Genomic DNA, 273952 nt, shown 5'->3' with positions numbered 1-273952 from the left:
CCCCTCCATCCTTCTCATAGTTTCTTTTTCAGCGAATGAATAACATATGGACGTAGTTTGGATTTACATCAATTATAAGGCTTTGGATTTCAGTGTGGTTCTCACAGGAGACTTTTCCATGCAAGGGTCAAATTTCCAGTTGGCTATGGGGCACTATTAAGAAATGGACTCCACTCCCTCAACTAAACCTATCAATTTTGTTTGAGGCACAGCCTCTTCTTGACACGGTCTCTTATTTATGGCAGGCTGGGGGTATAAGGCAACATTTTGCTCATTCTGCAATAGTGTCCAGGCTGTATGGGCTTATTTGCTATATATATTTCTGAGTAAGATTGTGTGAGATCCATCTGTGTGTGTGTGTGCGTGCGTAAAAGAGGAGGTAAATGTCAATAACACATAGTTCTACAAACCCCTTCACAAATGACTGTTTTGGTTGATCTGCAGAAATACTACATATGAGAGACAGAGGAAACCACTGGAATGAAATGTAGGATGGGGCTTTGCCCAACCTCCCTTGCCTTTTGTTTTTCTGCATTAACTCTTCCACCAAGCAAGGCAGATTTCTCCATATTCTGTTTCTCACAGCAAAGACACAAGCCCAATAAGGGCAGACTGATATTCTTCCACTCTTTATTTTCTGAGGTGTTCATAATGAAATGAAGTTCCCTAGCTGAGCCAAATGCTGCTCCTTAGGCCCAGCTACCCAAGTATTTTCCCATTTTAGCTCTTTCCCCCCTGGCACAGTTCTGTCACTCACAAGTTCACCTTCTTCACCAGGAGAAAGGCAAGTTTCCCAGAAAACAGGAGCACTATTTCTGTCAAAGAGCAGTTTGAAACCTTTGCTGCCTTTAATAGCATCTGTTCCCTAAAGCAACAGTAACTATTTGCAGCTCCCAAAGGCTTCTTGGAGCATAAAAAACCTGATTGGTGGGATCATATCAAGGGTCCATCTAGTTCAACATCATGTTTCTGATTTTAACAAGCCAGCCTGATGTCTCTAGAAGCCCAAAAGCAGACCTCAGAATCTGGTAGTTTAAGGTATACTGCCTCTGGACTTGGAGGGTCCATGTAGTTATCATGACTACTATGAACTTTCCTACCACCCTTTATTAACAAACCATCAAAACAAGAGAAAAATACATCTTATGATAGTCAATTCTGCCTAAACAGTACCTTCTACATGTCAGCCAGCTCCAAAACAAACTTTTAAGCTCCCTGTTCAAATTCAAAACTGCCCTTTCTCCTTTTTTTAATACACAGTTGCCCACCCAGAATACCTCTGTCAGCCCCTACCTTGGCAAACAGGCATAGCCTGCATTTCTGGCCAAGCTAAAATGCAGGGCCCCCCACAATGTTATATAATCCTACTTCATTGGAATAATTTGTTCAAAAAGAGAGTGGAATGAACGAAAGAGAGAAATTAATGATGAGGGCTTTTTTGTTTTGTTTTGCAAAATCCAGATCATTCTTCCCATTTGAGTTCATTCAGTGGCTAAAAATAACTCTGTAGCAGCTCTTGGAAATGACTGTCTGCAGATCATCTCTTTCAGAGGAAGGAAGCTTTCCGGTGAGCACTTACACAAATATATCTTTATACATGACACACAATTAACCTTTGCACCATTACAAAAAAAGGGTTAATATAGACTACCTATATATTGCTTCCAATACAAATAATGAGTAATGCCATAGCTTGCATTTTTATTATTAATTCAAATAAATCAATTAATTTTGAAGATCTTTACATCTTTCATCATGTTCATCTTCACAGCAGCCCTGTGAGGCATATGATTTTCTCCAAGTTTCCCAGCTTGAGCTGGGATTTGAAGTCAAAACCATGTTACTATCCACTGGACCACATCGTCCCCAACACACATGGCCTTTCACAATCTTTTGTCAACAAAAATATCTGCACATATAATCCGGAAGCCTCTGCTAACTTTAGCTGCAGCTACTTAAACAGAAGAGCCCCATGGCGCAGAGTGGTAAAGCTGCAGTATTGCAGTCTGAGCTCCCTGCTCACAATCTGAGTTCGATCCCAACAACAACAACAAATTTTATTTGTATCCCGCCCTCCCCGCCGGAGCAGGCTCAGGGCGGCTAACAACATGGTTCAGAGTTAAATTATACAAGTAAATAAAACTACATTAAACATTATCAGCATTTAATTAAAATCTAGTGCTTCCGGTGGAAGCTGGATTCAGGTAGCCGGCTCCAGGTTGACTTAGCCTTCCATTCTTCTGAGGTTGCTAAAATGAGTACCCAGCTTGCTGGGGGGAAAGTGTAGATGACTGGGGAAGGAAATGGCAAATCACCTGGTAAAAAGTCTGCCGTGAAAACGTTGTGAAAGCAACGTCACCCCAGAGTCAGAAACAACTGGTGCTTCCACAGGGGACTACCTTTACCTTTTTACTTAAACAGATTCCCTGTACACCAGTGAAGACTCTTTAGGAATCATTGATCCCTCAATTCTTTTAGCCAGACATGGCCATCAGTGAGAATTACTAAAATCTTGTTTTGATGTTTGTTTTGGGTCCCTAAAGTCCTGGGTGCCTTATGAGCTGCACCCACATAAACTTATTGGCTTGCTGAAATCATCATTAGAGGTCTTATTGTGCCATCTGAGATACAGTGGGTCAGCACTGAGAGAATGTCAATCCCAGGACTGCCCCACATTTCTAAACAAGGTGCCTTCTAGTGCCCTCCACACAAGGGCACCACTTCTTCTCTCTTGTGCATGTGCACAAAAGTACACACACACTCACTTTCCCTCCTGCAGGAAGAAGTGGATCATGCATCTTTCATGCTCCTACAGCCCCCTCTGGTACCTTTAGCGGGAAAAGGAAAGAGAAAGAACCACTCTCTATTGACTACGTGTCCCTCCCACAGAGAATAGGAGATTTCCCCAGAATTCTTGCAATGTTCCAGGACCCTCTGAGACAATCTTCCTTCTCCTTGTGGGAGTGGCCAGGCCAGGCATTGATAGTCACCAGTCGGTGCTCTGCCAGGTTGTTGGCTTCAGGTGCATGCTGACTTTTGATGCTGGCCTTGACTTTTTCAGTTATGAAAACTTTGGAAACTCTCAGTCCTGGGAGATTCAGTTATCTCTTTTTCATTGGTTTCAGAATTCAGGTCAGATGCTGCTAATCTATTGCATCTTTGACCAGAGTTATATTACAGTCTTTCTTTTGGACTTGGTTCTGTTTTAATTCTGCTTTGATCTGATGGCCTGCCTGTTAGATTTAATACATTAATATGAACATAACAAGGGCCCTGCTGGTTCAGACCAGTGGTCCATCTAGTCCAGCATCCTGTCTCACACAGTAGCCAACCTTGACATAGAGGCAGAGACCTTTCCCTGATCTTGCCTCCTAGCACTGGTATTCAGAGGTTTATTGCCTCTGAATATAAAGATTCCTTTTAGTCACCACGGCTATTAGCCATTGATAGATCTCTCCTCCATGAATCTATCTAATCCCCTTTTAAAGCTCTCTATGCCTATGTTCTGGCAGCAAATTCCACATTTTAAGTACTCATTGAGTAAAGAAATATTTCCTTTTGTCCATCCTGAATCTACTGCCCATCTGCTTCATTGGATGCAAGTTCTAGTATTTTGTGAGAGGAAGGAAAATTTCCCCCTGACCACTCTCTCTACCCCCATGCACCATTTTATAAACCTCTATCATGTCCTCCCTTAGTCATCTCTTTCCTAAACTGAAAAGTCACAGATTCTTTAGCCTTTCCTCATAGGGAAGGTGCTCCAACCCCATAATAATCGTTGTTGCCCTTTTCTGTACTTTTCCCAAACCTACAATATCCTTTTTTATTTACAGTGACCAGAACTGCACATAGTATTCCAACTGAGGCTACACCATAGATCTATACAGGGGCATTATAATATTGGCAGTTTCATTTTAAATCCCATTTTTTAAAAAAAAAAATAATCCTGAGAACAGCGTTTGCCTTTTTCATTGCTACAGCATACTGGGTTGACAGTTTTATTGAGGTATCCACTATGACTCCAAGGTCTTGTTCCCTCTCAGTCTGATCAAGTTAATATCCCATAAGCCTATACTTAGTTGGGAGTTTTTATTCCAATGTGCATCACTTTGTAACATTGTTGCCCACTCACCCAGTCTGTAGATCTCCTCCTAGAGCTCTTTACAGTTCAGCTTTGGTTTTCACAATCGTGAATAACTTTCTGTCAGATGCAAACTTGGCCACGATACAGCGCATCCCCAATTTCAGATCATGTCTGAACAAATTAAATAGCACTGGACCCAATACCTATCTTTGTGGGGCTCCACTGCTTACTTCCCTTTACTGAGAGAACTGTCCATTTCTTTCTATTATGGGCTTAATTTCATTTAGCCAATTTTTAATTTATAAAAGGATCTGTCCTCTTATTCTATGACTGCTAAACTTACTCAGAATTCTTTGGTGAGGTATCTTTTGAAAGTCCAAGTATATCAAGGCTACAGAGTAATCCAATAATTCTACCTTTGATTACCATTTTTACAAATTTGCCTGTGAGAGGCTACGTTGTCTGTTATTTCCTGGTTACTCCCTTTAAAAATTTGGTGTAATATATGCCGCTCTCCATTCTTTTGGTACAGCAGCTGATTATAGTGACAAGCGGACCAACACTTTTTCATTTTTGTTCCCTAAGAACTCTCAGGTGTATGCCATCAGGACCAAGACACTTACTGGTTTTTAATTCCCTCAATAGGTCTAGAATTTCATGTCTCATCACCTCAATTTGATTTAGTTCTTTAGTCTCAGACTCCATTCATTAAAATAGTTGCTCTGATCTGAGTACATGCTCCACATTTTCCATGGGGAACACAGTTGCAAAGAGTTCATTTTGTTTCTCTGCCTTCTTCCCATTTCCATTAGCAATTCTTTTATCCATAGGTTATCCAAAGGTACAACTGTTTATCTGGCTTAGAGTTGCCAGGTCTTTTGCTTTGAAAACCTTATGGGGTCACCATAAGTCAGCTGCAACCTGACAGCACTTTCAACCAACACTACCGTATGTTTTGTCATGCCAATAAAATGTTGCTAAACTCAATGCAGTATAGCAGCAGACCTCTTGCTAGCAACCATCACTTCCCACTACTGCTCTGTCAGCCAACAGGAAAAAATTATTTTAAAAAAATCATGATGGTGTGACATCACAACTGGGAAAAACCTAGACGTGATGTCACATCACCCTGGGTTTTGCTGGAAACCCTGTCATTTTACCATATCATCCCCAGAAATTCCTAGAGAAGCATGACATCATGTCCCCTGAAGTGACATTGCACTGATATTGCCCCACTCCATGTCCTTGACCCACCATTTCCCTCTGGGTACCAGCCACTGGCTGGCAACCCTACTCTGGCCAGTTTCCTTCTTTGGATATATTTAAAGAAATGCTTCTGGTTTGGGTTGATGATTTTAGCAATCTGTTCCCCATATTCTCTTCACTTGCCTGATTGTTAACTTTCATTTCTTTTGCCAGAGTCTGTGCTCCCTTCTGTTTACTTTGTTGGGGCATACTTTCCACTTTTTAAAATGCCTGTTCAGTTTTTAAGAACATACGAACGTAAGAGAAGCCATGTTGGATCAGGCCAATGACCCATCCAGTCCAACACTCTGTGTCACACAGTGGCCAACCCCCCCCCCCCAAGTGCCATCAAGAGGTCCACCAGTGGGAGTAGAAGCCCTTCCACTGCCCCCTCCCCACAAGCACAAGACTACAGAACATCACTGCCCCAGACAGAGAGTTCCAACAATAAGCTGTTTTATGGCTTACTTTTATGGCTTACTTATACAACTGATTATTTTACCTTCTGATTTTCTGTTTTACTTGTGCTTTGGTATGATGTTCTGCATATTTGACATTATTATATTCATATAATTAATGATTTTAGTGCTTTATTGTTTTAGGGTTTTTCACAATTGATTGACAGATGCTTCAGGGGTCCTATTAGGATGGAAAAGCATAGTGAAGTACTTATATAAAGATACATGTTTTTTTAAAAATAATAAGCCCTCCACAAAAATGGACATCAGAGAAAATTCTTTTACAGCATCCCTGTTCCCAGAAGGGCAGGATCTAAGTCTTTTGCTTTCATGATCAATCTCAGTCTATTTATATTTCCATGGCAAATGGCTACATAGTGCAGTGCTTCTTGTGGGATGAGGTGTCATTTTTCAGCATCACTGATAGGAAGTTATGTATGGTCATAAATAGGTTGCACTTCACACTGGAACAGAAAATACCTTTTAGATTCAACATCTGACTGGCCATCTGATTCATCCTAAATGCTCTTGTGTTGAACTTTATGTGCTCTAATTTCAACATCAAGTGTTGTTTTAATTTTTCACTATTTACTCTTTTCAGATTATTGGTATGCTATAATAAGGAAGCCTGTACGAATTCAGTTTGTTTCTATCTTGGATCTTTCCTACTAGTATTTGATGTGCTGTATTCACATACAGAGTGGCGCAGAGTGGTAAGCTGCAGTATGCAGTCCAAGCTGTGCTCGTGACCTGAGTTTGATCCCAGCGGAAGCTGGGTTCAGGTAGCCAGCTCAAGGTTGACTCAGCCTTTCACATGACAAGACTTCCTTGCAATAGTTCTCAGTACAGGCAGGGCCAACAGCTGCTGAGGCTGCCAGCAGTTGTGAGGTAAGGCTTGTTGTTGTTGTTCAGTTGCACAGTTGACTCCAAATCTTTGCGACCCCATGGACAAAGTCATACCAGGCCCTCCTGTCTTCCACCATCCTCCGACGTCTGCTCAAATTCGTGTTTGTTACATCAGTTACACTGTCCAGCCATCTCATTTTTTGCTGTCTCCTTCTTCTTTTGCTTCTGTCTTTCCTAGCATCAAGATCTTCTCCAGTGAGTGCTCCCTTTATTTTGGTGGTCAAAGTATTGAGCTTCAGGTTCAGCATCTGACTTTCCAGGGAACAGTCTGGGTTGATTTCCCTTAGGACTTACTGATTTGATCTTCTTGCAGTCCAAGGGACTCTCAAGATTCTTCTCCAGCACCACTGCTCAAAAGCATCTATTCTTCTGCGCTTGGCCTTCCTTATGGTCCAGCTCTCACAGCCATACATTACTACTGGGAATACCATCGCTTTGACTATATGGACTTTTGCTGGCAGGATGATGGCTGGCTCAAGGTCAGCGATTTCACTGTCATGGTTGTCAAGGACATTGAGATCCTTCTTGTATAATTCTTCTGTGTATTATTGTCACCTCTTCCTGATCTCGTCTGCTTCTGTTAGGTCCCTACCTTTTTTGTCCTTTATCATGGCCATCTCTGCACGAAATGTTCCCTTGATCTCTCCAATTTTCTTGAAGAGATCTCTTGTCCTTCCCATTCTATTATTTTTCTCTATTGCTTTGCATTGTTCCTTCAGGAAGGCCTCCTTATCTCTCCTTGCTGTTTTCTGGAAATCTGGATTCAGTTGGGTGAATTTTTCCTTTTCACCTTTGCCTTTAAGCTTTCCTTCTTTCCTCGGCTATTTGTAAAGTCTCATCAGACAGCCACTTTGCTTTCTTGCATTTATTTTTCTTTGGGATGGTGCTGATTGCTGCCTTCTGTACAATGTCATGAACCTTCGTCCATAGTTCTTCCGGCACTCTATCAGCTCTAGTTCCTTAAACCTATTCTTCACCTCTACTGCATATTCGTAAGGGATGTGATCAAGGTCAAACCTGAATGGCCTAATGGCTTCCCCAGTTTTCTTCAGTTTAAGCCTGAATTTTGCAATGAGTAGCTCATGATCTAAGCCGCAGTCAGCTCCAGGTCTTGTTTTTGCTGACTGTAAGGAGCTTCTCCATCTTTGACTGCAGAGTATATAATCAATCTGATTTCTGTGTTGCCCATCTGGTGATGTCCATGTGTAGCGTCGCCTTTTAGGTTGTTGGAAGAGGGTGTTCGCTATGTCCAGCTTGTTCTCTTGACAAAACTCCATTAGCCTTTGCCTGGCTTCATTTTTTTTTCAGTTGTTCCAGTTACCTTTTGACTTCCCACTTTGGCATTCCAGTCCCCTATGATGAGGAGGACATCTTTTTTTGGTGTTAATTCTAGAAGGTGTTGTAGATCTTCATAGGACTGGTCCACTTCAGCCTCTTCTGCATCAATGGTTATGGCATAGACTTGGATTACTGTGATATTGAATGGTTTGCCTTGGATACCGACTGAGATCATTCTGTCATTTTTGAGATTGTATCCCATTACTGCCTTTCTCACTCTCTTGTTAACTATAAAGGCCACACCATTTCTTCTACAGGACTCTTGCCCACAACAACAGATGTAGTGATCCTCTGAGTTAAATTCACCCATTCCCATCCATTTTAGTTCGCTGATTCCCAATATGTCGATGTTCAGTCTTGCCATCTCTTGTCATTCCAATGCAGTATTGTTCTTTGCAGCATCGGACTGTTCTTTCACCATCAGACACATCCACAGCTGAACGTCCTTTCGGCTTTGGCCCCGCTGCTTCACTTTTTCTGCGGTTACTTGGACTTGCCCTCTGCTCTTCCCCAGTAGCATATTGGGTACCTTCTAACCCAAGGGGCTCATCCAGTGCCATATCTTTTAGCCTTTTGTTACTGTCCATGGGGTTTTCTTGGCAAGGGTACTGGAGTGGGTTGCCATTTCCTTCTCCAGTGGATCTCATTTTGTCTGGATTCTCAGCTATGGCCTGTCTATCTAGCCCACAGCCTCACTGAACCGTTTAGTCAATCACATAAATCCAGTGAGCCTTGGGTAGGGCAGGCCTAGGAATGCCAGCCTACAAGTGGGTCCTGAGGAACCCCCCAGAATTAAACTTAATTTCCAGACTACAGAGATCAGTTCCCCTGGAGAAATGAATGCTTTGGAGGGTGGACTCTATGGCATTGTACCCTATTGAGGTCCCCATTCACCCCAGGCTCCATCCCCAGATCTCCAGGAGTATCTGGTATCCCTACCCCCACATCCCCCACCTGTTGCCAGGAGGGATCTTGCAAGCCTAGGCAGGCCCCTGTGATACCTCTTGGGTACAACTTCCTTCCAGTTGACTGACTTTTCTCTATTAGGGCAGGGCTACAGATAGGAACAAGTTGCCATATTAGGCAGAAAAAACAGTTCTAAAGAACTGATCCGCCCCCTCCCTTTGCAAGAGGCCTGACAGTCTAAACTGACAGTCCCAGTGATGATGAGGAGGAGAAGGAGCTGATTTTATACCCTGCCCTCCACTACTTGAAGGAATCTCAGAGCAGTTTACAATCACCTTCCCTTCCGCAACTGACACCTTGTGGGGTAGGTCTGGTTGAGAGAATTCTGAGAGAACTGTGACTAATCCAGGGTCTCCTAGCTGGTTTCATGTGGAGGAGTGGGGAATTAAACCCAGTTCTCCAGATTAGAGTCCACCACTCTTTAACTACTACACCACAGCTGGCTCTAAAGAAAGGTAAGGTTGGATATACTTTTTTAATAGAAATGTCTGCATGTTCTTATATTTCTTTTGTAGGAAACACTTCACATGTGAAAACTTTAGCAATATGGGAAAAAACTATGTTGTCATTCCTAGAAGGAGCCATGAATTAGGCAAGTGTAACCCCCACTTCAGGGCTAGATTAAGGCCAACTGGTGCCCTAAATGCAGCCCAGCAATGGTGCTCCTCAGCCCTTCCATTGCTTAACTAAGGCATTAAGACACAATAAGCGCTCACCATGCCAAAGGAAACTTTTTAAACATTGCAGATTACAGTGGAACATGGAATATAAGGACAATAACAACAACAACAACAATTCAACTAAAGTGGCAGTGAAAGAGTTAGGGGCATGATAGCTGGGGGGCGGGCTCTGCGGTGCCCCCTTGGTGCCTTAAACATAGCAATTATTTTGTTTAATGGCTAATCCAGGGTTGCCCCACTTTCTGTTTCTCCTCAACTGGGCCCTGAGCAGAATGACAGAAGGCCAAGACTGAGCGAGTTCCGTAAAAGAGTTATTAACATAAAGTTTAAAGTTTATTTAAAGACTGAATGTGCTTCAATATAAAGATAGAAATAATGCCTTTTGAAGCAAGAACTAAGGAAACTAGTACTGAGTACAGAGAAGAAGAAGAAGAATACTTGTATAATGCTCAAAGTACTTCACTGATATAATTTCATCATCCATGAAAAAAAAAAGTGTAACATAGATTACTTGGGGAAAATTGAGTCAAGCAATAGCTGGTTGGTTGTGTGCTAAGGTCTTCATACAATTGCTGTTGCTTTCAATTTTTAATGTAAGTGGACATCCCTTCTACATCTTTTTTTGAAGCTTGTAATCCCAAAGGTATGTTATAGCCTGGCCTCAGGATCCCTAACTTAATTTACAACAAATATAAATGCACAAGGGAGAAGTATCAGATCTAGTGTGATAATGGCAGAAATGACTATCAGATGTCATTTGCTAGAATGGCAATGAAGGACTTTTGTTTGGCATACATTTGTGCTGGGCACATGCACTACTATAACTGTTGCAGTGATATGTGCTATGCAAGAGCAAAATAAATTAGCCCCACTGACTCCAAACCTCACCACTGCTGAGCCTGTGTAAATTCTTGCAAACCCTCAAGCTCTTATTTATTCATTTATTTGTTTAAAACATTTCTGTTCCACCTTATCTTCTCAGACTTAAGGCAGGGAGAACATGGCTAAATACATCCAAGTGGGCAGTCGTGTTGGTCTGAGACAGTAGAACAAAGTAGGAATCAAGTTCATCTTTAAGACCAACAAAGTTTTATTCAGAACGTAAGCTTTCATGTGCTCCATGAGTATGAGAAAGCAATAAAACAGTAATATGTCAAAATGTGTTTCTTTGGCCCAGGCTTACACAATAGAGTGATTAACAGACATTCTCACATTTTGACATATTACTGTTTTATTGCTTTCTCATGCTATCCAGATCAAAGGTTTGCTCAAACTGTTAATTTTACTATTCTGTCATTGGCTCTTAAATTTGTACCATTTTGCATTCTAAACCACTGCTTACCAGCTATATGTAGCTCATTGTACCTGATTCCTCATCTGATGAAGTGTGCTTGGAGCACACAAAAGCTTACGTTCTGAATAAAACTTTGTTGATCTTAAAGATACACTTGACTCCTACTTTGTTATATGGCTAAATACAGGCAGATGCATCCTAATCTAATACTCTGTACCAAATTTACATTTATCTTCTTCTAGTTAGCATATGCAGGCTTTAATTAATAGAGATAGTATGTGCTGTTCATTTGGCATACACTATAATTGTCCTTCCAACTTTTTATGAGAGATTTAGTTCTAGAGAGATGGACTGGAGGTTCCAATGCTTTTTTTTGTTTGTTTTTTAAAAACATTCCTGGTAGGTACTCACATATAACATTGTGCCAATTTCAACCAATTTCCCCATTTCTCTGCAGATCCCCACTAGGCTGTTCCTGAGGACCACTCTCTCTTCCTGTGCCAGTGGGGTTGCCAGTCTCCAAGCCTGAAGATCTCCTGCTTTTACAACTGATCTCCAGCTGGCAGAGATCAGCTCCCCTGGAGAAGATGGCTGCTTTGAAGTGTGGACTGTATGACATTGTACCCTGCTGAGGTCCCTCCCCTCTCCAACTTGGGACTTGGGAGAACCCCGACAAGATGCCTATACTGACATCCAGCGTGTACTGTCACAAAGACAGCCATGGGAGGTTCCCTGATAGCTGCTGTGGTGCTGAGGGAATGTGCTGGTTCTCTACCTTGAACTCAGTCACAGGATGTAGTTCAGGGTCACCTAGGTCATATGTGCAGGCTCGATGCTAGTTGTAAGGAAATTAAGACATGCCCGGCCAATATCATAGAAACAGAAGTGTCAAAAATAGATCCCCTGTTGTGAGAAGCTGCTAAACTGCTGAACTTGGACTGGTTCTTAACTGCCTTGCATCCTTCAGTGCAGAAGCTGTTCTGGCAGGGCCTAAACTCCTCTATTTTCCTGTATTATTAATTCTTAATAACTGTGTAGCAAAATGGTCTTGTGAATCCGTAAAATCCTAAGAAGAGTTCCCCCTCCAAGATATGGTAACTTACCGTGTTGCTTCATAGGGGGCCACTTCACAAGATCTTTTCAATGTGTGCATATGCTAAATTCACTCTACTGAGTTTCTAAGTTAAAAAAAAAAATCGTGTGACTCAATCAGCCCTAAATCAAGGCTAATTAATGCTCTGAGTGGCAGCGATAGTGAATCAATTAACATTGCCAACTATTGTCACTATCTTGAGTCTCAAAAAAAATGTGGCTTCTATAAAGATCTGCTTCTAGTCATTTTGAGATCTGGGTTTCATTAAAACTTTTTCAAATACTCTTTTTCCATGTAAATTCAAGATATGTTTTAAGGGCACACCAAAAATGCAAAGCTTGAACAACGGGCAAATATGTATCATGCAGCGTCATTCATCAGTGAACTGCGATTTAGCAGATCAGTATACACAAAGGGCAAACCACAACACTGAGGTTGGTTGTTCCCCGTTTGTTACATGCGCTTCCTAGCTCCTTATTGATAAAACTTAAAAAGCTCTGCACTCCAAAATAAGCTTTGGACCATGGACAAAATGGCAATTTTGGAGGTCAACCTCTATGGCAGCACAATCCGTCTGAGCTCTCTCCTGTCCCCAAACCCTCCATGAATTTCCCAAACCAAAGTGGGCAATCCTGTCTGTGGACTAGGTTGCAACTGGATAGAAGGGACATGACTAGGTGGATAGATGCCGGTGTGTTAAAAGGTTGCCCAGCACACAGCTGAGAAACTGTACCTCTGCTGCCTCTTCTGCACCATCTTGGTCTGCTGTCTTCAACCCTACTCTTCTCAGGTCTTCTTATGGCCTGAAGACCCTCCAGTGCCCCTGCAGTCACACATCACAGGATGGGCCTGAAGCTGTGGCCTGAGCATGGGCAGTTCCAAGGACTGGATCATAACCAGTGGTGGGATTCAAATAAATTAACAACAGGTTTTACGTTGTTGGGTGATGGAGGGGAAGTGGGTGCGGGAAGGAGGAGACTGGAGCCGGAAGTGAACGGAAAGGCGTCTTAGCTTCGGCAGCCCTGCGTGGCGCTGGCAGCGGCAGCAGCAGCAGCAAACAGCAGCCAGACAAGCAGGTGCCCCACGTGCCGCACTAGACACGGGCTGACGGGCGGTCGGGCGTGTGTGCACTGAAGGAGAATGGGGAGGGGGGGAGAGAAAGGCGAGGGCAAAGCCAAACCAGCGGTCTGAGGAAAGCGCACGTGTGAGAGGATGCCGAATGCTTTGGCGAAGCAGCTGCTTCATCAGGCACATGCGTAGTGCACACTTGGTGGCCGCAAGTTGGGGCTCGGGGTGAAGCTCACACAAAAAAGCAATAAAAATTAACAGCAAGCGCCCGGCCAACAAACGGTTCTGCCGAACCGATAGCACATTAGGTATCGGTTCGGTAGAACCGGTGCGAACCGGCTGAATCCCACCACTGATCATAACCTGCTGCCTGGGTGCTGTCACTGGAGTCAGCTGCCTTTCAGCCATGCCCATTGACTAGCAGGTTGCTGCATAACGTTGCCAATCTCCAGGTGGTGGCAAAAGTTTATAACTCGTCTCCAGGCAACAGTGATCAGTTCACCTGGGGAAATTGGCTGCTTTGGAAGGTGGACTAATGCCCTCACTTTAACCCAGAGCTAACATTACAACAGACTCTTATTTTTTGCACTTCACACCTAATGACATAAACATCAGTCTGCTATTCTGACTTATATTGCCTTCTTGTTGTTTCAGCCCAGTCAACACAAACTAACAATCACCAGATCCCAACTTTAATCTACATTAAAAAAATGTAGATTCTTTTAATCTGCTAAAAAAAATTTTCCATGATTTTGCATACTAATTCACTGTCCACTTTCTCTGTATTTAGGACTGCTTGCCATTCCATCCTATTGTGTGATGAAGTGTGCTTCTAGCACACGAAAGTTTACATTCTGAATAAAACTTTGTTGGTCTTAAAAGTGAGACTTGACTCTTGCTTTTTTCTATAGCATTATAATCCATTGAAGTCCCTCCCCTCCCTAAACCCTGCCCTCCTCAGGCTCCACCCCCAAAATCTCCAGATATTTCCCAACCCAGAACTGGAAGCCTATTACCAGGCTGGGTGGCAGCTGAAGGCTTCTTTTGGGCTCCTACCTCCCAGTCAAGGCTGGACATTTGATGCTATCAGTTCAGGGCTGCTACAGACCTCTACAAATGTCCATTTCTTTCTATTCTGGGCTTGGCTCTACAAGGGGAGCTGTGGCATTCCCTGGTCCACAGCCTAGTTATCATATTAAGTGGTCCAAAGTGTGGTGCCTCAAGAAGAAATGTAGATAAAGATTTAAACTATGCCCTCCAAAAACTTTGGACCACCCTGATTCATACACCCTCACACTGTGAGGACCATACCCTGCAAGAGTCCACGTGCTTGTACCTGAACTAAACATTCATTTTTACACCAATGGAGACTTTGGCACAGTTAGAGCAAAACCTAGGCTCTGGACCAGGAAATAAAATGAGTCCCCTGAATGTGGGGGTGTATGATTTGCTTAATGATACACAGGACGTTATACTGAAAAGGAACAGCCAATTTGTTTATGAGAACTGTAGAAATATGAAGCCAACTATTCAAGATTGATGCTGTTTTGAATCTCCTGACTACCCTCTCTCAAACACAATGGTTTCATCCAGTTTAGAGCTAGCACATACAAGGAGTGGGATGGGGTGGGGTTCAACTGCCCCTCTACAGCATATATACTGTTCCTGGAGTCATAGGAGGCCTTGGCTCTTTGCTTTCAAGCTGTTTTTGTAGCTGACAGCAAGTCCTTTGTGGTGATTGATATTTGCTAGTTGTATAATGGACATCATAAGGCTGCAGGGATTTTCTAGGAAAAATGAATCAGTCAAATGCAATAGCCCACATGAGACAGGCTCTGGAATGTGCCCTGATGTCTTTGGGTTTGCACTGGTTTCTTTGAGGTCAAACAAGCTGTAGCCCAAATGCTTGAATGAATTTGTGTGAGGGGGTGTGAGAGAAGGCTATACAGGAATGCAATGCTAGGATAGTTCTATTACTTGTTCCAGTGAGGGGCATAACAACAACCTAAGTTATAAAGAGGTGTGACCTCACCCATTCCTGATCCCAACAAATTCACTTCCCTGGGATCTGGGATTATATTCTAATTTATTGAAAAATCCTACCTAGTCTACTTTCTCTGTGGGGCAGCCCAATTCATTTCAAATATGCAAAGAAAAACGTCTTAAGCAGCAGTCCTTTCCCTGAATCAAATCAAAGCCTCTGGTCTGACAGTGGTAGTCCTTCTATTCAGAGCTGAATTGGACATTTGGGTTCTCTTAGGGTCCCTCCCAATGTATTGGCACGTAATCATGGTAACTGCCCTACTTGCAGTCCTCTACCATTTGTCACATTCCTGTTCCCAAGATCAATTTTGCCAGCAAACCTTACTTACTTCTATGATACCTGCAGGTCTAGCACTCTTCTGTCCCGAGTTACACATGATCAGGCTTCAATAAGCTATAGCCCTGAGATTGCTAGTAGTTCCCTGTGTCCCTTTGTCTTCTCAGTACTCTTTAGCCAAAGATCACATCCTCCACTGGGTTCACAGCTCAGTCAATGTTCCCATTCCTCTTCAAGAACCTCTGTGAGAAGAGTAAAACAGGGATCAAGCAGCACCTTAATGACTAACAAAGTTTATTCCAGTGGCACCTTAAAGATCAACAAAGTTTAATCCTGGGTATAAGCTTTTGTGTGCATGCACACTTCTTCAGAAGAAAGCTTATACCTGGAATAAAACTTTGTTGGTCTTAAAGGTGCCACTGCATTCAAACTTCGTTCTGCTGCTTCAGACCAACTTGACTACCCACCTGAACCTAAAGTTTATCCTGGCACAAGCTTTTGTGAGTCAAACTTCGGTTCTTCAAACACATATGAATTTGGATGATTATATTACAGATAATTTTATGATCAAATTCAAAAAATCTGCAAGAAGAGGGCAAGATGTCCAATATTCACCAGAAGGAGCCAGAGTTCTCTGGGTTATCTCTGCTCTGCCATGTCATTTCCTTCCTTCTCTGTCTCTTTGTTATAATGTCGCTGTACACACAGGGAGATAGGGAGGAGGTGAATATGGAGCATACTTGTACCATATAAGCTTGGTAGGCTCAGTTGGATGTCACCCTCACATAGTAAATAACAACAATCACAAATATTGTGCAACACAATTTGATGACGGCACTGCCAAGGGATGGAGTGAGCACTCGAAATCCAAGCAGCTTGCTGGCAGTGGCCTCACACTCCCTGGCATGGTTACAGTCTCACAGAGGCTTTATCTGGCCAGTCAAACACCACAGGTGTTGATAGGACCTGGGAAACATCACTTTCCAGTGATAAGATGGGTGCTAAGTTACAGGCTTCTAGTTCAGCTGGGAAGATCTGTTCTGCTTGTTCTCTTTATGTTGCTGCTGGCTGCTGGGGAAAAGTGCTTCAGAATCCATGTATACGGAACACTGAAAATGAACATAGTCTGCAGTCCAGTTATAAGGTTTCCCTCTCCATGCCCTCTTTCTGGACAACTGCCAGGAAGCAACTCTTTCAGAGGGAGAGAAGAGCCAGCATCTAACAAGCAGCCACCCTGCCTGGAGAGCCACAGATTCTTGTTTGCAGCTGGAATTGGGATGATATCTCCTCCTTCAACCCAAGTGAGATGAAAAGCCACAGAAGTTGCATGCTAAGCATTCTCCAAAGACTAATCAAATAAATGGGCATTACAGTGCTCTAAATGAAGACTGAGCCCAGGTCTACTCACACTTTGGTAATAATGCAGCACACATTTCTCCAAGAGGATAGTTGTGTGAAAAAAATTAGTGAACTTTGTGAGCTTTAAAATCAGTAAATTTTACAACACAAAGCCTTATTCTCTTTCTGGGTGCTAAGTTAAATACATTTGCACAGACTCTTGGACAATACGTCACTCCACCCTATATACTGTGGTAGAGAGAGGGGAGAGGTGGTTATGCTTTTGCAAACTGAGTTCACAATCCTCTGTCTGGACTATCCACATCCATCCCTCTGGAAATCACACTCTGCTGTAAGTACTATTTTCGTTTTATACAGCACCATCAATGAGCATGCCACTTTAGAGAGGGATCGCTGTTAGGAGTTTACAAGCTAAAGGTAAACAGGGTAAAAAAGAGAAAAGAGAGAGGGGAGAGGTGGGTCTACACCACTTAATGTATCTGTACAGACTCACACAAACAGAATAGAACAAAATCTAAGGTAGCACCTTAGAGACCAACAATGTTTTCCAGGGTCTAAGCTTTCATGAGTCAAAGCTCACATTATCAGATATCTGCAGGGGGAGTTTTGAACAGGAATGCACAGGAACACAGTTCTGGTTGGCTTGGTGTCAGGGGGTGTGACCTAATATGCAAATGAGTTCCTCCTTAGCTTTTTCTACAAAAAAGGGTCCTGGATATCTAACAAAGTGAGCTCTGACTCACAGAAGTTCATATCCTGGAAAAATTTGTCAGTCTTGAAGATGTCACTTGGACTCAGATCTGCTCTACTGCTATAGACTAACACAGCTTCCCACCTGACAGTTAGAATAGTGACTATTGTTATCTCTACAAGCAGGAAAAGGAGTAGGGTTTTAAAGAGAGCTTGCCAAAGGAGTGGACTCTGTGGAGACAAAAGATGTTTGACTTGGAAGTCACTTTGGGAAGGGAATTTCATAACTGGAGAATAATCACCAACAAAACCTCTCATATCTACACGTTCCTACTGGTGAACCTAGCACAAAGGTGGAACAAAGCTGCCATCAGCTAACTATAATGAGGCCTATTTGGAATAGAAATTCCATTAATAGCAATAATTTCAGATGTTTATTTATTTATTCAGGAGATTTCTATGCAGCCTCTTTACAGTCATCTTACAATTAAAATAATAAATAAAAAACAAGCCATTTAAACAAGTTCAGGGACATAAACAGCATATTTCTAAAAGATAAAAAACCCTCATTAAAATCCTGGAATAAAAGAAATATTTTAGCCTTGTGCCTAAACACAGTAACGTAAGTGCCAGGTGAGCTTAAAGGGGGAAGGCATTCAAAAGGCGAGGTGCCACTACAGAAAATGTTCTGTCTTTAGTCATCACTTGCCTCACTTCTAAAGGTAGGAGCTTGAGAGACAGATCATAACTGGTGGGCTGGACAGTATGGGAGGAGACAGTCCTTTAAATGCCCTGACCCCAAACCATTGAGGGTCTTAAATGTAAAAAGTAGCATTTTGAATTGTGCCTAGAAACAGATGGGTAGCCAGTGCAGATCTTTCAGTGCAATGGTAACCAGGCTCTGGCAATAACTCAGCCACTGAATTTCCAGTGAATGTTTTCTGTCGTTTTACAAGAACAGGCCATGGATGATATAAGAGCATAAGAAAAACCCAGCAGGATCAGAGTTAAAGCCCGCCTAAGCCAGCTTCCTGTTTCCAGCCATGGCACACTTGAAGCTGTGGTAGGGTTGCCAATCCCCAGGTGGGGGCAGGGGATGCCCCGGTTTGGAGACCCTCCCCCCGCTTTAGGGTCGTCAGAAAGCAGAGGGAGGGGAGGGAAATGTCTGCTGGGAACTCTATTATTCCCTATGGAGATTTATTCCCATAGAAAATCATGGAGAATTGATCCACGGGTATCTGGGGCTCTGGGGGGGCTGTTTTTTGGAATAGAGGCACCAAATTTTCAGCATAGCATCTAGTGCCTCTCCCCAAAACACCCCCCAAGTTTCAAAAAGATTGGACCAGGGGGTCCAATTCTATGAGCCCCAAAAGAAGGTGCCCCTATCCTTCATTGTTTCCTATGGAAGGAAGGCATTGAAAAGGTGTGCCGTCCCTTTAAATGTGATGGCCAGAACTCCCTTTGGAGTTCAATTATGCTTGTCACAGCCTTGATCTTGGCTCCACCCCTAATGTCTCCTGGCTCCACCCCCAAAGTCCCCAGATATTTCTTGAATTGGACTTGGCAACTCTATGCTGTGGGAAGCCCACAACTGGGATATGAAGGCAACAGCCCTCCCCTGCCCTACTGCTAATCCATCTGAATACAACATTTCCATTCCACCAATAGCCATCATTGGACCTATCCTCCATGAATTTTTCCAGCCTTTCTCACAAACTGTGTAACCTAGTGGCCAGCATCATATTTTGAGGCAGTGATATAACGTGGTCTTCTTTTAGCCTGCATCAAGCGAGAAGTCCAGTAAATGGAGGAATGTTAGCCATGGAACTACTAAGCGTGGGTGAAGTCATATCTCAGATCAATTCTTTATTCTATTTGTTCACTATTTTGGTATTGCTGGCAGATCCTGAGCTCATCACCACTGGGCTTGTGCAGAACAGAACACCAAAGTATGGAAAAACGGTGGCAGCAAACAAGTGTTCCTGTGACTGAGAATACTGCCTGCTAAGAAATACCCATTATTTGTAGTACAGAAACAGATGGAAATCCAGCAGTTACCTGATTTGTATCTTTGATAGATTACTCTCTTGATATAGGTCACAGAAAGACCAAGCAATGTCCTAGGCTGAGTTAAGGGGTAATCTATGCAAGAACAGAGGGAAGGATACCGTTATGAATCTCCTGTAAAGTTGCTTTCATTTATGAATTTCCTTTGTGTGAAGGACAGTCCAGCCAGTGGGGCTGGGGGGTGGGGGAGGACATGCTGTCTGTGCAAATCTGTTGTATGCAGAAGAATGAGGGAAGGGAGATAGTTTAATGAATAATAAAACGTATTTGAGGCATCGGTGACAGCTGGGCAGAGGTTCAACAGCAAAGACTGCCACAAGCTGTCTCTGGGCAGCAGGCTCTCAGTGACCGACAAGGGCGAGCACAGGACCTGACAACAGCTTTTCTGGAAATGCACTTGCTTTCAGCCTGTGTTTCTAGTGACACTGAGTGAAGGGACATGCTCTGCTACCTCCTACCCAGTCTGGTCAGCCTCAGGAAACCTGCTTTCTCCCGCCCTGTCAGTGAGCATCAGCTCTCTGCTACTTCATCATTCCTTAGACAAAGGATTGGTAGGCCAACAAGAAAATCTCGAGGAGACAGTCTCTCACTATCCCCACCTCTCAGATAATCTATTTTAGAAAAAAATGAAATTTCACAAGCATTTGAAATTTGTTAAAAACTGAGACGTAATATTTGTTTTCAGTTTCAAAGGTGATTAACCTTCACTGCTGAAATTCTGCTTAACAAACTCAAATTTTAAACTTTGTTTATTGTAACACTGTGCAGTGCTGGGCAGTGCTGTACCACCCTCTCTCCCTGAGCTCCTAAGGTTGCCATCCATTTTCAGAACTATGACAGGGACAACATCTATTTATTTTATTTTTATTTTACAGGATTTATATCCCGCCCTCCCTGCAAGTGAGGACACAGACATGTCACTACCAAGTGGCTAAGTGGATTTAGCCCCACTTTTTGAATTTCCAGATTTTTTTTTTAAAGCATGTCTCTGTAGCTCCTTCTTTTTTAATATCTATCTGTCTGTCTGTCCGTCCGTCCATCCGTCCATCTATTGGAAAATGCACCAGCAGAATTCCACCCAGTTGTTTCACAAGGGATGGGAGAGGGGAAGGTATGAACCAGTTCCCTTCTACCATCCCATCAAATAACACCTGAGTCACAGAGCATATTTCCATGTACTTCAAGCCATAACATTCTTTCCTTGTTCCTTTCCTTCTTCCTTCTTCACTTCCTTTCCCCCTTTATTTCAGTAGAGACAAATGAGAGCACTGGGTAGGATATGCGGACGGATTCTGTATTATTTTTCTACTTCCTCCCTCTGTTTGCAGGGGGGAATTTGCCTCAGAAGTGGACTGGCCCATGAGAGGTGGGTAGGAGGAGCTGAAGGAGAGCTTAATTACCTTGATATCAGCCACCTTCTTGTGGCTCAGTTTAATGACCTAAGTGGCCGTGACCCGAAGTGGATACTGTATCTTCTCCGGTAAATGAGATGATTTGTTCATGGACTGGGAAAAAGCAGCAGCATATTATAACAACCAAGCAACGATGGTGAAAGTGCAAAGTTCCTCAACAATATGCCATACTAAGGTTGCCAACTCTGAGTTGGGAAATTCTTGGAAATTTAGGGGGTAGAGACTGAGGAAGGCTGGGTTTAGGGAAAGGAGGGATCTAAGCAGAGTATGCATGTACTTCTGGCAATGTGCAGGGTGCCATTCTCTCACTGTGCAGTTACCATGCACACTTGCCTACTTGATACTGGGGATGAATTGCACAGCTGGAATCTGACCATCTCCATTTTGTTACTGTTTAATACCCATCTCCCTCAGTCCCCAAGTTTCTCAGTAGTTTTGAATCCTATCTCCCATAACACCACAGGCCCTCCCATGTATTTTAAGAGAAGAATGTGTGTACACAAATGAAATTGACAAAGGGCTCGAATGGTTATAAGCAAATCACTATTCCCCAGATAGCTGATGGCATGGCAAGTTATAGATTTTTAAATGGTATATAATAGTTTCACAAACCCTAAAAGCACACATATTTTAGGTGTTTCAAGCTTGCTCTCTTTATGGTCTCTGTTCTCATCTTTTTTATATGTTCAGAGTTAAGAAATCACTAGCAACTGAGAGCCAGTTCTCTAGGAAGGCAAACTGAATTTTACAGACAGAATATAGTTGGACGTGTTCTATCACAATGTTTACCTCTGGCCCTGCCATCCTCCTTCTTCCATTATCTGTAAACCCAAACTCGTGTGTAAATCTGAATGCTGGTTTTGAGGGGGGAAACCAGTATGACTTATTTTCATGCCTCCGGTGACTTAGAGGCCTTTCAGTTACCTGCCACATAGCTGGATGAAACATACCGTAGTTAGCGATATTAAAGAAGGCTTTTATTTTATGTTTGTGAAGTTTAGTCTTGTTTAGTTAGATAATCTACACCCAGTAGATGTAAATGGAATATCAGTCAGTGGTCACTCTCTAGGGCCTAAAATGAGTGCTTGGTCATATGGCAGTTAAAACCCTGTTCAATTTAAGTAAAATTAAAATAAAATATCTTTAAGCATACCAGATACTTCATTCATATTCACATTAGACTTTTGTTATGTCAAGTTCACATGATGCCTCCTTTGCAGCATACCCTTACGACCCCTCCTCTATAGCAGTTCTGGCTATGGGCAAACATGCTCAGAAGCACAGGCAAGTACTGAGACATAACAGAAGCCTTGTTAATATGAATATGAAGACTTGTGGGTTAACATGGTCCTGGTGTATCTCTTTAACTATATATCCATTTTCATATTTACATCTGATGGCATAGATCCAACCATTCTCCAAGGAGCCTTTTTCCAATTTAAGTGGCTCTTCCCTTGAAGAAAGAGCCACTTAAGCTGGAGGAATGCTCCTTACGTTGGATGAAGTGTTTAAACTTTGCTATATGGAGTGGTAAGATCCAACTCAGTATTTCTAACTGTACTCTTAAAACATCTTAACCATACACCTGAAACTATAATGTGTGAAGAGGCCAGGCAGGAGTTTGTATAGTTAATAGCTAATATAGTTAAGCAAAGATTCAGGTGGGTAGCTGTGTTGGTCTGAAGCAACAGAACAAAGTTCATTCCAGTGCCATACTTAAGACCAACAAAATTTAGTAATTCTGCGTATAAGTTTTCATGTGCATGCACACTACTTTGGATATATAAACAGTTTTCCTCAGGCCTCCGATATAGGTAGAGAGGGGGGGGAGTTAATTGCCAGGAAGGGCTAGTTAGAGTCAAGATGCATAACTAGTAATTTGACAATAAGTACAGCTGAGATTGGATCAAAACAATTGGTAAAACTTGTGAATGGCAGCAATTTAGCATACAAATGCAAGAGTTAACAGATGTCAGAACTAAGTTTTAATTTTGTGGCACCTCTAAGTCCAACAAAGTTCAATTCTGGGTATACACAAGAACTGAAAGACTTCACATGTGTAGATACGCACTTCTTCAATTACACTGAAACAGATTTCTTCAAGTGTTACATTTTGGGGGAGGGGAAGGAGGTTGCTAGGAAGACAACTACAGTTAAACAGAACTCCTTTTGATTTATGACATTTGGGGCAGTGACACTAACAGGACAATCCTATGCATGTTAACTTGAAAGTACATCCCACTGTGTTCAGTAGGACTTACTCCTAGGTGCTTACTCCTAAGTGTGCATGAAATTGCAGCAAATACTGTTTTAAAACCAAACTGTCTTGTTGAGTTACAGAAACCATACTAAATTATTGCCACCACTTTTACAGCCGAACCCTAAGCAGAGTTGTTTCGGTCTAAGCACATGAAAATCATTGAGTTTAAACTGGAGTAGCTCTGTGTAGGATAGCACTGTTAATGCATTACCACTGTCTTGGGTTAGAATTAGAGTTTGAATGTTGCCTTCAGCACTTCTACAATCTCTATATGCCAGCTGTACCCTTCAGTGCAAATCAGAGCAGCCATTCACAAAGCAACAGCCATTTCTTCCCCATCGCCTAGCCACTCGTTCCTTATTAACCAACCATTAACCCAAGAACTACCTTTTGCTCCTCTGGTTACTGACCACCCAGTGTTGGGCTGCCTTGTTTCATGAAGCAACATTCATGACAAAATCCACTAGCTATAAACCCTTCAATTGCTCTCCATATTGTAACAGGCAATTTAGTGACTAGAACTGATGTAATGCAAGCAAAACCTTTCTCCCTTCCCCCCATCCTTTGCCAGGCTTCTAATTCTAGTGACACAGAAATCCTGTGGTAGACTCTAATGTGAAAGTCCTGGTGTGATAGGGTATCTTCTGGATCAGATGTTGCATCCTGTTATGCTCTAGTCTGCTCCTAATTGCTGCATTCCTAGCAGGCAAAAGATTGTCAGTTAAAAGGCTAATTTCACAAACAGCCACTTCCTGACATAAACCCTCCTTTCTTCAGCCATCTTTCAGATAAAATGCAGGTAAAACCTCAAAATACTTTCTCCTTGGTTAGTTACAGGCCACTTATCCCATTTACTTGTAATTTATGTATTAATTTGCAATTCCGCACAGATAGCTTCTGCTGGGAGCAATGCTTATCATTATGTCCTGTCCTGTTGTTGTCCTAATCTCCATAGTTAATTATACCTCAATACCCAGATGATCACCATGCAAAAAGGCAGGTTGTTACATCGGCTTAGTGTAACCAAACTTTTCAAGGTTTTCAGCTGAATGCCTTTCAGCTTTTCTGTCTTATGATCGTGAAACACACTGAGTTTCTGACAAAAAAAGGCTTCAATTTATGACCTTGGAATTTATGTAAGCTTTAATTGGTGTGTAGATTGATACTGCTACCCCACTTCTGCATTAGGATCTGTGCTGGGGCAGTTTAATGATTAGATGTTATGTGGTGTCTTATGATAAGGATGTGCCCCAAGTGATTATATAGGATTGCTGAAACAACATATACCCTGCTGTCTGAGTCAGATGCTATAGTGGGTTGCAGTCCGCAAACAAGATAAGAGTTGGTAAATGCAGAAATGCCGAGATGTCATGACCCAGATGCGGGTGCCACCTGACGCTGCCACCACTCTGGAATTAGGGTCTCTTGGGAAGGCCCAGAGTCCCCTCCCAAGCCCTTCTAGGGTTGCCAAGTCCAATTCAAGAAATATCTGGGGACTTTGAGGGTGGAGCCAGGAGACATGGGGGCAGAGCCAGGAACAAGGGTGTGACAAGCATAATTGAACTCCAAGGGAGTTCTGGCCATCACATTTAAAGGGACCACACACCTTTTTAAATGTCTTCCTTCCATAGGAAATAATAAAAGATAGGGGCACCTTCTTTTGGGGCTCATAGAATTGGACCCCATAGTCCAATCATTTTGAAACTTGGGGGATACTTTGGGGAGAGTCACTAGATACTATACTGAAAATTTGGTGCATCTACCTCAAAAAACAGCACCCCCAGAGCCCCCGAAACCTCCAGATGAATTCCCCATTGTACCCTATGAGAATCGATCTCCACATAGGGAATAATGAAGTGCTCAGCAGACTCCCCCCCCCCATTTCTGGCGACTCTGAAGGAGGATTGGCCTCTCTACTCACGAGTTGCTGCCAACTTCTTCAAAGTAACACAGACACACCATCCCAAGAGGAAGCCTTTCAATCAGCGACTGAAGCCTCCGGAGGTAGAAATGCACATGGTCCTCTGGGGACGGAGCTCTGCCCCCCCCCCCCGCCGGCCAGACTCCCCGAGGAGACGCTACCTGGCCGGAGAGGATGCAAGGACTACGAGTCCCAGCATGCACCTTGCAAAGGGAGGCCGGACGGGAGCGAATAGCAGGCTGGCGGTGGGCGGGTCTTTGTGACCTGGAGAAAGGGAGAAGCCTGAAGCCTGTGAGGGAGGCAGGCAGGGAAAGAGACAGGGTGCCGTTTTCCCACCCCCCGCTTCCGGATTTTTGGAGAGCGGGGAGGAGGAGGCTAATACGGGGGTCCCCCAGCAGGGCGGGGGGTTGGGGAAGCCTAAACCCTTCAGATCCCTTGCTGTGGCCAAGAAATTAGGTGTGTAGACCAGGCAGAGTAACAAAGAACAACAAAAAGGTTTATTTTAAACAGGAAAATCAATAAAGGGAATGTGAACACATAAGGTGCTTTAAAACTATAGCAACGTGGGTGAAGAAAAATAAACATAAAGTCCCTAACGCAACTAAACTTAACTGTTCCTAGTCTGTTAGGCCCAGGCCTAAGCCTGCTCACTCTCTCCCTCAGAGTGAGGGTCTTCCTCCTATACAGCAGCCATCCTTCCTGCTTGGCCTCTCAGGAGGCAAGGACAGCATTTGTCTCCTGAGAGAGCTTTTAAACAGTTCCCCTCAGAGCCTACTTGGACGCTGATTGACTGAAACCAGCACCAAGCATTCTGAGGATTGTAGGCTGTCTCTTTCTACTGAGACACAGGCCTCACAGGCTCCCTAGGCCCACTAGGCCTCTGTCTCACTGCACAGCACAGCACAGACCGTGACATGAGATAAACAACAAAAGTGACGCTTAAAATATCACATCATGTCTATTTACACACAGTTGGCATGCCACCCCCATAACTGGTGACAGGAAAGCTCCACTAGGACTGAGATACCAGCATTACCACTAGTTTTTTGGCCAGCTTTTTAAAAGTCATGCCTAGGACAAGGCCAGGATGTGGGAAGGAACCACAGCTCCATGAATCTTTATTCAGGCAGCCACCCTGCTCTGTTTGTCTGAAGCTAGACAGCACAAAAGAAGAGAGATAGGTGCAAAGGAGGTACAGCCAGGCTTGCAAAGCACAGATTACTGCTTCCCAGGTTACTGAACAGCCTTTCCTTTGTTCGCTCACTGCTAGCAAGTATACTGAGCAAAAGTGCTCCAAGTGAGTGGGGTGCAGGGTGACAGACTGACAGAAGAGCTGCTCCATCCCAAGGTGACACTGTCTGCTCCATGTTCTGGGCAGCCTTGCCCAGGAGGAGGTTAGGGGGAAGTGGCTGGTGGTGGAGTTGCCTGCCTGTCCCACTTGCTTTCATGGTATCTCCTTGAGCTGACCCTGGGCATTGGTGACACAGAGCTTTGGGAAAGTCATTCAGGTTTTTTGCTTTCCTTATCACAAACCGAAAAGATATACAAAGGGCTTTGCTTCCAGAGACAGACCTACAATAGAACGACAGTTAATGAGAAGGAACCCAGGAGGGTGGAATAATCATGACCACATTGAGAAGGCACCTTTTACTCCATGCCACTGAAGAAAAATCTGAAACCTAGTGTGCTAATTGGAAAAAAAGCACCATGACGAGAAAGTTATCTATCACCAAACCCTACAGTTAAAAAAGAATATATTTTACCGTATCTTTTTTGTCAGGCTAATATGGTATGCATTGGGATTCTAAGGATGTTTACTCAGTGGTGCATCTTGCCATGTCTGATATAAGTTACTCTGTAGTAAATGTCTTTATCATTGCAACTCAAAGTGGTGAAATCCAAGAAAAGCTTTATTGCTTGGTTCTGCTGAATGCAGAACATGATTCTAAGCTCTCTTCAACAATTTGTGAATGGTTATGCTTCCTGCATACAGGCGCCTCAGAACTGGAAGATCCCTTTTTGTGCCATAAGCATGTGTTGTAACATTTTAGTGTCTGTGGACAGATCATGCCTGTGTCATTTTGTTGTTATTGTTGTCAATTTTTCCCCATAGCCATGATGCATATGCTTGCTTTGCTTGGCATTACATGGCAATCAGGCTTTGAAGAAAAGCCTACACTCACCCTGAAGGCACATTCCACATCAAGCGCCAGAAGCAGATGACAGAAACCAATTAATCGACAAACAGGTCCTTTTAGGCTGTTAATTACACAAATGCTTAACTGAGGATTCTTAGAATCTCCTTGTATCAGATAACAGAGATACTCACATAAGCTAATCTTGTCTGGCTAGACAAGGCTAGAAGTTAAAGTAATATTGTATTTGCTTCTGTAGCACAAATATTGTACCAAGGAGCAGGCTAAGATTATGCCTATTTTTTTTCATAATCAGTATTTGTTTATTCTCCTCTCACTTTAATTGAAGGGAATTGCTAAGTTAGCTGGCCTGTGCCTTTGGAGCAGCACATCTGGAAGTCTCTCTGTCTGTTCCAGCACTAAGGACTGGATGACACACAGTCACAATCCAGAGAACTCCAGGTGTGTCATCTACATATCCCATTCAGCACTAGGAGTTAATTAATCATCTAGGGAGGGCTGTTCAGTGCACAGAGCTGCTGTCAGAGTTTTGTATGTAAAGTGCTGTCAAGTTGCAGCTGACTTATGGTGACCACAGCGAGGGGCTTTCAAGGCAAGTGAGCAGCGATGGTGTGCCATTGCCTTCCTCTGAGGAGTCTTCCTTGGTGGTCTCCCTTCCAAGTGCTGATCCTTCTTAGCTTCTGAGATCTGATGAGATCTGCCACCTTCACTCCTGCTGTTGGAATTAATATTCACACAGGAAAGAGCAGCTAGAACCACCTGTGAGGAGGTGGGAGGTGGTCACATCACAAGTGTTTTGACCATGAAATGAAACAGCTTCAGCAGAATTATTAGCTATACCTGTCTTGAGGCCTTGAGGCCTACGAGATCAAAAAAACCTACACCTTGATTTCTCTGGAACCGAGGCAGCAAAGCAAGCCAATCCATGATGTATGCAGTCTTTCGTTTTTGGATGACATGCTGATAAGGAGACCCTTCTGCACCAGCAGGGCATTAACATGACGCATAAACCTTTTTGAGGACACCTACAGGCCACCAAAATCCATCCCCTGAAGCAGGAGCCAACACCAGCCTTTTCACAGTAGATAAAAGCATGTCCCATTAAGATAACATGTCATCCTTTCTTTTGTTCTCCATGGTCTCTGCAAGCAATTTAGAGACAGGGATCTCTCTCTTTTATGTGCAATTGCTGTTACCTGCAACCTGCCCTTGAGCTCTTCCAATAGCACAGGCGCTGCGTCAAAATAAAATAAAACCTCAAGAACACATGGCATTTTGTATGAACACAGAACAATTAAGGCAGCAACAGACCATCAAGGTGTAGGCCAGTTGCTCTTGCTGTGCCACAGGCCACTGATTAGGCACCCCCTGGGCCTCATTTTCAGACTCAGCTCATTCAAGCAAAAGCTGAATGAATTATGTACTAGTATAATATAATGCCCAGGACAACTGAGCCCAAAGTTGGAAGAGGCTTTCAGGAGCTACTGCTAATTAAAATAGTAGCAGCACAGCAGGGACTTTTCATAGGGGAAAGAGTCATACCATTGACACCACAGCCCCACATAGCTGCTGTGTTCTCCTCCAAAGATGGCAAGTTAGTAACTGGTGGGCCCTATTTAGGGATGCCAGGCCACTAAATAGCATCCCTGTGAGCTTTCTCAGCATGGTCAGAAATGATGCCCGGCAATATGTGACCATCCATCCAGCCTAAAACCAGAATGTGACATGGGCACATCGGGTGACACTTTGGTTGTCCCCCAAAACTATGGGGTTTTCAGGAACCACTAGAGCATTGTCTGACATACTTACATCACACACAGCCTGGTTTTCAGGTGAATGTGACACCATGTGTCTCTGGATATCATTTATGCCCCACACATTTTCTCCTGCCACTCGGAGAAGCAAAGGTGGGATGGAGAGTCTAACCACTGGGAGGCCTCCATATATAAGCAGGCCCTAGCCCAGTTTACCCCTGCTGTGGTTTTTGTGGCCCCTTGACATGCCACACATTGCGTGAAGTCCAGTGATATCATAAATAAAGGGGAATTCAGCCCCTAAGTAGCTTGGCAGATGAAAGTCCAGCCCCTTAGGCTCCAGAAGCTGGACTCCCCTAAGAACTGCATAAAGGATTGGATAGAAAATAGGGACCATTTTCTCCTATTGTTTGATGCCTTTGCTTTTATTCATCTCCACCTTGGGCCTAGTCTACATGCTCATGAAGCAAGAAGCCATAGTATAGGTGGATAATGCTGCCCCTAACCTCACATAATCCATTAATTTTGCAAAATCAACACAATCAAGGGAAGTCAGTTGATAAACTTAAGCAATTTTTAAGTCCAGTTGATTGGAAAATTAAGCATATGCTTAATTATCTTTTGTTGATCTAATATAGGGGTGGCCAAACTGTGGCTCCTGAGGTTGCACATTGTGTCGCTCCTGGAGGTCAAGGAGGAACTTAATGCAGGTTTACTCTCAAGTAAGTGTGCTTAGCATCAGGACCTCAGTCAGCCTCTGATTGCCAACTATTTCTACCATATGTGAAGAAGGGAAGGAAGGGTAAATAGGCAGGCTTGCAAGCTCTTCTCCTCCACCACAGAGGTCACCCAGAGTCCTAGAGTGGAGAAAGCACAAGAGCCATGAGAGCCACTGGAAGGATGGACAGAATTAAAGAGGGCGGCGCAAGGTTCCCCCTTAGTTTCATAGCTCTTGTGGGAGATGAATGTACTAACCTTGGTTTCAAGGCAAAGAGAGATGCATAACAATGCAAATGGTGGTCAATTTCTATGGTACGTGTGTGTTTCCTTCTCCCACTGGTGCTAAAAAAATAATTCCCTAACCTTTCCCTATGCTGGTCTTATGGGGACTGTTGTTCCCAGCTGTTTTTTTTAAGTCTCCTTCTAGTATGGTTGTGTTGTAAAGTGCATACACATGTATTTTATCTTTCTGTGTAAAGAAAATATTAAGAGGTAATAATAATAAGAGTTAATAAAGACATTTGTGTAATATTTGTCCATGTCTTGTGGCTCTCAAACATCTGACATTTATTCTGTTTGGCTCTTATGTTAAGTAAGTTTGGCCACCCCTGATCTAATAGGACTTCAGCAGGATCATGGCCACATTTTAGTATATGCTAGGGAAACAGTTCACACAAACACAAAGACCATAAACCAGTCTTTCGCACTCATGATTTTTTAAAAGAAAAAATGCCCAAGCACCAGCAAACTGGAGTTTATAAAAACATAATAAATATATTTTTCTTTTGTAACTGAAAAACAAGGTTGAATAGGCACCTACAAAGTCCACAATCAATTCATTTCATGACAAATGCTTGTACAATTCATACAAAATGTACAGAAGAGAGATGGTTGATGGTGTGTGGGAGGCTACACTCTTCCTGCCAAGCAAAGTCAGTAGAATAGAAAGCTCTGCTTCCTATTCCACTTTGAGTTCCCTTTCTAATTGTATAAGACTCAGAATTTTTTCCTTCTCCTGAAGCTGGCTTTGGTATGTTGCCAACTGCCTGAGCTTGTGGCCAACTGTTTTTTAAAGTCTACTAGACAGTTTTTGGATTCCGAAATAGAGGTGAAGGATTTAACAGGAGAATCACTGCAAGAGGCATGGGGAAAATGGCTCCAGTCATCCTTGCCACGCTCAGCCTCCTTGTCCATCTCTGGTGAGCTGCACCTGGCAGGAGGAAAGTGCAAAACACATAATTTATTTTTATTTTTTGCAAAACCAGGCAACTCTCTCAAAAAGTCTGCATGTTGCATCATGGCACTGTAAGTCACAGTCTTAGAAATGGAACCCTTTCTAACAGTTTCCTCTTCAGTTCTGTTACTAGTGACTTGTACTAACTGGGACATTATTATCACCCACTCTTTCTGACCACAGATGAATGGCAAATTAGGACAGTTTCCAGTGCCATAAGAAGTCCCAAGATTAGAAAGGCACATCTGGCACATCTAACCAACCTGGCCTTGATGAAAAGCTACTTGCACTCTGAGCAAGAAGGAAATGACCAGGGCTCCTTTGCAAACTACATAAGCATTGATTTGGGCTCCTAAAGCTTTTCTCTTGGCTTTGGCCCTGGATACTTAGACATGGGTGGCCCTGCTTTTTGCTAGAGGCCTTGCTTAGCTGCTGACAGAACCTGTGACAGAAGAGGCAATAACTAACCTTGAGTCTTCTCCAGATGGTGTGGCCCCCATCTCTGCATCTGAAATGAAAACAGATCACAGACTCTTAATTAGCACAGGCCCCTCCATTCCAGCAATACTAGTGGATGCTGGCCTCTTGAGAGCAGGCAAGGCCATCCTTCCAGTGGACATGCAGAGAAAGACTAGTCCTGACTAAACGCTGTCAAACCAAATCAGATGAGAAAGGGCAGACTGCTGCATTGAGAGCATTTTTAACCCGCCATCCTCTAGACTATATCCTTCCCTTAGCTACAGTCTGGAAGGAGGCACATTGCAATATTTAAAAAACAGATTCCCCCCATTTTAATTTTACAAATTTTCTGACCCTGTCACGCTGCTTATATAAGCGAAGGGTGAGACCACATACGAGCAGGGAGTTTGGTTCTGAAAAGTTTTTAAAAGTACTGTATTTTAAATGCTATACGTACAAGGAGAAGCAGATCATTATGCTACATAAACTGATATGAAGTCGTAGCTAAAAACTAAGGTATGAATCAGGAAGTCCCTGGTTCCAATCTCATTGAACCTGGTAGATGGCTTTAGGCAAGCCACTCTCTGTCTGCCTCAGTCTTCCATCTGCAGTAGAGGAATATGTAACTTACCTTACATCTGACCTACCATGTAAAGTTTGCCTGATATAAACATGAAGCATTTTGAACATGCAAAAGAACCATTCAGTTGGTCAGGATTAGTCTCAGGCTCTCCTGCCTTATTGCAGAAAGCTGATCTACAGAGCATAAAGCACCTATTGATGCTCTTCAAAGAAAGAGAATCCCACCAGTGGCTTTTGCTCTTGCCATGGCTAGCAAGAGCTACAGTACTGTACAAAGGTCTGGTGCTTTGCTTGTGTACAGACAGACACATATGGTTTGGGGAAGAAGAGCACCACCAACGTTGATTTAGGAAGAACAGTAGATCAACTGAGCTATAGAGGGCAGTTATATTCAGCAGTGTTACACTAGAGAAAACTGACAAGCTACACTCTAGCGCTGCCCCCACCCCTTACCTGCAGCTTTGCTTTCGGATTGCTCCAGCATGTTTAGGAGCTGGCCTTCACCTCTTCCCTCGCCCTGTGAAAAAGTAAGAGAACAACCTCATGAGGAGTTCCACATAACAGGACAACATTTCTTTTCTCCTGGTCAGAACTCAGGGGCATGGAGTGCATGGGAAGGTTCCAAAGAAAAAGTTTCAGGGAAGAAGCAGACTTTCCAAACAGAAGGCTTCCCTTTGTTTAACTGATAAGCAGGTTTTAACATTTTCTAATTTTGAATCCTCATATTCGTGTTGTGAGCTTTATATACTTTGTACTTTCCTGTGCCTCAGGATTTAGAAACACTTTGCCAGAAAAGTAGAAGACTAGATCTCATCAAAACCTAATATGTGTGAGTGCAGGGGGATAAAGAGCAACAATTTCTAGATTTCTTGCTCATAAGGGCAGTACACTGGAGAACATTTTTTTAAAAAATTACTTCTGGGTATTAACAGCAAGGACCAGGATGCAGAAGTTCTAACTCCAGATTTTGCAAGTCTTCTCTGTTGCCTTAATAGCATTAGCCTTCTATCTGGGGGATAATCTCCACCTCCTTTCAGAAGAAAACACTGCTGCGGTATATTTCCACTGTGGGTGCCTAAAATACAGACAGAGACCTTGCAAGGTCTTCCCATGGTCAAGAGGAAAGAAAACTGAGAACAAATAATTTGTCTAGAGGTTTGCTATCTCAGGGAAAGGGGAAGCATCTTATGGGCTTTAACAATCTTCTTGGGTAATATCTTAGCAATGTGTGGGGAACAGTGCTCTTGGGACAGCCTGAAGGCTATGTGGGGAAACAGGACTCTCACTTTTAGTGTGACATTAAGCAAAATCCCTGCCTGAGACCTAGGCATGGCTAATTCCAAACAGATGCAAGGCAATATGAGAAGGATGCTAAAAGGAGTTGTAAACTGTTTTGGACATGCTGACCTCTTGCAACACCCTTTACTTTGCAGATGACACTTTCCGTACATGTCTCTTTCAGGCACATCAAAATGTGAATTGCTATGGAAATAATCCCAGCTCATCAATCCATTTTCTTCACTACGAGAGAAGCTCACTGCCTGACCATGCCAGCAAGTCAGAAGTCAAAACAGGATAGCATCATCTGTTTGTGAGCGGAGATGTGTGTTTGGCTGTGGAAAGGGCTAAAAGGGATTGACTAGGTGAGAGACTGAGAAGAAAAAAACAAAGGAATCTCTCCAGCAATCCAAAAGGGGTTAGAAAAGGTTCAAGACAAACTCAGGATTTTCTTGCCTGATATACATCTAGCTAGCTAGCACACTGTAACCCTCCCTTCCTCCATGGAGGTAGGGACAATTTACAAGGTTCTCCTATGTTATCTTCACAACAGCCAAGAGAAGTAGTTTAGGCTGAGGCCATGGGACTGATCTAAGGTCAATCAGCAAGCTTCATGGCAGTACAAGGATCTGAACCCAGCTCTCTTAGAACCTAGTCCAACCTGGGACAGAAAGTACCTTTAGTATGACAGGTTAATTTCTCTGTGATGGCACACCAGAAGGCAGGAATTATGATCTTTAGACTGGAGTTAGGACACGCTGTATGAAAGCCAAAGCAGCCCATTTCCCTAGTTTGTCATGTGGATTTCGATTATGTACTGGGCATACATCACCATGTGGCAAGTTTCCCTGCCCCCTTCAATCTGCACCAGATGAAGGTGGAGGCAAAGGAACTCCAAGCACAATGACATCTTGTCATGTATGCTGGATTACTCAATCATTCTGAAGGAGAGGAGAGGATTCAGGATGGCTGCCTTTGACAGCAGCTGCATGACTTAACATCTAGTTTTGGCCAATGAAACTGATTTTTTATTTTGTTTTGCAGTACATGTGCTGTTGTTTTTCCTTTGCCATGTTGCCATCACCATTCATCAACTTCTTTTGATTGGAACTGGACACAGAGTGCTGTGTGGTTACCTGGAAGAATGTTGAGGTAAACATGTCAACGGGGGAAGTTCAGATTCTTTGGCAAAAGAAAACCATTTTTAAAGCATCCTCTAGGGATTTGGGGACTTGGTCCCCAGGATAGAGAAGCAAGGATAGAAACAGCTCAAGAGAAGCTGCTTGCAATTCACTTTTGTTAGGGACAGGGTGCTAATGACCAGAGGAAATGGAAGCTCTCTTGTGCCAATCATGAGATATAACAACAGGGCTAACCCGAGATACCAAAGGGGCACTTCCCATGCCTGTTTTAACACAGCAAGTGCTGTCCACATAGAAGAGAGATTTGGGAAGCAGAGTAAATGGCATGAACAGAGGCCTCCTGCAGTGCTGGAAACTGCATCACGCTTGGCTGTGTCCCAGCCAAACTCATCAACAGGCAATCTCGTCATTTGCGTGTGAATCCCTGAGGGACTGGGCCCTGTGATGGATTTAAAGGATTAGACAAAACTGAGACATCATGTTGCATCTTCCTGCTGAGAAATTACATTGCCTGAGCACTTGCACTGTTGCTGTGGATTACAACCTTACCCTCAGAAATAAATCAGTGAGGAGGCTGCATGCAAACCTTTGCTGCAAATAAGAGAATAGGCTATATTCAGAGGGGGCTAGGGTACCAGGATGCTGAAGCGCCATTGAGGCTGCAGAGCATGGCCTGGAAGAATATCAGTGACAAGAACTAAAAGGTTGTCCTACTACAGTGTTTGGAGCTTGGTACCGACAGGAGGTCCAGAAACACCATGTCACAAACAGCAGATGTGAAGTGAGTGCATGCCTGCCATTCATAATGCAGGTGGGGCCTTCCTTGGCTGTACTGTGACCTCTCATAAATTTTGTTTTAGCTTTTGTCGCCTGAAAGCAAGTTAACTGTGGTTTTACCATGAGAGCATTTCCTGCCCATCCAGCAACCAACTTCAAGCTGCAATCCCTATTGCCTTCCCTATCCAGAGAACATGTCCTAAGTTAATTTCCCAACTTCACCCTCTTCCTCCATGTTTCATTCCCAATTCATTTCCATTTTTATGTGTGTTTTTAAACATGTTTTTCCTAGGAATTTGATGTTTTTGCATGGCTGCACATTTTAACTGTACACTCATCCCCTCCCCCAAATTCTGTCTGCTAATATCCCCCTTTCAGAAACATGAGGAGATTCTGAACCTCACTGATATGTGCATTTCAGAAATGCATTTTCCTTCTTCAGCCGCCAGCCAGCCTACAAGCAAGAGTGATTTTGCAAGGCTCGTTGTGAAATGGAAAGGACCACATTCTGCAGGGTTGGCCTGGCCCTGCTCAAGGTTGTGAGCAGGGAGCATCTCCAGGCTTGATAGAAACCTATTTGCATTTGCTGACTGCAGCAGTGAAAGAAATGGTGTCCCCCTCTCCTGTAACAGCTAAATGCAGCCACGAATCTCCGTAAGACAAAACAATGTTGTGGAATGAACAGATGAGCCACAACAGGAATTGTCTCAAGGCAGAGTGCAGTACAGTTGCTAACCACAAAGAATAACTGAGGAACATACAAGTAAAACATTCAAATTTTGGATGAACATGCAGATAAATGAACATCTTGCAAGAACTCAGAAGTCACCTGAAGATTAAAAGATGGGGCAAGAACAGCATCAGTATTAAGGGATTCATTATGAATCAGTTCCTTAGTAAAACATATCTCTTTAAATGCAAAGCAGTCTTCTTTGGGATGAGAGAAGCATATTTCCAGCAGCATTCAACCTGCTGGTGTGGACAGAAGAAGGGATTGGAACATGTGCTTTATAGACTGCAAAGATGCAATTGCACAAAGGCTGGTAAAAACCACATCAACTTTGCCAAAACTATATGTCTCTACACCCTCAGAAATAAGACATTTTTGGCCTGGATAAGCAGACCTGACTGCCAGGGAGTTGCACAGATGTCTATGTTGTCCAACACCTTAGGTTACATCATTGAGGAATGTTACTTTCCAAGTGCAAGAAGCAAAGATTAATTTTTTCTGCTCCCAAGAGAAAGGAAGCTGTTCTGGACCTCCTCCTTTATCAAGCATGTCAATGACTTTTGCAGAAATACACTGAACAGCATAGTCAGGGCTGTGTGTATTTCGTGTGCTCAGAAATCTGATTTAAGGGGACAGAAGGCTTCTGAGACTTTCATCTTTTTAGCAGCTTACTAGCCCTCATGGATGTGTTGGGGCAGGGGGGGATGCAGCAGACAGTATTCGCTCAGAAAGAGGCACTGCACAGGGACTGCTGCAGTCATGGACCAAGACCTTCCAATCTTATCTTAAGGATTCAGGGTGAACTGTATCATCTTATTTTCAAACTTATTTTTGTGTTTAAGAGCTATCAACCCATCACAACCCCCCCTCCCCCCTTGAGAGAACAAGATAAGACAAACGCGGGTCAGCTACCTGGTGCATGAAAGCATGGCCTTATAGCATCAGCAGTGAGCCTCACAGATAAGTCCACCCTCACCTTTGCACGCCGCAGCCTCCTACCACCCTGGGTTCCATTAGCACTTTTGGAGCACCTTTGAAAGCAGCCATCAACATGCCTCTGGTACTCCTTCAGTGGCACCAGAGTCTTGCAGAGATAACACTTCTCATACCTGACAGGCCAGAAGAGAAAGAAACGCATTAGGATTCACTCTGTTTTGAGTGCTTCTGCAAGCCATTTCATGGATAAGGCATGTCAATGAAGCTGGATGCGCACAGCAGGATGACCAATAAAGTTGGCCTGTTGCCAATCAAAAGGACGGAGTGATTAGCAGTTTCCCCCCAACTGCTTCTCTGTGTCCTGCTGCTATAGCTGTGGGATGGTAATGAAATCAGCTCCCTTAACTATCTCAAACAATGTAGATTTCCCTTCAGATATAAAACATCCTGTCAACACAGCTGAAATGAAGTGTTATGCTTTTGCAAAAGGGAGCTAGATTTTGTCCAAAAAAGCAAAATCAGGTGTTGTTAAGTCAGACCCTTTTTTTTTTTAAATCCGAATGAACTTGTCTAACTGGCAATTCAAGCCTTTCAGGACACTGTCTCCATTTTACAGCATGAAGAATTGAGAATGCATGAGGTTGCAGAAATGCCAGCCTCTGTCCTCCTACTGTCACTCCAACCAGTTCATCTGTATGCAAGGGCTCCCCTCTAACTACAGAACTAGTAGCTTTACCCAAAGTTGTAAAGGAACCTAGATCCTGAAAATGATACTGGACAATGGGAACGAGTATAAAAATGGAACTGAATGCAGCTGCTCAGTCAAGGGTCCTGCACTGAAAGAGTCTGGCATCTATAACGGGTCTGAAGAGCCCCTTCATGGTACATTCTGCAGTACTTTTCCATATTTTCTTTCCAGTCGTTGCTGATTACCAAGATAATGTGTCTAAACAGAAGCTGTCCTCTCTATAATTAGCCTAATTCCATTAGTGATGTTGCCATCCAGTGTTTGTAACAGCAAAATTACTTCCATGGCTGGGATTTTTACTGTCAGATCCATTCTTATGATGCTGTGTGGGTGGGTGGTGCAGGAGGAGGAGGGGCAGTAGCAGCAAGAGAGATTAAACAAAATCTTCTCCATCTGAACTAAATCTAATTTCATTAAGGATAGTGCTACAGGTGCCACTCTTGCCAGCCATCTCTATCACACCTTCTGGCTGGCATGCACATACAGATAGAGTATTCAGACTTGCCCTACATCCTCCTGAGGCTTGTCTGCAGCCTAGGGTGAAAGACCATAGCTCAAGCTTGCCTTGATATTCATCTGCCCTGTTAAGGGCTTGTGTGCTGTGCTACTGTCAGCCCTCCCAAGGCAAGAAAGGCTGTCCAGACTTTGCGAACCCTGTTTTCTGCTATCAGGGGGTTTACTTGTCAGCTACTTTAACAGATTGGCTTTTGTCACCCCAACCCCCACCCTGCAACTCAGAGCAATGTGAAACTGTATCTTTCTACCATAACAACCAGGCACAGAGTTGTAAGCTGCAGTACTGCAGTCCAAACTCTGATTACGACCTAAATTCAATCCCAGCAGAAGATGGGTTCAAGTAGCCAGCTCAAGTTTGACTCAGCCTTCCATCCTTCCAAGGTCAGTGAAATGAGTCCCCAGTTTGCTGGGGGTAAAGTGTAGATGACTGGGGAAGGCAATGGCAAACCACCTCATTAACAAAAAGTCTGCTAAGAAAATATCATGCTGTGAATGTCACCTCATGGGTTGGTAACGACTCGGTGCTTGCATAGGGGACTACCTTTACCTTTTACCACAGCATCCAGAATGTGGCAGTGTGAGTCCTGACAGGAATGTCACAGATGACACAAATACAACCTGTGCTGCACCAACCACACTGGCTTCCAGTGGAGTACTGAGTCAAGTTCAAGGTTTTGGTATTGATCTTCAAAGCAGTCAGGGATTGACCTATCTATGGGACTGTCTCCTCTGCTATGTCTCTAGGACAGCGGTGCACTTTTTGGATAGCAATTTGCTGGTAGCCCCTGGCCTCAAAGACATCTTGGCTGTCATCAGTCAGAGCCAGGACCTTTTTTAGTCCTGGCCCCAACCTGGTGGAGCTCTGCCAAACACCATCAGGCCCTGCAGGATCTTATGCAATTCTGCAGGGCCCGTAAAGTGGAGATGTTCTGCCAGGCTTTTGGTTGAGGACAGTGACAGTTTCCATCCTGGCTGGCACTCTCCTTTGCTCTCTGTACTTGCCCTGCCTCTCTTCCCTCCCCCAACTGATGAAGTGATTGGCAGTCTGAAATGGGGAAATAACTGGAATTCACCAGCTGATCCTTTTAGATTTGTGGTACTAATGTTATTTATATGTTTTATCCTATGTTTGATGCTTTTGTCATTGTTGTACGTTGCCCAGAGCACTGCAGTAGCAGGGATTGGGCGATCCACAAGTTTAATAAATGCTAATAATAATGAAACACAGATTAATGCAGCTGTACAAGCAACAAGCAATCCCCTCCAATCCTAGAGAACCAAAGAAAAAACAGAAATCATTGTCATGTGATCTGTAAAAGAAGAAATAGACTAAAGCAGCAAGGAAAGAAACAAGAGAGGGCACAAGGAGACACCAGTTCAGACCAAACATGGCAACCACACTGGCCATATAAGGCATTAACAGTTGAGGATCATCTAATTTTTCTACTGTGACTAAGAAACCGGAACCCAGGTCAGGGCTGGCTTGGTTCCCAATGTCTCCCATTGAGCTCTGTGGGATAAAGCCAGAGGCACTGGTCTCAGTGATGAATGGAAGAGGAAAGACACTGGAGAGAGAGCAAAGCACCAGAATTTCTCTCATGTAGCTAACAGCACATAAAAAGCCTGTGGAGAAACCATGACAGATCAAAGGCTTCCAAAAACAAAATACAGAGCAGAGCAAAACAAACTAAAGGGGACTGACAGGCAAAAATAAGCAGAGAAAGTCAGATGAAAACCAGATGGGCTTTTCTTTCACAGGAGGCCTCTCAGATTATAGGGGGAAGCATGGTGGAGAGAGACAGGCACCAGTGCAGTCAGCTGAAAGCAGTAATGCAGACAAAAACATCTACAAGTGGCCCAAAATGGAGCCTTCCTGCAAAGTGAAAAGAAAAGGTGCTCTGAGATGGCAGCAAACCTACTTACTTGCCAGTGTCTGCAGGTTGTGGCGTCTCATTGCCCCAGGCAGCTCTACTCTTGGCTTCCCTCTGTCGCCGGGTCATCACTTCAAAACAAGAAGAGAGAACAGTTGCTTGCCAGGCACCATCTCTCTTCTTAAGAACCTGAGGAGGTTTTGCCAAGTGTCCCAGCAAAATACACAGTGCGAGTTTGGGGAAGAATTTCAAAACCCTCCCAGCCAGTTTGTTTGGGAAAGGGGAGAGGAGGACTAGTGTATAATGGCACTTCCTTTCTTAAGGTGAAAGCTGCAGCGGAAGAGCTTCCACCCAGAAAGAGTGCTTGCTAACTTTCTGTCCTTCTGACACAAACATAACCCAATGACTCCTTCAGACTTAGCTGATAAAGGCTTACATGAAGACTTCCCCCACCCTGGTCAATAACCTGTCACTTGATTGACATGTTGACATGAAGTCTTTTGGCAGCCTGGGAGTAAAGAGTTAAATACCTGTTTTGGAATTCAAAATAAACATTCCCTTTGCTTCTTATAAAGTTAAAAGCAAGCTCAAAATGTAGGGCCACTTGAATACAAGATTCAAGAGCCCTGTTTCCTCCAGAGCTATGCTGCATCCCTAAAAGGTGGGACATCCTCTGGTTTAAGTCAAGGCTTGGATAGGTGGAGCTCAATGAATAAAGATAAAAACTATTCCAGTAGTTCTTATACACAGTGCAAGGCCTTTTATGGCAGGTTGGAGGTCAAAGGGGGAACTGTGTTCAATCAGTATGCAATCCTGTTTCTGTTCTTGGATTGAATATAAATACTCAACAAATTGGGCACATTTGCATGCATTTACTTAAAGGTACATAATCCAGTTTGATTAAAACCCCTGATTTTGGCAGACTTTGGGATCTTTTGGCAAGGACCTAGATAGTGGAGGGAAGAGATGTGCTGGACAGCAGGAGACTAAGAAGAAAAAAAGTGATGGAAAGAGATTACCGGTATTTCCTTTTCAGGTTGTATGAATTGTTTGGCTTAATATAGAACTATCCTCTGACTACATGCTATGTCCAAGGCTCCATTTCGTTTCCCACATCTTTAGCTGATGCTATCCACACACTCTGAACTTTTTTCTCTGTAGTCATGAGGACTAGATGTACACTTTATCAAAACCAGCCAAATTTTACATTTTGTTTTAGTATATACATGCATAACCGCAAGAACAGACAATGGCTCTCCTTTTTCCTGAACAGAAATGGCAACAACAATGGCATCAAACTCAGTGATATATATTTGTAAGCAAGCCCAGCCAGGCACCCCAGATTTTCTTGCCAGACATCTGTGATAAGAATTTTTAAACATTTCCTTCATATAGTTGAATTCCCCTTGTCGTATCCCTGTTGACAGGCCACCAGCTAAGCTACTTGAGGGACACATCCAATAACCTCAGACATTTCCACCAGGGTGCGAGAGTTTCTAATGCAGAAACAGATGTTGTTTTAAGCACTCTTGGGCAATCTAGCAGAGGGGACAGCGTATTAGAACACTTTTACAGCCTGGTATCAGATCTTCCTGTGCTCTATACTCTCATTAGGAGAAAGGTCTGAATCAGTGTTATAGGCACTATAAAACTGTTATTGTTTGCACAACATCTGCTGTAAAGTGGGTGCCCACAGAGTTCAGGATAGAAAGATTCCTTATCATTGCCAGCACAGCCTGGGCCTTGAAGCATACATTTTGACTCCACAGTTCCTAGGTCCCTGTTCTCTTGGTGGTTACTATAATGGACTGTTCATCCGCTAGTTTTAATGGATGCACTTTCCAACTTACATGCTGCAGTGACCAGAGTGCATTCTGTGTGCTCTCTGAATTGAAGTTTATAGTTGCAGGAGGATTCTGGGATTTCCATTAGATATTGGGGGGGGGGGGGGGGGTGGAGAGGAAAAGCTATGCCTTCACCCCATGCCCAAAGACACTGATCAGTCATTTCCTATAAGTCTGACTTGGATCCAAATCAATGACCTGGGTGCAAGAGGCTCTCCTGCCCTGCTGTTAATCCTGGAGTCACTTGATACTCCCTGACGGCTTTTTAACAAGCCTGTTTGCAGCAAAAGCAGAGCAGTTCTCAGACCCAGTGTGCAGTTGTTAATATTCCTGTAACAGTCTCTCTTTGAGTGCCTTGTGCACAGCTCAGGTATTAATCAGTGCTATTTTCTTCTAGGAGAAGAGAACACATCTGGCACAGCAAGTCTGCTAGAAACCTTTGGGACTGGCACTACAGAAATGCCAGGAAAGATCTCCAGCTGTGCTGCCAAGAGCTGCAAGAAGAACAAGGATGGCATCACCAATAGGCTCACTTGAATCAGACAAGTTGGCCTGCTCCCATTCCAAATGCAGACATCAACAGTGCCGCTGCATGACTGTGCCAGCAAAGCTCAATTCCAGCAGAGAAAGGACACGTAGAACAAGGTTCTTCAGGAGAAGTCAAGGGGGTGGGTGGGGGAAATCTCCTTAGGAGAAGCTACTACAAGATAAATACCCCCTCAGAACAAGAGAGAATGTGCGCTGCAACTACCTACCTAATATGAGTACAGCATCTCCCCTCAACATCCTGCAAAACTACAGTCAGAGATGCTCACATGAACCGTAACCAAATTAAAACTTTAGTGGCTTCAGATTTCCTTCTGTCAGGACAAAGGAAGCTGGCTTCTTTCTGGTTCCTCTGGACATTATCACACCCTATGCTGATGTTTCCCACATTGTCTAGAACTTTCCATCCATGTTAAAACCTTGTGAGAATGTGAGGCAGGATATCACAGGTAGGCTGTGCAAGGCTGCATGTGCAAAGAGGAAAGGGGCTTTGACATAGAACAAACTCAAAGACCTCTTGCCTTTGCTCCTGCACTGAAATTTATACCTGACTGTGCACTGAAAGCCAGTCACTACCCTTTCCTTCCATGCCTTAGGTGGACTTTATTTTAATGCCCCCTCCCCCCAAAAAACACCTAGCAAAATGATCAATGTGAGTGTTTATTTGAGGCTTTATTTTTAAAGTTATTTCTCACTTAATTTTCTTACACTTTGAAATCTACCCAGAAATCAGCAGCATGCACTGTCCTGCTCTGAGTGGGTGCAGAGAGGGCAGCTTCAATGAGAGATTGTCCGGCCAATTAGAATGTACTAACCTGGCTTGCCAGAACAGGTTCCCTTTGAGTCCAATCTAGGCAAGATGAGTATTTTATGTCAGAAACAAAGTGAATGTAACCCACAGTGGGTTCACCACTGCATTCCTGAAGCAGTCTTAGATTACTTCAGGAGAGGGCAATAAGTGCCTCCCCTGAGACCAGTGCTGTCTTTCAGTTCCCCAAGAGTCCCAGCTCTCTCTCTCTCTCTTTATATAATAGCTGGGTACCTCTCACATCCAGGCCTTTACAAATATTGGAGAAAGTATCCTTAAATGATATCAAGTGTCTTGCTATGCTGGTTGTCCTTTTTTCCCAACAGACATCCAATTGCCTCTATGCAGGGCTTCTTTTTCCTGTGTTAAGTGTCTATTCTCATTTAGCAGGCAAACTATTTTTGTGAGAGTTCCTATTAATGGAAAGAATTCCTTTTACATTGGCCCTTCAAAGAAGTGATGAAGCTCTTCCCTGCACTGGTTGTTACCTTTTACTAAAAAAAAATGCTGCATCAGTGCCACTTCTCTTAGTGTTGAAGCTCTTTTTAAAATAGCATCAGCACCAGCATGGCTGCAGCTTAGAAAAACTTCAGACTGTTTCACCTTGCACCTGAGACAAGGCTGCAGCAAGAAGGTAGACACCCTGCCTCAGTCTATTCTGATGCTGGATGTCTTCAGCAATGTGGTCACCATTGGAGGAATGAAATCAAAAGGCCTGTCGAAACCAAGAGGACTTGATCACTGTCAGTCTTTGGCAATGTTCATGGTGAACATTCCTGGAAATGTCTGGAGAACAGAGCAAAGGGGAAAAAACAAGCCATTCTTCCAAGACTGTCACATACTGATAGTTGTGCAAGGCACTAAGGGAGATCTCAAAAGGAGGATATTGGTGGCAGGATATTGGTGCCTCTCTATGCCACCCTGGTCACTTGCCCAAAGAAAGAGCTGCTGGTCTGTCTCTGCTGCACTTCAGCATTGTCATTGCCAATGGTTAGAGGATACAGCTCAGCAGGGGGACTTAAGAGGCCATTAGGGTTTCCTCTAATCCTGTAATGCTGCTAACTGTAACCAGTACCTCGGTTTCCAAAATTCTTTGCTCAGGCAAAAGCTGAACTCTCAGACTGCCTGTCCATGCATGCCCTGCCTGACAGTCTGCTTCCCAGCTGGACTCAAGATCACCAGCCCCATCAAGATGCACACCAGGTAGATGTGCCACAGAAGACACAGATTAGTTTAGTGAAATTTCTGAATGGCTTAAGTATGCAACTCTATGAGTTCTGGTAGCAGACAAGTGTTCAGCCACAGCACAGGATGCACAAACAAGACATGCCACTGCACCCTGTGGAACAGATGGCATTAAGTATCTTCTAAGATGAAATGGCTTTTTTTAGGCTACAAGCTCAAACAAGAGCTAGTGAATTTACAGTAGGCAGTAAGAGAACAGTAGACTGACAAGTCAGAGAGGTTCCTTTATAACAGAAAACACTGAAAGATGTTAGAGTTTATAGTACCAGAGACCTCTAGAGTAAATCCAATTAAGCTGTCCTGAAAGTGGATCATTGACCTCTAAAGCCAGTGGTGAGGAGGAACTACAGCAGCCTTCTCAGAGCAGATCAAGAGGGAGGACACTGAGCGGAGCTTTGATTTCTTTCCACACTGTGCTACTGCGCTGATCACAGGGCAGCCAAATACAAACCACACAGTTCGTTGGCGGGGGGAAGGGAACCCTAGTCAAATGCTGGGAATGCAAAATCCAGAATTTTCAATCTCAGATCAGTCAAACTTGACTCAGCAAGCCTGATGCAAGCTTGCTGCCGCTTTTAAAGGATTTTTATTCCATGAAAGAGCATTAGCTAAGTCTGTAGATGTGAGCTCAGTCAGGTTCACAGGGCTCAAATAAAAAAAAGCAAAACAAAACAAATACTTCCATAAAGAATTCAGACTTATACTTTACATCAGTTGCCAAGATGGACTGGCAGCCATACTGCAGTTGTGAGTCCCTGGTGGTGACTGCTATGTTAAAAGTACATAGCAGCCCCACCCACCTCACAGGGTGTCTGTTGTGGGGGGAGAAGACATGGGAGATTGTAAGCCACTCTAAGTCTCTGATTCAGAGAGAAGAGCAGGGTATAAATCTGCAATTATTATTATTATTATTCTCCTTCCTGCCAACACACATTCAGGAATTAAGGGGGGGGAGCACTGGCAATCCAGTTTGGCATTATATCCAATCCAGAGAACATGGTTTGTCCTTGCCCTGCAAACCAGGCTTGCAAACTGAAAACAAACCATAGTTTGTAGTCCTGGTTTGTACTTGCCCTGCAAACTACAACTGTCTGGTTCAGGCCCAGGAAATAAATACTAGCTCATGGCATACAAAGAAAGGAGAGGTTGTACACCCAAGTCGAAAGCTCCTAGGATTGTTCATATGATGCCAAACTATAGTTAGTCTGAGCCATGCCATTGTTTTAAGAACAGTTCCCCATAGGCAGGCTGAAAGGAAAGACTTTCTATGTGCTGCAGCTGGGATCTCTGCTCACAACACACAATAGGATGATGTTCTAGAGATGTTATCCTACATTGCACAGTACATATAACAATGAGCCCAAGTTGTATAAATATAGAGTTTCATTTGGATTTGTGCTGTGTTTGCCACACTTGTAATGTTTTTTACTATATTTAATAGATCAATTGCAACAAATACACAAGAGGCTTCAAGAGGAAGTGAGCAAGATAAGAGCATGGAACCTGCACGTAACCTTGACATGTTCTGTGGACTCACACACTAATTAGAATTTTGAGAATGTTTCCTTTCATTATATAAAGTTCTGTGCCTCATGGCTGCAAAAAGATCTGTCTCAAGTAAATGGCAAAAGAGTCATATGATGAAAAACAACGAAAACAAAGAAAAAGCATCTCAGGTTCACTGCATTTAATTTTTGTGATTTCTAATGCTAATACACTAAGGGTTTTTTTCCAACGGCTGAGTCAAGTTTTTCACATTTGAGGGCAACTATTTCAGAATAGGAATAATGCCTGCTAATAATTTATAGTAGCTTGGCTTGACAAGGCTAACAAAAAAAGGCTATGCCAATTATGTTAATCACATGCCATTAAATATGCAAATTGGCAATGGCCCTCTGGCTTATAATGTATTTCAAATGTGGTCCTCAGCACTGATCAAATTTTCTACTCCTGCCTTAACAAAGGAAAGGCCAGGCACTGCAATAGCACTTCCTTCACTTGATTTCATATAATGACTAATAGCTGCGTATAAAACCATGGCATTTGTGGAACAACTGAATTGCTATTCTTGTTAATTAAAATACAAAAATGTTATGCCATCAGAGGTAGATCGTTAATAGCGAACAGTCTTTATGTGTACATGTTCAATCTGCCTGAAGCTGTACTTGCAGCTGTAGCCATCAGCCTGTCTTTACATTTTGGCAGCTGAACACTTACAAGAACCATTGCATGTGAGAAGTCTTCTCTTCCAAACGGCTCCTTTGTCAATACTGAAGAAGTAAAAAGAGTTAGGATTTCCTTCATGCCAACTAAAGCTTTCTTTCCTTAGTCACTGAGCACTTCCAAGCAGCTGACTAGAAAAGGACTTTGCAGTGAATAGCACTTTCACACTCGTAGCGGATGGGAAGGCCTTTTCGTATGCAGCATCATTTTGCTACCCCTTTGCAGCAGGAGTGAAGAAAAAAATACAGGATGGTATATGGAGGCAAAAGAGGGCCTAGACTGTGGATGAGATTTCCCACTGCCAACCAGAAGTTTAGTGTGCTCAAACCCAGATGAACTCTGTCGATGTGAAATAGCAGCCTGTCTAGACTTGAGGGTCAGGATCTGTTCATAGGGAATGGGGGGTGGGGGATGTGATGGAGGCTGCTCTGAAGAAAATCATACAACCTGATGGGGAAACTGCAGACCTAGGAGCTCCAGGTTGTTGGGGCAGGCAGAAATGGAGGGCATCGACTTTGAAATATCACAAGTCTTGAAACAAAACTCTGCAGATTTGGCACAGGCTCCCTGTGCTGTAAAAGCCACTGACCTCCAGGCAACTGCAACCCATTCTGTGCTACTGCCATTTATAAAAACTCTAGCCTGGTCTACACATGCAGCAGAATGAGCTGGTAGAGGTGTACCTGCAGTCTGAAGTGAGACAATCCATTTCAGCACCTTAGACAGCATTCCCACCCCATTCATTCCATTGCATCTGCAGACCAGGCCTCTGTCCTCCCTCATTTAGACAAACTGTCATAGAGAGAGGCCTCTCAATCTTCCCTCTGTGCCAAATTACAGGCCTTCAGCCAGTCTTTCTCTAGCCTGCCTGCTTCCAAGGTACTCCCCCGCACCTGGATCTGATCATTCGACATGCACAGATAATACATTCACAATTCCCTGAAAATACAGAATATGCTGTTTTAGGGCAAGACGAGGTTGCACACTGCATTTTCACCTTTCTGATTTTAGGATTCTGTCTGAAGCTGGCCCAGATACTGACTATTCTAACTCGGGCTCCAACAAACATATACAGAGAATAGCTAGATTACTGAATAAGACTACCATGAACAACTGAGAGGTAAGGCAGAAATTTCACAGACCTGGAGCATCATCTTCTGTGTCCTCTCCTGTGCCATTACAATACATGGCATGTCGCTCAATTTCCAAAACTGGGAATCTGCGATCACACAATGGACATGAGATAGCGCCATCAGCTGGAAGGCTGGGTGCAGTCACACTCTTCCCAGTGTCTTCATTTGCATCAGCCTGAGGACCAGGGCAGGGTAAGATATAAGTCAAATTAGTCTTCTTGCAAGGTTAATTCTTCAGCATCAACCCTGTTCCATTGATCTTCTACAGTTTCTGACCCTCCCTGGGCCATCTGTGCTTCACTTCTAGCAGTACTTTCTATTCCCACTGATCAGGTCAGATGTAGGAACTACACACTGATGAGTGAGCACCACAGCACTAATATCTACTGCTTATTTCAAAGGCAGCATGTCCTCCCCAAATTGCCATGAGGCCCCCCTGGAGAACCATGTGTTCTATTTAAGGCAAGGATTACCTGTGCTCTGAGGAAAGTGTAAAACATCTTAATAGAGAAAGTGAAAGTATCAGCAAGCAAAAACACGTGAAACTGACAAAGAACTCAAGCACCCAGTCAAGGCCTGGCAGCCCTACCTGCAGAGAATGCTATCTAGGAGAGTAAAATGAGATCCCTCTCCTCACCACCATGGGATTTGTTTTATTTATCTTGAAGCAATGGGAAGGTTTCATCTAGTGGAATTATTGGAATTCAAGTTATTTACATTTCGGTCATGACAGGATTCAGCGCCAGTGCTAAAAAGCCCACACAAGGTGCCCCTGCCACCCCTCAACTCCTTGGCAAGGAGGGGTAGCCACCATGGGGCTTCTGGGCTCAGTGCATACACATACACACACCGGCTCTCCATGCCTTACGTCTATGCTTGGAAGCACAGACATGAAAGACGGAGCGACAGCAAGTGAGTGGTGAGGAGCATGCGTGCTGAGGCCAGAAACCCAGTGGCAGTTTGTGCCAAGCTTGCTCTTTCTCTTGCCTCAAAGGCAAGGCCAGGCAGGAGGGCCTAACTGGTGCCCTCCCTCCAGAGTCACGCTCCAGGCAGCCACCTCATGCTGCCTAATGGACACAATGGCTCTGATGCGATTAAACAAATGTTAGTATCTAGAAAGCAGAATATGATGTATTGTAGTTTCTATCCAATTAGAAACTGTCTGTTGTAAGCCCAGGAAAAACAAGAAGGAAATGGAGTGGCCTGTACCTTACTATTGCTAGGCTGACACCCTTTTTGTAAGAATGCTTTGCTCTTCTATGCAAGCTTAACGGCTGTCCTTCCTGCCTCTGTGCTTGCTGGGAAGAAGAAAGCAACAAAAATCTCCATTACAGAAGTAGCCACGTAGCTGTTAGTGAACTTAGCAAGGTAGAATGGTTTTTTTTATTTCATCCCAAGCACCTTTCCCTAATGTTTTCCAGTAAACTCTATTTCCTTTAAAGCATATGTCTCATATCTCAATCTGTCTGGACATCACCTCTGACTTTTAAATGAATACCCCAACAAGAACAGTCTGCACTGTAGCCAGTTGTGGAGTGTACATGTATTTGGTGGTCTATGCTGGTGGGGTGTACATGTATTTGGTGGTCCAAACAATAGTTTTGGTATTCTCTTTGGCCAAATTACAGCCACTGATAAGGTGTCACCAGACCAAAGGTTATATTATCATGCTGAGAAAATTAGTGAAATGTTAATGTGAAGCAACTAGCACCCTGATTGCATCTCCAAGCAACTTAGTGGTTTGTGATGCAGGACTCTGGGAAACTTGTGGCTCCCCTTTGCATTTTTTCTCCTTTCCTGTCTCCCACTTTCCTATTTGAATACAGCCAAAATGCTTTTATAAGCCCCTTGACTCAGAAAGGGAAGTTATACCTGCATCCAGCAACCTTCTTATTTTCAATCTTTTCAAACTGGGCATATTTTGGTACTGGAAAAACAGCAACCCAAAAGCAAAACCTGCTTAAAATCCAGATTGACAACTGCTGTGTGAACACAGGAGGCTGCCTTATACTGGATCAGACTATCAGTGTCAGTATTGTCTACTCTGACTGGTAACGGCTTTCCAGGATCTCGGGCAGAGAGATCTTTCTCATCTCCTCCTACTAGATTCTTTTTGGGGGAGTTATTTTTGTATTTGTGTGTTTCTGTACTTGGAAGTCATGTTGACCTCTGGTGATATTCAGAGAGGTGGTTGAATAGAGCCTGTCCCTGTCCTTGGCATTTCAAGGAGGTCTCCCATCCAAGTACTAACCAGAGTTGACCCTGCTTAACTTCCAAGATCTGACAAGATCAGGCTTGCCTGGGCTATCCAGGTAAGGCCTCCTACTAGATTTTTGTTATTGTTGATGTTGGGAATTGTTTTATCTATTTTATTAGATTTTTAGCTCTCCCTCCTCTGCACAGCGAAGCTCAGGAAAGATAAAGACAGGCTGCTTACCTGTAACTGTAGGTCTTCGAGTGGTCATCTGTGCATTCACACTCATGGGATAGAGCGCCCACGCCAATCCCCGAATCGGTACCTAAAAAGCCCGGGATTTTTTCACGCTCAGCATCAGTGGGCATGCACAGGCGTCCCAGTACACATACTCACCGGAGTCAGCGCGAGGATCCCGCCAGTTCCTTCCTGACCACTGGAAGCCCTTAACATAGGGAGACCATCAGCAGTGGGGAAGGAGGGTGGGTAGTGTGAATGCACAGATGACCACTCGAAGATCTACAGTTACTGGTAAGCAACCTGTCTATCTTCTTCATGGTCTCTGTGCTTCACACTCATGGGAGATTAGCAAGCCAGACATACCTGGAGGCAGGAGCAGATGGTCAACCAGAAGAGACAGCTTGCAGCACCACAGCTCCCAGACGAGTCCTCTGCTGAGCATGCACATCCAGAGCATAATGCTTCATGAAAGCACGAGGAGAGGACCAAGTGGCGGCCTTGCATACGTCTGTCAAGGAAACACCCTTCAGGAACGCCACTGACGTCACCATCTCTCTAGTAGAGTGTCCACGAATGGGTCCAGGCAACAGCTTCTTCGCCAGGAAGTAGCACACTTTAATAGTCTCAGTAAGCCACTTCAAAAGCTGCTGAGATGAAATTTTTGAACCCAATCTAGGAGCAGCATAGGAAACAAAAAGATGCTGCTCCTGACGAAAACCCTTAGAACGACTCAAGTAAAAAAGTAACGCACGCTTGACATCCAAAGCGTGCCACCGACGTTCCTCGTCCGAGGAAGGCATGGGGTAAAAGGTAGGTAACCAAACGTCCAACTTAAGGTGAAACTGGGAAACCACCTTAGGGAGAAACGAAACATCAGGAGCCAATGAAACTCCGGACTCATGGAACACTTAAATATGGGTGGTCACAACGCATAGCCATGAGCTCCCCTACATGGCGTGCCAACGTGATTGCCACCAAAAATGCAGTCTTCCAGAATAGAAGCTGTAGGGAACAGGTTGCCATTGGTTCAAAGGGGCACAAGGTCAACCTGTCCAATACTAACGGCAAATCCCACAACTGTGGAGGTGATCTGGACGGAGGATGCAATCTGACCAATCCTTTCAAGAATTGCTTTGAATAAGGATGAGCAAACACCGAATGTCCCTCAACAGGCTCATGGTGAGCTGATATTGCTGATAAACTTTAACAGAAGAAAAGGAAAGTCCAGCATCCACCAAAGACAACAGAAAGTCAAAAAATGCCAGTAGACCCACCCGTTGGAATGAGACTGCAGAATTAGCCAAAAACTGAAGAAACTTCCCCCATTTCCTGTCATAGGAAACATGGGTAGACAACTTCCTACTGTTCAGAAAAACGTGCTTGACTCTGCTCGAAAAATCACAGGGTCGATGAGCCACACCGTCAACTTCAAGTGAGGAATGTTGTGGTGAAACACTTGTCCTTCCTGGGCCGAAAGAAGGTCTGGTTCCGCCGGGAAATGATTGAAAACTCCCCTCGCCAAATGGAGCAAAATTGGAAACCAGTTTTGCCGAGGCCACCACGGCGTGATTAGTATGCACCTCTGTTTCTCTCTTGCTATCTTGTTGACAACTTTTGTCAGCAGCGGAAGAGGTGGAAACAGATACAGGAACCAACCCTTCCACTGGAACATTAGACCGTCTCCCAAAGACACCAGACCCGTTCCTCCCCTGGTGCAGAACAGGGGACACTTCCAATTCAGGGCTGTGGTGAAAACATCCACCTGAGGATACCCCCAAAAATGGAACACAGGTTGAAGGAAGCGCCACTGCATCTCCCATTCGTGTGGAGATGCTGCTCCTCTGCTCAACGAATCCGCCTGGAGATTGAATACTCCTGGAAAGTGTGCAGCTTTCACGTAGATGACGTGTTCCAGATACTCCAGCCACAGTTCTATTGCTAGCGCACAGAGCCGTCAGGAGACTGTCCCGCCCTGTCTGCTGACATAACAAAGGGCTGTAGTGTTGTCCGTCAACAGAGCCGCAGTCTTCCCCGCCACCAAGGAACGGAAGGACTGAAGGGCGAAATGAATTGCCAACAGTTCGAGATAGTTGATACGGCAACGAGTCAGCTGTGGAGGCCACGGACCCCCCCACACACATAGAGAGTCCATGTGAGCATCCCAGCGCCATAAGGACGCATCTGTGATGATCGTAACTGTCATCACAGGCAGATGGAAGGGAGCTCCCTGACAGATGATGTCTCTGGATGTCCACCATTCCATGGCCCGAAGGATTGATGGTGGAATCGTGAACCTCTTTCGAGGTTTCGAGTCCCGTAAAGGCCGAAACTTTCTGAGGAACCAAAGTTGAAGCCCCCTCATGTGTAGTTTCGCAAACAGCAGCACACTGGTAGTCGCTGCCATCAGCCCCAGCATCCGCTGCAGTTGTTATGCTGTGCCCCATTTCCGGCTTTGAAAAAGATGAATGAGAGTGATAATGTCCATCGTTCTCTGCTAAGGCAGAAACGTGCAATGAAGATTTGTGTCAGCAGAGCCTCGATAAACTGAACTGTCCTTGATGGTATCAGATGGGACTTTTTCATGTTGACCTGCAGACCTAAGTTGTGAAGAAGACAAAGAGTGCTTGTAATATGGCCAGATAGACGTTCTTCCGAATCCGCCACAAGGAGCCAGTCGTCTATATACGGAAAAACGACTATGCCTTGAAGCCGAAGATGTGCGGCTACAACACTCATCATCTTGGTAAACACCCGCGGTGTAGTACACAGGCCAAATGGAAGGGCTTTGAACTGAAAATGGTTGGAGCCTATCGCAAACCTGAGGAAATGCCTGAAAGATGGATAAATGCTGACATGGAAGTAGGCATCCTTGAGATCCAACATTGCCATCCAGTCCCCTTGGTTGATGAGGGGAAGGATTGTTTGCAGAGTAGACATCCGGAATTTCTGGTACACGATAAACTTGTTCAGATTTCGAAGGTCCATAATTGGTCTCAGTCCCCCATCCCATTTGGGGACCAGGAAATAACAAGAATAGAAACCCCCCCCCCTGTTCTGGCTGCTATCAGAACCAGTTCTATGGCTTGTTTCTGCAAGAGGTTGCTCACTTCCTCTAGCAGAGGGGAGGAAGGGTGTGTGGTAACAATCACTGACTGAGTCAGAACCTGAATGAAGTCTATCTTGTAACCTTCTGCTATGATGGAGAGGACCGATCTGTCTGTGGAGATGGACTCCCAAGCCGGTAGATGATGATGGAGGTGGATGTGAGAAGAAGGAGGGACGTTGATATGTGCGGCAGAAAAGTCAAAGGCCCTGCTTCTGAGGGTGGGAGCCCTTGGAGTTGTTGGTGGCCGCAGAGGCCGAAGCAAATCTGGACTTATTTCCCCTATAAGGAGACCTATTCTCCGTCTGTGAAGAGCGAAGTCTCCAAGATTGGTCAGGGAAAAATTTCTGATAAGGCCTCTTGGGCCAAGATTTGTGCGATACTGACAGATGAGCCTGCAGGTCCCCAGACCACTCCCTGCGTCTCTCAGGTGGAATCCACACCGATGCCAAAGGTGCACGACGAATGGCAGAGTGATGAGAAACCCTCGAGAAGTGCGAGGCTTCTGACCGCTGGTCCCATTCCGGGAACTCACGGGGAGGGTACCATTTATGTTTATTTATGATTTATATCCCGCCCTTCCCACCAAGGTGGCTCAGGGCAGCTCACAACACATGAAGTCTAACTTTACAATATGGATATGGTGATGGATATGGGTAAGGTCCATATGAGCAAGGCCACGGACGTTAGTACCACATTGGAGGTGGCGGGAAACGTCAAATCACAGCACCTGACTCAAGCTCTCTCTGTCCTGTAGTAGGCTGAAGTGGTGCTAAAGGTTCGCTCGGTGCCAAAGCCTCGACTTCCGATACCGAACCACTGTCACTCCGACGACGCGACCTCGACCTGGATGAATGAGTCCGCTGAGTTAGGTATATTTCCTGCTCCGATCCCGAAAAGTGGGTCGGCTAGGAGCCGCGTCTTCCCAATACCGAAGGACTTCAGGGACTGGGAGACGCCAGAATCTTCCGAGATGGAACAGTTTGTGCCAACACTGACTCCATCGAAGCATCCCTAGCAGGGGAAAAAGTGCAGGAAAGTCTGTCCTTCTTCCGCTTCTCCTTGGACTTAAGCTTCTTCAGGAGGGACGATCGGTTCCCCAAATCGTCCTGACGTTTCTTGGTTGGCGTGAGCACCACTAACCCATCAGAGGGTTGTTTCATGGGTCGACCCCGCACAGTCGGCATACCCGTCTGTACTGGCGACGATGGATCGACCGATGTCGAAGCCATAGACTGGGTAGCGTCCCCCATTGATACCGACGGGCCCATTGCCATTTTTGGCAGATGAAGAGCCGATTCGACTAAGGCCGCCGATAGCCTTGCCGCCCGATTCTTTCAGGTTTGCCTCAAAAACCTCGAGTAATGCGGGCACAAGTCGACATGGTGGCTCTCACCCAGGCACAACAAGCAGAGGGAGTGACCGTCAGGGGGTGCGATCTTGCTACCACACTTCAGGCAACGTTTGAAGAACCCCCAACGCCTTTCCATAGGCACGGAACCCACGAGGGAAGTGGGGAAATAAAGCCCTGAGGGGCAAAATCCAACACAAAGTTCTTCTTTTTTTTAACAACTACTAACTACTAACAAGAACTAGGAAAAACAAAAAACGGGCAAGAAAGAGAAAATCCAGAAGGATTACCAAGCACCAACCGGAGCAGTCCAGGAAAGATCCTTTCAACGCGGTGGTCAAGAAGGAACTGGCAGGATCCTCACGCTGGCTCCGGTGAGCATATGTACTGGGATGCCTGCGCATGCCCACTGGTGCCGAGCGCAAAAAAATCCCAGGCTTTTTAGGTACCAATTCGGGGATCAGCGCGGGCACTCTATCCCATGAGTGTGAAGTACAGAGACCACGAAGAAGATCAACAAATTGAAAACAATATCATAAATTTATTATTAAAACAGATTTCCATCACAATAAAATCAAATCAGATGGCTGTAAAGGCACAAATAACATTATTTGACCAGGTGAGGTTGTGCCACCTGAGTGGAAGCTGGTACAACAACACAATAGATGGTGGGGAGGGAGCTGGGGGAGGACAAGGTGGAGACTTCTCTGCCTCAACCTGGCTAGGACCTTCTGCACCCAAAGCGGATGCTGTACCACTGAGCCATGGTCTCTCCATTTGGTTTTTTAGCAGACTGCATTGCACATATACTGATAACTTCAAAGAATTTTGTTAACTAAGCTTCCTGCTCTGACACATCCAGCTTAGTTAGAATTCAGCTAATTGAACATGCTATTTTTATGTTTATTTTCTTACATGCCTGATGTTACAGTCTATTTTCCCCGAATAAACCTTCAAAGTTGCCTGTCATGCTTCAAGTTATTCAAAACTCTACCTGCCAACAAGCAATATTACTTCTTGGTTGTCTTTATGCCCTGCTTGTGGGCTTCCTGACAGCACCAAGCTGGCCACTGCTGGAATGGATGATCCATTTAGCCTGCTCTTTTTCCATTTTCGCTGCGTTCCAGGTATGGCACCAACTGTCTTATCTGCCTAAGATGATAGAATGCAGATCAGGCAATGGCTGCCACCTGGGCCTCCATAGTTAACGAAGGCTCCTGGAGAACCCCTAAACTCTTGACCCTCAAAGCTGGTGCTAAAGGCGCCCCATCGAAGGTCGGTAAAGGGATCTCTCTTCCCAGGCCACCTCGGCTTAGGTACAGAACCTCCGTCTTTGCTGTATTCAATTTCAGCCGACTTTGTCTGAGCCATTTCACAGCAGCTTGTAATGCCCGATCCAGATTTTCTGGGATGCAGTCAGCCAGGCCCCCCATCAAGAGGTAGAGCTGGGTGTCATCCACATATTGGTGACATTTCAGCCCAAAGCTTTGGACAATCTGGGCGAGGGGGTGCATGTAGATGTTAAATAGTGTTAGGGAGAGAACCACCCCCTGAGGCACTCCACACATTAGTGGGTGTCTCCGAGATGACTTCTCCCCCACTGCCACCCTCTGTCCTCGACCTTGGAGAAAAGAGGTAAGCCATTGGAGGGCAGACCCCTGAATCCCCATGTCGGCTAATGCGGAAGTGTCATTCAAAAACCCATGTAGCTGTGCTGCCACTGCCTCTCAATGACTCAAGTTCGACACCGGTCAACAGTTGGCCAATTTAACCGGGTTTAAAGATGGTTTTTTAAGAAGTGGGCAAACCACTGCTTCCTTGAGGGGCGTACGGAAGGTCCCTTCTGTCAAGGACCTATTAATGATCTATTAATGCTTTGAATTAAGGACCTATTAATGCTTTGAATTCAGAGGTTACTGTTTAGCCTTCAAAAGACCTATTCACCACGAACATGTCCAAGCACAAGTGAAAAGTACCCTATAATAAGTAAGAAAGAGGGGCAGGGGTTTCATGTCCAGGTAGCCTTGGCTTGTTAAGACACATCTATCTAGCTGTATCCCTCTGGGATGGACAGGGTGGAGATACTTTCTTATTTTATCTCCACAACCGCCCTGTGAAGGAGATAGGCAGAGAAACCATCAGGCGCCCAAGGAGAAGATTTAAACCCAAACCTCCCTAGTCTGAGTGCAACACACTCAACCATGCCACAACCATACACACTGACAAATACGCAGCTCAGTTAAAGCAAATGCTTCAGCTATAACTCCACCCCCCCACACACTGGAATCCTGGTTAGGTTATTATTATTTTCTTCAGTGTTAAATGTCACCTCAAGGCTTGGTTTGGAGAAGAATGCTGGTTCAACTAGATCAGCCCTAGTTCTGTAGCAAGGATGTAAGATGAAAGAAAACACATCAGAGTTCTTTCTTGGCTTTTTTTGTGGGATAAAAAAAAGTTAAGCACTGTTATCTGCATGTCATTAAGCTCGCCCAATTTTTTATCTCCAATGGAGCCTTGTCTATTCAGTGTGTTCCTCCCTCTGAAATGCAGAGCCTCTGCCTTAAACTATTCATGGTTGTAAGAGGCAGAAGGCCAGCTACTGCTGTCTCATGCTTAATACTGGAAGCCTTCTGTATAATGTCAGTCTACCAAAAAAAGGGGGGGGGGGTCCTAAACCTTTAAAGCAAAGGAGGTTTGCCAGAACCATTAAAATGTCTGTTTAAATATTGAACTAGCTGGATGGAGCCTGTGGGAAATAATTCAGGATAGGTGGTTTTTATTGGGGTGAACCATGCAAGTGCGCTCTCTCTCTCTCTCACACACACACAAATAGAAATTGTCATCTCTGTCCTTATAACTGCACAGTTCCAAGGAAACCAGAGAAAGCCTGACTGCTTAGGCTTGCTTCATTTTTTATTTTATGAGTGGTCTCCATTATGTAGGCCTGTTGCTTAGCAGCTTCATTACAGAATCTACATTGTCAAGCAAAAGCCCAATTCTATGTGAGGAATTTCATTGACTGATTGAGGATTGCTTTTATGCGTGGGGGTGTGTTGGATTGGTCCTTTAAAAAAAACCACTCAAATGTGCCAAACACCCTGCTGACAGGTGATCAGTACTGAGCTGCAAGAACCGTCAACAATTCCACAGTCAAATCTTACACAAAATCCTTTCCTTAAAGAGAGCAGACTCCAAAGCATAAGACTTGGACTGAGAGTTCCACAGCTGTTCACCTATACTGCAGCTACTACAACAACACCACATCTTCCCAGGCTTTTCGCATCTCGGCATTGCTACATCTCGTTAAGTGCCATTATGCAGTGGTGTGTCATGAAGACATGCCAAGCACAGAACAAAACATGCCAAAGATGAAGAGTTCTGATCAAATCGGTGTTACCCTAATAAGATGTCACGTACTCAGATGTGAAGAACTCTCTGCTCCTTCCCATTTCCACTTTCTGCACAGCCGTGCAAATCACATCTTTTGCAAATACCAGGTGTCCAAATAAACTGCTTACACTCCCACAGTAAATAACTCATTGTAAATGTAAATGCTGCATTGTGTAGCAACCCTTGTCAGCCCCCTCCTTCCCAAATAACTTTTGACAAGCCCTGAGAGAACAGTGAAGAAAAGCCTTCCCCGCATGACTGACTGCCCACCCAGCAAAGGGGAAAGTGGCACCAGCCCATGCTGCTTGCAAGAAGAGATGCCCTGAGGTCTGCTCAAACAGGGCTCATGCCTGAGGGTCAGCAGAGGCTGCATCTGTGTGGACAGCGGTCACTGTAGAGGAAATCAGGCTGGCTGCTGCAAGGCTCACCTCCCATTAACTACTCAGTCGTATGACACAAGGTGCTTTTGATCTTTGTTTGGAGGGCTGAGGTTCAAGCCCATGAGCCTTGCAGGGTGAAAACTAGAAGGTGAGTACTACAAGGGCAAAGGACTACTACCCTCTTCAGAATTTGTCGCTCTGACCACCCACAGCAATCCCACCAGGGAAATGGCTTGAAGAGATAACCCCCTGCTCGAGAGACATTTATCAAATGCAGGAGCCAGCTGCAGAACTCCCAGCCACTCCCTTGTGCTTCTATAAACCAACACAGCATTGACTGTGAGAGCATGGCAGCTGAGTGGCTGCACTGTCCCACTAGCCACAACACCTAACAATTGGTGGCACACTGCCTGACAAAAACTGAACTATGAAAAATGGAGGAGGAGATTGGATTTATACCCTGCTTCTCACTTGGAGTCTCAGAGCAGCTTACAATCCCCTTCCTCTCCCCACAATGGACACCCTGTGAGGTAGGTGGGGCTGAGAGAGCTCTTCTGAGAACTGCTCTTGAGAGAAGAGCTCTGAGAAAACTGTGACTGACCCAAGGTCTCCCATCTGGCTTTGTATGGAGGAGTGGGGAATCAAACCCAGTTCTCCCAGATTAGAATCCACACACTTAACCACTACACCAAGCTGGCTCTCCAATTTGGGGAGAGGGAATGAGACAGTATTAAGACACATCTACCTATGTGAGGCTCCTCTTACTTGCAACAGCCATTCAGCAGGGGCTGAAGACTTGCTTTTTACAAATGAATCCTCTTGTTAAGTGCTCTCAAATTCTCCTGTATTCATGTACCCTGCCAGAACAGCTCTTGGAAATCCCTTTGATATTTCCCTTCTTAAAACTGCAACCTAAATAGATTTTTTCTCCCCAGAAGCAGCAACTGAAGTCAGCTGCCATTGTTTTGACAGCTGCATGGTGACTGCTGAACAGGTATAGCAAGATAGGAAAGACAATTGCATTGGTGAAGAGACAAGCAAGAGAGGCCTCTTGTCAGACATCCAAGTTTGACCAGTTCTCTGGTAAAGCAAGATGCAATTTTTGGGACAAGTTAAGAGCCAGAGGGCCCACATAAGCATAGCACACATTCCACAAGGAAGCAACCCTAGACTACTGCCCACATGCTGCCCGCAGCCTAGCTGCAGAAGGACACAACAGTCTCAGCCCCAGAGAGCAGTGAAGAGTCAACAGCAAAAGTGTAATTGCACACCAAGTCACAGTTTTGCCAACATGCTTGTAAGCTCTTCGTTCATACAGACATTTGTGCCTGGCAATGGGGCAATTGTGCCTGGCAATCAGAAAAAGTGTCTGATGCCCTTTACTTAGCAGGACCCAGAAGCACCCTTTGGCATATCACACAACCCAAGTGTTGCATGCAAGATGGAAAACATGAGAAAGTCAACCGCACTCCCTTTCAGTTAATGAAAGTGCCACGTTTGCAGTCCCTGGCCACAGAAATGGTAGAACTGAAATTACTGGGAGGAGCTGTGTATAAAGGGTGGGAGATTGACAGAAGACCCAGTGTAAACACAGACACAGACCCCCACACAAACGTTTCCTAGCAGGCTGCACAGTTTGCATAGCAGCTCATTTTGGAAGATGGGCAGGAAACGAGACTCTGCATTCCAGACGCTTCACTGGCTGTTATCCCTTTGGGATTTGCTTACCTGCAGAGACACATCTTTGCTGGATGAATGGATTTCTCTGCTCTCAGGCTCAATAGCTTGCGATGGACTCGGCTGGGTCTCTGCAACAGAAGCCTCCCATGTTAACAACCGCTTGCCCCTTCCCTTTTCTCTACAAGCCCTCCCCCTTTCCACCCCCCAGCATATTCCACACTAGCTGATAAAATTTATCCCATTTGCTTTACAGTGTCTTCACAGTTTCTAAACATTTTTTAGACTTGTCACAAATGTTAGCAGACAACGTGCAACAACACAGCTAGAGTAGAAGTTTAAAGCTATAGTGCATCCGTATGTGGATGAAACCACTGTTGCTCTGTAGCTCAATGGGGAGCAGGAATCAATAGGGTGTGCACATAGTATACCGTTAGGTGTTTGCTAGTGAATGGCACAATGCAACAGCAAAGCTTTCCAACTTTGGAAGAAAGACAACAAACCCTCTTAGTTTTTTATACAGTTTTCTTACTCTTTGTATTTCATTTTTAATACCCTTAGACCACCCCCACCCCGCAGTTATTACCAACAATGAAAACCTCATCCAATCTCCTGCAGGAAACCTCTCAATTAAACCTGTTCCTACACCAGATGTGACACTGAAAGAAGCCTGCTTTGGAAAAAAATAATTTCAAAACCAGATTGGGTCTCAAAGAGAACAATTTAACCTTCAACAATTTCCTTGCTTACTGAATATAAGAAAATTCCTTTCCCCTAGCAGAGTTCTGAAAATGTATGCTGAAGGCAGAGAGATTTGTAAGCACGGCTGTACGACTGATTTGCTTTGAACTGAAAAGAGAGAGACATCATTCAAGATACCCTGAAAACAACTAGTGCGCAAGGGCCATGGGCTTCTCACTAAGCAATGCTTAACTGTGGCTGGCATCCCTGGAGTCTGATGCCCAAGCAGCCACAGCTACTGCAGCTTCCACAGAAATACTGCTACAGGGGGCAGAGTGGTGATGAGGGTACCCTCCTTTGCTTGACCAGAGAACGGGAAGGAGGAAACAGTGTGTTCTATTTCTGAATGACAAGGAAAAACATTCTTGTCCCAGTGTGCTGCCCAAAAAACCAGGAACTGTTATAAAACACCTAAGAGTGAGTCAAAACAAAGCTGCTCAGCTGGTAGAGTGCATTCTCATCCTGCACCCAAGGCCAATTCCCTCCTCCCTCCAAAAAAAAATGAAAAGGAAGGTGGCAGAGCTGGTGTTCTGCCAGGATTTCCTTTTAAGTCCCCCAAGGGAGGCAATTTCGATAGGAAAGCTGATAGAAAACAGCATAAAGGTTCAATGCATGCAGCTGTCCAAGTGGCAGGACCCAGACAGTCTGGATGGCTGTCTCCTAGCTGAGTCAAGGCACACAAATTTTGGAATGGGAGGAACCAAGTAGGTCTGTGTGTTTCCCCCAGAAACCGTCCTTGCCTCCTTCAATATGCTCACTCTTGAGAAAAGTGGGATTTCATGATTGAAAAGCCATCAAACAGGAAAGAGGTTTGTTTGCTAGAGGAGGCCACTGCCTTTCTGCCTCAAAATCAAACAAATTGCAGCAACAGGGGCTCATACCAGGACAAATGGTGATTTCTTCTTCAGCACGATTCTCAGTTGCTGTGTCTGGGCTTCTCTTGCTATCCAGGGGAGTCAAAGCAGAAATGCTATTGAGACACAAGCAGATAAAACCAGCGTCATAACAGGTGGGTCTCTGAGAGTTAGCTGCTGTCTCGGGAGCTCTTCTTATCCCAGAAAATCACAGGACCAAATGCAGACGAGGCACAGCCTTGAAAGAGCCACCCTAAATAATGTGAGAGAGGAGGAGCTCTTCTTCTCTAAAAAGATTTTCTAAAAGAAAATAAAGGGTCATTGTGTCAGACTAGAGAAGTAAGAATCTCTGCGCAGAACTGCAAAACCTTCTTTGATGCTTTCTGTTCTCAACTGCAGGAGTACTGCAGGTAACAGAACAACCTAATTCTTAGTAAGGGACTCCTTGGTGGAGGAAGGGGGTGGAAACCTGCATGACACCAAACTCTTCTTTCTCCTGTCCTTTATTGCTAATTTTGTTTTTATTTTAAGAACATAAGAACATAAGAGAAGCCATGTTGGATCAGGCCAACGGCCCATCAAGTCCAACACTCTGTGTCACACAGTGGCAAAAAATGTTATATACACACATACACTGTGGCTAATAGCCACTGATGGACCTGTGCTCCATATTTTTATCTAAACCCCTCTTGAAGGTGGCTATACTTGTGGCCGCCACCACCTCCTGTGGCAGTGAATTCCACATGTTAATCACCCTTTGGGTGAAGAAGTGCTTCCTTTTATCCGTCTTAACCTGTCTGCTCAGCAATTTCATCGAATGCCCACGAGTTCTTGTATTGTGAGAAAGGGAGAAAAGTACTTCTTTCTCTACTTTCTCCATTCCATGCATTATCTTGTAAACCTCTATCATGTCACCCCGCAGTCGACGTTTCTCCAAGCTAAAGAGTCCCAAGCGTTTCAACCTTTCTTCATAGGGAAAGTGCTCCAGCCCTTTAATCATTCTAGTTGCCCTTCTCTGCACCTTCTCTAAAGCTATAATATCCTTTTTGAGGTGCGGCGACCAGAACTGCACACAGTACTCCAAATGAGACCGCACCATCGATTTATACAGGGGCATTATGATACTGGCTGATTTGTTTTCAATTCCCTTCCTAATAATTCCCAGCATGGCATTGGCCTTTTTTATTGCAAACGCACACTGTCTTGACACTTTCAGTGAGTTATCTATCATGACCCCAAGATCTCTCTCTTGATCAGTCTCTGCCAGTTCACACCCCATCAACTTGTATTTGTAGCTGGGATTCTTAGCCCCAATGTGCATTACTTTGCACTTGGCCACATTGAACCGCATCTGCCACGTTGACGCCCACTCACCCAGCCTCAACAGATCCCTTTGGAGTTCCTCACAATCCTCTCTGGTTCTCACCACCCTGAACAATTTAGTGTCATCCGCAAACTTGGCCACTTCACTGCTCACTCCGAACTCTAAATCATTTATGAACAAGTTAAAAAGCATGGGACCCAGTACCGAGCCCTGCGGCACCCCACTGCTTACCGTCCTCCACTGCGAAGACTGCCCATTTATACTCACTCTCTGCTTCCTATTACTCAGCCAGTTTTTGATCCACAAGAGGACCTGTCCTTTTACTCCATTTTATTACTGCACACAGCTCTCTAAAGCAGCAGGGATCTCACACAACTCAAAGCTTCCCTACAGCAAAGTCCTGCCAACACAAACTGATCATCTTTTTCATGCAGCATTTAACTGTGCATGGCTTCCTCTCTTTTTGACCTTCCAGTGCCACCATTCCCCCTGCAAAGCACAGTCTCTCCACGTCACACAAGAAGACACAGGCTGAGCTGCTGTGACATCGGCCCTGTCATCCTCAGAGTCCTGTGCAGCTCCCTGATTGGTTTGATCAAGTATGCAACGACTCACTTGAAAAACACGAATCCCTATACTGACAAAAGAGAAGATTTATTAAACTAAGCCATGAGCCACTGAGAGCAGCCAACAGCCACCACAGATTTATGATAAATAACAAAATCCTGATGGGAAACCACAAGTGACTTCTTTCTCTCTCTCTCTCACTAAATAAACCATCTCAAAGCATTTGTTATGAGTCCAAGCTGAGCACAGCTTACTCTATGTAAGCCATCAAGACTTACTTCAAAAGGCCCCACATTAAACAATTTGCCATGACATTTATAAAATGGGCTAATCAATTTGAAGTCAAACCAGTGGCGTAGCTAGGGCTTTGGGGGCCCGGGGCCCAAGATTTATGTGGGCCCCCCTATGTGTGTGTGTGTGCACGCCTCCAGAAACAGGATATGATGTCACTTCCAGTGATGTCACTTCCGCAAGATGGCCACCACTTGCGAGGGAGCCCTGCTGGAAACAGGAAGTGATGTGACTTCCCTCATTTGCATATCAGAAAAGAAACAAATTTGCATAGTTGTAAATGAGAAGTGTTTCTTTCTCTGTGGGGTGTTTAGCAGCTTGTCAGAGAGCATCAGCGGGAGATGGGTGTCTGGTTGTGCCTACCAAGATGGCTGAAGCAGCATGCCTACCAGCGGGGAAGGCACCAACAATGTCTGTGCAGTTGCCTGGGCCAGTCCCATGCAACACTTGTGCAAAAAGCCAGTGTGGTGTAGCGGTTAGGATGTCAGAGCGAGATCTCAGAGACTCAGGTTCAAATCTGCACTCTAAAAAAAGCACATACAGGTTCCAGTTTCCAACCAGCAAACAGGAACTGAGGTGAACCATCAGGTGTCCCTATGAAAGGAGGAAAGATGGTATGGTATATAGCCTGATCTTGTTGGATCACAGAAGGTAAGCAGGGCTGGTATTTGGATGGGAGACCACCAAGGAAGGCTGCAGAGGAAGGCAATGGCAAACCTCCTCTGCTTTTCACTTGCTTCAAAAGCCTCTTGCTGGGGTCACCATAAGTCCATGGCATAGCCCAATCTTGCCAAGTCTTGGAAGCTCTGTAGCTAGGGGCCAGGAGGGAGGGGGCCATCTAAAGAGGGGCCTTTCAAATCATGCAGGAGGCTGGTGAGTCCACCAATCAGCTGATTTGTGGGCCCTATAAATGGCATGGGAGGGGCAGTGGCTGCTCCTGGGTGCCTCTCCTGCCTCCTGCATGGGGTGAGGACCCCCCCAAAAAACCCTGTCAGGGGGGCAGGCCCCGTGGGTCCCTGGTTGGCTACGGGGCTGCTTGGAAGCTAAGCAGCGTTGGTACTTGGATGGGAGACCACTAGGAAAGGCGCAGCAGAGGAAAGCCATGGCAAATCCACTTCTGCTTCTCATTTGCCTTGATATCCCCCCCTCTGGGGACACCATAAATCAATTGACAGCACATACATATATATGTACTAAGCCTGCATTAAACACAGTTAGGTACACCAAAGATTGCAGGTCCCAAAGCATGGAGGATTCACAGTCTCTTGTATGACACTGAAGAAACAAACGTCAGGGGGACTCCCTCACACTTCCTGCAATTTGTCATTTTTTCTTAAAATGGAGATGAGCAGGGCATGCTGTACTCTGGAAGGACCTCGCTGGGGTGACTGACAGCAAGCTCCCTCCCCTTTTCTGCTTTGCACAGGGCAGTAGTAAATAGAGTTATAATTTGTGTTATAGTGCATTTTTTGACCCAATTTTCACAATGTACTCACTTAAAATTGCTTCTGCTCCTGTGATTTCACCCTTATCCTTAAAACAACTAGGAATAGCTGTTTCCATCTTGCTCTGCCTGTAACATCCCCAGGGGAATCTGGGTGGCTGCTGCTATTGGAATCAGAGTCCTGGATTACTAGGATCCATTCTACCAAGAGTTTATGCAGATCAAGGAGGAGAAGAGGTCTGTTTTTAACTACACATTCTAGTCAATGTGGGGATTAATATTACATTGCAAAGCAAGAACTGCAAAACACTTTTAAAGCTATTTTCATACATGGTAATAATAGCAGTGATGTTGTTTTTGCATTTCCCATATCTGTAATGCAAATATAAAACATACATGGGCTAGAATAGCACCCTTCCTTCCTTTATTAACAGAACTGACACTTCAATACATTAACATGATATCAGTGATGTTTGTTATGGGTGGAAGCACCCTCTGGATTAATATATTCACATGAGATTATTTTCAGAGTAAAATAGTATGAAACATCTATATGACAGTATTTATTCAAATGCAATACTAGTTTCTTCCTCAGGTATACTATAAAAAAGAAAGAAAAGAAAAAATCTTATGTTTGTATATAAGCTACAGCTATGTCTATTAATAATTTTTTTTGTATAACTTTTCAAGGGGGTCCTCTTACATTCAGGGTTATCTTCCTTTTCACACACACACAGAGCAAGATAAAAATTTAAACAAGATTACAATCCGCTGCATATTGAAGAATAAAATATAAACCAGAATGTAATCATTAAATTCATTTAGGAATAGTAGTAATTAAGCATTCCAAGCCTGATTTTCTTCCCCCTAGGGCTCAAAGTGGCTTACAAAACTATTTAAACAAAGAAAGAAAAAGATATATAATACAATTTCAACATCCTGAACTGTTCCTGAATCCACTCCACTGGTCTGACTAAAGAGCCACAGAATACCTTAGGTTCACATCACTGCCCACACCCAGGTTTTAATACCTGTAACCAAAGCTCAGCCCAGATCTCTCTTAGGTGTTCCCAAGATTCCCCTCCCTTGCTAGAAGTGAATCTAGTAATGTTCGGGTTTAAACATCTGTGACACTTACTGGTTTTTACAGAGTCTATGTAGACACATATGTAACTATGTAATGAAGTGAATGATTATTGCCTGCTACATAAGAAGTAAAGAGTAATTAATACTGCTAACTGTCTCCTAGCTTGTTTGCCCGGGAGAAGATCCCACGGTGTGCACGGAGGTTTAGGATTGCGCTTCGTGGGTCTCTCGGCATGGTGTGTGGGGTCCGGCCGGCTGGCGGGATGACTCAGAGAACTGGGCGCTGGGGGGGGGGGTACTTTCCAAAGAGGAAGCCCCCTGCCCGCCTTTCTGGTGCAGGTTAAGAAAGAAGCTGCTTGCCTGCCCAGGGCTCTGGCTTGAGTTATTTGCTCGGGTCCGGCAGAATCATCGCCTTTCTCTGCTCTCTCCTACCAAATGCGAAACCTATGCACAGCTTCCTAGGAGGTAAGCCCCACAACGAGACTTGCATCCGAGAAAGCATGCTTCAGATCAGATGGAGGAAGTCTCTCGCTTCACAATCGGCTAGGACACACAGCCCTAACGGGACTCTGATCTGATTGTGGTGACCGTGAAACCGCCCCCGCCCATTGCTCGTGTCGTGTGTTCGGGTTCTCATGAGGTTATTGAGTGCAGGGAGTGAAAAGAGAGATTCAAGCGTTAGCTCCTCTGGCACGCGCACCTTCCGAGGCGAGGGAGGAGAAAAAGCGACGCGCCGCCGCCTTTGCATGAGACGGAGAGGGGGGGAAAAAAGGGGAGGGGGAAGGGCACGAGGAGCCCTGATGTGCGCGCGCGCTCCCCGTCGCTGTCGGGCGCCGCGCCTCCATTCTTTTTCTCCCCCCCCCTCGCAGCGCAGCAAACACGGCGTCACGGCCATTGTTTGGGGGCCCCCATTGCCAATGCGGGGACCCCCAGACCCGGGGCGGCGCGCTCCCCCCGCCCCCCCCCTCCTTACGCCACTGAGTCAAACCACATTGCCTGCTACATCGACTATCTCCTAGTAACAAAGTATATAATCATTTATTAAAATCTCAATCTAGCATACTTTGCACGACACAGGAAAAGCAACAAAGCCGAGTGTCCCAAAGAAAACAGAGGAGGAAGGCACCTTTGGTGAATACGGCTTCCAAAATTACTCCAATGGGCATAATAATCCAGTGGCATTGGAAGCCCGCTGACCAGGGTGTTTGTGCTTTGTTTAGCACAGGACCCTCCTGGCAAACTGCCTGTTGCCAGATGGCCACACATAAAGTGCTCAAAGCTGAGAATACTGTAGCCACTGTCTTCTTGATGCAGATGTGCTGTCTGATGAAATTCCATGTCACAGCATGTAATGGTCAATCTTAGTCTGAGCAGCCTGATGAGGGTGACCGCCAGCTGTATTGCGGCTCCCAGGGCCACAGTTTGGCAAGCACTCTGCACTTCATCAACCTTGCTTGCAGCTTGATAAATGTACACCCAATAGAACCGGAATGCTAATCCTATTACCCAATGAAAATGAAAGAAGCCCACAGGGTAGAGGGGCATTGCACCAGTGCCGCTTGCTGCTAATATGACTGAGGTCCCTGGATGGAGCTTAGGGGGGCTTTCCAAAGTCACTCTCCGGCTAACAAGTACTTTTAATATTAAAGCCTTAGTGAGGAAATCTGACTACTGGGGGAAAAGGGACACAACCAGTGCCTCTCTCCCCCAGCTCATTTCCAGAACGTCCTGGCAGTTGTAACAGCAAGAAAGGGATCCACAGCTCAAGTTCCCATCCTGATTACAAGGATGAATTGACATCATTTTAATTAGGCTATGTATACACCAGTGCTCACCCCACTGCAGGGTGGGAAGAGCTACAGCATTAGCCAGTCTGCTCCCTCACTCAGCATTCAGCCAAAACACTGCTAGATCAATGAGAAAAGAGGATATCAGGCAGAGAAAAACCCATGGCCCTGTGCCAACAGCATTTTAATTATAAAACCTGGGAAAACTAACCAAAGAATCAAGTAACTTCTCACAGCTGGACTTGGGGCTGAACAGCAAATACAGAGGCCTTCTTGGCAAATTACTCCATGAATCTTCCCCTATCTGCAATATCTCTAGCTGCTTCCTTCATTTCCTGATCTCTACTGCAAGCCATCTCAGCCAGCATGTCTCACTCCTGCTTTGGGAAGCTTTAAGGCAGCAGACCTCCCAGGAGATATTCCAGAAATGGTGCTGTGCCCTGCCAAAGAAGGCAGCAGGGACTCAAACACAAGAAGCAGGCAGCCACAGCCCAAGCTCTTTATTTGTCTGAAGCAGACAGGGTTTGGACCCTCCCTCACCATGCATGCCATGCGCTCATGCTAAAAGTAGCAATCCTGGAGCAGTGCTTGCTGCCTCAAGAAGACAAATATGCTGCCTACAAATATCTGGTGGGTTTTCTTGGCCTCTTCAAAGAAACATACACATATATGTGAGCCACCCTGAGCCTGCCTTCGGTGAGGAGGGCGGGATAGAAATTTAATAAATAATAAATATGTACATTATACATAAAATTCCATCATGTTGTGCGCACACCCACCAAGATGCAAGACCATAACTGAGACTCACCTAGACTGACAATGTTTGGGGATGGGGACACACTTTCTTATCTTTACAGAAAGGGCTATTTCTGACTTTATACATTAAAGACATAGGTTACTGATGATCATGCTTCTCTGCTGGAAAACATCCTAAAAGGTAATGTGAGAATCATAGCAATACAAGCAATATGCTCAGAGAGAAATTCTAACAAAAGGCCCAATGCACCTACATTCTTGGTTACATATAAAGAAAAATGAGGCACTTCTCATATACTGCACCAACACATCCTAGTCAAAAGAAAATGCCCACACTATAGCTTTCAAATATTCTACTCAGTTCACAAGACCAGACCACAGCAGCAAACTTATACCTCCCAGGACCAACTACTCTGACAGATATCTACTTACCTTTGTGTAATCTGCATGGGCTCTCCTTCTTCAAGGACATCTTCTGCAAACAGTACTTGGGAGGCCTAAGCAGAAAGAAAATAAAAATCAAACCATCCAGCCCTTCATCTTCTTACTGATGGTTCACTTCTTCCAAGTTAAGAGCTTTTGACATGATAAAAGGGTCTGAAGGTCATCTGGTCACAGAATCATAACAGCTGTAAGAAGCCGGATGATTATCAAGATCATCCTACGAAACCCTATCACAGGGTGAAAGCTCCAAAACAAATCAAGGTACATCACCCCAATCATAATGTGCTAGAAGCAAACAAGGCACACTGTACGGAGGAAATCAGGTACTGAAGGTGAAAAAGGAATAGTAAGGCAGAGCCCTGAAAGCGTTAAGACTGAAGGGTTAAATTCAAAAGCAAAAATCTTGTGAAAGCCAGAGCTAAGAAAGAAGCTGTCAAAAACTCAATGGCCGTTTTCGCACTAGCGTTTACTCCGGCGTAGCACCCCATTTACCTCCGGATCTTTTCCTGGTTTTCCCACCTGTTGCTCCGGCGCTGCGGTTTGCTCCGGTGCTGCAGGGGTTTCACGCCGGAGTATCTAGATCCACCTCCTTCCGGAGTTTTTGAAAACCTCTGGATCCACACCGGATCCACTCCTCTGAGTTTGCTGTGGGAAATCCATCCACGCCGGATCGACTGCTTTGTGGGCGTCACCCTCTCCCTTTCCGTCCTCCCACCCCATCCACCCCCTTGGCCAATCATCAGCCTTTCGCGGCGCTTCCCCAAAGTGCCAGCACGGCCATTTTTTTTTTAAACTTCAGTTTTGCGTAATAGCGATATTTCGAAATTAACAAATAGAAAAAAAAAAACCCTCCTGGAATAGCCTCAATTGCCACTTCAATTGGTTTCGTTAGAATTTTTTATTATTATTATTGACTTTAGTTGCGTTATTTCGCTGTTGCGTTATCTCGATAATGCGAAAACGACCATTGTTGGGGGGGGGGAATCTAGTGCCGGTGCGGGCCAAAGCGTTCATGTGTGTGTGTTTTAAAAAGGGAATGCCTCCCTCAGCTGTGCCACCAGGATTTCTGGACCTGCACAAAATCGCCATGTATAAAATGGGAAGTTGGAGTCCTGCATTCTTCTCCCTGGCTACATTCTGCTCGGTTAGAAAATAGACGCGAGCTCGCTCTTCACACGTGCCACAGAAGGGGAAGGAGAGAATGGGGCGGGGGGGGGGGAGCTCTGGCAGCAGGAATCAGTCAGGTCCCCGTTGCAAGCGCCAGCCGGGGAGGGGAAAGAGAGCGGAGGAAATCCCAGCTTCGCCACCCGGGAGGGAGCGAGGCTGGGAAAGGAAGAAGCTGCCACACACACACACACACAAACCCCTCGATTTCTCTCTCTTCGTTATTGCGATATTTCGCAACTTCAGAATTTTGGGGGGGGGAATCTAGTGCTAGGATTCTCCACTGTGAATGCTTCTGTTAATACATAAAGGGCTGTGGAGGATTCTACAGCTGCAGCCAATCCATAAGCAGCAGCAGCACACGTGATGCGGTTTGTCCACGAAAAGAAGGGGAGGGAACAGCTGTGCCTGCTCGATGTTACGTTAGTACGTTAGTACGTCCTTACGTAACCAGACTTGCGCTTAAAAAAAAAATGATTGACAGGGCATCGAACTCAAGTCGATGCCAGTGGGAAAACGATTTGAGCCGGGGCTTCAGGGAAGGCGACTCCGCAAAGAGTCACTAGTGCGAAAACGAGAAAAATGATCCGGACATAATTGCGCCGCGGAATAAGGGGAGCAAACGCTAAGTGCGAAAACGACCAATGAGAAGCAGTTAGTTGCAACATTGTCCCCCTAGCTGGAATATAAACACACAAACTGATCTCTCAAGATATTCTGAAAGCTCAGAGTTTAGAACTGAATACCGTAACGGTAAACTAGCTTAGCAGCAGAATTAGCCAGTTGATTGTAATATCAGGGAATGGATTGCCATTAGGTGATAGAAGTAATCAAACAATTAATTAAATAGCGTGCTAACTGTGGAACTGGTATATAAATTAATTTTACTATAAAAGTTGATTGAAAAATTGTTCCTTGAATCTAAGAATCATCCCTCTCTCCCAGTAAAGAGGTCCAAGTGTTCTGCCCTCCTTATAAAAATACAAGATTGAATCTCACCTGTTTGTTCTCTCTCAACATATCTGCTTCTCAATGTAAAAAGGAGAAAAAATAATATAGAGATGGGAAGTGACGTTCTCTAACTCAATAATCTTAAATTCCTTTCAGACCTGGAAACTATGACTTTTAATTATGATTGTGTGTGCCAATTTTTGCCTCCCCATTTTTCTTTTTCTTTCTATTTTCCTGCTCTCTCCACACACACACACCCAGCATCTCATCTTTTCCTTTCTCTCTCCCCTCTTCACCTATGTGATCCATCTTGGGTTGGTGATACAGCACATCCCACAATTAAGGCCCTTACTTTAGCAACCTATTTATCCTCCTTCCCCACATATACCAAAGTTCTTGCAATACCAACAGCATTTTATGAGTTAGGTAAGCTGCTATGGAGGAAAACCATAAAGTCCTTGGTCAGGTCTCCATCTAGACCAACATCTGTACTATTGAAGGATTTTCCACTCCTACCAGTCTAAAGGATTTAAAAGAAACAATACAGTTAAGTATCCACATTATATGTTGTTGAAGGCTTTCACAGCCAGAGTTCATTAACTGTTGTAGATTTTCAGGGATGTATGGCCAAGACCACAGCCATACAGCCTGGAAAATCTACAACAACTAATATCCACATTACACTGTTGAAAAACACCTAAGTAGGGAACTTAAGTAAGTTGAAAAACACCTAAGTAGGGAGATAACAGATTGCAACTCACAATGCAACACTCCATCTAAAACTACCCAACTCACCCAGAAGACTGCTAATTATGTTGTTCATTCAAATCTGTCCATCAAAGTTTGGGGAAAGGATGCTGCTTTTTTTTTTGTTTGCTCTTAAGAATACTATTATTCATTTTTACAATGAACTTGGCACACAGAAAAGGCCACAATGAGACATTATGGCAAGATGTCAGGGTGCAATGTCTTGTTCTCCCTGAAACATCTAGAGATAGCCAACAGATAACATGATGTTATTGTACTGCAAATGGTTCCGCTCCTAACAAGCAGCAGCCAAAGAAGTAAAGTGGAGAAAAGGAAATCTCACAGTGCTCAGGTTTTACAACACACATGGAGTACCACTAAATATTATGGTTATGAATGTTATTTCTAGTTTAATGACAAGACTTTTAAAAACAAAAATATTCATCTAAACAAAAAGAGGTAAATACACCTTCTCAGAAAACAGCAGGAAGGTGTATTGAAGGGACAGCTCAAGCATTTTCACTGTTCTAGCAGCATTTCACAATAAACAGACCAAACAAGGAACCACTAGGGAAGACCTGGAGAAAGCTGTAGTTACTGCCTTGATTAACAGCTTTGTAATTCAGCAGATGCAAGGGGAATAGTCAAGCAGATTTGCCAGCAGTTCAAGCTGCCAGGAAAAGCATGATACAGATTAACGTCCCAGGCTAGAAATGGTTCAGAGGGTAGCCATATCGGTCCACAGTAGAACTGCTAGATTTGAGTCCAGTAGCATCTTAAAGACCAACAAGATTTTCAAGATATGAACTTTTGAGAGTCAGAGCACCCTTCATCTGACTAGAAATGGTTCAGTTGTAATACAGGAGTAACTGGTGTCCCCGGGGGGAGGTACCAGCAGTCTGGTTTGAACAGCTGAAGAGACACGATGACACCTGAAATGCTTCCGTTACTGTCAACACAAAGGGTGCTGTAACAGTGACAAAGAAAGCCAGTGGGTAATTATAGCAAAGGAAAATGTAGTGCTCAAATGAGGCTCAAAACATGGGGAAGTGGCCTTTGAATTACCTGCCATCAGATCCATGTTCTGTTACGTGGTGGGAGGGAAAAAAGGGAAAGGATGTTAAGAAGTACCTGCAGCAAAGCATATTGTCAAACTAGGCCAAAGCCTTGTCTTTGCTTCCATGCTCCCCCTCAGAATGCTTTTGTTTATATTTGAGAGTTGGGGGACTTGAGCTTTTCACATTTTAATTGTGTTTCCACATTGCCCCAACAACCCCAATTGTTTCTCACAGCCCCAGAGCCATTTTAAATGTCAAGTCTATTACTCCCTGTTTTTGCTGGAAGACTGCTTAAAAGGAACATGCTGAAAACTTGCATTCCTTGAGGAAGCAGCAGAAGGAACATGGAGCCTCTAGTTTCAAATGCCCCTTCTTCCAGGAATTCATTAGGTATTTAGTATTAAATAGGTGTTAAGAGTCAGCTGTCAGTTCTGCCCAGCCCTTTTGGGTCTCCCGACGTTTTCATCAGCATTTTGCCTGCTGTAAAACCTTCCAGGTTAAAAGCTTGAATTTTTAACAAAGGCAAGCAGATACAAACAGCTCTGACACAAAATCACTCCAGTCATCGTCATCTATCATAAAGAAGCAAAACGAGGGCACAAGTCCAACACTTTCTCCTTTGCAGGTCACCTTTAAGGTGTGTTTAAATATAGCCTTGCTGGATCCAAGATTGCGAGACCTGACGGCACAGGCTGAACTGCACTCCTGCTTCTAAAAGAAAATGCAGACATGACAGTTTTTCCTCAGAGTGTTCAATATTACAAGACAGAATATAAATATCACAAAACAAGTTAAGTATCTTTCCATCACACGAGTAAACAATCAAATTCACTTGAAAATAGTAACAATAAGGTTGAGCTTCAGTCAGAGAGAAGATAAAGTTATACAATGATCTAGCAGTGAAGTCATTATGAAAAATGAGGGTTGGAAAAGGCTGACACAAACCTAAAATACAGCAGCAATAAATACTTCATCTGACTAGCAATCTGTTTAAACAGCAGCTATGACCAAAAAGCTCATGAAATGAAACAAACACTGACACCTAGTGGCTGTCAGGCAGGGGATAAAACGACACATTAAGAAAACATTTAAGGCAACTAAGAAATGTGGAAGGAAAAGATTATTTTTGGTCCAGCTTCGAATACCAACTAGGAAAATTATCAAGCTCTCCCTGTCACATATCATCCTATGTCCAGCAGCATGAAAACTGCTCTTGCTTTATCTATACCTCATGAGAAACTGGGACCTCTGGCCTCTCTCCTAATCCACCCTGTGTAACAAACACATTTGTTCCAGTCTCTTTGACAGGGACCCACACCTGAGTGAATTACAACAGGATTTACAACAGATCTCTTTCCCTCTGCTATAATTCACCCTCTTTCCCCACCCTGTTTGTAACGTTGGTTATAAATATGTCTGCAAAACGATTACACACTCCATGCTTCTCATGAAGTGGGGTCTAACTCATGACAGCTTATGCTGAAATCATGTTTTATTAGTCTTTAACCTGCCATGAGACTCCTGTTTATGTTTTACAGTACAAAAAAGTTGTAATGGCTAGGCTAAGAAACAATGACAATACCAGAACAATTTGTATGTTTTTAGGGATGGTATACTATAAGAGAGAAAACAGCAAGTTTAGTAGTAGTATATAAAAAGAGACTGCGTGGCATTCTGATATCACATGAATCTCACAGTAATTGTAAAACAGAGACTGGGCAAGGCAAGACAAACTAGTTGCTATATTAGCAAAGCAAATATCAGCAGGAAGAAAACAGCTTTCATCACTGAAACACTCTGTGGATATTTCATATTTTACAGTCAGTCACAGTGTCATTTTCCTAGACAATCAAATGGTTAGCCATCAACAGCTGTTCACCTCAAGTTCATTAGCAATTTTGTGGATCTTTTAAGTGTGAATTAATACATGGCTAGATATTTTTTAAGATGGTTTCAGTTTTTTAAGACGGACACAGCAATAGGGGAAAGCTTGCTGCTTCCCCACCATCTGTTGTCAAGTGACACAAAAGGAACAATGCAGATCACCACCTACTAGATTTTAACTCAGAGTGGCCAAACAACTCTTAGGGGATAACTCTTTGAACAAAATGCATGGTAGACCTAAGAAAACGGTACCTCCCCTTATTTATTTAAAATCAATAAAGGCAGCAGGGGACAAGGATGCTCTATAGGCCAAGTTCACAACATAAAACAAGATGACCATTCATTCAGAATTCAACTGACAGACAAGGCTAGCAGAACAATGTTTACCTGACAGGAGCTGCTAACAGGCTCATCTCCCTGCTCAGAGTTTTCTCCCTTGGCTGCATTCTGCTTTGGATTTTTATCCATTCCTCCATTTGTTGGGGAAAGAAGCCAAGCTTCACTCTCAGGTTCCTTTTCATCATTCATATCTTCTCTTTCCTGTTCATCCACACCTCCATTGCCCTTAAAACGTTCCTCCTCCTCCTCCATACCATGTTCATTTTGGCTCAAAGTACATGAGTTAGGAACAACTGGCTCCCCAAACCTCTTCTTCTGCAGGAGCTGCCTCTGAGCTTGTTTCAGGCTTTTCTGATAAACTTCAAGCTGGCACAAAATGACTTGGGTGTATTTGTTGGGATCAACTCCTTTAGGGCAGAATGGGATGCCCCAGTAATAATGTACTGTGTCTTGGTCCTCTTCTTGTTTGTCTTTCTCATCTGCCATTTGAAGTGTGCAAAGTGGTGAGACATTTTCTGGCATTTTAGTTCCTTTCAGGGACTCCATAGAAAGACCCACCTTCTCCCTAGGCTGGATCTGCTGTTCAAGCTCAGAATCGCGACTGGTATGGTGGTCTAGAGTGCTATGCTTTTCAGGCACTTCTACTAGGGCTTCTGAGCACCCAGGAAGAGGGTCTTTCTCTGAACAATTTTGGGAATGATTTTCTGTTTCCTGGCTTGCAGGTTTTGAAGGACTGCTCCTTCCTGCAAAGAGGCGCCGAGGTGCCAGCGGCCAAGCACCCAGAGGCCTTCGTGGAAAGGTAGGACTTAAGGCAAACAGGTCTTGAAGACTGGGTGGTGTGTCACTGGAATCACTGCCCGCTGGTGAGGAAGACCCTTCATTTGATCTTGCAAAAGGCTGGCTCTTCCCTGGAGGTACAATTATGCTAGAGACCAGTGAGTTTTCAACTATCTCCTGGCTCAACCTCGTCAGGACTACAAGGGGCCTCTTGGCGACATCTGTCTGTCCATTCTCATCAACTCTGTGGCTGGGTGAAGGGGAGCTGCCCTCGGAGCAAAGAGATTCAGAGTGAGGCAGCAGGGCTGTGAGGAGCTTAGAAGTCTCTGGTCCAGCTGGGTGGCTTGGTGCTGGAGACTCAGGTGCCTGGACAAGAGGAGGCAGAGCAGCAGCGGAAGAATCAAAGGCCTGGTAGCTCTAGAGGGAGAATGAAACACAAACATGCACAAGCTATTTGCCTTTAAAAATTGAGCACTCCTATTTATTAAACTAAACTGACTGTTATTCTACGGAGCAAAAGAGACAAATGGATATTTCCACAACAATCTACAAAAGAAAGATAGATAAAGGTGAAATTCACCATTAGCCACCAATAATGGCACAATAAAACCTTGAAATGTGCTTGGAGCTCCCCTCATCAGACACATTTATGTCTTGTGGAAAACTGACTAGAATTCTAGCTGGAGACTTGCCCTATAAGCACTCCTCCAACACCATGGAGGGGGGAAATGGACAAGAATCAGGCATTTCTAGGCAGTCCAAATCTCTCTGCCCTACTTACACTGAGGCTCTCAGCAATAGCCTTTCTCAGGAGCTCTTCCTCTTCTTCTTCCTGTGAGTTCAACTGCCTGGCTTCTTGCTCACTCATTTGCAGAGCCAGGGCAAATTGTTCATCTTCTGTCATCTCTGGAGAGACAGCAATATAGATAGAATAGAATAAAATAGAATAGAATAGAATGATGCAGCAGACTCTCAGTTCTCACACCCTCAAGAAGGTACCTAGGGACTTTCACCTTCACAGGGAAAAAACCTAAATTGGATCAAAGCTGTTACATCTCAGCTTACCTTCCTGTGTACCTTCAAAACTGGAACAGGCAGTGCTAAATGCACAGTAATGCATTTTAGGCACTATCAAATCACTGAACCAAAGACAGGGCATTTAGTTAAGGATAGCCATCCTAATCTCAACTCTGACTCCTGAGGTGAACTCATCACAATGAAATGTTTTATCACATAATCACCCAGCAGCGGCCCCCATTTTGTATTTCCACATGCAGTGTGTGCATCCAACAGCACAGAGAAGAAAATGATGTAGACTTTGAAACTGGAGCTGTATGTGAAAAGACTCCTTTGAGAAGGCACAGCCTTGCTGGCAGAGCAGGATGAAGCTCTTTTCCACACAGTATTACTGTTAACTAAAATAAAGTCACACCCTGACCTGGATAGCCCAGGCAAGTCCAATCTTGTCAGATCTTGGAATCTGAGAAAGTTCAACTCTGGCAAGTACTTGGATGGGAGACCTCCTTGGAATACAAGAAGGTGAGAGGACAGGGGTAGGCTTTATTCAGCCACCTCTTTGAATATCCCTCCAGGCCCCCAGAAGGGATCAGTCAACAAAGGACACTATGACTTCCAGGTGCAGGCATGCACATGCACACAAAGTAAAGTCACAATGTTCTATGGTGCACACTGCTGTGGAAACATATATCTGAAATTTAACCATGCAAAGAACATCAGAAGAACAACCTGGAGACTGCGAAGAATGATCTTCAGATGAGAAAGACCAACAACCAAACACTCCTTTCCACAGGCCCAGTTAGCGACTGCTATTTGGTGCAGCCTTTTCCTACCTAGACACAGTGCTCCTCTAAAGGATTTCCCAAGACACAGTAGAAATCACAAATGACTGTTTAAAACATAATCCATTTGAAAACTAGCTATTCACTGAGATTTCTGATCCACCACTTTTGCTCTGCTAAAAATAGCCAACCTGAAAAACAGAATGATAAGGAAACTCCACAGCTTTCTGGGTATTTGAAGAGTACCCTGAAATGCGCTTCAGTCAACCCATTCTAGGTTGATTCTGAGCAAGCCTCTTTCACACAAATGCCTCTCAAACAAAACTTCAACCAAACAAAAGCACCTGAGTCCACAATGCCATACTCAAGAGTTTAGAAGAGAGGAGACAAAAGAGAGATTTTTGATCACCTCTCACAAGTGATGGATGCCACTGAAATTTCTTAATGCACTAATGAAGGGCATTTTAGCATCAAAAGAACTAGAATTCAGTCTCAGCCTCCTGAGTAGTATCTCAAAACAGTCACATTTCACATGAAAAATGCTTTCAGACCAGACCTTACATATGGAGAAACGACTGCGGGGTGACATGATAGAGGTTTACAAGATAATGCGTGGGATGGAGAAAGTAGAGAAAGAAGTACTTTTCTCCCTTTCTCACAATACAAGAACTCGTGGGCATTCGATGAAATTGCTGAGCAGACAGGTTAAAACGGATAAAAGGAAGTACTTCTTCACCCAAAGGGTGATTAACATGTGGAATTCACTGCCACAGGAGGTGGTGGCAGCCACAAGTATAGCCACCTTCAAGAAGGGTTTAGATAAAAATATGGAGCACAGGTCCATCAGTGGCTATTATTTATTTATTTATTTATTTATTTACTTATATTGGGATTTATACCCCGCCCTTCGCACCGAAGTATTAGTCACATTTCACATTTCACATGAAAAATGCTTTCAGACCAGACCTTACATATGGAGAAACGACTGCGGGGTGACATGATAGAGGTTTACAAGATAATGCGTGGGATGGAGAAAGTAGAGAAAGAAGTACTTTTCTCCCTTTCTCACAATACAAGAACTCGTGGGCATTCGATGAAATTGCTGAGCAGACAGGTTAAAACGGATAAAAGGAAGTACTTCTTCACCCAAAGGGTGATTAACATGTGGAATTCACTGCCACAGGAGGTGGTGGCAGCCACAAGTATAGCCACCTTCAAGAAGGGTTTAGATAAAAATATGGAGCACAGGTCCATCAGTGGCTATTATTTATTTATTTATTTATTTATTTATTTATATTGGGATTTATACCCCGCCCTTCGCACCGAAGTATTAGCCACAGTGTATGTGTGTATATAAAATTTTTTGCCACTGTGTGACACAGAGTGTTGGACTTGATGGGCCGTTGGCCTGATCCAACATGGCTTCTCTTATGTTCTTATGGAACCCTGTTTCTCAGCTAAAAGAAAAAGGCTGCCACTTTGGACTGAGAAAAAAATGACAAAATACATACTTTGTGACATCCGCTGGAGAGATCACAACTGTACTGAAGCAACCCTATGTGACACAATGCAATGTTTCATTTTCCTCTGCTGCATGAGCATTTTCTCACCAGGGCTGAATTTAGCTATTCCTTCTGCACATGGAAGCAGACTGGGATACGCAATTACAGGCACTCCTCTACATGGAAGTAATCTGATTTCCTTTTTCTTCAATGCTTAATGGAAGTGAAGGCCAAGAGAGAGAAACAAGAAGTCAGACAACAGTGCTTTCAAGATCTGAAAGAAACTTCTGCCACACTTTAGCTTCTGTAAGAAGGCAGAAATCTGTATTACTATACAGGTACAGGGCTTGGAGATCCTGAAGACCATTGTGTAATGCACTCAAGCCAATTTTAGTCAACCTATGTGTAATGAAGAACCTGGTACAGCCCACCTACTAGCAGAACATTTGTAAAAAAACTGGAACTGGTCCAATGACTGTGTAAAGTCTGTGGAAAGAGGTGTTTGATTGTTGGTCTTTCTCATCTGAAAATCATTCTTCACAATCTCCAGGTTGTTCTCATGTTCTTTGCATGGTTAAATTTCAGACATGTTTCCACAGCAGTATATGTCACAGAGCATTGTGACTTTATTGTGCGTGTGCATGTCTGCATCTGGAAGTCATGTCGACCTCTGGTGACTGACTCCTACTGGGGGCCTGGAGGATATTCAGAGAGGTGGGAAGCTGAGAAAGCATGGCCTGGCTAAGACCATCAAGTGAGTTTGCAGCAGCAGCAAGATTTCAACCACTGACCTCATGGACTGCAGCTCATTTCTTAGCCACTGTTCTACAGCAACTCTCAGACAGGATCACAGTCCTCGGTGTTGCCTATCCTTTCTCATTTTCTACTTTTGTTAAGGACATGTAATGGCACATCCAAACTATCTTCCACCATAAAATGCAATGCAAATCAGACTCTATTTGTAAAGCAATAGGATACCTCATTTTGTCCCGTCCCCCCCCCCCCCGCCGCCCCAAGCAAAATGGAACACTCCAGACAAGAATTCTGATACTTCAGAAAAAGAGGAAAAGAACTGGCTTTATTCTGTTTCCCAAATACACACGTGTATTGAAAAGAATACATTCTTTTCCCCCTGCCAATGAAATTCACAACCTGCATGACAGTGAAAGTAGCAAGTCGCTTCCCCGAGAGAAGCAGGGCATCTGTTCTGCCGAAACCACGCTGCGTATCCCTGGCTATCATGTATTATTCTGCTTAACATCTGATCATTTCTAAACTGTCTGCAAACGCTCACAATTTGTGTGCGCTTGATGTTGATTACATTGGTCATAATTTATGATGATTAGAAATTCTAAGTATTGTGTTAGCTTCCTACTGGTGTGGGCAAACAGACTATTTAAGAACTCGGAGACACAAAAACAGAAGCTGAGATCTGAAAAATAAGCTCAGTCTGAGCGGTTTGGCAGGTAGTTAGTGTAGCCAGGGTCCAGCAGACAGGGAATCATCTGCAAGCCAATCTGGGCACAAGCTATGCACAAGTACATATGTGCATGCAAACCCTGAATAGTTCCATTATCATGCTGGAAGAGGTTTTGTTTGTTTGTTAAAGCCGGCATAGATCCATTGTTCCAAAACTAGGCTTCCTGTATGCTGAACTACCAGATCTACAGATGAGTTGTTAGAGCAGCCATTTAAATGCTACAAGAAATGTAACATCACATGACTTACAGAAGTAATCTCACCAAGAAAATGATGGCAAGGGAGTGCAAAAGTCTTTGTAAAAGACATTTTAGCCTTAAACAAATTAAACCAGTTCAAAACCTTTTTACATGCTAATATGGCAATTTACAAAGCAATTCATATTTCAGTTTGACATTTGCAAAGTGAATTAGATGCAAAGCTCCAGTTCAAGTCCTAGTGCTTCCTAATAAAAGATTTGCAAAGAAAACAGAAATATTGAATCTATCACCCTCACAATCTGAGTGAAATTTACTGTATAGCATAAAAAAGAAAAAAAGGATCCAATATGTTTCAGAAAACAGACATTTAAAAAAATTAACAAGATTTCAGTAGGTTTGCATATTTAATTTTGCTCTGCCAGACTACTATCATAGATATATTTCAATCATAAACCTCGACGTTAGATACGCACCAAAAATTCCAGAACTGTTTCAGCAACAGATATGGGCCTGATTTTGTCTCAGGGCCCTGAACCCCACCCCTACCAAGCGATCCCACTCTCTGCAGGACGCTTCTTCCTCAGAAGGCCACTCTGTCATAAAATCCAAGCACCACCCCCCACCACCACCACTTTAAACACAGACAATGAATTTTACTCAAAATAAATGAACCTCAATTTGCCTAAAAATAAAATACCAAAAGGCTAATTATAGTTTCTAATAAACAAAAGAGCAGACATTTAAATGGATGTCCCTAATTAATTACTGTTAATTGACTGCTATAGAATACAAGACCTGCATCCAAAGCAGAAAACTGGAGGAGAGTCTCTACTTACAGTGCAAGCCAACATTATCAGAAGTGATCCAAGGCCAAAGAGGACCCAGGGCCCATTTTCACATTGCATAGGGCAAATGGATCCTACGCACATAGTGTGGATCCAAAGCCAGTTTCACCATTGTACACATGGGTACAAATAAAGGATTTCATGTCTTTTTGCTCTCACTTGTGGACATGTGGGGGGGTATCCTTGGCTTGCTGGGAATACTGGGTATGACTCACTTCCCTTGCAAATGATTCTACAAAACAAAACCTTTGCATTCTGCCTAGCATCTCTTGCCCTTGGTGTGCATCTGTTCCAACCACTGTGTGGAGTCTATTCAGAAATGAATTCATTTTTTTCTCATATCAGGTAGCGCCTGCAAACGGAACATTACTCACTATGGCATCATTCAGATGTGATGGCAATACAAACTGTCATTATGTAAAAGATCCTCAGGTTCACACACTGCCTCTCCTCTCCTCTCCTCTTGTGCATGATCTAACTGAAGACTTCATCTTTTGGGACGACCTATTGCTTGCCATTATGGTTCAGATGCAAACATTACTTTGCTTTCTTGCCTACAAACCAAGATTCCAAAATCTGGTCTAATCCTGGTTTGGAATCCTGGTTTGTGGAGAAAAACACAAAACAGTAATCACATTTTGGACACAAATACAAATTAAAGATGTCTGCTTTCTGAGCAAAGCATGGTTTGTTGTAACCTTTGAACCACGCCTAAAAATCTTCTGAACTGGAACAGTTATTCTTTAGAAAGCACTGCAGGGGATTAGAAAGAGGGTAATCTACTGGGGAGAGCACACTGTACAGAATAGTATGCATTAGGAAGTGGAAGATCCTAGAATCATACCAAAGACTAATTTCACTTTATCCATAGAACAAGTGATCTATAAAGCTAACTACAGCAAGAAACCCAAATGCATTCTCACCCTAATTACCAAGTTATAAATCACAATATTCTGTGAATAAAAAACACACTATAAAGGGCACCACCTACAGTTGCGCCAAGATGGGACTTAAAAGATAAGCAGAATCTGACAACTACCACTCTTTCCTCTTTTATCCAGGATTCCTATCTTCTAGTTGCCATTCAGCACAGCCACAAGCAACATGCTTGACTTTAAACATCCCATAGAATTTTTGGGCCTTCAAAAACCTACTCTTTTTATGCAATAAAGTTCTCCCAGTGGTACTTCAGTTATGATAGTTTGACTGGTAGCAATCTAAGCCAAGTACAAGGTTAAGTGGCAAGATTGATATGTGTGCTCCTCAACTCAGATGTTTGCAAAAGTATGCATAAGAGGAAAAGGTACAAAAATTTGTGCACTGTTCATTCTCCACTTTTCCCTTCCACAAAACAAGACCTACGTGCAATTTTTCTCTTTGCTGTAGTCTTCGCTCTATCCAGCTGTTGCTTTGTTCTTTTCTTCTGCAGATCATATTCCTCCTTTGACTCATGCTGCAGAAGAAAAAACAGAGTAAGTATATAAACTGCAAGAGATGCTTCTGTTTACCACCCTTCCCCCTCCCACTCCATTCCTCCTGTATCACCTTTGTCCAAATCTTGAAGACTGGGTGGTGGAGGAGAAGAAGCAGCTAGCACAAAGACAGAATACTTAACAGGTGAGAAATGTGACTTTCAGGCACTAATAAAAGAACACTCTGGATCTATTAAAAGAACCATATGATGATATAACGAGCACCAATAGATGCAGGCAAAACATGTAAACAGCTGAGCAGCAAAGGACAATATCAGCTGAGCAGCAAAGGACAATACCTGCATACCTACTGCATAGGGTTTAGAGACCTGTTTTGCCACTCCACTGCCTTCCAGAAGTCATAAGCACTGGAAATGGGAGGAAAACCCTCTACAAGATCCTCCACAGCAAGCAAGTCTAACTGGACAGGGAGTGTTCTGTAGTCCAGCTGATAAGCTTTCATCCAACAAAAGTTACTTCATCAAAGAGAAGGGGCACCTGGTTAAAATAAATAAAATAAAAAGCACACTGTCTAATACCACTTCCTATTAAACACATCACTCTACTACTATCTCTCATATTTCAGTTGAGTAACTCCACTCACTCCCATAAACAATTCTTATCCTTTGAGGAGAGAGGCTCACATCCTTCAAACAGCTATCACACTACAGCCTCCCTGAACTGTCAAGCAAGTACATTTTTAAGAGTCAACGGTGTGAACATTCATCAGGGGCAGTTAAGGTCTGGAGAGAGGGAAAAAAGAACAATGGAAGTACAATTGCAAGCTACAGAGGAAAAACCAGAGTAACTGAACAAGAATGATACAGCTACTCGGGAATCTTTTTTAATGATCTGACAGCCTAAAATGAAAACTTACCAGAAGGGAAAAGGTGGACAGATTGCTAAGGCCAAGTACACTAATACAGCATAAAATAAAACACAAAGGCAAAGGTGCAAACTGCATTGCAACTAGCTAGGGGAGCTGGGAACAATCCAAAGAGATTTTACAAGAATATTACGGAGGGGAGGAATAGATTGGGGCTACTGCTTACATCAGAAAGAGATTATGACAGATAATACAAAAGGGAAAACATACATTGCTTGATATACATTTTGCAATAGTCTTTTTAAAAAGTTTCTGAAAACTGCAATCAATATTGACTATACCAAAACGGGCACATATGCTGAAAAAGAATACTTGGTTAATCTGAATATGCCATTCATCACTACTGAGGATCCTACATGAGATGCGGTTGCTGAAAACAGGTGGGGGCAATTTTAAACCCAGCATTTAGAAGAAAACAAGGCCAACTATAGCAGCCAATAGGGTTAAATTATGGAAGAAACCACACCAAGCTAGCTTTGTTCTCTTCCCCTGTCTATTAATTGATTTAGTAGGCAGGAGGAATACAACCATCCAAATGTATCTAGGCAAAGATATAAAGCCCATCACAGATACATTACCAGCAGTAATATCATAAGGACATGGAGCTTGTTCTCATTCTATAACTAGGAACAGGGAAGCTCTGTTATTGGACATGGGCTGCTTCATAGGCCTTAGATGTCAACAAGGATATTGATCTACATCCAAATTACATCCTCTTAAGCAAGCATGGATTGTGCAAATTAGATGGAGCGATCACAAAGTCACTAAAAATAACTGCACTTAGTGAATAATAATAAATTGACACAAATGAGAAAATAGGATGCAACTGGAATTGTGCAGCAATTAGTTCTTGAGTCTGCACTGTTTTGTTACATAAGTAACTTCTATGTAGAAGCTGACAATATATGTATCAAATCTGTTGATGACCCCAAAAGTGGTTGGGATGAGGAAAGAAATCACAGACTATATTCTAAACATTTTAAATGATCTGCATAAACTTGGAGAGGGGGTGTGTGGAATGGTATAGTATAGCCCTATCTCATCAAATCTCAGAAATTATGTAGGGTTGGTACTTGGATAGTAGACCACCAAGGAAGGCTCTGCAGAGGAAGGCAATGGCAAACCACCTCTGCTTCTTGCTTGACTTGAAAATCCCTTGCTGGTGTCACCATCAGACTACTGTAACTTGATGAGACTGTTGGACTGATGACAGTAAAAATGAAAAATAGCAAGTAAGTATAAGAACCGGATTAACTAACTAATTAGGCAGTAGCATTGCTGAGGAGGATTTCAATGTTACAAGTGGTAGCAAAGTAGAATTTAGTGTCAACACAAGACAATGCCAAAACTTACTAAGTTAAAGAATAAAGCTGGACAGACATAGATCAGGGATGCTTTATTTATTTATTTCTCAGATTTATATCCTGCCCTCCCCCAACAGGCTCAGGGCGGTTAACAACAGTTTAAAAACATTAGCAATTTACAAACATATTAAAATTATGTATGTATGTGTATATATATATATATATATATATATATATATATACACACACACACACACACACATATACAGGTCAAGCTGTTTCAGAACAGAAGGATTAATAGGCTGCCTTCTAATGTCCCTTAAGTTCTAAGATTCAGCTCTATGACTGCCTTCAGTCATAATGACAACTCTGCCTAGGAGATCCTTGGGCCTGCATGCTTCGCTCCCTTGGTTTATCATTATGTCCAAATCATGGTTGGTTTCTTGCATACAAATGAGGTTTGAACCATGGTGTGGAGCTCTGATTTGGAGATAAAACACACCACAGTATGTGTTTCAGAGGTAACCAAGAGTCTTCCGTTCCCGAGCTGCTCATAAGGGAAGACAGGAGCCCATAGATTTCTAAGGCTCATTCTTATAATGACAAACCACAGTACATTATTACATTTAAATGCAGCCAAAGAATCCTACCAGCAAATAGTGACAGACTAGACCTCTGAAGTCCCTTTCACAAATATTCTATATATTCACATATAATAAATAAGTGCTTGGATGTACTTAATCTCAGAATGCTGTATATCCACAACAATCTATTAGTATTGTGCAAAGTTTCTACCTGCCTTCATGGCTTTGGTACTGAATTCCTTCAGTCAGACTAAACCTTTAAACAAAATGCATACCAATGTGGGGCACAGCTGCTGTGCAGGCAGTCATTCTCCCAGTACACTGCTGCCATATGACTGCTTTAAACCTACCAATGTATTTTATTTGCTTTTGTCCTTCCATTTCATGGCAATGTTTAAATTTTTTAGCCCCCTAGATGCATAAGTTATATTTTCACAGACTAAGTCTAATTCTCTGATTTTCTGTCGATGTTTTCTAATTGCCTCTGGAATGCTCTTCTACAACAATGAATGTTTGCTGTTTCTTACCATTTACCATCACCTGTGGATTTCATTCGCGTACAGATTCTGGGCATTAATATAGATGTTAAACATAAGCAATTCTCACACCAGTCCCATCCTCCCCAGGCTACTGCTCAGGACCAGCTCCATGGCTGTTTCCCGCTACCCTTTCATCTACAATTTTTAGAAAATCCCATCCCAGGAGTGTACCTATCCTTCTAACTGCGAGGCATACTAGTATATGATTTTCCAAATCCCAATGTGCACTTTTCTTTGCTGCTTTTAAAACAACCAAAAACAAGCAAGCATTTAGTGTGGCAGAAGTTATTTCCCAACTGCTTTCTACTCACCTGAAAGACAATATTTCTATTTCTTCTCCCCGCCTCCACCTTGGCTCCCATCTTGAATGCTCCCTGGCTAATGCTGTTATCTATTCCATGCCATATCCAGAGCCAAAGTAGAGTTCTCCTCCTTCCTGGAACATCAGTTCTGCTCCTCATATGGTTTATACATCAAGCGTCACTTCAGGAACAGAATAGTGGTCTTGCCTCATTTGCAGATGTGCATGCCTGGTACTCCAGGATCAGCTGCTTAATCTGGATCTGCTGGCAACACCTGTTTTATACCCTCTTGTGTTATGGACATGGTCCCAGACGCTGCTTTGCTCAATTTGTTCCCCTCTTCCCACAATTCCGATAAATACTTTCGCAACCAGCCATTTCCAGCAATCTGAACTGCAGAAACTAAGCTCTGCTTCATTACTCTTTCTTAATGCTGTTGCTTTTTCCTGGCTTGCTGCTGTCTTATGATATTCCCTCCTGCTCTCCTTTTTATTCCAGCAATGTTTTTCCTTGTCTATCTTTCAGGGGCATGATGACCTTGCTATGCAACAAGATTGGACTCTAAATCAGCATTGTTTTACTAAGGGGATTCATTTCCCCAGTGCCTAAGTATTCTTACAAACTAGTCTTTGTTTAGTTACTAATGAAGTCTTCTTTTCCTAATACTATGGCTTTGACACTGTTCCCAATGATAAGCCAAAAGTGCTGTTGTTTCCTCCCTCTAGGATTTGCCCATAGTCCTTAATGCACTTTATATTTTCTGTGGCCTCACAGCCTCAGAGATTAACTCTGAGATTAAACCTTCTCCTGTCCCAAAAGGTTGCAGAGCCTGGAAAAGAGGGATAGAGTTTCTGAGCACATGAAGAAAAGAGCAGCTTAGATATCCAAAACATTTTGATAAAGAATTTTGTTTGACAAAGAACGTATCATTCTCAGAACTGAAACACTGTATAACAATTGAGCACTGCACATTTTAAGACAAAAGCAAATTTCAAATCCATATTCTACACTAAGGAAACCCAAATTCTATGCTTTTGAAATGCTCTATAAATCAAGCAAATCCATATAAATCAGATTAATTTGAATAGTTTTTGCCTACAGCAATGGATTTGTGGTACTGAAGCACTGAACTTGGTGCCTCCTCTACAACTTCAATGACATTGAGAAATCAGAAGGGAGACATAGGGGCAAGGCTAGGAAGCAGACAGATACAGGGTCTTATTTAAGTACAGAAACTGTAGCTCTTCACTTTGCAGACATATGAGCTGTGTGCACATGATATAGCTGAGACTGCGAACCAGACAATCCTATTTCACACTGCACTGGGTACACCACCAACACCCTTCTCTACCAGCTACTCCTCCAGTTGCTTGTCTCAATATTATGAGCAGATCCAAACACGATGCAGGATTCTGGGTGACACAAAAGCTTCTTAACAGTGGACCACCAGATAAGAACAGTTCTCTCTCAGCTGTTCAGATGGTCTTCAGCCTTTTGCATTTTCTATACCTCAAGCTTTTAGTCTTTTAGTTAAACCTGTTAAAGATCCCGGGCTAAAGGATGCCCGTTTGACCACTACAAGGGCAAGAGCCTTTTCCATGGCTGCGCCTGCCCTCTGGAATGCCCTCCCTGAGGAGACTAGGGCCCTGAGAGATTTATCACAATTCTGCAGGGCCTGGAAGACATATCTGTTCAGGCAGGCTTTTAATAACTAGATGGAGGTGCTTTTAACATCTATGGGGAGGTGTACTATCTACCCCACAATATCATCACAAATTAATTCAAAACAGACAGAATGCCACCTGAACTGTATTTAAACTGTTTAAATATTTTAATGTTTTATTGTTGTAATGTGAATCTGTCATCAAATTGTGACTGTTGTTAGCTGCCCTGAGCCCGTTTGGGGAGTGTGGGATATAAGTGCAATAAATAAATAAATCAAATAGTTGGGTTTGGGGGGTTTTTTTGCCTTTCTCTGTTTTCCCCCTGACTTTCTTTTTCTACTTAGTCTGGGGAACTTATATTTGGAATGCTGTTCTCTGTGATTTGGTTTGATATCTATTTGTGTGATACATATCTACTGTGTTTTGAATTACTAGTTTTCTTATTTTAAATAGTTTTTGCTGCTTTTGCAAATATTTCTCCTAACATTGCTCATTTTTGTTGATAATGTGTGTGTACTTCATTGCTGTTTTAACATGATCTAGGTCTGAATTTAATCACAATAGCCATCTGGTTGAGCAGTGCAACAACAATGCTTAAAACTAACAAGAGCAGCCCTGTTGACCACTGGAGAAGTTACTATCCTTCAGCTACCACAATACACACTGCATAATTTATTTTCCTATCCTTTCATGCAGAAGTTATAAACTTCTAACACCTTCCAAAGGTGGAAGTGCTGTAGGAAATATCTTAGATGAGTCCCAAACACTGAGATTCCAAAGCATCCAAAGCAAAGAGGTCCATCAGTGGCTATTAGCCACAGTGTGTTGGACTGGATGGGCCATTGGCCTGATCTAACATGGCTTCTCTTATGTTCTCTTATCCCATATATTTTAAATTTTTTTCTCTGCACTACGTTTGCTATAGAAACAGAACCAAGATCAGTTGTGCAAAATCCTGCCCTTACAATGTTTAAAGTGGCAAGCCTTGCTTTATGGAAGAGCATTGTAAAATTTGCTGTCATTGTTTCAGAACACTGAATAAGAGAGTGGTGGTCCCTAGTGTTGGAGAGGGAAAGTGCACACTTCATTGCTGCAGTGGGTGGGTGTGGTCTCACTAGTGGTGGCCACTCTCTCTCTCTCTCTTTTTAAGGGTTGCATACATAAAAGCTTCCATGCTTGTAAGATAACAGCAGAAGAGCATTGAGCCTCTAAAGACGTTTTAATAGAATCACAAAGAAAACAAGTATTGGTGACAGGGTGTTGCTTCTCATAGTGCCGTCACAGGCACTTTCCAAGAGGTAACCCTATGCCAACTATTATAAAAACCTGTCCCACAAAGATGTCACAGTAGTTAGCTTCACCAGAGGGGAGGGAATCATATTTTCTCAGTTAGAAAGTTGTTCCTCCAGTACCAGAAAAATATGAATTGGGAGTGAAGTGTCAGTCCCTGCAATGCTAGTAACAAGAGAGTATTTATTGCATAAAAAGTAGAAGTCCTGATAGACCCTCTATATGATTTGTTCTATTGGATAGTTACGTTCAGGGAGCTGCTGTAGTGAATCCAATTAATCCTCATGGCCTAAACACACACACAGTTTTCAGTGACTGAGATTTTTAAAACCATACTGAAACTAGAAAATGAAAAACACTATTTAATTAGGTCTTAGATCTGCTCATGGGAAGCTTTTGTTTCTAGTGGGAGCAAACCCCATAATCCAGAAGTACTCTGAATCTGTGCTTGTGGGGATGGCCTTGATATACCTTCATTGAATGCAGAGAGGGAAAGAAATCAGCAAAGGCAGTGGGGCTGCTCTAATCTGACCCAACCTTTTAATAATGCTCATCCGCCTACGAGAATATCAACTACTCAAGGGACCATTCAACCAACTGCCTTTTTAATAAGATCGCTAGTCCAAAAATAATCTTAATCAATTAAATATCCCCAAACTGCAGCCAACACTGCCACAAGGTCATTCCTAATGCAAAACTTACAAGGAAAACTAATAGTTCTGCTTGATTTGATTTCCATGCTGTACATCTCCACTCACAATGAGAACTCCGGATAAAGTCTCCCTTTCTTTTCTCTGAGTTAAAGAGATATTTTAAAATATCACAGCCAGAAGTAATCTGGTTTTTTCCCTCCATGCACAGATCTACAGTTTAATTTATGCTTACAGACACTTTTCGTGTAAGCTTTGCCCAGAGATCACACAAAGAGATTAGTTCTTAAACCCTCCACACATTTTAATGGAAGAAAAACTGATTTTCTTCCCAGTATTTGAAATTTAGTAGTTTGAAACAGGCAGCAGAAACATGAATGAACTCTTGCAACCCAGCCTTAAACAGTGCCTTGAAAGTAAGCCCCACTGAAATCACTTTAAACAAGGTCTTTGCATCCAAGCCAAATATCTAAAATCCAGATATGTACAATATTAATCCAGTATTGATACATGGGACAGTATCTTGGCCAACAATGAAAAAAAAGAAACACACACATTGATACTATCTGAAAACAAAATTATCAAGAAAATCTTTAGTCATATCAGGGAAATGAAACCTGGAGATGACAGATAGAGAAGGAATAAGAAGGCTCTATGACCAGCCAAGCACAGTGGAGAGTAAGGCATATTTATTACAAACTTTGCAAGGCAAAGCTGGAGACACCTTTAGTTAATTGCACCTTTGCAGCAAGTTCAGCTCCTGTGTCAAGACAAAACCTGAAGACCAGCTAAGATTAAAACTGACATTAAGCTTATCTGAATTTTGCCTTAAGAAAAATATACGTGACCTTGGTTGCCATGTTGCAAAACCGCAAACCCAGTATATAGGAAACGTACAGGGTCTGCATAGGGGCATATGGTTGACTTATTTCACTTTATGTAATTGCACACATTCAAAAGAAATCTAAACAAAGAAAACTGGAATACAGAGACCCTGGCAAGATGGAAGAACAAAACAGAAACAATCCAGGCTATCTTACATGGCATCAGACAACAGTAGCTTTTCCCTTTTACAGATACACCATAAAGAACCATCTGAAGACTATGGAGTGGTTAACACCTGTCAATTTACTGCAGCCAATAATTAAACATTTGTGAGCACCTCAATAAAAGCAGAGTGCTGAGGGGCACCTATATTGATTTGTCTAGAAAAACACACGTGTATATGTATATACAAAGCCATGACCACTTGGTAGTGGTGGAAAGACCCATTGAGTTCCAACTGACGTATGGCAATCCCATAGGGGTTTAAAGGAAAGAGACATTCAGAAGTGGTGTGTCATTGCCTCTGCAGAACAACCCTGGACTTTCTTGGTGGTCTCTCATCCAAGTACTAACCAGGGCCAACCCTTATTAGCTTCTGAGATCTGGCTGAATCAGGCTAACCAGGGCCATCCAGGTAAGGTCGTGGTAATGTAATCCTACTTTTTAAAAGTAGGGCTAGGTTGTCATCATTTTTAAATAGATGGTAACCCAACCCTACTTTTACAAAGTGGTTTTCATGTGTCAGGCAGGCACCATAATTTATACAGCCTACATTGACCACATTAAGACAGCTGATACATTTTTTTCTGCTTATGATGTTCTCATAATCAAATCAGAGAAGAATAGACTGCACATTACTACTTCATGATTGATGAGTCATAAGAGTGAGCACAAAATGGGTTGCTGTTGGGAAAGAAGGAGAAAATACAGACTAGAGACAGGTTTGAGCTCATAAATGAAATATGTCCCTTAGCAGGGGTGGCCAAACTTGCTTAACATAAGAACCATATAGAATAAATGTCAGATGTTTGAGAGCCGCAACACATGAACATCAGATGCTTAAGAGACACAAGATGGGAGGGAGGGAGGAGTGGAGGAGAGATAAAAAGAAAGTAACTTTAACTTTAAATGCATTTTCCAAGCCGCTGGATGGCTTGGCTTGGAGAAGTGATTTAAAGAGACAAACAACTTCTCCAAGCCAGCCAATGGGATCCTGGGGGCTTCAAGTGCTACACAATATGTGTGAAAGAGCCACATGTGGCTCCCGAGCCACATTTTGGCCACCCCTTGTCCAGTGTTTCAGTTAAAAGAAAAGCAGAAGAGACTTTAGGTAAGTGAAAATAATTTCTTCATTCTTTTTCACCCTTTTTGTCCCCTTCATGTTGTCAGCTCAAAATGTTGAAATGAGAACAGAAAGTGCAACTAGGATGATAATTCTTTATTTCCTTCAGTTTTCCTGTCTCTTGACTAGCCTTGTTAGCACTCCCTGTCTGTCACCTTCCATTAGCCGCCCTGAGCCTGCCTTTGGCGGGGGAGGGCGGGATACAAAAATAAATTTATTAGTAGTAGTAGTAGTACACAGTTTCTTCCGAAGAGAGTATTATGCAATATTTTCAGAGCCATCTCTTTGCTTTTCTCAATTCTCTTTCTCTTCTACCCTTTTCCTCAGGTCACTTATAGTTCTCTTCAGGTTTCTCTGACATTCTCTGCACCCTCTCTTCAGCCTTTCTGACTCTTAACTTCCTGTCCCTTATCTTCCTTACCTCCCAGGCCTTTTCATAGTTCTCCACCTGTCCATGTTAAGAGTTTAATCTCAGCCAAACTGACAACTTCCCCTTTCTTCCCATAAACTGCAATCTGCTAAATTCCATGAGCAACTGAACATTTCCTGATACCACACCATCTCAGTCACTCAGTTTCAGGGGCTTCATTTCCACTTGTACAACACAATGTAGGTACTCATTCTGAAAATGAAGTGTTCTTAATATAAACAGAAATTCACCAACAGAGGTCAAAACTTGCCTGCAGCCAACATAATTATATGTACTAGAAGAAAAATCAATGCCCCATTAACAAATAGGAGATAATGGGTAAGAAAATGACTCTGCTGGGAGGGGGGACCCACAGCCTAAATAAACACATGATGCAATTTTGAACTAATACCAGCCAAACTTTAAGACAGGAGGGCAGCAATTCTAAGAGCACTTTCCTGTGAGTAAGCACCACTGAACAGAATAGGACTTACTTCTAAGTAGAACTGTTTAGGATTGCTCAGGAAATCATTGTCTTACTCTATTCCACACTAGTCAGGCTGTAGCAATGAATATATAAAAAGGAAAGAAATCAAGAGAAGAAAAAAGATAAGAGAAGACTGACAGTTGAATGGGGAAATGACAAGGCTTTTCTAATACATTTAAAACTTTTCTGAAGCTGCTCAAGCAGAAAGAGTACAGAAGATAGGACAAGACACAATGGACTTCCATTAAAGGGGGAAAGACTGAGAACATCAGCAAGAATATCTGAAAATGAGAAAACTTCCTAAGAGAAATTTTGGAGTAACCCAGTCTCTGCGGAGGGATTTTACATACAAAGACATATCAAACATTCCTATTTAAGAACAGGCACTACCTAGAAAAAGAATGGGCAACTATATCCACTTTCCATGCCCGCCATCTGGGAAGTGGTAGCACACCATGAGATGGTGGATCAACCAACAATAATGAAGTGACAGGCAGCCTGCTTGTTTCTGTCAGGGCTGTGTTTTCAAAAACTGCATCTCAGGGAACTGATCACAGAAAAGAGCTTTAAATTATCCAACCACAAACCTAGATAACATGTTAATATTCCTTTTGATGCTAAAATTATACAATTCTGGGAAAGCTTTTTTATTTCTTTGTTGTAAAAATGTTTTCCCTTGGATAGAACCAAGGCCCTCAGGCTGCCTGTCCTCTTTAACAGAATGCATTAAGCCAAACATGGTAAGCAAATATACCTCCAGGCTCTCTCTTAATCCCTTCAGCAGGTAAACTCCAAGTGTCTGCAAGGAGACTTAAAAAGGGGGTCAGATGTGCACTGGTTGAATAACCAACCAACTTCAGGACACACATATTGAATTCCAGGTTACAGGACCCATACTGGCTACATAATAAAGTACAGCTGAAAATCTAGATACAGAAATTCCCCTCCCCAAAAGGTCCTTGAACTTTTCAGGAATGCTTCCCCTATTTCCAATTTAGTATTACTTCTCTACATAGAGGGCTAATTGAAATGTGCAGAAATAGCACTTGTTACAGTCCTTTCCTGATTGTGCCAATTTAGATTAGTTTATTTAAATTAGTTTATTAATGTACCATTGGTCACTGTGTTGTTAGCCGCCCTGAGCCTGCTTCGGCGGGGGAGGGCGGGGTACAAATAAAATTTATTATTATTATATTATTATTATTATTATTACCATGTCACTGCATGTGGAAAGCTGGCAGATTAGCAAGAAGTCAGGGTGGAGGACCAGTGTGGACAAGTCCACTCTGTAGCTGATGGATCCCTGACAGTCCTCAGTGGGTTTCTAGCCAGACTGGCACTTCTGCTGAAGCTCTGGTTAATCTGCAGAATAAGTACCTGACTTTGGCATGCAACATAAGCATCCCAACATGATCAGTCTCTCATTCCTCAGAAAGCCCCTTGGTTTACAAAGGAGTTCAGAGCTATGAAATGGCTGGGCAGACAAGCACAAGCAGAGGAAAACTCAAAAACAATCCAAATGATTATCAGAAAGAATACAATGTTGCACCTACTCTGACTGAGTTTGGGGCGGGAGAAGAATCACACACTGGTGGTTTTGTCCTACTTGGCCCATCATTTCCAGAAATCTGTTCTGGACAAGGCATTTTACCCCATGGCTTTTATGCCATGGAGTCCCTTTGTGGTTTGTTCTGTTCTCCATGCTGTTTAACATCTATATGAAAGTTCTTGGGAAAATTGCTCTAGGATCTGGAATGAGATGCCATCAATATGCTGATTATCAGCAAACTCTATTTCTCTAGGAGCTGATTCAGAGGAGCCTGTGGAACTCCCGAAGTGGTACATGGAGACGGTTATGAGATGAGGGCCAATTACCTGAAATTCAGTGCATATGAGACTGAGGTTCTGCTTGTCAAGGATAAACCCGATCAGTGAGATAGAGGGTACAACCCCCTCCCACTAAATTTATTTATTTAAATAAATAAAGTATTCACCATCATAGTATTTATTATTTTAATAGCCTGGTTTATAGTTTTATGTAGATTCTTGGAGTTTTTTATTTTCTGCTGCAGAGCGGGTTTTATTATTTATTTACATAGTGTATAGCTTCTCTTTCTGCCTTCACAAGGGCCATCCAGTTGACTAACAAGTTAAAACATACATGTAAATTCACATTTTTACAATCACTAAATCAGCCCCCTCCTCAGAACACAACATAAGTGGCCTTTGCATTGGAAGGCTCCTCGAACTGTTACAATTCCCTCCAGTCTTTGCCTGATGACAGATGATGGTAATTCAAGGGGACAGGTGAATCTCCCGGGGGGGGGGGGGGAGTTCCAGTGCTTAGGTCCCAGAAGGCTCTCTCCCAGGTTGCCATCCACCTAACCTCACAAGGAAGGGGCACCCAAAGAAGGACCTCCAAAGATGACTGCAGTCATTGGGCAAGTTCATAAGGCGACTTCAGGTATGTTGGTCCCAAACCATATAGGACTCTGAATGTTAAGACCAACACCTTGAATTATGCCCAGAAACAAATTGGAAGGCAGTGTTTTGTTTGTTTTCTTTTGCTGGTTGGTCATTTTATAATCTATTGCTGTTGGTCAGGGTTGTTTTACAATTTCATTGTTAATTACCTATTTTATGGTTTTATTTTGATTTGACATTATTGTAAACTGTCTCAAGCAGCTGTGTCTGGAGAGGTGGTAAAGAAATACACTAAACAGTCTAAAACTCTTTTTTGAGTTGCTAACTGTCTATACATAGGAACTTTCCTGTCTTTTTTTTATGGCAGGGTTTACAAAGATACGGCAGGGGTGAGGGGAGGTCATACTAGTTTGTCCTGCTGCTACTGGTGTATTTCACCAAATGCAAGATGTGTTCTGCCATCAAAACAGCCTCTTGCATTGATGAAAATTTCTTCAGACCAGAAGAGAATGCCACTAAAACAGGCTAATAGTATCTAACCTACTATCCCTACATGCTGCCATCAGCAGTATAATCCACAAATGGCCATACTAAGGGCTTTTTTGGTAGAAAAAGCCCAGCAGGAACTCATTTGCATATTAGGTTACACCCTTTGACATCACCAATGTTTCACATGGGGCTTTTTGTAGAAAAATCCCAGCATGAACTTATTTGTATATTAGACCACACCCCCTGACATCAAGCCAGCCGGAACTGCATTCCTGTGCATTCCTGCTAAAAAAAAAAAAAAAAAAAGCCCTGGCCACACTACATTCCATTTCTGAACATTTCATTCAGCCCTGAAAATGCAGGAAGGTGCCAATTGCACACACACCTTCTAACCTCCATGATAAGAGGTTGGATCCAGCAAACAGTGGGCACATGGATCACAGATCTTTCCCTCCCTCCAGGGGTTCATTCCAACCCCAGAAAATTTTATTCACAAATTTTCAGGATCCATGTGGGCCACTGACCACACAGTTCAGGGGACTGTATGGAGCCAGGAGGGGTGGAAAGAATTCTTGGGGAGAACAGAAAGATCCACATTTGTCAGTGTCTTTCACAGATAAATTACTGGATCTAATACAATGTCCTTTGGGGAGCATGCCTGTTGTGAAGCTTTATTACAATGCAAAAAAATGTACATAATAAAAAAATGACTTTAGTTGACATACCACATCTGCACTAATTACATATGGAAAGCTAGCAGAGACATGAAATAGCTTAGAGTTATGAAGCTAAAACTTACACTAATTTTTATAAAGGCTAATTTCCTCATATTTAACAGCATGTTTCAAGAAGCTGCGTGGATGAAAATTTCTGGATATATTATGCAGACTGTCAGTTTTGGCCACTGTTCCTTTCCAAAAGATATCCTTATTGGGGACAACTCACCTACTCTCCCTTTGGCTGAGCCACATGTCGCTCAAAGAGCAACCCCACCCTCCAGCCCCAGGACACTGGGGAAGCCAGGGTGGCCAGACCGTCCCGGGCGCCCGGGAATGTCCCGGTTCTGGCCCCCTATTCCCGCCTCCCGGGCTGGCTATACCGGGACCATTTAGAGGTCCCGGTTTAGCCAGCCCCGGAGGCGGTGGGCCGCGGGCGCCGGCGGGGAAAGCGGCGAGTGAGGGAGGGAGCGTCCCTGCGCGTGCGCAGGGCCCCTGCGCGTGCGCAGGGCCCCTGCGCAAGCGCAGGGATGCTCCCTCCCTCACTCGCCGCCTTCCCCGCCCGCGCACGGGCCCCGGCGGCGGTGGTGGAGGCCTCTCCGTGGCCTCCGCTGGTCGCTGGAAGCCCTCCAGAGACTCTGGAGGGCCTCCAGCGACCAGCGGAGGCCGCGGAGAGGCCACGGAGCAGCCGGCGCTGGTCCCGGAAGGCCTTCCAGAGACTCTGGAAGGCCTTCCGGGACCAGCGCCGACCAGCGAAGGCCTCTCCGCGGCCTCCGCTGGTCGCTGGGGGCCCTCCAGAGACTCTGGAGGGCCCCCAGCGACCAGCGGAGGCCGCGGAGAGGCCGCGGAGCAGCCGGCGCTGGTCCCGGAAGGCCTTCCAGAGACTCTGGAAGGCCTTCCGGGACCAGCGCCGACAAGCGAAGGCCTCTCCGCGGCCTCCGCTGGTCGCTGGGGGCCCTCCAGAGACTCTGGAGGGCCCCCAGCGACCAGCGGAGGCCGCGGAGAGGCCGCGGAGCAGCCGGCGCTGGTCCCGGAAGGCCTTCCAGAGACTCTGGAAGGCCTTCCGGGACCAGCGCCGACCAGCGAAGGCCTCTCCGCGGCCTCCGCTGCTCGCTGGAGGCTTGCCTGGGCTTGCCTGGCTGCTGCGCCGCTGCCCGCCCCCGTCCCGCTCAGCTGCTCGGCGGCTGGGCCCTCCAGTGCAGGTGGAGGCCGGGGAGGGCATCGGAGAGTCCGGCGCTGGTCGTTGGAGGCCCTCCAGCGACCAGCGCCGGCCTCTCCGCCGCCGCCGCTCGACTCGCCGCCGCCGCTGGACTCTCCGCTGACCGCCACCCTGGAAGCAGGTAAGGGGGCCGAAAGCGGGGGGGGCGGCCTTCCTTTCTTCCCTCCCTCTTCCCTTCTTTCCTTTCTTCCTTCCTTCCTTCCCTCCCTTCCCTTCCTTCTTTCCCTCCCTCCTCCCTTCCTTCCTTTCTTTCTTCCTTCCCTCCCTCCCTCCCTTCCCTCCCTCCCTCCCTTCCTTCCTTCCTTCCTTCCTTCCTTCCTTCCTCCCTTCCCTTCCCTCCTCCCTTCCTTCCCTCCTTATGTTCTTATGTGACACAGAGTGTTGGACTGAATGGGCCACTGGCCTGATCCAACAGGGCTTCTCTTATGTTCTTCTGTGACACAGAGTGTTGGACTGGATGGGCCACTGGCCTGATCCAACAAGGCTTCTCTTATGTTCTTCTGTGACACAGAGTGTTGGACTGGAGGGGCCACTGGCCTGATGCAACAGGGCTTCTCTTATGTTCTTATGTGACCAGAGTGGTGGACTGGATGAGCCATTGGTCTGATGCAACAGGGCTTCTCTTATATTTTTATGTGGCACAGAGTGTTGGACTGGAGGGGCCACTGGCCTGATGCAACAAGGCTTCTCTTATATTCTTATGTGGCACAGAGTGTTGGACTGGAGGGGCCACTGGCCTGATGCAACAGGGCTTCTCTTATGTTCTTATGTGACCAGAGTGGTGGACTGGATGAGCCATTGGTCTGATGCAACAGGGCTTCTCTTATATTTTTATGTGGCACAGAGTGTTGGACTGGAGGGGCCACTGGCCTGATGCAACAGGGCTTCTCTTATATTCTTATGTGGCACAGAGTGTTGGACTGGAGGGGCCACTGGCCTGATGCAACAGGGCTTCTCTTATGTTCTTATGTGACGCAGAGTGTTGGACTGGATGGGCCACTAGCCTGATCCAACAGGGCTTCTCTTATGTTCTTATGTGATGCAGAGTGTTGGACTGGATGGGCCACTGGCCTGATCCAACAGGGCTTCTCTTATGTTCTTATGTGACGCAGAGTGTTGGACTGGATGGGCCACTGGCCTGATCCAACAGGGCTTCTCTTATGTTCTTATGTGACGCAGAGTGTTAGACTGGATGGGCCACTGGCCTGATCCAACAGGGCTTCTGATATGTTCTTATGTGACGCAGAGTGTTGGACTGGATGGGCCACTGGCCTGATCCAACAGGGCTTCTGTTATGTTCTTATGTGACGCAGAGTGTTGGACTGGATGGGCCATTGGCCTGATCCAACATGGCTTCTCTTATGTTCTTATGTGACAATACTGACTTTGGTGGACCCAAGCACTGATTCAGTGTAAGGGAGCTTTGTGTTTGTGACTGGAGTGGACAATACTGACTTTGGTGGACCCAAGCACTGATTCAGTGTAAGGGAGCTTTGTGTTTATGTCTTCTGGTGCAATTTTGTTCTCAGATCCTGTATTTACTTCATCAGTATATGGGATAAGGCACTTTCTCAACTGTGCTGCATAATGCAGCCTATTTATTTTGTCCTGTTTGCTCTGTTGGCTCTATCTGCGCCACCTTCATCACTTTCGGGGTGTGGATCCCCCAGTGGGGTGGTCTCCCGACTCCCTCCGCCAGCTGTTTCTGATAGTCCTGCGCCCCCTCTTTCATTTGATATGTGTCCCGTGCGGGTGCCACCCTCCCGCCGGGAGATGCCGCAAAATGAGCCCCCTTGAGGCTTATGGCGGCAGGGCTCGGGGGAAGCGAGCTAGACTGCTGTTCTTTTGAGGGGTTATAGAGTGTTTCGAGCCCGTCCCTGTGGCATCGGTCCCATCGTTGTAGGGCCCAGGGGGCCGGCGCAGCGGCCCGCTGAAGCAGCCTGTCGGTCACTTCCGGGTTCCTGTCCTGCATCACGACCTGTGTTATTAGTGACAGGGATCCACACCCCGAAAGTGATGAAGGTGGCGCAGATAGAGCCAACAGAGCAAACAGGACAAAATAAATAGGCTGCATTATGCAGCACAGTTGAGAAAGTGCCTTATCCCATATACTGATGAAGTATATACAGGATTTGAGAACAAAATTGTTTCCGGCGGTGATATTTGGGGGATTTTTGGGGACGTCACAGGAAGTGCTGTGAAGTCACTTCCTGTTTCCGGCATTTGGGGGAAATGATGTCATTTGGGGGAAGTGATGTCACAGGAAGTGATGTCACTTCCCGTTTCCGGCAGGTGACGTGGGGAAATGATGTCACAGGAAGTGGTGTCACTTCCTGTTTCCGGCGGTGGCATGACATCACCGGAAGTGGCGTCACCGGAAGTGACGTCACTTCCTGTTTCCGGCTTCACGCGCGCACCCCTGCCTCCCCCCTTCCCCCCCAAGGTGTCCCTGGCTGGCCTTCAGACATTATGGTCACCCTAGGGGAAGCTGCTAGGCAGCGGCTGTTGATAGGCAACCAAGCTTGGTCCTGTCAGTAAAATGCAGGGTGGAGGCCCTTTCCAGGCCTGCTTTGGCCTTTGAAAGAGAATTCATTGGGGCCCGTCCTAGGGTTGCCAGCTCCAGGTTGGGAAATTTCTGGAGATTTTGTGGTGGAGTCTACAGAAGCCAGAGTTTGGGAAGGGGAGAAGCCTCAGTTGAATATAATACCATAGAGTCCACCCCACAAAGCAGTTACTTTCTCCAGAGGAGAGAGATCTGTTGTCTGGAGTTCAGTTGTGATACCAGGAGATCTTCAGGTTCCTCCTGGAGGTTGCCTACACTAGGCCTGGCAGCTTGCTACTGTGTGCCATAAGATGTAACATGCGGTACCAGCAATATAAGCTTTATAAAGATGATTTCAGGTGCCAAATGGCAATAGCAGGTTTGATTGGATTAGATGTGATATGCAGAGGGGTAGCAGGCATGGGGATATCAGCACTGGTAATAAGATCAGAAACCTAGGTCTCAATTCAGTACAGAAGGATTCAATCCAGGAGGATGCAAAGAATAAATGGAAATAAGTCTGAAGAAGTGAGGAGTGACTCACAGAAGTGAGGAGTGACTCAGGAGTGACTCACATACCCTACCACAAATTTGTTAGTCTTTAAGGTGCTACTAGACTCTTGCTCTTTTCTACTGCTAATAGAAACCACAACATTCAAAAACCAATAGGGGGACATTTTAACCTTCCAGGACATTAAATTGCTGACCTAAGAGTAGCAGTTCTCTTACAAAGGAATTTCAAAGGGAGATTAGAAAGAGAGACAGGACTGCTGAATTGTAACTGATAATGAAGTTCAAGGCAATGCATCCTCCTGCACTCACACACACACACTCACTCACTCACTCTCTTGCTCTCTCAGTTTTCATGGCTGTTTCTTACACACCCAGGAAAATGCTGATTTTGGGTCAATCAGCAATTTTTCTCCAGGCCAGTACGGCAAGGGATTCTGGAGGTTTTTGCCATCTTCTGGGCAAGGAGCAAAGGTCATTGGGGATGTATGTGTGTGTGGGAGATATTTGTAAAGTTCCTGCATTGTGCAGGGAGTTGGACTAGATGACCCTGGAGCCCCTTCCAACTCTATGATTCTATTATTTGAAGTGCACAGGCACACAGAAGTTTATACCTGGAATAAAACATTGTTGGTCTTAAACAAGGGACTCCATTTCCCCCCTCTCTCTGGCTTTTTCCCTCCCCCCTTTCTCTCTGAAGAAAAAGTGCGCTTGCACAAAAAAATTATTCCAGGAACAAAATATTGTTGGTCTTAAACAGGGCTCTCTCTCTCTCTGAAGAAGTGTGCTTGCACACAAAAGCTTATATATGAAATAAAACATTGTTGGTCTGCTGCCACAGGACACCATTTTTTCTCTCTCTTTCTCTGGCTCTTTCCCTCCCCCTCCCTCCCCAAAGCAGAAGGAGGGAGAGAAGCCCTCAGCCAATCCAAGGAAGGCTTTCTTTCTTTCCTCTGTGAAGCAGGAAATAGGAGAGACCTGGAAAAAGGAGCTGTGATGCAAGAAACAGAAAATAGGAAGCAACAGCCAGCCAGCTGCTTGGTGGGCCAGATAGGACACCTGCAAAGCATGGATACGTATGTTTGGCATCCCTGAGATACACCATTTCCATATCCATCCCAGAGTGTGTCCTGGGAGTTCCTGAAGAAATTTAAAAATAGCATTCCAAGTTCCTCAAAAGATAAGATACAAATGTAACAAATAAATAAGTTAAGAAATCAAATCCAGTTTACTGTACTGTACAGTACAGATCATACTTTTTTCTTTTTTTCTTTTTTGAGAAAGGCATCAGTACTTCACAGCTATTAGCAGAGAAAGTCTGAAGACAGGGCCAACCACCATTGCACCTGCATAGAGCAAGCTGAGTTTATAAGTAGTTCTTAAACTGACCAATGGGCAGAAATTTTTCACCAGATTAGCTTTAACAGATGCTTTAACAAAGTCTGGAACAAAAAAAAAAGTTTGCAAACTAGCACGGCCAGTTTGACAATAAAGCTTGACTGAGAAATTCCAGGGAGACTCCGTCTGCCAGAGAGCATCAAATGTGAGATGTTGGATACTTTCCAGCTGCAACTGCTACAAAACATCCTGGCACAGGAGAAGTATCAGAGTCTCGTTCTAAAGATATCTGTTGGGAGGATGCCACGGAAAAAGTCCACTGCACCTCTGATTTCCAAATTGGCCATTACAGATCTCTGAATCGTAAGGAACCACAGCCCAAAGAAGCTGCCAGATTATCTGAGAATCTACTCCACTCTCAAACAGTTATTTATCTAGACTACCACATACACATGCATCTTCTGATGAGGACTTGCTGCATCGAGAATGGGACCTGAATTTTGCATTGCATGCCTGGCAAGTCTGAGAAAATGTTTCAGGAGTTAGGCACATTTTTCACAAATCCCAAGAAACAGATTTTTTGCAAGAGAGAAAATGAGAAGGCAGCATTACAGCCCCAGACCTAAAAACAGAGCAAACAGAATAAATCCACTAACTCAACTAGCTGTGAACTGTTTTCACTTACACAGAACCTAATTGGCTCTTTAATGGCTTCCCTGAGCATATCCTGTTATGTAATATGAGCGATTATGCCACCAGAATTTATTGTTTATAGGCCTGAACATATAGCCTAGCCAAAGTACCTAACATTTTTATAGATGCATTTTAAGAGATATTTTGGTTCTCTGCTTTCAGACACATATACATTGAGACAAATAATAGCAATGATAGGTTCCAATCTCCCATGTACAGTAGTTGCTTGAAGCTGCTGCCGTCTTCTTTCCTTGTAGAATTCAATATACAGATTGACAATACAGGGCAAATCTGAAGTTAACTTAGTGTACTTGCCAAGCTGGAGGTTTAGTGCAGAAGGATAATTGCTCCTAGATGCTCTGGTTCTTTAAAGGAGTTTCCCAGCAGGGAAGATCTCCAATAAGTACGCAGACCTAACTTCCAGCATCAACTGCTGCAATGTCTTTTTTCTCCCCTTTGTTTAACGTCTATAAGAGTTTTTAACCTTTTCACATAATTACCATCTCTTTATCGATACAGCCCTTCAAATAAACAAAACACAAGATCTATAATCTGTAGGGAAGCTGAAATGGCTTAGCAATGTATAAATACATCCTAAAAAAGCACCAGGCAAAAATGTAAAAACTGCAAAAGTACCATGGTAAATTAGTTCCTCTGTCAGTCATTATGTGGGACTAAGTCCAGGTCATGGGGACTTGGGGCCTTCTCCAGAATCAGGAATAAGATTGCTAACTCCCAAACTTGTGATAAATAACGCAGCTATCGGCACTGATTTAACGGTTAAGGATCTTCATTATGGAGTCCTGTGGAATGCCCCACAGCTTGACATTCAGGTCCTAACAGTTTAACATAAATCTGTCACACTTGACAAAATAGGACTGTTCTCCAGACAGTGCAGTTGAAGCTTACCGGATTGTTCATTAGGGGTGTGCATTCAGGCAATACCAAGCCGAAATTATCAATATTTTCCAGATATTTTTTCAACCAAATATTGTCTAAAGCTACCTGAAAAGGACAAGCCCCTCAAAATTCTGAAAATACTCAGGATTTTTTAGGGCTGACGGATAGCTGGTGTTTAAAGGGATTGCCTTCCCTTTAAACACCTTCTAGGTGTACTCAGTGCTTCAGAGTTCACTCGTGACACAGCCTGCAAAAGGCATTTAAGAGGAACACCGTCACTTTAAATGTCCTCCCCCCACCCGGCTCTATTACAAATAATGGAGAATAGGTGCACCTTCTTTTGGGACTCACAGGATTGGGCCCCCTAGTCCAGTCTTTTTGAAACTTGGGTGGATGGGTGGGTTTGAGGAGAGACACCATCAACTATGTTGCAAATTTGGTGCCTCTAACCTAAAAAAACAGCCTGCACAGAGCCCCAGATACCCCTGGATCAACTTTCCATTATACTCTCAATGTTCCCCATGGGATATAATGAAGCTAGAACAAAATTGACAATCCCCAATATTTACCAAACAGGTACTGGGATTCAGGAATATTGGGAAATACTGATATTTTTTGATTGAATATACCTGGACACAAAAAATAATGTTTTTTTTTCCCCACACCCCTACTGTTCACCTTCTCAAATTAAGAGAACTACACTTTGCAGGAGGCTCCATGATTAGGATTTCTTCTGTCACTGCCATCACCAGGGCACAATATTTTGAAAAAACAGATATCACAATCAGTTGACTTTGGAACAAACTGAGCAGCATCACCTACTCTTTAGAGGCTTTCAGGGCAAATTCTCACAGCATGGGTGCACTTTCAGGAGTCACATGCCCATTATAAAAGTGCTATGCTTGAAGAACTTCAGGTGGTCATGGCAGCCAGAAGCTCTTTTCACCACCTCCAGCTGATGAGTAAGCTCCAACCCATTATTTCAGATGTGAACCATTCATTCCTTCTTAATCTCAAGGCACCACTACTGTGAGGGACTGGTTGACTTGCTGGGATAGTACAGTCAAAGCAGAACACATTATTCCCTCCCAACTAAAGCAGCTTGCCTTGATGTTCTGAGATCTGGCTTTCAACTTTTTTTCTGGGCAAAGTACAATGTAATTTTGCAATTTGCAAAATCATACACATTTGACCTATAAAGCCTCACAAAAGGTAAGAACTAGTCCTGCCAAATTACCTAAGACACTACTTCCTATTCTTGGTCACCAACACAGGCTCAAAGCCTAACTGAAAGATACACCTTGATTTGGCAGTTGGAACACAAAGCGGAACACAAAGCAGTAGCAGCCCCAGCTATGGAACTCCCTTCCTCTGGAAGCCCAGGCAAACTCTGAAAGGAACACAAGCCTTCTCAAAGTTAAAGCAGTATGCAGCTTAATGTGCTTTATGCTAGGCTGCCCTTTGCCCTTGAGCTGGGGGAATATAACTCAAAACAAATATAATTTTTTGGCAAACCTAAAACAAAAAGGCCAAAAAAAGAAAGCTGGGAAATAAAGGGGTTTCTACCTACTGGGATACATTTAGATAACAGGTTTCAGAGATCATTATTGGGACAGAAATTCAAGCACCCCAAAAAAGTTAGCGCAACAGACGACAAGTGGATGCACAACCTATCATTGCACTATGGCAACTGTTTGCAACTGGATTGTCATGTCCACACAGAAAATTTCCAGCTGCAAACAACTGCTGTAGTGCACCAACTGCTACTTGAAAGCAATCTTAGAGAAGGGATCATGGACAATGGTTTTTTTGGGGGGGAAACCAACTCTGAAGAGATAGGTGGAACTGACTCTCCTATAGAATTACGTTAGCATATAAATAGACTTTCCCAGTAAGAACTGTGTTCTTGACCACTCACCTCTCCATCACTGTCAGATATAACAATAAATGCATCACCAAAGTTGCGTTTCAACTTGGCATTTGACTCGCCCCTTGATTCTTCTTCCTGATCTTGGGCCCGGGAATTGGGCCCATCTGTACTTTTCTTCTTCTTCTTTGGCATCCTTTCCACTGCAACAAACAAAGACTTTATTTTCATTTTTCTCCCATTCTGGGTCAGTTTTTCCCATAATGATTGAGGAACCTTGTTATTTTAAGGCAAAATGCTCTGAACATTCCATTCTTACAAAGAGCCCCATGAACTTAAGAGTTGTTTTAGGGAAAATATTCTTCAATCCAACTAAGAATCACTCCCACCCATAGCAAACTTGATGTTTGCATCTTTAACAACAGACAAGGTAGCGACTTCTGCATATTCCCCCAGGAATGCCAGAAAACTAGTAGTTTGTAAATTTAAGGAGGATATAAAATCTAAACATCCTGACAAGCAGACTCATTGTTGCATGATAAGAGTGAAATTCTGAGGAGTGTGCAGATGAACATTAAAAGAGAGGGAGGGAGAGAGAGAAAGAGAGAGAGAAAGAAAGAGAGAGAGAAAGAGAGAGAGAGAGAAAGAAAGAGAGAAAGAAAGAGAGAAAGAAAGAGAGAAAGAAAGAGAGAGAGAAAGAGAGAGAGAAAGAGAGAGAGAAAGAGAGAGAGAAAGAGAGAGAGAAAGAGAGAGAAAGAGAAAGAGGGAAAGAAAGAGGGAAAGAAAGAGGGAAAGAAAGAGGGAAAGAAAGAAAGAAAGAAAGAAAGAAAGAAAGAAAGAAAGAAAGAAAGAAAGAAAGAAAGAAAGAAAGAAGAAAGAAAGAAAGAAAGAAAGAAAGAAAGACCGACCCTTGAGTGGAATTTTTAGGCAATGTTGAGTGATGCACATACCTTATGTCAGCCCCCCAACATATTCATTCATTCTCTCTCTCTCTCTCTCTCTCTCGTACTTCACCTAGCCTAGAAAAAGCCAGAAAACACATATTCAGGGCAAAGTGAAGCACCCATCTGAAGCCTGTGGCATCCCAGCTGGTCTGAACCCTGTGCTGCATAAGACAGGGGGCTGTGGTTTATGCTGTGCTCAGTACTTCAGAAGAGAAAACAAAACCATCAGAGCCAGTTGTCTGCTTTCTTATCCAATTTGTCATGGAACTGGAAAAGGATTCTCCCCCCCTAATACTGTCACATTTTCAGAGCAACACCTTAGAGGTGCACTGTTGAAACAAGGCAGAAGTCAGCAGAATAGCCACAAAAGAAGGGGAGAGACTAAATGACAATTACAGGGAAAAGTCAAGGACACTTAGGTCTCCCTTTATGGGCCATGCTTCCCACCAAGATACATGCTCACAGTGCCCTCTGCTGGGGCAGATCGGATTCCAGCTTCCAGAAAGAACGTTCTGCAATGCAAGGGAAAACCTGCTGACTATTAGCATCACAAATGCTAAAAGTGATGAGAAACAGGGGAGGGCAGGTGCAAGCACAATTACAGCTAGTGCTTTCGGCAAAGTCTTTCCTTGCCAGACTATACATAGCAAGAGGGCTACACAACAAGCTTTATCAGGGAAAGCACAGCCAGGAAAGCTGATTAGGGCACTCGGCCAATTGAGAGAAGCGGCAAGATGGCAAAGCCGCCCCCCTTCTCCAAAGCTCTACTAGCAATCAACTCAGCATGCAAACTGATCATAGCACCGTCAAGCGTTTTGATAGCTGTTCTCACTCAAAGGCCTCTACAGAGATGACATCACAATAGCAAAGCAAAAGGATATATTGAGGGTAAGACAGAAGTCCCCTTGGATGAATGCAGAGGTGGGATTGCAGTCCAAGAGTTTCCGGCTGTCAGTACAGATAAATCTAGTTTGCATGACAAATCTGTAAGATGGTCAAGGTCTCTAGTTGGCTGGATAGGTCTTTCAACATATTCATGCAACATATTCATTCAATCCTCAAAAATGGACCACATTAGAAGGGATGGGATTCTTAGGAGTCTTAATTATACCTCCAATGTGCCTGATGCATGGTGGTGCACTAGCAGAAATCATTACATGAGTACAGTGGGCTTCAGGTTGCCAGCCTCCAGGTGGGGCCTGGAGATCTCCAGCTGGCACAGAGCAGCTCCCCTGGGGAAAATGGCTGCTTTGAAGGGTGGACTCTATGGCATTGTACCATGCTAAGGCCTCTCCCCTTCCCAAACCCTACCCTCTACTGGCTCCACCCCCCAAAGTTTCCAGGTATTTTCCAACACAGACATAGCAACCATAAGTGGACTAAAAGGAGCTGAGAGAGAGAAAGGAGAGGGAGTCACAAGCAGTTTGTTGGCCTTGTGAGAGATCTTTTGGTTACAGTGGGTGAGAATTCTTTTATTCTTAGTTTTTTATTTGATGTTACAGTCTGCTTTTCTCACTGGGACTCAAGGCAAATTACACAGAGCAAATCAGTACAATACACATGATGGGACATCCAAAAAAACGGTGCAATAGGATTTATTTATTTAATTCATCCATTCATTTGTACCCCACAATTTTCTCCCCAACAGAAATCCAAAGCAGTTTACAACATTCTCCTCTCTTCTAGTTCATCCACACAACAATTTTGGGAGGTAGGCTAGGTTGAGAGAGTGTGACTGGCCCAAGGTTACACAGTGAGCTTCCATGGCATGAGTACACATTCAAACCTGGGATATGAATTAAATCTGGAACCCAGCAGAAATCTGAAACCGTGCACTGGGAAGTCCATAGTTCAAATCTCCCCTTCAACCACAAACTTGCCAAGGGGCCTTAGACAAGACTTGGCCGCATCACAACAATGTAAGGGGAATAACACTTGTCTAGTTTACAGGATTTTTGTAAGGACTGCTGACATTAGGTATATTGAAGCATTTTGAACACTTGAAATGCACTGTGTTATTCTTTCTTCAAATAGCAGCACAAGAGGTTAAGAGAAGGCAGCAACTTATTATTGCAATGGGCTGTATTAAGTTCTTCTCTCCTCCCTACAAGCCTCTTGAGCTGCTTTTTGAAGGAAAACCACCAGAGAGACTTGTTTACTCTTTTTCCACAGAAACACTCATGCCAAACTCCTATATAACCGTGAGAAAGAGGCTAATAATCTTGACAGTAACCCTTGACTGTTTCTTCCGTTATTCTGTGTACAGCAAAATATTCCCTCTGAAGAACTGGAGAGCACGCAGCATAAAGGAGGAGATCTCAACAAAGAAGAAATGGATAAATCAATGCTCAAAGCAAGAGCATTGAATAAAGAATAACAATTGCATACAAGTAGCCTCAGAGGTTATTTACTAAAAAATGTCTGAGGGGTGGGGCAAGGACCTATATACTTGTGAAGTTGATGGCTAAAGTTTCAGAGAAAGTGTTTTTTAAGAAAATATTTGAAGAAGGAAGGGGAAGGAGAGGGATATGGTACAACAGCAGCGTTCTTGGATATTCAAAGGGTGGCAAAAGAATATGGCAAGGTTGTTTTAAGAAGAAAAAAACATAACTTATCTGAAGGTTTCTTCTCTTCAGTGGGGCAAAGTCATCCACACTGCTTAGGTCACACCTTGTCTTGCTCCAGGCAGGGCTATGCAAATTTGTGTAGATTGCAATGGCCCAGAGTGAGGCTGACCTGCCAGTCTTAGTATAGCCAAGCTCCATGACAGATTTTGCATCTGACTAAATTTTATTTTTTGTGGTGGGATGTGGATGATTTCATCCCACTGAAGAGAAGAAACCTTCAGATAAGTTCCAATATTTCATTCTCTTTCAATGGGGGAAAGTCATCCAAACTGGTTTATATACCCAACCTGCAACCTGGGAGGGATCCACATTTTTATTTTTATTCTGTTCCATCACTAAATTGCACCCTTTCGACCAGATGAAGCTTCTGCAGATTTTACCTGATCCAACCTACAGTGTCTCACATAGGCTCCACCCCCAAAGTCTCCTGGCTCCACCCCCAAAGTCCCCAGATATTTCTTGAGTTGGACCCGGCAACCCTAGGCTAAACAGATATCCTTTGGGCTAGTAGTTGTTGGTTAGCTGAGCATAAAACTCTTTGGACACATATGGAGAGAGGTAGTCCCTCAGATAAGTTGGTCCCAGGCTGCGCAGGGCTTAACTTAATTTGTGGTTAAAACAATTTTATTGGTAACATATGGTAACAAAATTATTTCTTAAATCTTAATAACTTCTTTTATCTACCCCATATATTACTTTTTACCCACCCCTCCCCCTGTTACTTGACCGTCGCCGGTCTTATTTACTTATAATGCTAATATTTAAAGGTACCCTTAACTATTAAAACAAAAACTTACATTCTTCTTCTAAAACTTTCAAAAATTGTCCAATGTCCTTTTACTTTCCACTCTTTTTCTACATATCTTCTAAACTTTTTCTAAACTTTTTCCATTCCGTCTTAAAAACTTCTAAATCATAGTCTCTTAATGTTCTTGTTAATTTGTCCATTTCACTCCATGTCATAACTTTTATAATCCAATCCCATTTCTCTGGTATTTTTTCTTGCTTCCACAACTTCGCATATAGTGTCCTAGCTGCTGAAAGCAAGTACCAAATTGCAGTTCTATCTTCTTTTGGAAATTTTTCCATTTGTAATCAGAACAAAAAAGTCTCTGCACTTTTCTTAAATTCATATCCCAAGATCTTAGTAATTTCTTGCTGAATCATCTGCCAATACTTTTTTGCCCTTTCACAAGTCCACCACATATGATAGAAAGAACCTTTTTTACATTTCCAACATCTATTTGGCATCTTGTTATTCATCTTTGCCATTTTTTTAGGAGTCATGTCCCATATGTACATCATTTTAAAACAGTTCTCTTTAATACTATGACACATCGAAAGCTTCATAGAATTTTTCCACAAGTGTTCCCAAGTTTCCATCTGTATTTCTTTATTTACATTAATTGCCCACTTAATCATTTGAGATTTCACTACTTCATCTTCCGTAGACCATTTTAACAGTAATTTATATATTTTTGAAATTAATTTTTCATTATCTCCAAGCAGAACTATTTCCATTTCCATTTGTTCTTTTCTTATCCCTTCAGTTTTAATACCATTATCCACCAAGCTCTTAATTTGCTGTATTTGGAACCAATCATATTTATTCAACTCTACTTTGCCACTTTGTATTTTTAATAATTGATTATATGACAACCACTTTTCTTCACCTATTTCAGCCATTATTTTAATTACTTCCACCAGCACCATCCATAACAGTCTCCTTTCATCCCCATATTTCTTGTACTTCATCCATGTATTTAACAAATTATTTTTTAAATAATGGTGAGAGAAGAAACCATCCATCTTCTTTTTTCCATAATACAAATATGCGTGCCAGCCAAATTTGTTTCCGTGACTTTCCAACACTAAAAGTTTTTTGTTTAACAGCATTATCCATTCTTTTATCCACACCAAACAAACTGCTTCTTGATATAATTTTAAATTCGGTAGTTGAAATCTACCTCTCTCTTTTGCATCTGTCAAAACTTTCATTTTAATCCTTGGTTTCTTCCCAGCCCACACAAATTCTGAAATTTTCCTTCGACATTTATCAAATTGTTTACTTTCTTTCACAATGGGAATAGTTTGAAACAAATTCTTGGCAGAATATTCATTTTAATTGCAGCTATTCTACCCAGCAATGACAAATTAAGTTTGTTCCATTTTAACATATCTTCATCCGTTTTACGCCATAGCTTCTCATAATTATTTTTAAATATATCAATATTCTTCATTGTTATCTCCACACCCAAATATTTCACTTTGGAGGTAACTTCACAACCCATTAGTCTCTATAATTCTTGTTGCTTATTTAATTGCATATTTTTGCATAGAAATTTTGATTTTTCTTTATTAATACAAAGTCCCGCCAACTCTCCATATTCTTTTATTTTAGCTAACAACAAAGGTGTAACTTGTATGGGGTTTTCATTTATAAACATTATGTCATCTGCAAATGCTCTATATTTGTAAGTAAATCCTTTTATTTTTAATCCTTCTATATCTTTGTCTTCTTGAAACTGCATCAGTAATATTTCAAGAGTCATTATAAACAACAATGGGGAAAAGTGGACAACCTTGTCTTGTGCCTTTGCTAATTATCATATCTTCATTAAGGTCTGCATTTATACATAGCCTTGCACGTTGTTCAGTATATATCGCTTTTATCGTTCTAATAAAGCTTTCTCCCAATTCCATCTTCTCCATTACTGCAAACATAAAGTCCCAGTTTAAATTGTCAAACGCTTTCTCTGCATCCACAAAGAATAATGCTACTTCCTTTTCTGGATGTCTTTTGTAATATTCTACAATATTTACAACAGTTCTGATATTGTCTCTTATTTGCCTTTTGGGAAGAAACTCTGCTTGATCCTCCTTTATAAAATTTATCAAATGTTGTTTAAGCCGTTCTGCCAAGATTCTTGTATATATTTTATAGTCATTATTTAATAAAGAAATTGGTCTATAATTTTTAACATTCGTGACATCTCTATCCTTCCTTTGGTATCAACGAAATAACAGCTTCCTTCCATGTGTTTGGTATTTTCCCTTTTATTCTTACCAAGTTCATCAACTTCTGCAATTTCGGTGTTAACTCATCTTTAAAAGTTTTAAAATATTTAGCTGTATATCCATCTGACCCAGGTGCCTTTCCAATTTTCACTGCATTAATTGCAGCCTCAATTTCAATTTTTTCAATTAGATCATTCAAAACTTTTCGCATATTTTCTGTTAAAGGTTCTATTTTTATCTTTTGTAAATACTCATCCATCTTTTCTTTCTTTATTTTAACACCTTTAAACAACTTGGCATAATACTTAAAAAATTCTCTTTTTATTCCCTCTTGGTTAACTACCTCTCTTCTATCTACCACAATTTTATTAATAATTTTATTTTCTCTCTTCTTCAATTGCCAAGCCAAATATTTTCCAGGTTTGTTTGCACCCTCAAAAGATTTCTGCTGCAATCTTTTCAAATTCCATTCCAATTCTTTATTTAACAAAGGTCTCATTTGTGTTTGTAATATTGTAATTTCCCTTATAATTTTATTTTTCCCTGGCCTTTTTCTCAACTCCCCTTCTTTTTTCTTTATTTCATTCTGAATGTCCAACAACTGTTTTTCTTTTTCTCTCTTATCTTTATTATTCAAAGTAATCAATAGTCCTCTCACTACTGCTTTATAGGCATCTCAGACCATCTGAAAATCCATATCATCTTTATCATTCACTTGAAAGAAAGCTTTAGTTTCATTTTCTAAAAATGTCACTATTTCTTTATTCTGTAGTAAATCCTCATTCAATCTCCATCTTCTTATCTTCTTGGACAATTTTGTAATCCACATTATTGGGTTATGATCAGCCCCAATTTTGGATAAAATCTCTATTTTCCTTGTTATAAAACCTAAATCTTTAGTGCCCCACAACATGTCAATTCTGGAAAAAGTTTTATGTCTTGCTGAAAAAAAGGTATAATCCCACACCTCAGGGTTAAATTTCCTCCATATATCCTCCACATTTTCTTGTTTAACCAGTTCAAAAAAAGACTTTGGCAATTTTCCTTCTTTGTTATTATCCCCCCCCCCCCAGATCTATCCAGAGAGTTCTTAATTGTTCCATTAAAATCTCCCATTATCAAAACTTAGTCATTCATCAGTTTCTCAATTTAGAATGAATGAGTTCAAAGGAAGAGAATATTCTTTCTACACCTGCAGAAGAAGCTACTGCTGTTAAAAGTGAAATCATTATTTGAATAGTCTCTAAATCCAAATGCTTAAGTGACTTCCATTAGTTCACTGGTGTGACTTTCTTTAAAACATCTTCAGCAAACATATTTCTTAAATGTTTCCCCCTTAGCTCTGAAGTTTATTAATGTTAGCATTACAGATGGATGATTGCTGGATGTCATAGTTAACTCCTCTTCCTCAGCCTTAAGTTTTGACCCTGGTACTAGATATTGACAATATTTGCCAGAAAATGAGCTGGAGACAGTGCTTGTCCCATTCATTTTTTTAATGCTTGTAATTTAATTCTGTCAATGTGTAGTTCTGTTTTTAAGTGCCCACTCAGTTCCTTCCAAATTTCAACAGCATCAGCAATAAAACAGCTATTTTTCTGTATTTTGTTTAAAGCTTCAGAAATGGATTTCAGGATGCTCAGCATATGTTCAACATTTCTCTTAAGCCCAATGTTGAGGATTTTGGCTGTGACAGTACCATCTATTTTATCTTGATTTTGTTCACAAATTGTCATCAGAATAGGTCAGTTCTTGATATACTGCTCAAAACAGTCCACCACAGAGTTCCATCTAACACCTTGTGGGAGTGTTAGTTTGGTTCCACCCATTCTTTTCAGAGCTGCTGCAGCAAAATGATTGTTACGGAAGTATTTAGCAATATCAACAACATTAGTCTTTATTTCTGGAATACTGAAGTCTTTGGCTAGGAGGTGCAGCAAATGAGCACTGCAACCATATGTTATTAGCTTTGTATTCCCTTCCTGCTCTTCTAAATTTCTTCTCATCTTGGATACATTTGCAGCATTGTCTGTGACCAAACTGCGTACTAGACATTTGAATTTTTGATCACATGTTATTATAGCTTTTGCTGCCACTTCTTCTTAGTATTCTGCTGTGTATGCATTTCCTGACGTATCGTTTGTGCAAGGAAGACTTTCCCTTCTTCTGTTGTTATACAAGCACATACAACTGGATCATTGTGGACATTACTCCACCCATCAAGACTTAGTTTAATAATTTTAACAAGTGGATCATTGTGGACATTACTCCACCCATCAAGACTTAGTTTAACAATTTTACCCTCCAGAGCTCTTGCACATTGCTTCATTTCTCTATCATACACTTTATCCAGCAGTTTCCCTGCAACATCTGCTCTGCTGGGTGGACTGTATCCTGGTCTCAGTGACTGAACTATATTAATGAAGTGTAGGTTCTCAGTTAGATGGAAAGAAGAGTTTATTGCATAAACAAACTGGGCAATTTTTTCGTCAATTAACTCTTTTTCTAATCTGCTGGTTTTTATCAAAAACATCTATGGTGGTTCCAGGAGGGAAGAGTTTTTTCTTTCTTTTAGGTGATATACTACGGGTGTCTGATGATTATGTACATGGTGCAACTGAAACACTATCCTGGATAGATAACTCTGAAACTGTAGAACAGGAGGATGGTGATCTTGAAGGTGGATAGTTTCCAGAATCCTTAGTGTTGAAAAGAAAAAAAAAATCAATGCTGTTATTTTATTATTTATATAATTTCTGCTTATTGTATTCATTGCCATACAGCACTGCCCAAAAAGGAATATTTGCTTTTCTTCATTACTGTATCAAAATGACAGTAACATGCAGTAATAAGAAATATAATTTTGCTCAAACATGAGAATTCAAGGCACTCTTTAAGAAATATGATTAAATAGAAATGTTTACCAACATGAAGATCCTGCCTGTTCAAACATGTTTCTGTTGTCATCTTCATCATACCGCTTCTCATGATGTTGCCTCATTCAGGCCACCAGGCCGTGCATTTCTTTGTTGCAGTTTGCATTGGTAGAGGAACTTCATTAAAATATTCCCAAACTGGGTCTTTTACGGCCTGCTGCCATTATAGGTTATAGGGGGATGTGGCCTAATATGCAAATGAGTTCCTGCTACAAAAAAAGCCCTGCCCACTGTTCAGTCATACACTGCATCCAGATGTGGGGAAACTGCTGGAATCAATCCTCCACCGTACAGTCAAGTGGTTGGCCTTTGTTTTGTTGGTTCCTGTCCTATTTGTTAGGAGGGAACTGCCTCTATTGGAATCTGGACCTATAGTCAAAGGCACCAGAGCTCCTAAAATTCTTTTGCTCCCTTTGTGTGTGTGTGGGTTTGGGGGGTTTTTTTTGTGGATAAATCTGAAATAGACCAAGGGTTCACTTTCCAATGATTTAGCCATAGGTTTGTTCTAACCACTATATTGATGGTCTGTGTTCTGGCACTGAACTGCATGGCCTCTTGAGATGCATCTGCTTCAAATTTTGCAGGCCACTGAAAAGGCGAAGACCTTTTTACCTATGCTTGCAAGAAAGCACCATTGCCTGGAACTGTCCATTCTGCCTTTAGCATATAATCAAAGAATTTGGAAATGGACAAACTGAGAACACTTTGGATGGTCTCTTAAAACCTCTAGTATCTAAACTGGTTAAAGCCAATGATCTAGGTTTTTCTCATGTGTCCAACTGGTAGTTAAGGAAAAGGCACTTTTTTAATCTCTGGAAATGTTCCAGCTGTAAAAGCCTAGAAGAATTTCCCTAGGAAAGGTCTAGAAGAATTTTCTGACCATTCCCCTTCCTCTTTATCAGAACTTGTTACATATATCCTATGGTTGAAAGGAGCGTCTCCATCCCTGAACCCAAGCCTGATATAGGTGGTGAGGGGGAAAGGGAACATCTCTTTTGACTAGCTCTTGGGTTGCCAGGTCCTAGCTGGCAGCCAACAGGGGGATCCTTTGGCCTGTCTGGGAGCTTCTTTCCAGAAGTAACATCATCACATCGCCAATGTCAGGGGGTGAAGCTCTAGTTTTTTGGGCAAAACTCTATGGTTTGTAGCTGATTTTACCATAGAGTTTTGCCCCAAAAACTAGAGTGTTGTCATGTAGCATTAATGACGTGATGGCACTTTCAGATGGCGTCATCACATTGCCTTTCAGGCCAGTTGGGAGGGAGGAAGCACCCCACAAAACCAGGGTTTCCCCCACCCCCAGTGGGGGTCTGGCAACCCTAGCTAACTCTCAAAAGCTTGTCCTTATGGGTGAGATCAGCCACAGTCACCCCTTGACCTGGTACTCCTAGCCACAGAAAGGCCAACATGATTCCTGGTTGAATATACACAGGGTTGGGGGAGGCTAGGGCTGGACCAAAGGCCTGCGTCCTCCAATCTGTGGAGGGTGGGTAGAAAATATGCAGGAAAACATGAGCAGTTGCCCTATTGGAATTTTCCTGAACTGCCAAAACCATTGGGAAAGGCCTCACTTGAGAGAGGGGGAAACTGTTCTGCTGCTCCTCCACCCCTTCTTGGATTGGAGATCCTTATCCTGCTGTCCCTATGTATCTGGGGAGGATTCTCACCTTCAGCAAATCTCTTGCTTCCTTTAGGCCTGGATGCCTCTGTATGGGGCGGGCCACCTGCTGAAATCTCCTCATGGTTGTTTGTATCCAGTAGAGCTCTGCTGGGCTTTTCAGGCGCAGTCAGGGACCAGCTGCAGAACAACCCAAAGCCTTGGGTCTGCTAGCACTAACAGAGGCCCATGCCTGTCTCCAATGCCTGAAGCCTCAGAAAGGAGAGGCCGGTCAAAATGGTCTCCCCCTTCATTCTAAGACCAGCAATGGAGTCCCTCCTCAAAACCTTTCCATCTTCCATACCAACAAGGTAAGAGACTTCAGGAGAGTGTGTCTAGGCTCAGGCCTAGTAGATCTCTGCTGGGCTTTTACAGCACAGTCAGAAGGCAGCTGTGGAACAATCTGAAGCTTTGAATCTGCCAGCATGGATGGTGGCTTGTGCCACTATAAAGGTATCTGCTGTTGGCTAGTCTCTGATGACTGGAACCTCAGGTGGGCTCAGGTGGGAGAGGCTTGTCTTAATGGTCTTGTTTTGCTTTTTAAGACCAGCAATGGGGCCTTTCTTCAAGGCTTTCCATCTTCCATACCAGTAAGACAAGAGTCTCCAAGAAAGTGAAGCTAGACTCAAGCGTCCTGCTGAAGCAGCAGGGCTACTAAAACTGGAGCTTCTGGAGCCTCACTTTGAGCCAATACAGTCTACCCAGGGGTGTCAAACTCAATTGTCATGAGGGCCTGATCTGACTTAAATGAGACCTTGTTGGGCCGGACTATGTTGGGTTGGGCCAAGCCATATTGGGCTGGGCCATGTGTATATGTATTTAAGATTAGGTTGCAGAGAAATAAATTTTATAAAGAACACAGACAAACACAAATATATGTATTTTAAAAACTTAAAACATGTTTAAAATGTTAGCACTCATTGGTCTTAAAGATGCTTTCTTTGTATTTCTCCCATGGGATCCAGGGAACTGGGCAAAGGAAGCTCTGGCTCTTTCCTTCCTTCCCCAGGGGAGGGGGGGGGGGTGAAGCCTCAGCCAATAGAAAGAAGAGAGACTTAATTCAGTAGCTCTGCTGTGCAATTGAAAGATCCTGGCAAAGCAAGCTATTCCTCCCTCCTTCCTTGCCAAGGGAGGAGCCTCAACCAATGGAAAAAATAGAGGTTTTGCTCTGTAGCTCCTGTGCAATTGAGCAAGCCTTGCAAAGCAAGCTGTTATGCAGAAGGAAGCAAGAGAGAGGGAGAATGAAGCAGATGACACCCAGTTGCTTAGGGGCCTGATAGGAGCCCTCCAGCAGCCTGATTCAGCCCCTGAACTACATGATCGACACCCATGGTCTACAAAAATTTGCAAAGTGTGAGCGAGAGCACCCTATTTTTACTTATATACGGACATCGTGATCACCCTTTTGGTTGCCAGGGTGCCTGGAGTTCCAACTCACACACATCTGCTGCGAGACGTGGGTTTTACCTACAGTTTTCTAAGCGACTTATGTGGATACTGAAGGCCTCAGCTTCACAGCAGTACTCTCTATCTCTAAAAGGGTGCTAGCCAGAAGTACAGACGAGCTCCCAGCCGCTCCATGCGTACACAATCTTGGCCATTGCAGTGGAAGAAGTCGCGCCGCTATGAGCTGTCCTGTCAAGCGGTTTCCAGCCCTTCCCCATGAAAAAGCCTTTTTAGGCTAACATCATCAGCGACCATTTTCCTTCACTGCCAGACTCCATGACAGAGAAGCAAGAGGCTCACGTATCCAACAGTGGCTTCCAACATCTCCACAAGGCAATCATGCTTATCTTAGGCGTGTATCCTGCTGGACTGCCCAAGCTTTTGTCAAATGGAACTCTAGACAAAGAATGGTGCCAGCCAGAGAAGTAAGAAGAGGAAGCTTTAATTTCTGATTGTATGAATGTATGCCTACTTTTGTAGGCTGTTCATTATATGACACTATACAATTTACTTAATTTTGTATAAACTATTCAAGAGTGTGTGTCTTGCACAATATTTTTGATATTTTTGTGTTAACCCAGAGCCAGAGCTATTGTGTAGATCGGGTGTCACCTTAGGTATCAATTCAGCCCTCTATTGTCACTTTTAGATAAGTTTGTATAGCTTGTTTAATCCCCTCCACCCATGCCTTTACCCATACCTTGCCCAAACTGCCACTTTGGAGCCTCCCCCTGTCCATTGTTACCTGGAGATCATTCAGGTGACCAGAGTCAGGTCTGCTCATTGGCTTGAGGTGGGCATCCAATCAGGTACCCAGAATAGACTAATCACTGCCCACTACAAGCCAGCCCCTTTTGGGGGGGGGGGGATCTCTTCCCTTCCGAGAGACTATAACAGAAGAGAAGGCTTCATATCTCTCTCTCTCTCTGCCTGAGCAACATGTAACCAGATTGTTCCCCTCTCCCTACTCTAAGTAAGGAGCATCAGGCGTGGCACATGGCAGTGCATGTCTATATCTTCTAGTTGTAAGTGGACCATAAATCCATCAGGATCAGGTAGTATACCCTGTCTATGTTTGACCCTTGTGTTACCCCCTATCAATTTCATATCTGTTTTCTTAGGTCTGTATGTGTGTCGTATGATTTTATGCCCTTGTATGCTTGTCTTTATTTTATATAAACACCCTTGATTATTAGACAACATCTCCCTGGTTATTGAGTGACTTCCAAAGGAGAAACTTCTGTATACACAAATCCAAAAGATATCACTAAAGCCTAATTGCCCACCCTCTAATTCCCCCAAACCTAATTTTAGGGCAATTCGGGTAACAAAAGCCCAGCCTGGAGCGAGAGGAGGCTTGACCTAACCAGTTTTGGATTACTTCCCCCACTGAAGGAGAACAGGAGCCCTCAGTCTGGATGACACCAATCACAGACAGAAACTTCCACACTCATTCTATCTGTTTTCCTTCTGCAGCCATAAGCAATCAAGTCATGAATAGAGAGGAACAGGATAGAGATCTGCATGAGACTCCAGGCAGAGTGGGCTGAGGAAGCAACTGTGCGTGCTCCAAATTATAATGTCTGCTACTTTTCTGTCCTACTTTCTGAAATGGCATGTTGGTAAAGAGACAGTTTCCACCCTCCATATGCTCACTGTTCTTGTCTTGAGAGGAAACAATCAATGTTGCCTTTAAAAGTTTCCATCACTTGGGAAGAGGCAGCAAAATGTTCCGAAAGGGGCACCACTTATGCCCTTTAGAGCAATCGGCAGTTTCTACACAGAAGACAACTGAACACATTTCAGATTCAGTCCATCAGACAGCGTATTTTAGCATGCCTCTGAGATACAGTGAGACAGATCAGGGAAGAGAGCTTGCGAGCCTGCCGGAAAAAAAAGCTGCCTGTCCACCAGCACTCAACCTTCTCCGACTGTGCAATATATCTTCTGCCTGATAGATCACATTAGATAAAGAATTGCTAAGAAGCACTAACTGGAAGTAGGATGACTCACTTATCTTGCACATTTTCTAAGGGGTGCATAGAGGTTTAACCACACCACTCCCAGAACAGTTCCAAAAGCCAACAGCTTGATGTGGCCTGAAGAGCCCCTCCAACAGAATATATTCAGAGGCCAAGACAAGTCAGGGAAGCATTGAAATGGTTACACTGCTTTCATGGCTCCCTCCCAGCCTCCACTGGTAGCTGAGGCCAGTGTTAGGTTTCAGTAAAAATGGAACAGGTCAAAGAATTAATTACTTGCAGCTAATTTTGCAAGTGGCCTCACAGGGCTGATTTTTCACTCATCAGCTGATTCACCTCAGAATTCTATGAACATCTCTCTTTTCTCTCTAAGCTTAAGACAGCCAAGGTGACCCATTAATATGTGAATCCATGTACACTTCATTTCACAACTCATGCTTTTTTGCAGGGATATCCTTGAAAATTCCCCATTTATGATTATTTGCCATTTTCTCTCATCATCATCTATCACTTTGATGAATCAGAAAACAATTACCAGCAGGATAATTCACAATCTTGACATTGCAGCCACTAGACCTGCCAAGCTGTGACAGCTTAAAATGCTCAAAAATGAAGCCAAAAAAATGAATGGCTCTCATCCCCAAATGAGTTTCTGAGAGGTTGAAGCCACAGGCTGTTGATTTCTCCCCACTACCCCAACCTCGGGATGATAAATACATTGCTGACAATCAACACCATAGACCAAATCCTCATAATTGCACATATTAGTATTCAATAATAATACATAGAGCTCCCTTCTGTTTTAACTCGCTTTGCAAACACTTACAAATCCACAGCAATTCCAAAGAACTAGGTTGAATATACCCACTTTTTCAGGAAGCCCTTGAAAGGATATAGATGGCAAACTCATAAGCAATATATAACCAGCACTACTAAATGTTCAGAATATACACTCTCATACTTCATATCATCACTAATTGCTCAGGATTATTGAGACTCAGTTTGCTCCCATAGTCTACTGCATCTTCATCTGAAGTATTTTTTGCACAAGTCTTGCCTACAAAGACCGTAAGTAAGCAAGAGCATATGAAGAGCCATGCTGGATCAGACCAAAGACCCATCAAGTCCAGCATGCTGCTTACATGGTGGCTAACCAGCTGCTTCTAGGAAGCTCACAAACTGGGTGACTTCAGCAGCATCCTCCCCAGCAACTGATACAAAGAGGCACACTATCTCTGGTACTGGAGAGAGTAGATATCCATCATGACTTGATAGTTCATGAATTTGCCAATTTCCTTTTTAACCCCTTCAATTTGCCAGTCATCATCACAACCTGTGGCAGCAAGTTATACAACTTAACTATGTGCTGTGTGAACTGAAGAAGCGCTTCATTTAGTCTGTTCTGAATCTCCCACCCTCCAGTTTCAGTAGATGACCCTGAGTGCTAGTATGATGAGAGGAGAAAAGCCTCTCTCTGTCTGCTCTTGCCATATCATGCATAATGTTATAGACCTCTATCGCATCTCTCCTTACATGCCTTTTTTTCTAGGCTAAACAGCCCTGAGTGCTCATAGAGGGCAGTTGCTTTAGCCCCCGATTATTATTATTTCTGCACCTACAATATTCCTTTTCAGGTACGGTGACCATAGGGTGACCATAATGTCTGAAGGCCAGCCAGGGACACCTTGGGGGGGAAGGGGGGAGGCAGGGGTGCGCGCGTGAAGCCGGAAACAGGAAGTGACGTCACTTCCGGTGACGCCACTTCCGGTGATGTCATGCCACCGCCGGAAACAGGAAGTGACACCACTTCCTGTGACATCATTTCCCCACGTCACCTGCCGGAAACGGGAAGTGACATCACTTCCTGTGACATCACTTCCCCCAAATGACATCATTTCCCCCAAATGCCGGAAACAGGAAGTGACTTCACAGCACTTCCTGTGACGTCCCCAAAAATCCCCCAAATATCACCGCCGGAAACAATTTTGTTCTCAAATCCTGTATATACTTCATCAGTATATGGGATAAGGCACTTTCTCAACTGTGCTGCATAATGCAGCCTATTTATTTTGTCCTGTTTGCTCTGTTGGCTCTATCTGCGCCACCTTCATCACTTTCGGGGTGTGGATCCCTGTCACTAATAACACAGGTCGTGATGCAGGACAGGAACCCGGAAGTGACCGACAGGCTGCTTCAGCGGGCCGCTGCGCCGGCCCCCTGGGCCCTACAACGATGGGACCGATGCCACAGGGACGGGCTCGAAACACTCTATAACCCCTCAAAAGAACAGCAGTCTAGCTCGCTTCCCCCGAGCCCTGCCGCCATAAGCCTCAAGGGGGCTCATTTTGCGGCATCTCCCGGCGGGAGGGTGGCACCCGCACGGGACACATATCAAATGAAAGAGGGGGCGCAGGACTATCAGAAACAGCTGGCGGAGGGAGTCGGGAGACCACCCCACTGGGGGATCCACACCCCGAAAGTGATGAAGGTGGCGCAGATAGAGCCAACAGAGCAAACAGGACAAAATAAATAGGCTGCATTATGCAGCACAGTTGAGAAAGTGCCTTATCCCATATACTGATGAAGTAAATACAGGATCTGAGAACAAAATTGCACCAGAAGACATAAACACAAAGCTCCCTTACACTGAATCAGTGCTTGGGTCCACCAAAGTCAGTATTGTCCACTCCAGTCACAAACACAAAGCTCCCTTACACTGAATCAGTGCTTGGGTCCACCAAAGTCAGTATTGTCACATAAGAACATAAGAGAAGCCATGTTGGATCAGGCCAATGGCCCATCCAGTCCAACACTCTGCGTCACATAAGAACATAACAGAAGCCCTGTTGGATCAGGCCAGTGGCCCATCCAGTCCAACACTCTGCGTCACATAAGAACATATCAGAAGCCCTGTTGGATCAGGCCAGTGGCCCATCCAGTCTAACACTCTGCGTCACATAAGAACATAAGAGAAGCCCTGTTGGATCAGGCCAGTGGCCCATCCAGTCCAACACTCTGCGTCACATAAGAACATAAGAGAAGCCCTGTTGGATCAGGCCAGTGGCCCATCCAGTCCAACACTCTGCATCACATAAGAACATAAGAGAAGCCCTGTTGGATCAGGCTAGTGGCCCATCCAGTCCAACACTCTGCGTCACATAAGAACATAAGAGAAGCCCTGTTGCATCAGGCCAGTGGCCCCTCCAGTCCAACACTCTGTGCCACATAAGAATATAAGAGAAGCCCTGTTGCATCAGGCCAGTGGCCCCTCCAGTCCAACACTCTGTGCCACATAAAAATATAAGAGAAGCCCTGTTGCATCAGACCAATGGCTCATCCAGTCCACCACTCTGGTCACATAAGAACATAAGAGAAGCCCTGTTGCATCAGGCCAGTGGCCCCTCCAGTCCAACACTCTGTGCCACATAAGAATATAAGAGAAGCCTTGTTGCATCAGGCCAGTGGCCCCTCCAGTCCAACACTCTGTGCCACATAAAAATATAAGAGAAGCCCTGTTGCATCAGACCAATGGCTCATCCAGTCCACCACTCTGGTCACATAAGAACATAAGAGAAGCCCTGTTGCATCAGGCCAGTGGCCCCTCCAGTCCAACACTCTGTGTCACAGAAGAACATAAGAGAAGCCTTGTTGGATCAGGCCAGTGGCCCATCCAGTCCAACACTCTGTGTCACAGAAGAACATAAGAGAAGCCCTGTTGGATCAGGCCAGTGGCCCATTCAGTCCAACACTCTGTGTCACATAAGAACATAAGGAGGGAAGGAAGGGAGGAGGGAAGGGAAGGGAGGAAGGAAGGAAGGAAGGAAGGAAGGGAGGGAGGGAGGGAAGGGAGGGAGGGAGGGAAGGAAGAAAGAAAGGAAGGAAGGGAGGAGGGAGGGAAAGAAGGAAGGGAAGGGAGGGAAGGAAGGAAGGAAGAAAGGAAAGAAAGAAGGGAAGAGGGAGGGAAGAAAGGAAGGCCGCCCCCCCCCGCTTTCGGCCCCCTTACCTGCTTCCAGGGTGGCGGTCAGCGGAGAGTCCAGCGGCGGCGGCGAGTCGAGCGGCGGCGGCGGAGAGGCCGGCGCTGGTCGCTGGAGGGCCTCCAACGACCAGCGCCGGACTCTCCGATGCCCTCCCCGGCCTCCACCTGCACTGGAGGGCCCAGCCGCCGAGCAGCTGAGCGGGACGGGGGCGGGCAGCGGCGCAGCAGCCAGGCAAGCCCAGGCAAGCCTCCAGCGAGCAGCGGAGGCCGCGGAGAGGCCTTCGCTGGTCGGCGCTGGTCCCGGAAGGCCTTCCAGAGTCTCTGGAAGGCCTTCCGGGACCAGCGCCGGCTGCTCCGCGGCCTCTCCGCGGCCTCCGCTGGTCGCTGGGGGCCCTCCAGAGTCTCTGGAGGGCCCCCAGCGACCAGCGGAGGCCGCGGAGAGGCCTTCGCTTGTCGGCGCTGGTCCCGGAAGGCCTTCCAGAGTCTCTGGAAGGCCTTCCGGGACCAGCGCCGGCTGCTCCGCGGCCTCCGCTGGTCGCTGGGGGCCCTCCAGAGTCTCTGGAGGGCCCCCAGCGACCAGCGGAGGCCGCGGAGAGGCCTTCGCTGGTCGGCGCTGGTCCCGGAAGGCCTTCCAGAGTCTCTGGAAGGCCTTCCGGGACCAGCGCCGGCTGCTCCGTGGCCTCTCCGCGGCCTCCGCTGGTCGCTGGAGGCCCTCCAGAGTCTCTGGAGGGCTTCCAGCGACCAGCGGAGGCCACGGAGAGGCCTCCACCACCGCCGCCGGGGCCCGTGCGCGGGCGGGGAAGGCGGCGAGTGAGGGAGGGAGCATCCCTGCGCTTGCGCAGGGGCCCTGCGCACGCGCAGGGGCCCTGCGCACGCGCAGGGACGCTCCCTCCCTCACTCGCCGCTTTCCCCGCCGGCGCCCGCGGCCCACCGCCTCCGGGGCTGGCTAAACCGGGACCTCTAAATGGTCCCGGTATAGCCAGCCCGGGAGGCGGGAATAGGGGGCCAGAACCGGGACATTCCCGGGCGCCCGGGACGGTCTGGCCACCCTGGGTGACCAGAACTGTACACAGCATTTCATGTGGACTGTCAAAGACAAGATGAGAACCAAGAATGGTAGATCACAATGCTGACCTTCAATGAAATCCAGTGCCTTAACAGTTACAAATAAAGAATTCAAAAGGGCCCCTACAGCACTTCTGTGATACTTTTAACAGCGATCACATGCAGAGGCTCAAAAAGCAAAAGGCAGCAAAATGGGACCAACAATTTAATAATAATAATAATAATAAATTTATTCTTATATCCTGCCCTCCCCCGCCGAGGCGGGCTCAGGGCGGCTCACAGGACAATTTAGAGGTACATAGTTCCAGATTCATGCCTTATGTGTCAGGCAAGCTTCTTTTTTCTATGAGTTTAAGCACACCTTGAAATCAAAGGGATATTCCCCAAAAATGCATTTAGATTAAGAGGTCTTGCTTGTACAAAAAGATCTCTGGCCTCAGGTTGTTGCCTTTAAAAACTCATGACCCAGTAATCAGGTTAATCTTTAGGAAGAAACATTTACTCTGTTGCTATAGGTTAAGGGTTAATTCATGTTACTTATACCACCCAAAGGCTACTGAAAGGCTTTTCACACAGCAGGGCATAAAGTGTGTACCATATTAATTTGCCCAATCAGATCTGTATGTCTCTATGCCAGAGCCATCTTAAAATTCCTTGCAAAATAATCTCATTTCTAATACAAATGTGCCACATTAATACAACTGTTTTCCCAATGTCAGCTAATATCAGATACATTCAGGTGTAGTTCAGGAGCTAAAAAACCCCTTATTTGAAGCTCATTCTTTAAAATGACATGGTGCAACTTCCCCAGCTATCAAGATACGTTTCCTGTTGTTCTAGAACTGTGTACAATAAAGTCTAATGACTGCCATGCCAAAAAAAATTGAGGCAACAGTTGTTAAGAAACAAAGCTTAGAGAATACACCTATTCTGTAAGAGAGACAGCACCACCTTCACAAAGTCCCATGCAGCAGCCATTCCAAGTTTTCAGAGACATCTCTCTGCTCCTTACAAATACACAGCCTGGCCTAGAGTTACTTCTCTTCATTTGGCATGAAACATCTAAGTACTTATTTTTGCCCCTGGTCAAATGCAGCTGATCCGTGTTTGAAAAATGCAACCATTACAATGTCAATAAAATCAACTAACTCTTTTGCTGAGTGTCTACAGGCTTACATAATCCTAGAAAACATGCTCCAGTTCCTTTTTTCCCTTTGCATGAATATCCTACCTGGGTAAGTGCACCAAGGCAAGTGTGGTGTTCATAGAATCATAGAGTTGGAAGTGACTCCCAGGGTTATCTAGTCCAACCCCATGCACAATGCAGGAAATTCACAAATAACTTCTCCAAAGTTCACAGAATCAGCGTTCCTTCAGGCAGCCATCTATTTGTTTAAAAACCTCCAAAGAAAGAGAAAACTTGTTCAATTAAGGAACCGCTCTGTCAGGATGTTCTTAATGTTTATTCAAAAACTCTTCTGATTTAATTTCCACCTGTTGGTTTGGGGCTGACCTTCTGGGCCATTAGAAAACAACTCTGCACCATCCTCTATCTATATGACAGCCCTTCAAGTACTTGAAGATGGTGATCATATCACCTCTCAGTCATCTTGTCTCCAGGCTAAAAATAAGAACATAAGAGAAGCCATGTTGGATCAGGCCATTGGCCCATCCAGTCCAAAACTCTGTGTCACACAGTGGTCAATATATGTGTTCGTGTACACACACACACACACACACACACACACACACACACACATATATATATATATATATATATATATATATATATATATATATATATATATATATATATATATATATATATACACACACTGTGGCTAATAGCCACTGATGGACCTCTGCTCCATATTTTTATCCAATCCCCTCTTGAAGCTGGCTATGCTTGTAGCCATCACCACCTCCTGTGGCAGTGAATTCCACATGTTAATCACCCTTTGGGTGAAGAAGTACATCCTTTTATCCGTTTTAACCGGACTGCTCAGCAATTTCATTGAATGCCCACGAGTTCTTTATTGTGAGAAAGGGAGAAAAGTACTTCTTTCTCTACTTTCTCCATCCCATGCACAATCATGTAAACCTCTATCATGTCACCCCGCAGTAAAGAGTAAAGAGCCCCAAGCGTTTTAACCTTTCTTCATAGGGAAAGTGTTCCAAACCTTTAATCATTCTAGTTGCCCTTTTCTGCACTTTTTCCAATGCTATAATATCCTTTTTGAGGTGCGGTGACCAGAATTGTACACAGTATTCCAAATGAGACCGTACCATCGATTTATACAGAGGCATTATGATACCGGCTGATTTGTTTTCAATTCCCTTCCTAATAATTCCCAGCATGGCGTTGGCCTTTTTTATTGCAACATTTTCAGTGAGTTATGTACTATGACCCCAAGATCTCTCTCTTGGTCAGTCTCTGCCAGTTCACAACCGATCAACTTGTATTTGTAGCTGAGATTCTTGGCCCCAATGTGCATTACTTTGCACTTGGCCACATTGAACCTCATCCGACATGTTGACGCCCACTCACCCAGGCTCGACAGATCCCTTTGGACATATGGACATATGAAGCTGCCTTATACTGAATCAGACCTTTGGCCATCAAAGTCAGTATTGTCTACTCAGACTAGGGTGGCCAGACCGTCCCGGGAGCCCGGGAATGTCCTGGTTCTGGCCCCCTATTCCCGCCTCCCGGGCTGGCTATACCGGGACCATTTAGAGGGGCCCGGCGGCGGTGGTGGAGGCCTCTCCGTGGCCTCCGCTGGTCGCTGGAAGCCCTCCAGAGACTCTGGAGGGCCTCCAGCGACCAGCGGAGGCCGCGGAGAGGCCGCGGAGCACCCGGCGCTGGTCCCGGAAAACCTTCCAGAGCCTCTGGAAGGCCTTCCGGGACCAGCGCCGACCAGCGAAGGCCTCCCCGCGGCCTCCGCTGGTCCCTGGAGGCCCTCCAGAGTCTCTGGAGGGCCTCCAGGGACCAGCGGAGGCCGCTGGGACGCCGCGGAGCACCCGGCGCTGGTCCCGGAAGGCCTTCCAGAGCCTCTGGAAGGCCTTCCGGGACCAGCGCCGACCAGCGAAGGCCTCCCTGCGGCCTCCACTGGTCCCTGGAGGCCCTCCAGAGTCTCTGGAGGGCCTCCAGGGACCAGCGGAGGCCGTGGGGACGCCGCGGAGCACCCGGCGCTGGTCCCGGAAGGCCTTCCAGACCTCTGGAAGGCCTTCCGGGACCAGCGCCGACCAGCGAAGGCCTCCCCGCGGCCTCCGCTGGTCCCTGGAGGCCCTCCAGAGTCTCTGGAGGGCCTCCAGGGACCAGTGGAGGCCGCGGGGACGCCGCGGAGCACCCGGCGCTGGTCCCGGAAGGCCTTCCAGAGCCTCTGGAAGGTCTTCCGGGACCAGCGCCGACCAGCGAAGGCCTCCCCGCGGCCTCCGCTGGTCCCTGGAGGCCCTCCAGAGTCTCTGGAGGGCCTCCAGGGACCAGCGGAGGCCGCGGGGAGGCCGCGGAGCACCCGGCGCTGGTCCCGGAAGGCCTTCCAGAGCCTCTGGAAGGCCTTCCGGGACCAGCGCCGACCAGCGAAGGCCTCCCCGCGGCCTCCGCTGGTCCCTGGAGGCCCTCCAGAGTCTCTGGAGGGCCTCCAGGGACCAGCGGAGGCCGCGGGGACGCCGCGGAGCACCCGGCGCTGGTCCCGGAAGGCCTTCCAGAGCCTCTGGAAGGCCTTCCGGGACCAGCGCCGACCAGCGAAGGCCTCCCCGCGGCCTCCGCTGGTCCCTGGAGGCCCTCCAGAGTCTCTGGAGGGCCTCCAGGGACCAGTGGAGGCCGCGGGGACGCCGCGGAGCACCCGGCGCTGGTCCCGGAAGGCCTTCCAGAGACTCTGATGTCACAGGAAGTGATGTCACTTCCCATTTCCGGCAGGTGACGCGGGGAAATGATGTCACAGGAAGTGATGTCACTTCCTGTTTCCTGTGGTGGCATGACGTCACCGGAAGTGACGTCACTTCCTGTTTCCGGCAGGTGACGCGGGGAAATGATGTCACAGGAAGTGATGTCACTTCCTGTTTCCTGTGGTGGCATGCCGTCACCGGAAGTGACGTCACTTCCTGTTTCCGGCGGCGCACGCGCGCTCCGCGCGCACGCACCCCTACCTTCCCCCCCCCCAACGTGTCCCTGGCTGGCCTTCAGACATTATGGTCACCCTAACTCAGACTGGCAGCGGTTCACCAGAATCTCAAACTGAGGTTTTTCACACCTATTTTTTGGAGATGCCAGGGATTGAACCTGGGACCTTCTGCTTACCAAGCAGATGCTCTACCACTGAGCCATCGTCCCTCCCCTTTGTAGTGCCTCACAATCCTCTCTGGTTTTCACCACCCTGAACAATTTAGTTTCATCTGCAAACTTGGCCACTTCACTGCTTACTCCCAACTCCAGATCATTAATGAACAAGTTAAAGAGCATGGGACCCAGTACTGAGCCCTGCAGCACCCCACTGCTTACCGTCCTCCACTGTGAACACTGCCCATTTATACTCACTCTCTGCTTCCTATTAATTAGCCAGTTTTTGATCCACAAGAGGACCTGTCCTTTTACTCCATGACTCTCGAGCTTACTAAGGAGTCTTTGATGAGGAACTTTATCGAAAGCTTTCTGGAAGGTAAACAACATCTATTAAGTCCTCTTTGTCCACATGTTTGTTCATCCCCTCAAAGAACTGTAACAGGTTAGTGAGGCAAGATCTTCCCTTACAGAACCCACGCTGAGTATTCCTCAGTAACTTGTGTTCATCAATGTGCCTACTCATTCTGTCCTTGATAATGCTTTCTACCAACTTTCCTGTTATTGAAGTCAGACTGACTGGCCTGTAATTTCCTGGATCTCCTCTGGAACCCTTTTTAAAGGTGGGGGTGATATTTGCTACCTTCCAGTCCTCAGGAACGGAGGCAGATTTCAATGAAAGATTACATATTTTTGTCAGGAGATCCACAAGTTCAACTTTCTTTCAGAACTCTTGGATGTATGCCATCCGGACCTGGCGACTTATTAGTTTTTAATTCGTCAATCAGTTGTAGGACCTCCTCTCTTGTCACCTCAATTTGACTCAGGTCTTTCAACACCCCTTCTAAAATTAGTGGTTCTGGAGTGGGCAAATACGTCTCATCTTCCACAGTGAAGACTGAGGCAAAAAATGCATTCAACTTCTCAGCCATTTCCCTATCCTCCTATGTTTTTTGCAATATGCTTCTCATAGTCCCTTTTTGCCTGCCCGATCACCGCCTTGCATTTGATTTGCCACAGCCTGTGTTCCCTTTTATTAATCTTACTTGGACCAACTCTCCACCGCTTAAAGGAGTCCTTACCTTTTACAGCTTCCATTACTTTGTTTGTTAACCATGCAGACCTTTTCTTATACCTGTTTGTTTCCTAACTTGTGGTATATATTTTATCTGAGCTTCTAGGATTGTAGTTTTAAATAGCCTCCAAGCTTCCCCAAGGGTTTTGACTGTATTTACCTTTCCTTTCAGTTTCCTCTTCACATGCCTCCTCATCTCAGAGAATTTACTCCTTTTAAAGTTAAATGTGGTTGTGCTGGTCTTTTGGGGCAACTCCCTATTTATACAAATGGTGAAATCAATAACGTTATGGTCACTGCTCCCAAGTGGTGCGATCGCTTTTACACCTCTCACCAAGTCTTGGGCATTACTTAGGACCAAATCCAGGATTGCCCCACCCTGGTAGGTTCTGTGACCATCTGCTCCATAGCACAGTCATTGAGAGCATCTAGAAACTCAATCAATCTGCGGTTAGTTAAAATCACCTATTACGACACAGTTTTTTCGTTTAGCCACTATCTTTAATCCTTCCATCATATTATAATCATCCTCTATCTTTTGATTTGGTGGGCGATAACAAACTCCCATAGTTAAATTTCCTTTTGGGCCCTCTATTTCGACCCAAAGCATTTCTAGAAGAAGAAGATGAAGAAGATATTGGATTTATATCCCGCCCTCCACTCCGAAGAGTCGCAGAGCAGCTCCCAATTTCCTTTACCTTCCTCCCCCACAACAGACACCCTGTGAGGTGGGTGGGGCTGGAGAGGGCTCTCACAGCAGCTGCCCTTTCAAGGACAACCTCTGCCAGAGCTATGGCTGACCCAAGGCCATGCTAGCAGGTGCAAGTGGAGGAGTGGGGAATCAAACCCGGTTCTCCCAGATAAGAGTCCGCACATTTAACCCCTACACCAAATTGGCTCTCCGATTGGAGAGGGAATCTAATTCTCTGACCTTCTCAGTCTTACTGGACTGTATACCCTCTCTGGGGTGGCTCTCTGACATATAGAGCCACCCCACCTCCAACCCTTCCCTCCCTATCATTTCAATATAACTTATACCCAGGAATCACCATGTCCCACTGATTCTCCTCATTCCACCAAATTTCTGAAATTTCACAATGTCTATGTTTTCCCCCAACACTAAACATTCCAACTCACCAATTTTACTTCAAACACTTCTAGCATTTGTATACAAACATCTATATTAGGCCCGCAACCTTCCTCCTGCTGCCTCAAGGCTTTGGCAGACACTCCACACTGTTTGTCACCATCTCAGTAGACAACTCTGATCCATTACCCAGTAGAAAAGTAACAGCTAACCCTTCATCTCTTTGAGATGAGTCCTCCCGAACCAGAGACATTTCATCTGTCAGTTTTCCCCCAAGATTTAGTTTAAAAACTGCTCTGTCACTTTTTTTATTTTAAGTGCCAGCAGCTTGGTTCCATCTGGGGACAAGTGGAGACCGTCTCTTTTGTACAGCTCCCGCTTGCTCCAGAAAGCATCCCAGTGCCTAACAAACTTAAACCCCTCCTCCCTACACCATTATCTCATCCACACATTGAGACTTCTGATTTGTGCCTGTCTCTCCAGCCCTGCACGTGGAACAGGTAGCACTTCTGAGAAGGCTACCTTGGAGGTCCTGGCCTTAAGTCTCCTGCCTAGCAACCTAAATTTTTCCTCCAGGACCTCATGACTGCATTTCCCCACATCGTCGGTGCCAACATGCACCATGACCACTGGCTTCTCCCCAGCATTGTCTCAGCCTATCTACAACACGCGTAATGTCCACTACCTTCGCACCAGGCAGGCAAGTCACCATACGGTCAGTACACGGTTTTGCCACCCAGCTGTCTACTTGCCTAAGGATCAAATCACCAACTACCAGGACCCCCCCTCCCCCCTCTCTCCCTGCCCAGGGATGGTTCCTTGGCGCGAAAGGATACCTGCTCACCAACTAAAGAAGAGGTCCCTTCTGAGGGCGCATTCCCCTTATCCTCAGCACGGTGCCCTGTTCCCTCTCGACCCTCATGCTCCCTGGCAGCAAAGGGGCTGTCACGTTCAGAGTGGGGCTCATCTAATACGTCCTTGAGAGTCTTCTCCAAGTGCCAACTGACTGTCTCTGCTTCTCCAGGTCAGTCACCTTGGCCTCAAGGGTACGAATTCGTTCCCTGAGTACTAGGAGCTCCTTGCATCGAGCACACACCCAAGACTTCTGTCCTGTGGGCAGATAGTCATACATGTGATACTCAGTGCAAAACAATGGAAAGCCCCCACCCCTCTGCTGGCATTCTACCTTCATGATAGCTTTTTTAAAATATACAGTCCCCTTTTAAATCCTGTTTGTTTATGTGGCTCTCCTTCTGGAGGATCTACTTACCTTATTGGGAACACAAGGAAAATTGGGATCTGGGTTCCTGGTCCTTACACAGCCCCCAGGCTAAGAGCCACAGGCCAAGAGCCGTTTAGCTTTCGCCCTTCGGCTTGCACCAAAGGCTCGCACCTCTGGCAAGGCGCAGCTTAATAATGCAAAGAGGGTGGGGCCTCAGTCTGCCCCAGGAACACAGCCACTCCTAATCAATCAGCAACAATCACCTTCAGCCCACTCAAACCAAACAAACAGCAGTTCCGCAGCAACCACAAACTCAGAATTTTCAGCAATTACACAGTCACACAAACTCAGAAATTCTCAGCAACTCCCCCAGCTGTTTAGAAAGCCAAACCTCACCCTTATAGCACTTATTATCTGCTCTCTCCGAGCTCTCTGAAATGTGCTCAGCCTCTGGCAAAGCGCAGCTTAATAATGCAAAGAGGGTGGGGCCTCAGTCTGCCCCAGAAACACAGCCACTCCTAATCAATCAGCAACAATCACCTTCAGCCCACTCAAACCAAACAAACAGTAGTTCCCCAGCAACCACAAACTCAGAATTTTCAGCAATCACGCAAACTCAGAAATTCTCAGCAACTCCCCCAGCTGTTTAGAAAGCCAAACCTCACCCTTATAGCACTTCTTATCTGCTCTCTCGCAGAGCTCTCTGAAATGTACCCAGCCTTTCCTTGTAGGATTTCGTCTCCAGACCCCTCACCATCTTCGTTGCCCTTCTTTGGACAAATGCCAGCTTGTATATATCCTTCTTAAATTCTGGTACCCAAAATTGAACACAATACGTCAAGTGAGGTCTAACCAGAGCACAGTAAAGCAATACCATCACTTCATGTGATCTGGACACTATTACTTCTGTAGATATAGCCCAAAATCACATTTGCCTTTTTAGCTACCGTATCACACTGTTGACTCACATTCAGTATATGGTCCACTAAGACCCCTAGATCAGGCATGTCAAACATACGGCCCGCAGACTGAATCAGGCCCTTGGAGGGCTCCTATCAGCCCCCCAAACAACTGGTTGTCATCTGCTTCCTTCTCCCTCTTTCTTGCTTCCTTCTGCGTAACAGCTTGCTTTCCAAGGCTTGCAAAGCCTCTATTTTCTCCATTGGCTGAGGCTCCTCCCTTGTGGAGGAAGGAGGGGAGGGAGAGCTTGCTTTGCCAGGCTGTCTCAATTGCACAGCAGAGCTACTGAGCCAAACCTCTCTTCCTTCTATTGGCTGAGGCTCCTCCCTCTCCTGGTTCCCTGGGGAAGGAAGGAAAGAGCCAGAGCTTCCTTTGCCCAGTTCCCTAGATCTCACGGGAGAGATACAAAGAAAGCACCTTTAAGACCAAAGAGTGCTAATGTTTTAAACATGTGTTATTTTAAGTTTTTTTTTAAAAAAAAAATTGTGTTTTCCTGTGTCCTTTATAAAGTTTATATCTCTGCTATCTTATCTTAAATAGGTACATACACGGCCCGACCCAACACGGCTCGGCCCAACGTCTCATTTATGTCAGATCTGGCCCTCATAAAAAATAAGTTTGACACCCTGCCCTAGATCCTTTTCGCACATACTACTGCCAAGATAAATCTCCCACATCCTATAATATTGCATTTGATTTTTCCTATCTAAATGCAGAACTTTACATTTATCCCTGTTAAAATTAATTTTATTTGTTTTAGCCCAGCTTTCCAGCCTCTCATCCTGTATCCTGACTCTGCCTTCTACTGTATTTGCAACCCTTCCCGATATAATATCATCTGCAAATTTAATAAGCATTCCCTCTATTCCTTCATCCAAATCATTTATAAAGATATTAAAAAAGGTCCTAGGACAGATCCTTTCCAAGAGGATGGGAAACCATTCACAAGCACTCTTTGGATGTGATCTGTCAACCACTTATCAATCCACCTAACAGTAATAGGATCTAAACCACATCTTACTATAATTTGTCAACAAGAATATTATGTGAAACCTTATGAAAAACCTTACTGAAACCAGGATAAACTATGTCTACAGCATTCCCTTGATCCAGCAAGGAAGTAACTTTCTCAAAAAAAGAGATAAGGTTAGTCTAACATGACTTGTTCTTGAGAAACTCATGCTGGCTCTTAGTAATCACAACCATCCCTTCTAAATGCTCATTTGATTATTTGTTCTAAAACTTTTCCAGGTATAGATATCAAGCTGACAGGTTGGTCAGATCCTCCTTTTCCCCCTTCTTGAAGATGGGGACATTTGTCCACCTCCAATATTCTGGCACCACACCTGTTCTCCAAGAATGCTCAAAAATAATGGACAGAGGCTCAGAAATAACATCCATGAATTCTTGTAATACCCTTGGATGCAGTTCATCTGGGCCCAAGGACTCAGTTTCAATCAAAGAAACCAGGTGTTTATGTACTATTCCTATGCTGATCCTAGGCTACAAGTCCCTTCCCTCATCATGTGTTCTGTTTTTGCCATGTTCAGCACCTTTTCTTTCACAAAAGACTGAGGAAAAGTAGAAATTGAGCAGTTCTGCCCTCTCTTCATCACCTGTCACAATTTCAGTTTCCTGTCCTTGCAATGGGCCTACAGTAGGTACAAAGAAAGAAAAAAAAGCAAGGACATGGTAGACCGCCTACCATGTCCTTGCTCTTTTTCTTGCTTTGTACATAAGAACCCTTTTTTGTTGCTTTTAGCATATCTTGCTAGCCTAAGCTCATACTGAGCTTTAAATCTCCTAATTTTCTCTCCACAAGTGCTGGTTATTTGTTTATATTCATCTTTGCTTATAATGCCCACCTTCCATTTCGTAAATTAATCTTTTTTATTTCTCAAGTCCTCAGAAAGCTTTTTATAGCGCCATCTTGGCTTTTTCAGGCTCCTCCCATTTTTCCTTCCCGTAAGAATCATTTGTGATTGTGCCTTCAATATTTCACTTTTAAGAAACTCCCACCCTCTTGAACTTTCATCTCTTTAAGTATTTCAAGCCATGGGATTCTACCCAGCATAACTTTTAAGTTTGTCAAAAGTTGCTTTCCTGAAGTCCAACCTATACATCTGACTACATACTGCTTTTCCCTTCCCCAAGATTGTAAACTCCAAAATTACATGGTCGCTACTACTCACAGTGCCCCCTACTTTCACCTCATGAACTAGTTCTTCCCTGTTGGTGAGAATCAAGTCCAAGGTAGCAGATCCCCTTGTTTCCCTCTCCACTTTCTGGAAAATGAAGTTGTCAGTAAGACAAGTCAGGAATTTATTTGACCTTTCATTTTCCCAACAAATATTAGGTAACTGAAATCTCCCGTGACCACCATGTCCCGTCTCTTTGAGAATTTCATAATCTGTTCTAGGAGTGTATCATCAAAGTCCTCTGCCTGGCCTGGTGGTCTACAGCAACCCTCACCATAATATCACTATTATTGTTTACTCCATTTATTTTTACCCAGGGACTCTCAACTGAACTTCCAGGCTCAGATTCAGATATTTCCTCACAAGTATATACTTCCTTACATATAATGCAGCATCTCCACCCTTCTTTATTTGTCTGTCCCTTTTAAATGTTGCATCTCCCAATCCTAATATTGAGAGTGTCATCCCATCAAGTTTCAGTAATGTCTATTAGGTGTTGTGTGCCTTGCTGCAGAGAACGCTGTCTTCTGCAAGGAATGCTGCTTTGCACCTTTTCTCTGTGCAGCTGATGATCTTTGTCAAATTCACCAGCACTATCAACAGTGGAAAAGTGAAACATACACGACTTGCTGGCTATCTCTTCAACTATATACATATCAAGCCCTGTCCATTTCACATACCCACAGTTAAGTGCCATATGCACCACCCTACTGCACAAAAAACATACATAACTTCTAGAATTTTAAATTTAAAAAAGAAGTGCTAACAAAATGGAGGGAGAGAGGATACCTCTACTGGTATTTACCACAATAATCCTTTATAGGAAAAGACGAGCACTTCCACAAATTTCAGTTGAGAAAGAATTCAACCACTACAGATGTTACATAATAGTGATTATGATGATAAAATGTAGCTTTAAAAAAGTGCATACATAGGCACAGTATACACAGTAGGTACGTTATTTATCACCGGTAATGGCACAAGCACAGGCCTATAGCAGCCTATAACACATATCCACAAAGCTTCCAGGACTGTATATTGAACATGTTAATGGAGAGAATGAAATGTGACTTTGGTGCAACAGAAGATAGAATGTATCACATAAGCAAACGCTTCAAAAGGTTGTGAATGCTCCTTTAAAATTCTAACTGAAAGCACTTGTGTATATGGACAGGAGTATTTTTACACAATATATTATTAATAATAGTTCTCAGGTGGAAGTAGGATCAATTTGTAAAGGTAAAGAGAGAAATGATTTTAAACAAATTTGTGTTCTAAGTTCAGGCACCTGAGCTTTGAAAACGAAGGTGGTTATTCTTCATAATGCAGGACTGGCATAGCAATTAGAGGAGTCATACTATGATCTCAAAGGAACAGGTTTGAACTCCCAGTCTGGCATAAAAGCTCGCTGGGTGACCTTAAGTCAAGTCCTCTCTCTCAGCCTAACTTTATCTCACAGGGTTGTTGTCGCTGTGAGGAAAAAAATCAAGCCAGGGACAACAATTTCATAAAATCAGAAACGTGGGGTATAAATAAATAAATGGAGTGACATTGCATGTGCAAAAGGTTTTCTAGAAACAGGCAGGAGGGATTTCTTTAGTAAGCCTTAACCCCTGCAGAAAGCAAACTGTTTGTGGGAGATCTGACCCTATTTGGAGGTGGTTGCCAACTTTCAAAGTCGCCCCTTGAGTTGTGCCATTAATAGCATTTAGCAGCTGACAATGTTCAGCTTCATAACCCTGAGAAGCCTCATCTGCTGCTGTAGTTGTTTCGCATAGCGCCCCGTAGTTAACGCACAGGTGCGGGGGGGGGGGGGGGACGGTTCGTGGCTCAATGGGAACCAGGACGGGGAACTCCAACAAAACACCAGGCCCGCCCACAAGATTTACGGAGCGGAACCCTCCAAGAGTGGTCCTGAAACGGCAGGGGCGGGGAGGGGATTGCACTTTAGGTGAAGATCGTCTCGGATAAACGGGGGCGGGGGAGTGGGGTGAGCCGCTCCCAGGTCCAGACCCCACAAGAGAAGCAGCACCAGCAGAAGAAGAATAAACTCCATAGGTGGAGCTGAGCAGGGACAGGCTACTCACCGGCCCCAGAGACTCCCCACCGGGCCGGTGCCCCGCCCCCTCCCACGCCGACCCCACCAGGCGGCGAAGTCGACGTCTCCGCAGCCTTTTGCGGGGGCTCGCGCTGATTCGGCAACGGCGGAGCGGAGCTAGTGCCCACAATCAAGTTGGCGCTGATGGCTTCGCTTCCCACGTACAAAATGGAAACAGAACGCGCGCTCGGAGGTCATGTGAGCGAGTTCCCTTCAGTGAGGCTTTTAGCGGCATTTTGGATGAAGGCAAGCAGCTCGGCTTCGTCCTAAATCACAAGGGGGTGGGGAGTGCCTCCCAGTTAACATGATGGTGGCGCAAGTTATATGGCAAGTTGACTGGTCTGTTGCAAACGTAAAAACGTGGTGCTGGTTTTTCCTGCTAGGTGTCATCTCCTTCGCCCTGCGGTGTTCAATAGCACGGGCAAAGTGGTATAGACTACACACATTTTTATCCTGTCTTTCCTCCAGGACGCTCAGATTGGTGTCCATGGTGGCCCACATTTTATCTCCACAACAACAACCATGTGAGATAGGTTACTCAGAGAAGCGTCCCAAGGTCATCCAAGCAAACTTCAGTTGGGGAGTGTGGATTTGAATACTGATCTATTACTGTACAGCCTGTGTACTGTACACGTGGGTCCTGATTGAGAATTCTGTTGCAAAATTGGGGGGGGGGGCACTGTAGTTAACTTAAAATATTTGCTTTTTCTGAGTTCAAGGTCGTTTAATTTCAAGAGGCTATTTAATTGTTTACTGAATTTTCCATCTATGTGATTATATTAACTCACTCTGTGTAATCCGTCTTGAGTCCCAGTGAGAAAGTGGACTATTACGTGAATAGTAATTAACTTGTACAGCCTCCTTTAACTCTCCATGGGTATAAAATGTTCTGTTTCTCATAGTTATCCTGCTTTTCCAATAAGAAGCTCAGGGTGGCTGCTTACGTCCTCCCCGTCTTTCATTTTATCCTCACAATAACCCTGTGAAGGAGAGTCAAGTGGTAGTGTAAGGGTGCATGCACAAGAAAACTTATACCCATAATTAAACGTTGTTGGTCTGAAGCAGCAAACAAAGTTTGAGTACAGGACTCCAGGGGCACCTTTAAAACCAACAAATTTTTATTTAAGGTATGAGCTTTCATGTGCAAGCACGCTTCCTCAACTTTTTTGGTCTTAAAGGTGCCCCTAGACTCAAACTTTGTCCTGTGAAGTAGTTTAGGCTGAGAAAAAAATGACAGATCCAACAGGGTCGCCCAAGGAGCTGCATGCATGGATGGGGACACAGTCCGACACAGGGTTTGCAAAGCTGCTTATGTAGTGTACAAGAGATGGGAATTAAATGAGGAATTATTGGCGTAATAAATTAATAGGTGGATGGGGGGTGGGAACTATAAAGAAGTGAACTCTGTCTCGGGAAAACTCATGCTGGAATAAATTTTATTTATGAAGGTGCCACTCTATTAATAGCGGTATACAGTTATCACACGCATTTAATATCGGCACGAAAGAGAACATGTGTAAAATTTCTAAAGGGAACTATTATTTAAACACTTTCGATGAGATTTAGACGCCTGCTACCCAGAGATGTCTCATGAACAGTTCCGTGCCCATGACCTCGCTTGCCCGTATAAAAAATGGCTATTCGGAAGCCTCGAAGTGGGTCATATGATTCCCTTTCAAACTCTTTCGAAAACCGAATCTCGCGGGAGTGCAAGGTCTAGCAGTCTCCCCCGAGCTTTTCTATTCCCGCGTTTTACAAGAAGATCTCTCGCGATATGTTCCTTTGAAACCAAAGAGTCTCGCGATATCTCGAAGCTGTGGGAGAAAGCGGGTACCTCGGGGGCGGCGACGCTGGGACAAAATGGCGGATGAAGCGGGTAGCAACGGGGATGCTTTAGTTTTGCCGGTGGGAAAGGAGGCAGGTGAGGTTGAGTCTCCTTCATAGTCTCGCGGGGAAACGTGCTTGTCCTCCTGTGGTTAATTACCGCCGGGTCACTTTAGTGGGCGAACCTGGATTGTAAGGGGCCTGTAGGTCTTTCCCCACTTTTCACGTGTGGTTGGGACTCCCCACCTGCCTCTTTCTCTCCACTGATCTGGTTCCGGAGCCTTATGATAGGATCTGGCTCTTCTGTTGTCCACTTCACCAGCATTGCGCCCGATTCCTTAATTCGTCTTCCTTGTCCTAGAGAGACCCTTGTGAGAAAGCTCCTTAAATGCCGCTGGACACGACTTATCCGAGCCGTGAATTAACCTTTCCGGTTTGCTTCACGAGATCGCATAGGAGCCGTAGCTGTTGGCACATCTGAAGGAAAGGCTGTCCTGTGCTGTGCCGTGCCTGGATTCCTTTTCACTTCTGAGTGGGATGGAACAGGGTTTCCATCCTATTTCACGTGGTGTTTCGAAATGCATGTGTGTGTTTTTTAAAAAAAAAAAATTACTGTGTTATTAAAGAGTTTTTCCTCGTTGCTCAGAACAGAGTAGAATAAAAAGCAAATCCTAGCTTCCTTCTCTCGACCCATTCCCAGCGCTGGAAGTCGTTCCTGTGTGGAGGTTGTCTTCTCCCAGGATGAGAGGTGTTTAATGTTCTGAATGCCAAGCAAGAGGAGCAGCTAGGCGCTGCTCTGCCTCTGAGGGTAGATTGGCACTTATTTAGATGTTGACCACAATTCATTTGCACTTCCAGAGAACGTCTTGCCCTCTCCCACGTTCATTATTATTGTTCTGATACTGATCTAAGTGCAGTTTTCAGCACTTGGAGAATGAGAACTCATAACTTAGAATCATAGTGTTGGAAGGGACTTCCAGGATCGTTAACCCACTGCAAAATGAAGGAAATTCACAAATACCCTCGCCCATTCCCCCAATGACCCTTGCTTCATGCCCAGAACTTCTAGGTTGCGTAAAAGCGTTGGACTTTGAGAAGGGGCATGTCCTGGTGGATTTTCCCTGCAATGCTTGTCTACATCTGTGAGTGTGTTTTCTGATCATAATAATTACAACATTATATTGACAAATATTACTTAATTTTCAAGAATTCAGAAGTTGGGACAAGGAGAGAATGGAGAAAGAATAGCATCTAAACCTGGGTTAAATGAACAGATGTTGGGGTGTGGCAAGGTTAAGGAAGGAAAGTAAGAGCTCCCCTTGGAAGTAGAAGAGCTAAGGAAGGAAAGTAAGAGCTCCCCTTGGAAGTAGCAAGTGACTAGGCTGAGGAAAAGGCAAGAGAAGCTAGACCTACTTGCTGCTAGATTTCTTGCTGCATAAGGGAATGTAAAGGGGCAGTGCTAACTTTTGTGTTACAATGCTATTGCTGTAATAAATCAAATAATAATATTACTATTAGAGTTAGTGTGCCGCATCTCTAACATCAGTGCATATGCTGGTGCTTTTAATTCATGCAGGCTAGAATTGAATGGAGATATGGCAGAGGCTATATTTTTATGCTTGCTCATATGCAGCTTCATTGGACTGTTAAATTTTTGCAAGTCCATTTTTAGGGGGGAAAGTATGTAAACAATGCTCTGCAGAATGAAGTAAAATGACATTCTTGCTGAGGAGGCCCCCAATGAAGATTGGTCTTGGGCAGCATTCTTGCTATTTACCATTTTTCTTTACTATAGGAAATACTAAACATGGGCAACTCAATTGACATCTTAAAGAAACATGAGTTTTGATCGTATTCTTAAACTTCTTTTTAAAAAACAACTTTTCTGTATAGTTGCCGCCAATGTTCCCTCTAAGGTGCAGAGTCTTGTGACCTAAGTGAGCTACTGGCATTAAAGTTATGAGCTACTGCATAAATTAGTGTGCTCTGGGGTCATTCTTCCTGAGCCAAGACAAAAATGTGTGAGCTGGAGGCTAAAAATCTGTGTGCTAGCTCATGGTAACTCAGCTTAGAGGGAACACTGGTTGCCACCATATTCAGCCATATGACCCTTTGGAAAGAGATGTAGTGAATACAGTCACATTTAAAGCTTGCTATTTATTATGCAGTTGAGTATGTGGTCAATATGCAGAAAATAACTTGTACTGTTTGTAATAAAATCCATCTTGAAATGTGGCATCTTCAATAAGCTCCTTTTTGTGATGACTTGAAAATGCTTCCAATGCAGTTTCATTTAACTTTTTGAAGACTGCACCTCTTAGCAGAATTTTTAGAAATTATGACAGATCTCAGGTCTTTTCATGGTATCTCTATACTTCTCTGGAGGCAGCAGTAACAGGTGCTGACCCACTGCAAGTACACAATTGTTCACTTTGCACCAACCCGTTTTATCATTTGCTTATCTACCCTGTAACATGAAGAAATTCAGTTGTGAAACAGCCATTTAGAGAACAATATTGAACTACATTGAGGACTGGAGAAGAAAAAACTAGGTGCATCCATTTTATTACATGGAAATAATGTCTGCTTAATTTAATCAGAGAGTGCATCTTAACTACTCTAAGCAATATTAGCATGTCTTCAGTAGTATTTCCAATACATGCATGTACTGGAAATTCCTCAAGTTAAAGAGAAAGATGACAGTATGGAAGAACAGTTTCTAGTGGGACATCTTGATTCATTATAAAGACACCAGCAAACTGCATTGAGAAAGATATGGATCAAAGTGCAAACCTTCCTATTTGCAACAATGCAAACTGCTGTATGAGTTGATGCAGTACAGTACATTGATATAATTAAAGGGCCAGTGGGACAATTGAAAAATTTTTGTGATTTTTATTTAGAGTTCCCTTTTTGCATTATGTAAATCACAGTATATGATTACATGCAGAACAGATTAAAATGATTTTAACAGTTGTAAATATTCATATTGGGTATTTTGGTGTAGCCAGTCTGATGTAGTGATTAGGAGTGGTGGACTCTAATCTGGAGAACTGGGTTTGATTCCTTAGGTCAGTCACAGTTCTCTCAGAATTCTCTTAGCTTCACCTACCTCATAGGTTGTCTGTTGTGGGGAGAGGAAGGGAAGGAGATTGTAAGCCATTCTGAGTTAAGGGTGGGGTATATGGACATATGAAGTTGCCTTATACTGAATCAGACACTTGATCCATCAAAGTCAGTATTGTCTACTCAGACTTGGCAGTGGCTCTCCAGGGTCTCAAGCTAAGGTTTTTCACACCTACTTGCCTGGACCCTTTTTAGTAGGAGATGCCGGGGATTGAACCTGGGATCTTCGGCTTACCAAGCAGATGCTCTACCACTGAGCCACCGTCCCTCCCCAAAATCCAATCTCTTCTTTTTCTTAAAAAGTTGCAGCTATAACTTTTTAAAATAGCCTGTTTTAAAGTGTAAACTGAATGTGAAAGGCTGCTTTTTTGTAGAGAAAGAGCTAGAAGTCAGACAACTTTCTTAGTCATCATATAGCACAACAGCACATGTGTTTATGTCATAGCTTAACACTGAAAGCCAGAGACTATATCATCTACTGATTTCTCTGGATGTCCTCTTTTATTCCTAAAAATATTGAGGCAATTGCAGAGTTCAAGTAATTCTTATCAGAAATATTTATGGATCTGCACTAGTGAAAAGCAGGGGCATTTACCATCCATCTCATGGAAAACAAGAATCTGATCAGCAAACTACCACCAGTGCTTACTATTTGCTAACTTTATTGAGGGATAGAGCCCCGTGGTGCAGAGTGGTAAAGCTGCAGTACTGCAGTTGGAGCCCTCTGCTCATGACCTGAGTTTGATCCCAGCGGCAGCTGGTTCAGGTAGCCAGCTCCAGGTTGATTCTGCCTTCCATCCTTCCGAGGTCAGTAAAATGAGTACCCAGCTTGCTGGGGGGAAAGTGTAGATGACTGGGGAGACAATGGCAAACCACCCTGTAAAAAGTCTGCTGTGAAAATGTTGTGAAAGTAACATCACCCCAGAGTCGAAAACAACTGGTGCTTGCACAGGGGACTACCTTTATCTTTTTAGAGCCATTATATGTTAAAGGAGGGAGCAGATTAAAGAAAAAGGAACACTAGAACCAGAAGAACCTTTTCATGTTAATTGCAGTCAACAGCTGGCTACAAAACTTGCTGTGGCTGAAAATCATGGACAAACAAACTTTGGAAATCCATGTCTGAAGAAAAAATTCTTTCTGCCTTATTCTGTTGAGGCTGTTTGGTGATGGCTAAATTGATTCCCTTTTGAGTTCTTCTGGCATTACGCTCCTTCCACTGAAATTAGTGCTGTTGATTGATAAGTTTATTTATTTTAAAATTTTAACCTTTACTTGTGAGTTACCTGTGGAGTCTTCTGTCACTTTTAAAGAGTAAAAGTTGGACCCTTGGTACCACCATTTTGAAGCATTTGTGGAAGTAGATTTTTTTTTCTGCCTCCTCACTGCAGCCTTCTATAATTGCTGAAGAAGTAATGCCTCTTGGAGGGAGTAAAAGCCGCACTCTATGGGAGGTTGCAGTGAGGAGGGAGAAGCAGGCAGAATTGCCCCCTCTGGTGCTGCTCCTGGAAGTGGCAAGGTAGATTTCTTTTCACCCATTTCCCCCACCTCTTTACAGCTGTTGGTGTGTTTGGCTTTTATACATGAGGACTCCCACCTCCCATGTAAGAATTGTTACTAAGAATTTGATCTCCCTCAATCCCTGTGTCCACCTGCAGGGATGATGTGTGAACTGCCTGCCACAGAATATCTGTCTGTGACCTTTTGGCATACTAGTGGTAATACAGAATACTTGTAAATATATATCTTTGGAAAAATGGGCTTTTTGTTTCCATCATGGTGGACCCAAGTTGTTTGATAGAATGATTGGCTGGACATAAGATACAAAAGCTTGAGAGCTGCTTTCGGAGGCTTTGTCAAGGTTTGATGGAATCACCCTTGTCATTTCAAATATCAAATGTTCTCCACTAGTTTCTGAATGTTGTTTTTTATGTCAGATTTGTGTCTGTTTCATTATATTGCATTGTGACTTGTTTGCCTTAGGTAGGCAGAAGAACATTGTTGGCAAGTGGTGGCTGTGGCAAAATTTTTGGCTGACATCCTTAAATTTAAATCTGACCATGTATGAATGCATCAGTAATCTCGGTTTCGTTTTGATTTTATTTCCAATGTTTAAATTTTATATTCTGTGTATTTTTATTCACAACTGTTATGCCATTAAAGGTTTGTTATGGAATAAATAAATGAGTCTCTGATGGCATGGCAGATGATGTTAGGTTCTGTAATAGTGTTGCCTGAGAGGATATGGGGACATAGTGATACTTGAATTTGTTGCACAGCCTAGTTCCGAATCTTCTTGGTAGCAGGCAGGTGGCCTGTTTGTTCTTAAAAACACCACTCAAGATAGAAGTGTAATTGCCTGTGGTGGACTGTACTTGACTGAGGACACTTTGGAGTGGTGATCCTATAGATTAGTGATGTTCTGTCCCTTTCTGCCTTTGGGGCCCATCCTGTAGAACAGAGGTTCCCAAACCCCGGACCGGGATCGGTCCGCGGCCTGTAAGCAGTGGGGGCCCCACTCCCAGCCCTCCGACACCGCCCCCCTCGCTGCTGCCGCCCCCCCCCCAACCTTCGGAGTAGCGCCGCCGCTCAGTCACACACACACCCGCACGACGAGCCTCGGCTTGCCGCCACCACCAGAGCCCGTCCCCTCCCTTCCTTTCCCCAGCGCCCGAGCCGTGCTCTGCCCCCTCCCTCACCCGCGCGATCAGAGGAAGCCGGGAGGCCCTACCCACTTCGACAGGGACCGGCCTGATTCGACATTCTCGCAAAAGCAAGCTGGAGGAGGAGGAGCTTCGCCCCTCTCTCCTTTCTGGAAGGGGAGGGGGTGAAGCCTCCTTCAGCGTGCTAGAATCAGCCCGGTCCTGCCGAAGCAGCCCTAGCCTCCTCGTGGCTTCCCTGTGATCAGGCGAGGGAAGAGGCTGGCTTTGGGGCTCGGCTCTACCCTCTGCAGCAGCTGCACCCTTTTGGGATGGGGTTGGTTCCTACGCCGCTTTCCTCGGGAGGGGGGGGGGTTGCCTTTACACAGCCCAGAGTGGAGCCCTTCCAGGCATTGAAATTGACCTGGGGTGGGGAAGGGAGGGGGGAGGAGGAGGGGACAAGCTAGGCAGGACACCGTGAGGGGAGACAAACGCCTAGTTTCCTCCTCCTCCCTCCCCCACCACAGGTCAATTTCAATGCCAGGAAGGGCCACGGAAAACAACCCTATTTGCTTTATTACCCCCCCCCCCTTCTTTCAGGCAGTCTTTTCCTGTCTTCCTTCTTTCTTTCTCTCTCTGTCAGAGTCTTTTCCTCTTCCTTCCTTCCTTCCTTCCTTCCTTCCTTCCTTCCTTCCTTCCTTCCTTCCTTCCTTCCTTCCTTCCTTCTCTCTCTTTCTCTCTCTCTGTCAGGCAGTATTTCCCCCGTCTTCCTTCCTTCTCTTTCTTTCTTTCTCTCTCTCTCTCTGTCAGGCAGTCTTTTCCCCGTCTTCTTTCCTTCTCTCTCTCTCTTTCTCTCTCTCGTCTTCCGTCCTTCCTTCTCTTTCTTTTTCTCTCTCTCTGTCAGGCAGTCTTTTCCCCATCTTCCTTCCTCCCTCCCTCCCTCCCTCCCTCCCTCTCTGTCAGGCAGTCTTTTACCTGTCTTCCTTCCTTCTCTTTCTCTCTCTCCCTCCCTCTCTCTCTCTGTCATTTTTCCCCCGTCTTCTTCCCCTGTGACCCTTGTGCTTTTTCTTGATTTTTATTTTTAAAATTGCATTGCAAAATGCCCCTATTCTCTTACCTTTCCTAAACAAATTATTGCAAGAGTTTTAAGCATGTTTGTACATCATTTCTTGTCTCCTGGCTCCACCCCCAAAGTCTTCTGGTTCCACCCCCAAATTTTAGTGGGCCACGAAGGAAAAGTGTCAAAATAACCGGACCATGAGGGGGGGGGGCGAGTTTGGGAAACCCTTCTGTAGAAGGCTTGTCTTGAATACCTGTCTGACATTGTCAGTCTTTTTCTTTGCTTTATTGGTGGGTATTGTAATTTTAAGAATTTCTAGCTGTGTTCTTTGTGATATGCTTTTACCATCTATTACTACTGTTGTTAGTGGTTGTTCTGTGTTGTATGAGGGTGTGTCTTGCACATCTTGACAGTACTTATCACAAGAAAACATAATTCAAATGAGCTTCTTTCTGACTTGCCTAACACAATTTGTCTTGTCAATATAGTGATTTTCTGGAGATTTGTAAAATTAATGCATGGAATGTGCTTTGAAGACAATTACAGATCAGTTGCAGCTGAGATTTTCTGCCCACACAGTTGTATTTTCCAGCTTGTTTAATCAGTGTGCAAATTGCAGCTTTTTGTTTGTGAGATTATTAGTTTACTATGTTTGCTCTGACCTGTATAGTCCATGCTAGCTCGATCTCATCAGATTTCAGAAGCTAAATAGGGGTGGGCCCTGGTCAGTATATTTGGACCACCAAGGAATACCAATATGGATCCAACCCTGTATGAGATGCTAGGTATTGACCATTTGGGACCTAAAGAAATGCATGACATTCTGCATGTGCCTCTCTTTCTAATAGACTTTCATTAGCCAATTGACTATTTGGTTGAAGGTTAATGAAAGCATTGGCATTGTGTTTAAAATGGACATGGATCAATTCTAGGAAGAAATGTGCCTTTCTGTATTCCCTGTTGAACTAATTATGTTATTTATAAAGTTAATCATTAATTGAAATTGTTTGTCTACAAAGGATTCCTGACATGCAAATTAAGATAAGTTATTTCTGCAGCTGCTGCATTTTTTTTTATATTGGGCTGTCCTTTTATATAGAAAAATGGAAGAAGGTTAAGTTATTACATCCTGTAGTTTAACCGCACAAGGAAAGTGTGTTCTCTGGCATACCATGGAAATATTAGATGTTGCATTATTTTACTGACTTGCTAGTGGATGATCTGTTTTTCTGCAATTATGAAAGTTTTTCTTCATAGCAATGTAGACTGAGAATTAATTGATTATAATGGCTTTTTTTTTTGTCTTGACTCACAAATGTATTTTGTTTTCTTCTCCCTGGTTTGGAAATTAGAATTGTCATGGAAAAACTCTGAAATCATGTATTTAGCACAAGGTCTATATAAAACCACTCTTTGAAGCTAACAGTGACAGCTCTGCTGACAAAGACCCTGAGGGCGATAGTTCGTTAATCTGTATACTTTCCTGGTTCTATATCAATATGCTTGTTTTTATTTTTTTTCCCTTTTTTGCACAGTGGATCGTCTGATCAAAGAAAACAGCCACATCTTCACTGACACCCAGTGCAGAGTGTGTAGTGCAGTTCTCATCTCTGAGTCACAGAAGCTTGCTCACTATCAGGTATGCTTCAAACTGTGGGCAGCAGCTGAAACTTAACACTAATTATGGAGACCTCCTGATGTACTTTTCTTGGTTTTCTCATTTTTCCAGAGTAAGAAACATGCAAACAAAGTGCGGCGGTACATGTCTATCCATGGTGAGGAAGAGCTCAGCCAAAGCAAAAAAATAAAATTGGACACAAAGCAGGTAATGCAAGAATCCAAGAATAACAAGCAAAAGACTTCCATGCACTGTAAGTTTTGGTGTGTAAGCTTCTCAGAATGTGCGGTAATTCTTAAGGGAATTTCTAGTATTAGGCATTTTTGTAAAAGTAGTCTAAAAACCACCTGTTCTTTTAAAACCTAGGTTATCAAACATATTTTACTTAAAATTCTTTTATCTGACCCTTTTAATTTCAGCATTCAAGAGCTGCCTTCTAAAAATTAAATATATACCAAGCAAAGCGGCAGCATAAAATGAACTATAAAGTAGGCATTGAAAGGTCAGATAAATGATGGCATTAGGCAGTGGAAGTGTGTGTGAACAGCAAATACAATAACAACACAGCTAAAAAGTCAGCTGGTACAAATAAGTCAGCCAGATTCAGTTAAAGCCAATAAAACAGGCTAAAGCAACTAAAAGCAAAGCACTTCACTCTCTACAAAGGCCCAGGAAAATAAGAACACTTTGATCTGATGTTTATTGAAATGTAGTGTTCTGTTCATTTAGCAGCCTTGTGGCGCAGAGTGGTAAGCTGCAGTACTGCGGTCCGAACTCTCTGCTCACGACCTCAGTTCAATTCCAGTGGAAGCTGGATTCAGGTAGTCGGCTCAAGGTTGATTCAGCCTTCCATCCTTCCGAGGTCGGTAACATGAATACCCAGCTTGCTGTGGGGAAAGTGTAGATGACTGGGGAAGGCAATGAATGGCAAACCACCCTGTGAAAAAGTCTGCCATGAAAACGTCATGATGCAAAGTCACGCCAGAGTCGGACATGACTAGGTGCTTGCACAGGGGACCTGACCTTTCCTTCTGTTCATTTGTTGTAATTAGCCATTGGCTGTTACAAATCTGCAAAAAACTCAAGGAAAAGCAAAGCACGCTAGAAGTTAATGAATATACAAACTATCATATCACTGAAATTTAGTGAGTTTGGTATCTGGCAAACAGCTGTGGGAAAGCAAGGCATCATAACAGAAAATTCTGTCTCTGGGAGCCAGTCAGCCACGTGGTGGGCAAACAGATCAGGTCATCCTAACTAGCAGGGAAAAATTAAATTAAGACAATTTTTTGAAAGGACAGAAAATAATGGCTTCAGAAAAACTGGAAATAAATTTATGCAATCGTTAATGAGCCTTTTCATGCTAAATTAATTTGAAAAACTGAAAGTTCAGTTTTTTAGACTTTTTGAAATAACATTGAGGGCCTACTAGGAAAGTGATCTATATTTTGCTGCGTTTAATGTATACTACTTGAATAATTTTACTTTCCCCCTTGCTGTTTTAAACCAGCCCTCTGTGGTAAATTGATTAAATTAGTTAAGGAGAAATTACACCGTTACATTTGCTGATAAAGGTTATTTATCATGCCCTTTGGCCTATAATGGTTTTCTTTGACTAGTTCTCTCCCATCCTGCACAGAAGGTGTGTGTATAACAAGTGTTCAGACAGGTATGGTGTGTGAAGTTGAATAAAGGAATTGCAATACAGTTACATTTTTTGAACATGGGTCACTTTACCGGTGTATCTTCCTTCCGGCTCTTCAGCATCTGTAAATCTGTATTATTTCTTTGAAACAGCAAGGCAGCAATGGAGAAGACAGGAACAAATGCTGTCCCATCTGTAATATGACCTTTTCCTCAGCTGTGGTGGCTAACTCCCATTACCTAGGCAAGACCCATGCCAAGAATTTGAAGCTGAAGTCTCCTAAAGCAGAAGGTATGATCATTAAGATGCTGAGACTTGTCTACTGTGTTTAAAAACAAACAAAAACCCCTTGGCTAGAATACTCCAGGGCTCTTCTATGTAATTGTGGCCATTAAAGGAGTTCATGATGACTTCAGTTGAGAGATAAGTATGCTGGTCTCTTGTACCTCCTCAGTGACCTTAGTATTAACAAACCTAAGTAAACGAAGTAAAATTTACACCAAAAACTTTTGTTCCTTGTTTGCTGTCTTTAATCTGTTTGTAAGCTATTGTCAGCCGCAGTCTTGTTTATGTGCATGCATGCTGAGAATGTAAAATCTGTACACAATAAAATTCTAAGTACAAAATTCTGTCCTATTAATAATTGTTATTTTGATTCTTCTGGTTTGTCTCCAAAATTCTGCCTTTTTATATTTGGATTAATTTTGCAGCTGTAGTTCCTGCTCAGAAACAGCCCGCTATTGCATCTCCCACAACTATGCCCTCTAATGAAGAGAACCAGAACACTTCTGACCCAGACAAATTCTGCAGTCTCTGCCATGCCACGTTCAATAACCCACTGATGGCAAAACAGCACTATGTAGGCAAGAAACACACAAAGCAGGAGACCAAACTTAAGCTAATGGCACACTATGGGAGAACTCCTGAGGAACCTGTTGCTTCAACAGGTGAGTGACAGCAAGGCTTCTGTAATAAATTAAACATATGAGTGTTCGAGGTTTGTAAAGCGTAAATTATGAAATGGCCTGCATCTAATTTGTACTGTTAAAAACAGTGTTGTTTTCTCTTTGTCAGCCCCCACCCATCACTGTTTTCATGGAAAAGAATGTGTAGATCTGCAAGGGATGGAGGTACAGGGCAGGAGTTCATCTCTATTAACAGAGGAAACCCATAAAGCATGCATGGAAATTATGGTTTGTAAAAAGACTCTCCTCCCCCCTCCCCTCAGGAATAGGTATATAGCTGAGTATGTGCACTTGAAAGAAATGGCAGTTGAGTCCAGTGTGCAGTTACAAGGCTGGACAATACTGTACCTTGAGGGAAGGGTGTGAAGGAGTTCAGGAGGCTACAAAGTTCACAAAAGATGAGGGAAAGAAGTTAGCTGGGTGGAGTAAGCTGTCTGCTGGGCCACCACAAGGCACTGTAATCCATGCACATTGAACTGTTGCCTAGCTTGGTTAGTAAAACACACAACAAAGGAAATGTGGAAACATAATAGTAAAGTCACAAAAGCATATGTCTGCATTACTGAACAGGCAGTATTGCGAACAGTGATGTGAAACACAAGGGCATTCTCATAAATTGAAAGTAGCTCTTCAGAATGGAGTGAGGATGCAGCAAGAAGTTGAATCAGCATCCCCAGTATTTGCACTATTTATGACTCCATTTGTATCATTTGTACCGCTAGATGAAGAGAAGTGGCATTTGCTGGTTCCAGCTTCTTGCTGCAGAACTACAGACTGCACTTCAGCAAGTACCTCTAACCAGGGCTTTTTTTGTAGCAGGAACTCCTTTGCATATTAGGTCACACCCCTCTTACGTAACCAATCCTCTTAGAGCTTTTTTGTTCTTCTTGTTCAGTCCCACAGTCGAGTCCGACTCTTTGCGACCCCATGGACAAAGTTACACCAGGCCCTCCTGTCTTCCACCATCCTCCGAAGTCTGCTCAAATTCGTGTTCGCTACATCAGTAACGCTGTCCAGCCATCTCATCTTTTGCTGTCCCCTTCTTCTTTCTGTCTTTCCCAGCATCAGGATCTTCTCCAGGGAGTGCTCCCTTCTCATTTGGTGGCCAAAGTATTTGAGTTTCAGCTTCAGCATCTGACCTTCCAGGGAACAGTCTGGGTTGATTTCCCTTACGACTGACTGATTGGATCTTCTTGCAGTCCAAGGGACTCTCAAGTTTCTTCTCCAGCACCACAGCTCAAAAGCATCTATTCTTCTGCGCTCAGCCTTCCTTATGGTCCAGCTCTCACAGCCATACATTACTACTGGGAATACCATCGCTTTGACTATACGGACTTTTGTTGGCAGGGCGATGTCTCTACTTTTTATTATACTGCCATAGCTGTCCTCCCAAGGAGCAAACACCTTTTAATTTCATGGCTACAGTCACCATCTGCAGTGATCTTGGATCCCAGAAATGTGACATCTGTCACTACTTCCACATCTTCCCCTTCTATTTGCCATGGTGTGATGAGGCTGGATGCCATGATTTTAGTTTTTTTGATGTTGAGTTTCAAGCCTATTTTTGTGCTCTCTTTCACCCTCAACAAGAGGTTCCTTAAGTCCTCCTCACTTTCTGCCATTAGAGTGGTGTCATCTGCATATCTGAGGTTGTTGATGTTTTTCCCAGCAATTTTAATTCCAGCTTGTGCTTCATCCAGGCCTGCATTCCACATGATGTACTCTGCGTATGAATTAAATAAGCAGGGTGACAATATACATCCTTGTCGAACTCCTTTTCCTATTCTAAACCAATCAGTTGTTCCATATCCCGTTCTGACAGTTGCTTCTTGACCCTTATACAGGTTTCTCAGGAGACATGTGAGGTGGTCTGGTACTCCCATCTCTTTAAGGACTTGCAACAGTTTGTTGTGATCCACACAATCAAAGGCTTTAGCTTAGTCAATGAAACAGAAATAGACGTTTTTCTGATACTCCCGTGCTTTCTCCATAATCCAGCGAATGTTGGCAATTTGATCTCTAGTTCCTCTACCTCTCCGAAAGCCAGCTTGTACTTCTGGTAGTTCCCAATCAAAATACTGCTGAAGCCTAGCTTGCAGGATCTTTAACATGACCTTGCTGGCATGTGAAATGAGTGCAATGGTGCAATAGTTTGAACATTCCTTGGCATTACCCTTCTTTGGGATTGGAATATAAGCTGACCTTTTCCAATCCTGTGGCCACTGTTGCATTTTCCAAATTTGTTGACATAATGTGTGCATCACTTTAACAGCATCATCTTTTAGGACTTTGAATAGCTCAACTGGAATACCGTCATCTCCGCTCGCTTTGTTGTTAGTAATGCTTTCTAAGGCCCATTTGACTTCACACTTCAGGAAGTCTGGCTCAAGGTCAGCGACTTCACTGTCATGGTTGTCCAGGACATTGAGATCCTTCTTGTATAATTCTTCTGTGTATTCTTGCCACCTCTTCCTGATCTCGTCTGCTTCTGTTAGGTCCCTACCATTTTTGTCTTTTATCATGGCCATCTTTGCACGAAACGTTCCCTTTATTTCTCCAATTTTCTTTGAATAAACAATTTTATTAGTAACATATGGTAGTAGAACTATAACTACAACTTATAAAAAGCTTAATATATATTAAGAAAAAAACCATCATTCTACCCCACATCTTACTTTCTCCCACCCCTCCCCCAATTACTTGACCCCCGCCAGTGTTATTTTCTTTAAAAAAACAGATATTAAAGGTACCCTTAACTATCAAGAAAAAAAACGAAACAAAAAAGAAACATAGGGAAGAAGAACCCCCTTCAAGAGTTATATTGTTATCTTAAAAATCTTAATCCTCAAAAATTGTCCAATGTCCTTTTATTTTCCACTCTTTCTCTATATATCTTCTGAATTTCTTCCACTCTTGGTTAAAAAGTTCTAAATCACAGTCTCTTAATTTTCTTGTTAATTTGTCCATTTCACTCCATGACATAACTTTCATAATCCAGTCCCATTTTTCTGGTATTTTTTCTTGCTTCCACAACTGCGCATACAATGTCCTAGCAATTTTCTTGAAGAGATCTCTTGTCCTTCCTATTCTATTATTTTCCTCTATTGCTTTGCATTGTTCCTTCAGGAAGGCCTCCTTATCTCTCCTTGCTGGTCTCTGAAAATCTGCATTCAGTTGGGTGAATTTTTCCTTTTCACCTTTGCTTTTTGCTTTCCTTCTTTACTCGGCTATTTGTAAAGCCTCATCAGGCAGCCGCTTTGCTTTCTTGCATTTATTGTTCTTTGGGATAGTGCTGATTGCTGCCTTCTGTACAATGTACAATGTCATGAACTTCCGTCCATAGTTCTTCCGGCATTCTGTCTATCAACATTAGTTCCTTAAACCTATTCTTCACCTCCACTGTATATTCATAAGGGATGTGATCAAGGTCAAACCTGAATGGCCTAATGGCTTCCCCAGTTTTCTTCAGTTTAAGCCTGAATTTTGCAGTGAGTAGCTCATGATCTGAGCCGCAGTCAGCTCCAGGTCTTGTTTTTGCTGACTGTAAGGAGCTTCTCCATCTTTGACTGCAGAGTATATAATCAATCTGATTTCTGTGTTGCCCATCAGGTGATGTCCATGTGTCGAGTCGCCTTTTAGGTTGTTGGAAGAGGGTGTTCACTATGACCAGCTTGTTCTCTTGACAAAACTCTATTAGCCTTTGCCCGGCTTCATTTTGTTCTCCAAGGTCAAACTTGTCAGTTGTTCCAGTTACCTTTTGACTTCCTCCTTTGGCATTCCAGTCCCCTATGATGAGGAGGACACTTTTTTTTGGTGTTAATTTTAGAAGGTGTAGATCTTCATAGAAATGGTCCACTTCAGCCTCTTCTGCGTCAGTGGTTGGGGCATAGATTTGGATTACTATGATGTTGAATGGTTTGCCTTGGATACGGACCGAGATCATTCTGTTATTTTTGAGATTGTATTCCAATACTGCCTTCCTCACTCTCTTGTTAACTATAAAGGCTACACCATTTCTTCTATGGGACTCTTGCCCGCAGTAATAGAGGTAGTGATCCTCTGAGTTAAATTCATCCATTCCTCTCCATTTTAGCTCACTGATTCCCAAGATGTCGATGTTCAGTCTTTCCATCTCTTGTTTGACTACGTCCAGCTTACCTTGATTCATAGATCTTACATTCCACGTTCTAATGTAGTATTGTTCTTTGCAGCTTCAGACTGTTCTTTCACCATCAGACACATCCACAGCTGAGCGTCCTTTCGGCTTTGGCCCAGCCGCTTCATTCTTTCTGTGGTTCCCCAGTAGCATATTGGGCACCTCCTGACCTGAGGGGCTCATCTTCCAGTGCCATATCTTTTATCCTTTTGTTACTGTCCATGGGGTTTTCTTGGCAAGGATACTGGAGTGGGTTGCCATTTCCTTCTCCGGTGGATCACATTTTGTCTGGGATCTCAGCTGTGGCCTGTCCATTTTGGGTGGCCCTGCATGGCATATTGGGCACCTCCTGACCTGAGGGGCTCATCTTCCAGTGCCATATCTTTTAGCCTTTTGTTACTGTCCATGGGGTTTTCTTGGCAAGGATACTGGAGTGGGTTGCCATTTCCTTCTCCAGTGGATCACATTTTGTCTGGGATCTCAGCTGTGGCCTGTCCATCTTGGGTGGCCCTGCATGGCATAGCCCACAGCCTCACTGAACTGCACAAGCCCTCTCGCCACGTCAAGGCAGCGATCCATGAGAGGGTCTTAGAACTTACAGGGCTCTTATTATAGGGCCTACTGTAAGCTTTTGGAGGATAGACTACATCAAGGATGTGTGTTTGAGGGAGCATTAGTAAGGGGTTGTTTTGTTCACAGAAGAGTTGGAGGCAACCCATAATAATCCAAGAGCAAATTGTCAGAATCATAATAAAGGAGAAGTGAGTGACACAAATGTAACTGCCAAGTAAAAACCTCACTGTGCAGCAAAAAATGCTGACAGCAGAGCATGTATTACAGGAAGTAAAGCTTAAAATTGTAAATGTTTATAGAAAAACAAGTGTGGAAATAATATAAATATCAGGGGAAGGGAACCCCAGATACACAGAGAAAATTAGGGCAGACGTTAATAAAAGTAGTGAATTTCTGAAGCAGCTGTCTCAAAAATGTATTGATTTAAGTAAGCAGTTAGCATTGATTTCTACTGTTCTCCAATACGAAAAATGAATTAAATATGTACTTAACGTTTTAAAAACCATGGAGAAAATAGTGGGATGGCACATTCAAAAAAAAAGAAAAAGAGAGGCTTGATAAACAGTCACAGAAACATAAGTGGGAATGTAAACTATTGCTAACTCCAAGAAGTTCAGTTCAAGTTAGGAATAGCAATTTGTAGAATAGGTCCTTTAGAAAAGCTTGTATAACCAGTTGGTGGAGGAAATCTTCCTCCACCTTCTGTCCCCATAGTAGCTTACTGTTTATCCCAGTAGATCCTGTTTGAGGGGCAGGGGACGTTTGCAAACAAAATTATCTGCAGTAGAAGGAACTGCAAAGAGGAGTAAGGATTTGCTGAAAGTCCCCTGTATTGCAAGTGTAGTTCATAACCATTTGACCATCAGAACAGATTTTGGTGGGAATAAAGAGGCTGCTATGGAAAATGAGAAAGATCTCCTCTACTAACTCTTTACATGAGCTTCTCTGTGGGTACCAATCCGTTAAGTATTCAAGAGAATGATGTGTTAGTATGTGGGAATTAATAGGAAGGAATTGAGGGCCGGAAGATATTCATAAGACAGATTGAGTGTTTCAGTGTGGCTGAAAATTTTATTTCAATTGGACTCAAATATATGTCTCAGTGAAGCATGCATATAGTTTGTTTGCTAAAAAAAAATCTTTGAACATGTTGATTTGCTGCTAAATAGAATCTCTGTAAAGCCCAAGAGAAAAATCTAACACCTTTCATTAATCGAGCAGCACCTGTGTCTTTTGCACTGCAAGCTGATGTTTGGTAGTACATGTACATGAAGGAATAATCATCAAGATTACTTGAAAGTTAAGGCTTGCTTTGAGAATGGAATATAATGCAGTGTTCAGGTAGGTGGAGAGCAAATAAAATTGTAATGTGACCTGTATGGGCATGGTGACATCTGAACATGTAAGACATTTCAATTACAGGGTGCAATATATGATAAACAAAACTATACCCTGAAGAAAATTTATTTTATTTAATCATTTAAATCATTTTTCCTATTTTTCGACACAATCAGGGCCCTCAAAGTGGTGAATAGTAATAAAACATTAAAACCAACTTTTAAAAATAATTTATACACACATATCTAAGAACGAACAGTCAGTAAGGGAATGCAAAATGAAACAAAAATGTCCTCACCTGCTGGCAGAACAAACAATAGAGGTGGACTAACTAATCTTCCTTGGAAGGGAATTCCACAGTCTTGATGCCAGAACCAAGAAGGTGCTTTCTCAGGTTGCCACCCATCTGTTTTTAGATGATAGGCACCCAAAGCAAGGCTTCTGAAGAACACCATACATAAAGGTTTTGTAGGATCATATGGAAGCAGGCAGTTCTTGAGGGATGCTGATCTGAAGCTGTATGGCAAAAGGTACTTTAATTGTGCCTGGAAGTAAATTGGAAGCCAATGTAGATGAAAAAAGACCATAGTAATATGTTCCCTATGACCTCCTCCAGTCAAACTCTTGCCACATAGTATTTACCAGTTGTAGTCTGCAGCCCAGGGACAGCCTAACTAAGAGTGCACTGCAGTATTTTAATTTAGATATTACCGGGGCATGCATGAGGTTGGCAAGATCTTTTTTACCCAGGACCAACTGCAGCTGGCTGACCAGCCAAAACTGGTGAAAGATGCCCCTGGCCACCACCTGTTTGTGCAACAGGAGGCTCTCTTCAAGATGGTGCCAATCCGTGGGCAATTGTGGGTTGCATCTCTGCTCATGGAGAAGAACTTTCCCATCTTCCTCTGTAGGCCACCATGTCCCCAAAACAGTACTTTTGTGCTCAGAACAGCACTGAGCATAATGTGGGGATCTGCACTGAGGGAGAATTGGCAGCATGTCTTTATGCACTGGATGCAGTTGAATATATTTTAGATACATCAGGTTCAATATAATTAAAAATGCAGCAAATAGAATATTTGGATGTGGGAACTGTTGTACAGTTTAGATAAATTCATATGCTGGAATGTAACCATATGCTTGGATGCACGATGTTGGTAAATTAGCAGCAGTTTTTGAATCATGTAGCAGTACAAATCCTAAGTAGTAAAGACTGATGCTAGTGGATGCATCATAGAAATTGTTCCAGAAAATGTTGATTGAGCAAGCTTTATTTACTTATTTAAACTTATTTCTGTACTGCTTCCTCCCTCCAGAGGTAGATTACAATAAAAGCAAAAAAAAAAAAATTAAAACATGCTAACTTGATTGAAAAGCATACTAAAAATACAGGTGAGGATTTTAAGACCAAATTAATTGATCTGACTAATTTAAATAAGCCCTTTTCAATCAATCTTGCAGCAGTGTCAGAAAGCCATTAAAGCAGGGGCCTTCCTTACACCCTCCAGAAGACCATTTCACAGTATCACTGCTACCACTGAGTATCCAAAGTCCAGATTTGTGTGCAGGGTAGAAACAGTAGTAGACCTTGATGGACAGAGTGCAACTGTTGTGAGGAAGAGGTGTCTTGAATAAGGACTCCAGGCTCTGAACAGCTTTAAATCAACACTCAGATATTCATTGTGTTAATGCCCTATTAACTGGTAAGCTGTACCTTTTGTACCTTGAAAGGCATTGTTTAGTGCTCCAGGCATCTCCTTTGTCAGGTCCTCATGGATGCCACTTTGTATTAGCCTAGGGACCCTGAAAGACACCCAGGTGCCAACTGTGCTTCCAAATCCATTCAGGCAACACTTGTATAGGATCTTAGTGGTGGTGGAAAGTGCCATCAAGTCAGAGCTGATTTATGACAACCCTATGGGGTTTTCAAAGCAAGAGACATTCAGAGATAGTTTGCCATTGTCTGCTTCTCTGCAGCAACCCTAGAATTCCTTGGTGGTCTCTTATCCAAATACTAACTAGGACTGACCCTGCTTAGATTTTGAGAACTGACAAAATCAGGCTAAGCTGGGACATCCAAGGAAAGGTCAAAACCTTAGCATCAGCTATATCAGAAGTTCATTCTGCTATGCAATGTACACCATCATCTGTCAACAGTGCCCTTCTGTCTTACACAGGACAAGCAGATCGCCCTGTGCAGAAGAATAAATGAACGCATACTGATTTAAAATGAAAGTTTAGAAAACTGTAGAATAATATTCTGGCAAACAGATGTTCTGCAGCTAATCTGAAACACAATGGAAAACTATAGTGTGACAGTGTTGGATAAAAGTTGATCAATACATTTAACTATTAAATGGGGCTGAATCCATATTAGCATTTCCATTGTTGCAAAGATTTCTGCCTCCTGAGTATGACTTTCCTGCCTCCTCCCTTCTGTAGCTGTACAAGGTCCCCAAAAGTATTAGTCTGGATTCAAGCCAGGGCTTAGAGAGATAAGGCAGATCTTTGTGGTCTCTGTGCAGTCACACCGATCAGTAAACTTCAAAGCTGCGGATTTCCGCACCCACGCCTCAGTGTGCATGCCCAGAAGCCCCACTGCGCATGCTCACCAAGGCAGGAGCGGACATCCCGCCAGTTCTCTTCTGACCGACACTCAGATCAGTCGAACTTTTTCGCTCCGGTCGGTGAACTTCTGCTAGACTTCTGTTAGCCTTCCTTCTTCTCAGACCTCTTTTCCTGCAGGAACGGTAAAACAGCTTCTTGACTACTTCACCCGGGAACGTCTCCAACCCTTCCCGGTGGGGGGGAATTCCTTCCCTCGCCCGCTTTACCATTTCGTATGGAAAGACGCTGGGGATTTTTCAAATGGTGTACCAAGTGCAGGAGTAAAATCGCCCCACCTGACGGTCACACACTGTGCCTACTTTGTCTCAGAGAACTACACAGGACCGACTCATGCGCTCACTGTGTGAAGTTCTACAGGCAGACAAGGAAAAATAGAGCAGCCCCCTTCGCTGCAGCCCTCGTCGGACAGGCATTCTCCTCACAAAAAATGTCTTCATCAGCATTGACAAGTCACGCTCGAGCCAACCAACCAATCCTGACCACCGGATCGACGGCTTCGATATTGGTCGATACTGATCATACCCCTTCCGACGCCAACCACTTTTGTAAATGGGCTAGCTCAGCACCCGGGTCGGAGTCCTCTACACCTACCAAGAAACACAGAGAGGATCAGGGGTCGCATTCAGAGAAGAAGAAGATGGAGAAGCAAAAACATAGCTCTGAAAAACACTGGAGCAAGACTTGCACTCCGTCCTCTCCAAAATCACCATCAGACCCGACAGCACCGATCATCCCACCATTGAAGCTCTTCGCTTCACCGGTCCATCGGCAAAGCCCTCCAACTCTCACCTCGATGTCCATGCAGCTCGTAATCTCCCCGGAGTCCGTTCCGGACATCAATCTTACACAACGCTCCGGTATCGAAGGTAGTCCTTCGTCTGACCCTTCCCAGGGAGTGACCAAGACACCTCAACCCCAAAGCCTTTCGCCTCGAGACCGAACAAGGGGAACGCAGAGGATTCGATTCCCGATGAAAGACTGATCCCCAAGACACAGAGGCAGAGATGACTCTCCATCTCGTCTCCCCTCCCTGGCCCCCCTTTCCTCCGACCCTCCTCGCCTTTTTCCATTCCTCCAGGCATGGACCAGAATAACATTAGACCAGTGGGTCCTGTCTATCATCCAAGAAGGTTATGTAATCGAATTTTTTCAGAGTCCACCCACTCCGACCTTCATCTCCACTGCCCCTTCCTCTACACTCCGGGAAGAGGTTCAGGCACTCCTCCTCAAACAGGCCATAGAACAGGTGCCCTTGAACCAACTAGGCCTTGGGTTTTACTCCCGTTATTTTACGGTTCCAAAGCAAGATGGAGGCCTTCGGCCAGTCATGAACCTTCGGGCCCTGAACCTATTCATCACTTGTCACAAATTCAGAATGACCTCGCTACCCAACATTCTTCCTCTCCTCAATCACTGGGATTGGATGGCCACACTGGATCTTCAGGATGCATATTTTCACATCAGCATCCACCCATCCCATAGGAAATATCTACAATTCACCATTGGGACAGCCCATTATCAATATCGAGCCCTACCATTCGGGATCTCCACGGCCCCCAGAGTCTTCACAAAGGTGGTGGTCATTGCAGCTTACCTGAGACTACAAAGTATAACACTATTCCCATACATAGATGACTGGTTACTAGTTGCGGAGTCCAAACCTCGTCTCTTGCAACTCATCACCACACTCAACCTCTTGCAAGAGCTGGGACTGCGAATCAACGAGAAAAAATCCCATCTTCAACCCTCTCAGAAGGTACAGTTCATAGGAGCCATACTGGATACTCGCTCCTGCAAGGCCTTTCCACCACCAAAACGAGCAGACCTTCCTACACAATCCTACCATTACAGTGCGTCAGGTCCACCGCCTCATGGCGGCCACTACCTCAGTGATCACCTTTGCCAGATTCCACATGAGAATCCTACAGCTGTGGTTCCTCAGACAATTCAGGTGCAACCTCGACCCCCCCCCCCCCCGTCCCGCCAGCTGACCATTCCTCAGGATGTCCTCGCATCCCTCACATGGTGGTAGCAACAGCATCACCTTTTGGAAGGAGCTGCTTTCCCCATCAGTTACAGTGACCACCGATGCCTCCCTCTGGGGCTGGGGAGCACACATGAATGGTCTCTGTGTGGGAGACAGGTAGCCCAAGCACCACACGCGCCATCACATAAACTTTCTAGAACTTTTGGCAATTCACTATGCCATTCAGTCCTTTCGACCATTGATAATGGGCAGGGCGGTGGCCATTCTGACGGACAACACAACGGTTATGTTCTATATCAACAGACAAAGGGGCACAGTCTCTCAGAAACTATGTTTGCTGGTGTTGAACATATGGAAGGATTGCAGGGAAATGGACTCCACATTGATGGCAACCCACCTCCCTAGGGACCAGAATGCACATGCGGACCTCCTCAGTCGAAGGGGAGCATCCCTCCACAAATGGGAGCTCAATTGGAAGTTCCTACAGCCCATCTTCCGAGACTGGGGAACCCCAGAGATAGATGTGTTTGCCACATGCACCAACAGGGAGTGCCAATTCTTTTGCTGCAGGGAAGGCGTAGATCCCCTGTCCATAGGAGATGGTCTTCTTTTCCCGTGGCATCAGCGACACATTTACCTTTTCCCTCCCATTCCCCTAATTACCAGAGTGATTCAGAAACTATTGTGGGAACAGCCGACGGGGGTCCTTATCACTCCTTGGTAGCCCATACAACATTGGTTCTCCCTGATCCTTCACCTGTCCAGGGGAATCTCCCACCAGCTGCAACCAGCCACGGATCTACTCACCCACTAGGGTCGGGTAGTACATCATGATGTACCACATCTAAAACTGACGGCATGGCGTCTGCAGTGAGTCAGCTATCTGACAGGGCTCAATATGTTCTCCTGAACAGCAGGAAGCTGTCCACTCACAAATCATACGCTTATAAATGGTTCAAATTTGTACAGTTCGCTACCCCATTCTCCCTCAACCCACATTCAGTGGGCTTATCAGCCATCTTCGACATCGTCCTTTCCTTATTAGACAAAGGTCTATCTGTCTTGTCACTACGAGTGTATCTGGCGGCCATCTCGGCCAATCACTCTCAAATAGATGGACAATCAGTTTTTACCCATCCTGATGCCAAGAAGTTTATCAAGGGCCTTACTAGGTTGTATCCTCCTACCAAACAGCCTGCCCCGGCATGGGACCTTCCCATGGTCCTATGTAAGCTCTCAGGAAAGCCATTCGAGCTCATGGCTACCTGCTCCCTCCAACACTTACCTTGGAAGACAGCATTTGTGGTGGTGATTACATCTGCTCGCAGAGTGGGTGAACTAATAGCCCTACGATGCAACGCTCCGTACTTGCACTTCAGCGATGAAGGCGTCTCTCTTCATCTGGACATCACCTTCCTTCCCAAAGCATTGTCTGCATTTCACCTCGATGCTGAAATTTCTTTGCTTGTGTTTTGTCCTAACCCAGCCATTGAGTCTGAATGGAGGCTGCACTCCTTGGACATCGTACGAACATTATCCTTTTACTTATATCGCTCAAGTCCTTCTCGCAAGGATCCCAGGGTCTTCGTGTCATATGCTCCTACATCCTTAGGACAACAAATCTCTTCCCAGAGACTTTCCAGATGGTTGACTGAAACCATAAAGAAGAAGATGAAGATATTGGATTTATATGCCGCCCTCCACTCCGAAGAGTCTCAGAGCGGCTCACAATCTCCTTTACCTTCCTCCCCTACAACAGACACCCTGTGAGGTGGGTGGGGCTGGAGAGGGCTCTCACAGCAGCTGCCCTTTCAAGGACAACCTCTGCCAGAGCTATGGCTGACCCAAGACCATGCTAGCAGGTGCAAGTGGAGGAGTGGGGAATCAAACCCGGTTCTCCCAGATAAGAGTCCGCATACTTAACCACTACACCAAACTGGCTCTCCTAAAACTTTGTTACCTGTTGGACAAGAAGCTTCTTCCAGGTCCCATCTGGGCCCACTCTACACGGGCCATGGCTACCTCCACAGCCTTCATGAGAGGCATTCCCCTCCAGGACATTTGCAATGCTGCCACCTGGTCCTCCCCGCATACTTTTGTGAAGCATTATGCGCTGGACTTACGTTTACATCAGTATACATCGGTGGGCCGTGCTGTTCTACATTCTCTTACCTGCTGATGGATTGCACCCTCCAGGTAGGCTTTTTGTTGCTTGCTAATCTCCCAACGGTGTGATGCACAGAGACCACGAAAAAGATAAACAGGTTGCTTACCTGTAACTGATTATCTTCAAGTGGTCATCTGTGCAGTCACACTGCTCGCCCTCCTTCCCACTGCTGCTGGTCCTTCTTTAGAGATCATGCAGCGTTCAGAAGGAACTGGCGAGATGTCCGCTCCCGCTTCGGTGAGCATGCGCAGTGGGGCTTCTGGGCATGCACACTGAGGCATGGGCACGAAAATCCGCAGCTTTGAAGTTTACCGATCGAGATCGGCGCTGTCGCCAAATCCCAACGGTGTGACTGCACAGATGACCACTCGAAGATCATCAGTTACAGGTAAGCAACCTGTTTTTATCAGGCAGTACAGATGTTCAGTTGCTTAACATAACTAGGGACATTATGCTGCCACTAGTTGCAGCGTTTGCAAAAAAACCCACAATGTTTATCTTGCATGCTTTTGAATTTTGTATGAAAATGTTACAGAATGTAGCTCCTGTATTTATTGGCCTTTTAACCCCACTGTTTACAGTTTTTCCTCAATGTTTCTGCTGACTAAGGCTTCACTTCACAGATCTATTCAAGTATGGACTGTCGCCTATGAATGCTTACTCTAATAAATCTATTCGCATTTGAGATGCTAGGAGATTCCTTTTTTATTGTTTGTTTTGCTTTGCTGCAGTAGGCTCACATAGTTAATACAACAAACCTTACAATTGTTAATTGATATTCAAATTTAAATATATTTCTTTTTATTTCAGTTCTCCATTAACTTAGTACTCAATGGGTTTAATACTATTTTTTCAGCTGGGAAGGGGTATCCGTGCAATACCTGTAACATAATACTGAACTCTATTGAACAATACCAAGCTCACATCAGCGGTTTCAAACACAAGAACCAGTAAGTGTTTAAATGTTGTGCTGCTTGTAGTAGTTCATTGTGTAAATTGACTTTACAGGGAAGTCACTGTTCCCACATATGACTTGCAAAAAAGATTTTTGCAAATTTATTCTTTTGACTTACTTTAGTAAGTTTGGTGGGATACTATGATGAGCTGTTTGCTAATAATGAATTGAAGTAATAATTATTTAGAAAACAGATGAAGTTTATGAGCCACTGTAGCATTTTGTAGTGATGTCTTCTAGTCTGGATTTGTTTCAGCTGGCTTGCCACAATAAAATTTAGTTAGCTCTTCTTTGCAGAGGATTCTGTTCTGTTAGCCTATACACAGATGCACTTCTTGGCACCACTGCCACTCTATCTGTGAGCAACAAGTTTCTAAGTTATTGTCTTATGTAGAAAACATTTTGAATGAATTTGTCCTGGAACTGCAAAGTGCCATAAGTGTGGACCATTGTAATGATGCCAAATGGCTATAAACATGCTAAGATAAATCCATAGAAGAAAATCTTTCACATAGAATATGCTGCTCTGTGTTGTGTGACTGGTGGAGGATAAGGGAAAAACTGGGTCAAGTATAACTTTTATCATAAAGACTCATTTCTGCATCTGTTTCGGTGGATCAGTTCAGAATGCCATGGAACCATCACTGAGCATGATGATTTGCAGGGTGCAGAATAGAGCTTTAAGATGAAGAATGAGCAGTTGAAGCTTTTCATGGCAAAGAGGTACATAGCATCACCTGATAATTTCTGCAGATCAACCTGATATTAAAGGAACAGTTAGAGGGGCCACTTTTAAACCTCACCTGTGATTCATGAGTGCATCTCCAGATGAACCGACTCCATTGCTTACAGCTATAGTTGTTGCTAAACTCTTGTCCCAGCCAAGCACCATGTAAGCATGAAAGGTGTCCATTGTAATGCTGGGAACTGGGATTTTCTGAGACCTAGAATTTTACAGATTTGTTGATCAAAGCAAATCTTAGAATTGCTTAGTGGTTAAGTGTTCATTTCCTATATTTTGTGAAATTATCAGTTCTCATACTTATTTCTTCTCAAATTACAGAATACCAGGAGCAGTACCCATTACAGGACGGTACCAAAAGCAGCAGTACACACGAGAGGAGACCACAGGCCCTGATGGCTACAGCTACTTTAGCCAAGACCTCTAGAGCAAGCTCCATTGGATTTGGATTGTAAATGGCCCAAAAGTGAACATCTTTTATCAGTCCACTATGGTTTTGTTGTTCCTCTGGCTAAAAGAAACCCTCCTGTCCTACAGTGCACAGGTTTAGCTGATTTCAGAACTAATGATTGGCTAAAGGATCTAGAAGGGACAGATTTACTAACTGGCATTCACTCAGTCCTTTAGAATAGTTTTCATTGTGTAATCTCTTGCAGAAATGGCTGGGTGGGGCAGTCTTGTGTTTGGCATGAGAGTCTGCCAGTGTTCTCTCAAGCCATCCTTTTCTTCTGCTCAGAAGATGCAGAAGGAAGTTCTCTACCCAGTACCAGCCAGCAAAGATTGACCTTTGGAAAAAAGCTTAAGGTTTTGGGTAACAGAGTGCTTAAGTATGAGGTGTAGTATGGGCATAACTGGACAGACTGGCTGTTCTTCACTCTCCTAGTGTGGGGAGTAATATCTTTGTATTTGTCTTGCCCTTTCTTTGATTGGGGTTGTGTGCAGAGTTTCTGAGGTCATTGATTGCCCATTCGCTTCTTTTTTGTAGTTCTGCAGATGCTGGTTCTGGAGCATCTGATGATCTGTTCAGTAAAGCCGGTTCGGTTAATGGTATGCATAATTTGCTTCAGAAAGGCAAGGAACAGGACAGGGTCCTGCTGAAGCAGCTAGGTGTGTTTCCAGAAATATGTTTTCTTTTCAGTTTCTGATACTTTTATGGAAGCTGTAACATTTTTAACCTAACTCTGCAAAAGTTTCTATTGTGTTAAAATGTTTATCAGATTTTTTTTTATGTAGCAAAGGCTTTTAAAATTGTTCTTTCTTCAAATTATAAAGCATTTGAGCAGACTTGCACAAATGATTGTAAAACAGAGAAGCAAGCAGCCATCATTGTGATTTGAAACTTTAAAGTAAAATTTGTGGAGTGCTCTTTCCCATTTACTGAGGAATACTTCATCCTCTTTCTGAGTTACAGAAGAGAGCTTTGCATAGCAGTGTGGGACTTCCACTTCTGAAATTTCTAAGTCAGATAACCACTTCTCAAGGCTTGGATTGTGGAAGCTGTGTTTCAGAAGGCCTTTGTATGTGAGCTCCTTTAGTTCTGTGTATGTAAACTTTTCTCCATTCAAATGTCCCTTACATTTCTTTTTGATAATTTCCTGAGGCTCAGAAAGGAATGTAGGTACCAGTGAGGAATACTGCTAAACTGGCTACGTGATTTGCTAGGAAAGGAGGTGAAATTAGTTTGGTTATGGATTCCTTCCTTTCCCCTTGTATGTGGTTACAAGAAGAAAGTAGTAAGCTTGGAGTTTGCTAACACTCAAGTTTGTATGAAATCTGGCACTAGCATGTGTCCAGAGCAGTCAATTTAAAATTTTAATGTATTTTTTTCCTAAAAGGCAAATATCACAAAAACCAGAGGACTGCGACAGATAATCCATCTCTCTTAGCTGGCCCATGTGTAAACTGCTTTTCTGCTCCTGTCTGAAACCGAAGCTGTTGCTCTCTCCCCCTCCTTTAGTTTGGTTTCTTCATATCTGTTTCACAATTATACATCAAAACAGGAATTATTTGAAATTGATCCTCTCGTGTCTTGATTGACTAAAGCTTTGCTGCCTATCTTTAGAGCTCCCTGCTTTCCAACTAGTTTAAGATTAGAAACCAATTACCAAGAAACCCATATTCTTTTTAGGTAGTCTGCTCATTCCTATAGTTAAAGGTATTGTATGATCTCTCCTATTGTACACTGTATTCTTGATCTCATCTCTTTGCTATATGGCAAGGGCATTTACAGAACCAGAGATGGCTTATCATTCCTTTTCTACTGTGATGGAAGGTGGGTAGTGGCTGGCACCTTTGCCTCTTCTGCCTACCTCTGCATCTTCTTCTGGAGTACTGCACAGATGGAAATGTGTGGATATTGCTATCTGTATATTAACAAAGCTTCACCAATATGTGTGTGTGCATATTCCCTCTGTGCCACCATAACAAAGTTAAAAAGAGCGTGTTTGCCTCATTGCTTTTCCAGCAATATACTGTGTTAGTCAGGGTGAGTTCCAGGTCAGATCAAACCAGCAGTTCATTTTCTTGTATTCCCTGTCTTTTAGGACAATTCACTGCTACTGGCAGATCATTCCAGGTAAGCAGTCCTGCTCATAATAAAAACGTTACTTTCTTTCACCGTTGCCAGGTTTTGTGTGTAAGGTATTCTCCCTCTGAAGAACTCAGATTGAGCAGAGGCATGGGTGTTGGGGGACTGGCAGCTTCAGATTGGGTTGGGGTAATGAGGGACATGACTTGGATTTGCCACTGGGCTTCTGTTTTATTTTGAATGTGCATGGTCTATTTCCAGGCGAATGGGAAGTGCTTATTCTGCAGTGCCCCAAAATAGTTTCATATCTTTAGCACCAGTCAAACACCACAATTGAAATTGGGAAGGCTGTAAAACAACCTTTGAGCATAAGTTTTTATACTAAAAACTCTGTTGTAAGCCCTGGGTATGTGCTATGCAGCTTTTCTGTAAATAATAGATGGGACAAATATATATTCTGACAAACCAGTATCTATGTGTACATAAGCCTTGTTTTTAAGCTTCATATTTCTTTGCCATTAATATTCTATTTTAGCATACTCCAATGTTTTGTCTTGTGTGTGCAGTTTGGTCCCTGACATGCCCAGTGAGCATTTGCAATCTGCAGTGTAGAGACTTGGATACAGTGATAGCCTCTGTGAAACAATTTTGTTTCTACTGTGTATTGAGTTTTATTGAAGTTGCCAACACCTGGTATTTTTGGCAATAGCAAAGCTGGGTGTCCTGTTGCAGTGTTAACATGACCAAAATGCTGGCTAAGCTTGGCATAAGAAGGGCCATGACAAATTCATGAATTTTCTATCACCTGCTTTTATTTATATATAAAACTATAAATAAAAGCCAGGTACTCTCTTCTTTATTTTAGAGATTAAAGTATTGGGGGGGGGTATTCATAACCAGTGTAGGTGTTCTGTTTTTGTTTATGTGGGTAATTGCTTCCCTTTGGATCTGGTTTTAATCTACGGAGCACAGATGGAAATGTGTGGATTCATCTGAATTCTGTGTTTGGAACAAATAATATAAAATCATAAATGACATAGTTTGCTAGCAGTCCTTTCTTCTGCAGAACTTTATTTTTGAAAAGACTCCTTGGAGTCATAAGTTTGGAGGAAAGTACTGTGGATTAGTGGGAGAAGGGACAGAGACTATTCAGCTTTTGACAGCAACTTTAGGAGCTAGAACCTTGCCTTACACACTGGCATATGAACACAGACATTCTCAGAAAGCAAAATCCTCTGATGTGTCACTATTGTATGATACTCAGGTGTACATTGGGAAGAGTAGGGCCCCATTTTATTCATTTGGATTTTTATTCTGAGCATGGATTACAACATAGTATTGGGGCACTGCTCACAGCCTTCCATGATGATAGCTGCACAGGGAGGAGCAACCCCACAGTTCCTGCCAGAACTGTGTGGGACAACCCAGTTCGCCAAAGGCCCCTTTCTTACCATCACAGACCTCAGAGAAGAATGTGGCAGGTAGCAGGACTTTTACTGCTCCTGTTGCCTTACAGCTGGGAGGTGGGTTGAGGGAGAAGCCTGACTCATTAACTGAGCTAGCTTGCAACTGAGACAGGCAGCAGTCATGTGCTGTCCCTCATTAAAAGCCCTGCCCAGACAGCTGTTTGGCAAGACAGGCACAGAGGGAGGAGTGTGCTCCAAGTCATATCTGACCACACTCTTTCCTCATCAGGATACAATGAAGGGAGTGGGACGAGGACTCTTAAGTTCAGTGTGACATAAATGGAAGTGAGCTACTCTCCATCAGAGAGCAGCCTGTCTAGCACAATGATAGAAGGATGTGAGGCAAGTGCCACAGCCTTTAAAAGCAGGAGCGGGGAGACTGATAAAGACATACTGGTAACTCATTCATGAAGCAAGGTCCAAGAGAGGCTGGGGAAAGTACAAGAGGACTTACGGTGATGTTATCTCACCTCCTTGACCTGGGGTTGCCATAGTGGGTGCACCAGAATGGCAGGATGGAGAGGCATTTGGGCCCTGTTAAATTTAAAACCACTGTGATGTCACCAAGTGATAACCACAAACAGCCTGCTAGTGGATTATTTGGAGATATTGTGGCTGGGGCACAACTTTGCCTCTGCAAAAGTTACTAGAGGTTCTGCCTTTGACAAGCATCACTGATCCACATGCAGTATTGAACTGTCCTGCTGTACTTTTTAGCAAAAGAGGTAATATTTTGGTGCATAAATATGGAGAGCCTCTGCTAGTGACAGCAGGTGGTTAAATTCAAGCCTAATGAAAAATGGTGATTGTTGGAAGAATGGCTGGGAAAGAGCTCATCACGTGGCTCCTCGAGACCATGCGGAACCATTTTTTAAAAAGTTTCCAGAAATATATAAGTGACTGGATGGGAGGTCAGAGACCAGGAGTTAGAAATATCCTGATCCTCTGTCCTAATTTCCTTTTCTTTGAAATACTGTTTAATTTTTATTAAACTTTTTAAAATTCTAAAACAAACAACCACATAATTGACAGGAATGCCTTCCATTAATGCCATCTTGTAAACATTTTGAGTGTGTTATAAAGTGTTGAGCTTGTATGTATATGTATAATTCCTGAACTTCCAAACTATTCCTCTATTCGTGGATTAGTGTTTTTCCTCTCCAGTACCAGGCATAAAAGCCAAAGGAACTGCAGTTAAAACATTAAAGATTATAGTTTGGAGTTTATTTGGTATCCTTGCCATAAAATTTAAAAGTTTCAAGAGACCAAGTCCATGACACACTTAAACATTCTGTGCCCTTGAACACTCTCACCAGAAGTACAAAAAAGAAGCATTGCAATGGTTATAACAACAGCATTTTCTTATAGAGATTGTTTTTAAAATAATTTTAGCAATCTTTAAAGGAAACACAGCCACTGAATCATTATTTTTCTATCATTCTTTCTTAATAATGAACTGATAGAAAGTTACATTTGAAAGAAAGTAGAACCTTTTTTTTAAAGAAACCTATCATAGTTCATATTACAGGCAATACAAGTATGATATAAGTATTAGTTAGAATGTAACGTTTGAAAAGTGGAAGAAGTGTGGCTTTGCCATTCTTAATCTGAATTATGCTATCATGCATCTAAATTTACACAAGTTCTAAACTAGTTATCCCCACAAAAAAGAGAAAACACTTTTAAAAGTCTGGAATAGAGTTTTACTGATGTACTTCTAAATATATTTCTGTAGGTTAACAAAACATGAAATTATATATTAGAGGAAATGCTAAACATTTGGCTCAAATACATTAGCAGGTTATCTCTTGTTCTTTGGCCATTAGGGATCTGGTATATGTGTCCCACTCTGAGAGCGGCAGCCCTGCTGCTGTCAGGGAGCATGGGGGTCAAGGAGAAATGGGCTACCATGCTGATGGAGAGGGGAGCATTCCCTCAGAAAGGACTCCTCTCTTCAGTCGGAGAACAGGTATCCTTTCGCACCAAGAAACCATCCCTGGGCAGGGAGGGAGGGGGTCTCTTGGTAGTTGGCATGTAGATTGATGGGTTGCTAACCATGTACTGACTACATAGCAGACATTATGTGTGGTCTAGATAGGCTGGTAGACAGTGCTGGGGAGAAGCAAGTGGTTGTAGTACATGTTGACACCAGCAGTCAACCCTGGATGTGGCCACCAACAGTCATGTGGTCCTGCTAGGCAGGAGATTCAATTTAACCTGCTAGGCAGGAGATTCAAGGTTAGGACCTCCAAGGTAGCATTTTTAGAAGTGCTACCTGTTCCATACACATGGCCAGCTAGGCAGGCACAAATTAGAAGTCTCAATGCATGGGTGGTGTAGGGAGGAAGGATTTAAACTTCTTAGGTACTGGGATGCTTTTTGGAACAAGCAGGACCTGTACAAAAGAGATAGCCTCCTCTTGTCCCAAGAAGGAACCAGGCCGTTGGCGCTTAAAATTAACAAGGTGGCAGATGAGTTTTTAAACAAAATCTTGGGGGAGAAGCTGACAGGAGGTTAAATGTCTCTGGTTTGGGATGGCTTATCTCTAAGATTAAGAGGTAACTTACTGATCTTGTTTGTGGTCTCTGTGCTTCACACTCATGGGATGAAGCGCCAGCACCAATCCCCGATCGGTAACTCCAAAATCCGGGAATTTTCGCAGCCCGACCCCGGTAGGCATGCGCGACAGTCCCAGTGCGCATGCCCACCCGGTGGGTGCGAATATCCCGCCAGTTCCTTCTTTACCGCCGCGTCGGATAGACACGTTCGTCGTCACTCCGGTCGGTAGTTACTTACCTTTTTCCTTCTCCGGGTTTCGCTTCGTTCTTCATTTCCTGTTATTGAGGGGAAAAAGAGGCTGTTAGTTTAGTTGTTACAGCCCTTAGAGGTTCCCCCCCACCACCACCCTTCTCCCACCATCCTTATGGAAAAACGTTGGGGGGGTTACAAACAGTGCCTTAAATGCAGGAGCAAAATTCCTCCTCCAGACGGACATTCTCTTTGTTTGCTGTGCCTTGGGGAAGGTCACCGGGTGGAATCCTGTCATCACTGCTCAAAATTTTCTAAGCAGGCGAGGAAAAACCGAGCTGCAAGACTTTCAGTGGCCCTGTTGAAATCAGCTCTCGCACCGCAGATGTCGACATCGGCATCGACCAGCACTTCGATGGCCACCCTGGCATCAACATCAGTTTTGGCTTCGTTAGCAGTTCCGGCTTGGCATCCCAGTCAGAACTATCAACCCCAGCCAAGAAGGCCAGAGGGGTCCGGGACTCTCGCTCCGCTGAGCCCAGGAAACATAAGGAGAAGAAGAGGCGCCAAGATCGGCAGACCCCTTCTCCGTCACCAAAGGACCCGGCGATCGTTTCGGGGAAGCCTCCGGAAAAAATTGTTGCTTCACCGATTCAACCGAAGAGCCCCTCGGGTCCGACGGATGTTCTGCACATCTCCCTTTCCGGCTCTGACCAGGAGGTTGGCCCTACAGAATGGTCAGCAGACTTGAAGGAGAGTGGCGATCCTAGTTCAGCATTGGACTTAGAAGTTTCGCAGCTGAGGGACTGCTCGACACCAAAGATGCCCTTGATGCTCCAGCCTGAGCGGTTTGGAGAGACTCCGGACCCTTTTCGACGTCCACATCCTCGGCCCAACTGGGACCCATGACCGTGGACTTATCCGTTTGGGGGCTATCCCTATCATTCACCATATCCTTGGTACCCTCCTTAGAACCCAGACTGGGATCAGCACTCTGAGGCTTCGCACCACTCCAGAATCTCAGCACATTCTCCACCAGGTTGCTGAGATTCATCGATGCCGACTTCAACCCCGAAGCTGGTCAGGAAGCCGGCACGTTCCAGTGATCCCGACGTCGAGCAAACCTCCTCGGCTAGGATTGCCGTAGATGCCCCAGGCTTACCATCTGCGGAAAGCGCCTCTTCCTCGCCATCAGCAGGAAGGGTCGTCACCAGAATCCAGGATCCTCTCTTTCCGAGGATTTGAAATCCTATGGGGAGCTAATTAAAAGAATGGCGAACTCCTTGTCTCTGCCAGTGTTCCAGCCTCAACCAGTCATCGACAACACAGTCTTTGACATTATGCAGAAGGACACTTTGACAGCTGTAGCCCTCCCCATTACTAAAGTCATCTTGCAAGCCATTAAAGATCCTTGGTCCAAGCCTTCCTCAATCCCTATCTCTTCCAAATGTATGGATCACATGTACAGAATCCAGAAACAGGGTGCAGAGTTTCTTTTTAACCATCCACGCCTCAACTCTGTAGTGGTGTCATCATCCAAGGCTAAGAAGACCCATGCCTCACCTCCAGATAAAGAGGGGAAGAGGATTGATACTTTTGGCAGGTGCTTTTATTCTGCGGGCATGCTGGGAATTAAAATTTCTAACTACTCTGCCTGCATGGCAAGATACCAGTATTCCCTCTGGGAGCAACTCTTACCGCTGTTAGCTGCTTTGCCTGAGAATAAACGCACTTTGGCCAAAAAGGCCCAGAGGGTGGGGATGCTCAGGGCAAAACAACAGCTACAGGCCTCAAAACACATTGTGGACACTGCAGCTAAAATACTTACCTCAGCCATTACATTGCATCATCACTCCTGGCATCGTGCCACCCCCCCTCCAGTTAGACACCAGATCCTGGATTGAGGATCTCCCCTTTGAAGGTGAGGGTCTATTCAGCTCCACTATGGATGCAGTCCTACATGAGATGGACAAGAGCATTAAGACGTCACGTAATCTGGGAGTACCTGCATCTTCCTCTCACCCTGGCAAGCCTTGTCCATGGTCCAAGCAATGGCCTAAGAAGCCCTACCACACCAAATCCACTGAGAGTTCGTGGAAGCCACACACAGGACAGCATGAGGCCAAGAGTTCCATGACTTTGGCCCCCCTCCTCCCCCCCCCCTCCTCTGGGTCCACCCACTTCCACAGATTTCTGCAAGCATGGCGGTGGATTACCACCAACAAGTGGGTCTTGTGCATCATACAGGAGGGTTATGCAATAGAACTTGTTCAGCCCCCTTCTCATCCCAGATTGGTGATCACACACCCTACAGCTGTTCTACTGGAGGAAGTTCAAAATCTTCTCAGCGAGCATGCAATAGAACCTGTTCCTGATCATCTCAGGGGTCAGGGGGTTTACTCCAGATACTTCAAGGTTCCCAAGCAGAATGGTGGACTTTGTTCGATTATGGATCTGAGGGAACTGAACGAATTCATCGCTTATCAGAAGTTCAGAATGCTGACTCTACAAAGCATCCTTCCACTCATCAACAAGGGAGATTGGATGGCTACCTTGGACTTGAAGGATGCCTATTTCCACATCAGCATCCTCCCCAGTCACAGGAGGTTTCTTCATTTGGCCATTGGGAAGCACCATTTCCTATACCAGGTGCTCCCTTTTGGGCTCTCCACGGCCCCCAGGGTCTTCACAAAGACCATGGTTGTTGTGGTGGCTTACCTTCGTCTCCAAGGTATCATCCTTTTTCCTTATATAGACGATTGGTTGTTGGTGCCTGTGTCCGAAGCTTCTCTAAGAGCGCATCTACAAGTGATTCTCAACCTTTTGAGCACACTGGGACTTCTGGTGAACGAGAAGTCTCACCTGATCCCAGCGCAAAGTGTTCAGTTTATAGGAGCGATTTTGGGCACCACACAGCACCTAGCTTTTCTTCCAGAGTTCCGAGCACGGAATATCATCTCCCTGGTTCAACTCCTTCAGCCGGTGAGCTGTGCTTCTATTCTGCAGATCCAACGTCTCTTGGGCCTCATGGCGGCCACTACCAATGTCCTGCAGTTCACAAGGTTGAAGATGCGAATCCTTCAGCTCTGGTTCATTAGTAATTACAATCCAATGAGAGCTCTCTCGTCCAAGATTCTGCAAATTCCTTCTCTGGTGCTACGCTCTCTCGGTTGGTGAAGGCTGAAGTCCAATATTTGCGGAGGAGCTCCATTTCATCTCCCACTCCCCTCGGTCAGGGTAACAACAAATGCCTCACTCTGGGGATGGGGAGTGCACCTAGGAGATCTTTGCGTAGGCAGCCCATGGCCTCCATCAATGGCTCACCATCACATCAATTTCTTGGAGCTCATGGCAGTTCATCTGGCCTTAAGGTCGTTTCTACCCCTGATCAGACTGTAGCTGTGATGTCAGACAACACGACAGCTGTAAGTTATATAAACCATCAAGGAGGGACTGTGTCCAGAAAGCTGTGTGCGTTGGCAATGCAGCTTTGGGAGACCTGCATAGCCTCCCAGATCTTCATTGTAGCCACCCACCTGCTGGGGGAGTTCAGTGTTCAAGCAGATTCCCTGAGCAGGGGGGAGGTTTCCCATCATGAATTGGAGGTGAACTGGAGATACCTTGAACCTCTGTTCCAGGATTGGGGTCATCCCAGAATAGACGTATTTGCCACAGCAAACAATCGAAAATGCGAACAATTCTGCTCCAGAGGAGGGATGGACCCAAGATCCCTAGGGGACAGTCTTCTGCTTCCATGGGCAAACAAGTTCATCTACCTGTTTCCACCCTTGCCTCTTCTCACCAGAGTGCTTCACAAATTGGCCCAGGAGCGTCTGGAGTGCATCCTAATTGCTCCGTGGTGACCAAGACAGAGCTGGTTTCCTGCCCTCATAGCCATGGCGGGGGGGGGGGTGTCACTGCAAGTTTCTGTCAGAACTGGACCTTCTTTTGGCTCAAGGAGGTCGCCTGTTTCACCACGACATCCCTCATCTCAAACTGATGGCTTGGAGGGTCAGCTTCTAGAATTCTCTGACAGAGTGAAACACGTGATGTTGAACAGTAGAAAGCTGTCAACTCGCTGCTCCTATGCGGGGAAGTGGTCTAAGTTCCTGTCCTTCCTGCGGGACAAGGGTATCAGTGCACATTCTGCCGGTCTTGAGCTTGTGCACATTCTGCAGGTCTTGACTCTTGTTGATGCTTGGCTTAATCATTCCTCGATTCGAGTATATCTGGCTGCCATCTTGGCTCATCACAACCCTGTGGATGGTGCATCGGTTTTCACACACCAGCATACAAAACATTTTTGAAGGGTCTTCTGCGGCTTCACCCGCCGTCTAAGGTCCCTCCTCCTGCTTGGGATCTGCTGTTGGTCCTGGAACGGCTCTCGAGGCAGCCCTTTGAACCCTTGGCTACCTGCCCGTTGCATCTTCTCACCTGGAAGACTGCCTTCTTAGTAGCCGTCACTACGACTAGGAGGGCAGGTGAGTTAGTTGCTCTGCAGTGTGATGCTCCATACATCTCTTTTCAGGACGATGGGGTATCCTTGGCCTCGGACATCTCGTTCCTCCCTAAAGTGGTGTCTAGTTTCCACCTCAATTTGGAAGTGTTTCTGCCTACATTTACTTTTTTCCTTCTTCTTTAGAAGAAAGACATCTGCATGCCCTGGATGTTAAGAGGGCGTTGTTTTTTTGTGCATCACACCAAGCCATTTCGAAAGGATCCCAATCTGTTTGTCTCCTATGTGGCCCCTAGGTTGGGTTTCAAGATCTCTGCACAGAGGCTTTCTAAGTGGATCACAGAAGCCATTAAACTCTGGTACCTGATGGCTAAGCGTCCCTTGCCAGGGCTACTCCGTGCGCATTCCACTAGGGCTATGGCTATGTCCACAGCGTTTCTGAAGGGTGCTTCCTTGGCAGACATCTGTTTGGCTGCAACCTGGGCATCTCCTCATGTCTTCATGCGACATTATGCCCTGAATGTCCGGAAGCGTCACAGAGCACAGCTGGGTACCCTGGTCCTTCAAGCCGCTACTTCTGCATAACCGCCAGCTCCCTCCTCCAGGTAAGCCTAGCTTGCTAATCTCCCATGAGTGTGAAGCACAGAGATCACAAAGAAGATAAACAGGTTTCCTACCTGTAACTGATGATCTTCGAGTGGTCATCTGTGCATTCACACTACCCGCTCTCCTTCCCCTCTGCTGCTGGTCATTGTACTCTTGATAGGTGGCAGCGGAAGGAACTGGCGGGATATTCGCGCCCACCAGGTGGGCATACGCAGTGGGGCTGTCGCGCATGCCTACCGGGGTCGGACTGCAAAAAATCCCATACTTGGGAGTTATCGATGGGGGATCGGCGCTGGCACTTCATCCCATGAGTGTGAATGCACAGATGACCACTCACAGATCATCAGTTACAGGTAGGAAACCTGTTTTTCTAGGGGGTAGCAGACAGTATTGACTGACAAGGTCTAGTGGCTGCAGGAGGAAGGTTGCAGGCCTAACATATCTAGAAAATTATAGATGTTTATATTTTGTGACTTTAAATCAGGGAATCTGGATACTATTTGGCACCTTTTCATTGACTGTAAGAAGCATGAATTCACCAGAGACAAATGGATCACAGAATGCATTCAGAAGTGGGGACGTGTCTCAGAACAAGAGGTAGTTGCAAAACATTTGACTGATACTGACCCAAGGGTTAACCCTTGCTGTGGCAAAATTTTTATCTATGATGTTTTAATGACCTTTTTTCTTCATGATATATTTTATATTCAGTATCTTGGTTATCTTTATATTACTGGATTATATTATTTTGTATCTTTGAATTTTTGATTTTGTCTGCTTATGACCTGTTGGTCTGTGAGCATGAAGTATACAATAAAGGAAAGATGTTTATATAAAAATGCTAGAAGCATCCAAGGTAAAATAGGGGGGTTGGAATGCTTAATGTCATAGGAGAACATAGACATTGTGGGCATTTCAGAAACTTGGTGGGATGAGGATAATCAGTGGGATACAGTGATTCCTGGATATAAATTATATCAGAAGAATAGGGAGGGAAGGGTTGGAGGTGGAGCTGCTCAGTATGTTTGAGAGGGTATAAAAAGGTAAAGGTAGTCCCCTGTGCAAGACTCTGGGGTGACGTCACATCACGACATTTTCTTGGCAGACTTTTTACGGGGTGGTTTGCCATTGCCTTCCCCAGTCATCTGTGCTTTCTCCCCCAGCAAGCTGGGTATTCATTTTACCGACCTCGGAAGGATGGAAGGCTGAGTCAACCTTGAGCCGGCTACCCGAACCCAGCTTCTGCCGGGATCGAACTCAGGTCATGAGCAGAGAGAGCTTCGACTGCAGTACTGCAGCTTTACTACTCTGTGCCACGGGGCTTATGGTGAGAGGGTATACAGTCTAGTAAAATTGAGAATGTAAAGAAATAGATTCACTAACAGAAACATGATGGGTGAAAATAGTGTGCCAAAAGGAAGCTTAATTCTGGGAGTTTGTCATCACCCACCAGATCAAATTATGTTAGAGAATGATTTAAAAGCAGCAAAGGAATTAAGGAAAGCAGCTTGGTGAAATAATTGTGTTGTAATAGGTGATTGTAGTGACCCACACATTAATGGGGTCAATATATGTTCAATTTAGGAAAAAGAGACTGGATTTTTAGGTACTCTCAATGACTGTACCATGAAGCAAATGGTCACAGAACCTACCTGTCAAGCATCGATATTTTGCAATAATCAAGTGTTTGTTCTTTAATCAAAGACTTGCTTTATTGTAAAACTCCATAGCTTGCTCCAAGGACGGATTCCTTGGAAGTAATGGCATACATAGTATTGAATAGTATCTTACAGGCAAACTTCAAAAAGCAGGGTTACAGATGACTTCAAAAGAATAACATAAGGATGCAAATTGAGTTGAAGTTTCAAAGGCTACTCACTAGTATCTCTTTTATGACTAAGGAATGTTAGCTAATGACAACATCTCCATTTCTCACACATTCTCTGCGAGCTGATAAGGCATGGCTGTGTGAATCTGCGGGAGAGGCATTCTACGCCATTAATACAAGGTTACACTAAACATCCTGGGTACAGATGGATTTATTGTCACGAAAAGGAGGAGAAAGGAGAGGAGGGGGGGAGAAGAAGTAAGGGGAAGGGACAAAGGTGATACTCTGCTTTAACTCTGGTCTGTTTACTAAGTTCAGTAATTAGAAATAGCATGCTTGACTGCCCCCCCTAAGAATTTCTTCGAGGTTTGGAAGGGTGAGCATTATAGAACTTCTTTATTAAATCCAGTACTCGGACATGTGAGCTTTCCACCCATTCATCGTGGGCTGGTGAAAAATGCTTCCATCTGATCCCCAATTGGGATAGGTTGTGGAGCTTGGGTTCGATGGTGCCAAGATGTAGCTCCAGGATCTCGCCGGAGTAGACTGCAATGAAAGACAGGGTGTATTTTACCAAACAGTTTAGGTAATTCAAGTTCTACTGTCACTTTATTGATCTCTCTTTTTATACGAAAAGGTCCCAGGAATTTGTATGCTAGTTTTTTCAAAGGTTGGGGTAACGCCAGGTTCTTAGTGGACAAAAAGACCGTCTCTCCCACTTTGAAATCCTACACAGAGGTATGACTCTTGTCATAGTGTTTTTTGTCTCTTTAGCTGTCCAGATTTTCTTGAATAACCTTCCAAACTTTCCCCAGTTTCCCCCACCATTGTTCAAAAGATGAAGATACTTCTGGTTTCATTCCCCCTGGTAATAGTGGAAACGGTTTTCCTTCGTACTCATTCACTACTAAGAAGGGAGAAGTCTTTGTGGAGCTATGCACACTGTTATTGTATCCATATTCTGCAAACGACAGGAGTTCCACCCAGTTTGACTGTTGATAGTTCACAGAACATCTTAAATATTGTTCTAATAAAGAATTCACCCTCTCCATTTGTCTGTCCGTTTGAGGGTGATGGGCGGAGTTTAGTCCCTGTTTGATTCCAGTCAGTTTACAAAACTCCTGCCAGAAGTTGGCAATGAACTGTGGGCCCCGGTCGCTAATTACTTTATCCAGGTACGAGTGTAGTTTAACCACGTGTTGGAAAAATAATTGCGCTAATTTTTTAGCAGTGGAGATCTGGGTGCAAGGGATGAAATGAGCTTGTTTTGAGAATGTGTCTACTATCACTAAAATCACAGTTCTCCCTTGTGACGTTGGTAGTTCCACAATAAAATCCATCAAGACAACCGACCAGGGTCTGGTAGCTATCTCCAAAGGTTGTAACAATCCGGGAGGTTTCCCTCCCCTTCTCTTAGCCATTGTGCATATTGGGCAAGAGGCAACATAGTTAGAGATGTCTTTCTTCATGAATGGCCACTAGAACTGCCGGTTCACTAAGTGTAGTGTTTTTACATATCCAGAGTGCCCTGAAAGTTTATTATTGTGACAGAATTGCAGAACTTCTTTTTGAAAACTTGCTGGTATGTAAAGTTTTTCCTCTTTGTACCAGAAGCCTCCTTCCCCCCTTTGTCACTCCCTCTTTTATGCGCACCCGGAAGTAAGCACCCCATAAGTCTAATTTAGTGAAAATCTTCCCCTCTGATACAGTGCTGAGTAGATCCTTTATCACGGGTATTGGGTATGCATTGGAGGTAGAAATTGCATTAATCCCCCTAAAATCTGTACAGTCGAAGCCCCCCATCTTTCTTTTTCCAAAAAAGTACGGGGGCGGCATGGGGTGCTGTGGCGGGTCTTATAAAACCTCTTTTTAAATTCTTGTCCAAGAACTTCTGTAACTCAGCTTTTTCAGCCCACCCCGTTGAGTACAGTTTAGCTTTCAGGAGCTCTTGCCCTGGGATTAATTCAATGGCACAGTCAGTATTTCTGTGAAGGGGAAGTTCATTGGCTTCCTCTTCACTGAACACTCGTTTTAAGTCTCTATATTCCTTAGGAATCGACTGTACTTCCTCAGTGGTTAAGCATAGCTTTTCATTCCTAGAGGGTGGTTCTGGACCCCAGTCCCCATTCCAATGATGGTGTTCACACCTTCTATCCCTAAAGTCTATGATTTGATCCCCCCATTTTATGTTGGGTTCGTGTTTGGCGAGCCATCCTACTCCCAACACAATATCAAAAGACGAGGAGGGGGCTATCACAAATGTTTCCATATCCCAATGGTCCTCTATTGCTACGGGTACTTTGTGGGTCTGCTCAGTGCAGGATTCCCCTCTCATTATAGTCCCATCCATTTGTTCAAAATGTATAGGGTAGGGTAATGGACTCTTAGTGAGTCCCAAGGCTTCCACCAATTTAGGCGTGATTATGTCCATAGTACACCAGTGCTCGAGCGTGAATAAATCTCTTTAGTTTCTGGTTTAACAAAGTCAAAGGGATGAAAAATAAAGTTCCCGTTATTCTCACCCTCAGTGGTGCCGTTAATTCCGCGACCTGCTGCTCAACACCTCTCAGTGCAGGTCGTCCCCATTTTCTGCCAGCTCATCATCCCAGGAGGTTTCACTCAGCTTGTCGATGATGATGCATTCCTCCCCTAGAGGGGTTGCGGCGGCAATACTCCCCTTCACCGATTCTCTGTCTTCTTCGCTTTGGGCATGCCAGGTTTCAGAGTGAGGGGGCGGCCTCGAGGTCGTTCCAGGCAATTGGCGGCCCAGTGGTTTAGGTCTCCACACCGAAAACAGCATCGGGGGGATAGTTGGTTTAGTAGCTCCCCCAGCTGTGCTGGCCTTTTTCCCCTTTGGTTTTGCCCCCAACCGAGACTCATGTCCCCCCTTTACCCCCTTGCTGCTGTTGGCGTTGTAGGGCCACTCGCTTCATGTTGGTTTCAGCTTCGCCTGCTAGTTGCACCCACCCCACCAGCATGGTGGGGCGTGCTTGTTATAGGGCCCGATCCAAAACGCTCACGTTTAGGCCTCTCTGGAACTACTCTATCTTCATTTGTTCGTTCCCTCCACAGATTTTGGCCGTGTTAGCTAGGAACTCGGCAGCGTATTCACGTACGGCCTTGGATCCTTGCTGTAGGTCCTGCAGGGCAGTGAGGGCCCTTGTTTATTGTAGTGGATCCTCATACTGGGTTAACAGTTCCCGAAGGAAGGCGGCCAGAGTGTCCAGCTCAGGGCTTCTGGTCTCGTACAAGCTTACGTACCATCATTTCGCAGCCCTTTCAGCTTAGACCCCAGATAATCCATTCTACTGAACTCATCAGGGAAAGTATTCCCCCAGTAATGCATGAAGCTATTCGCTTGAATGGAGAAGTATTCCACTTCTTCTGGATCTCCATCGAAGGTGGCATCCAACTCTCTCCCTCTCCCATAATCACGGGGAACGAGAGGTAGCGGGGGTGGCGGAAATGGCTGTTGCCTTATCGGAGGGGATATTTGCCCTCCTCTTGGATCTGGCAGTTGCGGCACTCTCTCTAGTTGCCTCCGCATCTCTTGGGCCATGAATGTAGCATTGGCTTGCATCTCATCTCTCAGCCCCTCGTTTCTCACCATTTGGTCTGTTTACTAAGTTCAGTAATTAGAAATACTGTTTACTAAGTTCAGTAATTAGAAACAAGATTTCAGCCATCTCATTTCTTACCATTTGGTCTGTTTACTAAGTTCAGAAATTAGAAATAGCATGCTTGACAGCCCCTTTCAGTTTAGACCCCAGATAATCCACTCTACTGAACTCGTCAGGGAAGGTATTCCCCCAGTAATACATGAAACTATTCGCTTGAATGGAGAAGTACTCCACTTCTTCCGGATCTCCATCAAAGGTGGCATCCAACTCTCTCCCTCTCCCATAATCACGGGGAACGAGAGGTAGCGGGGGTGGCAGAAATGTCTGTTGCCTTAGCGGAGGGGTATTTGCGCTCGGATCTAGCGGTTGTAGCACTCTCTTTAGTTGCCTCTGCATCTCTTGGGCCATGAATGTAGCATTGGCTTGCATCTCATCTCTCAGCCCCTTGGCCATTTCAGCCATCTCGTTTCTCACCATTTGGAGAAATTCCTGGCCATCAGGATCAGGTTCTTCCTCCTCATCCGGGCACGGCTGCCCTCATCCGGGCATGGCTCAATAGAGGAGGCAATCCTGGGCTTGATCCTAAATAATGGCCAAGACCTGATGAGAGATGAAAATGTGATAGCACCAGTTGAAAACAGTGACCATAATTCTCTAAAGTTTAACATATATGTAAATAGGGAACTGTCCCAAAAGACCAACAACACCACATTTAACTTTAGGAGGGGTCTTCTCTCAAATGAGGGAGTTGTGAAAAAGAAACTGAAGGAAAGATGAGGGTCAAATCCCTTCTGGAAGCTGGAGACTATTTAAAGCTACAGTCCTAGAAGCTTAGATTAAATGCATACCACAGATTAGGAAAGGTTCAAATAGGTATTTAAAAAGGCCTGCATGGTTAACGAACCATGTAATGGAAGCAGTAAAAGGTAAAAAAGATTCCTTTAAGCAGTGGAAGGCTAGTCCAAGTGAGGTAAATAAAAGAGAGCACAGGCTTTGGCAAATAAAATGCAAGTTGGTGATTAGACAGGCAAAAAGGGACTATAAGGAACATAGAGGAGGCCCTATGACAGACGAATAAAAATTGACAAATCACCATGCCCAGATGGCATACATCCAAGAGTTCTGAAAGAACTCCAGTTTCAACTTGTGGATCTCCTGACAAAAATATGCAATCTATCTCTAAATTCTGCCTCCATTCCCAAGGACAGGAAGCTAGCTAATGTCACCCCCATCTTTAAAAAAGGTTCCAGAGGTGAGCTGGCAAATTACAAGCCAGTCAATCTAATGTTAATATCAAGTAAGTTGGTGGAATCCATTATTAAAGATAGCTTTTGTTACATTGATGAGCCTACTAATTCTATTGAGGAAGAATCAGCATGGATTCTGTAAGGGAAGATCTTATCTCACTAACCTTTTAGAGTTCTTTGAGGGGGTGAACAAGCATGCAGACAAGGGTGACCTAATAGATGATGTTTATTGCAACTTCCAGAAAACTTTTGATAAAGTTCCTCATTAAAGGCTCCTGGAACCAACCTACCTTCCTTCCTTCCTTTGTCTGTCTGTCTCTCTCTCTCTCTCTCTCTCTCTATTTATTTATTTATTTATTTCTCTCACTCTTTCTTTCTTTCTTTCTCTCACTCTTTCTCTCCCTCCCTCCCTCCTTTCCTTTCTCCTTTTCTCTTTCCTTTCTTTCTCTCTTTCTTTGTATGCGGGGCTTTATCGTCTTTGCTTTCTGCTCTCAGTGGTATACAGTAGTACAAATCACTACCGTCAATCTAACAACTATGTTTTATATTGCCAAACCAAAAGGGTAGTGTTTCATGAAAACCTTTGGGAATGGTGCATAGTACCAAATTTTCCTTACAGTCATGTAACTGTAGAGCCTAAATCATTCAAGAGTGAATGTCTGCTGTAGGGCAGGAAGATACACTCAGAATCACTACAGGATTAGTATCTGTGCCTGATTTTCAATATCTAGGGCTGGCCAGCTTTTAGTTGATCTTGTGATATACCAGTTCTAAATGACCTCTTTATTGCCACAGGGGAGAGAGAGGTCTGTGGCACCTAATAGATACTACAGCCATTTATGTTATGCCTCTTCTCATCTGTCTCTAATCCCATGCTGTTGGAGAATGTTTGTATTTTTGTCAATCAATGGTGGCCTTGCCAATGATGGTGAATAGGCATAGGCACAAACCAAACTACAAATAGTGATTCGTGCACTATGTGAATTGTTTTGAACCGTTTCTGACCATGGTGCTTCATTTGTTCATATTTGCAATTTGTTTTCCCAGATAGCCTGCTGTTGATTCAATCAATTGCTAGGCAACGCTGGGGGTGGACTTCTGGGAGCCCTAGAGGCACCCATAGCAGTTGTCCATAGCTTGACTGGCAGCTCTGGGAGCCAGTCACGGAGCTCCCATTCTGCAGCATGAAGAGCTGCCAGTGAGAGCTGAAGCTGAGCTTTCTGGGAGCATCTGTTTGGGGAGCTATAACTTGGACATTCCAAATCCAATTGTCACCAAATTTGGAGGGCGGGTTGAGGAGAGCCTGCTGAAGACTCCTGTTGAGTTTTATACCTCACAAACCATGAACTGGGTCGGAAATCAAATGAATCACAAAACCAAAACAAACCACCATTTTTTCATCCCGTGCCCATCCCTAATGATCTCACTTGCTCCAGTTAACCAAGGGGAGATATTTTGTTTCCCATGGCACCTGGATATTCTGTCTTGGTGCCAGGGTTGCATTGTACTTTCCAGTTATTGGACCCTTGTCCTCACAGCAAGTCAGCATAAATGCCAAAGACTTGGAAACAAAATACCAGACACCAAAGTGCAATAAGTCACAAATCTGTACTTAGAGGGCCTTACTGGTTTTAGGAAGGTCTTATGGTGTAAAGTGGAAGCTATTTGTCTTTGTGCAATTCTTAGTACTCTCAGGGAAGGGGATTTCAGCACAAAGTCCTTGACTAGAACTGAATGTTCCAAAGCTGCTACCGTTCAGGTTAAAAATCCATATATATGATTGCACAAATGGCCACTTGTAGAACATCATTTACAGGTAAGCAACCTAACCACCTACGTCTAAGTACAGATTTGTGACTTATTGCACTTTGGTATACCATATCTGGTATTTTGTTTTCAAGCCATTTGAATTTATGCTGACTTGCCAGCTCAGCTGCAGAAAAGGATTGGATCCATGGCCATAAGACAGATGTTCATGTCTTTATTGCCTGAGTGTTATATTCTAATCACTGGTTACAGTTAGCTGTGTTTACACTCGGTGTTCAATTATTCCTCTGTAGACCAGTGCTTTGAGTGAGGGACTTTTTCCTGCTTTAGATAAGTCACTTACAGGCTCGTTCCTTAATATATATATTAAGAAAGTGCTGTTCAAACAATTTTGGCATCTCTAGGTCTGCTTTCCTATCTTATCATGCTTTGTATCATCCAATGTGCACGGCTAGAAAGCCTGATTAAATACAGCATTTTAATCATTTGCATCCTACCCTCTTCCAGGGACTCTGGACATACTACAAAAAGAATACCAACTGTTGAACAATACGGAAGTTTCAAAGCTACAGTTAACTACAATGAAAATATTATCAAATAGAGCTAAGTAACTGGTTTCTGAGGGCTGTTGCTTTTCATCTGGAATGGTGTCTCTTATCCAAGTGATACGGGGATTGGACTAGATGACCCTGGGGGCCCTTCCAGCTCTCTGATACTATGCATTTTGGGTGGTTCCTACAGTGAAGAAATGTGAATATGGCACCTCCTTGCTGATGCATTAAAGTTGTGTTCAACCTCAGCATTAGCTTTTATTTAGAACAAACAGAAGTGAATTCTTATTCTTCAGATACAGATGGATGGAAGGATCCGCTACTCAAGTGTCTTGCCTTTGGTCATTTCCACTCAGGTTGTGTGCTGTAGGTTTGATGCTGTTGGGGAGCAGTTTTATTTTCCTGCTTCCCCCCAGCATCATGATACATACTTCCTGAGGTTTCCCCAGCTTTACCCTGATTGTTCTCAAACCTGCTTTGCTCCAGTGTTTTGAGAAAGATCACAGTAAAGCCTGGATGGCTGCCATATGGGCAGAAAAGTTCAGATTTCCGCAGTCCTTCCACATAGCAGCCATTTTCCTCACAGCAGCCATTTCTTCTCCCTGCCACCTGGAGGTCTTTTTTGTTTTGTGTCACCTGAAGTTTGATACAGCAATATGCATGATTCTCTGAATTCCCAGCTTTCATGTTTTTTTTAAAAAGTCTCTATTCCCATTCATTGCAGAGGAAAGGCAATGAAATAAAAGGAGCAAGAGAATTAAAAAGATTCATAGGGCCTTTAACACGTTTTGCTATAATGTTGTGTTGATATAGTTATATTCAATTGCCATTTAAAAAAAAAAACGGGAGGGGTGGCCACCAGTGTTTCTGTTAAACTGTGTTGGTGTATGCTGGCCCTTAGTGCACAGATTTTTGGCTCAGTGCAGGATGACAAAGAAACAGGGCTTTCTTTCATGACAGTCATATGAGGTAAAAGTGGAGAGAGATTCCCTGTTGGCTCACGCCATCCTATCACTGCCTTTGGGGGGGGGGGGGCGAATCACCATTTTTTTGTTTTGTTACGGTACTTGGTTTGCTTCTATAAATAAGGAGAGGTTGTAGTTCTGCATACATTTGAGTAATGAGTATATGTTAATTAGAAAGCCGTAGAACACAATAGCAGATAGAACTGTTCAGTTTAGTGTCTTCTGTGCAGTCCACATGGAACTGCCTGAGGGCAGGCCTACTGCAGAGAAGCTTTCCAACAAAAATTTCAGGAAATTCAGTGTTAGAATTACAACAAGACAAAACAACACTGAATGAAAAGACCAGCAAGTAAAATCAATTATATGTAATACATCTCATATTTCATACTATGATGTATATCAGGGGTGTTCAGTGGTAACTCTCCAATGGCTGGGGCTGATGGGAGTTGTAGGCAAAAAACATCTGGAGAGCTACCGTTGGCCACCCCTGATGTATATAAATCTTTTGAAGAACCCCGTGGCGTGGAATGGTAAAGCTGCAGTACTGCAGTCCTAAATCCTAAGGAATATCAAAATGAGTAATATAGATTTGTTTTACTGTTAGTTTCCAAAATGATTTTACCACAGCACAATCCCACCAACAGTGAGTGTGGGGTGAGAACAAGAAGCTGGAGAGGCTGGGTCCACCCCTGTCCCTCCCCCATCCAGTGTGATTTAAATTGCATGTAAGCTCCGATTCCCCTTTCCTGGAGCTCAGCCTGCAGTGATCAACTTCTATTCCAAAGTTTAAAGGATGACTGATTTGTATCTCTGCACTCTCTCCCCATTTTCCTACTTTCCTGTGCCCTTCCCCAACCAGGAGCAGCAGGGAACGCACAAGGCTTGTACACACTGGCTGGAGAAGACATGTCCTGGCTGTCCTCCTCCCTCTCCTCCCTGAAAGGATTCTAGCTGCCCTTAAAGCCTGTGCAATCTAGGAGTCTCTCCCCCAACCCAGGCTCAAGGCGGTGGAAAACAAGGCAGCACATGGAGCCCCCAGCTCTTCATGACCAGACTAAGGGCTGCTGGGAGCAGGGGGTGGGGCTGGCTGCCCACCTACCCATCCAGCTTTTGGAATCTGCCTGCCCACCCAACCAACTCTGCTCAGAGTGCTTCAGGGGAGAGCTTGCTGGTGCCAATACATGCTTCATGTGTTGAGGTGATTAGGGGGAGGGGGAGCCAAGGCTTAGGAAGGGGCCACGTAAAATCCAGAAGGAGGCTGGGCCCAATGGGACACTATGGACCTGGACATTACAGCCCTTCCAGCATAAAGGAGACAATTCTTTGTGCATATAATGAAGCTTTTATGGGGTAACATACCATCATGTTGATGTTTTATAGAATTGTGTCCTAATTGAAATATTGTGAGCTCTAAATGTTGAAGATCCAAATGAAGACCCTTCACAGAATTAAACCAGACATAATATGACTACTCCCAATATTAAAGGAGCATACCATAAGGAAAATTCGACAGTGCTAAAGAATCATGTGTTACAATCAAAGCAATTTCGATTAATCTTTATGAGAACTAAGCCTCAGTATTTATGCCAAAGGTTAATATGTCCATGTTAGGATATGTAGAATAATGCAGTGATGTTTCCAAATTCCAATGGTTCCAAAATATAGAGCAGAGATCAACAGAGCAGATGCTTCCAGGAAATGTAGCAAGGAGCAGCAAACTTCCAAATTACAGATGCTTCCAAAAGCACAAAGCAGCAGAATAAATGCTTCCAAGAAGTGGAGCAAGGAGCAACAAGACATGCCATGGAGGCAGTTTTGCGTAGACTTTTTCAACTTGCTTCCATTTACAACTCTCCGGAATTCTTAGTTAGTTCTTCAGCCTTTGAGAGAAGTACATCTGAACCAGTGTGCAAGCTGGATCCATATTGTGGAATTTACATTTCATTCCCATTGGATTCCAACTAAGAATTGCACCATCAGTGTCAAGGGATGTGGTTGTGAAAAAAGCAGTGCTACAATCACTACTGGCCTACACCCTCCTCCTTGGTAAATCAGCTTGGTAATCTCCCATGTGGGACTGCACAGAAGACATGAAGATGAAAACATGTTGCACTTACCTGCAGCTGATGTTCATCAAGTGTCTTCTGTGCAGGCACACATCCCTCCCTCCTTCCCCATTGTGGGTTTAGTTGAAGGCTACATTCTCCACTGTAACTGAAAGAGGACTGAAGGAAGGGTGCTTCCCCCTCCCTTCGCCACGTGATCTTTTCATTAGGAAAAATCAACCACTCTTCCATGCCAAGGAGAGGGGGAGCACTTGACTATTATTTTCTAGAAGCTCTTGGAAAACTTCTCTGCAGCAGGCCTGCCCTCAGGTAGTCCCATGTGTGCCTGTATAAAAGACACTTGATGAACTTCAGTAAGTGCAACCATGTTTTCTCTAGAGGCCAGATCTACCCCCATATTGGGCCTGAGTGGGTAAGACCTGGCAGCAAAGTTTACCCTATGGAAGACAGTGGTGGGTAGATCTGCTCTCCGGTGGCCAGGTCTACAGCCATGGAGAGCTAGGCAGTTGGTATTGCCACTGTTCTGTGGTTAAGGTGCTGCAACTCAGATGTAAAATGGATCGGTCTTATTTACTGGTAGCTGTTTTTTCTCATGATAGCACTATGGGGATTAGCAGGCGAACCCAGAGGTACTGTTGATTATAGCTCCTGTTGTTCCAAATTAGTTCAGCCTCATAGTCAAATATAGGCTCACTCACAACTTTAATGCTGGTAGCTCTTTTGGCTCATGAAGTAGAATTTTTGCTCATAACACTCCACAGCTTAGAGGGAACATTGCCACTGTTGGGGAACTGGGCAGGGAAACTATGGGGAAACCTGCCATGTGGAAGCCTGTTGCCTCTGCAGGAGCAACAGCAAAACTTCCTGTGAGGAAAGCGCCTTTGCCTACAGGGTTGTTCTTACACAGAGTATGGCAGCACAGCAACAAAGTTGTCTTTTTGTGTTGTAAAGACTTAGAAGAATCTACAGGTACGTCTGACAGTCGATTAAAAGCCCAATGGCTTGTCTTGGGTAATAACTGTGTCTTAAAAGCAAAGTGTGTATTGGACTTCAGTATATGGTGAAGAAGCACCTCAGACAGGTCATGGTTTTTGATATACTATAGCATTGATCAGAGCATCTGCTGAGATGGATTCAGGCTCTATGGGGGGGGGGGGGGGGAATGTATTTTTCTCAATGACAAAATACTGTCATTAGTAGTAAGAGCACTGAGAAAATGTGATTACCCTGTACCAAAAGCAATACATCTGGGTTTCTCACAAATGCATACTTATATGCACACATCCTCTCTAGTTACCACAGAGGGAAAAATAACTGCATTTGAGTAGAAAGCAAAAAAAAAGACTACTTACACCCTGTGGGGTCTCCCTGCCTGCTAATCTGTAATTGCTTGCACCTAATAGTTCAGTGCAGCTATTCTCTACTCAGTCTCCTGGCCTGTCCTCTGTTCCTGTTATGGGAGTGGTCACTATTGCAAAGTCTTGGACATCTTTCCAGGGAGGAAATCCTATTTATCTATCTAATCACCTTTGAGACAGGACTACTGATACTAGACTTGCCAGCCCAACTCAAAACTATACAGCTTTGAAATATTTATTGCTAATACTGACTTTTTAATTAAGTTAGTTTAACGAAGCTAAATTTCAGTGCTTTCCGGTTTTGTTAAAATTTACTTCATCCTGTTAAATAACATGTGTGTGACTAGTCCCAGAATTTAGACCGTAGATTATGAAATTAGTAGACAAGATTAATTTTAGGAAAATGTAATCTTCCTTAGGATATGTAGATTCTGAAAAATGGTATTAATAAAAGTGCTTATGTGTTTTTCATTGATCCTGTAGAAAGAGCACAAATCATGACAAAGTTGTGAAGAGGGCCTCAGGCTAGTAGGAAGTGTTGGGGAGACCAAAGGAGCAAAATCATGGGTGAAGTCAATAAGTTCTGTATTCAGCTGAACCGAATGAGCACATTTGCAAGATAAAGATCTCTTGTTGTGGACTTCAGTAAAAAGCCATTTTTGTGGTTTATGTGAATCATACTAATGAGAAACTTGAGCATGTGCAGAGTCCAACCACAGAAACTTCAAGAGTTAAGCTAAAAAAGACTGTCATTGCCCACCCCAAGCAGCCAGTAGCTGCACACATTCCCCGAGAGGGCAGAGCTGTACTTGCTGCTCAGTTCTTCGACCACAGCAGCAGAGACATTGTGAAGAACTTCCTCTCATTTTTCAAAAGCTAGACCTTTTTGCTGCTTAATCTTTTCTGTTGGACTTTTATCTCACTTTAGATCTATATAGTTTTTACTATTGAAGAAATTTCTTTACAGAGAAAATTCCCTCCACATAGGAAAGTCAGATGTTATATGATACAGCCTTTTTGACATCCAGTTTTCTCTTCATAGGGTATGTCTTTGTACAGAGGTGTACTCCATAATGTAAGCCCTAACTTGCAATACAAAGTAATATAATACAAGCACAGGTTTGCCTCCTTATCTGCTGTTTGCGAGCATTAGGATGAAATCCCAGTTGTAACGTGGAACAGATAAACTCCAAATGCCTGACCAGAGTAAAAGTACGGTAGCTTAGCTGGGCCTCTTCCATTGCTGACCACACGGGGGTGTTGAAGAAGCATGAATTTGTCCACTGCTTAAAGCAATAATCTTACCTGTCTGGAATTCAGGCATCAGTGTTACCTCCTTCATACTATGTGCAAGCAGAAACTGGGAACAGGATTCTATTTTAAAGTACTGTTATGTCCTTTATGCAATTCCTGTGTTTCATTTTATACAGTCTGCATGGGGCCAATAGTTGAACTGCCAAGTTATTTTTCCATATCCTGTAGTCTTGTACTCCAGCTTTCTGCAGTTGCTGGTGCCAGTGGCTGCCATTGTCTCAATCCTGTGTTTCCTGTAGATATTGATGCACATACTGTAAAGAAAATGGACTGTTGCATGTAAACAGTTACGGCAGTATCATGTGTTTCTCTCTAATATTGGTGAATTTCATTATGTGACTATGTAGGGTAAATGTAATAGCACAAATAAGGAGTGAAGGTATACTTCCCGAAACATGCAAAACTTCCAAAGGGCAAAGAAAGAGGTTTCCTTTTGAACATTCAAACTGTATTATTCAGGAGCTATACTATGGAGGAAAGTTGGATAAGATTAAGTTTCAAGAAGCTGGATCCAAGCAGTCATCTTCTGTTAAGATTGCATGGGGGTAGGTCTGTAATGTGTTCTTATCCTTCATTGTGCTTTTCTCTTCAGCTTCCATGCTTTTTCCCTGTGCTCTTCCATTTCCCTTGAGCTGCTTCCTCCTTGTTTTCTTCTTTTAAATTGTCCCTCAAGATCCACTTGTTCACAGAGCCTCTCCTCATTAATTTTTAGCAGGGATAATATTTGCCATCACTTAATTGTTACTTCCCCCATTGTTTAAATGGACTATTTTCACAGTGGCAGGAAAGAAGCTTCAGGCTTCCCCAGGGATCAGTATTAAGACTGGTGCTATCTAACTTGCTCATAATTGATCTAGAGACAGATAATCAGCTTCATGGTAGCCATGTTTCAGGTGCACCAATTATTCATGATAATGAAATCCAAAACAAATAGGAGGACTGTGGTGTGACACTCCCAATAGTGCATGAGTGAACAACAATAAAATGTCAAATGAAATTCAAAGTAAGTAAATTGCAAAGTCATACACAATATTAAAAAGCACAGCAACAAATTCTCTTTCATAGGTAAAGGACTGAAAAACCAACCGTGAGAAAGGCATATTCAGTTTTGGAAAATATTAGAGAAAAGGTTGAGAACAAGCCTGCTGGTATTCTGATGCCTTTATGTTGTGGTTGCATTAGGGATGCTATGTGTAGTTCTAGTCACCCCTTTCAAAAAGATTATCAAAACACTGGAAAAATACCTCCTTTTTATACAACACATTTTACATATAATTAGTTTTCAGGGAATTCACTCCCACATGCCACTAAGATGGTTTATTAACAAGGTTAGCCAAAGTTATGGAAGAGACGTTTATCAGCAACTATTAACCATGATAGCAAAATAGAACCTCCATGCTCAGAGGCAATGTACCTTTGAATATCAAATGCTGGTGATCTGTGGAGGGTGAGCTGTTGCCTTCATGCCCTGCTTGTAGACTCTCTGGAGGAATTTGACTGGCCATAGTTTGATTAGATAGACTGTCAGTCTCATCCAGCATAGCTCATTCTTTGTTAGATTGTTAAAATTGTTTGTCCAGATACCTTTTTATACTTTTTCTGACATTCCTCTAGTAAGTTGGTACTAAATAACATTTATAGGTAATAGCAGTCCGAAGCCTTACAATGAGCCCTTTCCTTTTTTGAACTGTTGTTCCAAATTGAATTATACCTCACCCAAATGCTTCCATCACTAGTGCCTGTGGACTTCTTCCTGTTTCAGGCAGGCAGCTGCAATGTGACTTTCATCCCCTACTATAACACTCTTTGTCCGACCTTCTGAGCTTCATTCACATATTCCAATCCCTGAAATCTCCAAGGAATCTGAAAAAATGCAGCTGTTTAATATTCTAGATCCCCAAAGATTGACTGGAAGTAGACTGAGCATTCTGAACAAAGCTGTTGTCTAAGCAGAGGAGGAGAAGGGCCTTGGGAAGTCAGGTGTGACTTTGCTGAGTGCCTCTTCCCAGGTTAGGCAGCATTGTGTGTTCTAAGATTCTGTGTTGTCTCCATTTGTATTTTCTGAAATTATGTGCATTCCAAGATTGTGTGTTGCCTGTGGGCAGCAAGCCCACACAGAGGTAGGGCAAGGTAAGCTAAGCATGAAAAATTTAAATGTATGTGGCTGACACAAAGGGTGGGAATAGTTGGGGTTGAGGCTGCACAAACAGGTAACTAAATATGTCCACAAGGATTTGGCTTGGCTAGTGAACTGTAGGTGCTGAACTCCAGTCTTAGCAGATGTGCAGCAGTAGACTCTGTTCATTAGCCAAAAGGATAATTAAACACTCTTTCTGACCTTGAAATACTACTAACCATTTTACATCCTGTAGAGTTCAGTCTTAAATCAGTCACAAGCAGGGTTTGGGATACCAGCCTGATACTTCCACAACCACATTTCAGTAGTGACATTATATGCACATACGTGAGGGAAAGTGACAATTTTCAAGTGCATAGTATCACACTTTGGGTATTCAGAAAATGCAACATTTTACATCAGAATGGAGCCTCGGGGAAAAATAGACCATGGGCAGCCAGTGAACAACAAAAGCATGTTTATTGCACTAAATAAATGGGGGAAGTCCCTCAGTTGTGACTTGTGAGCTCACTGTAATAGTGTTCTGTCCCAGTAATCTATTGCCCCTTTTACAAATTAGTTTTCTCATGCTCAGTAAGCACTGCTACTGCCTCCATCTCCTTATTTTGCCTTCCTTATGCACACTTGATTTCACATAGTTCTGCTGTACCTTCTCTGGGACTATCCATGCATTCGCTGTCCCCTCTTCTCAGCACCCTGAAGTATTCTAGGGAGTAAAGCCTTTGCCCTTTTATGCACCAGGACTATGTGACCTCAGAGAGGGATCAGACAACCCGTACTCCTCTCCATAACTGGAATTGGCTGGCTGGATTAAACATTCCTTCTGCCTGGCTGAGAGGGGGATGGGCTGTGGCTTGTGCACTGGGACTGGTGAGGACTGACAGGCAGAGCACAGCTCCTGGAAGGAATAGAACAAGCTCTTAATTTCTGACTATAGCTGTGGTGGGAGAAGAAGGGGGATTAGTGTAATCACCTACAGAATTTCCCTGGTAGGCACAGATCGCGCAGGCATGTGGAATAAGGAGCCCAGGAGGTGTCGCTGGTCACTCTGATTCAGTCCATTTGAATTGGGGAGAAGTCAGGTCATTTTTCCTGTTGCCACTTTTAGGCTTCTGTGCCTGAGACAGTTCTCTTTGTGAGGACCAAGACAATGGCCCCAATGTCTAACAAATAATGGCCAGTCTTCTAATTCTGAGGAAGTGGGTTATAAGGTGCAGAGTGGGGCCCTGTTTATTACTAAATTTATGTATTAGATGCTGAGGAACAAGCACAGTCTGGTGTACATGATCCAAAAATGGGAGCAGCTGACTTAGCAATAGCTAAAATACAAGGGTATGGCCTCACTCTACAGGAGCAAACCACTATTCCCTTCCATGGTATTGACTTGATCATTCAGAATTTGGAAATGAAGGTAACCCTCTTTCAGTATTCTAACATTTCTTTCCCCTTGAACAGCTCAGAGGTACTTTTTGCTTAATCAGCAAGCATTATTTTAAAAAATAGCAAAATGTTTTTAATTTTTGTGAATGGCATTACTGGGAGAGGGAGGGTTGACCTTTGCTTGGTTGTGTGGCTGCCACCATCATCACAGGAAAAGGTAATCAGAAACTGGAGAAGGGAGAAGCACACAGGTGCACTGCATCCCTTACCTTCCTGGGTCACAGTGGACCTTCAGAAATGTGTGTATCCTGACAGGAACAGCGCCCTGGAAGCCAAATGGCGCTCATCAAGTGCCTGTATGTTTAGCCCTGTAGGGCCAACAATGACTTCAGGGCTGTTAAATCTGGGGCAACAGTATGGGTGGGGGCTTAAAGAATTAGGTGTCTATAGTGAAAGGCCATTCAACAGCAATGGGGGGGGGGCAGTTAAAGGAAAGGACTTTTGATTTACTTACTTACAGCTGGCCTTTCTCATTGAGACCCAAGGGCCTGATGACAGAAAAATAAAAATTCAGTCAGCATGAAACATCCAGTAAAAAATACAATAGGATTACAAAGTTTTAAAAAATTCAAAACTTTTAGCATTATGGCCTGCCATAATGCTAAAAGTGGATTACAAAGGTAGAAATGAATGCTGTAAAGGCAAAGCAATAACATAGAATAAACATTGCAACAGGCTACAATCCTATTCCCTTACAAAATGTCGTGAGCTGTTCCACCTACTGAAGTTCTGATCTCTTTATAATAATGCTCTCCTGAATGTTGCTGTTTTGCACATTCTGCAAAATTTAAGAAGTGTGGGAGCCTTCCTGACCTCTGGCAGGCCATTCCACAAGGCAAAAGCCACCACAGAGAATGCATGACTGTCACTGTCGTTCTTGCTCCTGACCACAGTGACTACTCTATGATACATTGTTAACCATCTGCCATATGCTGTAAGAAATTACAGATCTTGCCATGCCTTGCGCAGGGCTCAACTTGGTGCTGCCCTCTGCCTCAGTCTACTTGGGGCATGGCTAGGGCAGGGACTGCTAACTACCTCACTTTGTGTGGAGCTCAGCCAGGTGAAACCATCTACCTTGCATGTAGGGATTGGCCAGGCACCTGCGTCTGCCTCACCTCATCACATGTGAGTCTCAGCCCAGATGTTGCTGTCTGCTTTGCCCTGCACAGAGCTTGGCTAGGCTTGGGCACCAGTGTCTGCCTTCCCTCAGGTGGGGCTTGGTTGGGCACCAGTGTCTGCCTCGCCTCGCGTGGGCTAAGCCAGGCGTTGCCACCTCCCTTACCTCTTACTTAGGGCTCTGGTGGTTCAGACTGTATTCCCTGCCTCACCTAAGGCTGGCTGGCTGACTGCTGCCTCTTCCTCCTTGTGCAGGGCTTCAGTGGATCAGACTCAGCCCTTCTGCCAAAGGGGTGGTTGGGCCAGGTGTGGCTGGGAGGCTGTCAGTCTACCAGGAAGCATCTAAGTTCTCTTAATGGTCCTTCTTGGCCCTGTGAGGTAAGTTAGGCTGAGAACAGGTCACGCAGTGTTTCTGGGGCAGAATTGGGATGAGGGCCTAGTTTGAAACTCTACTGTACCATACTGGGTTTTGTGGGATGGCTGCTACTGAATATTATCAAGCAGCCAGACCTAAGTGAATCATGTAGGCTGTGGTATCAAGTCACCCATTGATTCCTGCCAGGCCTGGTCCCAATGAATCCTCCCTCAGAGGCCGAAAGAACCTTGTCTATTAATTGGTGCAGTCTCCAAATTTAAGTATCCTCAGATTTGGCTGACTTGGCTATTAGAATATAGACAAGTGTGGGCCTGTGACACTCATGGGGAGGGTCCCATCTTCCCCCCCATGTGTGCGCTGGGCCTGCCACATCTCCCTGGCTCTGCTGTAGACAGGCCCACCACAGTCCTGGGCTCCACTGCAGCAACCATACAGGTAAGTGCATTCTCTGCACTTGCAGAGAGAATGATCTTTTATTTTAGGGAGAATTTAAACTCCACAATATTTTTTTAAGAGTTCAGCTTTTTCTGCAAACTTGGATAAGCCCCAGATTTGCAGGAAAATCTGTTTAATGTCAGTTTGGCCCTGATCCACAGATTTAGATATCCACGGATAAGGGCCACTCTACTTCTTAGATCTAGATGAACAGAAGTAGCTGGTGAAGGTTTTCATGGCAAATAAATAACATCAGCTGGTAAATAACATCCCATTAATGCCCAATACACTTTTTCTACACAACTATTAGTAATCCTGTTTGTGTTCTTGAACTATGGGAAAGCGTTTGAATAGCTCCAGTACTCATTCTGCAACCACACAATCAACTGAAATGGCCATGTGAATGCCCTGTGCACTGCTCCACCAAGCTCACACATGCAAGAACAATTTAAAAAAAAATTCAGCCTAATAAAGGGTTCTGGAGAAGGTGAAACCTTGCACACAGTTTTGTGTCATAAGATCAGCTTCCAGAGCTTCCTTCAAGTATATGAGGCAGTGGTGGGGAGAGAACCTTCAAAGGCACTCTGGTAATTAAAAAGTTATCAGAGTTAATATGTAAATTATAGTTATATATTTAATATTAATAGCTATATTTCTATGATGTTAAAAGCTACCCAGGTGTTAGAATGAGATAGCAGAGAAAGGGAAGGGGGAGTTGGAGAGGATGATCTGCTTTCATTCCTGGTATAAGGCCCACAGCTTAGGAAGTCTTGCTGCTTATCAGTCTTAGGGCATTTTCGCACAGAGCTTACCCCAGAGCGATGTCCCTCTTCACCGCGCGGTGTCTGCGCGGATTTTGCACCAACTGCTCCACAGAACCAGGAAGAGCCGCGGCTTTTGCGTCGCTAATGTAAACTAGTTGTTAGCGGTTTACATTTGCGACGCAAAAGGCTCAGCACTTCGCGGCTTCTCCTGGTTCTCTGGAGCAGTTGGTGCGAAATCTGCGCAGACGCTGCATGGTGAAGAGGGACGTCGCTCCGGGGGTAAGCTCTGTGTGAAAACGCCCTTAGTCTATCTAGCAGCAGTTGTTGCAAGTTGGGAGCTACCCACCTATCATGAGGCCCACTGGAAAAAGGCATGGCACACTACCCTGAAACCACACTGGGCAGTAGTGCTCAGAAGAGCCACAGGTGGTTCCTGAGCCAGTGGGAAGTATCACTGATTTATGCTATCAATTCAGTGGACATTATTTTCTCATGTTTAGGATACTGGAAGCCCCTCTCAGAGGGCAATCTCATATTTTAAATATTGAGGTAAACCTCTTGAATCAGTCAGTATTCTGGTTACTGAAACAGTTAAAAGGAGACCAAGGTGAGTGGCCAGGTTTGCATAGTGATAGCATATTCATGGATCAAACACACTGCTTTGCAAAAGCCCTATATGGCAGACTTTGTGCTGTTATGTGGCGAACCCCCAGATAGCCAAGCAAAAGTCTGCTGGTTGGGCGTGGGACCCACGGGAGAGGTTATTTACCAGTTCCTAATATATATGGGGATAGGTTCTCCCGCTCTCACCCCTCTAACCCTAGTGCTAAATTGAGTTGCAAGGCATGTTGGTCCCATCTCCGGTGAGAGCGACGGGTGAACAATGGGGGCTTTTCAGCTTGACATCTCAATGAGCAGGAGATGGAGAGAGAGCCCCTCCCACCCGCGCCCAGCTTTGTTTGGGGAGCAGACAGCAACCTCCAGCCCCAGGAGCTTTTCAGTACCTAGGGGCAGCCATTCGTCATGGATTAGAGCCCCCCCTCTCCATTCCCTCAGCTGGTCGTCTGGGCAAGGAATTCACACACTTGTCAGCCCCGGATAGGGAGAAGGGCTTTTGTGCTTAATGGGGCCTGGATCTGGAGATGGGTGAGATGGGTCAGAAGGTTGGGAGGGGGGGAGAATAGAGAAAAGCGAATGGGAGTGGAAGAGGGGGGGAAATGGGTTGGGGCTGATCCTGATATTCTCTGGGAAGTGTCTTAGAATAAGCTGCTTCCAGAAAATTGTCTAATTATTGCCAGCAAAGAGTAGAATGATTGCCGATGATACTACTCCAAAGACTGTTCACTGGAGCCCATGAATGCAATATTTATCCCCTTGTTGGAAGACCATGCATGGGAAAGCATTAATCCCTGGGAGCAAGGAGGCTGCTGTCAGAAATTCCTAAGAGGGGCAAAATTCCCCACTCCTTTTGGCATGATTGATTGCTGGAGAAAGGAAGGCCTTACCAGTGGAAGTTACCAGTCAGAGACTTCTGGGAACTAGAGTAATCCATCAGGTCCCAGGGCTACCAAAAGGGGGGTTATGGGTACAAAATTCTGGAGGCCTATTTTGCGGCCCATAGAGCCAGGCAAATTGTATGATTTGTTTTCATATGTTGTTTGGGAGGTTGTGGAGGCAGTGGGAATCATTTCTGGGGTCCATGGTGACTCTTGGCAGCCTTGGAGATAAAATGTTGATTTAGAGTTGCAGAACTTTCAGTTATTTTCTCAGCCACCCATTCACTGAACAACCAAGAGCACTGACTCTCAACCTTATTTTTCCCATCCATAAGATGGAAATAATACAGCTACAGTTGCCAGCAACCTGGGGGAAATGTCCTTTTCATAGAGGCTTAATGTATGGAAATGAGCAGGTGAAGCTTTTCATGGCATGAAGGTAACATCACCTGGTAAACAACATCCCATTCAGCTTTTAGTAAACAGAGGACACAGGCAGTTGACAACCGCACAGCACACTCTTTTCCAAAATGATGAACACAAAAACTAAACAACGGGCTGCCAGGATATTCCCAGCAGATAGATTTGGGTCACCGAGGCCCTTGTAAGAAGTGTTCTTTTTCTGTCCTCAGTATTATGAGGGAAGGGCAAAAAACTGCCAAACTCCCTGAGGTAGAAAAATACTGCACCCAGGACCCAGGCAGTCTTGAAGCCTCCCAGTGGGGACGGGTTTCTCTGGCTCATTGTCTGACTTTTTCCTGAGAGATGGTGACAAGCCCTCCCACAGCACTATCCCCTTTTTGGCAGACACAACTGGGGCCTAGAGAGAGGTGGGGGCTGCAGACAGGACCACATGCCAGAAACACTCCTGTCCCTTGTGGCTTCATCGTCGCCAGCATTAAATTGCATGCAGATGTGAATGCAAGGGAGGGCGCCGCCTGGTTGTGATTAGAGTCTTTAATTACAGGCACCCGTGCAGCCTGACTGGATCATTAGAAATGGGTCCAGAGGGATCCACCAGGGGGACCAGGCCATCCCAGGAACAAGTAGGAATGCCTTGTCCTCTCAACCATAATGGATGGGGCAGGCAGGAGTTCCATAGATGGGCAGCTAGAACAAATAGACACAAGACCATAGCCTTGGTTCTATATGTGTGCCCCCTCCAATTAGAATACCATTCCACACTGTATCAAATGCGCAGATGTCTTTTTGACCATTTAGGTAAAATTACTGTGATTGTTAGTGACTGAAGTGTGTTAAGGTGACATCTTTAGGAGGTGACCTCTTTGGGAGATCCTGCAATACATGCTTTGTTGCAACAAGAATCCTCATTCTGCTTTGCTAATTTGCCCAAATTTTGTATCCCACATTGGCCACAGTTTCTGCAGCAAAGAAGTAAAGCATTGGGTACAGCCTCTGGTCAATACCCACCTGGCAGATAGGAGAGGGGAGCCTTCCTGGTCCTCATCCATTCAAAACTGTCAAGGAGAGCAATGATTGCTATTGACAAGAGGATGGGGTTCTGTGTAAAAAGCCATAGCCCACTAGGCAGAACTGGAAGAAACAGTTCACAAAACCTGTTGATGTGTGAATAAAATGGATAAGGGTAGTAAGCAAGGATATAACTTCATAATATATTGTATCTATTTCTAGTCCACCTTCCTCACTGAGACTCAAGGCAGATTAAAGCAGCACAACCACACAACATCGTTCAGCCCATCTTTACTACATCATTCAGTACAGCTTTTGAGAAGTGAAATTGTAAGCTGCCACACACGGGATTTTTTGTTGTTAAATGAAAAGGCAGCATATAAAAACAAATTAGGATCAGACTAATTTGCCACCTGTTCATCTGTCCTTGTGAATTTGGACTTTGTTCCTATGAAGGCATCCAATAAATAATTCTTTACTTCTGCCTTTAATCCATGCTCTTCACTGATAGGTGATGTTTAAAGCTCACCTTGGAGATGAGAGAGAAATGCTGATAACTAAAAAAAGCCACTTCTACACATTGTTGGAAATAGTCACAAAGCAGTCTGAAGTGAACAGCTCTTGCATAGGTGAAGCCTTTAACTGCTTTAGAAGTCTTAAATATTTTGTTTGAGGCAGAAATGGGGCCTGTTCAGGGCCATTGCTGTTCCTCCTTCCAGGGTATCTGGAATGTCATACGTTATGGCATGCAGAAGTAGATACTTTTTATCCCTAATCATGATCATGTGAATAGATCCCAGAAGTCTGAGGTTCTATTACCACAATTCCATGCAATTACTAACAGTTGATTTCTTGTATTGCAAGCCATTTTGTGCACTAACTCAGTGGAGCTAAGTGGGATAAAAGTAACCAGATAAATAACAAGTGCATGTGGGTATTGGTTGCAACAGTCATGCCATATCAGAACATTTCCTACAGATTTAAGTAGTAATCTCATTTTAGGAAGGGGTAGCCTTCTGGTACTGTTTTCACAAAAGCACATTCCAGGTGTAGAAGTTGCCAGATTTCAATCCAGACCAAAGATCTTACCTGAGAGACCTTACCCTTTAAACTGTTAGCAGCATAAAATACTATCACTGGTCAATGCACACACATATCCTCTACTCCAGCCCCTCAGTCCCTTTATTCAGTCTTCTCCCCTGACTAGTGCATCAAACACTTTTCCAGTTGGATTCTTAAATAAGCAAGAGAGAAGGGTGGCAAAGAGACATTAGAACAGGGATGTCAAACATCCGGCCCGTGGGCCACAACCAGCCCGCCAAGGGCTTTAATCCGGCCCGCCAGCAGGGGGAGCAGCAAGCAAGAGGCAGACAAGTCACTTTCCCGCCCAGCAGGTGTGCCTTGTAATCTTTGCTGCTGCCTCCTGTGAGATTAAGTAGCTTTCTGAAAGCCTTTTCGTAGATACTCAGGCATGTGCCCTTCTCCTCTGCCTGTCTTCTGACTGTTCTGGGAAGTTCCTCTCTGCTGGCTATGTGTGCTGGAGGTGCTCAGCATGTGGTATTTGTGATTTCCTGCCGTTTCCAAACCCTTCTCCACCCATTTCTTTGGATCCTCATCAGTGCACTAGGCTTCCAGACCCCAGCTGGAAGTGAAGGCAGGTATTTTTTTCATCGAAGTCGTGCATACTTTATTTTGTTTTATTTTGGCTGAAGTGTGTTTCTGATGTACTGAAGCTGCACTCCTAAAGACACTTTCAGGAGTAATCCCCATTGAATAACATATTTACTTATAAGTAGACTTTAGGATTACTCCCTGAACCTCTTATTAATGCAAGCAGTAAAAGGAAACACTTAGCTTTTTGATAATTTTCTTCTGCTTCATTTGTTGCTTTGCTTAAAATGGTCATGCAGCAGCTTAAAAATTTAACACAGCAAAGAACAGAATTAATAAACATGCCTTTGTGGTCAAGAGCAAACGGCGGACGGTAAAAGCCGGAACGGGCTGGAACAGCTCGAAAAAGGCATAAAACAACGTAGACTGTTACAAAAAACACTGGGATGCATCACAGACACTTGAGAACAATATTCTAGAACAGAAAAAGCGGAACTCACATATCCTTATTACCCCGTTCCGGGCCAAAAGGCCTCCGGAACAGGCATCAAGCAACCTGGGTTGCCACAAAAAACACTGGCATGCTTCACGGACACTTGAGAACTATATTCTAGAATGGAAAAAGTGAAACATGTCCTTATTGGCCCGTTCCGGGCCAAAAGGCCTCCGGAACAGGCATCAAGCAACCTGGGCTGCCACAAAAAACACTGACGTGCATCACAGACGCTCGAGAACTATAGAACAGAAAAAGCGGAACTCACACGTTATGACCCCGTTCTGAGCTAAAATGTCTCTGGAACAGCCCGGAACGGGCATCAAACAATTTGAGATGCTACAAAAAACACTGGCATGCATCACAGACACTCGAGAACTATATTCTAGAATGGAGAAAGCAGAACTCACACGTCCTTGTGACCCTGTTCTGGTCCAAAATGCCTCCAGAACAGGCCGGAACGGGCATCAAACAACCTGGGCTGCCACAAAAATCACTGGCATGCATCACAGCCACTCCAGAACCATATTCTAGAACAGAAAAAGCGGAACTCACACATATTTATTAGCCCATTCTGGGCCAGAATGCCTACCAGAACGGGCATCAAACAACCTGGGCTGCCACAGAAAACATTGGCATGCATCATAGACACTCAAGAACAATATTCTAGAACAGAAAAAGCAGAACTCACATGTCCTTATTACCCCATTCCGGGCCAAAATGCCTCCAGAACACTCCTGGAACTGGCAGGAACGGGCATCAAACAACCTGGGCTGCCACAAAAACACTGGCATGCATCACAGACACCCGAGAACTATATTCTAGAACAGAAAAAGTTGAACTCACAGGTCTTCATTAGCACATTTAGGCCAAAATGCCTCCAGAACAGGGTGGAACAGGCATTAGAGAAATAATAGTACTGTGAAAAACAGTGAGATGTGCTAACTGCACTGTAGAATACTGTTTTGGAAATCCAGAAACAAAAATATTGTCTTCCAGGCCAAGATACTCCTGGAGCACCCCAGATCAGGCAGAAGGGTCATTCAACAAATAACAGTATTTAAAAAAAAATCAGTGGGATGCATGATAGGCACTTTAGAGAAATATTTTGGAAATTAGAGTGTGAGTGCATGTGATACTGTGGGCCACTATCACAATATATGAGCATTTGTAGCAGAAAGGCATTTTCACAAGGTTACATTATTTCTTGACTTCTTGCACCAGACACTCCATAAAGAGAAACCAATGTGGTGTAGCGGTTAGTGGATCTAGGAGACCCACTCTGCCCTGGAAGCTTGATGGGTGACTTTGGACCAGTCATGCACTATCAGCCTAACCTATCTCACAAGGTTGTTGTGAGGGTAAGATAGAGGAAAGCAAAATGAGGTAAGCCACTTTAGGTCCCCATTGGGGAGAAAGGTGGGGTATAAATAAACACTGACACCATTCAATATATAACAAAAATGGTTAAACAAAAGGGCAGCTTCTCTTTCCTAATACATATTCATATAGTTAGGAGTTTAGTACTCAATTCAGAACCAAGCTGTGGTAATTGTTCAGTATTAAAAAAGAGGGAGGGGGGAGACTAAGGAATATTATATTGAAAACCTGGGACAACCACCACTAGTCTGAATAAATGCGACTGGCTATGTGGAGTAGTGCATAAACTGTAGGACATCTCTGTTCTATTGTTAGTTGGCTAAATACTGCACCAGATCTTGTGGAATGAAAACAAACTAACATGTTTGAATGGGGGACTTGCAAAAACAGCTTGGGAAGCCCTTCCACTGCTAGCCCCTGGCTGTGCTGTGTAGCCTGCAGCTACGTCACCCACATTAGTTTAACGCCATGATTGAAGCTCCAAACCACACTGACAGGACAGTTCAGGGGCCTTGGAGTTGAAAGTATGCCTGGTGCATTTTTAGCCCTGACCCTGTTGCCTGCCGCTCCCACCTAGTCCTCTATTGTTCTCCCCTCCTGTAATCTGACCAACTGTCCTTTCCACAGCACTCTCTTAGGTCATCTCTACATTTTCATGTGAATCTCCAGATGCTAGGCAACACAACTTTTCAGACAATTTTGTGTGATGCCTGAGCAAGTGAAAACATTGAAGGAGGTTGAAGTTGCTTCCTTGTTCGCAGATCCTTATTCATTCCTTATTTGCGAATTCAACCCAAAACACTGAAGAGAGTTTGAAAGCTCTGAACCACAAAATAAGGCCTGGACCCCCATATATCATATACCCCCTTGTTCAGGGGACTCTGCCCTTCAAAAAGACAAGTGCTGCCTCATGGTGCAATGAGCGGTTCTCATGCCAGCTGCTCCAAAACAAGGTGCCCCCAGGACACTCAAAGAGGCAGATACTGGGGACTGGCTGTACCCCAAAACAATATTTGGACCACCCCAAGTGACACATCCCCATACTCGGGACACTGCCCCTGCAAGAAGACATGCAGTGGTTGCCTGTCCAAACACTGGTTCCTGCGCCACAAGCTTCCATTTGGAGGGCCACCTAGAGGCCTCTATTCCAAAGGAGATTTGAATAAGAAGCTATTTTAACTGTGCCCTCTGCACCCCAAGAGGCAATATGGACCGCCGTATGCCATAGGGATCTCTGCCCTTTGAGAGGACAAGTGCTGCTTCATGGTCCAAAGAGCGGGTCTTGTGCCAGCTGCTTCAAAACAAGATGTCCCCAGGACACTCAAAGAGGCAGACACTGAGGCCAGGTTGTACTCCAAAACAATGTTTGGACCACCCCAAGTGACACATTCCCTCGCTCGGGACACTATCTCTTGCAAGAAGACATGCAGTCATACTGGTCCAAACACGCCCAGTCCTGCACTACAAGCTTCCACCTAGAAGCCTCTATTCCAAAGGAGATTTGAATAAGAAACTACTGCAAGGACCATTGTAAACGCCTGTCTTCAAAGTGCTAATGTACCACACCCAAGTCCCAAACATCATTCTAGTTTGCTCTTTCAATTTGTTAATTTCACTATTTTGCAGTCAAAATAATGCCAAACTAGAATGATGTTTGGGACTTGGATATGGTACATTAGCCTCAAAGGTGAGGTAAGAATCCATTGAGCCCTGATGGATCCATCATAGTGAACTTGAGACTGAATTCAAATTTAGAAATTTCAGTTCGTTACCATGAATTGAAGCTTGGAAGACTGTTAATCCCTATTCAGAACCAAAATGACTTTGACCCTAAGGGGGTCTGCAAGCTGGCACATCACTGGGAGAGGTTCCTTTATCCAAAGTACTTTGAAAGACAGGCCTTTACGGTAGTCCCCCAAAACAAAGCGCGTAGTGCAATACTTTTTAGAAGCTGGCATGAGCTCTTTGGACCATGAGGCAGAACATGTCCTCTCGAAGGGCAGAGTCCCCTGAACATGGGGGTGTATGGCATGTGGTGGTCCATATTGCTTTTTGGGGTGCAGAGGGCAAGCAGTCAAAACAGTTCCTTATTCATATCTCCTTTTGAACACAGGCTTCTAGGTGACACTTGCAACGGAAGCTTGTGGCACCGGAACCATTGTTTGGACCAGGCAGCACTGCATGTCTTCTTGCAGGGGACAGTGTCCCGAGCGAGGGAATGTGTCACTTGGGGTGATCCAGATATTGTTTTGGGGTACAGCCTGTCCTCAGTGTCTATTTAAGTGTCCTGGGGGCACCTTGTTTTGGAGCAGCTGGCACAAGAACTGCTCATTGGACCATGAGGCAACACTTGTCTTCTCAAAGGGCAGAGTCCCCTGAACAAAGAAGTGTTTGATATATGGGGGTCCAGACCTTATTTTGTGGTTCAGAACCTTCAAACTCTCTTCAGTGTTTTTGGTTGAATTCACAATAAGAAATGAATAAGGATCTGCGAACAAGGAACAAAATTCAGCCTCCTAAACATTGATGGCTAGTTTGGATGGGATAGAAAGTGGCGTAGCATAGCAATGGCAAACCATCTCTGCTTCTCAATTGTTTGAAATCCCCTTGTTGGCTGTGCTGTGGCACATGACTCCCATTTTTAATTCTACTTTTCAGCTTTTTCCACAAACCAGGCCATTCCTCATATCTGTAGAAATGTATCTCTTATCTCTTCATGGCTCCTAACTCTACCTAGGGAACTTGCAGGAACTATTATTTGTTTAATGACTTTTCTGACCTGTTCCAGAGACATTTTGGCCTGGAAAGAGAAAATGAATACACAATATTTCTACAGGCATTTTAACTTGAAACAGGTTAATAAGTGCACAGAATTTCTGCATTTGGATTTCTAAAATGTTGTTCTGGAGCGCCGTCAATGAATCTCACGTTTTTTGGTGCTACGCTTTCTTATTAATGCCCATTCCAGACAGTTTGGAGGTGTTCTGGATTAATTTTGGCCTGGAACAGGAAAATAACAGAATGACATTGTAGCATTTGTATTTACAAAACGTTCAATACCGGGAAAGTTGGTAGAAACGTTCAATACCGGGAAAGTTGGTAGAAACCATTATCAAGGACAGAATGAGTAGGCACATTGATGAACACGGGTTATTGAGGAAGACTCAGCATGGGTTCTGCAAGGGAAGATCTTGCCTCACTAACCTGTTGCATTTCTTTGAGGGGGTGAACAAACATGTGGACAAAGGAGACCCGATAGATGTTGTTTACCTTGACTTCCAGAAAGCTTTTGATAAAGTTCCTCATCAAAGGCTCCTTAGAAAGCTTGAGAATCATGGAGTAAAAGGACAGGTCCTCTTGTGGATCAAAAACTGGCTGAGTAATAGGAAGCAGAGAGTGAGTATAAATGGGCAGTCTTCGCAGTGGAGGACGGTAAGCAGTAGGGTGCCACAGGGCTCGGTACTGGGTCCCATGCTCTTTAACTTGTTCATAAATGATTTAGAGTTGGGAGTGAGCAGTGAAGTGGCCAAGTTTGCGGATGACACTAAATTGTTCAGGGTGGTGAGAACCAGAGAGGATTGTGAGGAACTCCAAAGGGATCTGTTGAGGCTGGGTTAGTGGGCGTCAACGTGGCAGATGCGGTTCAATGTGGCCAAGTGCAAAGTAATGCACATTGGGGCTAAGAATCCCAGCTACAAATACAAGTTGATGGGGTGTGAACTGGCAGAGACTGATCAAGAGAGAGATCTTGGGGTCATGATAGATAACTCACTGAAAGTGTCAAGACAGTGTGCGTTTGCAATAAAAAAAGGCCAATGCCATGCTGGGAATTATTAGGAAGGGAATTGAAAACAAATCAGCCAGTATCATAATGCCCCTGTATAAATCGATGGTGCGGTCTCATTTGGAGTACTGTATGCAGTTCTGGTCGCCGCACCTCAAAAAGGATATTATAGCTTTAGAGAAGGTGCAGAGAAGGGCAACTAGAATGATTAAAGGGCTGGAGCACTTTCCCTATGAAGAAAGGTTGAAACGCTTGGGACTCTTTAGCTTGGAGAAACGTCGACTGCGGGGTGACATGATAGAGGTTTACAAGATAATGCATGGAATGGAGAAAGTAGAGAAAGAAGTACTTTTCTCCCTTTCTCACAATACAAGAACTCATGGGCATTCGATGAAATTGTTGAGCAGACAGGTTAAGATGGATAAAAGGAAGTACTTCTTCACCCAAAGGGTGATTAACATGTGGAATTCACTGCCACAGGAGGTGGTGGCGGCCACAAGTATAGCCACCTTCAAGAGGGGTTTAGATAAAAATATGGAGCACAGGTCCATCAGTGGCTATTAGCCACAGTGTATGTGTGTATATAACATTTTTTGCCACTGTGTGACACAGAGTGTTGGACTTGATGGGCCGTTGGCCTGATCCAACATGGCTTCTCTTATGTTCTTATGTTCTTTCATTGATTGTTTAAAACCTGTTCTGAGGTGTTCTAGAGGCATTTTGGCCCGGAACGGGGTAATAAGGACGTCTGAGCTCCGCCTTTTCATTTCTAAAATATTGTTCTCGAGTGTCTGTGATGCATGCCAGTGTTCTCTGTGGCAGCCCAGGTTGTTTGATGCCCATTCTGGCCTGTTCTGGGGTGTTCCAGAGGCATTTTGGCCCAGAACAGGGTAATAAGGATATGTGAGTTCCACTTTTTCTGTTCTAGAATATTGTTCTCAAGTGTCTGTGATGACGGCCAGTGTTTTTTTGTGGCAGCCCAGGTTACTTGATGCCTGTTCCGGGGTGTTCCGGAGGCCTTTTGCCCCAGAACGGGGTAATAAAGATGTGAGTTCTACTTTTTCTGTTCTAGAATATTGTTCTCAAGTGTCTGTGATGCATGCCAGTGTTCTCTGTGGCAGCCCAGGTTGTTTGATGCCCGTTCTGGCCTGTTCTGGGGTGTTCCAGAGGCATTTTGGCCCAGAACGGGATAATAAGGACGTGCGAGTTCCACTTTTCCATTCTAGAATTTAGTTCTTGAGCATCTGTGATGCATGCCAGTGTTTTTTGTAGCAGCCCGGGTTGTTTGATGCTCATTCCGGCCTGTTCCGAGGTGTTCCAGAAGCATTCTGGCCCGAAACGGGGTAATAAGGACGTGCGAGCTCTGCTTTTTCTGTTCTAGAATATAGTTCTCGAGTGTCTGTGATGCATGCCAGTGTTTTTTGTAGCAGCCCGGGTTGTTTGATGCCCATTCCGGCCTGTTCTGGGGTGTTCCAGAGGCATTTTGGCCCCGAACGGGGTCATAAGGACGTGTGAGTTCCGCTTTTTCCATTCTAGAATATAGTTCTTGAGTGTCTGTGATGCATGCCAGTGTTCTTTGTGGCAGCCCAGGTTGTTTGATGCCTGTTCCAGAGGCATTTTTGCCTGGAACGGGGTAATAAGGACATGTGAGTTCCGCTTTTTCTGTTCTAGAATATTGTTCTCCTGTGTCTGTGATGCATGCCAGTGTTTTTTTGCAGCAGACCAGGTTGCTTGATGCCCATTCCGGTCCATTCTGGGGTATTCTGGAGGCCTTTTGGCCCAGAACGGGGTAATAAGGACGTGTGAGTTCTGCTTTTTCCATTCTAGAATATAGTTCTCGAGTGTCTGTGATGCATCCAAGTGTGGGTTTTTTGTAGAAACCCAGGTGGTTTGATGCCCATTCCAGCCTGTTCCAAGGTGTTCTGGAGGCATTTTGGCCTGGAACATTTTGGTCATAAGGACATGTGAGTTCCGCTTTTTCTCTTCTTGAATATAGTTCTCGAGTGTCTGTGATGCATGCTAGTGTTTTTTGTAGCAGCCCAGGTTGCTTGATGCCTGTTATGGGGTGTTCCAGAGGCATTTTGACCCAGAACGGGGTCATAACGACATGTGAGTTCCGCTTTTTCTTTTCTAGAATATAGTTCTCAAGTGTCTGTGATGCATGCCAGTGTTTTTGTGGCAGCCCAGGTTGTTTGATGCCCATTCCAGCCTGTTCTGGGGTGTTCCATTTTGGCCCGGAACGGGATAAGGATGTGTGAGTTCTGCTTTTTCTGTTCTAGAATATTATTCTGGAGTCCACCTGAATTCAAATCCCCCCCCACACCTCTTCCAATCTTCTTCAGGTTTTTTCAGGCTTGTATTTTTGCACATTTGTATTGGCCCTAGATTTGTGTCTCAGTGGGGCTGCCAGAGTCCCAGCTGGAAGGGCAAGCAGGTATTTGTTTCACAGAAGTTGTTTGGGATTTTGTATTTGGGATGCATTGTTTTATTTTGTCTGTGCCTTAAAGCCATGCTCTGTGCTCTGAGACTGGAATGACAGGTCACACAGTGGAATGGCAGTCCCTGAGAGCAGCAGAGGCATTCTGGGTTTCGAATGACAGTTCCCAGGGTGGGATGACAGGCCCTAGGAAGAGAATCTGTGCTCTGTGTCTGGAATGGCAGGTTACAGAGTGGAATGACAGTCCCTAGAAAGAGAATATTTACTCTGGAACTGGAATAACAAGTCACACAGTGGAATGGCAGCCCTGAGAGTAGCAGAAGCATTCTGGGAGTGCAATGACAGCTTCCAGGGTGGAATGACAATCCCTAGGAAGAGAATATGTGCTGGGACTGGAATGGCAGTCCCTTTGAGTTGGTTCAGTGCTCTGGGACTAGAATGACAGGGCTCAGAGTGGCAGCCCCTGGGATAAGCAGAACTGTTCTGGGATCGAGAACAGAGTAGAATGTGAGCTCCTGAGAACAGAATCTGTGCTCTGTGACTGGAATGGTGCCTGTGCTTTACAGCTAATTCCAGACACCCCACCTCTTGTCAGTGCACTGGCTACCAGAGCCTGGGCAGGAAGGGAAAGCAAGTATTTGTTTCAGAGAGGTTGTGCGGGCTTGCAAGTTCACAGTGCCCAGCCATTTCGTGTTTTTCCTGGTGGCCCGGCCCAACAAAGTCCCATTTATGTCAGATTCGGCCCTCATAACAAATGAGTTTGACACCCCTGCCTTAGAAGAATGGTATAGGAAACATGAGTAGCTACATACTCTCAAGACTTAGTGTGGAGTGTGGTCAGAGTGTCTACTAAGATCTTGAACACTCAAGTTCAAATTCCCACTCCACAATGAAACCTTGCTGAGTGACCTTGGGACAGTAACTCTCTGAGCCTAACTTACCTCAAAGGGTTGTTATGAGGATAAAATGGAGGAGAAGAGAACTCCAAGCCACTTTGGACCCCAGTTGGGCAGAAAGGCAAGATATAAATGGAGCAAATAAATCACTACCTTGGGATGTCTAATAAGATGTGACACATATTACTGATCTGGTGCGGCTTGTCCTATCACTACATTTCCATACTAGAGATAAAGTTTAGCTATTAAATTTCTCCCTGTTAATGCAGTTTTTAAAGGCACAAAAAGCCCAACCGGGAAAACACTAGCCACACTAATAGCTACCAGAGGTGAAAACACAGCCCACCTACAAGAAAGGCTTATACATCTAGGCAGAGAGTGAGAATACAGGAAGCATAAGTATCAAGGACAGGATGTGGGTTCAGAACCACAGCAGATAGGGTTGCCAATCTTTTCCATCAAACAAAATTCAGCAGGTGGTGCTTGTGCCAGCAAGTAGATGCACATCTTCTGCTGAATCTCTGCCTGCCATGCAGCTGCTGGAGGAATGGGAGCCCTGCCAGAATATATCTGCCCTCAACAGCACAGGGAGTTTGAGAGTTAGTCCTCTTTTCTCTGGCACACAAAGGGGCCTGCCGCTCCATGTCAAACTGTATGAGGTGATAGGAGGAGGTTGTCTTGAGTACCAAAATGAGGGCCTGTGCCTAAAAACAATGGGATTCAAAAGAGGCCAAGAGAAACTTCCAGAAGGAAAGAGCCCTCTAGTGCTGCCATTCCGCCTACAGGTGCAACCCCAGTGGGATTCAGGGACACAGCCAGCCGGAGTGAGTCGGTACAAGGGCTCTGTGTTTCCTGAACCCCGGCCACTGGCCAAAAGAAATATTGTTGGCACCAGGCAGACGCGCTACTCTGGCAGCCAGACACGGGGGCTTTCATAGCTGGGGGCAGGCACTACTGTACAGGGGCAGAGCCAAATGGTTAGCCCCCTCCCCACACACACTGCTTCATTCCAGACTGCCTCCTCTTGCATACTGCTCTGTAACACACACACACACACAATTGTGCATCAGCTCCATTGGGGCAGACTATGCAAGCTGTTGCTGCTAGATATCTATATATACTCACAGAGGATTCTAATGCTTGGAAATGTGTATACCAAATGACCACATTTGTACAGATACACCTACACAGAATATCATGTTTGCTTTCAACTGTATAATTTATATACAAGTGTCTTAGTACACACATACACCCAAACACCCAATGAAATACCAGCCTGCACTTTTAATTTTGTACTTAGGAAAATACTCAAAATACTCCTTAGTCTCCCCCCTCCCTCTTTTTTAATACTGAACAATTACCACAGCTTGGTTCTGAATTGAGTACTAAACTCCTAATTATATGAATATGTATTAGGAAAGAGAAGCTGCCCTTTTGTTTAACCATTTTTGTTATATATTGAATGGTGTCAGTGTTTATTTATACCCCACCTTTCTTCCCAATGGGGACCTAAAGTGGCTTACCTCATATAGTGCATGACTGGTCCAAAGTCACCCATCAAGCTTCCAGGGCAGAGTGGGTCTCCTAGATCCACTAACCACTACACCACATTTGTTTCTCTTTATGGAGTGTCTGGTGCAAGAAGTCAAGAAATAATGTAACCTTGTGAAAATGCCTTTCTGCTACAAATGCTCATATATTGTGATAGTGGCCCACAGTATCACATGCACTCACACTCTGATCTGTTCCTATAGTCCATCTCAACAGGAAAACAAAATTCACACCCACAGCCTGCTTTGTAAGTATGTCCCAGAAGAGGTTAATCCCTTAGATATAGGGCTGGTTCATGTGCTGTAGAGTCCACACATCTCCCACATGGCAGCCATTGGTGTATTGATCAGACATGGATTGGGGGTTCTGTGCTTAGAACGTAAACCCCAAGGACATAGGAGGACAATTCAGATTGGAACAGCAGTGCAGAGGGACAGGTGACTGAAGTCTTCCCTCCCCCTGCTGTTTCCCTGTTCTGGCACCTGATGTGAAATCATGGGCCACACATGCATACATTTGCTCAACAGCATGCAGTGACTCATGGGAGCCTTTTCTTGTAGACCTCTCCCCACATGCTGCAGTCCCAATCTGAATCAAGGCTATGTCTCTCTCGGCTTGACTTCGCGAACGAAGATTTAAGAAGGGTGCAGTAGTCCACGTCTGCTGCAGGTTCGCTGGTGGCTGACAAGACCAATGCGAGACAGGCAGATCCGGCCACAGTGGCTGCAGGGAAAAGTCTGATTTGGGGTTGGTGCTGTAGCAGTGCGATTCTTCCTCAATCTCCTTTTGTCCTCAAGACCAGCTATGCGTGTGTTCTCAAAGGAAGAGACAGCCTGGTGGATGGTGTGCCTCCATGCTTTGCGATCTGAGGCTAGGTCAGACCACTGGTGATGGTTGACAAGGCTATGTGCACCTGACAATAAAGCACTGAGCACAGAATTCCAAGACCACATCTGTTAACAGGACCCAAGAACTTTGTAATGTGTGGCTTTGTCACGCTCACAAACCCAGGAATCCTCTCCATTTAAAATCTGTGCATGTTACTGCAACAACTTGCCACCCCAGACTTCCTTCAGCTTAGCCCTGTCCCATTATTCTCAATTGCTATCCATTTTTGAACTCTGTGTTCCTGCAGGGGCTCCTCTGCCTTCAACACCTGCTTGGAAGGACAAGTCACTGGCCAGTCCTCTCCCTTCCATACACTTATTGAAACAACACAGGGACATTTTTTTAGTCAGATCAGACTCCATGACAGTCACACTCAGGACAATTCACATGACACAACCATCAGAATGGCTTGAAACCATTTAATACATTAGCAGAGTTAGCCTTTTCTGTACATAACTGATAGTTCTGTTAACATACCAAAGCAAGTTTTAGGTAATTCTTAAAATGTGTCTGGTAGTGGCCACACACTACTAAAAATCATTGCTACTTTTAAAAACCCACTGTGCCAGCTCTGGCTAGGGAAATACCTGGAGATTTGGGAAGGAGGAGCCTGGGGAGGGCAACGTTTGGGGAAGGGAAGAACTTCAGCAGGTACAATGCCATAGAATCCACCCTCCAAATCAGCCATGTTCTTCAGGGGAATTGATTGCTATTGCTTGGATATCAGTTGTAATTCCAGGAGATTTCTAGGCCCCACCTCAAAGTTAGCAACGCATTGGGCAGGGAATCTGTTTATTCAACCATTTGACGTTAATTTCCTCCAGCAGTACAGCCCATAAATCAGTCAGCATCCTTTGTGGCCATTGTTTCTTGAATCATACAAATTCATAACTTGGATACAGCTGCAAAAATCATCTTGAATGGTATTTTAGCCTCAATGTGTTTTGGATGGTTGTGATTATAAAAGTAGTTGTAGGAAAGAACTCAGCACATGTTCAAAGGCACTCATTTATTACAATTTCACAAGAATAATTTACAGGCTGAGTCTTAGGGAGCCCTGGCTTCAATTTTGCCCTTTAAATTCGAGAGGCTCTGCCAAAGAAGAACAGAGCTTAATTCGAGCAAGGTCGGTTCCAGAGTATGCTCATGCTGTGTTCCCCTGGGGTGGTAAGCATCCTGTAAACGTCCAGGAAATCACAACACAATTGCACACAGTCCTACTTGTTACCACCTTTTTCCCCCTCGCCTGGCGGACTCCTGGGTTTTACTGGTAGTAAAAACAAAGGCAGGCAGAAATTTGCCACGGGACGTTTTTTTTTTGAACGGAGATGCAGTGACTGGAAAACCTGTTGAACGTCTGCCTGCGGGTATTAAAAACACAGAACCTGTGCCTGGGAAAATATATATAACTACTCGAATGGTCGTCTGTTAAAAACACGCACTTTGCCTATTCCTGTCCTCGAGATAGCTCGGACGCTGGGAACGAGTGAATCGACGCTCTCTACAAATGGAAATGTGGCGGCCTATGCTGGGAGCATCCCCCGCTCCGCTCCCCTCCCCTCCGCAATGCTGCCTTCACTCCCTTTGCAGTTCTTTCGCAACTCCGTCCTCCGCCTGCTCTTTCCTTCGACGCCTGCCTCCCTCCCTCCCTCCGTCCTTCCGCCTGCCCTCCCCATGTGTGTGGCAGGGAGGCCGCCCCCTCTCCCCGTCCCCCATCCCGCGCGAGCAGGCGCCTGGCTGTGGTTCCTCCGGTGCAGGAGACGCCGTGTCTCTAGCGGTTAGTGACACAAGCGCTTCAGCATCCTTCGCTAGGCCTGGGGGAGACGCTGCCAAACCCTCCTACCTTGGCGGCCCAGGCACGGCCATCAGAGAAGCCCGCTCCGCCCGGCTTCCCGCCAAGGTTTCCCCGAGGCCAGCGAGAGAATCCAGGGCGCTTCCATAGAAGAGCTTGAGATGGGGAAGGGAAGGGGGAGGGAATGTGCATGTGACTAACCGCGAGAGCCTTCCGAGCAGTCGGCCCCCGGAAGAAAGAGACTAGGCAGGACGTGCAGATGGAATTGCTTTACAATCCTTTTTAATGGAGTGCCCCTTGTTCCAGACCGTGACTCGCCAAGGATTAACTCCAGAACTCTTCTGTGTCAGAACTCAGTCATGCAGCAGTAACTAGCATTGAGCATGTGCAGAGTGTTTCTTACTCCATTCATGTGCTGTCTATTCTATGGGCCTGAACCCACAAGGTTCAGAAACTGCCAGGGCACATCTATTTTATTTGTTTGCTTACTTCATGTGTACCTCACCTTTCTCCCCAGTGGGGACCCAAAGCAGATTACAGAGTTTTCCTCTCCTCCATTTCATCCTCTCAACTACTCGTGAGGAAGGTTTGCTGAGAGAGTGTGAAAGACCCAGTGTCACCCAGTAGGGCTCCTTGGCAGTGTGGGGATTTGAATCTGAATCCCCAGATCCTACTCCAGCTACTACACCACACTGGCATGTCACCTATGTCTATATACATAGGACAGCCAGGCACAATCTTATGACAGATTTCTATCTGTCTTTCCCTCCCCCCACCCCACTTTCTTTAATAAAAGTATTATTTTCCTATGTTTTAAAACCTGAAAATGTTTATTTTTGCTCTTTTCCCCTGGGTATAACAGATGTGTGAGCAACATTAGTTATGATATGCTTGTGGACAGAGATCTGTACAATCTGAACAAGTCAAATTGTCTCCTTCTGAGACAAAATCAGTGGTATCTGCTCTGACTGGTCTTGCAGTGGTTCTCCAGTGTCTCAGGCAGGGGTCTTTCATACAAAGTCACTCAGCCATGGCCCCACCCTGTGGGCCTGGACTATAACATTGTTGGGGATAGAACAAAGCAGTAGACAAGTGCACCTTTAAGACCAGCTAAGTTTTATTCAGAATGTAAGCGTTCGTAACATTCTGAATAAAACTTAGTTGGTCTTAAAGGTGCACTTGTCTACTGCTTTGTTCTGTTGCTTCAGACCAACACGGCTGCCTACTGGGATCTATTGTTGGGGATAGAGAGAGGGGGGAAATGATGGGTCAGGGTGTGGGATTAATGCTTGTATTTCATTGAGGAAATGTGGAGATATAGTGTAGCTTGGGAAGTATATAGGGATAGGGTTATCTTGGGAAGTAGGAAGTCTTAACTTAAAAAGTAGTTTTGTGTAGCAGACACTTTAATATTGAAATGCAGATATTTGGGTAGGATATTGAACTTGTACAGGGACAATGAGCATTTCATTTGGGATGTGAAGTTAGCTGTTTGTATTTGGGGAAAGCTGGGAGTGGAAGGGGGCTGCAATGCACAATTCCCTGTTGTGTTGAGCTGTGGGACTGGCGGGGGGCACGGGAAGGGGCTGTGGGCAGAGGGATGTGGTGACACTGGTATGTGCTGAAACCAGGGAGGCAGGAGGCTCCCTGCACTGCCATGAAGGGCTTTTTGTTTGACTGCTGTTCTGCACTATAAATCAGGAGCAGAGCCCCAGCCCTGGCCCCTCTTGCAGGAGAGGAGAGAGAGAGAGGAAGAGACCACATCCAGGGCCCTAGCCTTGCAGCATCTAGAAAAGACCAGGTTTGCTTTGCTGGGCCCTTGCTGGGTGGCCTGGCAACAGCGATTCTCACCAACACCCAGCAAATGGGATGTGTGAAAGCCAAGGGAGACCCCACTGCATCCCTGGGGGGAATGCCTTAAGAGGGACTGGAGGTGTGTTGGCTTTGTATCAAAAGAGAAAGTTGCCAACCACCAGCAAAACCGCTTTCAATAGCAGCTGCAGAAATCAGCAAATGAAATGGATGGTAAGTTACCACCTAGTGTCTGCAGTTTATGCGGCTGTTAAAGGCTCAAGTGCTGGTAAAAAGATTTGGCAACTCTATATGTGGCAGGAGCGATCAAATAGCAAATCAGGCATTACCTCAAACTGAATGCATATTTCCCTTCTATTCTTTTCATACAGTAGGTTACAGGCAGTGCTGGCTATTTCCTGCTATCAGGCACATTTTCTCTTAAAAGCTAGTTTTTCCTTAATGTAGGATGCAGGAAGGCTTCATTTACATGAACTAAAGTAAATTGTGTTACCTACATATAAGAGTGCCCCCCCATGCATTTGTCTTACATTTTAAATGTTTTAAACAACATTGTTTCCCCTCTCAGGAAAATCACATCTAATGAGTATAGCCAACTGGTTGTGGGGGGGGGGACCCATTAGCCTGCCTTTGTACCTTTAACAATAGCTTGTGTTGCAGAGCTGAATAGCCAAAGCTTTTCACTTTGTAAAAACAAGCATTATAGCCAGCTAATGTCTGCACACCATACTGCTGTTAAATCACAGAATCTTGTAAAATCTTGGCAAATCTATCTTCAGTGAAGCCACTGCATTCTTTTTATGTCTGTTTTTGACAGCAACGTAGCTCTGTGATCTGATTGTTACTGTACCTCAGAAAGGACAAGAGTGGGCCTGGCTCTTATAAGGGCACATTAATAAACAGTTCTGGAATATGGACTGTTGTACTTTTTTAACCCCTTGATGTGGGTTGTAGTCCCTGGAAACTTGTGCCAGAATAAAAACCTAGTAGTCTTTAAGGAGCCACTGGATTCCTATTTATTTAACTTAAGTGCCTCTTCATGTAAAGATGGCCCAAATTTCTAGCTCTACAGTGCTATGACTCTTAGCTATGCAAGAGGCCAGTAATAATGCCTAAGATCTCAAGTCACAAACTAAAATCCCAGTAAGGGCTGGGAATCCATTGAGCTGGCTGGATGAGGCCCTTAAGAGAAGCATTTTTCAAAACTGGCCAGCCTGAAAAAGGACCACAGACACTTCTTCCTAAGAGCTGATGCTCCCCCTCCCCCCTGCTAGGATGGCAGTGCCTATCCAAGGGCAGGCCTAAAGGGTACCAGAGAAGGAGCAGCAGGCGGGACAGCTCAACAACTCTGCCTGCTGCAGCCATCTAAGGCAGTGTTTCCCAAAGTGGGCGATATTGCCCCCTGCGGGGCACTGGAATCATCCAGGGGGGCGGTAGTAGCCTTGGGTGCAATTGGGGGCAGTGAATAAAAATAAGGGGGCGGTGGAAGCATAAAGGGAGAAGAGAAGAGAAGAGAAGAGAAGAGAAGAGAAGAGAAGAGAAGAGAAGAGAGTGGGAGGTGTCAAAAATAATGTTTCTGAGAGGGGTCCAAAATTTCTAATCAGTGTCTTCTGTAGGACCAGCACATGGGAGTAGGTGGGGTAGGCGACCTGCTAGGGGCTAATGCTGGGCGCCCCCTTACTCCCCCTTCCCATGTGGCACAATTGCACCAGCCAGCAGGCAAGCCAAGAGCCCTGGACGGCGCTGCTGCGCTACTGCCTTGCTTTGCAGGGCAAACATTGCCTGCACTGGGGCATCTGCCAAGGAAGCCTCTAAAGAGCACCCATTTTACCGCTATCTGATGCTTTGGGGTTGAAAGAGGCTGGATGACAGCACCTTCCCATTGTACTAGCTGGAGCTGAAGATTTCCAGGGGGGCGCTGAGTATTTTTTTTCTGAAAGGGGGGCATTAGGCCAAATAAATTTGGGAACCTCTGATCTAAGGGAAAGAAGGGAAGGGGGAAGCAGCCCCCACACTCGCCTCCCCCTTTCACCACCCCCCTCTCCCACCCCTGAGCTCAGCCACAGGCGCCTGGCTCCAGCTCCAAACAAATGATTAGAAAGCTGGTTATAATTGGATAGGGGGAAGGAGGAGGGGCTCGCCTGCTGAGAGCCACTTGGATCCAGGATGGGAGAGAGACAAGGGCTGCTGGCAGCTCCCTCAAGGAAAGCTCTGATCCTCCCTCAGGCAGAAGCTGAGCCCACAGGATGACAGAACAGGCCATTGCAACGGAAAGATGCTGGTTTGTGTTTTGGCTTCCCCCAGCAAATGGCTGCACTCCTTTCCAATGCACTGGGTGTAACGGTGTAAAGGCCCCCAATCTGTTTGAATATAACAGCTTGGCTGCAAATGCCACTCACCAAACAGGGCAGTTTACAAATCACAGGATGCAATGCTGTCTCCAGGGGCACAGATGCATTCATACCCAGCAGCTGCTATAATCCAGAAGTGCATTGCTACATTCACTGGCTGGCCAAACCACCAGCTGGTGCCAATGAAAGTCTCTCAATAATGAATTGGGCCATTACTTACCTAAAGTAAATCCCTGTCAGTTTCATTCTGTTCATGCCAATCGAGCTGTAACATCACCTGGTGTGAAGCAGCTCTGCTCCACTGGATTCAATACATCAAACTGTTTAGCCAAAGTGGTATTGCTTAGAAAGCAGGCAGAAGGCTAGATTTGCCACTAACTTAAAACTGCAGGAGCATCTCTTCTCTGGTGTCAGTGGGAAACTGTCCCATTGGTCAAAACTGACCCCCATCAGAACTGAAGGCAGATTCCAAGTAGATACAACTCATGGGAACCAAAAGAGCCAGACGAATTCCCTACCCTGGTATGAATTTGTCCCTAAAGCACAGAATCTGTTATTTTCTCATGTATGTGTGTAGCCCAGTTTTAAATATGTTTGGTCAAAAACACATCCTATTGAGTTCAGATAGGGCTCCCTTGCAGGTAGGCATTCGTAGGAATACCGCAGCCCTATCCCCTATTTAGGATTAAATCCTGCTGATTTCTTTGTGACTTACTGCCAAGCAAGTGAGCATAGGGTTAATGTGGTTTTTGCTTTTCTTGCTTTTATAATTTGAAAGGGAAAACTCTGTTGGCTAGAATGTGCTTGCATGTTTTTTTAAAAATGGCTTTCTTCAGCTTTCTGCTCCAAATTAACAACATTCATAAGAAACACATTCCAGATTAAAAGGCACTCTTAGGATCAAATGCAAAAACAAGTTGAAAGATTCCCCAGGTCACCTAACCCAAAACTGCAGATCCATCCAAGTGACCTCTTTATTTTTATTCTGAAAATTGATGCCTGAGGATGGTCTTAGCAGAAAGTCTACATATGATATTTTTAATGATGAGCTGGTCCAGCTACAGGCTCACTTGACCCAGTTTGCTAAGAAAAATGCCCAAATTGGAAGCCTGTTCAGCAGTTTCTTCACAACTTCCAAGAAAAGACATCTCACAACTTCTTCAGAAAGTTGTTTTCTGTTGTCAAGCCTGCCTTATACACAAGACATTTTCTCTAAACGTTTAAAGTTCAATATACCTTTTGACCATTTAAATCATATTGGTTTGAATCCTGACTAGTGTTTCCACAGGCTCAAGGACTTCTGCTCGCCGAATATGATTTTCCTGTCTCCCCCCCCCTCCAAAAAAATGCCCCTCATAATCCTGGCCCTGGATTTTAGGAGGTATTTAGAGAAACTCTCACTCTCTGAGCAGAAGTTCTTGTACTTAGGAAAACACTAGCCAGAATGCAACCTTCTTGCCTGACAAAGAACAGCCCTACTTCTTCAAGACATCACAATTGTACTGCTCATCAAATCTCTCTTTCCTGAGTTGATCTTCTGTTTTCAAAAAGCCTACTCCAGAGCCTTCATTAGAGTCAATGTACAGGGTGTTTATCGATCTATAGGACTTGATTAATGTTTAACAGACTTCAGTGATTGTCTTTTGCAGAGGATGGTTTCAGTCCAAAGGCACTGTGGTTTGACCTAGCCAGCACTGATTTCCTTTCATTTTTCACTGGTTCCTATTCTGTAGCTCTTTGTGTACATCACAGGTGGTTTGAAGCAAAGCTCATCCTTCAGTATAAGGGTTTGTAGAAAGCAGGGACCTCTCACATAGGTCTCTGCATCTGCAGACATCCCATGAAAGATCCTCTGAGAAGCAGCAGAGAAGGAGGAGGCACTCTTGCATGAAAGGTGCTGCTGCACTGATGGAGGTGCTCTGGGTGGGTGCCTGTGGGGCTCTGCGCAGGCACAAGGCAGTCTCTTTTAATGGCTTATTTTAAAAAATCTTCCCCCTGTGTTGCATCCCAGCTGGAGCACGGGCAGTGCCCAGCAGGAAGTGCCCAGCCTGGCCCTCCCTGAGCTGCATGTCCTCCTCTCAGCCCTGCCTGCATCTGCCTCTGAAGAGCAACAACAACATGGGGCTTTGAAGTGCCTCCAGCTCCCCCCCACCCCCCATCGCATCCACTTGCCACAGCAGCTGCCTGCCCTTTGCTCTGCGGAGGTCAGAGTGCTGGCTTGGGGCAATGACTGGCACATCTGCTGCTTCCTGCATGGCCCAAAAGAAAGTGAAATGGGGAATTAAGAGGGGGAGGGCAACCAAGGCCACACGTAAGGATGGTGTCTCTGAGCCTGGACTGGAGCAAGCTCAGAGCTCCAACTATTTGTGGCTCAGCATCTGTGGGACAGAAAAGCATTTCAGTCCCCAATAAACTTACATCATATGACCAGTTCCAGTTCTTTAGGAACTAAAGTGGGGGTTTTTATGCTGATTCTTTTGGCTTCAAGCTCTCAGTCCTCTGACTTCTGCTCAGCTCATCCAACTAGGCATGCCAGAAGCATAAAAATTACACGAGACACGTGCTAACATCACAAGAGTTGGCAACGCCAACATTGCACCATGATGACATCATGGAGCATGAACATAACATTGTCTTCCAATATGCTGCTTGGCAGCAGGAACAAAATGCTCATTAAATACTTCTGTTCAGCATGTATCAGCAGATGGGAAACTTTGGATGAACACAAGGAAACCTGCATTTTACCACTTTCCCAACGTTTGCCAACTGAAGAACAGTAGCGAAGTGTCTTCTGGATTCAGCACTGCCGTCCCAACTAGCAGTTGCTGGAAAAGAGCCAGAATGGGAACTTCCCTCTGTGAGGCTGATTTTTAAAAAAGGAAATAGCATATTTGTTGCAAGGACTGCTGAATGAAGGGGCAAACACCTCCCCCGCCCCCCCCCCCCCCCACACACACATTATATCAAGACGGTTTTGTGATACCCATATTGGGGACAGTGGTAAGGAGGAGGACGAGAAGGGAGAATCTGAGATACAGAAACAACATCCATACCCTTAGCAAATCTGTTCTAGAGCACATGAATTGGGGATCTGGCTCACTGCTACTGTCCCTTAGTGCTGGCTGCCCTGCAGGGGAGCCATGACAAAAACATGCTCTGAATGTGGGTCAGCATTACATACATTCTCCCTCAAGCTTCTTTCTCTCTGCAGGCTTCCAAATATGTGTTTGATGTAGAAAGAGCTTTTTAAATTGGTATTTATTGCATATATATCCATGTACAGTATAGTTTGCCCAGAGACCTAGAAAGGATTCTGTTTCCAGAAGGGGGGTTGTTGTCCTCCCAGGTTGGCCCCAAAGATATTTTGGGGATTCCTCATTAAAATCAATCACAAAGGAAGAGACTATTGTCCCTCAATCCACTGGGCCAGGGGTGTCAAACATGCAGCCCAGGGGCGGAATTAGGCCCTCAGAGGGCTCCTATCAGGCCCCCGAGCAACTGGCTGTCACCTGCTTCCTTCTCCCTTTCTCTTGCTTCCTTCTGCAAAACAGCTTGCTTTGCAAGGCTTGCTCAATCACACGAGAGCTACAGAGCAAAACCTCTGTTTTCTCCATTGGCTGAGCCTTCTCCTTTGGGGAGGAAGGGGGGAAGGCAGAGCTCTCAATCACACAACAGAGCTACTGAGCCAACTCTCTCTTCCTTCAATTGGCTGAGGCTCCTCTCCCCCAGCCCCCTGGGAAAGGAAGGAAAGAGCCACAGCTTCCTTTGCCCCATTCCCAGGATCCCATGGGAGAAATACGAATGAAGCACCTTTAAGACCAACGAATGCTAACGTTTTAAGCATGTTTTAAGTTTTATATATAAAACTAGGCAATGTTTGTTTACTTATTATTTATTTACTTCTTTAATATCCTGCCTTTCTCCTCAACAAGGATCCCAAATGGTTTACATCATTCTCCCCCATTTTATCCTCACAACAACCCTGTGAGGTAGGTTAGTCTGAGAATATGAGAGTGGCCCAAGGCCACCCAGCAAGCTGCCATGGCACAAGTGGGGATTCAGACCTGGGTCTCCCATAAGAACCTGGTCCAGTGCTCTTACCATTATACCATACAGTCTTATTTCTCTCACACCACACACCTTGCTTCTCCATCCGTTTCCCAGTGGGGGCTGGATCAATGCCCTGTGACAAAGATGTTAAAGCAGTGTGCAGACATGGCCAATGCCTATCCTGCCCATCCCCCAGCCTCCCAAAGCCAGCAGCCCCCCTCCTTGCTTGTTTACACTGAGCTGTCCAAATGAAACAAATTCCACCCAGCTTAAAATGCTCCCCTCCCATTGCCCCTCTGCAAACACCAAGCCTTGTTGCTTGCCCATCTCCCATTCAGGGCTCAGTAGAAGAGCTCAAAGCAAAAGAGTTGTCTTCCAAATCTGAGTTCTGTTTTATTTGTTTTATTGTTGAATGTGTAATTTTAATATTTATTAATTTTAACTGTCTGTTGGGATTTTATGCTGTGAGCCGCCCTGAGCCTGCTTTGGCGGGGAGGGCGAGATATAAATAAAATAAAATAAAATAAATAAATGAATGAATAAATCTGAGTTCACCAGGACTGTAAATAACTTTCCACAGAGATCTGTTAGATTATTGCACTGAATATGGGACATACTTGTTAAGACTGAGTTGGTGCCTGGCTTTGGAGATGGACAAGGTTCCTCTGTGAAGAGTTTGTGCATATATGGCTATCTGGTGGTTAATATTCCACTTGTTCTCTAGAAGAAACGGAGACTTCTCAGAGCAGCAGGCATGGAGCTCTGACCTCCAGCTTTTCTGGTGTTATAGTCTTGTTCACATCTTATGGTGGTGATACACACAACAAAACCCACTTGCATATGTTCTCACTCAAAATGAAGCATTCCATCCACACAGGAGCAATGTATTGGTCTCTCTTCCCCAGGATCTGCCCTAGACAGTCTGGCACCCTAGGCAAGGCTAACTTCTGGCATTCTCCCTCCTCCCCACAACCTGCACTGATAACGTCACTGAGTCACATGGAGGGGCACCCAATTTGGCCCCCCCAGACCAGCACCCTAGGCAGTCACCTAGTTTGCCTAGTGGCAGGGCCAGCCCTGCTCTTTCCTGTGATATACATATCTCCTGGCATAGCCAAAGCCTAAACATTCTGGATCCATGATGATGTTCCTCTGCTATGATTTTGTGTTGCTGTTTAACCCCAGTCTGGCCACAAAGATTGTTCCACTCTACTTGGCGCTGGTTAGACCACAGCTACGGTATTGTTTTCAGTCTTTGGATGCCATGCTCATTTGGGGTTATGCCACAAAAAATGATGACCATTAGAAGGTTTGCTGACCAAGGAAAAAAAGAGAGATCCAAGCATATTTTGGGTGCATTAACACAGCACTTTCCTCCTGCAGTTGGATGAGTCCACCATTCATTCTCTGACTATAGGCTGAAAGCTTACCTTTTGATTGCTAACACTGCTTCCATGCATTCCAACTCTATCTTTAGACAGCCAAAATGGTATTCTGGCCAGCCCATTTAGATAGGATTACCAGAATGCTACCACCAGCAGCCAAGCCATACCTCCTGGGTAACTCAGGTCCGTAGCCATGGGGTGGGGGACATGGCCCCCCACTCAACCCCCCTTGGTCCTATATGGCCCCTTCTTTCCCCTGCCCCAGCTCTCTCCACTGCCACTTTTCTGGCAGCCCCCACCCCACTCCACGGGCATCTCCCCCTCCTTCCCTTCCTCCCTCCCAACTCACTCACCAACCCAGCAAAACAGTAAAGAGGGAGTTCCTGGGGCTCTTTTAAGGTGCCCCCCCACCAATCACAGTGGGGAAAGCCGCACCGGTAAGCCGCACCCCAGTGCTGAACATCCTGAGCGAGCCAGAAAGCTGACGTAGGAACCGCCGGCCTCAGTACAGCTTTTCCCGCCGATCACGTGATTGGGAGGGGCACCTTGAAAGAGCCCTGGGAGCTTGCTCTTCACTGTTTTGCTGGGTTGGTGAATTAGTTGGGTGGGTGGGAGGGAGGGAGGGGGAGGTGCCGCACTAGGCTTCCCAACCCTCCTGCCCTGGCGGGGGACCCCCGAATTTGCAGCCTCCTCCCCCACTCTCCAAAAATCCGGAAGCGGTGCGGGGGGAGAGAAACGGCCCAAATTTTGGTGCCACCTGCTCTGGGCCAGTGAGAGAAAAGAACATGCAAACTGATCCGTTTGTAAAATGTGTGCCTTTAAGGCTGTGCAGGAAACAGGAAACAGGAAGGGCTTCATTGGAAAGGGTCAGTAATAGTTTCCATGGAGAACGGCCCCTCCCTTCCTTTTGCTTTCGTTTTCACAGCAAGTAAAGTTCTGCAGGAAGAAGATCTAGTAAATATTTGTGTGTGAGAGAGAGGGAGAGGGCAGGGGATTCCCTGGTTTGGAGGCCCTCCCCCCCCTTTAGAAAGCATGGGGGGGGGAATGTCTACTGGGCACTCTATTATTCCCAATGGAGAACGATTCCCATAGGGAATAATAGGGAATTGATCCGTGGGTATTGGGGGCTCTGGGGGGACTTTTTTTTTAGGCAAAGGCACCAAATTTTTAGTATAGCATCTAGTGCCTTTCTCCAAAATACCCCCCAAGTTTCAAAACGATTGGACCAGAGGGTCCAATTCTATGAGCCCCAAAAGATGGTGCCCCTATCCTTAATTATTTCCTATGGAAGAAAGGCATTTATAAAGGTGTGCTGTCCCTTTAAATGTGATGGCCAGAACTCCCTTGGAGTTCAATTATGCTTGTCACACCTTTGTTCCTGGCTCCACCCCCAATGTCTCCTGGTTCCACCCCCAAAGTCTCCTGGCTCCGCCCCCAAAGTCCCCAGATTTTTCTTTAATTGGACTTGGCAACCCTATGCCGCACGAAGGGGGGTGGGTCTTCCCGAGCAGCATGGAGAATGGGGCCACCAGAAAAGTGGTGGTGGAGAGAGCGGGGGCTGCCAGAGGGGGGACCCTTCAACCCAAAAATTTTTTCCTTGTGCCCCCCCCCCCAACTGGAATTTTCTGGCTATGGGCCTGGGGTAACTGTAGGCATCATTTCACAGAAGGAGGAAGAAATTGTTCAAATGCACCTATTCAGAAGAAAAGGCCATATCAAACTGGACATTAAAAAAAATGTTCAGACATTTTGGATGGGAGCTGCTGGAAACAGGATAGCTTTCAGTAGACAGAACCATTCAAATATTTTCAATGACCTCATCCTGTAGCTTCATTGAATGGCTGTAAGCTGCTCCACTATCCTGCAACAACAAAAAATTAGATAAAATCAGTCCGGTCAGCCTGCAATATCCTCTGTTGCTCCTCCAATTCCCTCTATGTATTCCCTCCCTGACCTATCACCAGCTCCCAACCTTTTCATACAGATTTGACTTCTCCTTTCTGCTAGCTGGAACAATTATGTCTTTCTTATCTGAGAGGTATTCTAGCAAGCCCAGTTAGACAGGGGGGCCAGCCCATGAGAGTGAAACCATTGTCCTATAAATAGATCCCGTGGCTATCCCTGTTAGAAAGAAGGATGGAATGAATCCTCCTTATATAGCTTGCCCCACCTGCATCCCTTCCATCTTTCATCTATGAAGCTCAGGATGATGTACCTAGAGTTATCCCATTTTAACTTCAAGACAACCACAGGAAGTGAGGTTCACTTGAGACGGTGACTGGGCCAAGCGAGGGTTTGAATATTAGTCTCCCCAGTCCTAGAAACAGATTGTGTTCACTACAGCACATCACAGGCATGGCTCAGTGGGATGGAGGCCCGCTGGGATAGTAGTGGAATAGTCAGTGGGATAGTAGGCCTTTACCTACAAACCATTTTTATATCCCATTTTAAATAGAAAAATGGCCAGCAGAAAAAGGGTTAAGCAATTCCTGCTGCTTCTCCACCCAAAGCAGTCCCTTCCAAAAACCCTTATTGGAGCTTGCTTACACACATTAATATGTAACCACTTTGAATTACCTTATCAAGGAAAATGGATAACTGTCCCTCAGAGTCACTACTGAACCCTGAGTTTTGAAAGGGACCGTGTTTATGATTAATTTTATCTTTATATCCCCCATATTTTATTCAAGTAGTCAATCATTTCTTTGGTGAACTTCTTTCATTCACTGTAACTGGATACAAATGTATTTGATGAATGTCAGTTATGATAAATTGTGGGGTTCTGAACCAATGTAGGAAAAGACCTTCCTCCTAATTCCATTATATACCTCAAAAGGCTCCGGATTCAAGGTAGTCAATGCTGTGGCTCTTAACAGTGATGAGCAGGAAAGCAATGAATGTCACCTTTGACAACCCAAGAGGCTTTCTAAAAAAGCTGGGACACAATTTTCCTTGCATCATCTAAGGGCCAGTATGAGCCATGTCAGATTTATACAGGTAAAATAATGTGTTTGTATGTTTACAAAGCCAGATTGGCTAATCAGATCCTAACAACTTTCAAAAAACACAGTTTACACCAAGAAAAGTTTCTGTCCAAAAATTTAGTATGTATGAGTTTTGAAAGGGAGGGACTCTCATAAAACCACAGGCAAGCCAGGTCATAAATAAATTCTGACAAGTGGAAAATGTAAATATGGCCATGTTGTCCATCAAAGAGCATAATTTAGCCATGTTCGAGTTGCATATTAAAGGGCGTGTGCAAAATGTATGTATCTTCTGCAGATACATAGATTCATGTATAGTACATGTTTGGGGAAATATCCTATATTTATAGTCAGGGTGCATTGAACCAAAGGTTTCTGTCCAAGAATTCAGTAATAGGAGTGTCTGAGGGTGGCGCTGGCTGCCCCATGAAAGCTCAGGATATAATTTGCCTTAATTACTAATTTTGATGTTACTTTGTCTGCTTCACAAATCTGACATAAGCCACCAAGAAATGATATACTGCAACTGAATTATCATCATTACCTGAGAAGATTCCAAAAGGAAGCATGAACTCATTTGCATCGCTGACCCTCCGCCACAGTCACTGAGATGAGATCTTTGTATACTGGGTCAACAAGAAATAGAATCACGGCTTGTGGCCCTTAAATATGAAGGTCACGTGGCTTCTGCCCTTACTTTGCAGAATATTATGCTTTGAATCATAGAATCATAGAGTTGGAAGGGACCTCCAGGGTCATCTAGTCCAACCTGCTGCACAATGCAGGAAATTCACAAATACCTCCCCCTAATTTCACAGGATCCTCATCATCCTTTGTTTAAAAACCTCCAAGGAAGGAGAGCCCACCACCTCCTGAAGAAGCCTGTTCCACTGGGGAATTGCTCTAACTGTCAGGAAGTTCTTCCTAATGTTGAGCCGGAAGCTCTTTTGATTTAATTTCAACCTGTTGGTTCTGAGGCCACAGAAAATAATTCGACACCATCCTCTATATGACAGCCCTTCAAGTACTTGAAGATGGTGATCATATCACCTCTCAGCTGCCTCCTCTCCAGGCTAAACATGCCTGGCTCCTTCAACCTTTCTTCATAGGACTTGGTCTCCAGACCCCTCACCATCTTCATCGCTCTCCTCTTTGCCAAAGGAAACATGGATAATAGAAACTGTGTACTTCAGACAGGAGTGAAGCAATTGGGAAAATATAACAAAATGTGCAAGAACTGATATGATGCTCAAAAGGCTGTAAGCCTGGGTGTAAAACTGCAGATGCCTTGATCTGCAAGATTAGGTGCCTCAATTTCTAGTTTAGAACTGACCTGGAATAATCCTGATGTAAAAAAGTTCTCTCTTCTGTAATTAGGAAGAAAGCAAGCAAGCAGTGGTATCAGCATCAACTCTTGACAAAAGACTCATAGCTTTGCTGTACAACTGCAGGATGAGGCACTGCTTCAAAAGCTTGTCTCAGTGGATCTGATGGTGTTAGGAGCTAAGTGTCACTAAAAGTACTACATACATTTTGTCGCATGTCCAAGAGAAGCCAAAGGTAGAAATGAAAGGAGGAGGAAATCAGCACTGAATAAATTGCATGCAATGTGGTTATGGCAGAATTAGTACAGTTCTTGCAAGATATGAATGTTATTCTTCAAGAAATAATTGAAAATTTTTCTTTGCAAAACAGAAGCTGCACATCCTATTAGAGAAACTACAGATGGCATCACCAGTATTCATCTTCTTCAAAAGTTTGGAATAATTTCATAACCTGATTTGTTTGTGAGGAATCTACAGAAAAACTGGAATTAGATGTACCTTCAGATATAGTCTGTTGATGCCTTTTTATTCAGTCTGCATTCCCACCTTACACATGTGCAGAGCAAACTACTTCTGCAAGATTTGCAACAAAACTTCAGTGGAGTTTTGGGTCTTGCAAAAGCTCAGCCAAAAACATGCAAGATGAACTAGGCTTGCCAATCCCCAGGTCCCAGTGGTCGCAACAGGGATGCGCGTAATGCCCTGTTTCACACAGGGCTTCTACAAGCTTCAAAAAACATTCAAGAAATTCATATAGAAGACCCAAGCTCCAACATTCTGCAGACTACAACGGTGATCTGGGGACTTTGAGGGTGGAGCCAGGAGACTTTGGGGGTGGATCCAAGTGACAAGCACAACTGAACTCCAAAGGGAGTTCTGACCATCACATTTAAAGGAACCGCACACCTTTTAATGCCTCCCCTACATTAGAAATAATGGCTAGGAGCACCTTCTTTGGGGGCTCATAGAATTGGACCCCCTGGTCCAATCTATTTGAAACTTGGAGCACAGTTTGAGAAGAGCCATTAGATGCTATGCTGAAAATTTGGTGCCTCTACTTAAAAAAGCAGCCCCTCCAGAGCCCCAGATACCCCCAGATCAATTCTCCAATATTCCCTACGGGAATCGATCTCCATAGGGAATAATGGAGTGCCCAGCAGACATTTCCCTCCCCCCACCCCCATTTCTGATGACTCTGAAGTGGGGGAGGGTCTGCTCCCACCCTGACCATGTAGAGCTTAGTCTGGCCTCCCTTGGTCAGGGAATAGATAGCAGATTTTGAGCTCCCGAGCACAGTGCTCTCTGGGGAACATATGAGGAAAGGCGGTCCTGTAGATAGACAGGTCCCTGGCCATATAGGGCTTTAAAGGTCAATACCAGCACTTTGAAATGGACTCAGTACAGAATAGGCAGCCAGTGCAGCTCTTTCAGCACTGGTTGAATATGCTCCCATCAAGGGAGCCCCATTAACAACCGCACTGCAGCGTTCTGCACTAGCTGCAGTTTCTGAGTCAGACTCAAAGGCAACCCCATGTAGAGGGCATTACAGTAGTCTATTCTTGAGGTGACCGTAGCATGGTCACCATTGCTAAGTCGCAATGCTCCAAGAAAGGGGCCAACTGCCGTACCCACCGCAGATGGAAAAAGGCGGACTTGGCAGTGGCTGCTACCTGGGCCTCCATAGTCAGGGAGGATTCCAAGAATACTCCCAGGCTCCTGATCTTTGGAGCCAGTATTAATGGCGCCCCATCAAAAACCGGCAATGGGACCTCCTTTCCTGGACCACCCTGACTCAAATAGAGAACCTCCATCCTTGTCAGCTTCAGCTTCAGTTGACTCAGTCTGAGCCAAGATGCCACGACTTGTAGTGCCAGGTCCAGGTTATCCGGGGCGCAGTCGGACTGGCCACCCATCAATAGATAGAGTTGAGTGTCATCTGCATATTGATGGCTCCCTAGCCCAACCTCCTGACAATCTGGGCAAGGGGGTGCATGTAGATGTTAAATAACATCGGGGACAGAACCACCCCTTGTGGTACACCACATGTCAGTGGGTGCCTCTGGGATGATTCTTCCCCAATCACCACCCTTTGTCCCCAACCTTGGAGGAAAGAGGCCAGCCATTGCAAGGTGGACCCCTGAATCCCCATGCCAGTGAGGTGGCTAGACATGAGCTGGTGGTCAACCATATCGAAAGCAGCTGACAGATCTAATAGCAACAGCACCGCTGAGCTGCCTCAGTCCAGATGTCGCAGGAGGTCATCTGTGAGGGCAACCAAAACCATCTCTGTCCCATGACCTGAATGGAAGCTGGATTGGAACAAGTCCAGTGCAGAAGTGGCATCCAGGAACTCTTGTAACTGAGTCACTACAGCCCGTTCTATAACCTTACTCAAAAAGGGTAAGTTCAACACTGGCCAGTAGTTTGCCAATTTGGCCAGGTCAGGAGATGGCTTTTTTAAGAGGGAGTGGACCACAGCCTATTTAAGATGCGTGGGAAAGATCCCTTTTAAGAGGGATCTGTCGATGATCGCCTGTAGTGGTTCACATAGCGTTGTCTGGCTAGCTTTCACTAGCCAAGATGGGCATGGATCCAATCCACAGCTGGTAGGATGCACAGTAAAAAGGATCCTGTCGACCTCTTCCTGGCTGAGTGGAGTGAAGGAATCCAGAAATGGACCAGAAGATGTGCTTGGTGCCTTGAGTTCGCTCACTGTATCAAATGTGGCGGGGAGGTTGTGTTGGAGCGATGAGACCTTATCTGTGAAAAAACTTCCAAAAGCCTCACAGCCTGTTTCCAATTCCCTAACATTTGGTTTACCTTGTGTTAAGGTTGTTAATGACTGAATTATACTAAATAATTGTGCCAGGCATGAGGTCGCAGATGCAATCCAGGTCGCAAAGTAAGCCTTCTTTGTGGCCCGGACTGCCATCTCATAGTCCGCGTAAATAACCTATAGGATGTTCTTGTCACTTTGTCACGAGTACATTGCCACTGCCTCTCTAGTCGCCATTTCATCAATCGCAACTCCAGGGTGTACCATGGAGCCAATCATGAACAGGGACGAAAAGGATGCTGGCTGCAGAGAGCTATTCCAGGTCTCTGCAAGCTCATCTGAGTCATCAGAGGGCCAGGTATCCCACAAAGCCATCTGAAACCACATTGGGTCCATCTAATTTTGCAGGCGAGCTAAAACCTGCTCCGCACCTAAACAGGGTAAAGTGCAATATTCACATGGACCCCCAGGGCATAGTGGTCCGACCATGGCACTGCATCCGCAGAAATCCGGTCCACTACAACTCTCACTGCAAAGACCAAATCTAGTGTGTGCCAGGTCTGGTGTGTGGGGGTTGTTCTATATCGAGAGAGTCCTAGTGCTGCTATGGAAGACACTAGGTCTGCCACCTGGCTAGAGGCTGCGTCCTCAGCATGGACACTGAAGTCACCCAAGACAATAAGTCAAGGGTACTCCAAAGCCCAGCCTGCTACAGCCTCCATCAGGGATGGTAAGGCACTGGCTGGTGCATTAGGTGGATGGCACACCAGCCAGATGGCCAAACTCTCCCCAACATCCCACATCAAGCTGACACATTCTATGCCAGTGATCTCTGGGGATGGGAGCACCCGGAAGGAGTAAGCCTCCTGTATGAAAAAGGCACCCCTCCCCACTGCCTGCTAGTCCGTGCTTGGTGAAGGACTGAGAACCCGGGAGGAGCAACTTGAGAGAGAGCTACTGTCTCCTTGTCTTGCACCCAGGTCTCCGTCATGCAAGCCAGATCCATGTTCTGCCTAAGCAGGAAGGCCTGTAGGACTGAGGTCTTATTATTTATGAACCTGGCATTGCACAACATCAAAGACGGAGGTAGTGTTTCCTCTTGGCCCCCATACCTGCTATTCTTGGGCTGGGACACAGGTTGGACGGAGAACGAGCCCTCCTATGTCTCAGTCTCTTTCCATTCCAACTTTGCCTGCTCCCACTGCTATACCTTCCCCTCCCTAGGACCACTGGAATCCCCAGACCAGACATCTTCCACTGATGATCCCTGCTGAGCGTCAGATCACCATCAGAGTACAATGCCTACAACATATCCTGCTGCTCCCTCCCGCTCAATCCAGTGCTCTATCCAAACTTCCATTTTTTGCCAATTAATTTAAAAATCATCTCCCCTCCCTCATCCACCCAATCAATTAGCAAATTTAAACAATTCATTCAGTAGATAACAATTTCATCAATTAAACCCAATATTCCAACCATTCCCAGGGTGGAAAGAAATTTTTTTAAGGGGTAGCAACACTGGAATCAAGCAGGGTCAGCAATTAAGAGACAACCTGTTAAAATAACAATACCAATATTTAAGCAGCAGATGATTAGCTGGTTGGAGGACAGTTTATAAAGTGCTAGTGCAAGACAGCAAATATTCCAACAGCAGATGTTCCAACAGCATGAGCTAGCTCACAGATTTTTAGCTTCTAGCTCACACATTTTTGTCTTAGCTCAGGAAGGATGACTGCAGAGCACACTAATTTATGCAACTTTAATGCCAGTAGCTCACAAAGTAGAATTTCTGCTCACAAGACTCTGCAGCTTAGAAGGAACATTGACCACTGTAATGTGCAGTGTAATGCACAGAGGCACACAGGCTACAAGCAGCCAATAGCAATGAAGAGGCAGCTTAGAATTATAATCATTGGTGAGGTCCAAGCTCAAAGTGCTGGGTAATTCTGAACTGCATTTGAAGATACTAGACTTGTACCTCACAACTGGAATAGGAGCTGGAGAAAATTATTCTGGACAAGGAAGCAAATTTTGATTTCAACATGGAGTGGGTGGGGTCAAAGCAGTAAGTGACAACATACAGCTGCTCATTTCCACATCTTAAGCCTTGGTTAAAGGGACAGGTAGCGCTGCCAGCTCTGGGCTGGGAAATACCTGAAGTTATGAAGGTGGCACCTGGGGAGGGGAGGGCTTGGGGAGAGAAGGGAAAGGACCTCAGCAGGGTGTAATGCCATAGAGTCCACCCTCCAAAGCACCTACTTTCTCCAGGGAAGCTGATATTGGTTGTCTGGAGATCAACTGTAATAGCAGGAGGTCTCCTGGTGCCACTTGAAGTTTGGCAGCCCTAATAGGACATTTTTCTTCAGGCCTGTTGGCAACCCTACATGTGGGTCTATTATCAAAAATACCAGAAATAATGCACAGACCTGATGCTAGGCTGTAATACTATGAAGTGTGTATTGTGTGCATTTACTTGAACTAAATCCCACTGAATAATGTGAGACTTACTCCCAAGCAACTGTAAATTAGATAAAGTACTGGTATCTGTGGGAGCATCTAAGCAAGGATTTCTTTGCACACACAGGATATATTTATGATCTTAATAAAGAATAACCAAAATCTCCTCAGGGCTCTACATTATAGTGTGTGGAAATCCTTGGGATGCTGCAGGTTGCATTGAAGTGGGGTAGAGCATGGGACAGGAGGCAAAGGCCTAAGGATTTCAAATGGTGTCCAGAAGCTTCTGTGTCCAATTAGCCAAAGCAAGGAGTCCTGGCTGTAGCAATGACAGGAAATCAACAGCAAGTGTTTACTGTGGGGGGGATTAGGGCTGTTTAACCCCAGGCTCACACATTTGCCTACCTTTTACGACAATCTTTAAAGGGCTCTAATGAGGGTCACAGCCACTTTATGGTGTTGCTGGCAGTGATAACACCTCAGCTAATTACTACAGCAATTTGCAAGCAAGCTGCCTCCACCATGGGGACACTCATGTAAGGACAGACAGGATAGAGAGTACAGGAAGCTGCCAGTCAGAGCAGCGAAGGGGAGACAGAAAGGAAGAGTTGTTCCCTGATCACCCCCACCACCAGGTTCTTTCATAGGCTGAGAGAACTTGGAAATAGTACTAGCTAAGAATTGAGGTAGCCACACATTAGGGCTAAATTTCTGCTGGAGCTCATCCCCAACCAAATCATCCTTAAAATATGCGATGACAACTGCATCCTGGACATTTCCACATGATGCCCATAGCCTATTTCTCTAAGGATGACAACCATGAGAGGAGGTAGGAATTCTTCTGCAAGCCCTTTTTGTTTTAAGAACATAAGAGAAGCCATGTTGGATCAGACCAATGGCCCATCCAGTCCAACACTCTGTGTCACACAGTGCCATTCATGCATAATCTTGTAAACCTCTATAATGTCACCCCGCAGTCTACATTTCTCCAAGCTAAAGAGCCCCAAGTGTTTTAACCTTTCTTCATACACACACACACACAGTGGCTAATAGCGACTGATGGACCTCTGCTCCATATTTCTATCTAACCCCCTCTTGAAGTTGGCTATGCTTGTAGCCGCCACCACCTCCTGTGGCAGTGAATTCCACATGTTAATCACCCTTTGGGTGAAGAAGTACTTCCTTTATCCGTTTTAACCTGACTGCACAGCAATTTCATCGAATGCCCATGAGTTCTTGTATTTTGAGAAAGGGAGAAAAGGACTTCTTTCTCTACTTTCTCCATCCCATGCATAATCTTGTAAACCTCTATAATGTCACCCCGTTTCTCCAAGCTAAAGAGCCCCAAGTGTTTTAACCTTTCTTCATAGGGAAAGTGTTCCAACCCTTTAATCATTCTAGTTGCCCTTTTCTGGACTTTTTCCAATGCTATGATATCCCTTTTGAGGTGCGGTGACCAGAATTGTGTACAGTATTCCAAATGAAACCACACCATCAATTTATACAGGGGCATTATGATACTGGCTGATTTGTTTTCAATTCCCTTCCTAATAATTCCCAGCATGGCGTTGGCCTTTTTTATTGCAATCGCACACTGTCTTGACATTTTCAGTGAGTTATCTACCATGACCCCAAAGATCTCTCTCTTGGTCAATCTCTACCAGTTCACACCCCATCAACTTGTATTTGTAGCTGGGATTCTTGGCCCCAATGTGCATTACTTTGCATTTGGCCACATTGACCCTCATCTGCCACGCTGACACCCATTCACCCAGCCTCAACAGATCCCTTTGGAGTGCCTCACAATCCTCTCTGGTTCTCACCACCCTGAACAATTTAGTGTCATCTGCAAACTTGGTCATTTCACTGCTTACTTCCAACTCCAAATCATTTATGAACAAGTTAAAGAGCATGGGACCCCTTCCAAGTAACTTCCATATATTGCTTGATACACTGATGGCACTCAATTAATGCTCTGAAGTATTTTTAGCAATAGTGATGGCAGGCAGCTTGCAGAACTATATGCTTGTGAAGTGAAGGCTGGATAGAAATGCAGGAGATGCAATGCATTACAGATTACCATAATGAAAGAGCTAATTGTGGCATAGCAACAGAAAGCAGCATGTTTTACATTTCAGTTTTGTAAAGTGGGCAATGCACCACAAAGACAGAATGATATTGCAATCTATGAAGCTGCAGGGCTTTTTTTTTTTTTAGCAGTTCATCATCTCCTCTGACTGGCTGAAGCTCTCCATAATCTTCGGACGAGGTCTTTCAAATCACCTGATACTTTTAACGGGAAGATGGCAGGAATTGAACCTAGTACTTCAGCCTGCAAAGCAGGTGCTCTACCATTGACCAATGGCCCAGCTGCTGAATTTAGAAGTCAAGGGGAAAGGGGTGGGTTTCTGGGTCTGTCACTACCATTTTGCGCAATCTCCAGTCAAACCTTTTCCTTCTTTGAATCACTGTTTGTCTTGGACTACTTGAAGCCCATAAAATGTACTTGCCTATTGGACCAATACTCATCTGTGCCATTTTCTTGATTAATAAGAACAAGACTATTCCAGTCAGCCTCCCTAAAGGTTCACAGAGAAGGGGAAACATGTAAACTGGACTGTCTACCAGACCCACAGCCAGAAATGTTTTTGTTAGGGGTTTTTAAAAATGTACAGTGGTGGGCAGCCCATAATTTATTTACATATTTTTTTTATTTAAAGTCTGCCTTTCTTGCTGAGACTGAAAGCTGGTTATGGTGTAAAACAATATTATTTAATCATATCACATGAGAGATCTAACAATGCAATAGGACCAAGATGTCTGCATGTTTACATTACATTACATTACAGGGTTACATTTAGTGTGGAATTTCCAGCCCAAGCTAGTGTCAGTAATAAATGGCTGTGCTCTGTCCAGCATTGGCCCACACACAACAATCTTGTTGCCATCCATTCATCTAAGGGAAGAGAATTTACTATGAAGAGTAATAGAACATCAAGTTAAAAGAGAACCCTACGTGCTGTCATAAATGTCTGTTAATAATGACAAAGCACCACTTGTTTGTTACAGTGCTGTCTGTGCGTCAGAGTTAAGCACTTACAATAAGTTCATGGCCAAAATCATGCATAGACTGCCAGCCAAGAGCTGGTATAGATAACTCTCTATCTAACACCCAGTGTCTGGATGGAATATATCTGTAAATAGTGCTTCTGTTCTGGAGACAGTAGAAGATGTATAAACTGATGTTTGCATCTGAGTCAGTAACTTCAGTTTCAAAGTAGCTATAATGCTTTGACAAACTTTATATATTTATTTACGTATTTCATTTATATCCCACCTTTCTCCCCAGTGGGAACACAGAGTAGCTTACATTGTTCTTCTCTCCTCTATTTTTACCCTCACAACAACCCTGGGAGGTAGGCTAAGCTATATATGACTGGCTCAAGGTCCAGGGCCGGATCTAGGGGGGGCAGAGGGGGTTGCTTGCCCCGGGTGCTGATGGAGGGGGGTGCCAAATTGGGTATGGAGTCCATTGTATTCTATGGGACCATAAGACAGAATGGCCCATAAGGGGGCATCATTTTTGAATCTTGCCTCCCATCAAAAAACATGTAGATCCGGTTCTGCCAAGGTCTCCCAGCAAGCTTCCATGGCATGAGTGGGGATCTGAACACAGGTGTCCCAGAGCTCAGCTTGACACTGACCACTACACTACACTTTTGCCAAAATCTTGTGTAGTGCCAGTGCTGGCTTATTTATTCAAACTGAGCCTTTCCACCACATGTCTCAGCAAAGTGCAGCCTGCAGTGCTCCCTGACTAGTTTCCATTGACTGCTCTCTTCTAGATTCCATTACTGATGACTTTGTATCACTCAGTCTTCCTAGTGCTCTGGGTCTGGCCCTCTTTTACTTGGCCCTCTTAATTACAGTTATAGAAGGCTCTAGTAGGGACCATAATTCAACCTCCCAGAGCTGTGGGAAACACTCAGACAAGCTGTGCAAGCTGTGGGGCTGGCCAGCTGACATGCTGCCTCTTTCTCCTTCCTTTCTCCCTTCCCTCCTTTTGGAGGTGACAGAGCCCTTTCATATCCAGAACACATCAATATTTAAATGTTTGGTGTTGGTTGGACAATAAAGTATAGTCCTTAACCCTGGTTGGCTGCATCCACTTTCAGTGTGGCAATAGGCAGACTGCAAGGCCTTTGTTAGGCTCAACATACTTGCTTGGCTCCATTTTACATTTGGGAGAAAGTGAGATTGGGTGGAGGGGACATGAAGATCAGAGGCCTTTTAAAATTTCCTTTTATCCTGTGAGCATAGACTTGCCAATCCCCAGGTCCCAGCGGGGGTTCTTCCACTTTCCCAGTCTCCTTCCCGCCCCCAGTCAGTTGGCCGGCAGGGGGAAGCCCCGCCCCCAAAGCCACCATGTGATTTTTCCCCCCTCCGGAGGCTCCAGTCTCCGATTGAAAGGCTTCCTCTTAGGATGGGGTGTCTGTGTTACTTGGAAGAAGTTGGCTGCAACTCATGAGCAGAGAGGCCAATCCCTCACTTCAGAGTCGCCAGAAAAGGGGGGGGAGGAACGTCTGCTGAGCATTTCATTATTCCCTATGTGGCGATCGATTCTCACAGGGTATAATGGGGAATTGATCTGGAGGTTTCGGGGGCTCTGGGGGAGCTGTTTGTTGAGGTAGAGGCACCAGATTTTCAGTATAGTATCTAGTGCCTCTTACCAAAGTAACCCCCAAGTTTCAAAATGATTGGACCAAAATGATGAGCCCCAAAAGAAGGTGCCCCTGTCCATTATTTCCTATGGAAGGAAGACATTTAAAAAGGTGTGCTGTCCCTTTAAATGTGATGGCCAGAACTCCCTTGGAGTTCAATAATGCTTGTCACACACTTGTTCCTGGCTCCACCCCCAATATCTCCTGGCTCCACCCCCAAAGTCTCCAAATACTTCTTGAATTGGACTTGGCAACACTATGTGTGCAGTCCAGAGACAACATTGCCAAAGAATGTGTACTCTGTACATGTTCATGCTTTTCATTTTGGTGTTACCTAAAATGGGGTGGTACATGTTCAAAGGGGCAACCAACTAGCTAATGGTGGGGTAACCGTGTTGGTATGAAGCAGCAGAACAAAGTTGGAGTCCAGTGGCACCTTTAGGACCAACCAAGTTTCATTCTAGGTGTAAGCTTTTGTGTGCAAGCACACTTCATCAGATAGAGGTGAAACAGAATTTAGTCAAGATGCATAAGTACTAGGTGATTATAGATGAGATTGGATGTGTGAGAGATCTGTAAATTAGCAAGCAAATACAAGAGAACAAACAGGTGTGGGAACAAGGTTTGAGTCCAGTGGTACCTACAGGTCAAGTAAAGTTCCATTATGGGTATAAGCAAGAACTGAGAGACTTAGTATGTTCACTCTCTAAGATTAATTGAAACAGATTTCTTCAAATATTACATATAGGTAAGGGGGGTTAAATTGCCAGGAAGAGCTAATTGGAGTAAAAATGTCTAAGTAACTGAGCAATACATACAGCTAAGACTGGAATAACACATTAAGTAAGACAAGAAAACTGCAGTAAATTGGTATACATATAATAAACCAATTAACAATGGATGTGAGAACTGAGTCCAGTGGCACCATTTAGAACATAGTTTAATTTCTGAGTCTCTCTCTCGGCTTGACTTCGCGAACAAAGATTTAAGAAGGGTGCAATAGTCCACGTCTGCTGCAGGCTCGCTGGTGGCTGATAAGACCAATGCGGGACAGGCAGGTCCGGCCACAGTGGCTGCAGGGAAAAGTCTGATTTGGGGTTGGTGCTGTAGCAGTGCGATTCTTCCTCAATCTCCTTTTGTCCTCAAGACCAGCTATGCGTGCGTTCTCAAAGGAAGAGACAGCCTGGTGGATGGTGTGCCTCCATGCTTTGCGATCTGAGGCTAGGTCAGACCACTGGTGATGGTTGATGCGACAGGTGCCAAGGGATTTCTTCAAGGAGTCCTTGTACCTCTTCTTTGGTGCCCCTCTATTTCGATGGCCGGTGGAAAGTTCGCCATACAGAGCAATCTTGGGAAGGCGGTGGTTTTCCATCCTAGAAATATGCCCTGCCCAGCGCAGCTGCGTCTTCAACAGCAGTGCTTCGATGCTTGTAACCTCCACCCTCTTGAGGACTTCAGTGTTGGTCACAAAGTCACTCCAGTGGATGTTGAGGATGGTGCGAAGGCAGCGCTGATGAAAGCGCTCAAGGAGTCGCAGGTGATGACGGTATAAAACCCACGATTCGGAGCCGTAGATGAGGGTTGTCAACACAACCGCTTTGTAAACATTGATCTTTGTGCCTTTTTTCAGATGCTTGTTGCTCCATACTCTTTTGTGCAGTCGGCCAAATGCACGGTTTGCCTTTGCCAGCCTGTTGTCAATCTCCTTGTCAATCTTGGCATCTGAGGAGATGATGCACCCCAGGTAGCTGAACTGCTGGACTGTCTTCAGTACTGATTCACCCACAATGATGCAGGGAGGGTGATAATCTTCCTGGGGTGCAGGCTGGTGGAGAACTTCTGTCTTCTTCAGACTAACTTCTAGGCCGAATAGCTTGGCAGCCTCTGCAAAGCAGGACGTCATATGCTGCAGAGCTGATACCGAGTGGGAGACGAGTGCAGCATCATCAGCAAACAGTAGCTCTCGGATGAGTTTTTCCATTGTCTTGGAGTGAGCCTTTAGTCACCTCAGGTTGAACAGGCTGCCATCAGTGCGATAGCGGATGTAGACACCATCGTCATCATCTAGATCTACTGCGGCTCTTTGAAGCATCATGCTAAAGAAGATCGTAAAGAGAGTTGGCGCAAGAACGCAGCCTTGCTTTACACCTGTGCCTATTGGGAAGGGCTCCGAGAGGTCGTTGCAGTGTCTGACTTGGCCTCGCTGGTCTTCATGTAGCTGGATGATCATGCTGAGGAATCTCGGGGGACATCCTAAATGTTCCAAGATTTGCCACAGGCCTTTCCTGCTAACGGTATCGAAAGCTTTGGTAAGGTCGACAAAAGTCACATATAGACCCTTGTTCTGTTCCCTGCATTTCTCTTGGAGCTGCCTGAGAACAAATACCATGTCGGTGGTGCTCCTGTTAGCTCTGAAGCCACACTGACTCTCTGGGAGGAGTTCTTCTGCAATGGTGGGCACCAGTCTGTTCAGAAGTATTCTGGCAAGGATTTTGCCTGCGATGGAGAGCAGGGTTATCCCCCGGTAGTTGGAGCAGTCTGACTTTTCTCCTTTGTTCTTGTATAAAGTGATGATGATTGCATCGCGAAAGTCCTGTGGTAGTTTGCCTTGTTCCCAGCAGGTGACAAGTACTTTGTAAAGTGTGCTATGTAGTACTGTGCCCCCATGCTTCCAGATCTCTGGTGGGATTCCATCAACTCCCGCTGCCTTGCCACTTTTCAGTTGCTTGATGGCTTTAACAGTCTCTTCTAGGGTGGGGATCTCATCCAACTCTGTTTTCACTGGTTGAAGTGGGGTGAGGTGGATTGCTGAATCTTGAACTACGCGGTTGGCACTGAAGAGAGTCTGAAAATACTCCGACCACCGGTTCAGTATGGATGCCTTGTATGTGAGGAGCACTTGGCCGTCTGCACTATGCAAGGGACTCTGAGCCTGATATGATGGGCCATATACTGCCTTCAGGGCTTCGTAGAACCCTCTTAAATCACCAGTGTCTGCACACAGCTGGGTTCTCTCTGCAAGCTTGGTCCACCACTCATTCTGAATGTCTTGAAGCTTGCGCTGGAGGTTGCTACATGCAGCGCGAAAGATTGCTTTTTTCCCGGTACAGGAGGGCTGAGCAAGATGTGCTTGGTAGGCAGATCTCTTTTTCGCTAGTAATTCTTGGATCTCTTGATTGTTCTCGTCAAACCACTCCTTGTTTTTCCTTGTGGAGAACCCGAGGACTTCTTCAGAGGTCAACAGGATGGTAGTTTTTAGGTGTTCCCAGAGTGCTTCTGGAGAAGGGTCTGTGGGGCAACTGGGGTCCTCAATTCTTGACTGGAGTTTTGCCTGGAAGGCAGCTTTAACTTCGGCTGACTGAAGGCTGCCAACCTGAAGCTTCCTCCGAGGGATACCTCCTCTCCTGGGTGTGGGTTTAAAGTGAAGACAGAGATTGCAGCGTACAAGACGATGATCCGTATGACATTCCGCACTGGGCATTACTCGGGTGTGTAAGACATCTCAAAGGTCTCTCTGGCGCACCAGAATGTAGTCGATAAGGTGCCAGTGCTTGGACCATGGGTGCATCCAGGTTGTCTTCAGGCTGTTCTTCTGCTGAAAGATAGTGTTGGTGATGGTAAGCTGGTGCTCCGTGCAGAATTCTAGCAGGAGGCGCCCGTTATCATTGCAGTTGCCAATGCTGTGTTTGCCAAGTACTCCTTTCCAGGCTTCCGAGTCTTTACCTACTCTGGCATTGAAGTCGCCAAGGATGATCACCTTGTCCTCTGTAGGGGTCTTCCGTACGAGGTTGTGTAGATCAGCATAGAACTTGTTCTTTTCTGCAGGATCTGCTTGAAGAGTTGAGGCATACACACTGAAGAGTGTTGCATGCTGCTTGTTTTGAAGTGGGAGGCGCATGGACATGATGCGATCTGAGTGACCTGTTGGCAGGTTTTTGAGTTTGGAGGCAATGGAGTTCCTGACCATGAAGCCAATGCCAGAAAGGCGGCTCTCAGCCTTTGACTTACCCGACCAGTAGAGGGTATAGCCAGCACCATGTTCTTGAAGACTACCTTCCTCAGGGAAACGGACCTCACTGAGAGCTGCTATGTCAATATTCAACCTGAGAAGTTTGTGGGCAACTAGAGCAGAGCGTCGTTCAGAGCGACCACTGTCTACTGCGTCAAGCATGGTTCTGATGTTCCAACACGCAAGCTTAAGTCTTTGCACACTTTGTGAGGCAGGTGCATGCCTTTTCTTTGTTGTTATTTTTTGACCGCAAGTAAGGATGCCTGTTGACCGCAGCTAGCCAACTGGGGTGGGGGAGACAAGCTTTGTTTAGGCCACCTTTTCTAGGCCCCTCTCCGTGTGGAGCAAGCAGTGCTGTCCCTAGATAAGGCTGCTTGGTCATTCAGGGTGCTGCCGAAAGATGCTTTCGTCTCCGGGTCAGCATCAGGCGACCAATACCCTGAACCGCCTACATGCAGGATCGGGACTGCGGCTTCCAGTGGCATCTTCCACCTGCCGTTTCGCCCCTTGCCCATCACTGCAGGACTTGGTGTGTTGTGGGTTGTGGATGTGGATATGCCCTTCAGGCCTGCGCAGAGGAATTTTTAGGTGAGGCACAGTGTGCACAGTACTGGCTCCACCCTTTCACCTTGGGGTCATCTGCCATGGCCCAGTAAGCCGGGACGCCGGCAGCGAGTCCTCCAGGTGGTAGGTGTTACATTAACGAGCTCTATCTGCCTGGGTTTGATGTTAGAGTTTTCCTTCTCTTGGCTGACGAGGTTGGTGAGCCCAGCCTGCCCATCCGGTTATACCGCCGGACATTCGGTCGCACCATGACGTGGCAAACTCTGTGAGAAACGGGGGGGACCAGCGAGAAGGTGTTGCCACGGATGCAGTAATGCAGGAGAGGCCATTGCAGTGACCATCTGCCAGGCATAGCCGGACAGTGACCACGCGGCGTTCACTACACCGGGAAGGAGAGGCTATGTATTGCGCATACACTTTCCCTGGGGGGGGCAGGATACCCAAGAGGGAGCCCCCCCCAATTTCTGAGTATAAGTGAGAATTTAGCATGTGTAGTGAGAGAATATCTCTGTTAAGTCCTGCGAGTTCCATTGTTCTGAGTGTTGCAATAGCTTGCAATTCAGCAATTTTCTATTCCCATCTGTTTCTGAAGCTCCTTTGTAATAAAGCAGCTACTCTGAGGTCCCTTACTGAGTGTCCTGGAAGGCTGAAATGTTCTTCTGTTCTTGCATATGTTGGAAGTAATCCTTCAGACATAGATGACAGAAAAAATCTTTCACATCTTTCAGACACAATTGCCACAAATCTAACATCAAGAATTACAAGATTGAGAAGCCTGTAGAAGAACACTTGAACCTTTCTGGACACTCAATGGGGACCTCAGAGTGGCTGCTTTATTGCACAGTTGCTTTGAATGCACAGCAACTTTTTTCTATTCTGCCCTAGCTCAGAGACTCCAGCCATGCATTTACCAAATGAAGGTATCTGTGATGCCATAATTTTATAAATTTCAGTGCAATGTTACCCTTATGAATAAGGCAGAAACATGACACCTGTAAATGAACATCCAGGGAAACTTTTTAAAAAGTTCCCCTAAAGGCTTTTCTGTGTTGCCTTTTACTGTCAAATTTGTGACCATTAGTTTATCCTATGCACATGATATGCATGTTTGCAGATCTTAAAGTGACTATCATTCTAAAAGTGAATTTCAAAAACAGGAGACTGCTGAGATACCACTATAACCACTGGCCAACTCCCGTCTTTTCCTGGGTTTGGCCCAGCCCAGGGGCATTGTTAGGGGATTCCATCTAAATTTATGGGGAGCTTCTCCCTAAATTCCCCATGGCCCCACCTCCATAGGTAGTTATAACGGAGGATCCTCCCTATGATTTCATTGGATCCCAGTTCTTTTAGGGACCTATCATAGCAATGTCTCTGGCTCTGGGAAATTGGAAAGAGACCTCTGGATCAGGTCATGGCTAAGAGGAATCCAACTCGCACAGAAGAGGACTGAATTGTCTCACTCTGTTGCTGGCAAAGGGAAGGAAAGAATTTCTAATGCTGCAGAATGAAAGATTATTCTCAGCTTGTCTCTTTGACTTTGTGAAAGTCCTGAATGGAAATGAGAGCTATGAACAAATTCCTGACATTTCCCCTCTGGAATTAAGGCGGGTGACAGGAGGAGTGGTTTCAGCCCAGAACAAGATGAGGCTTTAAGGTTGCCAAGTATGATGTAGGAAATACCTGGGGACTTTGGGGGTAGAGCCAGGATCAAGGTTGTGACAAGCACAATTGAATTCTGAAGGGAGTTCTGGACATAACATTTGAAGAACTGTGCTACTTTTAAATGCCTTCCCTCAACTGGAAATACTGGGGGATGGGGGCACCTTCTTTTGGGGCTCATAGAATTGGATCCCCTGGTCCAATCCTTCTGAAACTTGGGGGGGGGGGGGATTTGAGGAGAGGCACTAGATGCCATGTGGAAAATTTGGTGCCTCTACCTCAGAAACAGCCCCCCCCCCGAGCCCCAGATAAAAGTTAAAGGTAAAGGTAGTCCCCTGTGCAAGCACTGAGTCATTACCAACCCATGGGGTGCCTTTACATCATGACACTTTCATGGGAGACTTTTTACTATGGAATGGTTTGCCATTGCCTTCCCCAGTCACTTTACCCCCAGTAAGCTGAGTACTCATTTTACCGACCTCGGAAAGATGGAAGGCTGAGTCAACCTTGAGCTGGCTACTTGAACCCAGCTTCTGCCGGGTTTGAACTCAGGTCCCAGACAGGGCCAACCCTAGACTGTCTGGCACCCTAGGCAAGGCTAACCTGCCCTGCACGGAAAACATCACCAAGTCACATGGGGGGTGTTCAGTTCAGCTCCCCCAGAAGGCTGGCGCCCTAGGCAATCACCTAGTTTTCCTAGTGGTAGGGCTGGCCCTGTTCCCAGATACCCATGGATCAATTCTCCAATATCCCTTATGGGAACCATTCTTCATAGGGTATAATGGAGTGCTCAGCAGACACCCCCCCTCCCACTTTCTGATAACCCTGAAGAAGGGGGAGGGCCTCCAAACTAGGGGATGCCCTGTTCCTAGCTGGGGATTGGCAACCCTATAAGTCCTCCTGAATGTTCCATTGTAACATGCAGAGAGGTGACAATAATGGTACAGCAGAGACTTCCCTGGCTGGGGGGAGTGAAATTAGGGAAAGGAATAATCTCTGCTTCATTGGTGTCCTGTACCACCCACCCTACAGCTGTGTTTGACCCAGACTGGGTGGGGGCACCTCTCACAAGCAAGGAGAGTAAAAGAGAAGGTTATTCTTCAGGTCTGTGCCTGGAATTTTGTTTTGTTTTGGTAACAGGAACCAAAAAGGTAATGTTCATGAGACCTAGATTTGCTTCTTTCATTTTTGTGCAGTTGAGCAAGAGGAGGAGATGATTCAGTTTGAACTGAAGAGGGCATAAGATTCCCAGGCACTTTCTTGAGAGTTGCACACATGCCTGAATAAACCTGGCAGTAGCTCACAGTAACCCCAAGCAGCTTCACTGCATGTTTGCATCTTTTGTTTGTAGAAAGAGAAATGTTCCACTGCCAAAAAAGGAACTCAAACAGACTTTACTCTTTTTGCAGCCCGCTTATAAATGTATCAACAATCTGTCCAGTTGCTCTGAACATTATACTTCTGAATCACTGAAAAACTTATCTCCAAAACAAAGACCTTCTGCACTTCTTCTGAAGCAGCTGTTTCCAAATCCAGTTCAATCACAGTTACAGTAAATGATGCTGAAGATGTTCTTCCACTACATCAGGACTGTCTCCCTCTCTTCCCCCCCTTAATAATGAAAATAATGAAAAGCATGTGTATAGCACCATGTAGGAGCAAGAGAGAGTGTGTGTGGTTTATGAGGACCCATGGGAGGGGCTAACATTGAAAGGAGCCAGAAGGTGTGACTTGGGGATGTCATTAAGGGCACCCTGACCTCCCCCTTCCATAATATGAGCACTGGACCTTCTCCAGCTCCCGCTCAAAGCCCAGTTTACACTAAATCCCACCCTTCTGTCTTTTGCTTGTGTGATGCTTAAAGGCAGGGATTATATCCTGTTTCCTTTGTAGCATGCAGTGCTGTGCCACTTGAGTGCCAATCTCAGTGGAGGCCCCTCGGAGCTGCCATAATGTTTGTTCATAATAAGAAAGCACCACTTGTGCTGAATGGCTTTTCTGTATGTCAGACCCCCACCAGCAGCACAGCACTTCCTGTGAGATCAGAGCAAAACCAAGCAGAGGCTGCAGTTGCCCCAGGGTAACACAGGCACTTTCATGAATGTCATTTGCATAACCTGCAGGGTCATTTGCATTGTAAATTCGGATGGCTGCCTTGCAACTAGTGGGACAATACATTACTGGGGGAACCCAGTTCCATTGGAATGCAGAAGCCAGCATATGAACAAGGCCTGCTAGCTTTGCAGTCCTGAAGTGATGGAACTTCCTGCAGCAAACAAGCCCTGGAGATGAATATGAGCACATTATACGCTTCTCTGCCTCTGTTATTTCTCTGCCTAATTACACAATCTTTTGCTGAGTATCCATGTCCATCAGGCAGCTGCTGCCGTTCAGGGTGTGCATCAAGAAAGCTCTGCCTTCCCAGAAGGCTTGGAAACTTTTGTTCTTTTTAAAAACAAGAGCTTAAAACTGTTTAGAAGCATTTGGTGCCCCTAAAGTGGTGCCTAGTGAATTAAAGGATACCTGGAGGCCTCATAAAATGCAATCAATTTTGTATTGACTCCATCCACAAACTATATAGGAGATGGTTCCTTATTTGCCAAAAGATTCTGGCTCAGTTTCAGGGCCTTTTTAAAAATAGTAGAAGGTAGATAAGTATGAGGAAGGGACAGTTTCCTCTTCCCCTGACCAATGCTTAATTTCTAAACACAGAAGTACTGTGAGAAAAGTTTGCCTAAAATTCAGTGCACTTTAAACTGGAAGGTTTTTCCCTTAATCCTAAAGCGCAGCTTTTATTTACTTAGTGGTGGAGGAGAGGTGCTTACATGTGCTCCAAGGTATTATAACTTTTTTTTCACATATTCCAGGACTGAGCCCTGGCACTGAGAGCAGATTCCAGGTCTAATCAGACCCCTCAGGGAGTCCATAGATATCCTATTTTTAAACTGGAAGGCTGAAGAGGGCAACAGTAAAAGGTGTTACATTTCCTTTCCTCTGAAGGTATTATAAAATATCACACACAATTGCTGCACTGCACAGTGGACAGTTCTGTATGGAAAGTAGGTGAAACTCACATATGGATGTGTAATGACTGTACCTGAAAAATGTCACTCCTTGTTCATGTGCTGGAAAAACCACTATGGCCCTCAGCTTCCTAAGTTGTATATACACTAAATGTACCTTCAGGGAAAATAATGGCATGTGCCACTCTCACATGCTGAAGTCTACACATTTCATACTATTTCCATTTATAAGAATTGGTAACTCTCTCTCTCACACACTCACACACAAACACTTTTACATTTTTAATCTGTTTAGAACTGGAATGTGACCCTTTCCCTCCCTGAGCTCAGGAGGGCATGAAAGGGCAGAGCTCCCCACTCCAAATGCCCTGCATCAGTTAAAATGATGGATCATGTCACCAACTGGTTTTACATAAAAAGGTAACAGTGGAATCTTGTGCCAATACAGCCCCAGGAAGAAAACAGCCAAGAAACTAATGGGGCCTAAGACAAGGACATCTCAGCAAGCCCCAAAGGCTGCAGTTACCTGGGGAATGAGGAGCTAAAGCTAATCCTCCCATCCCAGGAGCCCATTGATATGTAGAGCTTTGTTTGAAAGGAGGATGCTCCTTGGAGCAGGCTCTGGCTGGAAAGGGGATGGCTAGTTACTTTGGAATGTGAGTTTGTTTGGATGCTAAGGAGATTTAATCATGTTTCAATGGCCCCTGTTCAGTATGGAAAGCTGGATTGGGAGGTGGTCCTTCATTGGCTATCCTGTGACCCCTGACAGAGCCAGATCTCTGTTGCACTGTCTTTAGCAAACTGTGTGCCCCTGGTGTATTGGCATTTACAATGCCCACTGCATCCCTTTGCAGCCTCTCCTCCCTGAGCCAATTTGCCATGGCCATGAGGGTAGCAAAGCTAATGGACATGTTGTGCTGGGATGTGTGTTTTCTGTAGCTACCATGGAAGCACCAGGTGCTTCAGCTGGCTAGATATCTTCTTTCCAAATGTGGGCCAATCAGTTCTTGCTGTTTAAAATGGATGGTTGATTGCTTGGTCTTTTGAACAGGGAGATGAGTACACACCACTTGAATCCTCTGCTTCCTAATGTGACTGACGTTCAGGGGAAGACTTTGCTGCAGTCTACCCACACCCCCAGTTGACATGGGTTGAAAACATGCAGTCAGCCTCTCTGTGCATGCAACTGATTCACACACAGCCATTTGCAGAAGCCACAGAGACAGAGAGAGTCTTCAGGCTGTCAGATCTTTCAGACTGTCAGATCAAAAATGTTAAGGAATACTCTGGAGCTGCTGCCTGGAATAGACTTTGATTATGTCAGAGAGTAGTGTAGTGTAGTGATTAAGAGTGCTGGACTACTGTCTTGGAGACCCAGATTCAAATCTTCACACTTGTGCCATGGAAGCTCGCTGGGTGACCTTGACCCCATCACACTCTCAGCCTAACTTATCTCAAAGGTGAGGTGGAGGTGAGGAGAACAATGTAAACCACTTTGGGTTCCCATTGGGGAGAAAGTGGGATGCAAATAAATAAATAAACATGTTGAAGGGAAGTGTGAAAAGAGAAACACATTGCAAATGTCTAAATCCCATAGGGTAGTTGTGTTAGCCTGTGGCAGCAAAAATAAACAGAAATCTTAATGAGTGATGGTGGGCCAGTTGTTTTTCAGTTCTACCTGCTCCATTGGGTTGTTGTTGTAATGATAAAATGGATGTAGTAAACTGGTTTGGGTGTCGATTGGGAGGGAGGGAGGGAGGAAAGCCTTCTTTCTCAGATACATTAATGGATCCAATTCCTAACTGTGTAGTTATTTTATACCTAAGGCTGCCAATCCCCAGGTGGGGACAGGGGATCCCCCAGTTTTGGAGGCCCTCTCCTGCTTCATGGTCATCAGAAAGTAGGGGAGGGGAGGGAAATGTCTGCTGGGCATTCCATTATTCCCTATGGAGACCTATTCCCATTGGGTATAATGGAAAATTGATCTGCAGGTATCTGGGGCTTAGGGGGCTGTTTTTTTAGGTATTTGCACCAAAGCATCTGAGGCCTCTCTTTAAAAGACCCTCCACATTTCACAAAGATTGGACTAGGGAGTCCAATTCTATGAGCCCCAAAAGAAGGTGTCCCATCCTTCATTATTTCCAATGGAGGGAAGGCATTTAATAGGTGTGTCGTCCTTTTAAATGTGATAGTTAGCGCTCCCTTTGGAGTTCAATTATGCTTGTCACACCCAGGGCTTTTTTTGAGCAGGAACGCACAGGAACACAGTTCCAGCTGGTTTGGTGTCAAGGGGTGTGGCCTAATATGCAAATGAATTCCTGCTGGCTTTTCCCACAAAAAAACCCCTGTGTGAAACAATGGTGATGTCAGGGGTATGTGGCCTAATATACAAATGAGTTCCTGCTGGGTCTTTTCTACATAAAAAGCCCTGGTCACAACCTTGCTCCTGGCTCCACCCCAATGTCTCCTGGCTCCACTCCCAAAGTCCCCAGATATATCTTGAATTGGACCTGGCAACCCTATTTATGCCAGAGGTTTAAAAACAAAATTAAAGTAGCTTTTCAAAAATCCACATAAAATGACTGCATAGTGAGGATCCATTCATTGCATTTGCAAAAGTAGTCTTTATCCACAAAAGTTTTGTAGGTGCCATAAGACTCCTGTTTACACTTAAATTCCGTGTGCAGTGCTGTAGACTAAAAGGGATTCACCATTGAAATAATAGACATCTCAAAACAATACTTTAAAAGAGGCAGGGCTCAAATCTCAAAGCCACATCTTGTACCTCTAGCCTCTACTGTAGCTGTAGTCACTGAAAGGCATTCTGCACATGCTCCATGTTATTGTTACTGTTACAGGGCTGACCTCTATAATAAATTTTGTATAGCAAGCCAGACATTCTCTCAGCCATTTTCTGCATAGCCCAGAAGTCCTAGTAGAGTTCCAAGAGGTCTTGCAGAAGTTAACTGTGCCCAGGGCTTTTTTTCCTAGAAAATGAGGTGCCAAAACTCTCAAGAGGGAAATGAAGGAGAAACACACAGGTGACACTCATGAACTATTAAACATTTGTTGAGAATTTTATTTCCACAAAGAGGTTCCAGAACTCCATTCCGCCGTGTTCCCCGCTCCCCCCCCCAAAAAAAAACCTGGATGTGTCCATGTGCAGCTGTCTTAATGAATTAACCACTTGCCTCCCAGGTGTTGTAGCTCCTAAAGAAAACTAATTATCACAATTATTTTTTAGTTACGTTATTTATAGCCTGCCTTTCTCACTGGGACTCAAAGTGGATTACAGAGTGAATCAATATAGTCAATAGGGCATTCAATAAACAATGACACAAGTTTGGGTGAAAACATAGAAGTGAAAGAAAGCATAAGTGTTAACATATTAATGATGCAAGCTTACATGCTTGGTCAAACTGACTCCAAACTATAGAGTCATATGGACCACGGCAGTCCCTAATAATTTATCCAAGTACCTTTGTGAAGCCTTTTGTACTACAGCCCTATTGCCTGAGAAGACAAGCCCTCTTGAATAATTCTGTTTTGCATAATTTGCAGAAAGCCAGGAGAGTGGGAACCTTCCTGACCTCCTCAGGCAGACCATTCCACAATGCGGGGGCCACAACAGAGAAAGCACTTGAACAGACAGTTGTTGATTTTGCCCATCTGCACAATGATACCTGTAGAAGGCCCTGTTCAGATAAGCTAAACCCTTGTGGAAGAGTGCAGGAGGGGAAGCAGTCGCATATATAAGGGTCCAAGGCTATGAAAGACTGTATGTGATAACCAATACTTTAAATTGAGACCAGTAACTGATAGGCAGCCGGTGACTGCAGAATGGGAGTAATATGCATGCTCCATCTAGCTCCCCATAGTAGTTGAGTTGCAGCATTCTGCAACCAGCTGGAGTTTCCAAATTGATTTTGAGGGGAGATCAATTTACAGTGCATTACAGTAATGTGGTCTTGATGTCACCATGACATGGATCCAGGTAGCCAGATCAGTTGTATAAAGGCAAAGGACCAGTTTTAAAGTTAGGCTGAGTTGGAAGAAATACCTTTTTTGCAACTGCATTAACTTGCTTCTCCAACAATCATGGTTCATCCAGTATAACCCAGAGGCTCTTAACTGAGTCTGCAAGGGTCAGATGAACCCCACTGAAAGCGGGGAGCATGATGTCCTTCACTGCCTTTCCAGGCAGCATTGCTTCTATCTTTTCAGGATATAATTTCAATCTGTTTGCTATGAGCCTTTAACCACAACAGCCAGGCAGCTATCTAGGACCTCTACTGCATCCCCAGGATATATATAGCTGTGTATTATCTGCATATTGATGACAGCCAACCCCTAAACAAAGAACTAATTGGCCTAAGGGGTATACATAGAGACTGCAGAGCACGGGGTTAGGACTGCGTCCTGTAGAACCCCCACCAGAAGGTCCCACACTGATGATAACTGGTCTCTAATGGCAATTATTTGAGTCCAGTCTGTGAGGAAAGATTTGAACCAATACAACACCACAATCCCTGATGTCTACTAATGCCTCCAAGCACCTCAACAAGATAGCATGATCAAAGGCAGCAGATAAATCCAGTAGGAGCAACCAGGCCTGTCCTTTGTCTACTTTTAGACAGAAGTTGTCTACTGAAGCTAACAGAACCATCTCTGTCCCATAGCCCAGTCTGAAATAAGACTGAAAAGGGTCTAGGGCAGATGAGTTATCCAGGAAGATCTGGAGTTGGTCTGCTACTGTTCTTTCAATCACTTTGCCCAGGAAAGGCAGATTAGAGACAGGATGATAATTGGCTGCATAATTTATAACAGATTATGCGATAAATCATCCCATTGTTCAGTGATCCATCCTACTGATATACTTAGTACACTATTCCAAGATGCCTGACATGAAGGCGAGGTACATAAGAGTCAGGTGATTCTTCCCTTGCCTATCTCTCTTTCCAGCTCGGATAATGGCACTTTACAGTAGTAAATCCTGAGTTCCATTAATCCCGGTACTTTAAAGGAGGTGAAAAGCGGAGCTCAGTGGAGTGTGGACACTGACATTCCTGAAGAGGACGAAACTTACGTGGAATCTGGCTAAATTCTTGTATCTCCAGCAGCCTCTATGGATCACGCCGCAGCGAGTGCCGCGGTTACAACTCCCATCTGCGTGCAAAGTCCTGCTTTCTGATGAGCAGTTAAGAAGCGTTTATCGGGTGCTTTCTCATCCCCCCCCCCCTTTTCCACCCCACGAGGAAACCTCGGAGCCTGGTCATATTTTTTACCCCTCCCCACGGCGAGCTTCTTCTGAACAGAATGTAATGAGCGCTGCTGTCTCCAGTTACCCCTGCGCGCGAAGAGGAAGCAAAGCCCCAGCAGAGAATGAACTCCGCTTAATCCCCTTTGCCGGAGCTTTGGGGGAGAGAATTTAGCTAATGTGAGTGTGAAAAGGCCCGGCCGCTGGCGGAGGGGGAGGGAACGAGGGGGGAGGCGGGGCAGGGGCCTTCCGATCCTCCCCCTCCGCCCTGGCTCTTTTCGCGGCCCATTGTTGGCTCCGAGCGGGCCGGCTGCGCGCTGCGCGGGGGTGTAACCTGAGAGCTTTGGCTACAAAGTCCCCGCGCCTGTTGCGAAGCCGACAGAAGGCGCCGGGAGCTGGGATCCGTTCGTGGCCGGGCCCCTTTGCTCGCAGCCTGGGCAGACTCAGGCGCCGAAGTCGGGGGAGCGAGCCCTTACCGGGATTTATTCTCTCTCGTTGGAGCCGCCAGGCACGGCTGCGGCTGGAGATCCCGGGGACTGGAGCGCCGCTCCTTTCCCTAAGCGCCTGGCCAGCGAGGGATGGAGCGCCCGGGCTGCGCCGCGCAGCCGACAGTAGTGAGACTGCGCTAAGGCGGCCGGAGGAGGTGAGGAAGTCGCCGGGGTTGGCCGCCTTCGGCCATCAGGGTTGGGAGGGCGGCCGGGCTGGGGCAAGCCGCGATGCCGGGCAGCAGTTCGGGGGGCTGGAGCTGGTCTCGGGCTCTCTTCATCGCGGCGACCCAGGAGGCTCCCTGGGATGTGGCGGGGCAAAGAAGCGCCTTTCGGCGGCTGGTGAGGAGGTGGACTTTGACCGGGAGGGTCTGTAAATCTGTTACCAGGCTGTCCGGGCGCGCAGAAACCCTTTGTCGCTCGGATTAAAAATTAAACTGCCCTCCGGAGCTCATGCTCGGGCACAGCTCCCGCTCTCACTCTCGCCACGGAGAACTCCAGCCCCTGTAAACTTACACCGTGTACACACACACACTCCCTATATGCAGCCCACTCGCAGCAGGCAAAGGAACACTTGCTACTCTTCGTGCACACTCGCTTCTCTCTCGGCGCCCCACAGTTTTCAAGCGCAATCCGAAATCCCATTTAATGAATTGGGTTGAAATTCCCAACCGGTCTGCTTGAATCCCCTTGCTTTCAATGAACCCCATATTGCTGTCTGGTTGTGCTGTGCAAGAGTAGATGCTTTCTCACACACGGGACATAGATATTGTAGAAATCACACCATGATTACCTTCCGCCATGATTTCCCCACCCTGCACACTATACCCACGCATCCCCCTCAGTGTCCAGAGCAGAGCCTGTTTTTGTTGTCTTGGATGTTTCCTAGCCAGAGTACCATCAGTGCACATTAGAAGGTGTATCTGGTTGAGATTTCAAAGGGGTACAGGGATGAGGGACCCGAGCTCTGCTAGATGTGGGTGGGCAAGAATCCCAAAGATCAGGGATTCTGGGACTCACCCAAGAGGAGCTCCATTGTTCAGACAGGAGACCCTCAAGGATATCTGATGGATACTGGGTACAAAGGACTAGAAGCTCAAATAACATCTCAGCCTCATGCCTTCCTCAGCAGTTTCCCCCTAAACCCTAGCCAATTTTCAAAATGGCCATGACAGATTTGCGGTAGAAAAGCATGTCCAGCCAGGAATGGAGTTGACTTTCACTCAAGTGGCTTGGAACTTGCCTTGCTTGTATGTAATGAAGGACATCTTGCTGAATTGTTCCAACTTTGGAGTAACTCTGAAAACCACTGCTGATTCCCCTCATTGCCAACTCTCTCCTTCCAAAGTGAATGTCTTGCCAGGGCTATAGGTATCTTAGGAAGCGTCCCCTTTGTGCCATTAACAGGCTGAGAACTGACTATATACGCTTTCATCAAGTGGGAAACACAGAGGATGAAGGACTCTTTTCTTGTTCTAGGGTTGAAGATTCAGCTGAGAGCGCAGGGTGAGGAGAAGAAGAGGTAACAGAATGACATCCCTGTTTTGGGGCCTTCTTAAGTTCCAGATAATAGCAGTACTGTCTGTTTGGCCAGGTGCTTCAACAGAAGAGACCACAGAACCAGGTGAGAGTCATTGGAGAAAAGGTGCTGCTCATGTTGAGGGAAGAGATTCACATTTGATAAGGTGCAAGAGACCCAAATGTTTTAGGTTTGCTACTACTACTGCAGTGCATTTTGACTGATGTAAGAGAACTCTGCAACGTGAACCAATGTTTGTCACAACAGATAAAGTGATTTCTCCCCCAAGGCCACTTAATGAGTTTATGACATAGGTGGGAGCTGAAATCTCCCTGATCCAAGTCCAGTTGACAGTCTGATGGCCTGCACTGGTTTTGGGGTCATGGTAACATTAGTGGCATAATGTGTTGCAAGCATCTGCTGTGGTAACACATTTCCCTCCCATCCCACCATATGGGTACACAAGGTCAGAATCAAAGTTCAGTTGGCCTTAAGGTTTGCAACTGTCTATCCCACTTGTAGGGTAGAAAGGACGGTTTATAAGGTTGTTGTTGTAAATAGCAGGGGTTTGTTTTGTGTGTGATACAGAAAATGTTCAGCTTGGTTTTTGTGTTTTATTCCAACATACAAGTTTCAAACAGTTCCTCTGAAGTTAAGATAAATAGAGACTAGATTTTCTTAAAGAAAGACTGAGCCCAGAAAGTTGGTCCATAACAGATGGCTTTTTGCCATCTTTTGGACATGGAACAGAGGTCACTGGTGGTGGGGTGGGGAGGTATTTCTGAACTTCCTACATTGTGCAGGGGGTTCGACTAGATGACCTTGGAGGTCCCTTCCAACTCTGATTCTATGGTTAATCTATGATCAACCAGTCTGTAGCAGTAGTATTTTCTTGTGACCTGCTTGTATATTATGGGCATCTCTGCTGGATCTGTCTCCTGGTTGTGATTTGTTAAGAGTTTACTTTTGTGTGTGTAGGATCCACCATGGGATCAAATGTGCCTTGGTCAATACACACAGATCTGTGCATGATAGGAGCACAGTAAAAATTTGTAATATAGGGCGAGTGTAGCTTGCTTTGCTGAGTTGGTCAAATTCAGTGTTTGTCACTATTTACCCTGCAGTAGTTCTAATTGTGGATCATTGCTATGGAGCCAGACACTGTGCAAACATATTGGAGACAGGGCTCCCGATTCTACCAGTTATTACAAAAACAGTGTTGTAAATGCAAATTATGGAATTTGTGGGGCTGCTTAAATTATTTGGCCAATATAATTTGCTGGCTTTATGACTGACCCTACTGAATAACGTAATTTATGAGCTGATTCTTTGGTATAGTTTTGTACTTTCAGAACCCCCCGGAAGGGTGGGGATAACTGGTCAGTGCTAGGTGCTTGGCATCCTGTCTCATGCATCAGAAAAGACATCACTTGCATAACTAGCCCATCCAGTGAACAAATGGGATGTTTATCATGTGTGCCAGCCAGCTGCTTCAGTACCCATGCTGCTGCTGTTCCCCCAATCATTGTACTTTGCCACTGCCAACTACCAACTATTTATTTTATTGGACTGAAGAAGCGGGCATTAGGGCATTGACACGAAATTTGTTTCCTGAAAACTCATTTGAGGCGGGGTGGGAGGGATTGTTCATATTTCAGGGGAAAGGGAGGGATTTAATGTGAAGTTCTAGGATGCTGTTCATGGCTTTAAATGTTTATGATTTAATTGGGCGTCTTGGTGAAAGGTGTGCCTTGAAGCCAGACTAAGAGAACAAGGAATCTGATTTATGTCAAGAGGATCCAAGAGCTATTGACATTTGATGGTTCTGGATAAAGCTGTCACAAATTGCCTGTGTTGGCGTTATAGATTGATTCCTGGCCTATGTGTGTCATTGATGTCACCTGTCAAAAGCCAGAGCAGGCTGACAGCTGGATTGGACATCTCCCCAGGTCCTAGAATGGAGAGTCTGTGTTGTACCATTTGTGCCTGATCATATGGGTCTGGAAAGAACAAAGCTCAGTAATGAATTAAACTGGAGAATGCAGAGTGTGTCTTGGAAAAGAGGATGGCAGCTTGGCAGTTGGGGCATTTCAATTGTATCACTCCCATTTTTTGTTTAGGATGCAAATTGTGTTGTAGAGAAAAGCAGACAGGACTTCATGTGTTAGCCACTTGTGCTGCTAATCAAAGGGCCCCATGTCTATTTAAAGCTCTCCTAAAGGTGGGGGCTTCCTTGCCTTCCAATCAGAGTGGTTTTCTCAGATTGAAGCCATATTCATCTAAAATTATTGACAATTACTTTTAAGTGTTTCTGTAGTAAAGAACAACTATGGGGCATATATTCCCGTGTGTAAGAACAAAGTCCCAGGATCAAGGGTGAAAGCACATGAAAAAATGAAGAAGCTGCCTTACACCGAGTCAAACTATTGGTCTATCAAACTCAGTGTTGTCTGCTCTGACTGGCAGTGGCACTGCAATGTCTCAGACAGAGATCTTTCCCATCACCTGCTACCTGATTCTTTTAACATGGGGATGCTGGAAATTGAACCTGGGATCTTTTGCATGCTAAGCAGATGCTGTACTTTTTTGGCCACTGTGTGACACAGAGTGTTGGACTGGATGGGCCATCGGCCTGATCCAGCATGGCCTCTCTTGTGTTTTTATGTACCACTGAGCCATATTCCTTTCCCAAGGCAAGCATGGTGGCCGCTGTTGATAAAATGCATTAATTTAAATCTGTTAGCACCAATGAATGACACAGAAGTTCCTATAAATTTGGAGCAGATGCTTCTAAATCCTCCAGAAGTTCCTGTGTACCTTTGGGCCGTTGAGTATGCCTGTTAATGGTAGGGAAAAAGAATTATTTGGAGTCTCTTGCTGAAACATGTACTGGCTCTACAAGGAATGCAGGAATACCTCCAGCTCTGATCTTGGTGGAGGGGGATCATGGTTGCATAGTAGAAAAGAGCCAGGCTTGCAGTGACCACGTTCAGATGGCTGTCTCTGAGGCCTGGCAATTTCCAGACAATCTAGTGCAGAATGTATGGAGAGGCTTTCCCCTGCCCAGCACACACATACACCAGAGCTGTTCCCCTTAGTATTCATCAATTTGGAAGACTGGCACCACTAAAACTGAAAGTGTGGAGGACTTTTACAACTGTGTTAGTTTGAGGGGGGAGTTGGTGGGGATCCGCAACCTGGGCTGGTGGTGGAGGAGGATGGGTCACCAAAGCAATTATAGTTCAAATCCAGGTTAGACAAACAGGGAGGCGGGAAATTGTGGAGTCAGCTGAGTGTGAAGCCTATCACTCCCACTCAGGAGTGGGAGGAGGGAAAGGAGGGAGGGAAAGGCCTGTGTGCTTAGGGAGAGCTGGCTGAGCTAAGCAGGAGAGATACAAGTACAAAGAATGGAATGAATGAAAAGAGAGAGGAGAAATGGTAGCATTAGTGAGTAAAGTTACAAAATTGGAAAAAGGAACCCTGATATTGCTCAGAGGCCTTCCATTTGGGTATTTCTGCGCAGCTTTACTTTTTTTTCCTCACTGGCAACAATTATAGGGGCTCCTTATCTCATTCCCCTCCTTCCCTTCCCCCGCCCAACCTGTGGCGGCAGAGCTGGAGCCAAAAGCAGAGCCCTCTGCTGAAAGGGGCCTGGTCCCTATTGTAAACCAAGGGCAAGGAGAGCACGGGAAAGGAGCAGTGTGGCTGGGACAATGGTGGCTGGGGGAGGGGCAGCGGTCACGGGCTTCCTGACATGTTCATTTTGGAAGCTGTCAAAACAGTCACTCTTGGCTGAGAGAGTGACCACTCAATCGAAGGCCCCCACAGAGAGGCCACGGAGAGGAGGAGGGGATTGAGCAGAGAAGTCATGCTTCACTGTCCATGGGGATCCTTTCTGCTGTCCAAGACTGGCAGCAAAAGGGCTTTGATGACATCATTGCCCCATGGAACAAGAGGCAAAGGCAGGAACCCAGGACAAAGGGGCTTGTGAACAGAGTTCCGAGGATCACAAGAACTGTGCCTGCACTCTTCCTCAGCCTGTAGTCGCTACTGTAATGATGGGACTTACTTGCTATTACTACAAAGCCCCAAGTATCTTTTTTCCTTACCAGATAAATTTGCCTCTCCAAGTGCTATTTTGGGTGCAACAGTCAAAACAAAAGAAACCCAGTAAGTGCTGGGACCTAAATATACCTCCTCCTGATATCACTTCCTCCTCTGCCTGTGGAGTCTACACACAATCAATTACCTGATATCTCATTTATGCCCAATCAGCCATTCTGATCACAGATCCGGAGGAAAAAATGTTTCCAGATTAACCTAAAATCCTTCATGATTATTCTCCCCTACCTTCCTGTTTTTCTCTTCAGAAAATGCCCCAAACTGGAGTGCTTTCCCATAAAATCAACTGTTTTGCCTGAGGAAGGAAAAGAGCCATGCCCATATGAACAAAGATATCTTTCCATTTTCAACATTATTCCTTCCTGTAAACCTTTTTCTCCCTTCTGCTTTTCTTTCCTTATTATTCTGCTAATTTGCTACTCTGGGGCTATTTTGGATGCTGCAAATTTTAAATTTTAAACTTTTGTAAATTGTAAAGTCATAGAAGAAAGCAACACTCTTCCCCAGTCCCCTTGGGAAACAAAATTTTGGAGAAACTGCTTGATGGCTCTATGCAGTATTTCCAATTTTACTTTCTTTTCGGCCGAATTTATTATTTAAAAAATGAAATATATTCCATATGTTTTATACTGTCATTGTATAGCGTCTTATTTTATCAGCATGTAAAACTGGTAATATTTATTAGTTTCTTTTGTTTTATTAAAACGGAATTCACAAGTGTCCTGTGTTAGAAATGGAGTTGCTAACTCCCATGCTCTTAAGGCCCAAAAGTGTCTAACTGCATGATCCTATGCATGCTTGCCTGGAAGTAAGTCCCATAAAACATAGTGAGGCTTACTTCCAAATAAGAATAGGCTCAAGCTTTGAATTGGGGAAGTAGAGGTGGAAAAATAAAAAGTCAAAAATGGAAAATTAACACTATAGTAAAGAATTGGAAGGCTTTGTTATCTGGGGTACTGATAACTTCAGACATTTAATTATACTTTGGGATTGTTGGAGACACTTAAAGTTCAAGTATTATTTCATCAATGCCATGCTGTAATCCTGTGTACGGTTTAAGCTCTGTGGAATTCACTGGGATGTGTTTTTTATTAAAGACAGACAGGAGGATTGATTTGCAAAAGTAAACATAGACTGATAAAGAGCCATTTTATTGACTGATTAAATGCATATCTCATCCCATCCCAATTAACAAATCTTTGGAAATGTTAGCATAAACCAGGTTTATGCCAGACATGATATGGTAAATTTGTGATTGTAATTCTGTGTTAATGACAAAAAGCAGCCGTAAAGTGGGGAACTGGATTGGGGTAGTAGTGTGGATAGAAGCTTAAACCTTTACCCCGTCCCATTTATCTTCCTGTTCAAAATTGCCTCTCCTCCAACTGCTACTAGCCCTGATAAGGTGGGGAAAGACAGATATAATATATAGTAATACTTTTTCACTTACAAAGTCTAGCAGCAGCAGACGCAGGGGATTTGTTTCAGGAAAACATCACGTAGGAAGAGTGCTTCCCCTGCCTCCACAGTGTACTGTATCCCCAAATCAAACTGCTCTATGGCTTTTTAAAAAACAGGAACAAAATGCATCAGGTGATTAATATCAGACCTCTTGCAAATTGCAAAAATCAGCCCTGAGGGGCTGAAAAATTTGCAGCTTTTGATTTTTAACTTATTACTTTGAGCATCATAGACTTCAGAAAATAAAAAATTTGCACAAACCAAAGCAAGCCCCTCAACTCTTTCCACATATTAGCTAGCATCATGATTTTGTGTATTTTTAAAGATTCACCAATTTCTCATATGATGCAAGAGTCTGCAGCATCTCGGAAGCTGGGCTGTGTTTGTCTTGCTCTGTGTTGTAGAAATAATAAGGTTGGCAGGTCTCCAGACTGAACTTCTGCCTGAAGATGTTCTATATTTGGCAGCATTTGAAATTACTTTTTCAACATTATCCTAAGATTGTTGGCTGTTCAATCAAATGCAGCAGCAATGCTGTTGCTGTCAATAATGCTGCCTTTGAACATGCAACTACGGCACTTCCAGCAGTGTGACATCTGTTCACCAAATTTTTCCAAAGTATTTTACTCATTGTTTTAAAAGAGCAAATATAGAATATTTTTCCAGTTTTCCCAGAGGTTTCTAATTCTTTCATTTCAGGCCTTGGCGGGGGGGGGGGAATCAATTTTTGCCCCAGGTCTTTTAATCTGTATTCCAGAGCAAATTGTGGTCTGGGTGAAATTAATTGAAAGAGCATAAAGCCTTCTGAAACAGGATGTTCTTCTGGATTTTGCCTACCCTGAGGACAAGGTTCCCTGCAATGCAGGCTTACATTTGAGTTGTGCCTGATCCCAAGGGCACTTCTTTGGTGCTCAGGTTGAGAAATACTGAAATAACACAAAGAACATAGGAGGAATGATTTTTCTCCTGTCACTGCATAACCACAACGCCTTTCCAGACATTTAGGAAAAGTTTTTAGCAGTGGATGCAGAACCCAGGCAAACTTATGTTCTTATATTTGCCCTGGAGAGCCCTGGAGAGCCGGTTTGGTGTAGTGGTTAAGTGTGCGGACTCTTATCTGGGAGAACCGGGTTTGATTCCCCACTCCTCCACTTGCACCTGCTGGAATGGCCTTGGGTCAGCCATTGCTCTGGCAGAGATTGTCCTTGAAAGGGCAACTGCTGTGAGAGCCCTCTCCAGCCCCACCCACCTCACAGGGTGACTGTTGTGGGGGAGGAAGGTAAAGGAGATTGTGAGCCGCTCTGAGACTCTTCGGAGTGGAGGGCGGGATATAAATCCAATATCTTCTTCTTCTTCTTCTTTTAACCCAACTATTGTTCATGTGCTTGAGTTTGGACAATTGGTGGCTAGTTGTTCTGAGTCACAAAAGAACCAGATGCCATGATTATCATCATTTACCAGTCTTGAGTATGCCACTCTCATCTACTTCATGACTATTGCAGGTGAAATTTCTGACACTTAAGCCCTCACTCAGTCATGCCCTCTCATGGTCCAGGGACAGAGAGAGAGGTATGCACACTGATGTCTGGTTATATTCTCTGGGATCTACCTGGATAAAGGAATTCCTGTGTCATAGTTGCCCCTCCTCCCATCTCCCACAGTGTTTGTCTTATGGAGGTTATAGCAGCTAAAGTGAGCTAACTCTGTCATTGCACTGACTATACTCTCTCTACACTGGACAGAAATGTTTGAGAGCCACATGTTGGAGGTGGAGGAGGAGCACTTGCTACTGGATCCAGGGAGTCTGCTGAAGCTCTACTGCAGTGCCAATCACAGCTTCATAATCATATGGTACAAAGAAGCCAAGCAGCTTCTCCCAGGTGGACGCATCCACATGTGGCAGAGCATGCTGGAGATTGCTGATGTCACCTATGAAGATTCAGGGCTGTATTCATGCCGGATACGGAGCACTGGCGAGAGCCTGCGCAACTTTACCATCTCTGTTGTGGGTAAGAGCAAGGATAGTGAAGGATCTTCATGCTCCTACCTCTGTTAACTCATCTTTTATGGGAAGAGTTTTAAATTGATTTCGTCATGATGCTTTATCCCATACAGTGCCCTTTGTGGAAAGCAGCAAGGGAAACCAAAATGTGGATCCCCCCCCCCTACAATGATGGTCTTTTGCTTGTTCCTCTACAGTCCCTCACAATGTGCTAGTCAAGAACTTCCCTGTCAGGCAGTGTTTATTCAATGCCTTTTGGATGTCATGGTGGCTGTTCTGCAAAGACTCAACTTGTGCCACTTTGGTTTCAGATTCATTGGCATCTGGTGATGATGATGAAGACAGTGATGTGGACAGTGCCCATGTGGATTCAAATGAGGAGCCAATACATAACCGACGCGGTAAGTATTATGCCCTATTAGCTATTAAACAGTAGTTTTTGTATACCGCAGCAGTACTGGAACAGGAGATGAGAAAGGGATATTTGATCTGCTGTATAGAACAGTCAAACATTTTCCCTGCTTAACTCTCAGCTTTCTTCTCTGCAGAAATTCTGATAGGTCCAATAGAGCTTGACAACAAATTATTTCCAAGTTAGTAACAGAGTTCTGCTGGAGTGTGTCCTGACAAGCATTCACATATCCTGGGGTTCTGAGGTTTCCTGGCAGAGTGGTTATGAATGCTGTGCTCTATGCTGTAATGCATTGTACCATACTCCTAGCTGCTTAAGTGGGTCTCTGTCTTTGCTGGAAATGCTGGCAATCTGTTTCTTTGAGAGTACTCCAGTTGCCTTCACCAGTTTATCTTTAAGGCCATGAGGCTTTATTAACATTTGGGACTGATCATGTGATGTTATCTTCAGCACCTTTTTGGACACACCCTCAACGAATGGACAAAAAGCTGTATGCAGTCCCAGCAGGAAATACAGTCAAGTTTCGCTGCCCAGCTTCAGGGAGCCCTACTCCTACGATTCGCTGGCTGAAGAACGGGCGGGAATTCAGAGGAGAGCACCGTATTGGTGGGATCCGAGTAAGAACATAGACACTTTGGTCTTTTTGACATTCTCTCCTCCTTTCATCCACCATGTTGAAATGACGGCTGGTTTTTTGATAGGTCATATGAACTAGAATTTGTGTGTGGGGTGGCAGGAATCGTCCCTGTAAAACTGTTTAGAGAGGAGGCCACTACAGAAGCCAGCTGTGAACTTGACAGAACCAAGTGTTACCTCTGTAGCTTTAGTCTTTGTGAGTGTATTATAGTGGTGGTTCAGCAACCAGAAGCCACCTCAGTAGTCCCCAAATGTGTTGAGATCTGTGGGCACTTTTGAGATTTTGAGGAATGGAACTGGGCTGGGCACCACCACAGAATGGCTGCCATGGAAGGAGCAACTACAAAATATGAGGTATTGCCAAGCCAAGGATCCTCTTACAATAGAGACAGACGTTTTGGGGAGGAGCTGTGGCTCCGTGGTAGAGCACTAGATTATCCTGAAGGTCCCTTCTATCTGCTTGGCATGCCAGAGGTGCCAGGTTCAATCCCTGCCATCTTCAGTCAAAAAGATGTGAAAAACCATTGCCTGAGGCCCTAGAGAGAGCCTGCTACCAGTCTGAGTGGACAGTGCTGACTCTGGTGGACAGATAGACTGATTCAGTATAAGGCAGCTTCGTATGTGTCAATAAGTGCCCCGTAGATCCAAAGATAATGCCTCCAGGGCTCCACTGAAACACTTCCTACTCCAGTTAGATGGTGGGCTGTGTCTATACTGAGGAAGAAATGGGCACATGGAAACACATTAGTGGGTGCCATGATACCCAGTGACACCACATTAGGGATCACTGTGCTAAATGCTGCTGTTAACTTTTGTTTATTCTGTTTGTGTTTCCAGAACTTTGAATAAAACAGAACTGTAGTGTTTGAAACAAAAAGCATCCATTCTACAAACAGTCATGTGCTGGGAGCTTTAAAATGTTACACCTATTCACTTTGGTTGCATCTACTTCCCTTTCCCTAGCTACGGCATCAACACTGGAGCTTAGTCATGGAGAGTGTGGTACCTTCTGACCGAGGCAACTACACTTGCGTGGTGGAGAACAAGTATGGCAACATCCGCTTCAGCTATTTTCTGGATGTCCTAGGTGAGAGCATCTCCCCCACAGATGGACCATACAAAACCCAACAAAAAGCCAAATGCTCTGGGCCCATCATAAGGAAGCCTGGAAATTGCTTCACTGATTAGTACTTTTGAGTTTGTGTGGGAGGCCACAGCCCACCCCCAGCCTGTCAGCCATCCAGGTTCTTGTGGGAAGGACCAGGCTCACCATCCTGACCTCAAATACTCCAGAGAGAAGAAAAATGCCCTGAATCTTCTACCAGCTTCAAAGGAAGCTGGTGATCTCTTAGGATATAAAGTCAGATGAAATTAATTAACCCTGTCTGGATCTCTAGGCTTAGCTTTAAGCCTTTGCTCCCTTATCTCTCAGCCCCTCATTATCTGTCTTCTCTGAGCTTACTTGTAATCACCGGAAAGAGGCCCTGGAGCCAGCACTGGGTAGGAGTTGAGTCTGCGGCACCAAGTAATATCAGAAGTGCAGCCTTGTCTGCTGGCAAAAGAAGAGATAGAGAAGGCATAACAATCCCACTAGCCTCAAAGACAGGAACATTATATTGCTGCTGTAGGAACGTCTGAAAGGAAAGTTATGCTGTTAGATAAGGGAGAGGAACGCGACCTCAAAGACAGCTGACTGTGCCTCTTTATTTCCAACGTTCTCCTTTATCATTATCAGTTTTGTGCTTATTGATTTATGCATTGTGGAGTGCCCCTCTGGAACATCTGGCAGACTTCAACTGCATTGGATAACACTTTCCTACTTTGTCCCTTTCAGAGAGATCTCCACATAGGCCAATCCTGCAAGCAGGGCTCCCTGCCAATACCACAGCAGTGGTGGGCAGTGATGTGGAGTTCTTTTGCAAAGTGTACAGCGATGCCCAGCCCCACATACAGTGGTTGAAACACATTGAAGTGAATGGCAGCAACTATGGCCCTGATGGAATCCCCTACGTACAAGTCCTTAAGGTAAGTGGGATAGAAAATAATAGAGGACGTAGTGATGTTTATAAGTGTATAGAACTGGCTCTGCCTCTAACAATAGAGATAGCTCTGAGCAATTTAAACACCAATTTTCCTAAAAGGCTGCTTTGAGAAATGAATGAGGAGTGGTGGGCTAGTGCCTGAGAGTCCCTCTTGAAATGTCTCTTGCTACGAGTTGTACTTTGTCAATACCCCTTTCACCCTCAGGTTAGCAATGGGATGGAGGTGCAGCTGAAACCTTTCAGTAGGCCAGATGTGGTCCAGGATCTTCCAGTTGCTGACTCCTTAATCTGGGACAGTTGGGATACAGACACATCTATGTCTAGTATTAGGAGTTGAATCTTTTACATTGTGTGGCTCTACAATAATTTTCAAATAATAGGTTCCTTTTACATTAAGGGCTAATACATTAATAGATTCCTCTTACGTTAAGGGTTAAAAGAATGATTACTGTGTCAATGACAATTAAAAAAAATAGGATCTGAAAAGGTGATACCTTCAGTTGTACCACAGTTGGTAAAAAAAATTGCAAGCCAATGCACCTCTTATGGCAGACAGACTACTGAATCCATCACAACTGTAGCCTTATAACTGAGTTGTATCTGGAAGCATCTTACAGGATATTCAAAAAGCAATGAAATCTTGCAACAGCAATAGCGCACTCAACTAGTGTATTCTCAGTGGAGAGGTGGGTACATGAGTCTTAGTTAGCAAAGGAATGCACCAGATCTGATGTATATTGGCAGCAAGCAAGGCATTCTGTTTCCAAAGGGAAAGCTGGGTAACCCTCTTGTGTAGTCTAGAGTTAATGCTTACCTCTCTCTTGTCTCTCTCCATTTGTCTTGGCAGACAGCAGATATTAACAGCTCAGAGGTGGAAGTACTGTATTTGCGCAATGTCTCCATGGAAGATGCTGGCGAGTACACATGCCTGGCAGGGAATTCCATTGGCTTGTCCTACCAGTCAGCCTGGCTTACTGTGCTGCCAGGTGAGGAAGGACAGAGGACCCCTAGGTGACAGCTGAAAATGGGTTGGGGCAAGAAAAGATATATGGGTGTAAGATCTTCCTTCACAGTATCGCAGTATCTACCAGGCCTATCAGTAGTGGGGGGGAGGGGACAACAGTTCTATCAGCCTGTGCATGTTCTTTAGTTTAAAAAAAAAACCAATGTAAAATAAATGGAATGAGTTTCTGGAGGTCACAGATCGCTAAAAATCTTTGGACGGAAGTGGGGGTCCAGTTATCCCTTATTTTCTGGAATGTGATAAAATCCTTTACTGACATGATAAAATCCTGTTAGATTGTTTCATGGATTTATGCAGTAATTCTATATTAAAATACAAATAAATTAATTACAAAAATGAGTGGAAATATGGCACTGTTTTAGCAAAACCTCCACAGTAATAAAGAAAAAAATCTTAAAGGCGACTGAAGAAACTGAGGAAAGGAATTTTGTCAAGCCTTTACTAGGTGTTAAAAAAAAGTTGAGTATTTGCAAAACCATCTATAATTGAATGTAGAAAAGAAGATACCATATGAAAAGTTTAGGAATTTCTGTTCAACAAATGCTCTAGGCGTCTGTCTACTTTCTCTAAAAGCAAAATTGTCTTAAGCATAGTTACGCTTATTCCTTGAAAGCCAAGATTTATGTCTCCGTTGTATTGTAAAGGAAGATTTTCTGCACATATAGTAGTGCTGTCCAAAAGCAAAACAATTTTAGAAAGTGCTATTCAAGTCAACAGAGGAAACCTTGGATATTATATTTCCATATGATCAGTGTGTGTAATAAACTGCGTGAAGACAATGTGTCAAATACCAGATAGTGGTTCTGAATGTGCTGCCAGGATTTCATTTGCCAGTCACTAGAAAGCCAGCATTAAACCTTCTAAATAAAAAAGATAACTAAGATGAAATATTGCAAATGGTAAAATTGGAATAAGTCCAAAATTATTGTAGAAAGATAGCTTAAGGCACATAAACTTTGGTTTTAAGATGTACTACTACTGAAAAGAGTTGGGGTAGAGAGATAATCAGCGATACTTGTGTCTAACTTGGATAATGAAACCACTTATAAAGATGCATGTATCTTGATTTGTTTGATCTTGTTAAAAAACGTTTACCACTTATGTATATTACACATACATAGATCAGTTGTGCAGAAATTATAACACTCTGTAACACTTCGAGAAAAAGAAAATGGGCACAGTTTAGCCAAAGAAAAGCCGTGTTATCAACAGAAGAAATGTAAGGATATACTCAACTGTCTTGCACTGACATCAGTATGAATGTCAGCAGGGCTTTTTTAATAGAAAAAGCTCAGCAGGAATCATTTGCATATTAGGCAATACCCCCTGATGTCACCACTGTTTCACACAGGAACTTATTTGCATATTAGGCCACATCCCCTGACACCAAGCCAGCTGGAATTGCATTCCTGTGTATTCCTGCTAACCCCCCCCCCCCCCCCCGAATATCAGATTGACAGATTGGGCAAGTGGCTCTGCAAGAGGTGGAGTACTTTGTGCAACTATGCTCTTTGGCGATGCCTTAATTGTTTTGGCCTGGTTGCAGCAGCTGTTCTTGGTGTCAGCCATGGTCAAGGTTAGTTTAGCCCTGGAGCATGCTGATTGGAAATTCATTCATTGATTGCAGAAGAAGAGCAGGTGCAGGAGGTGAATGCTCCTGATGTCAAGTACACAGATATCATTATCTACACTTCGGGATCTTTGGCTGTTGCTATGGCTGTCATCATCATTGTCCTCTGCCGGATGCAAGCCCAGCCAAGGAAGCAGCCCTTGGAGCCCATGGCAGTACACAAGCTCTCCAAATTCCCTCTCATCCGGCAGGTATGTAACCTGCCTTTAATGTGGGTTAGAATGATCAGGGTGTTGCCACTGCAGTGGTTTTCTAGGGGCCTTAATCTTTGGTAAAATATCATCTGCATGCTCTGAACAAGAATCAGTTGAGAACAATGAAATGCCCAAATATGTAGTCAGCATTTCCACCAATATTCCATTTGTGAGCTTTCTGTGACAGCTGGTTTGTGGCAGAATGCATATCGAGAGGGAATTTGGTCTGTTCCAACATGTGAATTTTTAAGTACAACTTTGTCTTACCATCTGAGACTCCTTTGGGGTATGGTTATCCCCTGTTGTTACTTGAGTTACATCTAGTTCTGTGAAGACGAGAGGTGTTCACAGGCCAATCTAATTAGTACTGTGCTGCTTCCTTAGTTCTCATTGGAATCAAGCTCCTCAGGCAAATCTACCACATCACTCATGCGTGTCACCCGCCTCTCATCAAGCTGCACACCCATGTTGGCTGGGGTCATGGAAGTGGAGCTGCCACTTGACTCAAAGTGGGAATTCCCCCGAGACAGGTAAATCTGTGAAGTGGAGTGAGTGTGTTCTCTATATGTGTGCTTCCCTGGAGGATGCTGAGCTATACTTATGTTTTCTAGCTTGGATCACATATCCTGATGTCTAATTGGTGTTTGTCTCCTCAACTCAAGGTGTTCATATACTTAGACATCCAGGACATGGATCTCACAGGTGTTACTGCTGTTCTCATTGATGTCCTTAGGCTCACACATGCCTAGATTCACATGAAAGTAATAGCATGTGAACCCCCCCCCCAAAAAAAAAACCAATCACTGTGCCTGTTTTACACATGATTATAGTAATTCCCAGCAATATGACTGCTCCATACAGGGCTGCAATCACATGTGCTTTGGGCTTACATGCTACTCCCTCTGGGCAAGTGAGAGCAATCACAAGCCCAAGAATACTCATGTGTGAGAAATCTGGGCGCACAGCCACATGGGTGAACTAGACGTAAATGTTTGTCCTTCCTCTACTCCCCTGTCTGCTATACTTTCTACTGTAATGTGAGCAGGGTGTAAGACTATTGGTGACATTTTCCTCAAAGAAAAACCCAAGTGGATTCCAATGACCTACTCTCCCTTTAGCTCTGTGATCTAGAAGTTCAGAGGCTGGTCTTATACTAGGAGACTTGGGGTTTGTCATGTTGCATTTCATAGCCAAATACATTGGGCTCTCCTTGCTCAATAGCTCCATTCCTATGATATGAGAACATCCCTTAAACTGCCTCCTTCCTTTCTTTTCCATTAGGTTAGTGCTGGGCAAGCCACTAGGTGAAGGTTGTTTTGGGCAAGTGGTAAGAGCAGAGGCTTATGGGATTGATCAGGAACGGCCAGAACGCCCCATCACTGTTGCTGTCAAGATGCTGAAAGGTAACTTGGGGCTTGCAGGGCTACAAGAGTTGGACACATTGGGGTCTTCTGTACCCAAGACAAAATCTTGGTTCACCTTGCCCTCAACATGGGTCCATAGCATCTCTTTTTTCTGTACCTTGCCAGATAATGCTACTGACAAAGATTTGGCTGATCTCATCTCAGAAATGGAAATGATGAAACTCATGGACCAGCACAAGAATATAATCAACCTGTTGGGTGTCTGTACGCAGGATGGTGAGTGGTTGCAGTGTTGATCTGGGAGGCAGTATGGAAGGAGGTAGGGATGCTCATGGGGAAAGGAATCAGGAGAAGCTCGGCCCACTGTAGCACAACATAGTAAGGAAGCAGAGGTCCTGTGAAAGGATGCTGCAAGTGGAGCACAAAGTACTGGCCCTCTTTGATGAGGGACGAAACAATATGCAGAATTTTAGAGCACGAGACAGAGGGTCACTTTCAGTGTACAATTGCAGGGCCTCTTTATGTGATCGTGGAATTTGCTGCAAAGGGGAACTTACGGGAATACCTGCGTGCTCGTCGCCCTCCCACACCTGATTACACCTTTGATGTTACCAAAATGCCTGAAGAGCAGCTGTCCTTCAAAGACTTGGTCTCTTGTGTCTATCAGGTGGCACGTGGCATGGAGTACCTGGAATCCAAGCGGGTGAGAGCAGCTTCATTGTACAAGTGTACTGCTATGCATATTAGGACCTTTGTCTTAAGTGGATAGTGAAGAGAGGGAATTATTAGAGTCTCTACTTGCAGAAAAGTTTGCCTCCTTGTCTTCCCTGCTTTGGACTAGTAGGATGTTTCTTTCACTTAAGCAGAGGTGAATGATGCCCAGTAGCAATGATCCATTTTGGTAGTCTGATACTGCTTTTCAATGCCTAATATAAGGCTGCAGGCCAGGAGCTGGTACATTTATGACTCTTACACATTTTCCTAGTATCTCCAACAGGGTCTTGGCTCTGTAGTATGAATTTCAGGTGTGTTCTTGAAGGTGGGAGGATTAAACGTACCAGGCTTGGGCAATATGAAGTAGAGAATGGTTGAAGAAAATGGGAGAGGTATGGGAAACTCACATACATATTTACAGTAGATGGAACAATAACCTACTCTCCCTGGGTGACTTTGGCACTGGCTCCAGAATATTTGCCAAGTTCTCAAAGATAATTCATCTTCCTGTTTTTTTCCTTTCTCTCTCTGCCTCTAGTGCATTCATCGGGACCTGGCTGCTCGCAATGTACTTGTCACTGAGGAGAATGTCATGAAAATTGCTGACTTTGGTTTGGCTCGTGGAGTTCATGACATAGACTACTACAAGAAAACAAGCAATGTAAGTCAAAGTCAATTGGGGGCCATGGGGAGGAAAGTCCTGGAGCTGGTATGATTCCTAAGAAATATACAGCTTTTAT

The 273952-nt window shown here is 44.5% G+C and overlaps 3 protein-coding genes across 7 annotated transcripts in view; 2 read left to right on the top strand and 1 right to left on the bottom strand.

Moving 5' to 3' along the window:
• Positions 1-30540: 30540 nt before the first annotated feature.
• On the bottom strand, positions 30541-139448 carry UIMC1 (ubiquitin interaction motif containing 1). Its single transcript, XM_060240185.1, has 14 exons — positions 139249-139448; positions 106741-106892; positions 83600-83690; positions 77194-77318; positions 75684-76829; positions 69481-69545; positions 61821-61909; positions 60250-60329; positions 47873-48038; positions 40117-40195; positions 36970-37102; positions 32520-32583; positions 31494-31533; positions 30541-31001 (listed from the first exon to the last, which is right to left on the bottom strand). The coding sequence occupies exons 2-14, from the start codon at positions 106882-106884 to the stop codon at positions 30788-30790; spliced, it is 2436 nt and encodes an 811-aa protein (XP_060096168.1). The 5' UTR covers positions 106885-106892; positions 139249-139448; the 3' UTR covers positions 30541-30787.
• A 1593-nt stretch (positions 139449-141041) lies between these two features.
• Positions 141042-188125, top strand: ZNF346 (zinc finger protein 346). 5 transcript variants are annotated; one of them, XR_009555459.1, is made up of 9 exons: positions 141042-141180; positions 149444-149547; positions 149638-149733; positions 151324-151462; positions 151882-152118; positions 165842-165935; positions 167004-167148; positions 169226-169257; positions 187455-188125. XR_009555459.1 is itself a non-coding variant. In XM_060240184.1 (8 exons), the coding sequence occupies exons 1-6, from the start codon at positions 141120-141122 to the stop codon at positions 167135-167137; spliced, it is 771 nt and encodes a 256-aa protein (XP_060096167.1). In that variant the 5' UTR covers positions 141042-141119; the 3' UTR covers positions 167138-167148; positions 169226-169257; positions 187455-188125. The 5 variants fall into 5 exon arrangements, 4 of the variants coding, with proteins under 4 accessions (XP_060096167.1, XP_060096165.1, XP_060096164.1 ...); XM_060240184.1 differs by lacking the exon at positions 165842-165935; XM_060240182.1 differs by lacking the exon at positions 187455-188125 and having other exon boundaries at positions 169226-169298.
• A 69451-nt stretch (positions 188126-257576) lies between these two features.
• Positions 257577-273952, top strand: part of FGFR4 (fibroblast growth factor receptor 4) — an 18598-nt gene continuing 2222 nt past the window's right edge. Inside the window, exons 1-13 of the mRNA XM_060240169.1 lie at positions 257577-257716; positions 264937-265203; positions 265508-265597; positions 266059-266225; positions 267208-267331; positions 268079-268269; positions 269134-269272; positions 270938-271131; positions 271519-271664; positions 272416-272537; positions 272664-272774; positions 273011-273201; positions 273751-273873. Coding sequence (XP_060096152.1) covers positions 257623-257716; positions 264937-265203; positions 265508-265597; positions 266059-266225; positions 267208-267331; positions 268079-268269; positions 269134-269272; positions 270938-271131; positions 271519-271664; positions 272416-272537; positions 272664-272774; positions 273011-273201; positions 273751-273873 — 1959 coding nt within the window. The 5' untranslated portion in view covers positions 257577-257622. The remainder of the gene's footprint in view (positions 257717-264936; positions 265204-265507; positions 265598-266058; positions 266226-267207; positions 267332-268078; positions 268270-269133; positions 269273-270937; positions 271132-271518; positions 271665-272415; positions 272538-272663; positions 272775-273010; positions 273202-273750; positions 273874-273952) is intronic.

Source organism: Heteronotia binoei, chromosome 5 (genome assembly GCF_032191835.1).
Source record: "Heteronotia binoei isolate CCM8104 ecotype False Entrance Well chromosome 5, APGP_CSIRO_Hbin_v1, whole genome shotgun sequence".
Taxonomy (NCBI): Eukaryota; Metazoa; Chordata; class Lepidosauria; order Squamata; family Gekkonidae; genus Heteronotia; species Heteronotia binoei.
The sequence above is the reverse complement of the archived record's forward strand: the minus strand, read 5'-3'. Positions and strand labels throughout refer to the sequence as shown.

Coding starts and splice junctions, on each gene's coding strand:
- UIMC1 (XM_060240185.1), bottom strand. CDS start 106,884: ATGCCAAAGAAGAAGAAGAAAAGTACAGATGGGCCCAATTCCCGGGCC. Junction 69,546..75,683: donor CTGTTAGCAGCTCCTGTCAG/GTAAACATTGTT, acceptor CTTTCTGCTTAG/GCCTCCCAAGTACTGTTTGC. Junction 37,103..40,116: donor CAACCTGCAGACACTGGCAA/GTAAGTAGGTTT, acceptor CTGGCCTGTCAG/GTATGAGAAGTGTTATCTCT.
- ZNF346 (XM_060240182.1), top strand. CDS start 141,120: ATGGCGGATGAAGCGGGTAGCAACGGGGATGCTTTAGTTTTGCCGGTG. Junction 149,548..149,637: donor AGAAGCTTGCTCACTATCAG/GTATGCTTCAAA, acceptor TCATTTTTCCAG/AGTAAGAAACATGCAAACAA. Junction 151,463..151,881: donor GAAGTCTCCTAAAGCAGAAG/GTATGATCATTA, acceptor TTAATTTTGCAG/CTGTAGTTCCTGCTCAGAAA.